This window comes from Coregonus clupeaformis, chromosome 14 (assembly GCF_020615455.1).
Source record: "Coregonus clupeaformis isolate EN_2021a chromosome 14, ASM2061545v1, whole genome shotgun sequence".
Classification (NCBI taxonomy): Eukaryota; Metazoa; Chordata; class Actinopteri; order Salmoniformes; family Salmonidae; genus Coregonus; species Coregonus clupeaformis.
In genome coordinates this window covers 1-232,500 of record NC_059205.1, presented here as the reverse complement: position 1 = coordinate 232,500, position 232,500 = coordinate 1, and the positions used below count along the sequence as shown (strand labels likewise).

The following is a 232,500-nucleotide window of genomic DNA, read 5'->3' as shown; positions in this document are numbered from 1 at the left end:
GAGAAAGTCACGCGCATCATTCTGGCTGCCTTCAGGGTATGTACTGCTAGTTAGTTACGGTAGGTAGGTAGTTACAGTAGTTAGTTGTCTAGTTCAGGGTACGTACTGCTAGTTAGGCTGCTCAGTCGGACAACCAGCATGCTCCATATAAGAGATTAAGGGTAATGGACAGATCTAACATGTTCCCCCGTGAATTTTCTGAAAGATTTCATGAAAGAAACATAGCTTGGGTGAAGGCTAGATTGACTGATTCTTCCTGTGACTGGCAGTCCTTCAAACATTTGAGAAATACATGTCTTACTGTGGTTAGTAATGCAAAGTCAACATACTTCTTGAATTGTGTATCTGAGAGTGGTGGAAAACCAGCTACATAAAAATAAATAAATAAATGAAGGGGATAACATCTTTGAGAAACAACTCCACCCTCTCATTGCCCCAACAGGTTATGACAGCCTCTGGTCCCATAACAGATGAAAATGAAATTTGTGTTGCTGTTAATAAAAATAGACATTTCAGCTGGCCATCTATTTGGAGAAAAAAAATCTGAATATACCTCAAGCCCCACTAGAGGAAGTGTTTTATTCGCCTGTCAGCAAACAGCAGAGGAAGATGCACTGCCAGGCTCTCTCTCTTTTTCATTTCAACCATTTTATGCCAATGAGGTATTAAGTGCCTTGTACAGAAATCCACAGGAGCTGATTTGATCCCTTTCTACTGTAGTTTTCTGCCCCCCTCACTGTAGAACCTTTGACCCACATTTTCTATTTAACAATTGCTTCTGGTGCTATCCCTGAGATCTGGAAGGCAGCGCATGTCCTCCCCCTTTACAAAGGTGCGGATCATTCTGACCTGGATAACTACCGCCCAATCTCTAAACTATCTTGCCTTAGAATCACTGGCAAACTCTCAGCTAAGAACTTGTTTTACTTCAAATTATATTCTTAATGTGTATGAGTCTGGTTTTAGACCTGGACATGGCACCGTTTCAGCAGCTACGCTTGTCTTAAATTATGTGTTAAATTGCTTAGATCATAGGAATCTAAGCAATTGTACATAACTTTAATGCTACCGTCTCTTATGACCGAAAAGAGCTTCTGGATATCAGAAAAGCGATTACTCACGTCCAACTTGACAAAGATTTTTTTCTTTAACGAGTCGGACGCGAAGGATATAATGTTGCTCCCAGACAAGGCCCAAATCCCCGTCATTCGCATGAAGAAAATGAGGGAATACAGGGGGCGGAGATCAGGGTGCCTTGTGAGAATTAGTCGGCGAGTGGGTACCTGCCTCTACCATCCGTTCTATTGGCCAACGTCGCTGGAGAATAAACTGGATGAGCTCCGTTCCAGACTATCCTATCAACGGGACATTAACTGTAATATCTTATGTTTCACCGAGTCGTGGCTGAACGATGACACATAATACACAGTTGGCTGGGTTTTCCGTTCATCGGCAGGACAGAACAGCTACGTCTGGTAAGACGAGGGGTGGGGGTGTGTGTCTTTGTCAATAACAGCTGGTGTGCGATGTCTAATATTAAGGAAGTCTCGAGGTATTGCTTGTCTGAGGTAGAGTACATCATGATAAGCTGTAGACCACACTATCTACCAAGAGAGTTTTCATCTATATTTTTCGTAGCCGTCTATTTACCACTAAGACCGCACTCAACGAGCTGTATAAAGCCATAAGCAAACAAGAAAATGCTCATGGATGATGTTTGCTTATGGTCTTATACAGCTCGTCTTAGTGCCAGCACCAGCTGCTTACAAGCAGGAATCAGATGACACAGATGCTATGCTACAGGACTGTTTTGCTAGCACAGACTGGAATATGTTCTGGGATTCATCCAATGGCATTGAGGAGTACACCACATCACTCACCAGCTTCATCAATAAGTGCATCGACGACGTCATCCCCACAGTGACTGTTCATACATACCCCAACCAGAAGCCATGGATTACAGGCAACATCCGCACTGAGCTAAAGGCTAGAGCTGCCACTTTCAAGGAGCGGGACTCTAACCCGAAAGCATATATGAAATCCCGCTATGCCCTCCGACGAACCATCAAACAGGCAAAGCGTCAATACAGGACTAAGATTGAATCGCACTACACCGGCTCTGAAGCTCGTTGGATGTGGCAGGGCTTGCAAACTATTACAGACTAGAAAGGGAAACCCAACCGCGTGCTGCCCAGTGACGCGAGCCTACCAGACGGGCTAAATGCCTTTTTAATGTTCGCTTCAAGGCAAGCAACACTGTAGCATGCATGAGATCACCAGCTGTTCCGGACGACTGTGTGATCACGCTGTCCGTAGCCGATGTGAGCAAGACCTTTAAACAGGTCAACATACACAAGGCCGTGGGGCCAGACAAATTACCAGGACGTGTACTCCGAGCATGCACAGACCAACTGGCAAGTGTCTACACTGACATTTTCAAACTCTCCCTGACCGAGTCTGTAATACCTACAGTGGGGAAAAAAAAGTATTTAGTCAGCCACCAATTGTGCAAGTTCTCCCACTTAAAAAGATGAGAGAGGCCTGTAATTTTCATCGTAGGTACACGTCAACTATGACAGACAAAATGAGATTTTTTTTCCCAGAAAATCACATTGTAGGATTTTTAATGAATTTATTTGCAAATTATGGTGGAAAATAAGTATTTGGTCAATAACAAAAGTTTCTCAATACTTGCAATGACACAGGTCAAACGTTTTCTGTAAGTCTTCACAAGGTTTTCACACACTGTTGCTGGTATTTTGGCCCATTCTTCCATGCAGATCTCCTCTAGAGCAGTGATGTTTTGGGGCTGTCGCTGGGCAACACGGACTTTCAACTCCCTCCAAAGATTTTCTATGGGGTTGAGATCTGGAGACTGGCTAGGCCACTCCAGGACCTTGAAATGCTTCTTACGAAGCCACTCCTTCGTTGCCCGGGGCGGTGTGTTTGGGATCATTGTCATGCTGAAAGACCCAGCCACGTTTCATCTTCAATGCCCTTGCTGATGGAAGGAGGTTTTCACTCAAAATCTCACGATACATGGCCCCATTCATTCTTTCCTTTACACGGATCAGTCGTCCTGGTCCCTTTGCAGAAAAACAGCCCCAAAGCATGATGTTTCCAGCCCCATGCTTCACAGTAGGTATGGTGTTCTTTGGATGCAACTCAGCATTCTTTGTCCTCCAAACACGACGAGTTGAGTTTTTACCAAAAAGTTATATTTTGGTTTCATCTGACCATATGACATTCTCCCAATCCTCTTCTGGATCATCCAAATGCACTCTAGCAAACTTCAGATGGGCCTGGACATGTACTGGCTTAAGCAGGGGGACACGTCTGGCACTGCAGGATTTGAGTCCCTAGCGGCGTAGTGTGTTACTGATGGTAGGCTTTATTACTTTGGTCCCAGCTCTCTGCAGGTCATTCACTAGGTCCCCCCGTGTGGTTCTGGGATTTTTGCTCACCGTTCTTGTAATCATTTTGACCCCACGGGGTGAGATCTTGCGTGGAGCCCCAGATCGAGGGAGATTATCAGTGGTCTTGTATGTCTTCCATTTCCTAATAATTGCTCCCACAGTTGATTTCTTCAAACCAAGCTGCTTACCTATTGCAGATTCAGTCTTCCCAGCCTGTTGCAGGTCTACAATTTTGTTTCTGGTGTCCTTTGACAGCTCTTTGGTCTTGGCCATAGTGGAGTTTGGAGTGTGACTGTTTGAGGTTGTGGACAGGTGTCTTTTATACTGATAACAAGTTCAAACAGGTGCCATTAATACAGGTAACGAGTGGAGGACAGAGGAGCCTCTTAAAGAAGAAGTTACAGGTCTGTGAGAGCCAGAAATCTTGCTTGTTTGTAGGTGACCAAATACTTATTTTCCACCATAATTTGCAAATAAATTCATTAAAAATCCTACAATGTGATTTGCTGGATTTTTTTTCTCCTCAATTTGTCTGTCATAGTTGACGTGTACCTATGATGAAAATTACAGGCCTCTCTCATCTTTTTAAGTGGGAGAACTTGCACAATTGGTGGCTGACTAAATACTTTTTTTCCCCACTGTATGTTTCAAGCAGACCACCATAGTCCCTGTGCCCAAGAAAGCGAAGGTAACCTGCCTAAATGACTACCGCCCCGTAGCACTCAGGGACTATGGTGGTCTGCTTGAAACATAGGTATTACAGACTCGGTCAGGGAGAGTTTGAAAATGTCAGTCGGTAGCCATGAAGTGCTTTGAAAGGCTGGTCATTCAACACCATTATCCCAGAAACCCTAGACCCACTCCAATTTGCATACTGCCCCAACAGATCCACAGATGACGCAATCTCTATTGCACTCCACACTGCCCTTTCCCACCTGGACAAAAGGAACACCTACGTGAGAATGATGTTCATTGACTACAGCTCAGCATTCAACACCATAGTGCCCTCAAAGCTCATCACTAAGCTAAGGACCCTGGGACTAAACACCTCCCTCTGCAACTGGATCCTGGACTTCCTGATGGGCCGCCCCCAGGTGGTAAGGGTAGGCAACAACACATCCTCATACTGACCCTCAACACGGGGGCCCCTCAGGGGTGCGTGCTCAGTCCCCTCCTGTACTCCCTGTCCGAACGGTTTGGCCTGCAAACTATGACCCCTCTATGGAAAGATGTGACTCACTCTCAGGAAGGTGTTGTCCGTTTTGCTTTACGACCTCCACAGCACAACCCATTGGGCATGGCACTGCCACATTCTCATTGGTGCCCAAAAGAGAATAAAAGTCATCTTGCACATTCAGCAGGCTCTGGCGTGAAGTAGGCTTTTAGAAGTGCCCCCTTTATTTTATTACTACTTAGCATTAATGCTGATCCTTTTCCCCCCTCCTATCAATAAAATAATTGTATTAAGTCATACACAAGTTTTACTGTGAGTTAAGTTTCAAATGCATTCTGTCATGATGTGATAGGAATTTTAACATTGCTATTTTTTAACACAAACCATTTGTATTTTTAATCAAACATTTGATTAATAAAGTATTTAATCAGTCGTCTTCCTCAAACGAAGGGGATGATGAGGGAAGGAATCTGATTTCATTGGTCCTCAACTCGTGGCTCAGATCCTTAGTTCAGGATAAATAGAGTTCGCCTGCCCGGGAGAAGGTTTGTTCTGAAGGATTTGTTGCCATAGAAATGTACCTGGCTAAAGGGTGAGCAACTTTCGATGTGCCTGTTATCCAGAGTTGAACTCAGTGTTGACCAGAGTTACCTTGCTAACTCCTCAAACCACATATGTAGTATAGGGCTCTGGAGAAGTCAGCGGAGAGGGAGACCCATCAGGAGTATGCTCTGGCCGTGATACATATTCATATTATTCCAGAACCTGTTGGAGAAGTCAGCGGAGAGGGAGACCCGTCAGGAGTATGCTCTGGCCATGATCCAGTGTAAGGTTCTGAAGCAGCTGGAGAATCTGGACCAGCAGAAGTATGATGATGAGGACATTACGGAAGACATCAAGTTCCTGCTGGAGAGTCTGGGAGAGAGCGTTCAGGATCTCAGGTAGTTTACCTCTGACCCCTAACCCTAACTTCTCCAGGTCAGAACCTATACCTTTACAGTGCATTCAGAAAGTATTCAGACCCCTTGCCTTTTTCCACATTTTGTTACGTTACAGCCTTCTTCTAAAATGGATTCAATAAAACATGTTCCTCATCTATCTACACACAATACTCCATCATTTCAAGTTGATAAACATATACCTTATTTCCATAAGTATTCAGACCCTTTGCTATGAGACTCGAAATTGAGCTCAGGTGCATCCTGTTTCCATTGATAATCCTTGTGATGTTTCTACAACTCGATTGGAGTCCACCTGTGGTCAATTCTATTGATTGGACATGATTTGGAAAGGCACACACCTGTATATTTAAGGTCCCACAGTTGACAGTGCATGTCAGAGCAAAAACCAAGCCATGAAGTCGAAGGAATTGTCCGTAGAGCTCTGAGACAGGATTGTGTGGAGGCACCTCTGTGGAGATGGGAGAACCTTCCAGAAGGAAAACCATCTCTGGAGCACTCTACCAATCAGGCCTTTATGGTAGAGTGGCCAGTTTCTAAACCTGTTTTTGGTTTGTCATTATGGGTTAGTGTGTAGATTGATGAGGGGGAAAAAACAATTTAATCATTTTTAGAATAAGGCTGTAACGTAACAATATTCTGGAAAAAGTCAAGGGGTCTGAATACATTTACATTTACGTCATTTAGCAGACGCTCTTATCTACTGGAAGCCAGTGGAGTGTGCGGGGGAGCGGGGTGACGTGAGAGAACTTGGGAAGGTTGAACACCAGACGGGCTGAATACTTTCCTAATGCACTGTGTATATAGGTTCTAACCTGGAGAGACAGGTAACGTTACTGCTAACCTCAGCTACACTAGCAGGCATTATTATGCTGTTACTTTAACCTGGAGAAACGAGGCTGTTCTGCTAGGCGGTATGCTAGGCGGTATGCTAGGCGGTATGCTAGGCGGTATGCTAGGCGGTATGCTAGGCGGTATGCTAGGCGGTATGCTAGCAGAACAGTTCAGGGCTTTACTGTGGAGATCTCTTAAACCACACTGGACCTGTCCTGGACTGACCTCTGATCAGTACCCCTCAAATTGATCTCTCCAGAGTCCAGACAGACTGAGACAGCAGGTCAACGTCTCTCTATATTAAGACTGTTGGACTGCGGCTGTTCTTCAACTAAATTCATCTGCTAGTTTATTTACTTGTTATTTAAGCTTGTTTTCTCTCTCACAGTTCGTTTGATGAGTACAGCTCAGAGCTGAAGTCTGGTCGCCTGGAGTGGAGCCCGGTCCACAAGTCTGAGAAGTTCTGGCGGGAGAACGCCGTTCGCCTCAATGAGAAGAACTACGAACTCCTCAAGTAAGCATAGAGCACTCTCTACCTAGTGTGGATGGTCAGTAAGACACAGAGCACTACCTAGTCTGCACTACCTAGTGTGGATGTTCAGTAAGACACAGAGCTCTACCTAGTCTGCACTACCTAGTGTGGATGGTCAGTAGGACACAGAGCACTACCTAGTCTGCACTACCTAGTGTGGATGGTCAGTAAGACACAGCACTACCTAGTCTGCACTACCTAGTGTGGATGTTCAGTAAGACACAGAGCTCTACCTAGTCTGCACTACCTAGTGTGGATGGTCAGTAGGACACAGAGCTCTACCTAGTCTGCACTACCTAGTGTGGATGGTCAGTAGGACACAGAGCTCTACCTAGTCTGCACTACCTAGTGTGGATGGTCAGTAGGACACAGAGCACTACCTAGTCTGCACTACCTAGTGTGGATGGTCAGTAGGACACAGAGCACTACCTAGTGTGGATGGTCAGTAAGACACAGAGCACTACCTAGTCTGCACTACCTAGTGTGGATGTTCAGTAAGACACAGAGCTCTACCTAGTCTGCACTACCTAGTGTGGATGGTCAGTAGGACACAGAGCACTACCTAGTCTGCACTACCTAGTGTGGATGGTCAGTAGGACAGAGCACTACCTAGTCTGCACTACCTAGTGTGGATGGTCAGTAAGACACAGAGCTCTACCTAGTCTGCACTACCTAGTGTGGATGGTCAGTAAGACACAGAGCACTACCTAGTCTGCACTACCTAGTGTGGATGGTCAGTAGGACACAGAGCTCTACCTAGTCTGCACTACCTAGTGTGGATGGTCAGTAGGACACAGAGCACTACCTAGTCTGCACTACCTAGTCTGCACTACCTAGTGTGGATGTTCAGTAGGACACAGAGCACTACCTAGTCTGCACTACCTAGTCTGCACTACCTAGTGTGGATGGTCAGTAGGACACAGAGCACTACCTAGTCTGCACTACCTAGTGTGGATGGTCAGTAGGACACAGAGCTCTACCTAGTCTGCACTACCTAGTGTGGATGGTCAGTAGGACACAGAGCTCTACCTAGTCTGCACTACCTAGTGTGGATGGTCAGTAGGACACAGAGCACTACCTAGTCTGCACTACCTAGTGTGGATGGTCAGTAGGACACAGAGCTCTACCTAGTCTGCACTACCTAGTGTGGATGGTCAGTAGGACACAGAGCTCTACCTAGTCTGCACTACCTAGTGTGGATGTTCAGTAAGACACAGAGCTCTACCTAGTCTGCACTACCTAGTGTGGATGGTCAGTAAGACACAGAGCTCTACCTAGTCTGCACTACCTAGTGTGGATGGTCAGTAAGACACAGAGCACTACCTAGTCTGCACTACCTAGTCTGCACTACCTAGTGTGGATGGTCAGTAAGACACAGAGCTCTACCTAGTCTGCACTACCTAGTCTGCACTACCTAGTGTGGATGGTCAGTAGGACACAGAGCTCTACCTAGTCTGCACTACCTAGTGTGGATGGTCAGTAGGACACAGAGCTCTACCTAGTCTGCACTACCTAGTGTGGATGGTCAGTAGGACACAGAGCACTACCTAGTCTGCACTACCTAGTGTGGATGGTCAGTAGGACACAGAGCACTACCTAGTCTGCACTATCTAGTCTGGATGGTCAGTAGGACACAGAGCACTACCTAGTCTGCACTATCTAGTCTGGATGGTCAGTAGGACACAGAGCTCTACCTAGTCTGCACTATCTAGTCTGGATGGTCAGTAATGAGGCTGCATCCCAAATGGCACCCTAAGGGTAAATAAAATAACATAAGACACTCACTTATTAAAGGCCTGGCTAAAAAGGTGGGTTATTAAAGGCCTGGCTAAAAAGGTGGGTTATTAAAGGCCTGGCTAAAAAGGTGGGTTTTTAAAAGTGATTTAAAAAACCTCAATGGCGTCTGCCTCTCTTACCTGACAGGGCAAGCTGTTCCATAACTGAGGGGTTTTAATAGAGAACGTCTAGGTACTGTAGACAGACCAGCTCCTTGGTTCTACGTCTAGATACTGTAGACAGACCAGCTCCTTGGTTCTACATCTAGATACTGTAGACAGACCAGCTCCTTGGTTCTACATCTAGATACTGTAGACAGACCAGCTCCTTGGTTCTACATCTAGATACTGTAGACAGACCAGCTCCTTGGTTCTTTTATTTTATTTTTTTATTTCACCTTTATTTAACCAGGTAAGAAGCCAGTTGAGAACAGGTTCTCATTTACAACTGTGACCTGGCCAAGATAAAGCAAAGTAGTGCAATAAAAACAACACAGAGTTACATATGGGGTAAAAAAAAACATAAAGTCAGAAATACAACAGAAAATATATATACAGTGTGTGCAAATGTAGCAAGTTATGGAGGTAAGGCAATAAATAGGCTATAGTGCAGAATAATTACAATAGTATTAACACTGGAATGCTAGATGTGCAAGAGATGATGTGCAAATAGAGATACTGGGGTGCAAAAGAGCAAAATAAATAACAATATAGGGATGAGGTAGTTGGGTGGGCTAATTTCAGATGGGCTGTGTACAGGTGCAGTGATCGGTAAGGTGCTCTGACAACTGATGCTTAAAGTTATTGAGGGAGATAAGAGTCTCCAGCTTCAGAGATTTTTGCAATTCGTTCCAGTCATTGGCAGCAGAGAACTGGAAGGAATGGCGGCCAAAGGAGGTGTTGGCTTTGGGAATGACCAGTGAGATATACCTGCTGGAGCGCAGACTACGGGTGGGTGCTGCTATGGTGACCAATGAGCTAAGATAAGGCGGGGATTTGCCTAGCAGTGATTTATAGATGGCCTGGAGCCAGTGGGTTTGACGACGAACATGTAGTGAGGACCAGCCAACAAGAGCGTACAGGTCACAGTGGGTAGTGTATGGGGCTTTGGAGACAAAACGGATGGCACTGTGATAGACTACATCCAATTTGCTGAGTAGAGTGTTGGAGGCTATTTTGTAAATGACATCGCCGAAGTCAAGGATCGGTAGGATAGTCAGTTTTACGAGGGCATGTTTGGCAGCATGAGTGAAGGAGGCTTTGTTGCGAAATAGGAAGCCGATTCTAGATTTAACTTTGGATTGGAGATTCTTTATGTGAGTCTGGAAGTTGAGTTTACAGTCTAACCAGACACCTAGATATTTGTAGTTGTCCACATACTCTAGGTCAGACCCGTCGAGAGTGGTGATTCTAGTCGGGTGGGCGGGTGCTAGCAGCGTTCGATTGAAAAGCATGCATTTAGTTTTACTAGTTTTTAAGAGCAGTTGAAGGCTACTGAAGGATTGTTGTATGGCATTGAAGCTCGTTTGGAGGTTTGTTAACACAGTGTCCAATGAAGGGCCAGATGTATACAAAATGGTGTCGTCTGCGTAGAGGTGGATCTGAGAGTCACCAGCAGCAAGAGCGACATCATTGATATACACGGAGAAAAGTGTCGGCCCAAGAATTGAACCCTGTGGCACCCCCATAGAGACTGCCATAGGTCCAGACAACAGGCCCTCCGATTTGACACACTGAACTCTATCTGAGAAGTAGTTGGTGAACCAGGCGAGGCAGTCATTTGAGAAACCAAGGCTATTTAGTCTGCCAATAAGAATGCGGTGGTTGACAGAGTCGAAAGCCTTGGCCAGGTCGATGAAGACGGCTGCACAGTACTGTCTATTATCAATCGTGGTTATAATATCGTTTAGGACCTTGAGCGTGGCTGAAGTGCACCCGTGACCAGCTCGAAACCGGATTGCATAGCGGAGAAGGTACGGTGGTATTCGAAATGGTCGATGATCTGTTTGTTAACTTGGCTTTCGAATACTTTCGAAAGGCAGGGCAGGATGGATATAGGTCTGTAGCAGTTTGGATCTAGAGTGTCACCCCCTTTGAAGAGGGGGATGACCGCGGCAGCTTTCCAATCTCTGGGGATCTCAGACGTTATGAAAGAGAGGTTGAACAGACTAGTAATAGGGGGTTGCGACAATTTCGGCGGCTAGTTTTAGAAAGAAAGGGTCCAGATTGTCTAGCCCAGCTGATTTGTAGGGGTCCAGATTTTGCAGCGCTTTCAAAACATCAGCTGTCTGAATTTGTGTGAAGGAGAAGCGGGGGGGCATGGGCAAGTTGCAGCAGAGGGTGCAGAGTTGGTGGCCGGGTTAGTGGTAGCCAGATGGAAAGCATGGCCAGCTGTAGCAAAATGCTTGTTGAAATTCTCGATTATTGTAGATTTATCGGTGGTGATAGTGTTTCCTAGCCTCAGTGCAGTGGGCAGCTGGGAGGAAGTGCTCTTATTCTCCATGGACTTTACAGTGTCCCAAAACTTTTTGGAGTTAGTGCTACAGGATGCAAATTTCTGTTTGAAAAAGTTAGCCTTTGCTTTCCTGACTGCTTGTGTATATTGGTTCCTAACTTCCCTGAAAAGTTGCATATCGCGGGGGCTATTTGATGCTAATGCTGTACGCCACAGGATGTTTTTGTGCTGGTCAAGGGCAGTCAAGTCTGAGGAGAACCAGGGGCTATATCGGTTCTTAGTTCTGTATTTTTGAATGGGGCATGTTTATTTAAGATTGAGAGGAAATTACTTTTAAGGAACAACCAGGCATCCTCTACTGACGGAATGAGATCTATATCCATCCAGGATACCTGGGCCAGGTCAATTAGGAAGGCCTCCTCGCTAAAGTGTTTTAGGGAGCGTTTGACAGTGATGAGGGGTGGTCGTTTGACCGCGGACCCGTTACGGACGCAGGCAATAAGGCAGTGATCGCTGAGATCCTGGTTGAAGACAGCTGAGGTGTATTTAGAGGGTATGTTAGTCAGGATGATATCTATGAGGGTACCCATGTTTAAGGATTTAGGGTTGTACCTGGTAGGTTCGTTGATAATTTGCGTGAGGTTGAGGGCATCTAGCTTGGATTGTAGGTGTAGACATAACCTATAGACATCTAGATACTGTAGACAGACCAGCTCCTTGGTTCTACATCTAGGTACTGTAGACAGACCAGCTCCTTGGTTCTACATCTAGGTACTGTAGACAGACCAGCTCCTTGGTTCTACATCTAGATACTGTAGACAGACCAGCTCCTTGGTTCTACATCTAGATACTGTAGACAGACCAGCTCCTTGGTTCTACATCTAGGTTATGTCTATAGACAGACCAGCTCCTTGGTTCTACATCTAGGTTCTGTCTATAGACAGACTAGCTCCTTGGTTCTACATCTAGATACTGTAGACAGACCAGCTCCTTGGTTCTACATCTAGATACTGTAGACAGACCAGCTCCTTGGTTCTACATCTAGATACTGTAGACAGACCAGCTCCTTGGTTCTACATCTAGATACTGTCTATAGACAGACCAGCTCCTTGGTTCTACATCTAGATACTGTAGACAGACCAGCTCCTTGGTTCTACATCTAGATACTGTAGACAGACCAGCTCCTTGGTTCTACATCTAGATACTGTAGACAGACCAGCTCCTTGGTTCTACATCTAGGTTATGTCTATAGACAGACCAGCTCCTTGGTTCTACATCTAGGTTCTGTCTATAGACAGACTAGCTCCTTGGTTCTACATCTAGATACTGTAGACAGACCAGCTCCTTGGTTCTACATCTAGGTTCTGTCTATAGACAGACCAGCTCCTTGGTTCTTCGTCTAGGTACTGTAGACAGACCAGGTCCTTGGTTCTACATCTAGATACTGTAGACAGACCAGCTCCTTGGTTCTACATCTAGATACTGTCTATAGACAGACCAGCTCCTTGGTTCTACATCTAGGTACTGTCTATAGACAGACTAGCTCCTTGGTTCTACATCTAGATACTGTAGACAGAACAGCTCCTTGGTTCTACATCTAGATACTGTAGACAGACCAGCTCCTTGGTTCTACGTCTAGGTACTGTCTATAGACAGACCAGCTCCTTAGTTCTACATCTAGATACTGTAGACAGACCAGCTCCTTGGTTCTACATCTAGATACTGTAGACAGACCAGCTCCTTGGTTCTACATCTAGATACTGTAGACAGACCAGCTCCTTGGTTCTACATCTAGATACTGTAGACAGACCAGCTCCTTGGTTCTACATCTAGGTACTGTAGACAGACCAGATCCTTGGTTCTACATCTAGGTTATGTCTATAGACAGACCAGCTCCTTGGTTCTACATCTAGGTTCTGTCTATAGACAGACTAGCTCCTTGGTTCTACATCTAGATACTGTAGACAGACCAGCTCCTTGGTTCTACATCTAGGTTCTGTCTATAGACAGACCAGCTCCTTGGTTCTACGTCTAGGTACTGTCTATAGACAGACTAGCTCCTTGGTTCTACGTCTAGGTACTGTAGACAGACCAGGTCCTTGGTTCTACATCTAGATACTGTAGACAGACCAGCTCCTTGGTTCTACATCTAGATACTGTCTATAGACAGACCAGCTCCTTGGTTCTACATATAGGTACTGTCTATAGACAGACTAGCTCCTTGGTTCTACATCTAGATACTGTAGACAGAACAGCTCCTTGGTTCTACATCTAGATACTGTAGACAGACCAGCTCCTTGGTTCTACGTCTAGGTACTGTCTATAGACAGACCAGCTCCTTGGTTCTACATCTAGATACTGTAGACAGACAAGCTCCTTGGTTCTACATCTAGATACTGTAGACAGACCAGCTCCTTGGTTCTACATCTAGATACTGTCTATAGACAGACCAGCTCCTTGGTTCTACATCTAGGTTCTGTCTATAGACAGACCAGCTCCTTGGTTCTACATCTAGGTACTGTAGACAGACCAGCTCCTTGGTTCTACATCTAGATACTGTCTATAGACAGACCAGCTCCTTGGTTCTACATCTAGATACTGTCTATAGACAGACCAGCTCCTTGGTTCTACATCTAGGTACTGTCTATAGACAGACCAGCTCCTTGGTTCTACATCTAGATGCTGTCTATAGACAGACCAGCTCCTTGGTTCTACATCTAGGTACTGTCTATAGACAGACCAGCTCCTTGGTTCTACATCTAGATACTGTCTATAGACAGACCAGCTCCTTGGTTCTACATCTAGGTACTGTAGACAGACCAGCTCCTTGGTTCTACATCTAGATACTGTAGACAGACCAGCTCCTTGGTTCTACATCTAGATACTGTCTATAGACAGACCAGCTCCTTGGTTCTACATCTAGATACTGTCTATAGACAGACCAGCTCCTTGGTTCTACATCTAGATACTGTAGACAGACCAGCTCCTTGGTTCTACATCTTGATACTGTAGACAGACCAGCTCCTTGGTTCTACATCTAGATACTGTAGACAGACCAGGTCCTTGGTTCTACATCTAGGTTATGTCTATAGACAGACCAGCTCCTTGGTTCTACATCTAGGTTCTGTCTATAGACAGACTAGCTCCTTGGTTCTACATCTAGATACTGTAGACAGACCAGCTCCTTGGTTCTACATCTAGGTTCTGTCTATAGACAGACCAGGTCCTTGGTTCTACATCTAGATACTGTAGACAGACCAACTCCTTGGTTCTACGTCTAGGTTATGTCTATAGACAGACCAGCTCCTTGGTTCTACATCTAGATACTCATCTAGGTTCTGTCTATAGACAGACCAGCTCCTTGGTTCTACGTCTAGGTACTGTAGACAGACCAGGTCCTTGGTTCTACATCTAGATACTGTAGACAGACCAACTCCTTGGTTCTACGTCTAGGTTATGTCTATAGACAGACCAGCTCCTTGGTTCTACATCTAGATACTGTCTATAGACAGACCAGCTCCTTGGTTCTACATCTAGGTTCTGTCTATAGACAGACCAGCTCCTTGGTTCTATGTCTAGGTACTGTAGACAGACCAGCTCCTTGGTTCTACATCTAGATACTGTAGACAGACCAGCTCCTTGGTTCTACATCTAGATACTGTAGACAGACCAGCTCCTTGGTTATACATCTAGATACTGTAGACAGACCAGCTCCTTGGTTCTACATCTAGATACTGTAGACAGACCAGCTCCTTGGTTATACATCTAGATACTGTAGACAGACCAGCTCCTTGGTTCTACGTCTAGGTACTGTCTATAGACAGACCAGCTCCTTGGTTCTACATCTAGATACTGTCTATAGACAGACCAGCTCCTTGGTTCTACATCTAGGTACTGTCTATAGACAGACCAGCTCCTTGGTTCTACATCTAGATACTGTCTATAGACAGACCAGCTCCTTGGTTCTACATCTAGATACTGTAGACAGACCAGCTCCTTGGTTCTACATCTAGATACTGTAGACAGACCAGCTCCTTGGTTCTACATCTAGATACTGTAGACAGACCAGGTCCTTGGTTCTACATCTAGGTTATGTCTATAGACAGACCAGCTCCTTGGTTCTACATCTAGGTTCTGTCTATAGACAGACTAGCTCCTTGGTTCTACATCTAGATACTGTAGACAGACCAGCTCCTTGGTTCTACATCTAGGTTCTGTCTATAGACAGACCAGCTCCTTGGTTCTACGTCTAGGTACTGTAGACAGACCAGCTCCTTGGTTCTACGTCTAGGTACTGTTGACAGACCAGCTCCTTAGCTGAGAGTTTGCCAGTTAGCTGAGAGTTTGTCAGTCATTCTAATATTTTTGAAAGACAAGGTTGTTTATAAATTGGGTGGTAGTTATCTAGGAGGACTTGGGGATAGCACCAGAAGCAATTTTTAAGTAACAAATGTGTCTGAGCGTCCTTAGTGGCTGTAGTGTAGTTTGTATGGGAGGGGGGAGGGGTCAGGAGGTGATGAGGTGGTGATGGGTGAGAAGGTTGTGGAAGGGTGATGGGGGGGGTGGTTTGGTGGGGGGGGGTGGTTTGGTGGAGGGGGAAGAGCTAGTGGAGGGGTGAGGTGATTGTGAGGTGATTGAAGGGTGAGGGATTGAGTTGTGAGGAGGTGGTGGAAGGGTGTGGATATGGAGGGGTGAGGAGGTGATTGGGAGGTGAGGTGGTGGTGGAGGGGTGATGGAAATGGTGGAGAGGTGATGGTGAGATGGTGGAAGGGTGAGGAGGTGAGGATATATGTGGAGGGGTAATGGAGGGTGAGGTGATGGTGGATCCTCTACTAACAGAAGGTTATTCTAGGGAATAGGGCTGATAATGGGTTTCATGGATTTTGATGTGTGGTGGTTAGGCTTAGTTGTTAGTATGATAAGGTACAGGTATCTGATGTTAGGGTTAGTTGTTAGTATGATAAGGTACAGGTATCTGATGTTAGGGTTAGTTGTTAGTATGATAAGGTACAGGTATCTGATGTTAGTTGTTAGTATGATAAGGTACAGGTATCTGATGTTGGGGTTAGTTGTTAGTATGATAAGGTACAGGTATCTGATGTTAGGGTTAGTTGTTAGTATGATAAGGTACAGGTATCTGATGTTAGGGATATGGTCATGCTACACTAAAGCCATTGGGCGTCCAGCATTGGCGTGAGCCGTTGAAGAAATGCTTCCTTTGAAATCAATGAAAGCTGCGTTGCGTCACGTCCAATGGCGGCGTCCAAGCTTGATTTGTGGTTGCATATGTCTACTATTACTAGCTAGCTAGCTACATTGACTAGCTAGGTTCACAATGTAAACAAAAGCAACTTGTGTAATTAGAGGATAATTCAGTACAACCACTAGCAACAATTGAATGAGTACTTAAGAAAAACTGGACCAAAGCTATAGTACTGACACAAAATGGATGAATATTGTACAGTAGGGGGAGTAGAGTAGTCTCTCCCTCTGAATATGACAAAGGGACGTATAGTGGAGCTGAAGTTACTTGTAAGTGTGATGAGGTATCTGATGTTAGGTTTAGTTGTTAGTGTGATGAGGTATCTGATGTTAGGGTTAGTTGTTAGTGTGATGAGGTATCTGATGTTAGGGTTAGTTGTTAGTGTGATGAGGTATCTGATGTTAGGTTTAGTTGTTAGTGTGATGAGGTATCTGATGTTAGGGTTAGTTGTTAGTGTGAGATATCTGATGTTAGGGTTAGTGTGATGAGGTATCTGATGTTAGGGTTAGTTGTTAGTGTGATGAGGTATCTGATGTTAGGGATAGTTGTTAGTGTGATGAGGTATCTGATGTTAGCATTAGTTGATAGTGTGATGAGGAATCTGATGTTAGGGTTAGTTGTTAGTGTGATGAGGTATCTGATGTTAGTGTGTTGAGGTATCTGGTGTTAGGGTTAGTTAGTGTGATGAGGTATCTGGTGTTAGGATTAGTTGTTAGTGTGATGAGGTATCTGATGTTAGGGTTAGTTGTTAGTGTGATGAGGTATCTGGTGTTAGGGTTAGTGTGATGAGGTATCTGATGTTAGGGTTAGTGTGATGAGGTATTTTATGTTAGGGTTAGTTGTTAGTGTGATGAGGTATCTGATGTTAGTGTGATGAGGTATCTGGTGTTAGGGTTAGTTGTTAGTGTGATGAGGTATCTGATGTTAGGGTTAGTTGTTAGTGTGATGAGGTATCTGATGTTAGGGTTAGTTGTTAGTGTGATGAGGAATCTGATGTTAGGGTTAGTTGTTAGTGTGATGAGGTATCTGATGTTAGGTTTAGTTGTTATTGTGATGAGGAATCTGATGTTAGGGTTAGTGTGATGAGGTATCTGATGTTGGGGTTAGTTGTTAGTGTGATGAGGTATCTGATGTTAGTGTGATGAGGAATCTGATGTTAGGGTTAGTTTTTAGTGTGAGGTATCTGATGTTAGGGTAAGTGTGATGAGGTATCTGATGTTAGGGTTAGTTGTTAGTGTGATGAAGTATCTGATGTTAGTGTTAGTGTGATGAGGTATCTGGTGTTAGGGTTAGTTGTTAGTGTGATGAGGTATCTGATGTTAGGGTTAGTGTGAGGTATCTGATGTTAGGGTTAGTTGTTAGTGTGGTGAGGTATCTGATGTTAGTGTGATGAGGTATCTGATGTTAGGATTAGTTGTTAGTGTGATGAGGTATCTGATGTTAGGGTTAGTTGTTAGTGTGATGAGGTATCTGGTGTTAGGGTTAGTGTGATGAGGTATCTGATGTTAGGATTAGTTGTTAGTGTGATGAGGTATCTGATGTTAGGGTTAGTTGTTAGTGTGATGAGGTATCTGATGTTAGGGTTAGTTGTTAGTGTGATGAGGTATCTGGTGTTAGGGTTAGTGTGATGAGGTATCTGGTGTTAGGGTTAGTGTGATGAGGTATCTGGTGTTAGGGTTAGTGTGATGAGGTATCTGATGTTAGGGTTAGTGTGATGAGGTGAACTCCTGAGTGGCGCAGTGGTCTAAGGCACTGCATCGCAGTGCTAACTGTGCCACTAGAGATCCTGGTTCGAATCCAGGCTCTGTCGCAGCCGGCCGCGACCGGGAGACTCATGGGCGGCGCACAATTGGCCCAGCGTCGTCCAGGGTAGGGGAGGGAATGGCCGGCAGGGATGTAGCTCAGTTGATAGAGCATGGCGTTTGCAACGCCAGGGTTTTGGGTTTGATTCTCACGGGGGCCAGTAAAAAAATAAAAAATAAAAATGTATTCACTAACTGTAAGTCGCTCTGGATAAGAGCGTCTGCTAAATGACTAAAATGTAATGTAAATGTATCTGATATTAGGGTTAGTTGTTAGTGTGATGAGGTATCTGATGTTAGTGTGATGAGGTATCTGATGTTAGGGTTAGTTGTTAGTGTGATGAAGTATCTGATGTTAGTGTTAGTGTGATGAGGTATCTGGTGTTAGGGTTAGTTGTTAGTGTGATGAGGTATCTGATGTTAGGGTTAGTGTGAGGTATCTGATGTTAGGGTTAGTTGTTAGTGTGGTGAGGTATCTGATGTTAGTGTGATGAGGTATCTGATGTTAGGATTAGTTGTTAGTGTGATGAGGTATCTGATGTTAGGGTTAGTTGTTAGTGTGATGAGGTATCTGATGTTAGGGTTAGTTGTTAGTGTGATGAGGTATCTGGTGTTAGGGTTAGTGTGATGAGGTATCTGATGTTAGGATTAGTTGTTAGTGTGATGAGGTATCTGATGTTAGGGGTTAGTTGTTAGTGTGATGAGGTATCTGATGTTAGGGTTAGTTGTTAGTGTGATGAGGTATCTGATGTTAGGGATAGTGTGATGAGGTATCGTATGTTAGGATTAGTTGTTAGTGTGATGAGGTATCTGATGTTAGGGTTAGTTGTTAGTGTGATGAGGTATCTGATGTTAGGGTTAGTGTGATGAGGTATCTGATGTTAGGGATAGTTGTTAGTGTGATGAGGTATCTGATGTTAGGGATAGTTGTTAGTGTGATGAGGTATCTGATGTTAGGGATAGTTGTTAGTGTGATGAGGTATCTGATGTTAGGGTTATTTGTTAGTGTGATGAGGTATCTGATGTTAGGGATAGTTGTTAGTGTGATGAGGTATCTGATGTTAGGGTTAGTTGTTAGTGTGATGAGGTATCTGATGTTAGGGTTAGTTGTTAGTGTGATGAGGTATCTGATGTTAGGGTTAGTTGTTAGTGTGATGAGGTATCTGATGTTAGGGTTAGTGTGATGAGGTATTTTATGTTAGGGTTAGTTGTTAGTGTGATGAGGTATCTGATGTTAGTGTGATGAGGTATCTGGTGTTAGGGTTAGTTGTTAGTGTGATGAGGTATCTGATGTTAGGGTTAGTTGTTAGTGTGATGAGGTATCTGATGTTAGGGTTAGTTGTTAGTGTGATGAGGAATCTGATGTTAGGGTTAGTTGTTAGTGTGATGAGGTATCTGATGTTAGGTTTAGTTGTTATTGTGATGAGGAATCTGATGTTAGGGTTAGTGTGATGAGGTATCTGATGTTGGGGTTAGTTGTTAGTGTGATGAGGTATCTGATGTTAGTGTGATGAGGAATCTGATGTTAGGGTTAGTTTTTAGTGTGAGGTATCTGATGTTAGGGTAAGTGTGATGAGGTATCTGATGTTAGGGTTAGTTGTTAGTGTGATGAAGTATCTGATGTTAGTGTTAGTGTGATGAGGTATCTGGTGTTAGGGTTAGTTGTTAGTGTGATGAGGTATCTGATGTTAGGGGTTAGTGTGAGGTATCTGATGTTAGGGTTAGTTGTTAGTGTGGTGAGGTATCTGATGTTAGTGTGATGAGGTATCTGATGTTAGGATTAGTTGTTAGTGTGATGAGGTATCTGATGTTAGGGTTAGTTGTTAGTGTGATGAGGTATCTGGTGTTAGGGTTAGTGTGATGAGGTATCTGATGTTAGGATTAGTTGTTAGTGTGATGAGGTATCTGATGTTAGGGTTAGTTGTTAGTGTGATGAGGTATCTGATGTTAGGGTTAGTTGTTAGTGTGATGAGGTATCTGGTGTTAGGGTTAGTGTGATGAGGTATCTGGTGTTAGGGTTAGTGTGATGAGGTATCTGGTGTTAGGGTTAGTGTGATGAGGTATCTGATGTTAGGGTTAGTGTGATGAGGTGAACTCCTGAGTGGCGCAGTGGTCTAAGGCACTGCATCGCAGTGCTAACTGTGCCACTAGAGATCCTGGTTCGAATCCAGGCTCTGTCGCAGCCGGCCGCGACCGGGAGACTCATGGGCGGCGCACAATTGGCCCAGCGTCGTCCAGGGTAGGGGAGGGAATGGCCGGCAGGGATGTAGCTCAGTTGATAGAGCATGGCGTTTGCAACGCCAGGGTTTTGGGTTTGATTCCCACGGGGGGCCAGTAAAAAAATAAAAAAATAAAAATGTATTCACTAACTGTAAGTCGCTCTGGATAAGAGCGTCTGCTAAATGACTAAAATGTAATGTAAATGTATCTGATATTAGGGTTAGTTGTTAGTGTGATGAGGTATCTGATGTTAGTGTGATGAGGTATCTGATGTTAGGGTTAGTTGTTAGTGTGATGAAGTATCTGATGTTAGTGTTAGTGTGATGAGGTATCTGGTGTTAGGGTTAGTTGTTAGTGTGATGAGGTATCTGATGTTAGGGTTAGTGTGAGGTATCTGATGTTAGGGTTAGTTGTTAGTGTGGTGAGGTATCTGATGTTAGTGTGATGAGGTATCTGATGTTAGGATTAGTTGTTAGTGTGATGAGGTATCTGATGTTAGGGTTAGTTGTTAGTGTGATGAGGTATCTGATGTTAGGGTTAGTTGTTAGTGTGATGAGGTATCTGGTGTTAGGGTTAGTGTGATGAGGTATCTGATGTTAGGATTAGTTGTTAGTGTGATGAGGTATCTGATGTTAGGGTTAGTTGTTAGTGTGATGAGGTATCTGATGTTAGGGTTAGTTGTTAGTGTGATGAGGTATCTGATGTTAGGGATAGTGTGATGAGGTATCGTATGTTAGGATTAGTTGTTAGTGTGATGAGGTATCTGATGTTAGGGTTAGTTGTTAGTGTGATGAGGTATCTGATGTTAGGGTTAGTGTGATGAGGTATCTGATGTTAGGGATAGTTGTTAGTGTGATGAGGTATCTGATGTTAGGGATAGTTGTTAGTGTGATGAGGTATCTGATGTTAGGGATAGTTGTTAGTGTGATGAGGTATCTGATGTTAGGGTTATTTGTTAGTGTGATGAGGTATCTGATGTTAGGGATAGTTGTTAGTGTGATGAGGTATCTGATGTTAGGGTTAGTTGTTAGTGTGATGAGGTATCTGATGTTAGGGTTAGTTGTTAGTGTGATGAGGTATCTGATGTTAGGGTTAGTTGTTAGTGTGATGAGGAATCTGATGTTAGGGTTAGTTGTTAGTGTGATGAGGTATCTGATGTTAGGTTTAGTTGTTATTGTGATGAGGAATCTGATGTTAGGGTTAGTGTGATGAGGTATCTGATGTTGGGGTTAGTTGTTAGTGTGATGAGGTATCTGATGTTAGTGTGATGAGGAATCTGATGTTAGGGTTAGTTTTTAGTGTGAGGTATCTGATGTTAGGGTAAGTGTGATGAGGTATCTGATGTTAGGGTTAGTTGTTAGTGTGATGAAGTATCTGATGTTAGTGTTAGTGTGATGAGGTATCTGGTGTTAGGGTTAGTTGTTAGTGTGATGAGGTATCTGATGTTAGGGTTAGTGTGAGGTATCTGATGTTAGGGTTAGTTGTTAGTGTGGTGAGGTATCTGATGTTAGTGTGATGAGGTATCTGATGTTAGGATTAGTTGTTAGTGTGATGAGGTATCTGATGTTAGGGTTAGTTGTTAGTGTGATGAGGTATCTGGTGTTAGGGTTAGTGTGATGAGGTATCTGATGTTAGGATTAGTTGTTAGTGTGATGAGGTATCTGATGTTAGGGTTAGTTGTTAGTGTGATGAGGTATCTGATGTTAGGGTTAGTTGTTAGTGTGATGAGGTATCTGGTGTTAGGGTTAGTGTGATGAGGTATCTGGTGTTAGGGTTAGTGTGATGAGGTATCTGGTGTTAGGGTTAGTGTGATGAGGTATCTGATGTTAGGGTTAGTGTGATGAGGTGAACTCCTGAGTGGCGCAGTGGTCTAAGGCACTGCATCGCAGTGCTAACTGTGCCACTAGAGATCCTGGTTCGAATCCAGGCTCTGTCGCAGCCGGCCGCGACCGGGAGACTCATGGGCGGCGCACAATTGGCCCAGCGTCGTCCAGGGTAGGGGAGGGAATGGCCGGCAGGGATGTAGCTCAGTTGATAGAGCATGGCGTTTGCAACGCCAGGGTTTTGGGTTTGATTCCACGGGGGGCCAGTAAAAAAATAAAAAAATCAAAATGTATTCACTAACTGTAAGTCGCTCTGGATAAGAGCGTCTGCTAAATGACTAAAATGTAATGTAAATGTATCTGATATTAGGGTTAGTTGTTAGTGTGATGAGGTATCTGATGTTAGTGTGATGAGGTATCTGATGTTAGGGTTAGTTGTTAGTGTGATGAAGTATCTGATGTTAGTGTTAGTGTGATGAGGTATCTGGTGTTAGGGTTAGTTGTTAGTGTGATGAGGTATCTGATGTTAGGGTTAGTGTGAGGTATCTGATGTTAGGGTTAGTTGTTAGTGTGGTGAGGTATCTGATGTTAGTGTGATGAGGTATCTGATGTTAGGATTAGTTGTTAGTGTGATGAGGTATCTGATGTTAGGGTTAGTTGTTAGTGTGATGAGGTATCTGATGTTAGGGTTAGTTGTTAGTGTGATGAGGTATCTGGTGTTAGGGTTAGTGTGATGAGGTATCTGATGTTAGGATTAGTTGTTAGTGTGATGAGGTATCTGATGTTAGGGTTAGTTGTTAGTGTGATGAGGTATCTGATGTTAGGGTTAGTTGTTAGTGTGATGAGGTATCTGATGTTAGGGATAGTGTGATGAGGTATCGTATGTTAGGATTAGTTGTTAGTGTGATGAGGTATCTGATGTTAGGGTTAGTTGTTAGTGTGATGAGGTATCTGATGTTAGGGTTAGTGTGATGAGGTATCTGATGTTAGGGATAGTTGTTAGTGTGATGAGGTATCTGATGTTAGGGATAGTTGTTAGTGTGATGAGGTATCTGATGTTAGGGATAGTTGTTAGTGTGATGAGGTATCTGATGTTAGGGTTATTTGTTAGTGTGATGAGGTATCTGATGTTAGGGATAGTTGTTAGTGTGATGAGGTATCTGATGTTAGGGTTATTTGTTAGTGTGATGAGGTATCTGATGTTAGGATTAGTTGTTAGTGTGATGAGGTATCTGATGTTAGGGTTAGTTGTTAGTGTGATGAGGTATCGTATGTTAGGGATAGTTGTTAGTGTGATGAGATATCTGGTGTTAGGGTTAGTGTGATGAGGTATCTGATGTCAGGGTTAGTGTGATGAGGTATTTTATGTTAGGGTTAGTTGTTAGTGTGATGAGGTATCTGGTGTTAGGGCTAGTTGTTAGTGTGATGAGGTATCTGGTGTTAGGGTTAGTTGTTAGTGTGATGAGGTATCTGATGTTAGGGATAGTGTGATGAGGTATCTGATGTTAGGGCTAGTTGTTAGTGTGATGAGGTATCTGGTGTTAGGGTTAGTGTGATGAGGTATCGTATGTTAGGATTAGTTGTTAGTGTGATGAGGTATCTGATGTTGGGGTTAGTTGTTAGTGTGATGAGATATCTGGTGTTAGGGTTAGTGTGATGAGGTATCTGATGTTAGGGTTAGTGTGATGATGTATTTTATGTTAGGGTTAGTTGTTAGTGTGATGAGGTATCTGGTGTTAGGGCTAGTTGTTAGTGTGATGAGGTATCTGGTGTTAGGGTTAGTTGTTAGTGTGATGAGGTATCTGATGTTAGGGATAGTGTGATGAGGTATCTGATGTTAGGGCTAGTTGTTAGTGTAATGAGGTATCTGGTGTTAGGGTTAGTTGTTAGTGTGATGAGATATCTGGTGTTAGGGTTAGTGTGATGAGGTATCTGATGTTAGGGTTAGTGTGATGAGGTATTTTATGTTAGGGTTAGTTGTTAGTGTGATGAGGTATCTGATGTTAGGGTTAGTGTGATGAGGTATCTGGTGTTAGGGTTAGTTGTTAGTGTGATGAGGTATCTGGTGTTAGTTGTTAGTGTGATGAGGTATCTGGTGTTAGGGTTAGTGTGAGGTATCTGGTGTTAGGGTTAGTTGTTAGTGTGATGAGGTATCTGGTGTTAGGGTTAGTTGTTAGTGTGATGAGGTATCTGATGTTAGGGTTAGTTATGTGTTTTATGTTCTCCCTCAGGATCCTAACTCGGCTGTTGGAGGTATCTGATGACCCTCAGGTTATTGCTGTAGCTGCTCACGATGTTGGAGAATACGTCAGACACTACCCACGGGGGAAACGGTAAGAACACACACAGTATGCACCGAGTGGACAAAACATTAAGAACATCTGCTCTTTCCATGACATAGACTGACCAGGTGGATCCAGGTGAAAGCTATGATTCCTTATTAAAGTCAACTGTTAAATCCACTTCAAACAGTATAGATGAAGGGGAGGAGACAGGTTAAAGAAGGATTTTTAAGCCTTGAGACAATTGAGACATGGATTGTGTATGTGTGCCATTCAGAGGGTGAATGGGCAAGACAAAAGATTTAAGTCCCTTTGAGCGGGTTATGGTAATAGGTGCCAGGCCCACCGGTTTGAGTGTGTCAAGGAAAGTTCTTAATGTTTTGTCTTAGTGCGTATATAACCAGTGTGTCTGTATTGATAACTACTCCAGGGTGATAGAGCAGCTTGGGGGTAAACAGCTGGTGATGAACCACATGCACCATGAAGATCAGCTGGTCCGCTACAACGCCCTGCTGGCCGTGCAGAAACTCATGGTCCACAACTGGTACGTACTACAACTATACTACTACTACTACTAGGTACTAGTTTAAACTCATGGTCCACAACTGGTACGTACTACAACTATACTACTACTACTGCTAGGTACTAGTTTAAACTCATGGTCCACAACTGGTACATACTACAACTATACTACTACTACTACTGCTAGGTTAGGGTTAGTCAATAACTGGTACTTACTATGCTAATACTATAAACTCATAGTCAATAACTGGTACTTACTATGCTAATACTATAAACTCATAGTCAATAATTGGTACTTACTATGCTAATACTATAAACTCATAGTCAATAATTGGTACTTACTATGCTAATACTATAAACTCATAGTCAATAACTGGTACTTACTATGCTAATACTATAAACTCATAGTCAATAACTGGTACTTACTATGCTAATACTATAAACTCATAGTCAATAACTGGTACTTACTATGCTAATACTATAAACTCATAGTCAATAACTGGTACTTACTATGCTAATACTATAAACTCATAGTCAATAACTGGTACTTACAATGCTAATACTATAAACTCATAGTCAATAATTGGTACTTGCTATGCTAATACTATAAACTCATAGTCAATAACTGGTACTTACTATGCTAATACTATAAACTCATAGTCAATAACTGGTACTTACAATGCTAATACTATAAACTCATAGTCAATAACTGGTACTTACTATGCTAATACTATAAACTCATAGTCAATAACTGGTACTTACTATGCTAATACTATAAACTCATAGTCAATAACTGGTACTTACTATGCTAATACTATAAACTCATAGTCAATAACTGGTACTTACTATGCTAATACTATAAACTCATAGTCAATAACTGGTACTTGCTGTATTCTAGTCATGGCTCATCCTATACAACCACTGCTGTACACATCTTTCACATTCACTACATTAACCTGTTGGTTTAAAACAAATTGACTATATACAGTACCAGTCAAAGGTTCACTACATTAACCTGTTGGTTTAAAACAAATTGACTATATACAGTACCAGTCAAAGGTTTGGACACACCTGCTCCTGGTCCTCTGTAGCTCAGCTGGTAGAGCACGGCGCTGGTAACGCCAGGGTAGTGGGTTCGATCCCCGGGACCACCCATACGTAAAAATGTATGCACACATGACTGTAAGTCGCTTTGGATAAAAGCATCTGCTAAATGGCTTATTATTATTATTATTATTATTATTACTCATTCCAGGGTTTTTCTTTATTTTTACTATTTTCTACATTGTAGAATAATAGTGGAGACATCAAAATTATGAAATAACACATATGGAATCATGTAGTAACCAAAAGTGTGTTAAACAAATCAAAATATATTTTAGATTCTTCAAAGTAGCCACCCTTTGCGTTGATGACAGCTTTGTACACTCTTGGCATTTTCTCAACCAGCTTCACCTGGAATGCTTTTCCAACATTCTTGAAGGAGTTCCCACATGTGCTGAGCAGTTGTTGGCTGCTTTTCCTTCACTCTGCCGTCCGACTCGTCCCAAACCATCTCAATTGGGTTGAGGTCGGGGGAATGTGGAGGCCAGGTCATCTGATGCAGCACTCCATCACTCCTTGGTCAAATAGCCCTTACACAGCCTGGAGGTGTGTTGGGTCATTGTCCTGTTGAAAAACAAATGATAGTCCCACTAAGCCCAAACCAGATGGGATGGCGTATCGCTGCAGAATGCTGTGGTAGCCATGCTGGTTAAGTGTGCCTTGAATTCTAAATAAATCACAGACAGTGTCACCAGCAAAGCACCCCCACACCATAACACCTCCTCCTCCATGCTTTACGGTGGGAACCACACATGCGTAGATCATCCGTTCACCTATCCAAAAATCTCAAATTTGGACTCCAAACCAAAATACATATTTCCACCGGTCTAATGTCCATTGCTCGTGTTTCTTGGCCCAAGCAAGTCTCTTCTTCTTATTGGTTCTTTAGTAGTGGTTTCTTTGCAGCAATTCGACCATGAAGGCCTGATTCACGCAGTCTCCTCTGAACAGTTGATGTTGAGATGTGTCTGTTACTTGAACTCTGTGAAGCATTTATTTGGGCTGCAATTTCTGAGGCTGGTAACTCTAATGAACTTATCCTCTGCAGCAGAGGTAACTCTGGGTCTTCCATTCCTGTGGCGGTCCTCATGAGAGCCAGTTTCATCATAGCGCTTGATTGTTTTTGCGACTGCACTTGAATAAACTTTTTCAAAGTTCTTGATATTTTCCGGATTTACTGATCTTCATGTCTTAAAGTAATGATGGACTGTCGTTTCTCTTTGCTTATTTGAGCTGTTCTTGCCATAATATGGACTTGGTCTTTTACCAAATATGTCTATCTTCTGTATACCCCCCCTACCTTGTCACAACACAACTGATTGGCTCAAACGCATTAAGAAGGAAAGAAATTCCACAAATTAACTTTTAAGAAGGCACACCTGTTAATTGACATGCATTCCAGATGACTACCTCATGAAGCTGGTTGAGAGAATGCCAAGTGTGCAAAGCTGTCAAGGCAAAGGGTGGCTACTTTGAAGAATCTCAAATATAAAATATAGTTTGATTTGTTTAACACTTTTTGGGTTACTACATGATTCCACATGTGTTATTTCATAGTTTTGATGTATTCACTATTATTCTACAATGTAGAAAATAGTAAAAATAAAGAAAAACCCTGGAATGAGTAGTATGTATGTATGTATGTATGTATGTATGTATGTATATATATATATATATATATATATATATATATATATATATATATATATATATATATACCTTTTTGGTTTGAAACACATTCACTATATACGGAAAGTATTCAGACCTCTAGACCTTTAACACATTTTGTTACGTTACATATTCTAATATGGATTAAATAAGTAAAATTTCCTCCGCAATCTACACACAATACCCCATAATGACACAGTACCCCATAATGACACAGTACCCCATAATGACCCAGTACCCCATAATGACCCAGTACCCCATAATGACCCAGTACCCCATAATGACCCAATACCCCATAATGACCCAATACCCCATAATGACACAGTACCCCATAATGACACAATACCCCATAATGACCCAATGCCCCATAATGACACAGTACCCCATAATGACACAATACCCCATAATGACACAATACCCCATAATGACACAATACCCCATAATGACACAATACCCCATAATGACACAATACCCCATAATGACCCAGTACCCCATAATGACCCAGTACCCCATAATGACACAGTACCCCATAATGACCCAATACCCCATAATGACCCAATACCCCATAATGACCCAGTACCCCATAATGACCCAGTACCCCATAATGACCCAGTACCCCATAATGACCCAATACCCCATAATGACCCAATACCCCATAATGACACAGTACCCCATAATGACACAGTACCCCATAATGACCCAATACCCCATAATGACCCAATACCCCATAATGACCCAGTACCCCATAATGACCCCAATACCCCATAATGACCCAATACCCCATGACACAGTACCCCATAATGACCCAATACCCCATAATGACCCAATACCCCATAATGACCCAGTACCCCATAATGACACAGTACCCCATAATGACAAAGCAAAAACAGTTGTATTGAAATATTTGCACATTTATTAAAAGTAAAAAACTGGTACCTTATTGACATAAGTATTCAGACCATTTGCTTTGATACTCAAAATTGAACTTTCCATTGATCATCCTTGATGTTTCTACAACTTGATTGGTGGCACACACCTGTCTATATAAAGTCCCACAGTTGACAGTGCATGTCAGAGCAAAAACCAAGCCAGACGGAAGCCACTCCTCAGTAAAAGGCACATGACAATCCGCTTGGACTTTGCCAAAAGGCACCTAAAAACTCTCATACCATAAAAAACAAGATTCTCTGGTCGATGAAACCAAGATTGAACTCTGGTCTGAATGCCAAGCTTCACATCTGAAGGAAACCTGGCACCATCCCTACGGTGAAGCATGGTGGTGGCAGCATCATGCTGTGGGGATGTTTTTCAGCGGCAGGGACTGGGAGACTAGTCCGGGTCGAGGTAAAGATGAACGGAGCAAAGTACAGAGAGATCCTTGATGAAAACCTGCTCCAGAGCGCTCAGAACCTCAAACTGGGGCGAAGGTTCACCTTCCAACAGGACAACAACCCTAAGCACACAGCCAAGACAACGCAGGAGTGGCTTCGGGACATGTCTCAATGTCCTTGAGTGGCACAGCCAGAGCCCGGACTTGAACCCGATCGAACATCTCTGGAGAGACCTGAAAATAGCTGTGCAGCGACGCTCCCCATCCATCCTGACAGAGCTTGAGAGGATCTGCGGAGAAGAATGGGAGAAACTCCCCAAATACAGGTGTGCCAAGCTTGTAGCGTCATACTCAAGAAGACTCGAGGCTGTAATCGCTGCCAAACGTGCTTCAACAAAGTACTGAGTAAAGGGTCTGAATACTTATGTAAATGTGATATTTTTATTTTTAATAAATTAGCAAACATTTCTAAAAACCAGTTTTTGCTTTGTCATTAAGGCGTGTTGTGTGTAGATTGTTTTTTTCCCTGCATCAATGTATTACGTTCTAGAATAAGGATGAAATCAAGGGGTCTGAATACTTTTCAAAGGCACTGTATCTTAGTAGAACCCCCCTCTCCCCCGGCTTAGAATGGGCTTAAACTATTTAGTTCCATAAATAACTGGTTAAATACAGTACATTACCAAAAGTATGTGGACACCTGCTCGTCGAACATCTCATTCCAAAATCATGGGCATTAATATGGAGTTGGTCCCCCCTTTGCTGCTATAACAGCCTCCACTCTTCTGGGAAGGCTTTCCACTAGATTTTGGAACATTGCTGCAGGGACTTGCTTCCATTCAGCCACGAGAGCATTAGTGAGGTCGGGCACTGATGTTGGGCGATTAGGCCTGGCTCGCAGTCGGCGTTCCAATTCATCCCAAAGGTGTTTGATGGGGTTGAGGTCATGGCTCTGTGCAGGCCAGTCAAGTTCTTCCTCATCGATCTCGATAAACCATTTCTGTATGGACCTCGCTTTGTGCACGGGGACATTGTCATGCTGGAACAGGAAAGGGCCTTCCCCAAACTGTTGGCACAAAGTTGGAATGACAGAATCGTCTCATGTCATTGTATGCTGTAGCGTTAAGATTTCCTTACACTGGAACTAAGGGGCCTAGCCCGAACCATGAAAAACAGCCCCAGACCATTATACCTCCTCTACCAATCTTTACAGTCAGCACTATGCATTCGGGCAGGTAGTGTTCTCCTGGCATCCACCAAACCCAGATTCGTCCTTCGGACTGCCAGATGGTGAAGCATGATTCATCACTCCAGAGAACGGGTTTCCACTGCACAGTCCAATGGCGGCGAGCTTTCCACCACTCCAGCCGATGCTTTACACCACTCCAGCCGATGCTTTCCACCACTCCAGCCGATGCTTTCCACCACTCCAGCCGATGCTTTCCACCACTCCAGCCGATGCTTTCCACCACTCCAGCCGATGCTTTCCACCACTCCAGCCGATGCTTTCCACCACTCCAGCCGATGCTTTCCACCACTCCAGCCGATGCTTTCCACCACTCCAGCCGATGCTTTCCACCACTCCAGCCGATGCTTTCCACCACTCCAGCCGATGCTTTACACCACTCCAGCCGATGCTTTACACCACTCCAGCCGATGCTTTACACCACTCCAGCCGATGCTTTCCACCACTCCAGCCGATGCTTTACACCACTCCAGCCGATGCTTTCCACCACTCCAGCCGATGCTTTACACCACTCCACCCGATGCTTGGCATTGCGCATGGTGATCTTAGGCTGTGCGGCTGCTCGGCCATGGAAACCCATTTCATGAAGCTCCCATCGAACAGTTATTGTGCTGACTTTGCTTCCAGAGGCAGTTTGGAACTAGGTAGTGAGTGTTGCAACCGATGACAGACTATTTTTATGTGCTACTCGCTTCAGCACTCGGCGGTCCCGTTCTGTGAGCATGTGTGGCCTACCACTTCGCGGCTGAGCCGTTGTTGCTCCTAGACATTTCCACTTCACAATAACAGCACTTACAGTTGACCGCGGCAGCTCTAGCAGGGCAGAAATTAGATGAGCTGACTTGTTTGAAAGATGGCATCCTATGACGGTGCTACGTTGAATGTCAATGAGCTCTTCAGTACGGGCCATTCTACTGCAAATGTTTGTCTATGGAGATTGCATGGCTGTGTGCCCCGGAAACCCCTGGACAACAGCTAAGGTTGATGCAGAGGGGTTTTTCCTATATCCTGGCTAGATAGAGGAATTGAAATGTCACAGATGTTTTTGTTCTGATTTTAAAATGACTTATTGATTGACCTCTGCCCTCTTCTCTCCACCTGGTCAATACTATAGTAATGATTATTGATGATCCTCTCCTCTCTACAGGGAGTATCTGGGGAAGCAGCTCCAGTCGTCTGATCAGCAGCAGCAACAGGCCGTGGCCGCCAGGAGCTGAACCAGGAGCTGACCCCTGACCCCTGCATGGGTTTACATACAGACCAGTATATGTACTGTATGTGTGGCTGAGTGTGTCTATGTACATCGTCCAATGAAATGACCTTGATCAACTGTCCAGTTCATGTCAGGAGTTGCTGTGTAAAAGGCTTCTGTCTATTCTCCTCCATTCTGGCTGTACCTTGGTTTCCTGGTAGTGCTACAGTGTACCATGTAATGTGTCCTCACAGCTAGGTGATGGAAGGTGATTTAAATAGCACTTCGTGTTGTGATCAATGTAAAATGGCTGTTATTTGTGTGTGTGTGTGTGTGTGTGTGTGTGTGTGTGTGTGTGTAAAACATTGCGAGATGCATTCCAATAAAACTAATCTAGATGGTCTGGTGGGCTGTTTCTTCGCTGGTTCTTGACTGCTGTCCTCTCTCATTAATTGTAAGGTCTCTGTAAAGTCTCTCAGGTAGTTTAAGATGCATTTCTAAAAACATGTCAGATTGAGAGACCGACAACAGCAAGTCAGCATTGGACCCTAGAGCTTCTGTTGCCGCTCACAGAAGAGAAGAGTTGTTGGAATAGAAAACTAAGAACTCTGCTGTGTTTGTGCGTGGGACCGGCGTGGGACCAGGCTAGCATGATGAGTCCACACACACACAGACAGCACCTGCCCCGTAGCCCAAGAACACTAAGGTAACCTGCCTAAATGACTACCGACCCGTAGCACTCACGTCTGTAACCATGAAGTGCTTTGAAAGGCTGGTCATGGCTCCCTCACATCAACACCATCATCCCAGAAACCCTAGACTCACTACAATTTGTATACTGCCCAAACAGATCCACAGATGACACAATCTCTATTGCACTCCACACTGCCCTTTCCCACCTGGACAAGAGGAACACCTATGTGAGAATGCTGTTCTAAGCTAAGGGCTCTGGGACTAAAAACCATCCTCTGCAACTGGATCCTGGACTTCCTGACGGGCCGCCCCCAGGTGGTGAGGATAGGTAACAACACATCTGCCACGCTGATCCTCAACACGGGGGCCCCTCAGGGGTGTGTGCTCAGTCCCTCCTGTACTCCCTGATCACCCACGACTGCGTGGCTAAGCACGACTCCAACACAATCACAAAGTTTACCGACAACACGACTGAGGTAGGCCTGATCACCGACAACGATGATACAGCCTATTGGGAGGTGGTCAGAGACCTGGCAGTGTGGTGCCAGGATAACAACCTCTCCCTCAACGTGACCAAGACAAAGGAGATGATCGTGGACTACAGCAGCTAATTGTGGACTACAGGAAATTGAGGGCCGAGCGTAGTTCCTTGGTGTCCACATCACTAACAAACTAGCATGTTCCAAACACACCAAGACAGTCGTGAAGAGGGCACAACAATGCCTATTCCCCCTCAGGAGACTGAAAAGATTTGGCATGGGTCCTCAGATCCTGAAAAAGGTATAGTGCGTACATCCCAGTGCATCACTGGGGCCAAGCTTCCTGCCATCCAGGACCTCTAAACCAGGCGGTGTCAGAGGAAGGCCCAAGCTTCCTGCCATCCAGGACCTCTAAACCAGGCGGTGTCAGAGGAAGGCCCAAGCTTCCTGCCATCCAGGACCTCTAAACCAGGCGGTGTCAGAGGAAGGCCCTAAAAATTGTCAGACTCCAGCCACCCTAGTCATAGACTGTTCTTTCTGCTACCGCAGTTGTTATTTTGTAACTATTTTTTTTTACTTTCGTTTATTTAAAAAATTGTTTGGCAAATATTTTCGTACTTAAACTGTGTTTTTGGTTAAGAGCTTGTAAGTAAGCATTTCACAGTAAGCTCTACACCTGTTGTATTCAGCGTATGTGACAAATAACATTTGATTTGATTTGACTGTAGAGCAGATGGTTCGACCACGGTCCCTTGTTATGTAGAGCAGATGGTTCGACCACGGTTCCTTGTTATGTAGAGCAGATGGTTCGACCACGGTTCCTTGTTATGTAGAGCAGATGGTTCGACCACGGTTCCTTGTTATGTAGAGCAGATGGTTTGACCACGGTTCCTTGTTATGTAGAGCAGATGGTTCGACCACGGTCCCTTGTTATGTAGAGCAGATGGTTCGACCACGGTCCCTTGTTATGTAGAGCAGATGGTTCGACCACGGTCCCTTGTTATGTAGAGCAGATGGTTCGACCACGGTTCCTTGTTATGTAGAGCAGATGGTTCGACCACGGTTCCTTGTTATGTAGAGCAGATGGTTTGACCACGGTTCCTTGTTATGTAGAGCAGATGGTTCGACCACGGTCCCTTGTTATGTAGAGCAGATGGTTTGACCACGGTCCCTTGTTATGTAGAGCAGATGGTTCGACCACGGTCCCTTGTTATGTAGAGCAGATGGTTTGACCACGGTTCCTTGTTATGTAGAGCAGATGGTTTGACCACGGTCCCTTGTTATGTAGAGCAGATGGTTTGACCACGGTCCCTTGTTATGTAGAGCAGATAGTTTGACCACGGTCCCTTGTTATGTAGAGCAGATGGTTTGACCACGGTCCCTTGTTATGTCTAGATAAAGTCTGGACTGTTGAGCAGATGGTTTGATAACGGTTATCGACTAGCCATATTAACTGTAGAGCAGAACCCTGAATACTGAGGTCTCTGTCCCCATTCCTGATTACTGATGATAATGTTTCTGTCCCTAACCCTGATTACTGATGATAATGTCTCTGTCCCTAACCCTGATTACTGATGATAATGTCTCTGTCCCTAACCCTGATTACTGATGATAATGTCTCTGTCCCTAACCCTGATTACTGATGATAATGTCTCTGTCCCTAACCCTGATTACTGATGATAATGTCTCTGTCCCTAACCCTGATTACTGATGATAATGTCTCTGTCCCTAACCCTGATTACTGATGATAATGTCTCTGTCCCTAACCCTGAATACTGAGGTCTCTGTCCCCATTCCTGATTACTGATGATAATGTCTCTGTCCCTAACCCTGAATACTGAGGTCTCCGTCCCTAACCCAGATTACTGATGTCTCTGTCCCCATTCCTGATTACTGATGATAATGTTTCTGTCCCTAACCCTGATTACTGATTAATATATATCTGTAATGGGACCCATGTCGTCCAAAAATGTATACTTCTGAATCAGCTGTCCATAGAACATTCTTCTAAGGGTCTTGATGATCATCCAGGTGCTATTTGGCGAACTTGAGTCAATTTATGGGACGCCTTGGGTCCCTTGATGCCTGGTGAAAACCAAACACTGCATTCCACAGTTAAGAACCTCATACCAACGGTCAAGCATGGTGGTGGTGGTGTGATGGTTTGGGGATGCTTTGCTGTCTCAGGACCTGGACGACTTGCCTTAATAGAAGGAACCATGAATTCTGCTCCGTATCAGAGAATTCTACAGGAGAATGTCAGGCCATCCGTCTGTGAGCTGAAGCTGAAGCGCAGCTGGGTCATGCAGCAAGACAATGATCCAAAACACACAACCAAGTCTACATGAAAATGGCTAAAGAGCAACAAATTGGAAGTTTTGGAATTGCCAAATCAAAGTCCGGAACTAATCCCAATTGAGATGTTGTGGCAGGACCTGAAACGAGCAGTTCATGCTTGAAAACCCACAAATGCTGAGATAAAGCAGTTCTGCATGCATGAGTGGGACACAATTCCTCCACAGTGATGTGAGAGACTGATCAACAACTACAGGAAGCATTTGGTTACAATCATTGCAGCTAAATTCGCCACAACCAGTTTTTGAGTGTAAGGGGACAATTACTTTTTCACACAGGGGAATTGGGTGTTGCATAACTTTGTTAATTAAATAAATAAAACAAGTTTTTTGGTTAATTGTAATGTTTTGGTTAATTGTAATCTCAGGTTCCCTTTATCTAATATTAGGTTTTGGTTCAAGATCTGATAACATTCAGTATAAAAAATATGCAAAAATGGAGAAAATCAGAAAGAGGGTAAATACTTTTTCACGGCCCTGCGTGTATATAGCGTATATCCCCACAGCTGTATATACAGAAGTATGTGGACACCCCTTCAAATTAGTGGATTCGGCAATTTCAGCCACGATTTGTATAAAATCGAGCACACAACCATGCAATCTCCATAGACAAACATTGGCAGTAGAATGGCCTTACTGAAGAGCTCAGTGACTTTCAACGTGGCACCGTCATACGATGCCACCTTTTCAACAAGTCAGTTCATAAAATGTCTGCCCTGGTAGAGCTTCCAAGGTCAACTGTAAGTGCTGTTGTTGTGAAGTGGAAATGTCTAGGAGCAACAACGGCTCAGCCGCGGCGAAGTGGTAGGCCACACAAGCTAACAGAACGGGACCCCTTCCCCTCCCGGGGAAGGACTGCCCGTTCCATGATCTCGCCATCACGGTTGACAACTCCGTTGTGTCCTCTCCCAGAGTGCGAAGAGCCTTGGCGTGACCCTGGACAATACCCTGTCGTTCTCCGCTAACATCAAGGCGGTGACCCGATCCTGCAGGTTCATGCTCTACAACATTCGGAGAGTACGACCCTGCCTTACACAGGAAGCGGCACAGGTCCTAATCCAGGCACTTGTCATCTCCCGTCTGGATTACTGCAACTCGCTGTTGGCTGGGCTCCCTGCCTGTGCCATTAAACCCCTACAACTCATCCAGAATGCCGCAGCCCGTCTGGTGTTCAACCTTCCCAAGTTCTCTCACGTCACCCCGCTCCTCCGCACACTCCACTGGCTTCCAGTTGAAGCTCGCATCTGTTACAAGACCATGGTGCTTGCCTACGGAGCAGTGAGGGGAACGGCACCTCCGTACCTTCAGGCTCTGATCAGTCCCTACACCCAAACGAGGGCATTGCGTTCATCCACCTCTGGCCTGCTGGCTCCCCTTCCTCTGCCGAAGCATAGTTCCCGCTCAGCCCAGTCAAAACTGTTCGCTGCTCTGGCACCCCAATGGTGGAACAAGCTCCCTCACGACGCCAGGACAGCGGAGTCACTCACCACCTTCCGGAGACATTTGAAACCCCACCTCTTTAAGGAATACCTGGGATAGGATAAAGTAATCCTTCTACCCCCCCCCCTCTTAAATTTTTTTTTTTTTAATGGTAAAGTGGTTATCCCACTGGTTATAGGGTGAATGCACCAATTTGTAAGTCGCTCTGGATAAGAGCGTCTGCTAAATGACGTAAATGTAAATGTAATATACATTAACTAACAGGGTATCTAACCAACACCTGTAGATATACAGTAACTAATGCAATCAAATTCAATCAATCAAATTGTATTTATTAAAGCCCTTTTTACATCAGCAGATATACAGAAACCCAGCCTAAAACTCCAAACAGCAGCAATGCAGATGTAGAAGTACGGTGACTAGGAAACCCCAACAAGGCTGAGTATAGCCCACGATAATGGTATCTAATCAACACCAATAGAGATAGTGCATTCGGAAAGTATTCAGACCCCTTGACTTTTTCCATATTTTGTTACGTTACAGCCTTTCTAAAATGGATTAAATAGTTTTTTCCCTCTTCAATCTACATACAGTACCCCATAATGACAAAAGCGAAAATAGGTTTTTAGACATTTTTGCAAATTTATAAAAAATAAAAAACATACCTTATTTACATAAGTATTCAGACCCTTTGCTTTGGAACTCGAAATTGAGCTCCGGTGTATCCTGTTTCCATTGATCATCCTTGAGATGTTTCTACAACTTGATTGGAGTCCACCTGTGGTAATTCAATTGATTGGACATGATTTGGAAAGGCACACACCTGTCTATATAAGGTCCCACAGTTGACAGTGCATGTCAGAGCAAAAACCAAGCCATGAGGTCGAAGGAATTGTCCGTAGAGCTCCGAGACAGGATTGTGTCGAGGCACAGATCTGGGGAAACGTTCCAAAAAATTTCTGCAGCATTGAAGGTCCCCAAGAACACAGTGGCCTCAATTCTTAAATGGAAGAGGTTTGGAACCACCAAGACTCTTCCTAGAGCTGGCCGCCCGTCCAAACTGAGCAATCGGGGGATAAGGGCCTTGGTCAGGGAGGTGACCAAGAACTCGATGGTCACTCTGACCGAGCTCCAAAGTTCCTTTGTGGTGATGGGAGAACCTTCCAGAAGGACAACCATCTCTGCAGCACTCCACCAATCAGGCCATTATGGTAGAGTGGCCAGACGGAAGCTACTCCTCAGTAAAAGGCACATGACAGCCCGCTTGGAGTTGCCAAAAGGCACCTAAAGGACTCTCAGACCATGAGAAACAAGATTCTTTGGTCTGATGAAACCAAGATTGAACTCTTTGGCCGGAATGTGGCCAGACGGAAGCCACTCCTCAGGAAAAGGCACATGACAGCCCGCTTGGAGTTTGTATACGGCCATAAGCAAACAGGAAAACGCTCATCCAGAGGCGGCCTCCTAGTGGCCGGGGACTTTAATGCAGGGAAACTTAAATCCGTTTTACCTCATTTCTACCAGCATGTTAAATGTGCACAAGAGGGAAAAAAAACTCTAGACCACCTTTACTCCACACACAGAGACGCATACAAAGCTCTCCCTCGCCCTCCATTTGGCAAATCTGACCATAATTCTATCCTCCTGATTCCTGCTTACAAGCAAAAACTAAAGCAGGAAGCACCAGTGACTCGGTCAATATGGAAGTGGTCAGATGAAGCAGATGCTAAGGTACAGGACTATTTTGCTAGCACAGACTGGAATATAATAATAATAATAATAATATGCCATTTAGCAGACGCTTTTATCCAAAGCGACTTACAGTCATGCGTGCATACATTTTTGTGTATGGGTGGTCCTGGGGATCGAACCCACTACCTTGGCGTTACAAGCGCCGTGCTCTACCAGTTGAGCTACAGAGGACCATCATTATGTATCTTAATAAGAGGTCTGTCTACAGTATGGTCTGATCATTATGTATCTTAGTAAGAGGTCTACAGTATGGGTCTGATCATTATGTATCATTTTACATTACATTTTAGTCATTTAGCAGACGCTCTTATCCAGAGCGACTTACAGGAGCAATTAGGGTTAGGTGCCTTGCTCAAGGGCACATTTACGTCATTTAGCAGACGCTCTTATCCAGAGCGACTCACCAATTGGTGCGTTCACCCTATAGCCAGTGGGATAACCACTTTACAATTTTTTTGGGGGGGGTAGAAGGATTACTTTATCCTATCCCAGGTATTCCTTAAAGAGGTGGGGTTTCAAATGCCTCCGGAAGGTGGTGAGTGACTCCGCTGTCCTGGCGTCGTGAGGGAGCTTGTTCCACCATTGGGGTGCCAGAGCAGCGAACAGTTTTGACTGGGCTGAGCGGGAACTATGCTTCCGCAGAGGAAGGGGAGCCAGCAGGCCAGAGGTGGATGAACGCAATGCCCTCGTTTGGGTGTAGGGACTGATCAGAGCCCGAAGGTACAGAGGTGCCGTTCCCCTCACTGCTCCATAGGCAAGCACCATGGTCTTGTAGCGGATGCGAGCTTCAACTGGAAGCCAGTGGAGTGTGCGGAGGAGGGGGGTGACGTGAGAGAACTTGGGAAGGTTGAACACCAGAAGGGCTGCGGCATTCTGGATGAGTTGTAGGGGTTTAATGGCACAGGCAGGGAGGCCAGCCAACAGCGAGTTGCAGTAGTCCAGACGGGAGATGACAAGTGCCTGGATTAGGACCTGTGCCGCTTCCTGTGTAAGGCAGGGTCGTACTCTCCGAATGTTGTAGAGCATGAACCTGCAGGAGCGGGTCACCGCCTTGATGTTGGCGGAGAACGACAGGGTGTTGTCCAGGGTCACGCCTAGGCTCTTCGCACTCTGGGAGGAGGACACAGCGGAGTTGTCAACCGTGATGGCGAGATCATGGAACGGGCAGTCCTTCCCCGGGAGGAAGAGCAGCTCCGTCTTGCCAGGGTTCAGCTTGAGGTGGTGATCCGTCATCCATACTGATATGTCTGCCAGACATGCAGAGATGCGATTCGCCACCTGGTTATCAGAAGGGGGAAAGGAGAAGATTAGTTGTGTATCGTCAGCGTAGCAATGATAGGAGAGGCCATGTGAGGATATGACAGAGCCAAGTGACTTGGTGTATAGGGAGAAAAGGAGAGGGCCTAGAACTGAGCCCTGGGGGACACCAGTGGTGAGAGCACGTGGTGCGGAGACAGCTTCTCGCCACGCCACTTGGTAGGAGCGACCGGTCAGGTAGGACGCAATCCAGGAGTGAGCCGCGCCGGAGATGCCCAGCTCGGAGAGGGTGGATAGGAGGATCTGATGGTTCACAGTATCAAAGGCAGCAGACAGGTCTAGAAGGACAAGAGCAGAGGAGAGAGAGTTAGCTTTAGCAGTGCGGAGAGCCTCTGTGACACATAGAAGAGCAGTCTCAGTTGAATGACCAGTCCTGAAACCTGACTGGTTTGGATCAAGAAGGTCATTCTGAGAGAGATAGCAAGAGAGTTGGCTAAAGACGGCACGCTCAATAGTTTTGGAAAGAAAAGAAAGAAGGGATACTGGTCTGTAGTTGTTGACATCAGTGGGATCGAGTGTTGGTTTCTTGAGAAGGGGGAGCAACTCTCGCTCTCTTGAAGACGGAAGGGACATGGCCAGCGGTCAAGGATGAGTTGATCAGCGAGGTGAGGTAGGGGAGAAGGTCACCGGAGATGGTCTGGAGAAGAGAGGAGGGGATGGGGTCAAGCGGGCAGGTTGTTGGGCGGCCTGCAGTCACAAGTCGCAGGATTTTATCTGGAGAGAGAGGGGAGAAAGAAGTCAAAGCATAGGGTAGGGCAGTGTGAGTAGGACCAGCAGTGTCATTAGACTTAACAAACGAGGATCGAATGTCGTCAACCTTCTTTTTCAAAGTGGTTGACGAAGTCATCCACAGAGAGAGAGGAGGGGGGCGGGGGGGGGGGATTCAGGAGGGAGGAAAATGTGGCAAAAAGCTTCCTAGGGTTAGAGGCAGATGCTTGGAATTTAGAATGGTAGAAAGTGGCCTTAGCAGCGGAAACAGATGAAGAAAATGTAGAGAGGAGGGAGTGAAAAGATGCCAGGTCGGCAGGGAGTTTAGTTTTCTTCCATTTCCGCTCCGCTGCCCGGAGCTCTGTTCTGTGAGCTCGCAATGAGTCATCAAGCCACGGAGCTGGAGGGGAGGACCGAGCCGGCCGGGAGGATAGGGGACACAGAGAGTCAAAGGATGCAGAAAGGGAGGAGAGGAGGGTTGAGGAGGCAGAATCAGGAGATTGGAGGGAGAAGGATTGAGCAGAGGGAAGAGATGATAGGATGGAAGAGGAGAGAGTAGTGGGAGAGAGAGAGCGAAGGTTGCGGCGGCGCATTACCATCTGTGTAGGGGCAGAGTGAGTAGTGTGGGAGGAGAGCGAGAGAGAAAAGGAAACAAAGTAGTGGTCGGAGACATGGAGGGGAGTTGCAGTGAGATTAGTAGAGGAGCAGCATCTAGTAAAGATGAGGTCAAGCGTATTGCCTGCCTTGTGAGTAGGGGGGACGGTGAGAGGGTGAGGTCAAAAGAGGAGAGAAGTGGAAAGAAGGAGGCAGAGAGAAATGAGTCAAATGTGGACATAGGGAGGTTGAAATCCCCCAAAACTGTGAGGGGTGAGCCATCCTCAGGAAAGGAACTTATCAAGGCGTCAAGCTCATTGATGAACTCTCCAAGGGAACCTGGAGGGCGATAGATGACAAGGATATTAAGCTTAAATGGGCTAGTGACTGTGACAGCATGGAATTCAAATGAGGAGATAGACAGATGGGTTAGGGGGAAAATTGAGAATGTCCACTTGGGAGAGATGAGGATTCCTGTGCCACCACCCCTCTGACCAGATGCTCTCGGGGTATGCGAGAACACATGGTCAGATGAGGAGAGAGCAGTAGGAGTAGCAGTGTTTTCAGTGGTAATCCATGTTTCCGTCAGCGCCAGGAAGTCGAGGGACTGGAGATTAGCATAGGCTGGGATGAAGTCAGCTTTGTTGGCAGCAGAACGGCAGTTCCAGAGGCTGCCTGAGACCTGGAACTCCAGGTGTGTGGTGCGTGTAGGGACCACCAGGTTAGAGAGGCAGCAGCCACGCGGTGTGGGGCGTTTGTGTAGCCTGTGCGGAGAGGAGAGAACAGGGATAGGCAGAGGCATAGTTGACAGGCTGCAACAGATGGCTACAATAATGCAGAGGAGATCGGGATGAAATGCACTGAACATCAGGGAAAGGAGAGTGCAGGCCTCCCTCACCAAAAAATAAAAATATATAACTCTCCCAACTTCCACCTCAGAAACTATGATTGTTTCACTGAACCACCCGAATAAAACTCTCCCAACTTCCACTCTAGAAATTTGAATTGTTGTAAGCTACAGCAGACTGTTATCAGTAGCTGTAATTAAGTACAGCAGCTACCAACCACCTAACGTTAATGCCTCGGATGAGGTTAGAAAAACAGCTGAATGGTAGCAGCTAGCTGGCTCAATCACAGGTACTCTCAAGCATGAAATAACATTGGAAACAGCTAACCACAGTTGCTAAAAGTTACCGATAGCTACCCTCTAGCTAGCTAGCTTTGTTGGTCCAGGTAGTGGGTAAGCTAGCCTCGTGCTTCGCCTGGGCTCCGCCGAATAAAATCCTTACCTACAATAATAACCTACAATAATAACCTACAATAACTACCGGAGTAAGCTGCCTATAATACCAGACTACAATACCTACCTACAAACTAAATACATGGTTTAAGCTTAACTCAACACCATATAAGAAGCCAAGCTTACCTTTCATAACGCAGCAAAGATTAAACGTTGGGTGGCTAGCACAAAGATATTGTATTTAGCTACCACAGCCTGCTGGTAGTGTTGGCATTCTTCCGATGGCATTGAGGAGTACACCACATCAGTCACTGGCTTCATTAATAAGTGCATCGATGACATCATCCACACAGGGACTGTACGTACATACCCCAACCAGAAGCCATGGATTACAGGCAACATCCGCACTGAGCTAAAGGGTAGAGCTGCCGCTTTCAAGGAGCGGGACTCTAACCCGAAAGCATATAAGAAATCCCGCTATGCCCTCCGACGACCCATCAAACAGGCAAAGAGTCAATACAGGACTAAGATTGAATCGTACTACACCGGCTCTGACGCTCGTCGGATGTGGCAGGGCTTGAAAACTATTACAGACTACAAAGGGAAGCACAGCCGCGAGCTGCCCAGTGACACAAGACTTCCAGACAAGCTAAATTACTTCTCTGCTCGCTTCGAGGCAAGTAACATTGAAACAAGCATGAGAGCATCAGCTGTTCTGGATGACTGTGTGATCACGCTCTCTGTAGCCGATGTGAGTAAGACCTTTAAACAGGTCAACATTCACAAGGCCGCAGGGCCAGACGGATTACCAGGACGTGTACTCCGAGCATGCGCTGACCAACTGGTAAGTGTCTTCACTGACATTTTGTAATACCAACATGTTTCAAGCAGACCACCATAGTCCCCGTGCCCAAGAACACTAAGGTAACCTGCCTAAATGACTACCGACCCGTAGCACTCACGTCTGTAGCCATGAAGTGCTTTGAAAGGCTGGTCATGGCTCACATCAACACCATTATCCCAGAAACCCTAGACCCACTCCAATTTGCATACTGCCCCAACAGATCCACAGATGATGCAATCTCTGCAATCCCCACCTGGACAAGAGGAACACCTACATGAGAATGCTATTCATTGACTACAGCTCAGTGTTCAACACCATATAGTAACACCATATAGTAACATTGTCTAACGAACACCTGTAGATATACAGTAACTAACAGGGTATCTAACCAACACCTGTCGATATACAGTAACAAACAGTTTCTAAGCAACACCTGTGCTATAAAGTAACTAATGGTAACCAAGCAACACCTGTAGATATACAGTAACTAACAGGGTATCTAAACAGCACATGTACAGTGCATGCAGAAAGTATTCAGATACCTTCCCTTTGTCCACATTTTGTTACGTTACAGCCTGATTCTAAAATTTATCAAATTAAATGTTTCCCTCATCAATCTAGACACAATACCCCAAAATGACAAAGTGAAAACAGGTTTTTTTGCCCCCCCCAAAAAAACAACAACGTATTTACATAAGTATTCAGACCCTTTGCTATGAGACTCGAAATTGAGCTCAGGTGCATCCTGTTTCCATTGATCATCCTTGATGTTTCTACAACTTGATTGGTGGTTGACCTGTGGTTAATTGAATTGATTGGACATGATTTGGAAAGGCACACACCTGTCTATATAAGGTCCCACAGTTGACAGTGCATGTCAGAGCAAAAAACAAGCCTTGAGGTCGAAGGAATTGTCCGTAGAGCTCCGAGACAGGATTGTGTCGAGGCACAGATCTGGGGAAGGGTACCAAAAAATTGCTGCAGCATTGAAGGTCCCCAAGAACATAGTGGCCTCCATCATTCTTAAATGGAAGAAGTTTGGAACCACCAAGACTCTTCCTAGAGCTGGCCACCCGGCCAAACTGAGCAATCAGGGGAGAAGGGCCTTGGTCAGGGAGGTGACCGAGAACCCTATAGTCACTCTGACAGAGCTCCAGAGTAACTCTGTGGAGATGGGAGAACCTTCCAGAAGGACAAACATCTCTGCAGCACTCCACCAATCAGGGCTTTTCTGGTAGAGTGGCCAGACGGAAGCCACTCCTCAGGAAAAGGCACATGACAGCCCGCTTGGAGTTTGCCAAAAGTCACCTAAAGGACTCTCAGACCATGAGAAACAAGATTCTCTGGTCTGATGAAACCAAGATTGGACTCTTTGGCCTGAATGCCAAGCGTCATGTCTGGAGGAAACCTGGCACCATCCCTACGGTGAATGTGGTGGCAGCACCGTGCTGTGGGGATGTTTTTCAGCGGCAGGGACTGGAAGACTAGTCAGGATCAAGGGAAAGATGAACGGAGCAAAGTACAGAGAGATTCTTGATTAAAACCTGCTCCAGAGCACTCAGGACCTCAGACTGGGGCGAAGGTTCACCTTCCAACAGGACAAAGACCCTAAGCACACAGCCAGGACAACGCAGGAGTGGCTTCGGGACGAAGCAAGCAGTTATCACCAACGTAACATTTAGTTTTACCACTAGGAGGCAGTTATCACCAACGTAACATTTAGTTTTCCCACTAGGAGGCAGTTATCACCAACGTATCATTTAGTTTTACCACTAGGAGGCAGTTATCACCAACGTATCATTTAGTTTTACCACTAGGAGGCAGTTATCACCAACGTATCATTTAGTTTTACCACTAGGAGGCAGTTATCACCAACGTATCATTTAGTTTTACCACTAGGAGGCAGTTATCACCAACGTATCATTTAGTTTTACCACTAGGAGGCAGTTATCACCAACGTATCATTTAGTTTTACCACTAGGAGGCAGTTATCACCAACGTAACATTTAGTTTTACCACTAGGAGGCAGTTATCACCAACGTATCATTTAGTTTTACCACTAGGAGGCAGTTATCACCAAGAAAACGTATCAATGACAGATTGACAGATTCTGTCCACGTACGTTCCACAATAGATCAATTAAAATGTGGAATGAAATTTTCTGGTGAATATAGTACACCCAATCGTCGATACCTTAATCTTTGAAAAGTGAAAACATTACAAATGGTAATAGGCCTACATTAATATGATAAACTATTCCATATTCCATTGGAATGACCTTTCAACATGAAACGACATGTCTGCGTTTTAACCCAACTGTGTAATGACTGTTTTTGAAGCTGAGTCCTTCAGTGTGACATTTGAACAGAGCAGCAGCTGTCCCATGCAGCAGCTGTTGTCCTGGGATAGAGCTGACTGAGGGCAACTGAGGTCAACCTCTACACTGCTCTCTCTCTCTCTCTGTCTCTCTCTCTGTCTCTCTCTCTGTCTCTCTCTCTCTCTCTCTCTCTCTCTCTCTCTCTCTCTCTCTCTCTCTCTCTCTCTCTCTCTCTCTCTCTCTCTCTCTCTCTCTGTCTCTGTCTCTGTCTCTCTGTCTCTGTCTCTGTCTCTGTCTCTGTCTCTGTCTCTGTCTCTGTCTCTGTCTCTGTCTCTGTCTCTGTCTCTGTCTCTGTCTCTGTCTCTGTCTCTGTCTCTGTCTCTGTCTCTGTCTCTGTCTCTGTCTCTGTCTCTGTCTCTGTCTCTCTCTCTCCCTCTCCCTCTCCCTCTCCCTCTCCCTCTCCCTCTCCCTCTCCCTCTCCCTCTCCCTCTCCCTCTCCCTCTCCCTCTCCCTCTCCCTCTCCCTCTCCCTCTCCCTCTCCCTCTCCCTCTCCCTCTCCCTCTCCCTCTCCCTCTCCCTGTCCCTGTCCCTGTCCCTGTCTCTGTCTCTGTCTCTGTCTCTGTCTCGCTCTCGTTCTCTCTCCATCTCTCTCTCTCTCTCTCTCTCGCTCTCGCGCTCGCTCTCGTTCTCTCTCCATCTCTCTCTCTCTCTCTCTCTCTCTCTCTCTCTCTCTCGTTCTCTCTCCATCTCTCTCTCTCTCTCTCTCGTTCTCTCTCCATCTCTCTCTCTCTCTCTCTCTCTCTCTACCCTGCTCTCTCTTTCTCTTTCTCTTTCTCTCACTCACTCACTCACTCACCCACCCACCCACCCACCCAAGTATCAAAGATATTTGCTCAAAGTTTCTAGTATTGTTTCCTATTACCGACAAGCACTTCTGGAAATCAGAGGGGGGGTGGGTTGGAGTAAAGGGGGGGGGGGGTAGAAGGATTACTTTATCCTATCCCAGGTATTCCTTAAAGAGGTGGGGTTTCAAATGTCTCCGGAAGGTGGTGAGTGACTCCGCTGTCCTGGCGTCGTGAGGGAGCTTGTTCCACCATTGAGGTGCCAGAGCAGCGAACAGTTTTGACTGGGCTGAGCGGGAACTATGCTTCTGCAGAGGTAGGGGAGCCAGCAGGCCAGAGGTGGATGACCGCAATGCCCTCGTTTGGGTGTAGGGACTGATCAGAGCCTGAAGGTACGGAGGTGCCGTTCCCCTCACAGCTCCGTAGGCAAGCACCATGGTCTTGTAGCAGATGCGAGCTTCAACTGGAAGCCAGTGGAGTGTGCGGAGGAGCGGGGTGACGTGAGAGAACTTGGGAAGGTTGAACACCAGACGGGCTGCGGCATTCTGGATGAGTTGTAGGGGTTTAATGGCACAGGCAGGGAGCCCAGCCAACAGCGAGTTGCAGTAATCCAGACGGGAGATGACAAGTGCCTGGATTAGGACCTGTGCCGCTTCCTGTGTAAGGCAGGGTCGTACTCTCCGAATGTTGTAGAGCATGAACCTACAGGATCGGGTCACCGCCTTGATGTTAGCGGAGAACGACAGGGTGTTGTCCAGGGTCACGCCAAGGCTCTTTGCACTCTGGGAGGAGGACACAACGGAGTTGTCAACCGTGATGGCGAGATCATGGAACGGGCAGTCCTTCCCCGGGAGGAAGAGCAGCTCCGTCTTGCCGAGGTTCAGCTTGAGGTGGTGATCCGTCATCCATACTGATATGTCTGCCAGACATGCAGAGATGCGATTCGCCACCTGGTTATCAGAAGGGGGAAGGGGAAGATTAGTTGTGTGTCGTCAGCGTAGCAATGATAGGAGAGGCCATGTGAGTATATGACAGAGCCAAGAGCCAAGTGACTATGATAGTGATCTTAGATAATCTTTTATGTATCACTGACTGATTTGATAAAACTACATTTGAAGTTGCTATTTACCAATCCAATCAGATAAACAGACAATTGTATGTTCTTTGAAATTAGAATTAATCTGTGATGTACCTTAAGTTATGCGTTTTGCTCTTACAAAGAAGAATGGAGTATTCCTTTCTAGCTTGCTTGCAGGAAGGTGTTAACTAAGGACATTTACAATGCTAAGTGCCAAAAAGGACACTCCTGATGTGATGCTGCTAGGACCATGAACTGCTGGTCTGAAGATTGTCTACAGTAACTACAGTGCTGGCCATCCGGTTTTGAACACTTCTGTCTGATGCAGAAACAGATGTGTTCAAGGGAGGATTACGTAGGAAAGCCCCCGAAGTGAGTCTTCGTATCAACTGTATGCAACCATTTTCTCTGTGTTGTCTTAGAATTCAGCATTCTCTGTGTTGGTCTTGCCAACCCCCATTGTCAGACCCCTGATAAGCAGAGGTTGCATCATGTAGGTCTGAAATCTGACTGGAGGTTAACTTTACAGTAATGCTATTGGTCTTCAACTCAGGTTTTTAATCCAAACAACTCAGATGCTTATATCCATCCTGCCCTGCCTTTCGAAAGTATTTGAAAGCCAAGTTAACAAACAGAAATGTAGATCAACGACCATTTCAAATCCCACCGTACCTTCTCCGCTATGCAATCTGGTTTCCGAGCTGGTCATGGGTGCACCTCTGCCACGCTCAAGGTCCTAAACGATATAATAACCGCGATCGATAAAATACAGTACTGTGCAGCAGTCTTCATCGACCTGGCCAAGGCTTTTGACTCTGTCAATCACCGCATTCTTATTGGCAGACTAAATAGCCGTTGTTTCTCAAATGACTGCCTCGCCTGGTTCACCAACTACTTCTCAGATAGAGTTCAATGTGTCAAATCGGAGGGCCTGTTGTCTGGACCTCTGGCAGTCTCTATGGGGGTGCCACAGGGTTTGATTCTCGGGCCGACTCTATTCTCTGTGTATATCAATGATGTCGCTCTTGCTGCTGGTGACTCTCAGATCCACCTCTACGTAGATGACACCATTTTGTATACATCTAGCCCTTCATTGGAAACTGCGTTAACAAACCTCCAAACGAGCTTCAATGCCATACAACACTCCTTCCGTGGCCTCCAACTGCTCTTAAACGCTAGTAAAACTAAATGCATGCTCTTCAATCGAATACTGCTTGCACCCGCCCGCCCGACTAGAATCACTACTCTTGGCAGGTCTGACTTAGAATATGTGGACAACTACAAATACCTAGGTGTCTGGTTAGACCGTAAACTCTCCTTCCAGACTCCCATTAAGCATCTCCAATCCAAAGTTAAATCTAGAATCTGCTTCTTATTTTGCAACAATTTTTGCAAACATTCCTTCACTCATGCTGTCAAACATGCCCTTGTAAAACTGACTATCCTGCCGATCCTTGACTTTGGCGATGTCATTTACAAAATAGCCTCCAACACTCTACTCAGCAAATTGGATGTAGTCTATCACAGTGCCATCTGTTTTGTCATGTGAGGATATTTTACTGTATTATGGATTTTGTATTGGAGATACAGTATGTTGTGGTAGAATAGTGTGTAATTTACATTTTAGTCATTTAGCAGACGCTCTTATCCAGAGCAACTTACAGTTAGTGAGTGCATACATTATTTAAAAAATTTCATACTGGCCCCTCGTGGGAATCGAACCCACAACCCTGGCGTTGCAAATGCCATGCTCTACCAACTGAGCTATATCTCTGCCGGCCATTCCCTCCCCTACCCTGGACGACGCTGGGCCAATTGTGTGCCGCCCCATGGGTCTCCCGGCTACAACAGAGCCTGGATTCGAACCATGATCTCTAGTGGCACAGCTAGCATTGCGATGCAGTGCCTTAGACCACTGCGCCACTCGGGAGGTTGTAATAATGTGTTGTATTGTAGATCACGCTCTCCGTAGCCGATGTGAGTAAGACTTTTAAGCAGGTCAACATTCACAAGGCCGCAGGGCCAGACGGATTAAAGTTCCTTGGTGTCCACATCACCAACAACCTATCATGGTCCAAACACACCAAGACAGTCGTGAAGAGGGCACGACAAAGCCTTTCCCCCCTCAAGAGACTGAAAAGATTTGTCATGGGTCCTCAGATCCTCAAAAAGTTATACAGCTGCACCATCGAGAGCATCCTGACTGGTTGCATCACCGCCTGGTATAGCAACTGCTCAACCTCCGACCGCAAGGCACTACAGAGGGTAGTGCTTACGGCCCAGTACATCACTGGGGCCAAGATTCCTGCCGTCCAGGACCTCTATACCAGGCGGTGTCAGAGGAAGGCCCTAGAAATTGTCAGACTCCAGCCACCCTAGTCATAGACTGTTCTCTCTGCTACCGCACGGCAAGCGGGACCGGAGCACCAAGTCTAGGTCCAAAAGACTTCTCAACAGCTTCTACCCCCAAGCCATAAGACTCCTGAACAGCTAATCATGGCTACCCGGACTATTTGCACTGCCCCCCCACCCCCACCCCCCACCCCACCCCATCTTTTTACGCTGCTGCTACTCTGTTAATTATTTATGCATAGTCACTTTAACTCTACCCACATGTACATATTACCTCAATTACCTCGACTAACCGGTGCCCCCGCACATTGACTATGCAACGGTACCCCCCTGTATATATAGCCTCCCTACTGTCACTTTATTTTACTGTATATATAGCCTCCCTACTGTCACTTTATTTTACTTCTGCTCTTTTTTTCTCAACACTTTTTTTGTTGTTGTTTTATTTTTTACTTTATTTTTTGTTTAAAATAAATGCACTGTTGGTTAAGGGCTGTAAGTAAGCATTTCACTGTAATGTCTGCACCTGTTGTATTCGGCGTATGTGGCCAAAAAAATTTGATTTGATTTGACTGTGTGAACACCAGTTTGTGGAAAAGTACCCAATATTCATGTATCCTCCCTACAGTTTTTTTTATTTTACTGTTGCTCTTTAATTATTTTTTATTTTTTATTTGTTACTTTTTTATTTTCTTAAAAACTGCATTGTTGGTTAAGGGCTGTAAGTAAGCATTTCACTGTTAGGTCTACTCCTGTTGTATTCAGCGCATGTGGCAAATAAAATTTGATATGATATGTTGTGGTAGGGTAGTGGTGTAATAATGTGCTGTTTTGTAGATATGTAGTGGTGTAATAATGTGTTGTATTGTAGATATGTAGTGGTGTAATAATGTGTTGTATTGTAGATATGTAGTGGTAGAGTAGTGGTGTAATAATGTGTTGTATTGTAGATATGTAGTGGTAGAATAGTGGTGTAATAATGTGTTGTATTGTAGATATGTAGTGGTGTAATAATGTGTTGTATTGTAGATATGTAGTGGTAGAGTAGTGGTGTAATAATGTGTTGTATTGTAGATATGTAGTGGTAGAATAGTGGTGTAATAATGTGTTGTATTGTAGATATGTAGTGGTGTAATAATGTGTTGTATTGTAGATATGTAGTGGTGTAATAATGTATTGTATTGTAGATATGTAGTGGTAGAGTAGTGTGTAATAATGTGTTGTATTGTAGATATGTAGTGGTGTAATAATGTATTGTATTGTAGATATGTAGTGGTGTAATAATGTATTGTATTGTAGATATGTAGTGGTAGAGTAGTGTGTAATAATGTGTTGTATTGTAGATATGTAGTGGTGTAATAATGTATTGTATTGTAGATATGTAGTGGTGTAATAATGTGTTGTATTGTAGATATGTAGTGGTGTAATAATGTGTTGTATTGTAGATATGTAGTGGTGTAATAATGTGTTGTATTGTAGATATGTAGTGGTAGAGTAGTGGTGTAATAATGTGTAGATACAGTGGGGAGAACAAGTATTTGATACACTGCCGATTTTGCAGGGTTTCCTACTTACAAAGCATGTAGAGGTCTGTAATTTTTATCATAGGTACACTTCAACTGTGAGAGACGGAATCTAAAACAAAAATCCAGAAAATCACATTGTATGATTTTTAAGTAATTAATTTGCATTTTATTGCATGACATAAGTATTTGATACATCAGAAAAGCAGAACTAAATATTTGGTACAGAAACCTTTGTTTGCAATTACAGAGATCATACGTTTCCTGTAGGTCTTGACCAGGTTTGCACACACTGCAGCAGGGATTTTGGCCCACTCCTCCATACAGACCTTCTCCAGATCCTTCAGGTTTCGGGGCTGTCGCTGGGCAATACGGACTTTCAGCTCCCTCCAAAGATTTTCTATTGGGTTCAGGTCTGGAGACTGGCTAGACCACTCCAGGACCTTGAGATGCTTCTTACGGAGCCACTCCTTAGTTTCCCTGGCTGTGTGTTTTGGGTCGTTGTCATGCTGGAAGACCCAGCCACGACCCATCTTCAATGTTGTGGTGTAATAATGTGTTGTATTGTAGATATGTAGTGGTGTAATAATGTGTTGTATTGTAGATATGTAGTGGTAGAGTAGTGTGTAATAATGTGTGGCTGTTACCACCAACATCCTGAGTAAAGGGTTTGAATACTTTTACATTTTAGTCATTTTAGCAGACGCTCTTATCCAGAGCAACTTACAGTTAGTGAATGGATAATTTTTTTTCAAAACGTATGTAAATGTAATAAATCCAAAAATTTACAAAAATTTTCAAAACCAGTTTTTGCTTTGTCATTATGGGGTATTGTGTGTAGATTGATATGGGGGGAAAAGTATTTAATCAATTTGAGAAAAAGGCTGTAACTTCAAAGTCAAGGGGTCTGAATACTTTCCGAATATGCTGTATGGCCAATGGTCTATTTGCATACTACAGCTCTGATTGGTTATGCCAAACCGGTCTGTGTAGAGTATGGGCTGAGTAGTGTGTGTATTGTGAATCCTACTCCGATGTGTTCTGCAACAACAAAATCTCTTGCACAGTTCGATTTGTTTCGGTGTGTTGCATTGAAAGTGGCTAATATTGCGTTGATTCGATCACAATTGCCACAGTGAAGGGAAACGTTGATCGTGTTAACAGGGGAAACTCTAGAACAGTGGTCACCAACCTTTTCTGAGTCAAGATCACTTTCTGAGTCCAGATCACTTTCTGAGTCAAAATGTAAGCCGAGATCTACCGCTCAGACATGTCTTAAAGAACGGAAGCCTTTGCAACATTAACCAATTAAAAACAGTTCTGTAGCAATGAGGTTAGGCCCAATTGTCAGATTGCGATGGTGAAATGCGGTAGGCGAAGTCAAACGCAGGACACAGAGCTTACTGGAAACGTACTTTACTTGAAAGTAACCAGAGAAGAAAACAACCTCCACACAAGGAGGAAAAACAACCCGCACACGAACACTGTCGATGACGAATACAATAACACACAATGAACGACAGAGGGTTAAATAGGGAATACAATACAACGTAATGGGGAACAGGTGTACACAATCAGGACAAAACAAGTCAAACACCGAAACATAGATCGGTGGCAGCTAGTACTCCGGGGACGACGAACGCCGAAGCCTGCCCGAGCAAGGAGGAGGAGCAGCCTCGGCTGATTCCATGACACCAATACATCACCACTACATATTGGCTTTGCTTGAATTGCCCTGCCAATGCGTTGTTGTTTGGGCCATTGTTTTAAATTATATTTCAACATTTAAGGTAGGCTATTTATCACAGCGGTAATATATCCGTTGTTGTATTACTTGAGGCACAGCTGAGTGAGCAATCATTTAAATAATATGCTTTTTATCTATATTTTTCTGGGCTGCTGGTGCCTGCATCTGATGGTCTCAGGGAGGGAGAGAGTGCCTGAGGCTGATGGTCTCAGGGAGGGAGAGAGTGCCTGCATCTGATGGTCTCAGGGAGGGAGAGAGTGCCTGAGGCTGATGGTCTCAGGGAGGGAGAGAGTGCCTGAGGCTGATGGTCTCAGGGAGGGAGAGAGTGCCTGAGGCTGATGGTCTCAGCGGAGGGAGAGAGTGCCTGAGGCTGATGGTCTCAGGGAGGGAGAGAGTGCCTGCATCTGATGGTGTCAGGGAGGGAGAGAGTGCCTGAGGCTGATGGTCTCAGGGAGGGAGAGAGTGCCTGAGGCTGATGGTCTCAGGGAGGGAGAGAGTGCCTGCATCTGATGGTCTCAGCGGAAGGGAGAGAGTGCCTGAGGCTGATGGTCTCAGCGGAGGGAGAGAGTGCCTGAGGCTGATGGTCTCAGCGGAGGGAGAGAGTGCCTGCATCTGATGGTCTCAGGGAGGGAGAGAGTGCCTGCATCTGATGGTCTCAGGGAGGGAGAGAGTGCCTGAGGCTGATGGTCTCAGGGAGGGAGAGAGTGCCTGAGGCTGATGGTCTCAGCGGAGGGAGAGAGTGCCTGAGGCTGATGGTCTCAGCGGAGGGAGAGAGTGCCTGAGGCTGATGGTCCGTCTCAGCAGGCTGATGGTCTCAGCGGAGGGAGAGAGTGCCTGAGGCTGATGGTCCGTCTCAGCAGGCTGATGGTGCCTGCATCTGATGGTCTCAGGGAGGGAGAGAGCTGCAGACTGAGAGTCCGCCTCTCAACATCCCTCTGCTCTCCCACTGACCAAAAAGGGACACAGTCTCCCTCTGACCAAAAAGGGACACAGTCTCCCTCTGACCAAAAAGGGACACAGTCTCCCACTGACCAAAAAGGGACACAGTCTCCCACTGACCAAAAAGGGACACAGTCTTCCAGCTTATTGGTAAATTCGAGTCGCACCGCATTATTTCTGCCTCATGCACAAATATATGTTGTTACTCCTATGAACAGAGAAAGTGAAATATTCCTCGATATTAAAAAAGACCCAAGCCGCTTATAACAACAATGAAAGCCTATAGATAAACTTTTCTACTCATTCATTACTGCTGCAGTGCTTGTTGTAGCACTGAGTGGAAATAGGAAGAACGCGCATTTTATGGCTTATAAAAGTGTTGAATACAAAGTGTTGACAGTGCTGAGTAAGAACTTAAACATGAACTCACTCATTAAAAAAAACAGCAGCTCTTTGCTGTATTCGTTGACAGTCTCTCTCTCTCTAGTCGTGGTTTTAAACTTTTTGAAATCTCACAGTATCAACTTTGCTGTAGCTTTGTTTTACGCCTGCTACGTTACTGCAGACACTGTCATCAGAGCCATCCGATTGGCCAGCGGTATAGTGCACTTGGTCCAAAATGGCAACATTTCGCCTACCCGGTGCGCAGGGTGGCTAAAGCGGGTGCACCTGCCGGCAACAGCCCGGAGACTAATACAAAAAAAATCGGAACACAAGGCTTTATCGTTGGGGTTTTTACAGAAATGTTTGGCGATCGACTAGGAATGCGTTTCGCGATCGACCGGTTGGTGACCCACTGCTCTAGAATGTTGAGTGAAATTGAATCTCATGCTTCTCTCAGTGGGTTGATATTTCTGCGCGGCAGTCTCTTAGCTAGAGGGAACATTGATCATCATCCCTCAATAACTTTGGGGGTCAGCCTGATGAACCAAACTACCCAGTAATCTCCTCCATGAAGACTGGGGGTCAGCCTGATGAACCAAAGACTGGGGGGGTCAGCCTGATGAACCAAACTACTCAGTAATCTCCTCCATATAGCCCAACTCTCACACATTCACATGCACACATTTAAACAAAACAAATACTGTTAGTTTTTTTTCGTGATTACTGATCAATTCATTTATGATTAGTAGGTTTTGTTATCTGTTTTAACAAACCTTTTTATTTTTGTACTTATGTATTGCATATAGTTTTTTGTGGTGTGGTTTTTATACAAGCCCCTGGGCTTCCAACTACACCTGCACACCGTTTATTTATTAGTTTTTATCTGTATTGTTGTTTATCAATTGTTTTCTTTGGTGAAAATAAATTTAACTAAGCCCCCCTCCGATGGTTCCCCTCAATCGCTAACGAGACAAGAATCGGATGCATTCATAATGAACCAATGTCAGTTGCAGGTTGACGTTTATTGGGATTAGTATTGTCCTGAAGGCAGAACTGAGCGATTTCCGCTAGAAAGGCCAGCTGCAAAAGTTAAAATTGTCTTTATTGTCAGAATTCATTAAAACAAATATGAGCTTTTTGGTCTTAATTTAAGGTTAGGGTTAGGCATTAGGGTTAGCAGTGTGGTTAGCGTTAGGTTTAAAATCAGATGTTATGAATTTGTGGTTGTGCCAGCTAGTGACCACCCGGCAGAACTGCCTCCAGAGCAAGATTCATGATGGAAAACGCTAACCTGATAGTGTCCCACAAACTGTGTGCAGCTCAGCGGTTTGAGGAATTGAGCTTGTGTCTCTCTCTCTCTCCCTCCCCCTCTCTCCCTCCCCCTCTCTCTGCTATATTTACCGTGCCCCCCGATGGTGGTCCCTTAAAAGGTCCTGACAGTGTCTTCAGCATTCTGCCGAGTGGCACCATTATTTTAGTTCTGTGGCCGCTGCTCGTCCTGTCCCCTCCACTCCCCTTGCTGTTCTGCCTGGTTTAGGACTTGCTTTGGATACTTTTGGAGTTGCACCCCCTGTCCTGTTGGTTTCAACGATTGAAAGATTTTCAGGTTTGGTGAGTGCAAATGTTTTTAATTCATGTGCTTTTGTATAATGAAATAAAACTCAAATATATATTTTGTATAATGAGATAGAACTCAAATATATATTTTGTATATATTGTCAGCATGGCTACCCCATTGGCTATTGATTACCATATTTATTACCATAGGCCTGAATGTATATAATTTAAGCCTTAGGAAAGTTATTAAATGAGTTACATTAATGCCACCTTCACTACTGCTTGGTAGTCAGGGTATTGTTTTATTTGATGAATGTAGCTAACATAACAATTCTGAGGAAACTAACTTACCTCCCAATGTATTAATTTAATGTTCATATTTTTTAATTGACTAACTCTCATAATGGTACTAAGACTGGGTTCATATTTGCAGTTGAATAGTGCATGGATACCTAATTTTAGAATAAGGGCCCCAGTGGCCGACCATAAGTCATATTACGTAACATCTTTAGACATCGTGAAGAGATTCTCTGGTACTTTTTAGGCAGTAGTTCTGAAAGTAGCGCCCACGAGCCAAAGGTGGGTCCCGAAAATTGTGTACTACGTCACATGTGTGCACCACGTCATGGCCCGCCCTGCAACCTCATTGGATAACGCTGGGCAGGCCTCTTACTAGCTGTCACTCAAATGTGAGGGGCTGAAGCTCATTGGTTAGAACTCAAACTGCTAGGGGGCTGGCCCACGTGGGGGGAAATGTAGAGAAAATGGCACCGGCACAGCTTCAAGAAAACAGTTGCTTTGTAACTAGGGATTTCGTGGCTAATTGAGGTAAGACAGTAATTCTGGTCATAGATTATGCATCTATGAAATACACCGACACATCCAGCCCAAAGTGAGAGGTTTAAAAAAATACTTTCTTAGTCGCCAAAGTACCGGAGCATGTCTTTAAGACATGTAAACTATAGTGGAATGTAGAGCCTTCTTTACATTGCATTGTAACATGCTTTGATAGATGTCCATTCATTTCATCAGCTAGCAGTGTGTGGAAGTGTAGCGTACTGTCAGACAGACAGACAGACCTCTCACAGTATTTCTGGAATATCTCTAATGATGTGATCATGGGTTGTCTACTATTGACAGCAGATGATGGGGTCTATGTATGATTTTGATTTGATTTGATGTAGTTCCCCAATGCTCTTTTGTTTTGTTTGTCAAGAATCAAATGAACAATGTATTAAATAAAATGCTAGAGGAGCACATCACCCAGTTTCCCATAGGCTTACTACCAGAGCATAGGTCTACCAATATCCATACTCACCCTGGGTAGGCCTATCTATATCCATACTCACTCTGGGTAGGCCTATCTATATCCATACTCACCCTGGGTAGGCCTATCTATATCCATACTCACCCTGGGTAGGCCTATCTATATCCATACTCACTCTGGGTAGGCCTATCTATATCCATACTCACTCTGGGTAGGCCTATCTATATCCATACTCACCCTGGGTAGGCCTATCTATATCCATACTCACTCTGGGTAGGCCTATCTATATCCATACTCACCCTGGGTAGGCCTATCTATATCCATACTCACCCTGAGTAGGCCTATCTATATCCATACTCACCCTGGGTAGGCCTATCTATATCCTTACTCACCCTGGGTAGGCCTATGTACAGTGGGGGGAAAAAAGTATTTAGTCAGCCACCAATTGTGCAAGTTCTCACACTTAAAAAGATGAGAGAGGCCTGTAATTTTCATCATAGGTACACGTCAACTATGACAGACAAAATGAGGAAAAAAAATCCAGAAAATTACATTGTAGGATTTTTAATGAATTTATTTGCAAATTATGGTGGAAAATAAGTATTTGGTCAATAACAAAAGTTTCTCAATACGTTGTTATATACCCTTTGTTGGCAATGACACAGGTCAAAAGTTTTCTGTAAGTCTTCACAAGGTTTTCACACACTGTTGCTGGTATTTTGGCCCATTCCTCCATGCAGATCTCCTCTAGAGCAGTGATGTTTTGGGGCTGTCGCTGGGCAACACAGACTTTCAACTCACTCCAAAGATTTTCTATGGGGTTGAGATCTGGAGACTGGCTAGGCCACTCCAGGACCTTGAAATGCTTCTTACGAAGCCACTCCTTCGTTGCCCGGGCGGTGTGTTTGGGATCATTGTCATGCTGAAAGACCCTGCCACGTTTCATCTTCAATGCCCTTGCTGATGGAAGGAGGTTTTCACTCAAAATCTCACGATACATGGCCCCATTCATCCTTTCCTTTACACGGATCAGTCGTCCTGGTCCCTTTGCAGAAAAACAGCGCCAAAGCATGATGTTTCCACCCCCATGCTTCACAGTAGGTATGGTGTTCTTTGGATGCAACTCAGCATTCTTTGTCCTCCAAACACGACGAGTTGAGTTTTTACCAAAAAGTTCTATTTTGGTTTCATCTGACCAAATGACATTCTCCCAATCCTCTTCTGGATCATCCAAATGCACTCTAGCAAACTTCAGACGGGCCTTGACATGTACTGGCTTAAGCAGGGGGACACGTCTGGCACTGCAGGAGTTGAGTCCCTGGTGGCGTAGTGTGTTACTGATGGTAGGCTTTGTTACTTTGGTCCCAGCTCTCTGCAGGTCATTCACTAGGTCCCCCCGTGTGGTTCTGGGATTTTTGTGATCATTTTGACCCCACGGGGTGAGATCTTGCGTGGAGCCCCAGATCGAGGGACATTATCAGTGGTCTTGTATGTCTTCCATTTCCTAATAATTGCTCCCACAGTTGATTTCTTCAAACCAAGCTGCTTACCTATTGCAGATTCAGTCTTCCCAGCCTGGTGCAGGTCTACAATTTTGTTTCTGGTGTCCTTTGACAGCTCTTTGGTCTTGGCCATAGTGGAGTTTGGAGTGTGACTGTTTGAGGTTGTGGACAGGTGTCTTTTATACTGATAACAAGTTCAAACAGGTGCCATTAATACAGGTAACGAGTGGAGGACAGAGGAGCCTCTTAAAGAAGTTGTTACAGGTCTGTGAGAGCCAGAAATCTTGCTTGTTTGTAGGTGACCAAATACTTATTTTCCACCATAATTTGCAAATAAATTCATTAAAAATCCTACAATGTGATTTTCTGGATTTTTTTCTTCTCAATTTGTCTATCATAGTTGACGTGTACCTATGATGAAAATTACAGGCCTCTCATCTTTTTAAGTGGGAGAACTTGCACAATTGGTGGCTGACTAAATACTTTTTTCCCCCACTGTATATCCATACTCACCCTGGGTAGGCCTATCCCTTACTCACCCTGGGTAGGCCTATCCCTTACTCACCCTGGGAAGGCCTATCTATATCCATACTCACCCTGGGTAGGCCTATCTATATCCATACTCACCCTGGGTAGGCCTATCCCGGCCATGACACCTGACGGGGCTCACCCTGTCCAGTGTCAGTCTGCTCAAAATCTGCTCTGGAACTTTAGTCTGCGAGATGTAGTCTATCAGTTTCCAGTCTCAAAACTGAAGACTGTAGTCTATCTCAGTTTCCAGTCTCAAAGCTGAAGACTGAAGTGATTGTTAGGCTGGAGTAGGAGTAGGAGATGAAGTCAATTCGTTAAAGACATTATAGCCTAATAGTAAAGATGAAATGAATTGTAAACTTGCTCTATTCTAATCAGATTCTTCTAATAACAGCTTTTTCATTTTAATACATTGTGAACTAATGTATAACTATTGTATTTTTATTAACTATAATACCTTATATTTAGTTGTCTAATAATAATATAAATTAAAACCATTTAATCATAAATTGACATATTTAACTACAAGTTTTAACTAAACCGACTTGACTCCCTCTATAACATAACCCCATCATAACCATAATCAGATTGTTTTACAGATGTATTTACACTGAATAGATACAGATCCCGTTCTGATTGAACTTAGCGTGTGGCGGGGAGCCTCGAGTCTGAACTTATCAGCCAGCCAGTCAGGATGTCTGGATCGGTCCATGTGAAACACCACCACCACAGTGACAAGAAACAGCAGCATGAGAGCATCAGCCATCACAGTTCTCGCTCCTCTTTTAGTCAGCTGTCATACGCTGCTCACAAGAGGAGCCAGCACAGCACCACAGGGTAAGAAAAGGAGGAGGAGAGGAGGAGAGGAGGAGAGGAAGAGAGGAGGACTGTATCACAGCACGAGCATGGATCCCATAATATGTCCTCTACCGTAGAAGGCACCATGGTAACCATCTCTCTACTGTAGAAGGCACCATGGTAACCATCTCTCTACTGTAGAAGGCACCATGGTAACCATCTCTACTGTAGAAGGCACCATGGTAACCATCTCTACTGTAGAAGGCACCATGGAAACCATCTCTACTGCTCCTCTCCTCTGCTGTTTGATCATTTATAATCTATCCGCGTGATTAACTCATATCCTGGCTGTAACAGTCTTGGTGTGGTGAAGTGATGTGAATATAGTCTTTCCGTGTGATTAACTCATATCTCAGCTGTAACAGCCTTCATGTGGTGAAGTGAAATTAAGTGAGGTTACTGTTGGTCTAATACTACTAAAGATAACTGTAGTAGTAGTTTTTGTGTTAAGGGTTTTCTTTACTATGTTGTGTTGACATAGATATGTGACTGACTGGTGACTTGTATGTCTGGAGTAACTGTGTGACTCGTTTCAGTGTGTCGGACGTCACTACTTCACAGGAGAGCCATTTGAACATAAACTGTTTTTAAAAAATCTAAACATGTTTTTTGGCAGAAATGCCATCTGGAACATGTGAACTTTCATGTGCCTTAATAACAAACTTGTATGCCATCTGTAAATACGAATAAAATTGTTAAATTACGAGCCTAGTTGGTTTAGCCACAGAAAAAGACAGCAACCTTCTCGCTAGCCATGATTGGCTGAGATAATGAATGGGCTGGACATGCAGAGAGATGAGTTCGGATTGGTCTGCCATATAGCACGCTTCTGTCTATTTGAGCTGGTCAGTATGTGTAGGTAATCCTGTCTAATGCGGCTTTTAAAAAATATATATTGCTTAGTAGAACTGCATAAGTGTTGCTCTCAACTTTCTGGACGACCGAGTTTTGAAATCAGTGGAATTAGAGTATGATAGCTAAGGAGATGGAGAAAACACCTGTCTCCGGATTACATCTTCAAACTAAGGGCAACCATGGCATCCGTGACAGAGAGGGAGAAGCGTTCATCCATGTATATGGGTAAGATTGTCTAGCTAGCTACATTTTCAGATATTACACGTTTCTAATTTTGTCAGAAATTTGTTTTCATTTCAAGTTAAAGTGTAGCTAGCTAATGTTAGCTGGCTCACTAGCTAACATAACGTGTATGATCTGTGTAGTAATATTATTTGTATCTCAGAGTCATTTGCATTCCTAGTTATAGCCTAATGTTAGCTAGCTAACATTGAACCTGGTTGGTTAGCTACCTACAGATTCATGCAGGGGAGTAATGTCATGAGTTGGGATTATGGTTCATTGTTTAGCTAGCTAGCTACATGTCTTAACAAAAGACTTCACTATGCAAGTATCCATTTCAACAGGGCGAGTAAAATGGTCACAGTGAGCTGTTCTCTCATTTGTGTCTGGAAGTAGCTAGCAAGCTAGCCAACGTTAGCCAATTAGCTTGGGTGCTTGACTGCTGTTGTTAGGTCAGCTAGCTAATGTTACGTGTATGATCTGTGTAGTAATATTATTCGTATCTCAGAGCCATTTGTATTCCTAGTTATAGCCTAATGTTAGCTAGCTAACATTGAACCTGATTGGTTAGCTACCTGCAGATTCATGCAGGGTAGTAACGTCATGAGTTAGGATTATGGTTCATTGTTTAGCTAGCTAGCTACATGTCTTAACAAAAGACTCCACTATGCAAGTAAGCATTTCAATAGAATGTTAATGATGTCACTGCGACAACTGTTGATAGACGTAGCTGGTAAATTCCCTTTGGCTATCTACTCCGATTTCAGAGCATTCTCGTTTGAGTGTGCCAGAGCACAGAATAACTGACTAATTTACGAATGCTCAACACCTTTTGAATTTGTCTGGTGTCAGTAAACGTTGGCAAAAAAGTGTGAATTGTTGCCAGCAGCACAGTTGCAGTCACCAACGCTTTGGATAACATAGAAACAGCCTAACCAGCTCTGCTAGGGCGAGTAAAATGGTCAGAGTGAGCTGTACTCATTTGTGTCTGGAAGTAGCTAGCAACCTTTCCAACGTTAGCCAGTTAGCTTTGGTGCTTGACTGCTCTTGTTAGGACAGAACGCTCGGATCAACCCTTAAAGAGATGGGTGGGGCTAAGCTAAGCTTAAGAGGGTGTGAACGATGCTGAATGGGTGTAGACAAAGAAGAGGTCTCCAGTTGGTGTACCAAAACATTCAAAGGCCATTTTCTCAAAAGTGAGGTTACAAGTTTATCAACTTTCAAAGCAGAATTACTTTCCCATTGTTCCTCAATTGTAGTGTATGATATACCATTTTCTAGCTCTGAGTCTCTACTTTTATCCAATGTAAAAAACACAATTTCAAATTTTGCTACATAAGACCGAATCGAGCCGGTCGTTCACATATGCTCATAATCCTTATGTCTATTGATGCACCTGTGTCTCAATCTAAGTAGTATAATAAAAATCTGTCAGTTTAAGCTAGAGATATCTGTGTATGTCGGCCATCTGCGGTGGAAGGTGGCCGAGCTACAGCGGTGTTTGTCAGACCATGAGACATCCCGGAAATTGGTTTTCTCATGAAAACGTCTATAGCGTCCGCTCGGTTTGGCCTATGGATTGACCACTCTATGGAAAGGGGAGAGTCTCATGAACACGATGGTGTTCTGTTTTGCTCTATGACCACCACAAGTTTCACAGGACTCATCTGAAAGTAACCCATGGAAACAAATGGAAGTATGGAGGTAGTTATGTGGCAACAAAAATAAGGGTTTAAATATGTGTAAAAAATATATATACAGTACCAGTCAAAAGTTTGGACACACCTATTCATTCCAGGGTTTTTCTTTATTTTTACTATTTTCTACATTGTAGAATAATAGTGAAGACATCAAAACTATGAAATAACACATATGGAATTATGTAGTAACCAAAAAAGTGTTAAACAAATCCAAATATATATTTTAGATTTTAGATTCTTCAAAGTAGCCACCCTTTGCCTTGACAGCTTTGTACACTCTTGGCATTCTCTCAACCAGCTTCACCTGGAATGCTTTTCCAACAGTCTTGAAGGAGTTCCCACATATGCTGAGCACTTGTTGGCTGCTTTTCCTTCACTCTGCAGTCCAATTCATTCCAAACCATCTCAATTGGGTTGAGGTCAGGGGATTGTGGAGGCCAGGTCATCTGATGCAGCACTCCATCACTCCTTGGTCAAATAGCCCTTACAAAGCCTGGAGGTGTGTTGGGTCATTGTCCTGTTGAAAAACAAATGATAGCCCCACTAAGCGCAAACCAGATGGGATGGCGTATCGCTGCGAATGCTGGGGTAGCCATGCTGGTTAAGTGTGCATTGAATTCTAAATAAATCACTGACAGTGTCACCAGCAAAGCACCATCACACCTCCTCCTCCATGCTTCACGGTGGGAACCACTCATGTGGAGATCATCCGTTCACCTACTCTGCGTCTCACAAAGACATGGCGGTTGGAACCAAAAATCTCCAATTTGGACTCATCAGACCAAAGGACAGATTTCCACCAGTCTAATGCCCATTGCTCGTGTTTCTTAGCCCAAGCAAGTCTCTTCTTCTTATTGGTGTCCTTTAGTAGTGGTTTCTTTGCAGCAATTCGACCATGAAGGCCTGATTCACGCAGTCTCCTCTGAACAGTTGATGTTGAGATGTGTCTGTTACTTGAACTCTGTGAAGCATTTATTTGGGCTGCATTCTGAGGTGCAGTTAACTCTAATGAACTTATCCTCTGCAGCTGAGGTAACTCTGGCTCTTCCTTTCCTGTGGCAGTCCTCAGGAGAGCCAGTTTCATCATAGCGTTTGATTGTTTTTGCGACTGCACTTGAAAAATCTTTCAAAGTTCTTGACATTTTCCGGATTGACTGACCTTCATGTCTTAAAGTATAGACAGAAATAGACACTCTGGCTTTACTCAAAGCCAGTAGCATGTCATTAATAAAGATTTAAAAAAGTAAGGGGCCTAGACAGCTGCCCTGGGGAATTCCTGACTCTACCTGGAGTATGTTGGAGAGGCTTCCATTAAATAACACCCTCTGTGTTCTGTTAGACAGGTAACTCTTTATCCACAATATAGCAGGGGGTGTAAAGCCATAACACATACGTTTTTACAGCAGCAGACTATGATTGATAATGTCAAAAGCCGCAAGGAAGTCTAACAAAACAGCCCCCACAGTCTTTTCATCATCAATGTCTCTCAGCCAATCATCATTCAGTTGTGTAAGTGCCGAATGTCCTTCTCTATAAGCATGCTGAAAGTTTGTAGTCAATTTGTTTACTGTAAAATAGCATTGTATCTGGTCAAACACAATTTTTTCCAATAGTTTACTAAGGGTTGGTAACAGACTGATTGGTCGGCTATTTGAGCCAGTTAAGGGGGCTTTACTATTCTTAGGTAGCGGAATGACTTTGGCTTCCCTCCAGGCCTGAGGGGGCACACTTTCTAGTAGGCTTAGATTGAAAATGTGGCAAATAGGAGTGGCAATATTGTCCACTATTATCCTCAGTAATTTTCCATCCAATTTGTCAGATCCCAGTTGGCTTGTCATTGTTGATAGACAACATTATTTTCTTCACCTCTTCCACACTCACTTTACAGAATACAATGCTTAGTGCTAACAGTATTAATCTGGTTATTAGACACATTATTACCTCATCCAATAGCTGTAGGATCAGCAGAGGCATTCAGGGCAGTTAGAGGGACATAAATTAGGTTACTTATATTGTGTCTACCGACGCCCCTGTTGTAATGTACATTTGCTGAAGCATTTTGACAACTCTGTGTCACAATGGTAGGGATTAGCTAAACTGGGCTTGGGTCATTCATAAGTCATTGTCTCAATGCAGCCTTATAATGCTGTGAAAGGATCCAGGAACCCAAATGATTGGGGTGGATCCCATCCTCCTTATAAAACGTGTTTTGTTTCCAAAAGGTATCGAAATGATCAACAAAAGTTACACCCATTAAGCTGCAATAATCACGTAGCCAGTTGTGAAGAGAAAGAATCCTGCTAAAGCGTTCAATGCCACGATTCAGAGAGGACACAGGGCCAGATATGTTTATTTTTTGTTAGTGTCTAGCAGAGAGTCAATCAGCTCTTTAAAATCAAATTTCAACTGTTCAGAGCTGTTCTTCATAATGTCATTAAAACCCACATGGACTACGATAGAATCGATTTCCATGTCCTGACGTAGTACATTCAGGAGCAGCTTAGTAACGTCATTTACTCGAGCTCCGGGACAGGACATTGGTTTTGCACCAGGAACGCTCACATGTCATATAAAATATATTGTGATTTGTTTAAAACATTTTTGGTTACTACATGATTCCATATGTGTTATTTCATAGTTTTGATGTTTTCACTATTATTCAACAATGTAGGTTCCATTTTGGAGACAAGCTTTAGGCCGAAGGAACAGACTGTAGAATCCATGTTGGAGATATGATGTAGGCTGAAGGACCAGACTGGAGGCTCCATGTTGGAGACATGCTGTAGGCTGAAGGCTCCATGTTGGAGACATGCTGTAGGCTGAAAGACCAGACTGTAGGCTCCATGTTGGAGACATGCTGTAGGCTGAAGGACCAGACTGTAGGCTCCATGTTGGAGACATGCTGTAGACTGAAGGCTCCATGTTGGAGACATGCTGTAGGCTGAAAGACCAGACTGTAGGCTCCATGTTGGAGACATAATGTTTTCTAAAGGCTCTATGTTGGAGACATGCTGTTGGCCGAAGGACCAGACTGAAGGATCAATGTTGGAGACATGCTGTAGGCTGAAGGCTCCATGTTGGAGACATGCTGTAGGCTGAAGGCTCCATGTTGGAGACATGCTGTAGGCTGAAGGCTCCATGTTGGAGACATGCTGTAGGCTGAAGGCTCCATGTTGGAGACATGCTGTAGGCTGAAGGCTCCATGTTGGAGACATGCTGTAGGCTGAAGGTTCCATTTTGGAGACATGCTGTAGGCCGAAGGACCAGACTGAAGGCTCCATGTTGGAGACATGCTGTAGGCTGAAGGACCAGACTGAAGGCTCCATGTTGGAGACATGCTGTAGGCTGAAGGCTCCATGTTGGAGACATGCTGTAGGCTGAAGGCTCCATGTTGGAGACATGCTGTAGGCTGAAGGCTCCATGTTGGAGACATGCTGTAGGCTGAAGGCTCCATGTTGGAGACATGCTGTAGGCTGAAGGCTCCATGTTGGAGACATGCTGTAGGCTGAAGGTTCCATTTTGGAGACATGCTGTAGGCCGAAGGACCAGACTGAAGGCTCCATGTTGGAGACATGCTGTAGGCTGAAGGACCAGACTGAAGGCTCCATGTTGGAGACATGCCATAGGCTGAAGGCTCCATGTTGGAGACATGCTGTAGGCTGAAGGACCAGACGGAAGGCTTGGAAGTGTGGTGTTCCTCCAGCTGAAAGATCATTGTCAATCTGTAGTTCCTCCAGCTGTTAGTGTTTAATACAGCAACTCTTCCAATTATGTGAACTCTCCTACAGCTGAACTCTACTCCAGCTATCCAACAGTTCCTTTCCTTTCTTGGTCTTATTCAAAAACCAAACAGACAAATGGAGGTGTGAGAGGCTAGTGTATCTGTGGCGTATGGAGTATCTGTGGTGTATCTGTGGTGTCTGGTGTATCTGTGGTGTCTGGTGTATCTGTGGTGTCTGGTGTATCTGTGGTGTATCTGTGGTGTCTGGTGTATCGGTGGTGTATCTGTGGTGTATCTGTGGTGTCTGGTGTATCTGTGGTGTCTGGTGTATCTGTGGTGTCTGCGGTATCTGTGGTGTTTGGTGTATCTGTGGTGTCTGGTGTGTCTGGTGTATCTATGGTGTATATGTGGTGTCTGCTATTTATGTGGTGTATCTGTGGTGCCTAGTGTATCTGTGGTGTGTCTGGTGTATCTATGGTTTCTGGTGTATCTGTGGTGTCTGGTGAATCTGTGGTTTATCTGTGTTGTCTGGTGTATCTAATAATAATAATATTAATAATAATAATATGCCATTTAGCAGACGCTTTTATCCAAAGCGTCTTACAGTCATGTGCGCATACATTTTTACGTATGGGTGGTCCCGGGGATCGAACCCACTACCCTGGCGTTACAAGCGCCATGCTCTACCAATTGAGCTACAGAGGACCACATCTGTGGTGTATATATTGTGTCTGCTGTATCTGTGGTGTATCTGTGTTGTATCTGTGGTGTCTGGTGTATCTGTGGTGTCTGGTGTATCTGTGGTGTCTGGTGTATCTGTGGTGTCTTGTGTATCTGTGGTGTATCTGTGGTGTATCTGGTGTATCTGTGGTGTCTTGTGTGTCTGGTGTGTCTGTGGTGTATTTGTGGTGTATATGTGGTGTCTGGTGTGTCTGTGGTGTATATGTGGTGTCTGGTGTATATGTGGTGTCTGGTGTATCTGTGGTGTATCTGTGGTGTCTGGTGTATCTGTTGTGTCTGGTGTCTGGTGTATCTGTGGTGTATCTGTGGTGTCTGTTGTATCTGTGGTGTCTGGTGTGTTTGTGGTGTGTCTGGTGTATCTGTGTATCTGTGGTGTCTGGTGTATCTGTGGTGTCTGGTGTATCTGTGGTGTCTGGTGTATCTGTGGTGTCTGGTTTGTCTGTGGTGTCTGGTGTATCTGTGGTGTCTGGTGTATCTGTGGTGTCTGGTGTATCTGTGGTGTATCTGTGGCGTCTGGTTTGTCTGTGGTGTCTGGTGTATCTGTGGTGTCTGGTATATCTGTGGTGTCTGGTGTATCTGTGGTGTCTGGTGTGTCTGTGGTGTATATGTGGTGTCTGGTGTATCTGTGGTGTCTGGTGTATCTGTGGTGTCTGGTGTATCTGTGGTGTATGTGTGGTATCTGGTGTATGTGTGGTGTATCTGTGGTGTATCAGTTGTGTCTGGTGTATCTGTGGTGTATCAGTTGTGTCTGGTGTATCTGTGGTGTCTGGTGTATCTGTGGTGTATTTGTGGTGTATCAGTTGTGTCTGGTGTATCTGTGTTGTATCTGTGGTGTATCTGTGGTGTCTGGTGTATCTCTGGTGTCTGCTGTATCTGTGGTTTATCTGTGGTGTCTGGTGTATATGTGGTGTCTGCTGTATCTGTGGTGTTTCTGTGTTGTATCTGTGGTGTCTGGTGTATCTGTGGTGTATCAGTTGTGTCTGGTGTATCTGTGGTGTATCAGTTGTGTCTGGTGTATCTGTGTTGTATCTGTGTTGTATCTGTGGTGTATGGTGTATCTGTGTTGTATCTGTGGTGTATCTGTGGTGTCTGGTGTATCTGTGGTGTACCAGTTGTGTCTGGTGTATCTGTGGTGTTCTTGTGGTGTATCTGTGGTGTCTGGTGTATCTGTGGTGTCTGGTGTATCTGTGGTGTATCAGTTGTGTCTGGTGTATCTGTGTTGTATCTATGGTGTATCTGTGGTGTCTGGTGTATCTGGGGTGTATCTGTGGTGTCTGGTGTATCTGTGGTGTATCTGTGGTGTATATGTGGTGTCTGGTGTATCTGTGGTGTATCTCTGGTGTATCTGTGGTGTATCAGTTGTCTGGTGTATCTGTGTTGTATCTGTGGTGTCTGGTGTATCTGTGGTGTATCAGTTGTGTCTGGTGTATCTGTGGTGTATCTGTGGTGTCTGGTGTATCTGTGTTGTATCTGTAGTGTTTCTGTGGTGTCTGGTGTATCTGTGGTGTATCTGTGGTGTATATGTGGTGTATCTGTTGTGTCTGGTGTATCTGTGTTGTATCTGTGGTGTTTCTGGTGTATCTGTGGTGTATCTGTGGTGTATCTGTGGTGTCTGGTGTATCTGTGGTTTCTGGTGTATCTGTGGTGTATCAGTTGTGTCTGGTGTATCTGTGGTGTATCTGTGATGTTTCTGTGGTTTATCTGTGGTGTCTGGTGTATCTGTGGTGTATCAGTTGTGTCTGGTGTATCTGTGTTGTATCTGTGGTGTCTGGTGTATCTGTGGTGTATATGTGGAGTCTGGTGTATATGTGGTGTATCAGTTGTGTCTGGTGTATCTATGGTGTCTGGTGTATCTGTGGGGTTTGGTGTATCTGTGGTGTCTAGTTAGCCTGTTGTTTGTCTGGTGTATCTGTGGTGTATCTATAGTGTCTGGTGTATCTGTGGTGTCTGGTGTGTCTGTGGTGTATTTGTGGGGTCTGTGGTGTATTTGTGGTGTCTGGTGTATCTGTGGTGTCTGGTGTATCTGTGGTGTCTGGTGTATCTGTGGTGTATCTGTGGGGTCTGTTGTATCTGTGGTGTCTGGTGTATCTGTGGTGTATCAGTTGTGTCTGGTGTATCTGTGGTGTCTGGTGTATCTGTGGTGTATCAGTTGTGTCTGGTGTATCTGTGGTGTATCAGTTGTGTCTGGTGTATCTGTGGGGTTTGGTGTATCTGTGGTGTCTAGTTAGCCTGTGGTTTGTCTGGTGTATCTGTGGTGTATATATGGTGTCTTTTGTATCTGTGGTGTATCTATGGTTTATCGTTGGTGTCTGGTGTATCTGTCATGTCTTGTGTATCTGTGGTGTCTGTTGTATCTGTGTTGTCTGGTGTATCTGTGGTATATCTGTGGTGTCTGGTGTATCTATGGTGTATGGTGTATCTGTGGTGTCTGGTGTGTCTGTGGTGTATCTGTGGTGTCTGTTTCTGTGGTGTATCTGTGGTGTATCTGTGGTGTCTGGTGTATTTGTGGTGTATCTGTGGTGTATATGTGTTGTATCTGTGGTGTCTGGTGTATCTGTGGTGTATATGTGGTGTATCTGTGGTGTCTGGTGTATCTGTGGTGTATCTGTGTTGTATCTGTGGTGTCTGGTGTATCTGTGGTGTATCTGTGGTGTATATCTGGTGTATCTGTGGTGTATATCTGGTGTATCTGTGGTGTCTGGTGTATCTGTGGTGTCTGGTGTATCTGTGGTGTATCTGTGATGTCTGGTGTATCTGTGGTGTATCTCTGGTATATCTCTGGTATATCTGTGGTGTCTGGTATATCTGTGGTGTATATGTGGTGTATCAGTTGTGTCTGGTGTATCTGTGGTGTCTGGTGTATTTGTGGTGTATCTGTGGTGTATATATGGTGTCTGGTGTATCTGTGGGGTTTGGTGTATCTGTGGTGTCTGGTGTATCTGTGATGTCTGGTGTATCTGTGGTGTCTGGTGTATCTGTGGTGTCTGGTGTGTCTGTGGTGTATCTGTGGTGTCTGGTGTATCTGTGGTGTCTGGTGTATCTGTGGTGTCTGGTATATCTGTGGTGTCTGCTGTATCTGTGGTGTCTGCTGTGTCTGTGGTGTCTTGTGTATTTGGGTCTGTAATGTGTGTCAGGATCATGTCAGTTATTTCTGCTGTTCACTGGACTAGGATCCAGTCTCAGTTTATCTTTATATGTTTCTTTGTTTGGTGACTCTCAGAACTTTCCATTCTTCCATCTATCACAGTAACTGTAAAGGCACATCCAGGTAGAACACATGTTGCTGTTACACAACTACTCAGTGTTAAAGAGTTGTACAGCTCTGCCTCTCTCTAACTGTCTCTCCCCCTGGCAGAGTGCAGCAGAGTTCTGTCCAGTCAGTGAAGGGGTCGGAGTTCATACCTAGCCAGCTGCTGCCGCCGAGAGTCAAGAAGTACCTGGCCATGGACCCTGACACCAATGAGGTCATTGGATACATAGTTCCTGTCTTCAGGACCAGGTGGAGTACTGACATTATGTCTGTTGTCCTGTCTGTAGTCATAGGATATGTCCTCCCTGTCTTTAGCACCAGGTGGGAGACTGTTGTCAGGGTTACTATAGCTGGGATATAACATAGTACCATTGACATGTTTCAGATAGACTTTACTCTGAATGATGTAGTGTTGCCAGTATTGTCTGTTTTCATACAGCATGCGCCTGTTGTCTGTAGCCATGAGTTTGGGGATGTTTAGGTTTAATTTATTGATAAACAACAATACAGATAAAAACTAATGAATAAACGGTGTGCAGGTGTAGTTGGAAGCCCAGGGGCTTGTATAAAAACCACACCACAAAAAAACTATATACAATACATAAGTACAAAAATAAAAAGGTTTGTTAAAACAGATAACAAAACCTACTAATCATAAATGTATAAATTAATTGATCAGTAATCACGAAAAAAAACGAACAGTATTTGTTTTGTTTAAATGTGTGCATGTGAGTGTGTGAGAGTTGGGCTATATGGAGGAGATTACTGAGTAGTTTGGTTCATCAGGCTGACCCCCAGTCTTACCTTTAAGTTATTGAGGATGATTATGTTTTGGCAGTGTGAAGATAAGAATTCTGTATCTGATAGAGAATTGACTATGAGAGGTGGGGCAGTGGGGAGGGTGAAGGTTATTGCAGTGTCTTGTTTTATATAGATGGATTTGGAATTAACCTGGAAGAATCCATTGAATGGTTTAGATAAAATGTCTGGGAGATATGAGTATTTGTAGATGAAACTTTTCATCCATTTCATTCCCACCAATTGAGATTCTGGCTCCTTTTTTACAATCTTACTAGTGCATACAATAAAGTTGGATTTTTTAACATTTAAAGATAACTAGTTTATCTGGAACCATCCAGAAAATGTGTCCATGCCTGAGTTGGCTTCATTAATTACTGAATCAACATTTGTGTGTGATAAAATCTAATTGGTATCATCAGCAAAGAGAAGGGGAAGTATGGTAGGAGACACAGAAGCAAGGTCATTAATATAGTTTAGGAATAACAAAGGTCCAATTATCCAACCCTGTGGCACACCACAGGATATCGTGGCCCTGGTAGATGCACAGCTGTTTGCATAAACAAATTGCTCTCTATCATAAACATAACTACAGTTCATTCGGAAAGTATTCAGACCCCTTGACTTTTTCCACATTTTGTTACGTTACAGCCTTATTCTAAAATGGATAAAAAAAAACATGTAATTCTCATCAATCTTCACATAATACCCCATAATGACAAAGCAAAAACAGGTTTTTAGATTATTTTTGCACAAAATAAAAAAATTAAACACTGAAATATCACATTTACATAAGTATTCAGACCCTTTACTCAGTACTTTGTTGAAGCACCTTTGGCAGTGATTACAGCCTCGATACTTTTAAGGTATGACGCTACAAGCTTGGCACACCTGTATTTGGGGAGTTTCTCCCATTCTCTCTGCCAGGATTCCTCCAGATGTCACGCTGGGCATTCAGGCCAAAGAGTTCAATCTTGGTTTCATCAGATCAGAGAATCTTGTTTCTTATGGCATGAGAGTCCTTTAGGTACCTTTTGGCAAACTCCAAGCGGGCTGTCATGTGCCTTTTACTGAGGAGTGGCTTCCGTCTGGCCACTCTACCATAAAGGCCTGATTGGTGGAGTGCTGCAGAGATGGTTGTCTTTCTGGAAGATTCTCCCATCTCCACAGAGGAACTCTGGAGCTCTGTCAGTGACCATCGGGTTTTTGGTCACCTTCCAAATTTCTTCCATTTAAGAATGATGGACGCCACTGTGTTCTTGGGGACCTTCAATGCTGCAGACATTTTCCGGTACCCTTCCCCAGATCTGTACCTCGACCAATCCTGTCTCGGACCTCTACGGACAATTCCTTCTACCTCATGGCTTGGTTTTTGCTCTGACGTGCACTGTCAACTGTGGGACCTTATATAGACAGGTGTGTGTATTTCCAAATCATGTCCAATCAATTGAATTTACCACAGGTGGACTCCAATCAAATTGTAGAAACATCTCAAGGATGATCAATGGAAACAGGATGCACCTGAGCTCAATTTCGATTCTCATAGTAAAGCGTCTGTATACTTTTGTAAATAAGGTATTTCAGTTTTTTATATTTAGTACATTTGCAAACATTCTAATACCTGTCATTATGGGGTATTGTGCGCAGATTGATGAGGAAATAAAAAATAAATACAAATGTTTGAAAAGGCTGTAACATAACAAAAAGGGAAGGGGTCTGAATACTTTAGGAATGCACCGTATATAGCCAATTATATGTATATTCATAAACCGTAATAATGTAATATTTCATCATCAACCGTGTCAAATGCTTTGCATACATCTAAAAAGATGCCAAGAGCGTATTCATTGTTGTTAAAGGCTGTAAATATTTTATCCACAAGTTGCAAAAGAGCCATATCTGGGAAGTAGATTTTACGAAAACCATATTGGTGCTCATATAGAATACAGTGTTAAAACCATATTGGTGCTCATATAGAATACAGTGTTAAAACCATATTGGTGCTCATATAGAATACAGGGTTGGAACCATATTGGTGCTCATATAGAATACAGTGTTGAAACCATATTGGTGTTCATATAGAATACAGTGTTAAAACCATATTGGTGCTCATATAGAATACAGTGTTAAAACCATATTGGTGCTCATATAGAATACAGGGTTGGAACCATATTGGTGCTCATATAGAATACAGTGTTAAAACCATATTGGTGCTCATATAGAATACAGTGTTAAAACCATATTGGTGTTCATATAGAATACAGTGTTAAAACCATATTGGTGCTCATATAGAATACAGTGTTAAAACCATATTGGTGCTCATATAGAATACAGTGTTGGAACCATATTGGTGCTCATATAGAATACAGTGTTAAAACCATATTGGTGCTCATATAGAATACAGTGTTGGAACCATATTGGTGCTCATATAGAATACAGTGTTAAAACCATATTGGTGCTCATATAGAATACAGTGTTAAAACCATATTGGTGTTCATATAGAATACAGTGTTAAAACCATATAGGTGCTCATATAGAATACAGTGTTAAAACCATATTGGTGCTCATATAGAATACAGGGTTGGAACCATATTGGTGCTCATATAGAATACAGTGTTAAAACCATATTGGTGCTCATATAGAATACAGTGTTAAAACCATACTGGTGTTCATATAGAATACAGTGTTGAAACCATATTGGTGCTCATATAGAATACAGTGTTGGAACCATATTGGTGCTCATATAGAATACAGTGTTGGAACCATATTGGTGCTCATATAGAATACAGTGTTGGAACCATATTGGTGCTCATATAGAATACAGGGTTGGAACCATATTGGTGCTCATATAGAATACAGTGTTGAAACCATATTGGTGCTCATATAGAATACAGTGTTGAAACCATATTGGTGCTCATATAGAATACAGGGTTAAAACCATACTGGTGTTCATATAGAATACAGTGTTAAAACCATACTGGTGCTCATATAGAATACAGTGTTAAAACCATATTGGTGCTCATATAGAATACAGTGTTAAAACCATATTGGTGCTCATATAGAATACAGGGTTGGAACCATATTGGTGCTCATATAGAATACAGTGTTAAAACCATACTGGTGTTCATATAGAATACAGTGTTAAAACCATATTGGTGCTCATATAGAATACAGGGTTGGAACCATATTGGTGCTCATATAGAATACAGTGTTGGAACCATATTGGTGCTCATATAGAATACAGTGTTAAAACCATATTGGTGCTCATATAGAATACAGTGTTAAAACCATATTGGTGCTCATATAGAATACAGTGTTAAAACCATATTGGTGCTGATATAGAATACAGTGTTGGAACCATATTGGTGCTCATATAGAATACAGTGTTGAAACCATATTGGTGCTCATATAGAATACAGGGTTAAAACCATACTGGTGTTCATATAGAATACAGTGTTAAAACCATACTGGTGCTCATATAGAATACAGTGTTAAAACCATATTGGTGCTCATATAGAATACAGTGTTAAAACCATATTGGTGCTCATATAGAATACAGGGTTGGAACCATATTGGTGCTCATATAGAATACAGTGTTAAAACCATACTGGTGTTCATATAGAATACAGTGTTAAAACCATATTGGTGCTCATATAGAATACAGGGTTGGAACCATATTGGTGCTCATATAGAATACAGTGTTGGAACCATATTGGTGCTCATATAGAATACAGTGTTAAAACCATATTGGTGCTCATATAGAATACAGTGTTAAAACCATATTGGTGCTCATATAGAATACAGTGTTAAAACCATATTGGTGCTCATATAGAATACAGGGTTGGAACCATATTGGTGCTCATATAGAATACAGGGTTGGAACCATATTGGTGCTCATATAGAATACAGTGTTAAAACCATACTGGTGTTCATATAGAATACAGTGTTAAAACCATATTGGTGCTCATATAGAATACAGTGTTAAAACCATATTGGTGCTCATATAGAATACAGTGTTGGAACCATATTGGTGCTCATATAGAATACAGTGTTAAAACCATACTGGTGCTCATATAGAATACAGTGTTGGAACCATATTGGTGCTCATATAGAATACAGGGTTGGAACCATATTGGTGCTCATATAGAATACAGGGTTGGAACCATATTGGTGCTCATATAGAATACAGGGTTGGAACCATATTGGTGCTCATATAGAATACAGTGTAAAAACCATATTGGTGCTCATATAGAATACAGTGTTGAAACCATATTGGTGCTCATATAGAATACAGTGTTAAAACCATATTGGTGCTCATATAGAATACAGTGTTGGAACCATATTGGTGCTCATATAGAATACAGTGTTAAAACCATATTGGTGCTCATATAGAATACAGGGTTGGAACCATATTGGTGCTCATATAGAATACAGTGTTGAAACCATATTGGTGTTCATATAGAATACAGTGTTAAAACCATGTTGGTGCTCATATAGAATACAGTGTTAAAACCATATTGGTGCTGATATAGAATACAGTGTTGAAACCATATTGGTGCTCATATAGAATACAGTGTTAAAACCATATTGGTGCTCATATAGAATACAGTGTTAAAACCATATTGGTGCTCATATAGAATACAGGGTTGAAACCATATTGGTGCTCATATAGAATACAGTGTTAAAACCATATTGGTGCTCATATAGAATACAGTGTTGGAACCATATTGGTGCTCATATAGAATACAGTGTTAAAACCATATTGGTGCTCATATAGAATACAGTGTTAAAACCATATTGGTGCTCATATAGAATACAGTGTTGAAACCATATTGGTGCTCATATAGAATACAGTGTTAAAACCATATTGGTGCTCATATAGAATACAGTGTTGGAACCATATTGGTGCTCATATAGAATACAGTGTTAAAACCATATTGGTGCTCATATAGAATACAGTGTTGGAACCATATTGGTGCTCATATAGAATACAGTGTTGAAACCATATTGGTGTTCATATAGAATACAGTGTTAAAACCATGTTGGTGCTCATATAGAATACAGTGTTAAAACCATATTGGTGCTGATATAGAATACAGTGTTGAAACCATATTGGTGCTCATATAGAATACAGTGTTAAAACCATATTGGTGCTCATATAGAATACAGTGTTAAAACCATATTGGTGCTCATATAGAATACAGGGTTGGAACCATATTGGTGCTCATATAGAATACAGTGTTAAAACCATATTGGTGCTCATATAGAATACAGTGTTGGAACCATATTGGTGCTCATATAGAATACAGGGTTGGAACCATATTGGTGCTCATATAGAATACAGGGTTGGAACCATATTGGTGCTCATATAGAATACAGTGTAAAAACCATATTGGTGCTCATATAGAATACAGTGTTGAAACCATATTGGTGCTCATATAGAATACAGTGTTAAAACCATATTGGTGCTCATATAGAATACAGTGTTGGAACCATATTGGTGCTCATATAGAATACAGTGTTAAAACCATATTGGTGCTCATATAGAATACAGGGTTGGAACCATATTGGTGCTCATATAGAATACAGTGTTGAAACCATATTGGTGTTCATATAGAATACAGTGTTAAAACCATGTTGGTGCTCATATAGAATACAGTGTTAAAACCATATTGGTGCTGATATAGAATACAGTGTTGAAACCATATTGGTGCTCATATAGAATACAGTGTTAAAACCATATTGGTGCTCATATAGAATACAGTGTTAAAACCATATTGGTGCTCATATAGAATACAGGGGTTGAAACCATATTGGTGCTCATATAGAATACAGTGTTAAAACCATATTGGTGCTCATATAGAATACAGTGTTGGAACCATATTGGTGCTCATATAGAATACAGTGTTAAAACCATATTGGTGCTCATATAGAATACAGTGTTAAAACCATATTGGTGCTCATATAGAATACAGTGTTGAAACCATATTGGTGCTCATATAGAATACAGTGTTAAAACCATATTGGTGCTCATATAGAATACAGTGTTAAAACCATATTGGTGCTCATATAGAATACAGTGTTAAAACCATATTGGTGCTCATATAGAATACAGTGTTGGAACCATATTGGTGCTCATATAGAATACAGTGTTGGAACCATATTGGTGCTCATATAGAATACAGTGTTGGAACCATATTGGTGCTCATATAGAATACAGGGTTGGAACCATATTGGTGCTGATATAGAATACTGTCACGATCGTCTGAAGGAGGAGACCAATGCGCAGCGTTGCGAGTGAACATGATGACTTTATTAACTTAAAGCAACCACGAAGAAAACAACAAATGACGATCCGTGAAGTTCTATACTGAATACTACTAACAGCAACAAAGAAACAATAACCCACAACACAAAGGAGAAAAACACACAGAATATATATGGCTCCCAATCAGAGATAACGAGCCGACAGCTGACACTCGTTACCTCCGATTGGGAGTCATCGACCAATCACCACATGACACAAACAAATGAAACTCACCCCATCCCCAACACCACCAAATGAAATACACCCAAACACATGAAAATGAACAACCCTGGCTCAATATAAACGTCCATAGAGCCAGAGTGTCACAGTACCCCCCCCTAAAGGTGCGAACTCCGGGCGCACCAACATCAGGACTAGGGGAGGGTCTGGGTGGGCGTCTGTCCATGGTGGCGGCTCTGGCCCCGGTCGTGATCCCCACCCCACCACAGTCACAACCTGCTTCGGTAGCCTCCCAATGACCACCCTCCACCTAACCCCACCTGGACTAAGGGGCAACCCCGGACTAAGGGGCAGCATCGGCCTAAGGGGCAGCACCGGGATAAGGGGCAGCACCGGGCTACGGGGCAGCACCGGACTACGGGGCAGTACCGGACTAAAGGGCAGTACAGGACTAAGGGGCAGCACCGGACTCAGGGGCAGCACCGGACTCAGGGGCAGCACCGGACTCAGGGGCAGCACCGGACTCAGGGGCAGCACCGGACTCAGGGGCAGCACCGGACTCAGGGGCAGCACCGGACTCAGGGGCAGCACCGGGCTAAAGGGCAGCACCGGACTAAGGGGCAGCACCGGGCTAAGGGGCAGTACCTGACTAGATGGCGGATCCTGGCTGGCTGGCTCTGGCGGATCCTGGCGGGACGGCTCTGGCTGATCCTGGCGGGACGGCTCTGGCTGATCCTGGCGGGACGGCTCTGGCGGATCCAGGCTGGACGGCTCTGGCGGATCCTGGCTGGACGGCTCTGGCGGATCCTGGCTGGACGGCTCTGGCTGATCCTGGCTGGACGGCTCTGGCTGATCCTGGCTGGACGGCTCTGGCGGATCCTTGCTGAACGGCTCTGGCGGATCCTGGCTGGACGGCTCTGGCGGATCCTGGCAGGACGGCTCTGGCGGATCCTGGCTGGCTGACGGATCTGGCGGATCCTGGCGGGCTGACGGATCTGGCTGCTCGTGGCTGGCTGACGGATCTGGCTGCTCGTGGCTGGCTGACGGATCTGGCTGCTCATGGCTGGCTGACGGATCTGGCTGCTCATGGCTGGCTGACGGGTCTGGCTGCTCGCGGCTGGCTGACGGATCTGGCTGCTCATGGCTGGCTGACGGATCTGGCTGCTCGTGGCTGGCTGACGGATCTGGCTGCTCGTGGCTGGCTGACGGATCTGGCTGCTCATGGCTGGCTGACGGATCTGGTTGCTCATGGCTGGCTGACGGATCTGGCTGCTCGTGGCTGGCTGACGGATCTGGCTGCTCATGGCTGGCTGACGGATCTGGCTGCTCCTGTCTGGCGGAAGGCTCTGGCTGCTCCTGTCTGGCGGAAGGCTCTGGCTGATCCTGTCTGGCGGAAGGCTCTGGCTGATCCTGTCTGGCGGAGAGCTCTAGCGGCCCCGGTCTGGCGGACGGCTCTGAAGGCTCATGGCAGACGGGCGGCTTTGCAGGCTCAGTACAGACGGGCAGTTCAGACGGCGTTGGGCAGACGGACAGTTCAGACGGCGTTGGGCAGACGGGCAGTTCAGACGGGCGTTGGGCAGACGGGCAGTTCAGACGGCGTTGGGCAGCCGGGCAGTTCAGGCGCCGTTGGGCAGACGGGCAGTTCAGACGGCGTTGGGCAGACGGGCAGTTCAGACGGGCGTTGGGCAGACGGGCAGTTCAGGCGCCGTTTGGCAGACGGCCAGTTCAGGCCGGGCTGGCGACGCACATCGTGGACCTGGTGCGTGGAGTAGGAACAGGCCGGACTGCACCGGGAACACCCACCACTGGCCTTAACTGGGGATCAAGAACGGACCGGACCAGACTGGGAACACACTTCAGTCTCTCATGCCGTGCCACAACAACTTCCCTCCCTCTACTCGCCAATGGCTCCCGTAATCCGATAGCCTTCTCTCCTTTTCTCCCTGTGGCAGCCTCCTGCTGCCCAGGCGCCCAAGCCATGTGCCCCCAAAAAATTTTTGGGGAGTAACCACGGGCTTCCAGCCTCGACTCCGCGCTTCCTCTTCATACCACCTCCTCTCGGCTGCAGCTGCCTCCAGCTCTTCACGAGGGCGGTGATATTCCTCCTCAGACCACCTCCTCTCGGCTGCAGCTGCCTCCCAGCTCTTCACGAGGGCGATGATGTTCCTCCGGTTGTGCCCAAGGACCCTTTCCAGCCCGAATCTCCTCCCATGTCCAAAAGTCCTTAGGAGGCATCCATAACTCCTGTGTCCAGACCCTTGCTCCTGGGACGCGCTGCTTGGTCCTTTTTTTGGTGGGTTATTCTGTCACGATCGTCTGAAGGAGGAGACCAATGCGCAGCGTTGCGAGTGAACATGATGACTTTATTAACTTAAAGCAACCACGAAGAAAACAACAAATGACGATCCGTGAAGTTCTATACTGAATACTACTAACAGCAACAAAGAAACAATAACCCACAACACAAAGGAGAAAACACACAGAAATATATGGCTCCCAATCAGAGATAACGAGCCGACAGCTGACACTCGTTACCTCCCGATTGGGAGTCATCGACCAATCACCACATGACACAAACAAAATGAAACTCACCCATCCCCAACACCACCAAATGAAATACACCCAAACACATGAAAATGAACAACCCTGGCTCAATATAAACGTCCATAGAGCCAGAGTGTCACAAATACAGTGTTAAAACCATATTGGTGCTCATATAGAATACAGGGTTGGAACCATATTGGTGCTCATATAGAATACAGTGTTGGAACCATATTGGTGCTCATATAGAATACAGTGTTGGAACCATATTGGTGCTCATATAGAATACAGTGTTGGAACCATATTGGTGCTCATAGAATACAGTGTTAAAACCATATTGGTGCTCATATAGAATACAGTGTTAAAACCATATTGGTGCTCATATAGAATACAGTGTTAAAACCATATTGGTGCTCATATAGAATACAGTGTTAAAACCATATTGGTGCTCATATAGAATACAGTGTTGGAACCATATTGGTGCTCATATAGAATACAGTGTTGGAACCATATTGGTGCTCATATAGAATACAGGGTTGGAACCATATTGGTGCTGATATAGAATACAGTGTTGGAACCATATTGGTGCTCATATAGAATACAGGGTTGGAACCATATTGGTGCTCATATAGAATACAGTGTTGGAACCATATTGGTGCTCATATAGAATACAGTGTTGGAACCATATTGGTGCTCATATAGAATACAGTGTTGAAACCATATTGGTGCTCATATAGAATACAGTGTTAAAACCATATTGGTGCTCATATAGAATACAGTATTGGAACCATATTGGTGCTCATATAGAATACAGTGTTGGAACCATATTGGTGCTCATATAGAATACAGTGTTGGAACCATATTGGTGCTCATATAGAATACAGTGTTGAAACCATATTGGTGCTCATATAGAATACAGTGTTAAAACCATATTGGTGCTCATATAGAATACAGGGTTGGAACCATATTGGTGCTGATATAGAATACAGTGTTGGAACCATATTGGTGCTCATATAGAATACAGGGTTGGAACCATATTGGTGCTCATATAGAATACAGTGTTGGAACCATATTGGTGCTCATATAGAATACAGTGTTGGAACCATATTGGTGCTCATATAGAATACAGTGTTGAAACCATATTGGTGCTCATATAGAATACAGTGTTAAAACCATATTGGTGCTCATATAGAATACAGTGTTGGAACCATATTGGTGCTCATATAGAATACAGTGTTGAAACCATATTGGTGCTCATATAGAATACAGTGTTAAAACCATATTGGTGCTCATATAGAATACAGTGTTGGAACCATATTGGTGCTCATATAGAATACAGTGTTGGAACCATATTGGTGCTCATATAGAATACAGGGTTGGAACCATATTGGTGCTCATATAGAATACAGTGTTAAAACCATATTGGTGCTCATATAGAATACAGTGTTGGAACCATACTGGTGCTCATATAGAATACAGTGTTAAAACCATATTGGTGCTCATATAGAATACAGTGTTGAAACCATATTGGTGCTCATATAGAATACATTGTTGAACCATATTGGTGCTCATATAGAATACAGTGTTGGAACCATATTGGTGCTCATATAGAATACAGTGTTGAAACCATATTGGTGCTCATATAGAATACAGTGTTGGAACCATATTGGTGCTCATATAGAATACAGTGTTGGAACCATATTGGTGCTCATATAGAATACAGTGTTGGAACCATATTGGTGCTCATATAGAATACAGTGTTGAAACCATATTGGTGCTCATATAGAATACAGTGTAAAAACCATATTGGTGCTCATATAGAATACAGTGTTAAAACCATATTGGTGCTCATATAGAATACAGTGTTAAAACCATATTGGTGCTCATATAGAATACAGTGTTGAAACCATATTGGTGCTCATATAGAATACAGTGTTAAAACCATATTGGTGCTCATATAGAATACAGTGTTGGAACCATATTGGTGCTCATATAGAATACAGTGTTAAAACCATATTGGTGCTCATATAGAATACAGTGTTAAAACCATATTGGTGCTCATATAGAATACAGTGTTGAAACCATATTGGTGCTCATATAGAATACAGTGTTAAAACCATATTGGTGCTCATATAGAATACAGGGTTAAAACCATATTGGTGCTCATAGAATACAGTGTTAAAACCATATTGGTGCTGATATAGAATACAGTGTTGGAACCATATTGGTGCTCATATAGAATACAGTGTTGGAACCATATTGGTGCTCATATAGAATACAGTGTTGAAACCATATTGGTGCTCATATAGAATACAGTGTTAAAACCATATTGGTGCTCATATAGAATACAGTGTTGGAACCATATTGGTGCTCATATAGAATACAGTGTTAAAACCATATTGGTGCTCATAGAATACAGTGTTAAAACCATATTGGTGCTCATATAGAATACAGTGTTGGAACCATATTGGTGCTCATATAGAATACAGTGTTAAAACCATATTGGTGCTCAGTGTTGATTTAAATGTTTCAACATTCTCTTTTACACCCATTTTTCTAGGATTTTAGAAACATGGTAGGACAAATACTGGGCGATCATTTGTAAAATATTTTGGATCCCCAGATTTATAGAGGGGGATAACCTTTTCAATTTTCAGATCTTTAGGAAAAATATCAGTTTGCATAGATTTGGTGAAGATGTACGTTAGAGGCTCAGTGATTGAGGAAGACTCTGATTTCACCAAAGAGGCCCCAATCTCATCATAACCTGCTGCTGGTACCTTTAATTTACCAATGACCTCCATCACCTCCATCACCTCCATCACATCAGGAGGATCAATTTGAAGCAGAGAAGGGAAATGTCCCTTAATGTAATCCAAGTGATTTACATCAGTTTTCTCTATTTTATTTGACAGAGAGGAACCCACAGTCACAAAGAAGTTATTAAATTCACATGAAATAACATCAGAATCACTATAGGTTTTATTTCCAACAATAAATTGAGATGGGATATTTGTAGATGTTGTTTTCTTATTCAACAGTTGATTGATGATTTTTCAAGTTGACTTTAAATTATTTAAGTATTCTTGGAATTTGTTAGTTAAATATATTTTTGGGATATCTGAAGTAATTTGTTCTTGGTGCTCATATATTCAGGGGAGAGGGATTTGTGAGAAACCTCCAAATCAAATCAAGTTGTATTTTTCACATACGCCGAATACAACAGGTGTAGACCTTACAATGACTTACATGCCCTTAACCAACAATGCAGTTTTAAGAAAGAATACCAAAAAAATCACAAAGAAATACAATATCAAATAATACGAAATAAAAGTAACAAATAATTAAAGAGCAGCAGTAAAATAACAGTAGGGAGGCTATATACAGGGGGTACCGGTACAGAGTCAATGGGAAATAACAGTAGGGAGGCTATATACAGGGGGTACCGGGACAGAGTCAATGTGAAATAACAGTAGGGAGGCTATATACAGGGGGTACCGGTACAGAGTCAATGGGAAATAACAGTAGGGAGGCTATATACAGGGGGTACCGGTACAGAGTCAATGGGAAATAACAGTAGGGAGGCTATATACAGGGGGGTACCGGTACAGAGTCAATGGGAAATAACAGTAGGGAGGCTATATACAGGGGGTACGGTACAGAGTCAATGGGAAATAACAGTAGGGAGGCTATATACAGGGGGTACTGGTACAGAGTCAATGGGAAATAACAGTAGGGAGGCTATATACAGGGGTACCGGTACAGAGTCAATGGGAAATAACAGTAGGGAGGCTATATACAGGGGGTACCGGTACAGAGTGAATGGGAAATAACAGTAGGGGAGGCTATATACAGGGGGTACGGTACAGAGTCAATGTGAAATAACAGTAGGGAGGCTATATACAGGGGGTACCGGTACAGAGTCAATGGGAAATAACAGTAGGGAGGCTATATACAGGGGGTACCGGTACAGAGTCAATGGGAAATAACAGTAGGGAGGCTATATACAGGGGGGTACCGGGACAGAGGCTATGTGAAATAACAGTAGGGAGGCTATATACAGGGGGTACCGGTACAGAGTCAATGGGAAATAACAGTAGGGAGGCTATATACAGGGGGGTACCGGTACAGAGTCAATGGGAAATAACAGTAGGGAGGCTATATACAGGGGGTACCGGTACAGAGTCAATGGGAAATAACAGTAGGGGAGGCTATATACAGGGGGTACCGGTACAGAGTCAATGGGAAATAACAGTAGGGAGGCTATATACAGGGGGTACCGGTACAGAGTCAATGGGAAATAACAGTAGGGAGGCTATATACAGGGGGTACCGGTACAGAGTCAATGGGAAATAACAGTAGGGAGGCTATATACAGGGATACCGGTACAGAGTCTGTGGGAAATAACAGTAGGGAGGCTATATACAGGGGGTACCGGTACAGAGTCAATGGGAAATAACAGTAGGGAGGCTATATACAGGGGGTACCGGTACAGAGTCCATGGGAAATAACAGTAGGGAGGCTATATACAGGGGGTACCGGTACAGAGTCAATGGGAAATAACAGTAGGGAGGCTATATACAGGGGGTACCGGTACAGAGTCAATGGGAAATAACAGTAGGGAGGCTATATACAGGGGGTACCGGTACAGAGTCAATGGGAAATAACAGTAGGGAGGCTATATACAGGGGGTACCGGTACAGAGTCAATGGGAAATAACAGTAGGGAGGCTATATACAGGGGGTACCGGTACAGAGTCAATGGGAAATAACAGTAGGGAGGCCATATACAGGGATACCGGTACAGAGTCAATGGGAAATAACAGTAGGGAGGCTATATACAGGGGGTACCGGTACAGAGTCAATGGGAAATAACAGTAGGGAGGCTATATACAGGGGGTACCGGTACCGAGGCAATGTGCGGGGGCACCGGTTAGTCGAGGTAATTGGGGTAGTATGTACAGTTGAAGTGGGAAGTTTACATACACCTTTAGCCAATTACATTTAAACTCAGTTTTTCACAATTCCTGACATTTAATCCTCGTAAACATTCCCTGTTTTAGGTCAGTTAGGATCACCACTTTATTTTAAGAATGTGAAATGTCAGAATGATAGTAGAGAGAATGATTTATTTCAGCTTTTATTTCTTTCATCACATTCCCAGTGGGTCAGAAGTTTACATACACTCAATTAGTATTTGGTAGCTGAGTAACTGAGTCAGGTTTGTAGGCCTCCTTGCTCGCACACGCTTTTTCAGTTCTGCTCACACATTTTCTATAGGATTGAGGTCAGGGCTTTGTGATGGCCACTCCAATACTTTGACTTTGTTGTCCTTAAGCCATTTTGCCACAACTTTGGAATTATGCTTGGGGTCATTGTCCATTTGGAAGACCCACTTGCGACCAAGCTTTAACTTCCTGACTGATGTCTTGAGATGTTGCTTCAATATATCCATATAATTTTCCTTCCTCATGATGCCATCTATTTTGTGAAGTGCACCAGTCCCTCCTGCAGCAAAGCACCCCCACAGCATGATGCTGCCACCCCTGTGCTTCACGGTTGGGATGGAGTTCTTCGACTTGCAAGCAACCCCCTTTTTCCTCCAAACATAACATTTTACATTTGAGTCATTTAGCAGACGCTCTTATCCAGAGCGACTTCCATAACAATGGTCATTATGGCCAAACAGTTATATTTTTATTTCATCAGACCAGAGGACATTTCTCCAAAAAGTACGATCTTTGTCCCCATGTACAGTTGCAGACCGTAGTCTGGCTTTTTAATGGCGGTTTTGGAGCAGTGGCTTCTTCCTTGCTGAGCGGCCTTTCAGGTTATGTCGATATAGGACTCGTTTTACTGTGGATATTGTCACGCTCGTCGGGAACAGAGGAGGATCAAGGCGCAGCGTGGAATGCGAACATTTTATTATTATAAAGTATCACACGAACAAAACAACAAAACGAAAACGTGACGTCCCTGGTTACATACACAAACCAACACGGAACAAGAAACCACACCAAATGAATGCCTAACGGTTACTTAAGTATGGCTCCCAATCAGAGACAACGAGCTACAGCCATCTCTGATTGGGAGCCACCCTGGCCAACATAGAAATACAACAACTAGAACAAACACAAATGAAAACTCACACCCTGGCTCAACATACTAGAGTCCCCAGAGCCAGGGCGTGACAGTACCCCCCCCTAAAGGCGCGGACTCCGACCGCGCCAACCAAATACCACAGGGGAGGGACCGGGTGGGCACTCCGCCTAGGCGGTGGATCCAGCTCCGGGCCTGATCCCCGCTCCCTCTCCAACCCCCCAAAGTATCCCTGGTCCGGTCTGGCCCCGCTGGCCGGAGCTGGACTGCACACTGGTGGAGCGGATTGCTCTAGCTCCGGCGTGAAGCATCTGAACAGGCACGGGACGTGCCGGACTGACGACGCACACCACTGGCTTGGTGTGGGGAACAGGCACGGGCCGTGCCGGGCTGACGACGCACACCACTGGCTTGGTGTGGGGAGCAGGAGCGGGCCGGACCGGGCTGGCGATGCGCACCATTGGCTTGGTGCGGGGAGCAGGAACGGGCCGGACCGGACTGGTAACACACCCCAGTACCTCTCGCCGTGCCTCTACACCTTCCATCCCCTCTTCGACCAGTGGCCCCCGTAACCTGGCGGCCTCCTCTGCCAACCCGCTGGGCCGCTCTGTTGCGGTCTCCTGCTGGCCCGTCGTCCACGGCGTTAGCCCCCCCCTAAAAAAATTTCGGGGCGTCTCTCCTACCCGTGGACCAGGTCTCCATGTCCCTCGCCAGCCTTTCGCCCTTCTGCTTCCATGTCAAGCCCTTCTCTTCCTCACCCGGCTTGACCCAGTCGAGGAGGCGAAGGAGATCTGCTAGAGATCTCCCTGGCGATGGCTCCTGGACACGCTGCTTGGTCCAGTCTTGGTGGTTTCTTCTGTCACGCTCGTCGGGAACAGAGGAGGACCAAGGCGCAGCGTGGAATGCGAACATTTTATTATTATAAAGTATCACACGAACAAAACAACAAAACGAAAACGTGACGTCCCTGGTTACATACACAAACCAACACGGAACAAGAAACCACACCAAATGAATGCCTAACGGTTACTTAAGTATGGCTCCCAATCAGAGACAACGAGCTACAGCCATCTCTGATTGGGAGCCACCCTGGCCAACATAGAAATACAACAACTAGAACAAACACAAATGAAAACTCACACCCTCAACATACTAGAGTCCCCAGAGCCAGGGCGTGACAGATATAGATACTTTTGTACCTTTTTCCTCCAGCATCTTCACAAGGTCCTTTGCTGTTGCTCTGGGATTGATTTGCACTCTTCGCACCAAAGTACGTTCACCTCTAGGAGACAGAACGCGTCTCCTTCCTGAGCGGTATGATGGCTGCATGGTCCCATGGTGTTTATACTTGCGTGCTATTGTTTGTACAGATGAACGTGGTACCTTCAGGCGTTTGGAAATTGCTCCCAAGGATGAACCAGACTTGTGGAGGTCTACAATTTTTTTTCTGAGGTCTTGGCAGATTTATTTTGATTTTCCCATGATGTCAAGCAAAGAGGCACTGAGTTTGAAGGTAGGCCTTGAAATACATCCACAGGTACACCTCCAATTGACTCAAATGATGTCAATTATCCTATCAGAAGCTTCTAAAGCCATGACATCATTTTCTGAAATGTTCCAATCTGTTTAAAGGCACAGTCAACTTAGTGTATGTAAACTTCTGACCCATTGGAATTGTGATACAGTGAATTATAAGTGAAATAATCTGTCTGTAAACAATTGTTGGAAAAATTACTTGTGTCATGCACAAAGTAGATGTCCTAACCGACTTGCAAGCCTGCAGGACTTGCTTTTTGGAGTGTGGTGTCAAAAAAGCAGTGCACCTCTTTATTACGGACAGACCTCTCCCCATCTTTACAACCATTGTATCTATATGTTTTGACCATGATAGTTTACAATCTAAGGTAACGTCAAGTAATTTAGTCTCCTCAACTTGTTCAACAGCCACACCATTCATTACCAGATTCAGCTGAGGTCTAGAAGTTAGGGAATGATTTGTACCAAGTACAATGCTCTTAGTTTTAGATGTGTTCAGGACCAGTTTATTACTGGCCACAAATTCCAAAACAGACTGCAACTCTTTGTTAAGTGTTTCAGTGACTTCATTAGCTGTGGTTGCTGATGCGTATATGGTTGAATCATCAGCATACATGGACACACATGCTTTGTTTAATGCCGGTGGCAATACATTGGTAAAAATAGAAAAGAGTAGAGGGCCTAGAGAGCTGCCCTGTGGTACACCACACTGTACATGTTTGACATTAGAGAAGCTTCCATTAAAGAAAACTCTTTGAGTTCTATTAGATAGCTCTGAATCCACAATATGGCAGAGGTTGAAAAGCCATAACACATACGTTTTCTCAACCACAGGTTATGGTCAATAATATCAAAGGCTGCACTGAAATCTAAGAGTACAGCTCCCACAGTCTTTTTATTATCAATTTCTTTCAACCAATCATCAGTCATTTGTGTCAGTGCAGTACATGTTGAGTGCCCTTCTCTGTAATCATGCTCAAAGTCTGTTGTTAATTGTAACTCGTTTCAGGAAACTAGGCATATGTCTTGTGTCACTACTTCACAGGAGCACCATTTGAATGTAAACTTTTTTTAAAATCAAAATGCGTTTTTGGCAGAAATGCCTTCTGGAACGTGTGAACTTTCATGTGTCTTAATAACAAACTTGTATGCCATCTGTAAATACGAATAAAATTGTTAAATTACGAGCCTAGTTGGTTTAGCCACGGAAAAAGACAGTAACCTTCCCGCTAGCCATGATTGGCTGAGATAATGAGTGGGCTGGACATGCCGAGAGATGAGTTCAGATTGGTCTACCATGTAGCTCGCTTCTGTCTATAATATGAGCTGGTCAGTACAGTGAGGGAAAAAAGTATTTGATCCCCTGCTGATTTGGTAGAGCATGGCGCTTGTAACGCCAGGGTAGTGGGTTCGATCCCCGGGACCACCCATACGTAAAAATGTATGCACACATGAATGTAAGTCGCTTTGGATAAAAGCGTCTGCTAAATGGCTTATTATTATATTATTTTGTACGTTTTCCCACTGACAAAGAAATGATCAGTATATAATGTTAATGGTAGGTTTATTTGAACAGTGAGAGACAGAATAACAAAAAAAAAATCCAGAAGAACGCATGTCAAAAAATTTATAAATTGGCAGATGTGTTGTTGCCTACCCTTACCACCTGGGGGCGGCCCATCAGGAAGTCCAGGATCCAGTTGCAGAGGGAGGTGTTTAGTCCAAGGGTCCTTAGCTTAGTGATGAGCTTTGAGGGCACTATGGTGTTGAACGCTGCGCTGTGGGCAATAAACAGCATTCTCACATAGGTGTTCCTTTTGTCCAGGTGGGAAAGGGCAGTGTGGAGTGCAATAGAGATTGCATCATCTGTGGATCTGTTGGGGCGGTATGCGAATTGGAGTGGGTCTAAGGTTTCTGGGATAATGGTGTTGATGTGAGCCATGACCAGCCTTTCAAAGCACTTCATGGCTACAGACGATAACAATAATACATGTTCCACCTCTCCCACACTAACTTTACAAAATGCAAACTTGCAATGCTTTTCTTTCGTTATTAGTTTTTTTTATAGATGAGTACGACGGCTCACTGTTCGTTGTTGGAATTGAAAAATGTCTGTTGTTGTCTGTTGATGTGTCTGTAGCCATGAGTTTGAACAGTGTCTGTTGTTGTGTCTGTAGCCATGAGTTTGCCAGGGGCCTAGTGGAGGTCCAGGAAGAAGTGAAGGAGGAGGGGGTGGGGCATGTTGCCATGAGGAACCTGTTCTCCCGGGAAGCCAGCTCCATGGAGACAGTTACCGTGGAGAAGAAGAGCAGGAAGAGGCACATTAGAGAGTCAGCTGACCGCCTGGAGCTCAGCAAGAAGGTCAGTACTATTATTTGATCGATTGACTGATTGATTTATTGATTGGAGCTACAGAAGAAGGCTCTCCTGGACATCACATTACTTGTGGTCTTTTGTCAGTGTTATGAGGGCGGTCTTAGATAAGTTAACCCTTTCCTGTCCATATCCCTGCTGTCTGTCCCCTGTAGGTTGAGGAGAGAGCAGAGTTCCGTAAGAAGCAGAACAGTGACAGCCTGACCCATCCTCCTGAGTTCATAGTTCGTCCCCGAGGACAGACTGTCTGGGAGGGCAAGACTGTCAAGCTGCACTGCACCGTGACTGGATGGCCTAAACCACGCATTGCATGGTGAGACACACACACACACACACACCCTCTCCTGCTGCTTTTTATACCCCGCCCGCTCCCACTGACTTCTTGTCCGACTTCCACACTCTCCCGCAAGAACTGGTCCCGAACACGACCGCAGTCCTGCAATGTTGTTTTAGGCTTATGTGACACAGCTCACTTTGCGGCCCCAGTCCCAGATATTTTGCCAACCTAGTCAAGATCAAAATTTACAGAAATATCCTAAGAAATAGATTAAAATACCAGCGATTCTCACGTGGCCCATTATATTAGGCTATCGGTATTATTGGGCTATATATCAGCCAATAGGGTAGGGCTGACCCCATTTAGTCAACTAATGGATTGGTCGAAAGAACAGATGACTCTCGGGTCGACCAATGTTTTTTTTAGTAGGGGACAGCCCTAAAATAGGGTATTATTGGGCTATATATATCAGCCAATAGGGTATTATTGGGCTATATATATCAGCCAATAGGGTATTATTGGGCTATATATATCAGCCAATAGGGTATTATTGGGCTATATATATCAGCCAATAGGGTAGCCCCTATAATAATGAATTGTATTTTGTAAAGCGGTTTCTTGCATCATAAAACACAATACACTGCAATTTACAGTCAGCTATTTGGCCCATGGTGTTACAAACCACGTAAAAAAAGTCCTTCATAATGTAAAAACGTTTTTAAAAGTAGGCCTGCATTGAACACCACATATACTGTACTGTAGGCTATATCATATAGGACCCTGAACAGCTTCTTCTCCCATAAGACTGCTAAACAAGACTGATAAATAGCTACTCAAATGGCTACCCACTGCTGCTACTGTCTATTATCTACCCTGTTGCCTAGTCACTTTACCCCTACCTACAGTATACTGCTGCTACTGTCTATTATCTATCCTGTTGTCTAGTCCCTTTACCCCTACCTACAGTATACTGCTGCTACTGTCTATTATCTATCCTGTTGTCTAGTCACTTTACCCCTACCTATATGTACATAGCTACCTCAACTACCTCAACTACCTCGTACCCCTTCACATTGACTCTGGTACTGGTACTCCTTATATATAGCCATGTTGTTATTCATGACACATAACAGGATGGTGCCGACAGACATGGTGGCCCTGTTTCTAGCTCCTAGCCCACAATATCTGCTCAGAACGTTTCTTACATTATTACTTACAGCCGAAAATAACTTTGGGATATATTCGACCGGCAGTCCAGCTTTTTGACCAGAAATTAGACTTTCCTGAATTGGATCCTTTGTTTGAACTTCCCGAGGCAATTCCATTCATCCCAGGGGAAGAGGAATAAGGAGTGGACTTTTAGTTCGACTCAGTCAGGGTCAGGCGGAGGGCAAACCATCCACCGCTTCCCAGTATATTACTCGCTAATGTTCAGTCCCTGGACAATAAAGTAGACGAGTTTAGGGTGAGGATCTCCTTCCAGAGAGACATCACGAAATGTAACATACTCTGTTTCATGGAATCATGGCTCTCTCCGGATGTACTGTCCCCGTCCATACAGCCAGCGGGTTTCTCCGTCCATTGTGCGTACAGGAATAAAAAACTCTCAGGGAAAAAGAAAGGTGGAGGTGTTTTATGATGAACTCGGTGTGATTGTGGTAACGTACAGGAACTCAAGTCCTTTTGTTCTCCCCATCTGGAATATGTAGTGATCACAATATAGTAACCATATCTAGAAAAACCAAAGTTTCAAAGGCTGGGCCTAATATAGTGTATAAGAGGTTAGTTTTGTAGTAATTCTTATGTTGATGTAAAGAATATTTGTTGGTCCGTGGTGTGTAATGAGGAGCAAACAGACGTTGCACTTGACACATTTATGAAATTGCTTATTCCAGTTACAAATAAACATGCACCCATTCAGAAAATAAAAAAACGGTTAAATCCCTGTGGATGTAAGAAATCCCGTTATGCCCTCATACAAACCATCAAACAGGCAAATCGTCAATACATGACTAAGATTGAATGCTACTACACCAGCTCTGATGCTCGTCGGATGTGGCAGGGCTTGCAAACTTTACGGACTACAAAGGGAAAACCAGCCACGAGCTGCCCAGTGACGCGAGTCTACCAGATGGGCTAAATGCTCGCTATGAGGCAAAAAACTCTGAAGCATGCATGAGAGCACTAGCTGTTCTGGATGACTGTGTGATCACGCTCTCCATAGCTGATGTGAGCAAGACCTTTAAACAGGTCAACATTCACAAGGCTGCAGGGCCAAATGGATTACCAGGACGTGTACAGTCGTGGTCAAAAGTTTTGAGAATGACACAAATATTAATTTTCACAAAGTCTGCTGCCTCAGTTTTTATGATGCCAATTTGCATATACTTCAGAATGTTATGAAGAGTGATCAGATAAATTACAATTAATTGCAAAGTCCCTCTTTGCCATGAAAAATGAACTTAATCCCAGAAAAACATTTCCACTGCATTTCAGCCCTGCCACAAAAGGACCAGCTGCCATCATGTCAGTGATTCTCTCGTTAACACAAGTGAGTGTTGACGAGGACAAGGCTGGAGATCACTCTGTCATGCTGATTGAGTTAGAATAACAGACTGGAAGCTTTTAAAGGAGGGTGGTGCTTGAAATCATTGTTCTTCCTCTGTTAACCATGGTTACCTGCAAGGAAACACGTGCCGTCATCATTGCTTTGCACAAAAAGGGCTTCACAGGCAAGGATATTGCTGCTAGTAAGATTGCACCTAAATCAACCATTTATCGGATCATCAAGAACTTCAAGGAGAGAGGTTCAATTGTTGTGAAGAAGGCTTCAGGGTGCCCAAGAAAGTCCAGCAAGCGCCAGGACCGTCTCCTAAAGTTTATTCAGCTGCGGGATCGGGGCACCACCAGTGCAGAGCAGCAGGCAGGTGTGAGTGCATCTGCACGCACAGTGAGACAAAGACTTTTGGAGGATGGCCTGGTGTCAAGAAGGGCAGTGAGGAAGCCACTTCTCTCCAGGAAAAACATCAGGGACAGACTGATATTCTGCAAAAGGTACAGGGATTGGACAGCTGAGGACTGGGGTAAAGTCATTTTCTCTGATGAATCTCCTTTCCGATTGTTTGGGGCATCCGGAAAACACCTTGTTCCGAGAAGACAAGGTGAGCGCTACCATCAGTCCTGTGTCATGCCAACAGTAAAGCATCCTGAGACCATTCATGTGTGGGGTTGCTTCTCAGCCAAGGGAGTGGGCTCACTCACAATTTTAGCAGAGAACACAGCTATGAATAAAGAATGGTACCAACATATCCTCTGAGAGCAACTTCTCCCAACCATCCAAGAACAGTTTGGTGACGAACAATGCCTTTTCCAGCATGATGGAGCACCTTGCCATAAGGCAAAAGTGATAACTAAGTGGCTCGGGGAACAAAACATCGACATTTTGGGTCCATGGCCAGAAAATCCCCAGACCTTAATCCCATTGAGAACTTGTGGTCAATCCTCTAGAGGCGGGTGGACAAACAAAAACCCATAAATTCTGACAAACTCCAAGCATTGATTATGCAAGAAAGGGCTGCCATCAGTCAGGATGTGGCCCAGAAGTTAATTGACAGCATGCCAGTGCGGATTGCAGAGGTCTTGAAAAAGAAGGGTCAACACTGCAAATATTGACTCTTTGCATAAACTTCATGTAATTGTCAATAAAAGCCTTTGACACTTATGGAATTTACATTTACATTTATGTCATTTAGCAGATGCTCTTATCCAGAGCGACTTACAAATTGCTTGTAATTATACTTCAGTATACCATAGTAACATCTGACAAAAATATCTAAAAACACTGAAGCAGCAAACTTTGTGCAGACCAATACTTGTCATTCTCAAAACTTTTGACCACGACTGTACTCAGAGCATGCGCAGACCAACTGGCAAGTGTCTTCACTGACATTTTCAACCTCTCCCTGACCGAGTCTGTAATAACTACATGTTTCAAGCAGACCACCATAGTCCCTGTGCCCAAGAAAGCGAAGGTAACCTGCCTAAATGACTACCGACCCATAGCACTCACGTCCATAAGTGTCAGAGGAAGGCCCTCAAAATTGTCAAAGACTCCAGCCACCCTAGTCATAGACTGTTCTCTCTGCTACCGCCCTAGACCCACTCCAATTTGCATACCGCCCCAACAGATCCACAGATGATGCAATCTCTATTGCACTCCACACTGCCCTTTCCCACATGGACAAAAGGAACACCTACTGTATGTGAGAATGCTGTTCATTGACTACAGCTCAGAGTTCAACCCCATAGTGCACTCAAAGCTCATCACTAAGCTAAGGATCCTGGGACTAAACACCTCCCTCTGCAACTGGATCCTGGACTTCCTGACGGGCCGCCCCCAGGTGGTAAGGGTAAGTAACAACACATCTGCCACACTGATCCTCAACACTGGGGCCCCTCAGGGGTGCGTGCTCTGTCCCCTCCTGTACTATTCACCCACGACTGCGTGGCCAGGCATGACTCCAACACCACCTTTAAGTTTGATCACCGACAATGATGAGCCAGCCTATAGGAAGGAGGTCAAAGACCGGGCCGTGTGGTGCCAGGACAACAACCTCTCCCTCAACGTGAACAAGACAAAGGAGCTGATCGTGAACTACAGGAAAAGGAGGGCCAAACACACCCCCATTCACATCGACGGGGCTGTAGTCGAGCGGGTCGAGAGTTTCAAGTTCCTTGGTGTCCACATCACCAACAAACTATCATGTTCCAAACACACCAAGACAGTCGTGAAAAGGGCACGACTATGCCTTTTCCCCCTCAGGAGACTGAAAACATTTGGCATGGGTCCCCAGATCATCAAAAAGTTCTACAGCTGCACCATCGAGAGCATCCTGACCGGTTGCATCACCACCTGGTATCACCGCTATTTACATTGACCCCCCACAGCTGCTACTCGTTGTTTATTATCTATGCATAGTCACTTTACCCCTACCTACATGTACAAATTACCTCGACTGACTAACCTGTAGCACATTGACTCTGTACCGGTACCCCCTGTATATAGCCTCCCTACTGTTATTTCCCATTGACTCTGTACCGGTACCCCCTGTATATAGCCTCCCTACTGTTATTTCACATTGACTCTGTGCGGTACCCCCTGTATATAGCCTCCCTACTGTTATTTCATATTGACTCTGTACCGGTACCCCCTGTATATAGCCTCTCTACTGTTATTTCCCATTGACTCTGTGCCGTTACCCCCTGTATATAGCCTCTCTACTGTTATTTCCCATTGACTCTGTACCGTACCCCCCTGTATATAGCCTCTCTACTGTTATTTCCCATTGACTCTGTACCGGTATCCTGTATATAGCCTCCCCTACTGTTATTTCCCATTGACTCTGTGCCGGTACCCCCTGTATATAGCCTCTCTACTGTTATTTCCCATTGACTCTGTACCGGTACCCCCTGTATATAGCCTCCCTACTGTTATTTCCCATTGACTCTGTACAGGTACCCCCTGTATATAGCCTCCCTACTGTTATTTCCCATTGACTCTGTACCGGTACCCCCTGTATATAGCCTCTCTACTGTTATTTCACATTGACTCTGTACCGGTACCCCTGTATATAGCCTCCCTACTGTTATTTCACATTGACTCTGTACCGGTACCCCTGTATATAGCCTCCTACTGTTATTTCACATTGACTCTGTACCGGTACCCTGTATATAGCCTCCTACTGTTATTTCCCATTGACTCTGTACCGGTACCCCCTGTATATAGCCTCTCTACTGTTATTTCCCATTGACTCTGTACCGGTACCCCCCTGTATATAGCCTCCCTACTGTTATTTCCCATTGACTCTGTACCGGTACCCCCTGTATATAGCCTCCCTACTGTTATTTCACATTGACTCTGTACCGTACCCCCTGTATATAGCCTCTCTACTGTTATTTCCCATTGACTCTGTACCGGTACCCCCTGTATATAGCCTCCCTACTGTTATTTCCCATTGACTCTGTACCGGGTACCCCCTGTATATAGCCTCTCTACTGTTATTTCCATTGACTCTGTACGGTACCCCCTGTATATAGCCTCTCTACTGTTATTTCCCATTGACTCTGTACCGGTACCCCCCTGTATATAGCCTCCTACTGTTATTTCCCATTGACTCTGTGCAGGTACCCCCTGTATATAGCCTCCCTACTGTTATTTCCCATTGACTCTGTACCGGTACCCCCTGTATATAGCCTCCTACTGTTATTTCCCATTGACTCTGTACCGGTACCCCCTGTATATAGCCTCCCTACTGTTATTTCACATAGACTCTGTAGCGGTACCCCTGTATATAGCCTCCCTACTGTTATTTCACATTGACTCTGTACCGGTACCCCCTGTATATAGCCTCCCTACTGTTATTTCCCATTGACTCTGTACCGGTACCCCCTGTATATAGCCTCCCCTACTGTTATTTCCCATTGACTCTGTACCGGTACCCCTGTATATAGCCTCCCTACTGTTATTTCCCATTGACTCTGTACCGGTACCCCCTGTATATAGCCTCCCTACTGTTATTTCCCATTGACTCTGTACCGGTACCCCCTGTATATAGCCTCCCTACTGTTATTTCCACATAGCCTCTGTACCGGTACCCCCTGTATATAGCCTCCCTACTGTTATTTCCCATTGACTCTGTACCGGTACCCCCTGTATATAGCCTCCCTACTGTTATTTCACATAGCCTCTGTGCGGTACCCCCTGTATAAGCCTCCCTACTGTTATTTCCCATTGACTCTGTACGGTACCCCCCTGTATATAGCCTCCTACTGTTATTTCCCATTGACTCTGTACGGTACCCCCTGTATATAGCCTCCTACTGTTATTTCCCATTGACTCTGTACCAGTACCCCTGTATATAGCCTCCCTACTGTTATTTCCCATTGACTCTGTACCGGTACCCCCTGTATATAGCCTCGCTACTGTTATTTCCATTGACTCTGTACGGTACCCCCTGTATATAGCCTCCCCTACTGTTATTTCCCATTGACTCTGTACCGGTACCCCCTGTTATAGCCTCCCTACTGTTATTTCCCATTGACTCTGTACCGGTACCCCCTGTATATAGCCTCCCTACTGTTATTTCCCATTGACTCTGTACGGGTACCCCCTGTATATAGCCTCCCTACTGTTATTTCCCATTGACTCTGTGCAGTACCCCCTGTATATAGCCTCCCTACTGTTGTTTCACATAGCCTCTGTGCGGTTCCCCCTGTATATAGCCTCCCTACTGTTATTTCCCATTGACTCTGTGCGGTACCCCTGTATATAGCCTCCCTACTGTTATTTCCCATTGACTCTGTACCAGTACCCCTGTATATAGCCTCCCTACTGTTATTTCCCATTGACTCTGTACCGGTACCCCTGTATATAGCCTCCCTACTGTTATTTCCCATTGACTCTGTACCGGTACCCCCTGTATATAGCCTCCTACTGTTATTTCCCATTGACTCTGTGCCGGTACCCCCTGTATATAGCCTCCCTACTGTTATTTCCCATTGACTCTGTACCGGTACCCCCTGTATATAGCCTCCCTACTGTTATTTCCCATTGACTCTGTCCGGTACCCCCTGTATATAGCCTCCCTACTGTTATTTCCCATTGACTCTGTACCGGTACCCCCTGTATATAGCCTCCCTACTGTTATTTCCCATTGACTCTGTACGGTACCCCCCTGTATATAGCCTCCCTACTGTTATTTCCCATTGACTCTGTACCGGTACCCCTGTATATAGCCTCCCTACTGTTATTTCCCATTGACTCTGTACCGGTACCCCCTGTATATAGCCTCCCTACTGTTATTTCCCATTGACTCTGTACCGGTACCCCCTGTATATAGCCTCCCTACTGTTATTTCCCATTGACTCTGTACGGTACCCCCTGTATATAGCCTCCCTACTGTTATTTCCCATTGACTCTGTACGGTACCCCCTGTATATAGCCTCCCTACTGTTATTTCCCATTGACTCTGTACCGTACCCCCTGTATATAGCCTCCCTACTGTTATTTCCCATTGACTCTGTACCGGTACACCCCTGTATATAGCCTCCCTACTGTTATTTCCCATTGACTCTGTACCGTTACCCCTGTATATAGCCTCCCTACTGTTATTTCCCATTGACTCTGTAACGGTACCCCCTGTATATAGCCTCCCTACTGTTATTTCCCATTGACTCTGTGCGGTACCCCCTGTATATAGCCTCCCTACTGTTATTTCCCATTGACTCTGTGCAGGTACCCCCTGTATATAGCCTCCCTACTGTTATTTCCCATTGACTCTGTACCGGTACCCCTGTATATAGCCTCCCTACTGTTATTTCCCATTGACTCTGTAACAAAGTACCCCCTGTATATAGCCTCCCTACTGTTATTTCCCATTGACTCTGTACCGGTACCCCCTGTATATAGCCTCCCTACTGTTATTTCCCATTGACTCTGTGCCGTACCCCCTGTATATAGCCTCCCCTACTGTTATTTCCCATTGACTCTGTGCAGTACCCCCTGTATATAGCCTCCCTACTGTTATTTCCCATTGACTCTGTACCAGTACCCCCCTGTATATAGCCTCCCTACTGTTATTTCCCATTGACTCTGTACCGGTACCCCTGTATATAGCCTCCTACTGTTATTTCCCATTGACTCTGTACCAGTACCCCCTGTATATAGCCTCCCTACTGTTATTTCACATAGCCTCTGTACCGGTACCCCCTGTATATAGCCTCCCTACTGTTATTTCCCATTGACTCTGTACCGGTACCCCCTGTATATAGCCTCCCTACTGTTATTTCACATAGCCTCTGTACCGGTACCCCCTGTATATAGCCTCCCTACTGTTATTTCCCATTGACTCTGTACGGTGCCCCCTGTATATAGCCTCCCTACTGTTATTTCCCATTGACTCTGTACAGTACCCCCTGTATATAGCCTCCCTACTGTTATTTCCCATTGACTCTGTACAGTACCCCCTGTATATAGCCTCCTACTGTTATTTCCCATTGACTCTGTGCAGTACCCCCTGTATATAGCCTCCCTACTGTTATTTCCCATTGACTCTGTACCGGTACCCCCTGTATATAGCCTCCCTACTGTTATTTCCCATTGACTCTGTGCCGTACCCCTGTATATAGCCTCCCTACTGTTATTTCCCATTGACTCTGTACCGGTACCCCTGTATATAGCCTCCCCTACTGTTATTTCCCATTGACTCTGTGCGGTACCCCCTGTATATAGCCTCCCTACTGTTATTTCCCATTGACTCTGTACCGGTACCCCTGTATATAGCCTCCTACTGTTATTTCACATAGACTCTGTATCGGTACCCCCTGTATATAGCCTCCCTACTGTTATTTCCCATTGACTCTGTACCGGTACCCCCTGTATATAGCCTCCCTACTGTTATTTCCCATTGACTCTGTGCAGTACCCCCCTGTATATAGCCTCCCTACTGTTATTTCCCATTGACTCTGTACCAGTACCCCTGTATATAGCCTCCCTACTGTTATTTCCCATTGACTCTGTAGCAGTACCCCCTGTATATAGCCTCCCTACTGTTATTTCCCATTGACTCTGTGCCGGTGCCCCCTGTATATAGCCTCCCTACTGTTATTTCCCATTGACTCTGTACCGGTACCCCCTGTATATAGCCTCCCTACTGTTATTTCCCATTGACTCTGTGCAGTGCCCCCTGTATATAGCCTCCCTACTGTTATTTCCCATTGACTCTGTACCGGTACCCCCTGTATATAGCCTCCTACTGTTATTTCCCATTGACTCTGTGCAGTTGCCTGTATATAGCCTCCTACTGTTATTTCCCATTGACTCTGTACCGTTACCCCCTGTATATAGCCTCCCCTACTGTTATTTCCCATTGACTCTGTGCGTACCCCCTGTATATAGCCTCCCTACTGTTATTTCCCATTGACTCTGTACCGGTACCCCCTGTATATAGCCTCCCTACTGTTATTTCCCATTGACTCTGTGCAGTACCCCCTGTATATAGCCTCCTACTGTTATTTCCCATTGACTCTGTACGGTACCCCTGTATATAGCCTCCTACTGTTATTTCCCATTGACTCTGTACCGGTCCCCCCTGTATATAGCCTCCTACTGTTATTTCCCATTGACTCTGTACGGTAACCCCTGTATATAGCCTCCTACTGTTATTTCCCATTGACTCTGTACCGGTACCCCCTGTATATAGCCTCCCCTACTGTTATTTCCCATTGACTCTGTACAGTTACCCCTGTATATAGCCTCCCTACTGTTATTTCCCATTGACTCTGTGCCGGTACCCCCTGTATATAGCCTCCCCTACTGTTATTTCCCATTGACTCTGTGCAGTACCCCTGTATATAGCCTCCCCTACTGTTATTTCCCATTGACTCTGTACGCCGTTACCCCCTGTATATAGCCTCCCTACTGTTATTTCACATTGACTCTGTACGGTACCCCCTGTATATAGCCTCCCTACTGTTATTTCCCATTGACTCTGTACCGGTACCCCTGTATATAGCCTCCCTACTGTTATTTCCCATTGACTCTGTACCAGTACCCCCTGTATATAGCCTCCCTACTGTTATTTCCCATTGACTCTGTGCAGTTACCCCCTGTATATAGCCTCCCTACTGTTATTTCCCATTGACTCTGTACCGGTGCCCCCTGTATATAGCCTCCCTACTGTTATTTCCCATTGACTCTGTACGGTTACCCCCTGTATATAGCCTCCCTACTGTTATTTCCCATTGACTCTGTACGGGTACCCCTGTATATAGCCTCCCTACTGTTATTTCCCATTGACTCTGTGCCGTACCCCCTGTATATAGCCTCCCCTACTGTTATTTCCCATTGACTCTGTACCGTTGCCCCCTGTATATAGCCTCCTACTGTTATTTCCCATTGACTCTGTACCAGTACCCCCTGTATATAGCCTCCTACTGTTATTTCCCATTGACTCTGTACCGGTACCCCCTGTATATAGCCTCTGTGCCGTGTCCTTTATATAGCCTCCCTACTGTTATTTCACATTGACTCTGTACCAGTACCCCCTGTATATAGCCTCCCTACTGTTATTTCCCATTGACTCTGTGCCGGTACCCCTGTATATAGCCTCCCTACTGTTATTTCCCATTGACTCTGTACCGGGTACCCCCCTGTATATAGCCTCCCCTACTGTTATTTCCCATTGACTCTGTACCGGTACCCCTGTATATAGCCTCCCTACTGTTATTTCCCATTGACTCTGTACCATTACCCCCTGTATATAGCCTCCCTACTGTTATTTCCCATTGACTCTGTACCGGTACCCCCTGTATATAGCCTCCCTACTGTTATTTCCCATTGACTCTGTACCGGTCCCCCTGTATATAGCCTCCTACTGTTATTTCCCATTGACTCTGTACCAGTACCCCTGTATATAGCCTCCCTACTGTTATTTCCCATTGACTCTGTACCGGTACCCCCTGTATATAGCCTCTGTACCGTACCCCTGTATATAGCCTCCCTACTGTTTTTCCCATTGACTCTGTACAGTTACCCCTGTATATAGCCTCCTACTGTTATTTCCCATTGACTCTGTACGGTTACCCCTGTATATAGCCTCCCTACTGTTATTTCACATTGACTCTGTACGGTACCCCCTGTATATAGCCTCCCTACTGTTATTTCCCATTGACTCTGTACGGTACCCCTGTATATAGCCTCTGTGCCGGTACCCCCTGTATATAGCCTCCCTACTGTTATTTCCCATTGACTCTGTACCGGTACCCCCTGTATATAGCCTCCTACTGTTATTTCACATTGACTCTGTGCAGTACCCCCTGTATATAGCCTCCTACTGTTATTTCCCATTGACTCTGTGCGGTACCCCCTGTATATAGCCTCCCTACTGTTATTTCCCATTGACTCTGTGCAGTTACCCCCTGTATATAGCCTCCCTACTGTTATTTCCCATTTACTCTGTGCAGGTACCCCTGTATATAGCCTCCCCTACTGTTATTTCCCATTGACTCTGTGCAGTACCCCCTGTATATAAGCCTCGCTACTGTTATTTCCCATTGACTCTGTGCCGTACCCCTGTATATAGCCTCCCTACTGTTATTTCCCATTGACTCTGTACAGTTACCCCCTGTATATAGCCTCCTACTGTTATTTCCCATTGACTCTGTACGGTACCCCCTGTATATAGCCTCCCCTACTGTTATTTCCCATTGACTCTGTACCGGTATCCCTGTATATAGCCTCGCTACTGTTATTTCCCATTGACTCTGTACCGGTACCCCCTGTATATAGCCTCCCTACTGTTATTTCCCATTGACTCTGTACCGGTACCCCCTGTATATAGCCTCCCTACTGTTATTTCCCATTGACTCTGTGCGGTACCCCCTGTATATAGCCTCCCTACTGTTATTTCACATTGACTCTGTACCGGTACCCCTGTATATAGCCTCCCTACTGTTATTTCCCATTGACTCTGTAACGGTACCCCCTGTATATAGCCTCCCCTACTGTTATTTCCCATTGAATCTGTACCGGTCCCCCTGTATATAGCCTCCCTACTGTTATTTCACATTGACTCTGTGCGGTACCCCCCTGTATATAGCCTCCCTACTGTTATTTCCCATTGACTCTGTGCGGTACCCCCTGTATATAGCCTCCTACTGTTATTTCCCATTGACTCTGTACCAGTACCCCCTGTATATAGCCTCCCTACTGTTATTTCCCATTGACTCTGTACCGGTTACCCCCTGTATATAGCCTCCCTACTGTTATTTCCCATTGACTCTGTACGGTACCCCCTGTATATAGCCTCCCTACTGTTATTTCCCATTGACTCTGTACCGGTACCCCCTGTATATAGCCTCCCTACTGTTATTTCCCATTGACTCTGTGCCGGTACCCCCTGTATATAGCCTCCCTACTGTTATTTCCCATTGACTCTGTACCGGTACCCCCTGTATATAGCCTCGCTACTGTTATTTCCCATTGACTCTGTACCGGTACCCCCTGTATATAAGCCTCCCTACTGTTATTTCCCATTGACTCTGTGCAGTACCCCCTGTATATAGCCTCCCTACTGTTATTTCCCATTGACTCTGTACCAGTCCCCCTGTATATAGCCTCCCCTACTGTTATTTCACATTGACTCTGTGCAGTACCCCCTGTATATAGCCTCCTACTGTTATTTCCCATTGACTCTGTACCGGTACCCCCTGTATATAGCCTCCCTACTGTTATTTCCCATTGAATCTGTACCGTACCCCCTGTATATAGCCTCCCTACTGTTATTTCACATTGACTCTGTACCGTACCCCCTGTATATAGCCTCCCTACTGTTATTTCCCATTGACTCTGTACCGGTACCCCCTGTATGTAGCCTCCCTACTGTTATTTCCCATTGACTCTGTACCAGTACCCCTGTATATAGCCTCCCTACTGTTATTTCCCATTGACTCTGTGCAGTACCCCCTGTATATAGCCTCCTACTGTTATTTCACATTGACTCTGTACCGGTACCCCTGTATATAGCCTCCCTACTGTTATTTCACATTGACTCTGTACCGGTACCCCCTGTATATAGCCTCCCTACTGTTATTTCCCATTGACTCTGTGCGGTTACCCCCTGTATATAGCCTCCCTACTGTTATTTCCCATTGACTCTGTGCGGGTTCCCCCTGTATATAGCCTCCTACTGTTATTTCCCATTGACTCTGTACCGGTACCCCCTGTATATAGCCTCCCTACTGTTATTTCCCATTGACTCTGTACCGGTACCCCCTGTATATAGCCTCTCTACTGTTATTTCACATTGACTCTGTAGCGGTTACCCCCTGTATATAGCCTCCCTACTGTTATTTCCCATTGACTCTGTACAGTACCCCCCGTATATAGCCTCCCTACTGTTATTTCCCATTGACTCTGTACCGGTACCCCCTGTATATAGCCTCCCTACTGTTATTTCCCATTGACTCTGTGCGGGTACCCCCTGTATATAGCCTCCCTACTGTTATTTCCCATTGACTCTGTAAAGTGCCCCCCTGTATATAGCCTCCCTACTGTTATTTCACATTGACTCTGTGCCGGTACCCTGTATATAGCCTCCCTACTGTTATTTCCCATTGACTCTGTACGGTACCCCCTGTATATAGCCTCCCTACTGTTATTTCCCATTGACTCTGTGCGGTACCCCCGTATATAGCCTCCCTACTGTTATTTCCCATTGACTCTGTGCGTACCCCCTGTATATAAGCCTCCCTACTGTTATTTCCCATTGACTCTGTACCGTACCCCTGTATATAGCCTCCCTACTGTTATTTCCCATTGACTCTGTACCGGTACCCCCCTGTATATAGCCTCCCTACTGTTATTTCCCATTGACTCTGTACCGGTACCCCCCCTGTATATAGCCTCCCTACTGTTATTTCACATTGACTCTGTACCGTGACCCCTGTATATAGCCTCCCTACTGTTATTTCCCATTGACTCTGTACCGGTACCCCCTGTATATAGCCTCCCCTACTGTTATTTCCCATTGACTCTGTGCAGGTACCCCCCCTGTATATAGCCTCCCCTACTGTTATTTCCCATTGACTCTGTCCGGTACCCCTGTATATAGCCTCCTACTGTTATTTCCCATTGACTCTGTGCAGTCCCCCTGTATATAGCCTCCCTACTGTTATTTCCCATTGACTCTGTACCGGTACCCCCTGTATATAGCCTCCTACTGTTATTTCCCATTGACTCTGTAACGGTACCCCCCTGTATATAGCCTCCCTACTGTTATTTCACATTGACTCTGTACAGTACCCCCTGTATATAGCCTCCTACTGTTATTTCCCATTGACTCTGTACCGGTACCCCCTGTATATAGCCTCCCTACTGTTATTTCCCATTGACTCTGTACCGGTACCCCCCCGTATATAGCCTCCCTACTGTTATTTCCCATTGACTCTGTGCAGTACCCCCCTGTATATAGCCTCCCTACTGTTATTTCCCATTGACTCTGTACCGGTACCCCCCTGTATATAGCCTCCCTACTGTTATTTCCCATTGACTCTGTACCGTACCCCCCTGTATATAGCCTCCCTACTGTTATTTCACATTGACTCTGTAACAGTACCCCCTGTATATAGCCTCCCTACTGTTATTTCCCATTGACTCTGTGCCGGTACCCCCTGTATATAGCCTCCCTACTGTTATTTCCCATTGACTCTGTACATGTACCCCCAGTATATAGCCTCCCTACTGTTATTTCCCATTGACTCTGTACCGGTACCCCCTGTATATAGCCTCCCTACTGTTATTTCCCATTGACTCTGTACCGGTCCCCCTGTATATAGCCTCCCTACTGTTATTTCCCATTGACTCTGTCCGGTACCCCCCTGTATATAGCCTCCCCTACTGTTATTTCCCATTGACTCTGTACCGGTAACCCCTGTATATAGCCTCCCTACTGTTATTTCCCATTGACTCTGTGCACTGTACCCCTGTATATAGCCTCCCTACTGTTATTTCCCATTGACTCTGTGCCGTTACCCCCTGTATATAGCCTCCCTACTGTTATTTCCCATTGACTCTGTGCGTACCCCCCTGTATATAGCCTCCCCTACTGTTATTTCCCATTGACTCTGTCCGGTACCCCCTGTATATAGCCTCCCTACTGTTATTTCCCATTGACTCTGTACCGGTACCCCTGTATATAGCCTCCCTACTGTTATTTCCCATTGACTCTGTACCGGGTATCCCTGTATATAGCCTCGCTACTGTTATTTCCCATTGACTCTGTACCGGTACCCCCTGTATATAGCCTCCCTACTGTTATTTCCCATTGACTCTGTGCAGTACCCCCTGTATATAGCCTCCCTACTGTTATTTCCCATTGACTCTGTACCAGTACCCCCTGTATATAGCCTCCCTACTGTTATTTCCCATTGACTCTGTACCAGTACCCCTGTATATAGCCTCCTACTGTTATTTCCCATTGACTCTGTGCCGTACCCCCTGTATATAGCCTCCCTACTGTTATTTCCCATTTACTCTGTACCAGTAGCCCCTGTATATAGCCTCCCTACTGTTATTTCCCATTGACTCTGTACCAGTACCCCTGTATATAGCCTCCCTACTGTTATTTCCCATTGGCTCTGTACCAGTACCCCCTGTATATAGCCTCCCTACTGTTATTTCCCATTGACTCTGTACCGGTATCCCTGTATATAGCCTCCCTACTGTTATTTCCCATTGACTCTGTACCAGTACCCCCTGTATATAGCCTCCCTACTGTTATTTCCCATTGACTCTGTACCAGTACCCCCTGTATATAGCCTCCCTACTGTTATTTCCCATTGACTCTGTGCAGTGTACCCCTGTAATATAGCCTCCCCTACTGTTATTTCCCATTGACTCTGTACCGGTACCCCCCTGTATATAGCTTCCCTACTGTTATTTCCCATTGACTCTGTACAGTACCCCCTGTATATAGCCTCCCTACTGTTATTTCCCATTGACTCTGTACCGGTACCCCCTGTATATAGCCTCCCTACTGTTATTTCACATTGACTCTGTGCCGGTACCCCCTGTATATAGCCTCCCTACTGTTATTTCCCATTGACTCTGTACCAGTACCCCCTGTATATAGCCTCCCTACTGTTATTTCCCATTGACTCTGTACCCGGTACCCCTGTATATAGCCTCCCTACTGTTATTTCACATTGTCTCTGTACCGGTACCCCCTGTATATAGCCTCCCTACTGTTATTTCACATTGACTCTGTCCCGGTACCCCTGTATATAGCCTCCCTACTGTTATTTCCCATTGACTCTGTGCCGGTACCCCCTGTATATAGTCTCCCTACTGTTATTTCCCATTGACTCTGTGCAGTACCCCCTGTATATAGCCTCCCTACTGTTATTTCACATTGACTCTGTACCGGGTACCCCCTGTATATAGCCTCCCTACTGTTATTTCCCATTGACTCTGTACCAGTACCCCCTGTATATAGCCTCCCTACTGTTATTTCCCATTGACTCTGTACCGGTACCCCCTGTATATAGCCTCCCTACTGTTATTTCACATTGTCTCTGTGCGGTACCCCTGTATATAGCCTCCCTACTGTTATTTCCCATTGACTCTGTACCGGTACCCCCTGTATATAGCCTCCCTACTGTTATTTCCCATTGACTCTGTACCGGTATCCCTGTATATAGCCTCGCTACTGTTATTTCCCATTGACTCTGTACCGGTACCCCCTGTATATAGCCTCCCTACTGTTATTTCCCATTGACTCTGTACGGTACCCCTGTATATAGCCTCCCTACTGTTATTTCCCATTGACTCTGTACCAGTACCCCCTGTATATAGCCTCCCTACTGTTATTTCCCATTGACTCTGTACCAGTACCCCCTGTATATAGCCTCCCTACTGTTATTTCCCATTGACTCTGTACCGGTACCCCCTGTATATAGCCTCCCTACTGTTATTTCCCATTTACTCTGTACCAGTACCCCCTGTATATAGCCTCCCTACTGTTATTTCCCATTGACTCTGTACCAGTACCCCCTGTATATAGCCTCCCTACTGTTATTTCCCATTGGCTCTGTACCAGTACCCCCTGTATATAGCCTCCCTACTGTTATTTCCCATTGACTCTGTACCAGTACCCCTGTATATAGCCTCCCTACTGTTATTTCCCATTGACTCTGTACCAGTACCCCTGTATATAGCCTCCTACTGTTATTTCCCATTGACTCTGTACCGGTATCCCCTGTATATAGCCTCCCTACTGTTATTTCCCATTGACTCTGTACCGTTCCCCTGTATATAGCTTCCCTACTGTTATTTCCCATTGACTCTGTGCGGTACCCCCCTGTATATAGCCTCCCTACTGTTATTTCCCATTGACTCTGTACCCGTACCCCCTGTATATAGCCTCCCCTACTGTTATTTCACATTGACTCTGTACCGGTACCCCCTGTATATAGCCTCCCTACTGTTATTTCCCATTGACTCTGTACCAGTACCCCCTGTATATAGCCTCCCTACTGTTATTTCCCATTGACTCTGTACCGGTACCCCCTGTATATAGCCTCCCTACTGTTATTTCCCATTGACTCTGTACCGGTACCCCCTGTATATAGTCTCGTTATTGTTATTTTATTGTGTTACTTTTTATTTTTTATTATTTAATTTAGTAAATATTTTCTTAACTCTTAAAATTGCATTGTTGGTTAAGGGCTTGTCAGTAAGCATTTCACGGTAAGATCTACACCTGTTCTATTCGGGGCATGTGACAAATAACATTTAATCTGATTTGGATTGATGAGGAATTGAAAAATGGTATGGTTGATGAGGCGAAAGGAATGGCAAATAAGTCTGGCTGCACAACCGATTGGCAAACGTACTGCAAATTGAGAAATAATGTGACTAAACTGAATAAAAATAAGAAGAAACAAAAATAAATAAATGACATAAAGATGATGATGATGATAAATAGTAAAAAGCTTTGGAAATTTGGGAAAAAAGGCAAACTCAGCTCCATCATTCATTGAATCAGATGGCTCATTCATCACAAAACCAACTGATATTGCCAACTACTTCAATTATTTTTTCATTGGCAAGATTAGCAAGCTTAGGCATGACATGCCAGCAACAAATTCTGACACTACACATCCAAGTATATCTGACCAAATTATGAATGACAAGAATTGTAATTTTGAATTCCGTAAAGTGAGTGTGGAAGAGGTGAAATAATGATTGTCTATCAACAATGACAAGCCACCAGGATCTGACAACTTGGATGGAAAATTACTGAGGATAATAGCGGACGATATTGCCACTCCTATTGGCCATATCTTCAAATTAAGCCTCCTAGAAAGTGTTTGCCCTCAGGCCTGGAAGGATTGCAAAAGTCATTCCTCTACCTAAGAATAGTAAAGCCCCCTTTACTGGCTCAAATAGCCGAGCAATCAGCATGTTACCAACCCTTAATAAAGTTTTGGAAATAATTGTTTGACCAGATAAAATGCTATTTTACAGCAAACAAATTGAGAACAGACTTTCAGCACGCTTATAGGGAAGGACATTCAATAATCACAGCACTTACACAAATGACTGATGATTGGCTGAGAGAAATCGATGATAAAAAGGCTGTTTTGTTAGACTTCTGTGCGGCTTTTGACATTATCGATCATAATCTGCTACTGGAAAAACGTATGTGTTATGGCTTTACATCCCCTGCTATATTGTGGATAGAGTTACCTGTTTAGCAGAACACAGAGAGCGTTTTTTAATGAAAGCCTCTCCAACATAATCCAGGTAGAATCAGGAATTCCCCAGGGCAGCTGTCTAGGCCCCTTACTTTTTAAAATATTTATTAATGACATGCTACTGGCTTTGAGTAAAGCCCGAGTGTCTATTTCTGTCTATGTAAAACAAGGTTGTCCACTATCGGCATACAGTGGGGGAAAAAAGTATTTAGTCAGCCACCAATTGTTAATAACAGAACACAGAGGGTATTATTTAATGGAAGCCTCTCCAACATAATCCAGGTAGATTTAGGAATTCCCCAGGGCAGATGTCTAGGCCCCTTACCCTTTTCAATCTTTACTAACGACATGCCACTGGCTTTGCGTAAAGCCAGGGTGTCTATGTATGCGGATGACTCAAAACTATACACGTCAGCTACTACAGTGACTTAAATGACTGTAACACTTAACATTGAGCTGCAGTTAGTTTAAGAATGGGTGGCAAGGAATAAGTTAGTCCTAAATATTTCAAAAACTAAAAGCATTGTATTTGGGACAAATCGTTCACTAAACCCTAAACCTCAAAGAATTCTTATAATAAATAATGTGGAAATTGAGCATGTTGAGGTGACTAAACTGTTTGGAGTAACCCTGGATTGTAAACTGTCATGGTCAAAACATATTAATACAACAGTAGCTAAGATGGGGAGAAGTTTATCCATAATAAAGCGCTGCTCTACCTTCTAAACAGCACTACAGACACACAGACAGGTCCTACAGGCCCTAGTTTTGTCGCACCTGGACTACTGTTCAGTCGTGTGGTCAGGTGCCACAAAGACAGACTTAGGAAAATTGCAATTGGCTCAGAACAGGGCAGCACGTCTGGCCCTTGGATGTACACAGAGAGCAAACATTAATAATATGCATGTCAATCTCTCCTGGCTCAAAGTGGAGGAGAGATGGACTTCATCACTACTTGTATTTGTGAGAGGTATTGACATGTTGGTGTTGGAGTCGTGCCTGGCCATACATTCATGAGTGAACAGGTAGTACAGGAGGGGACTGAGGATCAGCATGGTGGATGTGTTGTTACCTACCCTTACCACCTGGGGATGGACGTCAGGAAGTCCAGGATCCAGTTGCAGATGGAGGTGTTTAGTCCCAGGGTCCTAAGCTTGGTGATGAGCTTTGAGGGCACTATGGTGTTGAACGCTGAGCTTTAGTCAATGAATAGCATTCTCACATAGTTGTTCCTTTTGTCCAGGTGGGAAAGGGCAGTGTGGAGTGCAATAGAGAGTGCATCATCTGTGGATCTGTTGGGGCGATATGTAAATTGGAGTGGGTCTAGGGTTTCTGGGATAATGGTGTTGATTTGAGCAATGACCAGCCATTCAAAGCACTTCATGGCTACAGACGTGAGTGCTACGGGTCTGTAGTAATTTAGGCAGGTTACCTTAGTGTTCTTGGGCACAGGGACTATGGTGGTCTGCTTGAAACATGTTGGTATTACAGACTCAGGCAGGGAGAGGTTGAAAATGTCAGTGAAGACACTTGCCAGTTGGTCAGCGCATGCTCAGAGTACACGTCCTGGTAATCCGTCTGGCCCTGCGGCCTTGTGAATGTTGACCTATTTAAAGGTCTTACTCACATCGGCTACGGAGAGCGTGATCACCTAGTCGTCCGGAACAGCTGATGCTCTCATGCATGCTTCAGTGTTGCTTGCCTCGAAGCGAGCATAGAAGTATTTTAGCTCGTCTGGTAGGCTTGTGTCACTGGGCAGCTCGCGGCTGTGCTTCCCTTTGTAGTCTGTAATAGTTTGCAAGCCCTTGCACATCCCTCGGAACCGGTGTAGTACGATTCGATCTTAGTCCTGTTTTGACACTTTGCCTGTTTGATGGTTCGTCGGAGGGCGTAGCGGGATTTCTTATATGCTTCCTGGTTAGAGTCCCGGTCCTTGAAAGCGGCAGGTCCAACCTTTAGCTCAGTGCGGATGTTGCCTATAATCCATGGCTTCTGGTTGGGATATGTATGTACAGTCACTGTTGTGATGACATCATCGATGCGCTTATTGATGAAGCCAGTGACTGATGTGGTGTACTCCTCAATGCCATCGGAAGAATCTCGGAATAGTCCTGTAGCTTAGCATCTGCTTCATCTGACCACTTTTCTATTGACCGAGTCACTGGTGCTTCCTGCTTTAGTTTTTGCTTGTAAGCAGGAATCAGGAGGATAGAATTATGGTCAGATTTGCCAAATGGAGGGCGAGGGAGAGCTTTGTACGTGTCTCTGTGTGTGGAGTAAAGGTGGTCTAGAGTTTTCTTCCCTTTGGTTGCACATTTAACATGCTGGTAGAAATGATGTAAAACGGATTTAAGTTTCCCTGCATCAAAGTCCCTGGCCACTAGGAGCGCTGCCTTTGGATGAGCATTTTCCTGTTTGCTTATGGCCGAATACAGCTCATTGAGTGCAGTCTTAGTGCCAGCATCGGTTTGTGGTGGTAAATAGACAGCTATGAAGAATATAGATGAGAACTCTCTTGGTAGTTAGTGTGGTCTACAGCTTATCATGAGCTACTCTACGTCAAGTGAGCAAAACCTTGAGACTTCCTTAGATATCGTGCACCAGCTGTTGTTTACAAATATACATAGACCGCCACTCCTTGTCTTACCAGAGGCTGCTGTTCTGTCCTGCCGATACAGTGTATAACCCGCCATCTGTATGTTATTCATGTCGTCGTTCAGCCACGACTCGGTGAAACATAAGATTTTACAGTTTTTAATGTCCCGTTAGTAGGATATACAGTTGAAGTCGGAGGTTTACATACACTTAGGTTGGAGTCATTAAAACTTGTTTTTCAACCACTCCACAAATTTCTTGTTAACAAACTATAGTTTTGGCAAGTCGGTTAGGACATCTACTTTGTGCATGACACAAGTAATTTTTCCAACAACTGTTTACAGACAGATTATTTAATTTATAATTCACTGTATCAAAATTCCAGTGGGTCAGAAGTTTACATCCACTAAGTTGACTGTGCCTTTAAACAGCTTGGAAAATTCCAGAAAATGATGTAATTTTTATTTTTTATTTCATCATTTGAGTCAATTGGAGGTGTACCTGTGGATGTATTTCAAGGCCTACCTTCAAACTCAGTGCCTCTTTGCTTGATAATGTGGGAAAATCAAAAGAAATCAGCCAAGACCTCATAAAAAAATGGTAGACCTCCACAAGTCTGGTTCATCCTTGGGAGCAATATCCAAACACCTGAAGGTACCACGTTTATCTGTACAAACAATAGTACACAAGTATAAACACCATGGGACCACGCAGCCGTCATACCGTTCAGGAAGGAGACGCGTTCTGTCTCCTAGAGATGAATGTACTTTGGTGCGAAACGTGCAAATCAATCCCAGAACAACAGCAAAGGACCTTGTGAAGATGCTGGAGGAAACAGGTACAAAAGTATCTATATCCACAGTAAAACGAGTCCTATATCGACATAACCTGAAAGGCCGCTCAGCAAAGAAGAAGCCACTGCTCCAAAACCGTCATAAAAAAGTCAGACTATGGTTTGCAACTACACATGGGGACAAAGATCGTACTTTTTGGAGAAATGTCCTCTGGTCTGATGAAACAAAAATAGAACTGTTTGGCCATAATGACCATTGTTATGTTTGGAGGAAAAAGGCGGTTGCTTGCAAGCCAAAGAACACCATCCCAACCGTGAAGCACGGGGGTGGCAGCATCATACTGTGGGGGTGCTTTGCTGCAGGAGGGACTGGTGCACTTCACAAAATAGATGGCATCATGAGGAAGGAAAATTATGTGGCTATATTGAAGCAACATCTCAAGACATCAGTCAGGAAGTTAAAGCTTGGTCGCAAATGAGTCTTCCAAATGGACAATGACCCCAAGCATAATTCCAAAGTTGTGGCAAAATGGCTTAAGGACAACAAAGTCAAGGTATTGGAGTGGCCATCACAAAGCCCTAATCTCAATCCTATAGAAAATGTGTGGGCAGAACTGAAAAAGCGTGTGCAAGCAAGGAGGCCTACAAACCTGACTCAGTTACACCAGCTCTGTCAGGAGGAATGGGCCAAAATTCACCCAACTTATTGTGGGAAGCTTGTGGAAGGCTACCCGACATGTTTGACATAAGTTAAACAATTTAAATGCAATGCTACCAAATACTAATTGAGTGTATGTAAACTTCTGACCCACTGGGAATGTGATGAAAGGAATAAAAGCTGAAATAAATCATTCTCTCTACTATTATTCTGACATTTCACATTCTTAAAATAAAGTGGTGATCCTAACTGACCTAAGACAGGGAATTTTTACTAGGATTAAATGTCAGGAATTGTGAAAAACTGAGTTTAAATGTATTTGGCTAAGGTGTATGAAAACTTCCGCCTTCAACTGTACATGCTTTTAGTTCATCCACTTTATTATCCAGAGATTGTACGTTGGCCAATAGTACCGATGGCAAAGGCAGGTTAGCCACTCGGCGCCGGCTTCTTATCAGGCACCCCGATCTCCTTCCGCGATATCTCTGTCTCTTTCTCCTGCGAATGACTGGGATTAGGGCCCTGTCGGTTGTCTGGAGCAAATCCCTCTCGTCCGACTCATTAGAGAAAAATTATTTGTCCAGTTCAAGGTGAGTAATCTCTGTTTTGATGTCCAGAAGCTCTTTTCGGTCATATGAGACGGTAGCAGCAACATTATGTACAAAATAAGTTACAAACAATGCGAAAAAACAAACAAAATATCACGGTTGGTTTAAGAGTCCATAAAACGGCAGCCATCCCCTCTGCTGCTATTACACAATAAATCCATAATAAATGCAAAATACTAAATACCTCACCATCAAATGCAGACAGCATTACCTCCCATTGTCACGCCTGTGTATATTTCCCCCCCAAGCCGACACCACGACGGCTCTCAAGGAACTACATTGGACTTTGTGCGAACTGGAAACCATATATCCTGAGTAGGGCTCTGGCGGTCACGAAATTTCGTCAAGGTTGTCAAGCAAATAACTGCCGGTCTCACGGTAATTGACCGTCAATTAACATAAACAAATTTAGCATCTCCTGGCTTCCTACAAGCCGCTGATGCAGACTTTTGGAACATCGAATCCAAGATGGCGTAGTAGTGCAGTCCTGATGCAGACCTTTGGAACATCGAATCCAAGATGGCGTAGTAGTGCAGTCCTGATGCAGACCTTTGGAACATCGAATCCAAGATGGCGTAGTAGTGCAGTCCTGATGCAGACCTTTGGAACATCGAATCCAAGATGGCGTAGTAGTGCAGTCCTGATGCAGACCTTTGGAACATCGAATCCAAGATGGCGTAGTAGTGCAGTCCTGATGCAGACCTTTGGAACATCGAATCCAAGATGGCGTAGTAGTGCAGTCCTGATGCAGACCTTTGGAACATCGAATCCAAGATGGCGTAGTAGTGCAGTCCTGATGCAGACCTTTGGAACATCGAATCCAAGATGGCGTAGTAGTGCAGTCCTGATGCAGACCTTTGGAACATCTACATTTGAAAAAGTCTAATAAATCCAGGTAATATACTGTAGTCTACAACTTTACAATAAATCCATTATTTATTTTAGACAGGTCTAAAGAAACTTGATATGAAGAAAATGTAGTCTGTTTCAGAAGAACAGAATAACATACTTAGTTGTCCTTATGTTAGGTCCTGATCTGGCTATGCCATATGGCTGTAGGCTACACTAGTTCATTTAGCAGACAAGATTTGCTTAGAATTCCGTGGCATTATTTTGTGGTATTTTATTGAATATCAAATACAAGAACATGTTTCAGTATAATACAGTACGCTAAAAAACAAGATGTAGATTCATCAATAATGGCTGTTGATGCCAAAAAGGCTTTCCACCATCTTTAGTGGCGTTTTCTATTCAACATTTTGGAAGGATTAAACTTTCCAGCTGAAATAATACATTTCATGAAAATATTATATAAACATCCTTAAGTAAAAACGCAGTACAGTATACACAAATAATATTGTACATTATTTGCTGAAATTGCTTTAGAAAGGGGCACAAGACAGGGGTGTCCTCTCGCCCCCTTCCTGTTTGCACTGGCAATTGAACCGCTTGCAGAAAGAATTAGACAGGACCCAAACGTAACAGGTATCTGTATTGGTAATATAAACTAAACTTTATTGCCGACGATCTCCTGATATACCTGACTAATATTGAAAACTCAATACCCCCCTTAAAATTTACTTAGATAAAAAAAAAATATGTTAATAATAAAAATAAAAATTATAACTCATGATCTACAGCAATCCTTGAAGTGGCCACAAAATATATACCATTCTGGCTACAGACAGAAACAACATAACACAATTTGAAGTCATATGGGATAGAGTCTGGGATGCAATGGAGTCAGTGTGGGCCAGCATCCCTGTGGAACGCTTTCAACACCTTCTATTGTCCATGCCGCAATGAATTGAGGCTGCTCTGAGGGCAAAATGGGGTGCAACTCAATATTACGAAGGTATTCCTAATGTTTTGTACACTCAGTGTATAATACGTCAAGCAGTTCTCTTCAAGAGTCAAGCCTCTCTAGCACAGAGATCTTCTCCTTTTCTGTTCTTCTGAAAACAATGTCTTCTCTCACTCCCTCCATCAGGTATAAGAACAATGTGATTATAGATGAGAAGGCCAATCCTGACAAGTACGCAGCAGAGAGCAACTACAACATGCACTCTCTGGAGATCAAGAGGTAGGTAGCTATAGTAACCCTGACAACACTCTCTGTAGATCAAGAGGTAGGTAGCTATAGTAACCTGACAACACTCTCTGAAGATCAAGAGGTAGGTAGCTATAGTAACCCTGACAACACTCTCTGGAGATCAAGAAGTAGGTAGCTATAGTAACCCTGACAACACTCTCTGGAGATCAAGAGGTAGGTAGCTATAGTAACCCTGACAACACTCTCTGTAGATCAGGAGGTAGGTAGCTATAGTAACCTGACAACACTCTCTGAAGATCAGGAGGTAGGTAGCTATAGTAACCTGACAACACTCTCTGTAGATCAAGAGGTAGGTAGCTATAGTAACCCTGACAACACTCTCTGGAGATCAGGAGGTAGGTAGCTATAGTAACCCTGACAACACTCTCTGTAGATCAAGAGGTAGGTAGCTATAGTAACCCTGACAACACTCTCTGTAGATCAGGAGGTAGGTAGCTATAGTAACCTGACAACACTCTCTGTAGATCAAGAGGTAGGTAGCTATAGTAACCTGACAACACTCTCTGGAGATCAAGAGGTAGGTAGCTATAGTAACCCTGACAACACTCTCTGGAGATCAGGGGGTAGGTAGCTGTAGTAGCTATAGTAACCGTAACCCTGTAAGGTATATCAGACAGGGCTGTGTTGTGGTTGTTGTGGTGGTTTTGTAATGTCTGTGTTCTGCTTGTAGCTGTGACTTCCTGGACACGGCTCAGTACCATGTGTCTGCTCTCAACATAAAGGGAGAGAGCTCCTCCGTTGCCACCGTGGTCATCAAGAGTATGTTCTCCTCCTCTCATATCCTGTTTTTACATCTCTTCTGTATCTCTAAATCTTTGTTTATATTGAGCTCAACTTACTGAATCAAATATGTGTTATTCATATTAATTTGCATAGCATTTAAATCTCCACCAGGGTTCCAGGAGGGAGATAAAGTGGGACCTCTTGATGCTAAACCACGTGAGTCTAAATCTGGCTCCTGTCGTCAACCCTAACCCTAACCCTAACCCTAACCATAACCCTAACCCTAAACCACGTGAGTCTAAATCTGGCTCCTGTCTGTCTCTATATCCTGTAGAGGTGTCAACCCTAACCCTAAACCATGTGAGTCTAGTCTGAAATCTGGCTCCTGTCTGTCTCTCTATATGCTGTAGAGGTATCATGGTATAGTTCAGTATGACTGTTGTCTTAGTTCTGTAGAGCACTCTGTTGTTCGTCATCTGTCTGTCTGTCTCTCTTTCAGATGGGTTCTGCTCGGAGCATGGCGTGACCTTTGAGACAGCCATCATAGACTCGTTTGAGGTGGCGTTCGGCCGGGAGGGAGAGACTCTGAGTCTGGGCTGCACCGTCATCGTCTACCCAACCGTTAAACGCTACCAGCCTGATGTCCTCTGGTACAGAGATGGTGGGTAGCAACACAAACACAGGGCCCTAACCTACTTCATTTATATACAATTAAACAACTTTAAATTCTATTTGGAGAACAGCAAAAACAAGCAAAAATGACTCCAGCCATTATCACCTTGGCTGCTGTAGGTCCATTCACCTCAGTCACACATAGCCTATTAGTTATACAATTCTAATGTTATTCCCCTGAAAGATCCTGTGGAGATGTTCATATTGAAACACACAGTGGTTGTATTTTAATGTCGGCCTATAGGGAAGATAGATCCTGTGGAGATGTTCATATTGAAACATACACTGGTTGTATTTTAATGTAGGCCTATAGGGAAGATAGGTCCTGTGGAGATGTTCATATTGAAACATACAGTGGTTGTATTTTAATGTAGGCCTATGGGGAAGATAGGTCCTGTGGAGATGTTCATATTGAAACATCGTCACAGGACCTATCTTCCCTATAGGTTACATTAAAATTCAATTAACATGCAAACAATACAGTTCTAAAAATGTTATATGTTTTCGTTTCTTCACTGATGCTACGTGTCGGTGTGAATCATTTCTAATTTTTCCCCCTCTTTCAGGGGTATAACATTAGAATGGTATTTTAATGTCGGTCTATAGGGAAGATAGGCCTGTGGAGATGTTCATATTGAAACATATGTTATTTTTTGAAGTTTGTAACTTGTTTGATAAGATTAGTACAGATTTTCTCAGGGGACACATGGGGCCACAACCCCAAGTTTTGGAACCACTGTACTAACCTCTCTCTCTCCTCTGCTTCCTCCTGCATGCATTGCATTCTGCCTCAGCTTTACCACTGAGCACCACATCACTGTTTCAGTAGCCTACTCTCTGTAAAGCAAAGTTATGAGAACTTAGTAGCCTATTTTTTGCTGCTGTTGAGGTAGGCTCTGTTTAATGTTAGCTTCTTACGTCATTCTTCTAGCTGGCTTAGTAATGCTAGCCAGAGCCTTCAACGTTACTGCGATAGACGTCTCTGCCGGCAGCTAGCCACCTGACTGACTGACATATCTATAAGCAATTATTTACCAGTTGTTCACTCATTCTCCGAGAGTCGGTTTTCGTTTGCTTGGGGGATATCTGTAGACACGATAGAAGTCGCGGGCGGTTTTAAAATAACCTTTTGTCCGACATCTCGCAAAACACACTGTCAGTAGCGTCTCTATTGCCTACTTGAGCCGACCACGAGCTGGGGTATTTCCTTTCACGTCTCAGGCCCTCAGCCTGTGCCACGAGAGGGCGGAGTTAACCATTTGAGAGAGAGGTGAATGTGCTGCTAAAAGGCAAATCAGGAGGCAAATAATGGTGACATAATGAACAAACCTGTTCGTGATTCCACTCGTTCACAAAGAGGCAGGCTCAATGAGTACTCAGTCAAATCAAGTATATAAGCGTTCTGAGCTTTGATCAACGCTGGTAGGAATATTTAGTTGTTGACCCGTAATTGATTTTCTTTATTGTGTACAAAATATATATTTGTATTACTTTATATATTTTTCAAATGTGACCGACCGCTTTGATTTGGTCTTATGTAGCAACATTTTGAAATTGTGTTTTTTACATTGGATAAAAGTACCGACTCAGAGCTAGAAAATGGTATATCATACACCGCAGTTGAAGAACAAGGGAAAGTAATTCTGCTTTGAAAGTTGATAAACTTGTAACCTCACTTTTGAGAAAATGGCCCTTAAATGTTTTGGTACACCTACTGGAGAGCTCTTCTTTGTCTACACCCATTCAGTATCGTTCACACCCTCTTAAGCTTTAGCCCCACCCATCTCTTTAAGGACTCATGTGAGGTCATGTGCTGAACAGAGTGAGAAGAGTAGTAAACAACCAAATATTTAAAAAGTGATAAAAGTAGTCGCCTACAATAAGGAACAATTCCAGGTAAAAATACACTTCATCTAGTCCTTGGCCTATATCCTAATCTGACTTTGGTGCAGGTCATGTTGTTCCTCACATTACCTTCTCTGGTAAAACAAACAATATATCAAATAAAATCTATGTTTATTTGTCACTTTCACAGGATACAGAAGGTGTAAACGGTACAGTGAAATGGTTACTTGGCCATAATCACCCCCAGACACACCTGGCTAACTTGATGGGTCATGTAATCATCTGGCGAAGTGGAGTCTTTTGTTTAGACATGTAGCTAGCTAGCTAGCTAAACAATGAACCGGCATAATCCCAACTCATTCTACTACCAATACAAACATTGTCATAGCTGTACATTTACATTTACATTTTAGTCATTTAGCAGACGCTCTTATCCAGAGCGACTTACAGGAGCAATTAGGGTTAAGTGCCTTGCTCAAGGGCACATTTACGTCATTTAGCAGACGCTCTTAACCAGAGCGACTACAAATTGGTGCATTCACCCTATAGCCAGTGGGATAACCACTTTACAATTATACTTATTTATTTATTTATTTTTATTTATTTTATTTTTTTTTGGGGGGGGGGAAGGGTAGAAGGATTACTTTATCCTATCCCAGGTGTTCCTTAAAGAGGTGGGGTTTCAAATGTCTCCGGAAGGTGGTGAGTGACTCCGCTGTCCTGGCGTCGTGAGGGAGCTTGTTCCACCATTGGGGTGCCAGAGCAGCGAACAGTTTTGACTGGGCTGAGCGGGAACTATGCTTCCGCAGAGGAAGGGAAGCCAGCAGGCCAGAGGTGGATGAACGCAATGCCCTCGTTTGGGTGTAGGGACTGATCAGAGCCTGAAGGTACGGAGGTGCCGTTCCCCTCACTGCTCCATAGGCAAGCACCATGGTCTTGTAACGGATGCGAGCTTCAACTGGAAGCCAGTGGAGTGTGCGGAGGAGGGGGGTGACGTGAGAGAACTTGGGAAGGTTGAACACCAGACGGGCTGCGGCATTCTGGATGAGTTGTAGGGGTTTAATGGCACAGGCAGGGAGCCCAGCCAACAGCGAGTTGCAGTAATCCAGACGGGAGATGACAAGTGCCTGGATTAGGACCTGTGCCGCTTCCTGTGTAAGGCAGGGTCGTACTCTCCGAATGTTGTAGAGCATGAACCTGCAGGATCGGGTCACCGCCTTGATGTTAGCGGAGAACGACAGGGTGTTGTCCAGGGTCACGCCAAGGCTCTTCGCGCTCTGGGAGGAGGACACAACGGAGTTGTCAACCGTGATGGCGAGATCATGGAACGGGCAGTCCTTCCCCGGGAGGAAGAGCAGCTCCGTCTTGCCAGGGTTCAGCTTGAGGTGGTGATCCGTCATCCATGCTGATATGTTGGCCAGACATGCAGAGATGCGATTCGCCACCTGGTTATCAGAAGGGGGAAAGGAGAAGATTAGTTGTGTATCGTCAGCGTAGCAATGATAGGAGAGGCCATGTGAGGATATGACAGAGCCAAGTGACTTGGTGTATAGCGAGAATAGGAGAGGGCCTAGAACTGAGCCCTGGGGGACACCAGTGGTGAGAGCACGTGGTGCGGAGACAGCTTCTCGCCACGCCACTTGGTAGGAGCGACCGGTCAGGTAGGACGCAATCCAGGAGTGAGCCGCGCCGGAGATGCCCAGCTCGGAGAGGGTGGAGAGGAGGATCTGATGGTTCACTGTATCAAAGGCAGCAGACAGGTCTAGAAGGACAAGAGCAGAGGAGAGAAAGTTAGCTTTAGCAGTGCGGAGAGCCTCCGTGACACAGAGAAGAGCAGTCTCAGTTGAATGACCAGTTCTGAAACCTGACTGGTTTGGATCAAGAAGGTCATTCTGAGAGAGATAGCAAGAGAGTTGGCTAAAGACGGCACGCTCAATAGTTTTGGAAAGGAAAGAAAGAAGGGATACTGGTCTGTAGTTGTTGACATCAGTGGGATCGAGTGTTGGGTTTTTTTGAGAAGGGGGTGCAACTCTCGCTCTCTTGAAGACGGAAGGGACATGGCCAGCGGTCAAGGATGAGTTGATGAGCGAGGTGAGGTAGGGGAGAAGGTCACCGGAGATGGTCTGGAGAAGAGAGGAGGGGATGGGGTCAAGCGGGCAGGTTGTTGGGCGGCCTGCAGTCACTAGTCGCAAGATTTTATCTGGAGAGAGAGGGGAGAAAGAAGTCAAAGCATAGGGTAGGGCAGTGTGAGCATTAGACTTAACAACAGTGTCATTAGACTTAACAAACGAGGATCGGATGTCGTCAACCTTCTTTTTCAAAGTGGTTGACGAAGTCATCCACAGAGAGGGGGAGGAGGGGGGTTCAGCAGTGAGGAGAATGTGGCAAAGAGCTTCCTAGGGTTAGTACTGGGCTATAACTAGCAATGCAAATGGTTTTTTCTGATTGGAATAATATTACTATACAGATCATTTTACATTTACGTCATTTAGCAGACGCTCTTATCCAGAGTGACTTACAAATTGGTGCATTGACCTTATAGCCAGTGTTTTTTTGTTTTTTGGGGGGGGTAGAAGGATTACTTAGATCATACATGTAATGTTAGCTAGCGAGCCAGCAAGCTAACATTCACTAGCTAACTCAGTATACTTTAACTTACAATGAAAACAACTTTCTGACAAAATTTAAACAGTATCATATCTAAAAATGTAGCTAGACTCTTACCCGTATATATGGATGAACGCTTACACGGCAGACTGGACCCATTTAACTCTGTTTTGTTTGTAGCTACATCTTGTTTGGCGTTGTGTCAAGTCACTCCGGTTCACACTGACCATGGCGTGTGCAGAAAGTAGCCCATCCCTTTTTCCAACTGATCTGTTGATAGCGCTTGCTAAATTCAGGGTATCAATGTTGTTGAGAAAAGTAGCAAAACTTTTGTAGATCCCGATGGCTAACGTTATATCTTTCAAAAATGGCGCGGTAGAAAGGACTATCAACAAATACTGAGCAGCTCACGTTATCGAGAGAAGCATGCTACATGGCAGACCAATCCAAACTCATCTCCCGGCATGTCCAGCCCATCCATTATCTCAGCCAATCATGGCTAGCGGGAAGGTTCCTGTAATTTAACAATTTTATTTGTGTTTAGGGATGGAATACAAGTTTGTTATTAAGACACATGAAAGTTCACGTTCCAGAAGGCATTTATGCCCAAAAACGCATTTTGATAAAAAATTAATGTTTATGTTCAAATGCCTCTCCTGTGAAGTAGTGACATACGCCTAGATTCCTGAAACGAGTCAAAAATTAGAACAAAATACAGAGGTAGGACGCGCATGCACACACACACACACACACACACACACACACACACACACACACACACACACACACACACACACACACACACACACACACACACACAGAGAGTTGCTGTGCTGAGCTGTTCTTGGACCTACAGCACCCAAAGACCTTTCACACTGTCCTGTGCTTTATCTTTGTGAAGTAATGAGTCCATCTGTCTGATGTGTGTGTTCTCCCCAGGCAAGGCCCTGTCAGAGTCTAAGTGGGTCCACAGCCACTGGAGTGGAGAGAAAGCCACACTGACACTGGTCCATCTTAACAAGGAGGATGAAGGACTCTACACCCTGAGAGTTAACACCAAGTCTGGCTTCCAGACCCACTCCGCTTACGTCTTCGTCAGAGGTATGACCCGAAATGGTTTACTTAACAGTACGATATGATACAGTACGATATCATAGGCTATAATAACATACCATAAGTAAGCAATAATGCATGACAAGGTTTGTATTATAAGGGAATGGCAGTGTGAGAAGACATGAGGCTGAAGGCCAGCTGAGCGCTGGTCCAAAGACTGAGATCAGGAGAAGTACAACTACAGCATGTGTTTCATTCATGTGTACGGCAGTGGATCAGTTCAAATGGCAGTGTTAACCAGTGGATCAGTTCAAATGGCAGTGTTAACCAGTGGATCAGTTCAAATGGCAGTGTTAACCAGTGGATCAGTTCAAATGGCAGTGTTAACCAGTGGATTAGTTCAAATGGCAGTGTTAACCAGTGGATCAGTTCAAATGGCAGTGTTAACCAGTGGATCAGTTCAATTGGCAGTGTTAACCAGTGGATCAGTTCAATTGGCAGTGTTAACCAGTGGATCCGTTCAATTGGCAGTGTTAACCAGTAGATCAGTTCAATTGGCAGTGTTAACCAGTGGATCAGTTCAAATGGCAGTGTTAACCAGTGGATTAGTTCAAATGGCAGTGTTAACCAGTGGATCAGTTCAAATGGCAGTGTTAACCAGTGGATTAGTTCAAATGGCAGTGTTAACCAGTGGATCAGTTCAATTGGCAGTGTTAACCAGTGGATCAGTTCAAATGGCAGTGTTAACCAGTGGATTAGTTCAAATGGCAGTGTTAACCAGTGGATTAGTTCAAATGGCAGTGTTGGCCAGTGGATCAGTTCAAATGGCAGTGTTAACCAGTGGATCAGTTCAAATGGCAGTGTTGGCCAGTGGATCAGTTCAAATGGCAGTGTTAACCAGTGGATCAGTTCAATTGGCAGTGTTAACCAGTGGATCAGTTCAAATGGCAGTGTTAACCAGTGGATTAGTTCAAATGGCAGTGTTAACCAGTGGATTAGTTCAAATGGCAGTGTTGGCCAGTGGATCAGTTCAAATGGCAGTGTTAACCAGTGGATCAGTTCAAATGGCAGTGTTGGCCAGTGGATCAGTTCAAATGGCAGTGTTAACCAGTGGATCAGTTCAATTGGCAGTGTTAACCAGTGGATCAGTTCAATTGGCAGTGTTAACCAGTGGATCCGTTCAATTGGCAGTGTTAACCAGTAGATCAGTTCAATTGGCAGTGTTAACCAGTGGATTATTTCAAATGGCAGTGTTGGCCAGTGGATCAGTTCAAATGGCAGTGTTAACCAGTGGATCAGTTCAAATGGCAGTGTTAACCAGTGGATCAGTTCAAATGGCAGTGTTGGCCAGTGGATCAGTTCAAATGGCAGTGTTAACCAGTGGATCAGTTCAATTGGCAGTGTTAACCAGTGGATCAGTTCAATTGGCAGTGTTAACCAGTGGATCCGTTCAATTGGCAGTGTTAACCAGTAGATCAGTTCAATTGGCAGTGTTAACCAGTGGATCAGTTCAATTGGCAGTGTTAACCAGTGTATCCGTTCAAATGGCAGTGTTAACCAGTGGATCTGTTCAAATGGCAGTGTTAACCAGTGGATCTGTTCAAATGGCAGTGTTAACCAATGGGTTACTTCATATGGCAGTGTGGTCCTCTGTAGCTCAGCTGGTAGAGCACGGCGCTTGTAACGCCAGGGTAGTGGGTTCGATCCCCGGGACCACCCATACACAAAAATGTATGCACGCATGACTGTAAGTCGCTTTGGATAAAAGCGTCTGCTAAATGGCATATTATTATTATTATTAACCAGTGACTGTCTCAGTGATGTGTCTCTCTGTCTCAGTTTTATCTCCTGAAATGTTGCTTCTATATCAGTCTCCACCCAACACACCGAAACACACTGCAGAGAGAGGAAAGGAGAGTAGAGGGGGGGTGCTAGTCTAATAAATGAAAGGTTTCTTCAGGTAAAGCAGACCTTACTATATCCCCAATGAATGACTACAGGACAGCTTTAAAGGGTTTGATAGATGTGTGACAGACAGTGGAGTGATCTGAGTGGTAGTGTAATGTCTTAAGGGCGTGATGTTACACAGTGGAGATACTTGTGAACAGACTACAGGCTCTGTAATGTCATGTAGCCAGAATTGGTCTCACTGGCTGTTATGGCGTGTTCTCACAAGTGTGTGTGTGTGTGTGTGTGTGTGTGTACAAGTATTTACGCGTGTGTGTACAAGTATTTACGCGTGTGTGTGTCACAGATGAAGAGGTGGAGTTGGAAGGTGTTCCCGTGGCGCCCCTTGACGTGCGTTGCCATGACGCCAATAAGGACTACGTTGTGGTGACATGGAAACAGCCGGCGGTGGAGGGAAGCAGCTCCATCCTGGGATACTTCATTGATAGGTAGGGACCCTCTTCTTCTCTTCTGTGGTTTCCTAGCTCTCTGTGAAGGTTAGCGCTCTCTCCTCTTTAGACAGATCAGCGTTCTGTACCTGGACACACTAGGTCCATGCTACTAATCTCTGTGCGTGTGCAGGTGTGAGGTCGGCCACCACCACTGGGCTCAGGGTTAGGGTTAGGGTTAGGGTTAGGGTTAGGGTTCTGTACCTGGACACACTAGGTCCATGCTGCTAATCTGTTGCAGGTGTGAGGTCGGCCACCACCACTGGGCTCAGGGTTAGGGTTAGGGTTAGGGTTAGGGTTAGGGTTAGGGTTCTGTACCTGGACACACTAGGTCCATGCTACTAATCTCTGTGCGTGTGCAGGTGTGAGGTCGGCCACCACCACTGGGCTCAGTGTAACGACACCCCTGTGAAGTACGCCCGTTTCCCAGTAACGGGGCTGATTGAGGGGAGGAGCTACACCTTCCGGGTCAGAGCCATCAACCGGGCTGGGGTCAGCCGACCTTCTAGAGCCTCTGATCCTGTTACGGCCATAGACCCCCACGACAGGGCTCGCCATCGAGGTCAGCATCTGATTGGTTAGAACAGGAGTGACCAAACCTCCTCCTGGAGAGCTATTGGTTGTGCAGGTGATAGGATCATGTTGTAACCCGCTGTTGTAACCCGCTGTTGTAACCCTCTGTCTCTGTCTCTGTCTCTAACCCTAACCCTCTGTCTCTGTCTCTGTCCCTAACCCTAACCCTCTGTCTCTGTTTCTGTCCCTAACCCTCTGTCTCTGTCTCTGTCTCTAACCCTAACCCTCTGTCTCTGTCTCTGTTTCTGTCCCTAACCCTAACCCTCTGTCTCTGTTTCTGTCCCTAACCCTAACCCTCTGTCTCTGTCTCTGTTTCTGTCCCTAACCCTCTGTCTATGTCTCTGTCCCTAACCCTAACCCTCTGTCTCTGTCTCTGTCCCTAACCCTAACCCTCTGTCTCTGTTTCTGTCCCTAACCCTCTGTCTCTGTCTCTGTCTCTAACCCCTAACCCTCTGTCTCTGTCTCTGTTTCTGTCCCTAACCCTAACCCTCTGTCTCTGTTTCTGTCCCTAACCCTAACCCTCTGTCTCTGTCTCTGTTTCTGTCCCTAACCCTCTGTCTCTGTCTCTGTCCCTAACCCTAACCCTCTGTCTCTGTCTTTGTCCCTAACCCTAACCCTCTGTCTCTGTCTCTGTCCCTAACCCTAACCCTCTGTCTCTGTTTCTGTCCCTAACCCTCTGTCTCTGTCTCTGTCTCTAACCCTAACCCTCTGTCTCTGTCTCTGTCCCTAACCCTAACCCTCTGTCTCTGTTTCTGTCCCTAACCCTCTGTCTCTGTCTCTGTCTCTAACCCTAACCCTCTGTCTCTGTCTCTGTTTCTGTCCCTAACCCTAACCCTCTGTCTCTGTTTCTGTCCCTAACCCTAACCCTCTGTCTCTGTCTCTGTTTCTGTCCCTAACCCTCTGTCTCTGTCTCTGTCCCTAACCCTAACCCTCTGTCTCTGTCTCTGTCCCTAACCCTAACCCTCTGTCTCTGTCTCTGTCCCTAACCCTAACCCTCTGTCTCTGTTTCTGTCCCTAACCCTCTGTCTCTGTCTCTGTCTCTAACCCTAACCCTCTGTCTCTGTCTCTGTTTCTGTCCCTAACCCTAACCCTCTGTCTCTGTTTCTGTCCCTAACCCTAACCCTCTGTCTCTGTCTCTGTTTCTGTCCCTAACCCTCTGTCTCTGTCTCTGTCCCTAACCCTAACCCTCTGTCTCTGTCTCTGTCCCTAACCCTAACCCTCTGTCTCTGTTTCTGTCCCCTAACCCTCTGTCTCTGTCTCTGTCTCTAACCCTAACCCTCTGTCTCTGTCTCTGTTTCTGTCCCCTAACCCTAACCCTCTGTCTCTGTTTCTGTCCCTAACCCTAACCCTCTGTCTCTGTCTCTGTTTCTGTCCCTAACCCTCTGTCTCTGTCTCTGTCCCTAACCCTAACCCTCTGTCTCTGTCTCTGTCCCTAACCCTAACCCTCTGTCTCTGTCTCTGTCTCTAACCCTAACCCTCTGTCTCTGTCTCTGTCTCTGTCTCTGTTTCTGTCCCTAACCCTCTGTCTCTGTCTCTAACCCTAACCCTCTGTCTCTGTCTCTTTCTCTAACCCTAACCCTCTGTCTCTGTTTCTGTCCCTAACCCTAACCCTCTGTCTCTGTTTCTGTCTCTCCCCAACCAACCTCTGTCTCTGTCTCTGTCCCTAACCCTAACCCTCTGTCTCTGTCTCTGTTTCTGTCCCTAACCCCAACCCTCTGTCTCTGTCTCTGTTTCTGTCCCTAACCCTAACCCTCTGTCTCTGTCTCTGTCTCTGTTTCTGTCCCTAACCCTCTGTCTCTGTCTCTGTCCTCTATCTCTATCTCTTCCCTAACCCTCTGTCTCTGTCTCTGTCCCTAACCCTAACCCTCTGTCTCTGTCTCTGTTTCTGTCCCTAACCCTCTGTCTCTGTCTCTGTCCCTAACCCTAACCCTCTGTCTCTGTCTCTGTTTCTGTCCCTAACCCTAACCCTCTGTCTCTGTCTCTGTTTCTGTCCCTAACCCTAACCCTCTGTCTCTGTCTCTGTTTCTGTCCCTAACCCTAACCCTCTGTCTCTGTCTCTGTTTCTGTCCCTAACCCTAACCCTCTGTCTCTGTCTCTGTCTCTGTTTCTGTCCCTAACCCTAACCCTCTGTCTCTGTCTCTGTCTCTAACCCTAACCCTCTGTCTCTGTCTCTGTTTCTGTCCCTAACCCTAACCCCCTGTCTCTGTCTCTGTCTCTAACCCTAACCCTCTGTCTCTGTCTCTGTTTCTGTCCCTAACCCTAACCCTCTGTCTCTGTCTCTTTCTGTCCCTAACCCTCTGTCTCTGTCTCTGTCTCTGTTTCTGTCCCTAACCCTCTGTCTCTGTCTCTGTCTCTAACCCTAACCCTAACCCTCTGTCTCTGTCTCTTTCTGTCCCTAACCCTAACCCTCTGTCTCTGTCTCTGTTTCTGTCCCTAACCCTAACCCTCTGTCTCTGTCTCTGTTTCTGTCCCTAAACCTCTGTCTCTGTCTCTAACCCTAACCCTCTGTCTCTGTCTCTTTCTGTCCCTAACCCTCTGTCTCTGTCTCTGTCTCTGTTTCTGTCCCTAACCCTCTGTCTCTGTCTCTGTCTCTAACCCTAACCCTAACCCTCTGTCTCTGTCTCTTTCTGTCCCTAACCCTAACCCTCTGTCTCTGTCTCTGTTTCTGTCCCTAACCCTAACCCTCTGTCTCTGTCTCTGTTTCTGTCCCTAAACCTCTGTCTCTGTCTCTAACCCTAACCCTCTGTCTCTGTCTCTTTCTGTCCCTAACCCTCTGTCTCTGTCTCTGTCTCTGTTTCTGTCCCTAACCCTAACCCTCTGTCTCTATCTCTGTTTCTGTCCCTAACCCTCTGTCTCTGTCTCTGTTTCTGTCCCTAACCATCTGTCTCTGTCTCTGTCTCTAACCCTAACCCTCTGTCTCTGTCTCTGTTTCTGTCCCTAACCCTCTGTCTCTGTCTCTGTTTCTGTCCCTAACCCTCTGTCTCTGTCTCTGTTTCTGTCCCTAACCCTCTGTCTCTGTCTCTGTTTCTGTCCCTAACCCTAACCCTCTGTCTCTGTCTCTGTTTCTGTCCCTAACCCTAACCCTCTGTCTCTGTTTCTGTCCCTAACCCTAACCCTCTGTCTCTGTCTCTGTTTCTGTCCCTAACCCTAACCCTCTGTCTCTGTCTCTGTTTCTGTCCCTAACCCTCTGTCTCTGTCTCTGTTTCTGTCCCTAACCCTCTGTCTCTGTCTCTGTTTCTGTCCCTAACCCTCTGTCTCTGTCTCTGTTTCTGTCCCTAACCCTAACCCTCTGTCTCTGTCTCTGTCTCTGTTTCTGTCCCTAACCCTCTGTCTCTGTCTCTGTCCCTAACCCTAACCCTCTATCTCTGTCTCTTTCTCTAACCCTAACCCTCTGTCTCTGTCTCTGTCCCTAACCCTAACCCTCTGTCTCTGTCTCTGTTTCTGTCCCTAACCCTAACCCTCTGTCTCTGTCTCTGTTTCTGTCCCTAACCCTAACCCTCTGTCTCTGTCTCTGTTTCTGTTTCTGTTTCTGTCCCTAACCCTAACCCTCTGTCTCTGTCCCTAACCCTAACCCTCTGTCTCTGTCTCTGTTTCTGTCCCAAACCTCTGTCTCTGTCCCTAACCCTAACCCTCTGTCTCTGTCTCTTTCTGTCCCTAACCCTCTGTCTCTGTCTCTGTCTCTGTTTCTGTCCCTAACCCTAACCCTCTGTCTCTGTCTCTGTTTCTGTCCCTAACCCTAACCCTCTGTCTCTGTCTCTGTCCCTAACCCTAACCCTCTGTCTCTGTCTCTGTTTCTGTCCCTAACCCTAACCCTCTGTCTCTGTTTCTGTCCCTAACCCTCTGTCTCTGTCTCTGTCTCTGTTTCTGTCCCTAACCCTAACCCTCTGTCTCTGTCTCTTTCCCTAACCCTAACCCTCTGTCTCTGTCTCTGTTTCTGTCCCAAACCTCTGTCTCTGTCTCTTTCCCTAACCCTAACCCTCTGTCTCTGTCTCTGTTTCTGTCCCAAACCTCTGTCTCTGTCTCTGTCTCTGTCCCTAACCCTAACCCTCTGTCTCTGTCTCTTTCTGTCCCTAACCCTCTGTCTCTGTTTCTGTCCCTAACCCTAACCCTCTGTCTCTGTCTCTGTCCCTAACCCTAACCCTAACCCTCTGTCTCTGTTTCTGTCCCTAACCCTAACCCTAACCCTCTGTCTCTGTTTCTGTCCCTAACCCTAACCCTAACCCTCTGTCTCTGTTTCTGTCCCTAACCCTAACCCTCTGTCTCTGTCTCTGTCCCTAACCCTAACCCTAACCCTCTGTCTCTGTCTCTGTCCCTAACCCTAACCCTCTGTCTCTGTCTCTGTCCCTAACCCTAACCCTCTGTCTCTGTCTCTGTCCCTAACCCTAACCCTAACCCTCTGTCTCTGTCTCTGTCCCTAACCCTAACCCTCTGTCTCTGTTTCTGTCCCTAACCCTAACCCTCTGTCTCTGTTTCTGTCCCTAACCCTAACCCTCTGTCTCTGTCTCTGTCCCTAACCCTAACCCTCTGTCTCTGTTTCTGTCCCTAACCCTAACCCTCTGTCTCTGTCTCTGTTTCTGTCCCTAACCCTAACCCTCTGTCTCTGTTTCTGTTTCTGTCCCTAACCCTAACCCTCTGTCTCTGTCTCTGTTTCTGTCCCTAACCCTAACCCTCTGTCTCTGTCTCTGTTTCTGTCCCTAACCCTAACCCTCTGTCTCTGTCTCTGTTTCTGTCCCTAACCCTAACCCTCTGTCTCTGTCTCTTTCTGTCCCTAACCCTAACCCTCTGTCTCTGTCTCTGTTTCTGTCCCTAACCCTAACCCTCTGTCTCTGTTTCTGTCCCTAACCCTCTGTCTCTGTCTCTGTTTCTGTCCCTAACCCTAACCCTCTGTCTCTGTTTCTGTTTCTGTCCCTAACCCTAACCCTCTGTCTCTGTCTCTGTTTCTGTCCCTAACCCTAACCCTCTGTCTCTGTCTCTGTCTCTGTTTCTGTCCCTAACCCTAACCCTCTGTCTCTGTCTCTGTCTCTGTCTCTGTCTCTGTCTCTGTCCCTAACCCTAACCCTCTATCTCTTTCTCTAACCCTAACCCTCTGTCTCTGTCTCTGTCCCTAACCCTAACCCTCTGTCTCTGTCTCTGTTTCTGTCCCTAACCCTCTGTCTCTGTCTCTGTCCCTAACCCTAACCCTCTGTCTCTGTCTCTGTTTCTGTCCCTAACCCTAACCCTCTGTCTCTGTCTCTGTTTCTGTCCCTAACCCTAACCCTCTGTCTCTGTCTCTGTTTCTGTCCCTAACCCTAACCCTCTGTCTCTGTTTCTGTTTCTGTCCCTAACCCTAACCCTCTGTCTCTGTTTCTGTTTCTGTCCCTAACCCTAACCCTCTGTCTCTGTTTCTGTCCCTAACCCTAACCCTCTGTCTCTGTCTCTGTTTCTGTCCCTAACCCTAACCCTCTGTCTCTGTCTCTGTCTCTGTTTCTGTCCCTAACCCTAACCCTCTGTCTCTGTCTCTGTCTCTGTCTCTGTCTCTGTCTCTGTCCCTAACCCTAACCCTCTATCTCTTTCTCTAACCCTAACCCTCTGTCTCTGTCTCTGTCCCTAACCCTAACCCTCTGTCTCTGTCTCTGTTTCTGTCCCTAACCCTCTGTCTCTGTCTCTGTCCCTAACCCTAACCCTCTGTCTCTGTCTCTGTTTCTGTCCCTAACCCTAACCCTCTGTCTCTGTCTCTGTTTCTGTCCCTAACCCTAACCCTCTGTCTATGTCTCTGTTTCTGTCCCTAACCCTAACCCTCTGTCTCTGTCTCTGTCTCTGTTTCTGTCCCTAGCCCCCTGTCTCTGTCTCTGTCTCTAACCCTAACCCTCTGTCTCTTTCTCTGTTTCTGTCCCTAACCCTAACCCTCTGTCTCTGTCTCTTTCTGTCCCTAACCCTCTGTCTCTGTTTCTGTCCCTAACCCTAACCCTCTGTCTCTGTTTCTGTCCCTAACCCTAACCCTCTGTCTCTGTCTCTGTTTCTGTCCCTAACCCTAACCCTCTGTCTCTGTCTCTGTCTCTGTTTCTGTCCCTAACCCTAACCCTCTGTCTCTGTCTCTGTCTCTGTCTCTGTCTCTGTCTCTGTCCCTAACCCTAACCCTCTATCTCTTTCTCTAACCCCTAACCCTCTGTCTCTGTCTCTGTCCCTAACCCTAACCTCTGTCTCTGTCTCTGTTTCTGTCCCTAACCCTCTGTCTCTGTCTCTGTCCCTAACCCTAACCCTCTGTCTCTGTCTCTGTTTCTGTCCCTAACCCTAACCCTCTGTCTCTGTCTCTGTTTCTGTCCCTAACCCTAACCCTCTGTCTCTGTCTCTGTTTCTGTCCCTAACCCTAACCCTCTGTCTCTGTCTCTGTTTCTGTCCCTAACCCTAACCCTCTGTCTCTGTCTCTGTCTCTGTTTCTGTACTTAGCCCCCTGTCTCTGTCTCTGTCTCTAACCCTAACCCTCTGTCTCTGTCTCTGTTTCTGTCCCTAACCCTAACCCTCTGTCTCTGTCTCTGTTTCTGTCCCTAACCCTAACCCTCTGTCTCTGTCTCTGTCTCTGTTTCTGTCCCTAACCCCCTGTCTCTGTCTCTGTCTCTAACCCTAACCCTCTGTCTCTGTCTCTGTTTCTGTCCCTAACCCTAACCCTCTGTCTCTGTCTCTTTCTGTCCCTAACCCTCTGTCTCTGTCTCTGTCTCTAACCCTAACCCTAACCCTCTGTCTCTGTCTCTTTCTGTCCCTAACCCTAACCCTCTGTCTCTGTCTCTGTTTCTGTCCCTAACCCTAACCCTCTGTCTCTGTCTCTGTTTCTGTCCCTAAACCTCTGTCTCTGTCTCTAACCCTAACCCTCTGTCTCTGTCTCTTTCTGTCCCTAACCCTCTGTCTCTGTCTCTGTCTCTGTTTCTGTCCCTAACCCTCTGTCTCTGTCTCTGTCTCTAACCCTAACCCCTAACCCTCTGTCTCTGTCTCTTTCTGTCCCCTAACCCTAACCCTCTGTCTCTGTCTCTGTTTCTGTCCCTAACCCTAACCCTCTGTCTCTGTCTCTGTTTCTGTCCCTAAACCTCTGTCTCTGTCTCTAACCCTAACCCTCTGTCTCTGTCTCTTTCTGTCCCTAACCCTCTGTCTCTGTCTCTGTCTCTGTTTCTGTCCCTAACCCTAACCCTCTGTCTCTATCTCTGTTTCTGTCCCTAACCCTCTGTCTCTGTCTCTGTTTCTGTCCCTAACCCTCTGTCTCTGTCTCTGTTTCTGTCCCTAACCCTAACCCTCTGTCTCTGTCTCTGTTTCTGTCCCTAACCCTCTGTCTCTGTCTCTGTCCCTAACCCTAACCCTCTGTCTCTGTCTCTGTCCCTAACCCTAACCCTCTGTCTCTGTCTCTGTCTCTAACCCTAACCCTCTGTCTCTGTCTCTGTTTCTGTCCCTAACCCTCTGTCTCTGTCTCTTTCTGTCCCTAACCCTAACCCTCTGTCTCTGTTTCTGTCCCTAACCCTAACCCTCTGTCTCTGTCTCTGTTTCTGTCCCTAACCCTAACCCTCTCTAACTCTCTGTCTCTGTCTCTGTTTCTGTCTCTAACCCTAACCCTCTGTCTCTGTTTCTGTTTCTGTCCCTAACCCTCTGTCTCTGTCTCTGTCCCTAACCCTCTGTCTCTGTCTCTGTCCCTAACCCTAACCCTCTGTCTCTGTTTCTGTCCCTAACCCTAACCCTCTGTCTCTGTTTCTGTCCCTAACCCTAACCCTCTGTCTCTGTCTCTGTCCCTAACCCTCTGTCTCTGTCTCTGTCCCTAACCCTAACCCTCTGTCTCTGTTTCTGTCCCTAACCCTAACCCTCTGTCTCTGTTTCTGTCCCTAACCCTAACCCTAACCCTCTGTTTCTGTCCCTAACCCTAACCCTCTGTCTCTGTCTCTGTTTCTGTCCCTAACCCTAACCCTCTGTCTCTGTCTCTGTCCCTAACCCTAACCCTCTGTTTCTGTCCCTAACCCTAACCCTCTGTCTCTGTCTCTGTTTCTGTCCCTAAACCTCTGTCTCTGTCTCTGTCCCTAACCCTCTGTCTCTGTTTCTGTCCCTAAACCTCTGTCTCTGTCTCTGTCCCTAACCCTCTGTCTCTGTTTCTGTCCCTAACCCTAACCCTCTGTCTCTGTCTCTGTTTCTGTCCCTAAACCTCTGTCTCTGTCTCTAACCCTAACCCTCTGTCTCTGTCTCTTTCTGTCCCTAACCCTCTGTCTCTGTCTCTGTCTCTGTTTCTGTCCCTAACCCTAACCCTCTGTCTCTATCTCTGTTTCTGTCCCTAACCCTCTGTCTCTGTCTCTGTTTCTGTCCCTAACCCTCTGTCTCTGTCTCTGTTTCTGTCCCTAACCCTAACCCTCTGTCTCTGTCTCTGTTTCTGTCCCTAACCCTCTGTCTCTGTCTCTGTCCCTAACCCTAACCCTCTGTCTCTGTCTCTGTCCCTAACCCTAACCCTCTGTCTCTGTCTCTGTCTCTAACCCTAACCCTCTGTCTCTGTCTCTGTTTCTGTCCCCTAACCCTCTGTCTCTGTCTCTTTCTGTCCCTAACCCTAACCCTCTGTCTCTGTTTCTGTCCCTAACCCTAACCCTCTGTCTCTGTCTCTGTTTCTGTCCCTAACCCTAACCCTCTGTCTCTGTTTCTGTCCCTAACCCTAACCCTCTGTCTCTGTTTCTGTCCCTAACCCTCTGTCTCTGTCTCTGTTTCTGTCCCTAACCCTCTGTCTCTGTCTCTGTTTCTGTCCCTAACCCTAACCCTCTGTCTCTGTCTCTGTTTCTGTCCCTAACCCTCTGTCTCTGTCTCTGTCCCTAACCCCTAACCCTCTGTCTCTGTCTCTGTCCCTAACCCTAACCCTCTGTCTCTGTCTCTGTCTCTAACCCTAACCCTCTGTCTCTGTCTCTGTTTCTGTCCCTAACCCTCTGTCTCTGTCTCTTTCTGTCCCTAACCCTAACCCTCTGTCTCTGTTTCTGTCCCTAACCCTAACCCTCTGTCTCTGTCTCTGTTTCTGTCCCTAACCCTAACCCTCTCTAACTCTCTGTCTCTGTCTCTGTTTCTGTCTCTAACCCTAACCCTCTGTCTCTGTTTCTGTTTCTGTCCCTAACCCTCTGTCTCTGTCTCTGTCCCTAACCCTCTGTCTCTGTCTCTGTCCCTAACCCTAACCCTCTGTCTCTGTTTCTGTCCCTAACCCTAACCCTCTGTCTCTGTTTCTGTCCCTAACCCTAACCCTCTGTCTCTGTCTCTGTCCCTAACCCTCTGTCTCTGTCTCTGTCCCTAACCCTAACCCTCTGTCTCTGTTTCTGTCCCTAACCCTAACCCTCTGTCTCTGTTTCTGTCCCCTAACCTAACCCTAACCCTCTGTTTCTGTCCCTAACCCTAACCCTCTGTCTCTGTCTCTGTTTCTGTCCCTAACCTAACCCTCTGTCTCTGTCTCTGTCCCTAACCCCTAACCCTCTGTTTCTGTCCCTAACCCTAACCCTCTGTCTCTGTCTCTGTTTCTGTCCCTAAACCTCTGTCTCTGTCTCTGTCCCTAACCCTCTGTCTCTGTTTCTGTCCCTAAACCTCTGTCTCTGTCTCTGTCCCTAACCCTCTGTCTCTGTTTCTGTCCCTAACCCTAACCCTCTGTCTCTGTCTCTGTTTCTGTCCCTAAACCTCTGTCTCTGTCTCTAACCCTAACCCTCTGTCTCTGTCTCTTTCTGTCCCTAACCCTCTGTCTCTGTCTCTGTCTCTGTTTCTGTCCCTAACCCTAACCCTCTGTCTCTATCTCTGTTTCTGTCCCTAACCCTCTGTCTCTGTCTCTGTTTCTGTCCCTAACCCTCTGTCTCTGTCTCTGTTTCTGTCCCCTAACCCTAACCCTCTGTCTCTGTCTCTGTTTCTGTCCCTAACCCTCTGTCTCTGTCTCTGTCCCTAACCCTAACCCTCTGTCTCTGTCTCTGTCCCTAACCCTAACCCTCTGTCTCTGTCTCTGTCTCTAACCCTAACCCTCTGTCTCTGTCTCTGTTTCTGTCCCTAACCCTCTGTCTCTGTCTCTTTCTGTCCCTAACCCTAACCCTCTGTCTCTGTTTCTGTCCCTAACCCTAACCCTCTGTCTCTGTCTCTGTTTCTGTCCCTAACCCCAACCCTCTGTCTCTGTTTCTGTCCCTAACCCTAACCCTCTGTCTCTGTTTCTGTCTCTGTCCCTAACCCTCTGTCTCTGTCTCTGTTTCTGTCCCTAACCCTCTGTCTCTGTCTCTGTTTCTGTCCCTAACCCTAACCCTCTGTCTCTGTCTCTGTTTCTGTCCCTAACCCTAACCCTCTGTCTCTGTCTCTGTTTCTGTCCCTAACCCTAACCCTCTGTCTCTGTCTCTGTTTCTGTCCCTAACCCTAACCCTCTGTCTCTGTCTCTGTTTCTGTCCCTAACCCTAACCCTCTCTAACTCTCTGTCTCTGTCTCTGTTTCTGTCTCTAACCCTAACCCTCTGTCTCTGTCTCTGTCCCTAACCCTAACCCTCTGTCTCTGTCTCTGTCCCTAACCCTCTGTCTCTGTCTCTGTCTCTAACCCTAACCCTCTGTCTCTGTCTCTGTTTCTGTCCCTAACCCTAACCCTCTGTCTCTGTTTCTGTCCCTAACCCTAACCCTCTGTCTCTGTCTCTGTTTCTGTCCCTAACCCTAACCCTCTCTAACTCTCTGTCTCTGTCTCTGTTTCTGTCCCTAACCCTAACCCTCTGTCTCTGTCTCTGTTTCTGTCCCTAACCCTAACCCTCTCTAACTCTCTGTCTCTGTCTCTGTTTCTGTCCCTAACCCTAACCCTCTGTCTCTGTCTCTGTTTCTGTCCCTAACCCTAACCCTCTGTCTCTGTCTCTGTTTCTGTCCCTAACCCTAACCCTCTGTCTCTGTTTCTGTCCCTAACCCTAACCCTCTGTCTCTGTTTCTGTCCCTAACCCTCTGTCTCTGTCTCTGTCTCTTTCCCTAACCCTAACCCTCTGTCTATGTCTCTGTCCCTAACCCTAACCCTCTGTCTATGTCTCTGTCCCTAACCCTAACCCTCTGTCTCTGTCTCTGTTTCTGTCCCTAACCCTCTGTCTCTGTCTCTGTTTCTGTCCCTAACCCTCTGTCTCTGTCTCTGTTTCTGTCCCTAACCCTCTGTCTCTGTCTCTGTTTCTGTCCCTAACCCTCTGTCTCTGTCTCTGTTTCTGTCCCTAACCCTAACCCTCTGTCTCTGTCTCTGTCTCTGTTTCTGTCCCTAACCCTCTGTCTCTGTCTCTGTCCCTAACCCTAACCCTCTATCTCTGTCTCTTTCTCTAACCCTAACCCTCTGTCTCTGTCTCTGTCCCTAACCCTAACCCTCTGTCTCTGTCTCTGTTTCTGTCCCTAACCCTAACCCTCTGTCTCTGTCTCTGTTTCTGTCCCTAACCCTAACCCTCTGTCTCTGTCTCTGTTTCTGTTTCTGTTTCTGTCCCTAACCCTCTGTCTCTGTCTCTGTCCCTAACCCTAACCCTCTGTCTCTGTCTCTGTCCCTAACCCTAACCCTCTGTCTCTGTCTCTGTTTCTGTCCCTAACCCTCTATCTCTGTCTCTTTCTCTAACCCTAACCCTCTGTCTCTGTCTCTGTCCCTAACCCTAACCCTCTGTCTCTGTCTCTGTTTCTGTCCCTAACCCTAACCCTCTGTCTCTGTCTCTGTTTCTGTCCCTAACCCTAACCCTCTGTCTATGTCTCTGTTTCTGTTTCTGTTTCTGTCCCTAACCCTAACCCTCTGTCTCTGTCCCTAACCCTAACCCTCTGTCTCTGTCTCTGTTTCTGTCCCAAACCTCTGTCTCTGTCCCTAACCCTAACCCTCTGTCTCTGTCTCTTTCTGTCCCTAACCCTCTGTCTCTGTCTCTGTCTCTGTTTCTGTCCCTAACCCTAACCCTCTGTCTCTGTCTCTGTTTCTGTCCCTAACCCTAACCCTCTGTCTCTGTTTCTGTCCCTAACCCTAACTCTCTCTAACTCTCTGTCTCTGTCTCTGTTTCTGTCCCTAACCCTAACCCTCTGTCTCTGTCTCTGTTTCTGTCCCAAACCTCTGTCTCTGTCTCTGTCCCTAACCCTAACCCTCTGTCTCTGTCTCTTTCTGTCCCTAACCCTCTGTCTCTGTTTCTGTCCCTAACCCTAACCCTCTGTCTCTGTCTCTGTCCCTAACCCTAACCCTAACCCTCTGTCTCTGTCTCTGTCCCTAACCCTAACCCTCTGTCTCTGTTTCTGTCCCTAACCCTAACCCTCTGTCTCTGTTTCTGTCCCTAACCCTAACCCTCTGTCTCTGTTTCTGTTTCTGTCCCTAACCCTAACCCTCTGTCTCTGTCCCTAACCCTAACCCTAACCCTCTGTCTCTGTCTCTGTTTCTGTCCCAAACCTCTGTCTCTGTCTCTGTTTCTGTCCCTAACCCTAACCCTCTGTCTCTGTTTCTGTCCCTAACCCTAACCCTCTGTCTCTGTTTCTGTCCCTAACCCTAACCCTCTGTCTCTGTTTCTGTCCCTAACCCTCTGTCTCTGTTTCTGTCCCTAACCCTAACCCTCTGTCTCTGTTTCTGTCCCTAACCCTCTGTCTCTGTTTCTGTCCCTAACCCTAACCCTCTGTCTCTGTTTCTGTTTCTGTCCCTAACCCTAACCCTCTGTCTCTGTCTCTGTTTCTGTCCCTAACCCTAACCCTCTGTCTCTGTCTCTGTCTCTGTTTCTGTCCCTAACCCTAACCCTCTGTCTCTGTCTCTGTCTCTGTCTCTGTCTCTGTCTCTGTCCCTAACCCTAACCCTCTATCTCTTTCTCTAACCCTAACCCTCTGTCTCTGTCTCTGTCCCTAACCCTAACCCTCTGTCTCTGTCTCTGTTTCTGTCCTTAACCCTCTGTCTCTGTCTCTGTCCCTAACCCTAACCCTCTGTCTCTGTCTCTGTTTCTGTCCCTAACCCTAACCCTCTGTCTCTGTCTCTGTTTCTGTCCCTAACCCTAACCCTCTGTCTCTGTCTCTGTTTCTGTCCCTAACCCTAACCCTCTGTCTCTGTCTCTGTTTCTGTCCCTAACCCTAACCCTCTGTCTCTGTCTCTGTCTCTGTTTCTGTCCCTAGCCCCCTGTCTCTGTCTCTGTCTCTAACCCTAACCCTCTGTCTCTGTCTCTGTTTCTGTCCCTAACCCTAACCCTCTGTCTCTGTCTCTTTCTGTCCCTAACCCTCTGTCTCTGTCTCTGTCTCTGTTTCTGTCCCTAACCCTCTGTCTCTGTCTCTGTCTCTAACCCTAACCCTAACCCTCTGTCTCTGTCTCTTTCTGTCCCTAACCCTAACCCTCTGTCTCTGTCTCTGTTTCTGTCCCTAACCCTAACCCTCTGTCTCTGTCTCTGTTTCTGTCCCTAAACCTCTGTCTCTGTCTCTAACCCTAACCCTCTGTCTCTGTCTCTTTCTGTCCCTAACCCTCTGTCTCTGTCTCTGTTTCTGTCCCTAACCCTAACCCTCTGTCTCTATCTCTGTTTCTGTCCCTAACCCTCTGTCTCTGTCTCTGTTTCTGTCCCTAACCATCTGTCTCTGTCTCTGTCTCTAACCCTAACCCTCTGTCTCTGTCTCTGTTTCTGTCCCTAACCCTCTGTCTCTGTCTCTGTCCCTAACCCTAACTCTCTCTAACTCTCTGTCTCTGTTTCTGTCCCTAACCCTAACCCTCTGTCTCTGTTTCTGTCCCTAACCCTAACCCTCTGTCTCTGTCTCTGTTTCTGTCCCTAACCCTCTGTCTCTGTCTCTGTCCCTAACCCTAACTCTCTCTAACCCTCTGTCTCTGTTTCTGTCCCTAACCCTAACCCTCTGTCTCTGTTTCTGTCCCTAACCCTAACCCTCTGTCTCTGTCTCTGTTTCTGTCCCTAACCCTAACCCTCTGTCTCTGTCTCTGTTTCTGTCCCTAACCCTCTGTCTCTGTCTCTGTTTCTGTCCCTAACCCTCTGTCTCTGTCTCTGTTTCTGTCCCTAACCCTCTGTCTCTGTCTCTGTTTCTGTCCCTAACCCTAACCCTCTGTCTCTGTCTCTGTCTCTGTTTCTGTCCCTAACCCTCTGTCTCTGTCTCTGTCCCTAACCCTAACCCTCTATCTCTGTCTCTTTCTCTAACCCTAACCCTCTGTCTCTGTCTCTGTCCCTAACCCTAACCCTCTGTCTCTGTCTCTGTTTCTGTCCCTAACCCTAACCCTCTGTCTCTGTCTCTGTCTCTGTTTCTGTCCCTAACCCTCTGTCTCTGTCTCTGTCCCTAACCCTAACCCTCTATCTCTGTCTCTTTCTCTAACCCTAACCCTCTGTCTCTGTTTCTGTCCCTAACCCTAACCCTCTGTCTATGTCTCTGTTTCTGTTTCTGTTTCTGTCCCTAACCCTAACCCTCTGTCTCTGTCCCTAACCCTAACCCTCTGTCTCTGTCTCTGTTTCTGTCCCAAACCTCTGTCTCTGTCCCTAACCCTAACCCTCTGTCTCTGTCTCTTTCTGTCCCTAACCCTCTGTCTCTGACTCTGTCTCTGTTTCTGTCCCTAACCCTAACCCTCTGTCTCTGTCTCTGTTTCTGTCCCTAACCCTAACCCTCTGTCTCTGTTTCTGTCCCTAACCCTAACCCTCTGTCTCTGTCTCTGTTTCTGTCCCTAACCCTAACCCTCTGTCTCTGTCTCTGTTTCTGTCCCTAACCCTAACCCTCTGTCTCTGTCTCTGTTTCTGTTTCTGTCCCTAACCCTAACCCTCTGTCTCTGTCTCTTTCTGTCCCTAACCCTAACCCTCTGTCTCTGTCTCTGTTTCTGTCCCTAACCCTAACCCTCTGTCTCTGTTTCTGTCCCTAACCCTAACCCTCTGTCTCTGTTTCTGTCCCTAACCCTAACCCTCTGTCTCTGTTTCTGTCCCTAACCCTAACCCTCTGTCTCTGTTTCTGTTTCTGTCCCTAACCCTAACCCTCTGTCTCTGTCTCTGTTTCTGTCCCTAACCCTAACCCTCTGTCTCTGTCTCTGTTTCTGTCCCTAACCCTAACCCTCTGTCTCTGTCTCTGTTTCTGTTTCTGTCCCTAACCCTAACCCTCTGTCTCTGTCTCTTTCTGTCCCTAACCCTAACCCTCTGTCTCTGTCTCTGTTTCTGTCCCTAACCCTAACCCTCTGTCTCTGTTTCTGTCCCTAACCCTCTGTCTCTGTCTCTGTTTCTGTCCCTAACCCTAACCCTCTCTAACTCTCTGTCTCTGTGTGTCTTAGCTGGTCCCTCTGCTCCCTTCACCGGAATGATCAAGTTCACTGAGGAAGACGCTACAGGTTAGACCAATAATTATACACTTTATATACACTTCCTATGCATTATCTATAGACCTCTCTGCTGTTTACTGTCTTAATGTGAGGAAGACTTCCACTGTTTATTACAATAATCCTGACCCCTGACCCTTGTTGACCCCTCAGTGGGCGTGGTCCCAGGTGAGCCCACCGACCTGGTGGTTACCGAGGCAACGAAGAACTACGTGGTTCTGGCCTGGACTCCTCCCGCTCAGAGAGGTCATGAGGGGGTTATGTACCTCGTAGAGAAGGTGAGAGGATGATTGATTGATTGATTGATGGGTTTAATGATTGATACATTGATTGGTTTATTGATTGATTGATTGATTGATTGATTGATGGGTTGATTGGTTCAACTTTCAACTTTATTGTCACGTGCACGAGTACAGTGAAATGCCTTTCTTCTGAGCTCCAAACCCAACAATGCCGTAATCAATATCAGTAGAACTATAAAACCTACATAAAAAAACACACAAAAATAAGAATTAAGAAGAACACGAGAAAGCAAGAAGCTATATACAGGGTCATTTCCAGGGTCAGTTCCAATACCATACTATATACAGGGTCAGTTCCAGGGTCAGTTCCAATACCATACTATATACAGGGTCAGTTCCAATACCATACTATATACAGGGTCAGTTCCAATACTATACTATATACAGGGTCAGTTCCAATACCATACTATATACAGGGTCAGTTCCAATACCATACTATATACAGGGTCAGTTCCAGGGTCAGTTCCAATACCATACTATATACAGGGTCAGTTCCAGGGTCAGTTCCAATACCATACTATATACAGGGTCAGTTCAATACCATACTATATACAGGGTCAGTTCAATACCATACTATATACAGGGTCAGTTCCAATACCATACTATATACAGGGTCAGTTCCAATACCATACTATATACAGGGTCAGTTCCAGGGTCAGTTCCAATACCATACTAAATACAGGGTCAGTTCCAGGGTCAGTTCCAATACCATACTAAATACAGGGTCAGTTCCAGGGTCAGTTCCAATACCATACTAAATACAGGGTCAGTTCCAGGGTCAGTTCCAATACCATACTATATACAGGGTCAGTTCCAATACCATACTATATACAGGGTCAGTTCCAATACCATACTATATACAGGGTCAGTTCCAGGGTCAGTTCCAATACCATACTATATACAGGGTCAGTTCCAGGGTCAGTTCCAATACCATACTAAATACAGGGTCAGTTCCAGGGTCCGTTCCAATACCATACTATATACAGGGTCAGTTCCAATACCATACTATATACAGGGTCAGTTCCAATACCATACTATATACAGGGTCAGTTCCAGGGTCACTTCCAATACCATACTATATACAGGGTCAGTTCCAGGGTCAGTTCCAATACCATACTAAATACAGGGTCAGTTCCAATACCATACTATATACAGGGTCAGTTCCAGGGTCAGTTCCAATACCATACTATATACAGGGTCAGTTCCAATACCATACTATATACAGGGTCAGTTCCAATACTATACTATATACAGGGTCAGTTCCAGGGTCAGTTCCAATACCATACTATATACAGGGTCAGTTCCAATACCATACTGTATACAGGGTCAGTTCCAATACAATACTATATACAGGGTCAGTTCCAATACTATACTATATACAGGGTCAGTTCCAGGGTCAGTTCCAATACCATACTATATACAGGGTCAGTTCCAATACCATACTATATACAGGGTCAGTTCCAATACCATACTATATACAGGGTCAGTTCCAATACCATACTATATACAGGGTCAGTTCCAATACCATACTATATACAGGGTCAGTTCCAATACCATACTATATACAGGGCCAGTTCCAGGGTCAGTTCCAATACCATACTATATACAGGGCCAGTTCCAGGGTCAGTTCCAATACCATACTATATACAGGGTCAGTTCCAATACCATACTATATACAGGGTCAGTTCCAGGGTCAGTTCCAATACCATACTATATACAGGGTCAGTTCCAATACCATACTATATACAGGGTCAGTTCCAATACCATACTATATACAGGGTCAGTTCCAATACCATACTATATACAGGGTCAGTTCCAATACCATACTATATACAGGGCCAGTTCCAGGGTCAGTTCCAATACCATACTATATACAGGGTCAGTTCAATACCATACTATATACAGGGCCAGTTCCAATACCATACTATATACAGGGTCAGTTCCAATACCATACTATATACAGGGTCAGTTCAATACCATACTATATACAGCAGGGGTGTCAAACTCATTCCATGGAGGGCCTAGTGTCTGCAGGTTTTTGGTTTTTCCTTTCAATTAAGCCCTAGACAACCATGTGTGGGGAGTTCCTTACTAATTAGTGACCTTAATTCATCAATCAAGGACAAGGGAGGAGCGAAAACCCGCAGCCACTCGGCCCTCCGTGGAATGAGTTTGACACATGTGATATACAGGGTCAGTTCCAATACCATACTATATACAGGGTCAGTTCCAGGGTCACTTCCAATACCATACTATATACAGGGTCAGTTCAATACCATACTATATACAGGGCCAGTTCCAATACCATACTATATACAGGGTCAGTTCCAATACCATACTATATACAGGGTCAGTTCAATACCATACTATATACAGGGTCAGTTCCAATACCATACTATATACAGGGTCAGTTCCAGGGTCTCTTCCAATACCATACTATATACAGGGTCAGTTCCAATACCATACTATATACAGGGTCAGTTCAATACCATACTATATACAGGGTCAGTTCCAGGGTCAGTTCCAATACCATACTATATACAGGGTCAGTTCCAGGGTCAGTTCCAATACCATACTATATACAGGGTCAGTTCCAATACCATACTATATACAGGGTCAGTTCCAGGGTCAGTTCCAATACCATACTATATACAGGGTCAGTTCCAGGGTCAGTTCCAATACCATACTATATACAGGGTCAGTTCCAATACCATACTATATACAGGGTCAGTTCCAATACCATACTATATACAGGGTCAGTTCCAATACCATACTATATACAGGGTCAGTTCCAATACCATACTATATACAGGGCCAGTTCCAGGGTCAGTTCCAATACCATACTATATACAGGGTCAGTTCAATACCATACTATATACAGGGTCAGTTCCAGGGTCAGTTCCAATACCATACTATATACAGGGTCAGTTCCAGGGTCAGTTCCAATACCATACTATATACAGGGTCAGTTCCAATACCATACTATATACAGGGTCAGTTCCAGGGTCAGTTCCAATACCATACTATATACAGGGTCAGTTCCAATACCATACTATATACAGGGTCAATTCAATACCATACTATATACAGGGTCAGTTCCAGGGTCAGATCCAATACCATACTATATACAGGGTCAGTTCCAATACCATACTATATACAGGGTCAGTTCCAATACCATACTATATACAGGGTCAGTTCCAATACCATACTATATACAGGGCCAGTTCCAGGGTCAGTTCCAATACCATACTATATACAGGGTCAGTTCAATACCATACTATATACAGGGTCAGTTCCAATACAATACTATATACAGGGTCAGTTCCAGGGTCAGTTCCAATACCATACTATATACAGGGTCAGTTCCAGGGTCAGTTCCAATACCATACTATATACAGGGTCAGTTCCAATACCATACTATATACAGGGTCAGTTCCAATACTATACTATATACAGGGTCAGTTCCAGGGTCAGTTCCAATACCATACTATATACAGGGTCAGTTCCAATACCATACTATATACAGGGTCAGTTCCAATACAATACTATATACAGGGTCAGTTCCAATACCATACTATATACAGGGTCAGTTCCAGGGTCAGTTCCAATACCATACTATATACAGGGTCAGTTCCAGGGTCAGTTCCAATACCATACTATATAACAGGGTCAGTTCCAATACCATACTATATACAGGGTCAGTTCCAATACCATACTATATACAGGGTCAGTTCCAATACCATACTATATACAGGGTCAGTTCCAATACCATACTATATATAGGGTCAGTTCCAATACCATACTATATACAGGGTCAGTTCCAATACCATACTATATACAGGGTCAGTTCCAGGGTCAGTTCCAATACCATACTATATACAGGGTCAGTTCCAATACCATACTATATACAGGGTCAGTTCCAGGGTCAGTTCCAATACCATACTATATACAGGGTGAGTTCCAATACCATACTATATACAGGGTCAGTTCCAGGGTCAGTTCCAATACCATACTATATACAGGGTCAGTTCCAAAACCATACTATATACAGGGTCAGTTCCAATACAATACTATATACAGGGTCAGTTCCAATACCATACTATATACAGGGTCAGTTCCAATACCATACTATATACAGGGTCAGTTCCAATACAATACTATATACAGGGTCAGTTCCAATACCATACTATATACAGGGTCAGTTCCAATACCATACTATATACAGGGTCAGTTCCAATACCATACTAAATACAGGGTCAGCTATAATCCCTTATGTCACCTGTTAAATCCACTTCAATCTGTGTAGATGAGGAGACAGGTTAAAGAAAGATTTTTTAATCCTTGAGACATTTGAGACATGTATTGTGTATGTGTGCCATTCAGAGGGTGAATGGACAAGACAAAAATTGAAGTGCCTTTGAATGGGGTATGGTAGTAGGTGCCAGGCTCACCGGTTTGTGTGTCAAGAACTGCAACGCTTCTTGGTTTTTCACGCTCAACAGTTTCTGTATGTATCAAGAATGGTCCAGCACCCAAAGGACATCCAGCCAACTTGACACAACTGTAGGAGCATTGGGACAAGTCGAAGCTGTTCTGAGGGCAAAAGAGGGTGCAACTCAATATTAGGAAGGTGTTCCTAATGTTTTGTACCCTCAGTGTATGATGAACAGAGCAGCAGCAGCATTATGATCATTGTATGTCAGTGTGTTTAGAGCAGCGGTTCCCAAACTGGGGTCGCGACCCCATGCAGGGTTGCCTGATATGAAAATGGGGTCGCGGGAGAATTTCCAAAATCCTGAATAAAAAATATATATATACAAAATAATATACATATTATAATATCATATTTGTATCGCAAAATCATTGTGATATGGTTAACCTTAAGACTCTAAATGAAAATGATTCAAATCTATAAGATAAAATTCAACCAGACAGCGCCCTTAGATCATGGGAAAAGGTCACTTGACCTTTGCACTTAAATCATTCCTACGGTGAATGGTAGAGCCGCTACACTATGAAACCACACACTATTGCAGAGACTTTGATATTACCGGCCGCAATTGATATGGTGAAAACAATGTGTGGGGAGGCAGAGGTACAGAAACTCACATCAATACCTTTGTCAGATAACACTGTTAAATGCAATGGTGGAAAAAGTACCCAAAAGTTAAAGTAAATATCCCTTAATAGAAAATGACTCAAGTAAAAGTGAAAGTCACCCAGTAAAATACTACTTGAATAAAAGTCTAAAAGTATTCGGTTTTAAATATACTTAAGTGTCAAAAGTAAAAGTATAAATAATTTCAAATGTCTTATATTAAGAAAACCAGACGGCACCATTTTATTTACGGATAGCCAGGGGCACGCTCCAACACTCAGACATAATTTACAGATAGCCAGGGGCACGCTCCAACATTCAGACATCATTTACAGATAGCCAGGGGCACACTCCAACACTCAGACATCATTTACAGATAGCCAGGGGCACACTCCAACACTAATATATCATTTACAGATAGCCAGGGGCACACTCCAACACTCAGACATAATTTACAGATAGCCAGGGGCACAGTCCAACACTAATATATCATTTACAGATAGCCAGGGGCACAGTCCAACACTAATATATCATTTACAGATAGCCAGGGGCACAGTCCAACACTCAGACATAATTTACAGATAGCCAGGGGCACAGTCCAACACTAATATATCATTTACAGATAGCCAGGGGCACACTCCAACACTCAGACATAATTTACAGATAGCCAGGGGCACACTCCAACACTCAGACATAATTTACAGATAGCCAGGGGCACGCTCCAACACTCAGACATAATTTACAGATAGCCAGGGGCACGCTCCAACATTCAGACATCATTTACGGATAGCCAGGGGCACGCTCCAACATTCAGACATCATTTATGGATAGCCAGGGGCACGCTCCAACATTCAGACATCATTTACAGATAGCCAGGGGCACACTCCAACACTCAGACATAATTTACAGATAGCCAGGGGCACACTCCAACACTCAGACATCATTACAGATAGCCAGGGGCACACTCCAACACTCAGACATCATTTACAGATAGCCAGGGGCACACTCCAACACTCAGACATCATTTACAGATAGCCAGGGGAACACTCCAACAGTCAGACATCATTTACAGATAGCCAGGGGCACACTCCAACACTCAGACATCATTTACAGATAGCCAGGGGCACGCTCCAACACTCAGACATCATTTACAGATAGCCAGGGGCACGCTCCAACACTCAGACATAATTTACAGATAGCCAGGGGCACAGTCCAACACTAATATATCATTTACAGATGGCCAGGGGCACACTCCAACAGTCAGACATCATTTACAGATAGCCAGGGGCACACTCCAACACTAATATATCATTTACAGATAGCCAGGGGCACAGTCCAACACTAATATATCATTTACAGATAGCCAGGGGCACAGTCCAACACTCAGACATAATTTACAGATAGCCAGGGGCACACTCCAACACTCAGACATCATTTACAGATAGCCAGGGGCACACTCCAACACTCAGACATCATTTACGGATAGCCAGGGGCACACTCCAACACTCAGACATCATTTACAGATAGCCAGGGGCACGCTCCAACACTCAGACATCATTTACAGATAGCCAGGGACACACTCCAACACTCAGACATCATTTACAGATAGCCAGGGGCACACTCCAACACTAATATATCATTTACAGATAGCCAGGGGCACAGTCCAACACTCAGACATCATTTACAGATAGCCAGGGGCACAGTCCAACACTAATATATCATTTACAGATAGCCAGGGGCACAGTCCAACACTAATATATCATTTACAGATAGCCAGGGGCACAGTCCAACACTCAGACATAATTTACAGATAGCCAGGGGCACACTCCAACACTCAGACATCATTTACAGATAGCCAGGGGCACACTCCAACACTCAGACATCATTTACGGATAGCCAGGGGCACACTCCAACACTCAGACATCATTTACAGATAGCCAGGGGCACACTCCAACACTCAGACATCATTTACAGATAGCCAGGGACACACTCCAACACTCAGACATCATTTACAGATAGCCAGGGGCACACTCCAACACTAATATATCATTTACAGATAGCCAGGGGCACAGTCCAACACTCAGACATCATTTACAGATAGCCAGGGGCACACTCCAACACTAATATATCATTTACAGATAGCCAGGGGCACACTCCAACACTAATATATCATTTACAGATAGCCAGGGGCACAGTCCAACACTCAGACATAATTTACAGATAGCCAGGGGCACACTCCAACACTAATATATCATTTACAGATAGCCAGGGGCACACTCCAACACTAATATATCATTTACAGATAGCCAGGGGCACACTCCAACACTCAGACATAATTTACAGATAGCCAGGGGCACAGTCCAACACTCAGACATAATTTACAGATAGCCAGGGGCACAGTCCAACACTAATATATCATTTACAGATAGCCAGGGGCACAGTCCAACACTCAGACATAATTTACAGATAGCCAGGGGCACGCTCCAACACTCAGACATCATTTACAGATAGCCAGGGGCACGCTCCAACATTCAGACATCATTTACGGATAGCCAGGGGCACGCTCCAACATTCAGACATCATTTACGGATAGCCAGGGGCACGCTCCAACATTCAGACATCATTTACAGATAGCCAGGGGCACACTCCAACACTCAGACATAATTTACAGATAGCCAGGGGCACACTCCAACACTAATATATCATTTACAGATAGCCAGGGGCACACTCCAACAGTCAGACATCATTTACAGATAGCCAGGGGCACAGTCCAACACTAATATATCATTTACAGATAGCCAGGGGCACAGTCCAACACTAATATATCATTTACAGATAGCCAGGGGCACAGTCCAACACTCAGACATAATTTACAGATAGCCAGGGGCACGCTCCAACACTCAGACATCATTTACAGATAGCCAGGGGCACGCTCCAACACTCAGACATAATTTACGGATAGCCAGGGGCACGCTCCAACATTCAGACATCATTTACGGATAGCCAGGGGCACGCTCCAACATTCAGACATCATTTACAGATAGCCAGGGGCACACTCCAACACTCAGACATAATTTACAGATAGCCAGGGGCACACTCCAACACTAATATATCATTTACAGATAGCCAGGGGCACACTCCAACAGTCAGACATCATTTACAGATAGCCAGGGGCACAGTCCAACACTAATATATCATTTACAGATAGCCAGGGGCACAGTCCAACACTAATATATCATTTACAGATAGCCAGGGGCACACTCCAACACTCAGACATCATTTACAGATAGCCAGGGGCACGCTCCAACACTCAGACATCATTTACAGATAGCCAGGGGCACACTCCAACACTCAGACATAATTTACAGATAGCCAGGGGCACAGTCCAACACTAATATATCATTTACAGATGGCCAGGGGCACACTCCAACAGTCAGACATCATTTACAGATAGCCAGGGGCACAGTCCAACACTAATATATCATTTACAGATAGCCAGGGGCACAGTCCAACACTAATATATCATTTACAGATAGCCAGGGGCACAGTCCAACACTCAGACATAATTTACAGATAGCCAGGGGCACACTCCAACACTCAGACATCATTTACAGATAGCCAGGGGCACACTCCAACACTCAGACATCATTTACGGATAGCCAGGGGCACACTCCAACACTCAGACATCATTTACAGATAGCCAGGGGCACGCTCCAACACTCAGACATCATTTACAGATAGCCAGGGACACACTCCAACACTCAGACATCATTTACAGATAGCCAGGGGCACACTCCAACACTAATATATCATTTACAGATAGCCAGGGGCACAGTCCAACATTCAGACATCATTTACAGATAGCCAGGGGCACAGTCCAACACTAATATATCATTTACAGATAGCCAGGGGCACAGTCCAACACTAATATATCATTTACAGATAGCCAGGGGCACAGTCCAACACTCAGACATAATTTACAGATAGCCAGGGGCACACTCCAACACTCAGACATCATTTACAGATAGCCAGGGGCACACTCCAACACTCAGACATCATTTACGGATAGCCAGGGGCACACTCCAACACTCAGACATCATTTACAGATAGCCAGGGGCACGCTCCAACACTCAGACATCATTTACAGATAGCCAGGGACACACTCCAACACTCAGACATCATTTACAGATAGCCAGGGGCACACTCCAACACTAATATATCATTTACAGATAGCCAGGGGCACAGTCCAACACTCAGACATCATTTACAGATAGCCAGGGGCACAGTCCAACACTAATATATCATTTACAGATAGCCAGGGGCACACTCCAACACTCAGACATCATTTACAGATAGCCAGGGGCACGCTCCAACACTCAGACATCATTTACAGATAGCCAGGGGCACGCTCCAACACTCAGACATAATTTACAGATAGCCAGGGGCACAGTCCAACACTAATATATCATTTACAGATGGCCAGGGGCACACTCCAACAGTCAGACATCATTTACAGATAGCCAGGGGCACAGTCCAACACTAATATATCATTTACAGATAGCCAGGGGCACAGTCCAACACTAATATATCATTTACAGATAGCCAGGGGCACAGTCCAACACTCAGACATAATTTACAGATAGCCAGGGGCACACTCCAACACTCAGACATCATTTACAGATAGCCAGGGGCACACTCCAACACTCAGACATCATTTACGGATAGCCAGGGGCACACTCCAACACTCAGACATCATTTACAGATAGCCAGGGGCACGCTCCAACACTCAGACATCATTTACAGATAGCCAGGGACACACTCCAACACTCAGACATCATTTACAGATAGCCAGGGGCACACTCCAACACTAATATATCATTTACAGATAGCCAGGGGCACAGTCCAACACTCAGACATCATTTACAGATAGCCAGGGGCACAGTCCAACACTAATATATCATTTACAGATAGCCAGGGGCACAGTCCAACACTAATATATCATTTACAGATAGCCAGGGGCACAGTCCAACACTCAGACATAATTTACAGATAGCCAGGGGCACACTCCAACACTCAGACATCATTTACAGATAGCCAGGGGCACACTCCAATACTCAGACATCATTTACGGATAGCCAGGGGCACACTCCAACACTCAGACATCATTTACAGATAGCCAGGGGCACGCTCCAACACTCAGACATCATTTACAGATAGCCAGGGACACACTCCAACACTCAGACATCATTTACAGATAGCCAGGGGCACACTCCAACACTAATATATCATTTACAGATAGCCAGGGGCACAGTCCAACACTCAGACATCATTTACAGATAGCCAGGGGCACACTCCAACACTAATATATCATTTACAGATAGCCAGGGGCACACTCCAACACTAATATATCATTTACAGATAGGCAGGGGCACAGTCCAACACTCAGACATAATTTACAGATAGCCAGGGGCACACTCCAACACTAATATATCATTTACAGATAGCCAGGGGCACACTCCAACACTAATATATCATTTACAGATAGCCAGGGGCACACTCCAACACTCAGACATAATTTACAGATAGCCAGGGGCACAGTCCAACACTCAGACATAATTTACAGATAGCCAGGGGCACAGTCCAACACTAATATATCATTTACAGATAGCCAGGGGCACAGTCCAACACTCAGACATAATTTACAGATAGCCAGGGGCACGCTCCAACACTCAGACATAATTTACAGATAGCCAGGGGCACGCTCCAACATTCAGACATCATTTACGGATAGCCGGGCACGCTCCAACATTCAGACATCATTTACGGATAGCCAGGGGCACGCTCCAACATTCAGACATCATTTACAGATAGCCAGGGGCACACTCCAACACTCAGACATAATTTACAGATAGCCAGGGGCACACTCCAACACTAATATATCATTTACAGATAGCCAGGGGCACACTCCAACAGTCAGACATCATTTACAGATAGCCAGGGGCACAGTCCAACACTAATATATCATTTACAGATAGCCAGGGGCACAGTCCAACACTAATATATCATTTACAGATAGCCAGGGGCACAGTCCAACACTCAGACATAATTTATAGATAGCCAGGGGCACACTCCAACACTCAGACATCATTTACAGATAGCCAGGGGCACACTCCAACACTCAGACATCATTTACGGATAGCCAGGGGCACACTCCAACACTCAGACATCATTTACAGATAGCCAGGGGCACGCTCCAACACTCAGACATCATTTACAGATAGCCAGGGGCACGCTCCAACACTCAGACATCATTTACAGATAGCCAGGGGCACACTCCAACACTCAGACATCAATTACAGATAGCCAGGGGCACACTCCAACACTAATATATCATTTACAGATAGCCAGGGGCACAGTCCAACACTCAGACATCATTTACAGATAGCCAGGGGCACACTCCAACACTAATATATCATTTACAGATAGCCAGGGGCACACTCCAACACTAATATATCATTTACAGATAGCCAGGGGCACAGTCCAACACTCAGACTTAATTTACAGATAGCCAGGGGCACACTCCAACACTAATATATCATTTACAGATAGCCAGGGGCACACTCCAACACTAATATATCATTTACAGATAGCCAGGGGCACACTCCAACACTAATATATCATTTACAGATAGCCAGGGGCACAGTCCAACACTCAGACATCATTTACAGATAGCCAGGGGCACACTCCAACACTCAGACATCATTTACGGATAGCCAGGGGCACGCTCCAACACTCAGACATCATTTACAGATAGCCAGGGACACACTCCAACACTCAGACATCATTTACAGATAGCCAGGGGCACACTCCAACACTAATATATCATTTACAGATAGCCAGGGGCACACTCCAACACTAATATATCATTTACAGATAGCCAGGGGCACAGTCCAACACTCAGACATCATTTACAGATAGCCAGGGGCACACTCCAACACTAATATATCATTTACAGATAGCCAGGGGCACACTCCAACACTAATATATCATTTACAGATAGCCAGGGGCACACTCCAACACTAATATATCATTTACAGATAGCCAGGGGCACAGTCCAACACTCAGACATCATTTACAGATAGCCAGGGGCACAGTCCAACAGTAATATATCATTTACAGATAGCCAGGGGCACAGTCCAACACTCAGACATCATTTACAGATAGCCAGGGGCACACTCCAACACTCAGACATCATTTACAGATAGCCAGGGGCACACTCCAACACTCAGACATAATTTACAGATAGCCAGGGGCACGCTCCAACACTCAGACATAATTTACAGATAGCCAGGGGCACGCTCCAACATTCAGACATCATTTACGGATAGCCAGGGGCACGCTCCAACATTCAGACATCATTTACGGATAGCCAGGGGCACGCTCCAACATTCAGACATCATTTACAGATAGCCAGGGGCACACTCCAACACTCAGACATAATTTACAGATAGCCAGGGGCACACTCCAACACTAATATATCATTTACAGATAGCCAGGGGCACACTCCAACAGTCAGACATCATTTACAGATAGCCAGGGGCACAGTCCAACACTAATATATCATTTACAGATAGCCAGGGGCACAGTCCAACACTAATATATCATTTACAGATAGCCAGGGGCACAGTCCAACACTCAGACATAATTTACAGATAGCCAGGGGCACACTCCAACACTAATATATCATTTACATATAGCCAGGGGCACACTCCAACACTAATATATCATTTACAGATAGCCAGGGGCACACTCCAACACTAATATATCATTTACAGATAGCCAGGGGCACAGTCCAACACTCAGACATCATTTACAGATAGCCAGGGGCACACTCCAACACTCAGACATCATTTACGGATAGCCAGGGGCACACTCCAACACTCAGACATCATTTACAGATAGCCAGGGGCACACTCCAACACTCAGACATCATTTACAGATAGCCAGGGGCACACTCCAACACTAATATATCATTTACAGATAGCCAGGGGCACACTCCAACAGTCAGACATCATTTACAGATAGCCAGGGGCACAGTCCAACACTCAGACATCATTTACAGATAGCCAGGGGCACACTCCAACACTAATATATCATTTACAGATAGCCAGGGGCACAGTCCAACACTAATATATCATTTACAGATAGCCAGGGGCACAGTCCAACACTCAGACATAATTTACAGATAGCCAGGGGCACACTCCAACACTAATATATCATTTACAGATAGCCAGGGGCACAGTCCAACACTCAGACATCATTTACAGATAGCCAGGGGCACACTCCAACACTAATATATCATTTACAGAAAGCCAGGGGCACACTCCAACACTAATATATCATTTACAGATAGCCAGGGGCACACTCCAACACTAATATATCATTTACAGATAGCCAGGGGCACAGTCCAACACTCAGACATCATTTACAGATAGCCAGGGGCACAGTCCAACACTAATATATCATTTACAGATAGCCAGGGGCACAGTCCAACACTCAGACATAATTTACAGATAGCCAGGGGCACAGTCCAACACTCAGACATCATTTACAGATAGCCAGGGGCACACTCCAACACTCAGACATAATTTACAGATAGCCAGGGGCACGCTCCAACACTCAGACATAATTTACAGATAGCCAGGGGCACGCTCCAACATTCAGACATCATTTACGGATAGCCAGGGGCACACTCCAACACTCAGACATCATTTACAGATAGCCAGGGGCACAGTCCAACACTCAGACATCATTTACAGATAGCCAGGGGCACACTCCAACACTCAGACATAATTTACAGATAGCCAGGGGCACACTCCAACACTCAGACATCATTTACAGATAGCCAGGGGCACACTCCAACACTCAGACATCATTTACAGATAGCCAGGGGCACACTCCAACACTAATATATCATTTACAGATAGCCAGGGGCACACTCCAACAGTCAGACATCATTTACAGATAGCCAGGGGCACACTCCAACAGTCAGACATCATTTACAGATAGCCAGGGGCACAGTCCAACACTAATATATCATTTACAGATAGCCAGGGGCACAGTCCAACACTAATATATCATTTACAGATAGCCAGGGGCACAGTCCAACACTCAGACATAATTTACAGATAGCCAGGGGCACACTCCAACACTCAGACATCATTTACAGATAGCCAGGGGCACACTCCAACACTCAGACATCATTTACAGATAGCCAGGGGCACACTCCAACACTCAGACATCATTTACAGATAGCCAGGGGCACACTCCAACACTCAGACATCATTTACAGATAGCCAGGGACACACTCCAACACTCAGACATCATTTACAGATAGCCAGGGGCACAGTCCAACACTCAGACATAATTTACAGATAGCCAGGGGCACACTCCAACACTCAGACATCATTTACAGATAGCCAGGGGCACAGTCCAACACTCAGACATCATTTACAGATAGCCAGGGACACACTCCAACACTCAGACATCATTTACAGATAGCCAGGGGCACACTCCAACACTAATATATCATTTACAGATAGCCAGGGGCACACTCCAACAGTCAGACATCATTTACAGATAGCCAGGGGCACACTCCAACACTAATATATCATTTACAGATAGCCAGGGGCACACTCCAACACTAATATATCATTTACAGATAGCCAGGGGCACAGTCCAACACTCAGACATAATTTACAGATAGCCAGGGGCACACTCCAACACTAATATATCATTTACAGATAGCCAGGGGCACACTCCAACACTAATATATCATTTACAGATAGCCAGGGGCACACTCCAACACTAATATATCATTTACAGATAGCCAGGGGCACAGTCCAACACTCAGATATCATTTACAGATAGCCAGGGGCACACTCCAACACTAATATATCATTTACAGATAGCCAGGGGCACAGTCCAACACTCAGACATCATTTACAGATAGCCAGGGGCACACTCCAACACTCAGACATCATTTACAAACAAAGCATTTAGTGAGTATGCCAAATCAGACCAGGGATGTTATTTTGAGAAGTGTGTGAATTTGACCATTTTCCTGTCCTGCTAAGCATTCAAAAAGTAATTTTGGGTGTCAGGGGAAATGTATGGAGTAGAAAGTACATGATTTGCTTTATGAATGTAGTGGATTAAAAGTAAAAGATGTCAAAAACATAAAGAGTAAAGTAGAGATATCCCAAAAACAACTTAAGTAGTACTTTAAAGTATTTTTACTTAAGTACTTTACACCACTGTTTAAACTAATAATTTATGCTCTGAATGAACAACTCAAAAACTCCCCACCTTATGCTCTCCAAATGGACGTTAGCTGTGAGGGCCGAGATGCCCATGTATTGACTTTTCTTCGCTATACATGTCTGGGGACGCTATTCACAAGGACATATTGTTCTGTCTCACGATTCCCGAGCATGAAACGGCACAGGTGATGTTCAGTGTGCTGCTTGGCTATATTGACGAAAATGCGATCGAATGGCAGGCTTTTGCACAAATGGGGCTCCATCTATCACGGGACGGCAGGCAGGCATCCACACTCTAGTTATGAATGTGTCTCCCTCTGCCATATGGGCGCATTGCATGATACCCCAAGAGCAACTGGTGGTAAAAGAGCTGAGCACAGAACTCCGAGATATACTGCAGCAGGTACAGTGGGGAAAAAAAGTATTTAGTCAGCCACCAATTGTGCAAGTTCTCCCACTTAAAAAGATGAGAGAGGCCTGTAATTTTCATCATAGGTACACGTCAACTATGACAGACAAACTGAGAAAAGAAATTCCAGAAAATCACATTGTAGGAATTTTAATGAATTTATTTGCAAATTATGGTGGAAAATAAGTATTTGGTCACCTACAAACAAGCAAGATTTCTGGCTCTCACAGACCTGTAAATTCTTCTTTAAGAGGCTCCTCTGTCCTCCACTCGTTACCTGTATTAATGGCACCTGTTTGAACTTGTTATCAGTATAAAAGACACCTGTCCACAACCTCAAACAGTCACACTCCAAACTCCACTATGGCCAAGACCAAAGAGCTGTCAAAGGACACCAGAAACAAAATTGTAGACCTGCACCAGGCTGGGAAGACTGAATCTGCAATAGGTAAGCAGCTTGGTTTGAAGAAATCAACTGTGGGAGCAATTATTAGGAAATGGAAGACATACAAGACCACTGATAATCTCCCTCGTTCTGGGGCTCCACGCAAGATCTCACCCCGTGGGGTCAAAATGATCACAAGAATGGTGAGCAAAAATCCCAGAACCACACGGGGGGACCTAGTGAATGACCTGCAGAGAGCTGGGACCAAAGTAACAAAGCCTACCATCAGTAACACACTACGCCGCCAGGGACTCAAATCCTACAGTGCCAGACGTGTCCCCCTGCTTAAGCCAGTACATGTCCAGGCCCGTCTGAAGTTTGCTAGAGTGCATTTGGATGATCCAGAAGAGGATTGGGAGAATGTCATATGGTCAGATGAAACCAAAATAGAACTTTTTTGGTAAAAACTCAACTCGTCGTGTTTGGAGGACAAAGAATGCTGAGTTGCATCCAAAGAACACCATACCTACTGTGAAGCATGGGGGTGGAAACATCATGCTTTGGGGCTGTTTTTCTGCAAAGGGACCAGGACGACTGATCCGTGTAAAGGAAAGAATGAATGGGGCCATGTATCGTGAGATTTTGAGTGAAAACCTCCTTCCATCAGCAAGGGCATTGAAGATGAAACGTGGCTGGGTCTTTCAGCATGACAATGATCCCAAACACACCGCCCGGGCAACTAAGGAGTGGCTTCGTAAGAAGCATTTCAAGGTCCTGGAGTGGCCTAGCCAGTCTCCAGATCTCAACCCCATAGAAAATCTTTGGAGGGAGTTGAAAGTCTGTGTTGCCCAGCGACAGCCCCAAAACATCACTGCTCTAGAGGAGATATGCATGGAGGAATGGGCCAAAATACCAGCAACAGTATGTGAAAACCTTGTGAAGACTTACAGAAAACGTTTGACCTGTGTCATTGCCAACAAAGGGTATATAACAAAGTATTGAGAAACTTTTGTTATTGACCAAATACTTATTTTCCACCATAATTTGCAAATAAATTCATTAAATATCCTACAATGTGATTTTCTGGATATTTTTTTCTAATTTTGTCTGTCATAGTTGACGTGTACCTATGATGAAAATTACAGGCCTCTCTCATCTTTTTAAGTGGGAGAACTTGCACAATTGGTGGCTGACTAAATACTTATTTTCCCCACTGTAACTTCGATTGTAAACTACATAAAACCACATTATCTGCACTCGCCTGTAGGCTTGGTGGTTATCGCCTGTTCACTATGTGGAGATATAGGAGCAAAGCATGACAATGTTCTATTGCACACAGAGGCTTGGTGGTTATCGAGGGGGAGTGGTGGAAAGATCTTTCGCATTGAGGGGAATTGTTGTCATTCACAATGGATGTAAAAAAAACAGACTTGGTTGACTTTCTGTGTCATGAAAAGAAAATAACAGAAAACAGCATCAGTAAGTGTCCCACATGAGTGATGACTGCTCACCTCCAACACTTGGAAGAACACTTTGGGACCTACTTCCCAACCCGTCTGACTGTGATCCTGGCTCAGTTCACATGCCGGTAAGTGAAAACGAACGGCTGATCGAGCTGTCATGTGACCGTATGCTGCAGACAACGCATTCACAGGTCACTACGGAGGAGTTTTGGTTCCTGTTTTGGTTCCTGACTCAAAGGGAATAAATACCTTCCGTCTCCATCTGAACATTAATGCCGCGTTCAAAACAACTGCGAACTGGGAACTCATAAATCTCCGACTTCAGACTTCAGTGCATTCAAGACAACTGGGAAATGGGAACTCATGAATCTCCGACTTCAGACTTCAGTGCATTCAAGACAGGGAACTCATAAATCTCAGACTTCAGACTTCAGTGCATTCAAGACAACTGGGAAATGGGAACTCATGAATCTCCGACTTCAGACTTCAGTGCATTCAAGACAGGGAACTCATAAATCTCCGACTTCAGACTTCAGTGCATTCAAGACAACTGGGAACTGGGAACTCATAAATCTCAGACTTCAGACTTTAGTGCATTCAAGACAACTGGGAACTGGGAACTCATAAATCTCCGACTTCAGACTTCAGTGCATTCAAGACAACTGGGAACTGGGAACTCATAAATCTCTGACTTCAGACTTCAGTGCATTCAAGACAACTGGGAACTGGGAACTCATAAATCTCCGACTTCAGACTTCAGTGCATTCAAGACAACTGGGAACTGGGAACTCATAAATCTCCGACTTCAGACTTCAGTGCATTCAAGACAACTGGGAACTGGAAACTTGGAATTCCTACTCAGGAACTCTGACGTTCTGACATAAACATCACTGATGTCATGATTTGACCTCATATTTTTGAAACTGGATTCAGTGCTCTCATCTGCATTAAAACCAAATATCGATCTAGGTTGGATGTGATGGCAGAGATGAGGTGCGCATTGTCAACCATGCCCCTGACTTTGAGAAGCTCCGACGCAACATGCATCAAGCCACACCCATCTCACTGGTGGTGTTCAGATAAGAGATTTGCAATTGACTGCCATAGCCCCACATTAAAAGTATGTGATGGTGAGTTGAGAAAACAATCAGAAATACTGTTAGAATGTTTTTCTGTTGACTGCCATAGCCCCAAATCAAAAAGTAAACAATGACTGTTAAGGACATACATTTTTTTCACATGGTTGGGGTTGCGAGAATTTGCAGATATCAAAATGGAGTCGAGGGTCAAAACAGTTTGGGAAGCCCTGGTGTCGAGTCAGTATGAATGTTTGTGCACTTTATGTTTGTGTGAGCAAATTAAGTGTAGGTGTGTGAGTGAGTCGTGTCGACAGCAAACTTGATAATATTGTTGGAGTCGTGCGTGGGTGAACAGGGAGTACAGGAGGGGACTGAGCACGCACCCCTGAGGGGCCCCCATGTTGAGGGTCAGCGTGGGGATGTGTTGAGCCTACCCTCCCCACCTGGGGGCGGCCCATCAGGAAGTCCAGTATCCAGTTGCAGAGGGAAGTGTTCAGTCCCAGATTCTGGGATGATGGAGTTGATGTGTGCCATAACCAGCCTTTCAAAGCACTTCATGATTACAGATGGGCCCCGTGTAGCTCAGTTGGTAGAGCATGGCTCTTGCAATGCCAGGGTTGTGGGTTCGATTCCCACGGGGGGCCAGTATGAAAAAAAAATGAGAGAAAAAAAATGTATGTCCTCACTAACTGTAAGTGGCTCTGGATAAGAGCGTCCGATAAATGACTAAAATGTAAAATGTGAGTGCTGCAGGCGGTAGCCTTACAGTTGTTGGGGAAAGGAATGATGATGGTCAGGTTGGTTGGTTGACTGATTAATGGCCCTGTATGCCCGTGTTGACCAGTCCTGGCCCTGTATGCCCGTGTTGACCAGTCCTGGCCCTGTATGCCCGTGTTGACCAGTCCTGGGTGTTTATTTTGCCAGTGTGTTGCGGGCAGTGAGTGCTGGCAGAGGGCCAACACAGGGATGCCCGTCAAGTCTCCTCGCTTCGCCCTGTTTGATCTGGCAGAGGGAAAGCGCTACAGCTTCAGAGTCCGCTGCTGCAACTCTGCTGGGATGTCTGAGGCCTCCTCTGCTACTGGAGATATCACTGTAGGAGATATGCTGGGTGAGTAGAGAGATACATATATATAGAGAGATATACTGGACTATAGAGATATATACTGGACTATATAGAGATATATACTGGACTATAGAGATATATACTGGACTATAGAGATATATACTGGACTATAGAGATATATACTGGACTATATAGAGATATATACTGGACTATAGAGATATATACTGGACTATAGAGATATATACTGGAATAGAGATATATACTGGACTATAGAGATATATACTGGACTATAGAGATATATACTGGACTATATAGAGATATATACTGGACTATAGAGATATATACTGGACTATATATATATATATATACTGGACTATATAGAGATATATACTGGACTATAGAGATATATATATATATATAGAGATATATACTGGACTATAGAGATATATACTGGACTATAGATATATACTGGACTATAGAGAGATATACTGGACTATAGAGATATATACTGGACTATATAGAGATATATACTGGACTATAGAGAGATACATATATATAGAGATATATACTGGACTATAGAGATATATACTGGACTATAGATATATACTGGACTATAGAGAGATATACTGGACTATAGAGATATATACTGGACTATATAGAGATATATACTGGACTATATAGAGATATATACTGGACTATAGATATATATATATATATATATATATATATATATATATATATATATATATATATATATATATATATATATATATATACTGGACTATAGAGATATATACTGGACTATAGAGATATATACTGGACTATAGAGATATATACTGGACTATATAGAGATATATACTGGACTATAGAGAGATATACTGGACTATAGAGATATATACTGGACTATAGATATATATATATATATATATATATATATATATATATATATATATATATATATATATATATATATATATACTGGACTATATAGAGATATATACTGCACTATAGAGATATATACTGGACATATATATATATATATATATATATATATATATATATATATATATATATATATATATACTGGACTATAGAGATATATACTGGACTATAGAGAGATATACTGGACTATAGAGATATATACTGGACTATAGAGAATATATATATATATATATATATATATATATATATATATATATATATATATACTGGACTATAGAGATATATACTGGACTATAGAGATATATACTGGACTATAGAGATATATACTGGACTATATAGAGATATATACTTGACTATAGAGATATATACTGGACTTTAGAGATATATACTGGACTATAGAGATATATACTGGACTATATAGAGATATATACTGGACTATAGAGATATATACTGGACTATAGAGATATATACTGGACTATAGAGATATATACTGGACTATATAGAGATATATACTGGACTATAGAGATATATACTGGACTATAGAGATATATACTGGACTATATAGAGATATATACTGGACTATATAGAGATATATACTGGACTATAGAGATATATATATATACTGGACTATAGAGATATATACTGGACTATAGAGATATATACTGGACCTCCCCTCTCCTCCCCCCACCTCCCCTCTCCTCCCTCTCCCTCAGACCTGCCTGCGGCCCCCGGCCCAGCCGTAGCCACTAGGAACACAGATACATCAGTTGTTGTTTCCTGGGGGGCGTCCAAGGATGTAAAACACCTGGTGGGATATTACATCGACTATACTGTGGTGGGCAGTGATGTCTGGACCCCTGCAAACAACAAGCCTGTTAAAGGAACCAGGTACATTACATTACAGCAATCAACCAATCATTCAATCAACCATTTATTCATTCATTCAATCTTTAATTCATCCAATATTTCATTCATTCATTCATTTATTCATTCAAAAATGTATCAATCAATTAATCATTCATTCAATAATCCAAATCAATAACCCTATGTATCCCTGTCCCACCAGGTTTGTGTGCCACGGTCTGAACACAGGAGAGTCGTGTGTGTTCCGTGTGAAGGCGGTGAATGCAGCAGGATACAGTCACAGCTCTTTGGAGTCAGAGGCCGTGGTCGTCAAGGCTGGCATCGGTGAGTCTTTACATAACTGGGTTCACTGTACAGATGCCAATATGGTGCAATATAACATCAAATGAATTTGAGGTGAAGACTTTAGGGGTTTTCAGATTCTGCTTTTAACAGTATGGTAGTATGTATGTCTCACTGTATTCCTCAACTCTGTTAATCCAGAACTGTAGTATGTATGTCTCACTGTATTCCTCAACTCTGTTAATCCAGAACTGTAGTATGTATTTCTCACTGTATATAAGACAATTCCTCAAAAGCCAAAGCCATCCCCCCCTGTCCCATCCTCCCTGGTCCTGTCCCATCCTCCCTGGTCCTGTCCCATCCTCCCTGACCCTCTCCCATCCTCCCTGACCCTCTCCCATCCTCCCTGGTCCTGTCCCATCCTCCCTGACCCTGTCCCATCCTCCCAGTCCCTGTCCCATCCTCCCTGGTCCTGTCCCATCCTCCTTTACCCTGTCCCATCCTCCCTTACCCTGTCCCATCCTCCCTGATCCTGTCTCATCCTCCCTGTCCCATCCTCCCTGATCCTGTCTCATCCTCCCTGTCCCATCCTCCCTGACCCTGTCCCATCCTCCCTGACATTCTCCCATCCTCCCTGGTCCTGTCCCATCCTCACTGGTCCTGTCCCATCCTCCCTGGTCCTGTCCCATCCTCCCTGGTCCTGTCCCATCCTCCCTGGTCCTGTCCCATCCTCCTTTACCCTGTCCCATCCTCCCTTACCCTGTCCCATCCTCCCTGATCCTGTCTCATCCTCCCTGTCCCATCCTCCCTGACCCTGTCCCATCCTCCCTGACATTCTCCCATCCTCCCTGGTCCTGTCCCATCCTCACTGGTCCTGTCCCATCCTCCCTGGTCCTGTCCCATCCTCCCTGGTCCTGTCCCATCCTCCCTGGTCCTGTCCCATCCTCCCTGACACTCTCCCATCCTCCCTGGTCCTGTCCCATCCTCCCTGGTCCTGTCCCATCCTCCCTGGTCCTGTCCCATCCTCCCTGACCCTGTCCCATCCTCCATGACCCTGTCCAATCATCCCTGACCCTGTCCAATCCTCCCTGACCCTGTCCAATCCTCCCTGACCCTGTCCAATCCTCCCTGACCCTGTCCAATCCTCCCTGACCGTGTCCAATCATCCCTGACCCTGTCCAATCCTCCCTGACCCTGTCCAATCCTCCCTGACCCTGTCCAATCCTCCCTGACCGTGTCCAATCATCCCTGACCCTGTCCAATCCTCCCTGACCCTGTCCCATCCTCCCTGACCCTGTCCCATCCTCCCTGACCCTGTCCCATCCTCCCTGTCCCATCCTCCCTGACCCTGTCCAATCCTCCCTGACCCTGTCCAATCATCCCTGACCCTGTCCCATCCTCCCTGACCCTGTCCAATCCTCCCTGACCCTGTCCAATCATCCCTGACCCTGTCCAATCATCCCTGACCCTGTCCCATCCTCCCTGACCCTGTCCAATCCTCCCTGACCCTGTCCAATCATCCCTGACCCTGTCCAATCATCCCTGACCCTGTCCCATCCTCCCTGACCCTGTCCAATCCTCCCTGACCCTGTCCAATCATCCCTGACCCTGTCCCATCCTCCCTGACCCTGTCCAATCCTCCCTGACCCTGTCCAATCCTCCCTGACCCTGTCCAATCCTCCCTGACCCTGTCCAATCCTCCCTGACCGTGTCCAATCCTCCCTGACCGTGTCCAATCATCCCTGACCCTGTCCAATCCTCCCTGACCCTGTCCAATCCTCCCTGACCCTGTCCAATCCTCCCTGACCCTGTCCAATCATCCCTGACCCTGTCCAATCCTCCCTGACCCTGTCCAATCCTCCCTGACCCTGTCCAATCCTCCCTGACCCTGTCCAATCCTCCCTGACCCTGTCCCATCCTCCCTGACCCTGTCCAATCCTCCCTGACCCTGTCCCATCCTCCCTGACCCTGTCCAATCCTCCCTGACCCTGTCCAATCCTCCCTGACCCTGTCCAATCCTCCCTGACCGTGTCCAATCATCCCTGACCCTGTCCAATCCTCCCTGACCCTGTCCAATCCTCCCTGACCCTGTCCAATCCTCCCTGACCGTGTCCAATCATCCCTGACCCTGTCCAATCCTCCCTGACCCTGTCCCATCCTCCCTGACCCTGTCCCATCCTCCCTGACCCTGTCCCATCCTCCCTGTCCCATCCTCCCTGACCCTGTCCAATCCTCCCTGACCCTGTCCAATCATCCCTGACCCTGTCCCATCCTCCCTGACCCTGTCCAATCCTCCCTGACCCTGTCCAATCATCCCTGACCCTGTCCAATCATCCCTGACCCTGTCCCATCCTCCCTGACCCTGTCCAATCCTCCCTGACCCTGTCCAATCATCCCTGACCCTGTCCAATCATCCCTGACCCTGTCCCATCCTCCCTGACCCTGTCCAATCCTCCCTGACCCTGTCCAATCATCCCTGACCCTGTCCCATCCTCCCTGACCCTGTCCAATCCTCCCTGACCCTGTCCAATCCTCCCTGACCCTGTCCAATCCTCCCTGACCCTGTCCAATCCTCCCTGACCGTGTCCAATCCTCCCTGACCGTGTCCAATCATCCCTGACCCTGTCCAATCCTCCCTGACCCTGTCCAATCCTCCCTGACCCTGTCCAATCCTCCCTGACCCTGTCCAATCATCCCTGACCCTGTCCAATCCTCCCTGACCCTGTCCAATCCTCCCTGACCCTGTCCAATCCTCCCTGACCCTGTCCAATCCTCCCTGACCCTGTCCCATCCTCCCTGACCCTGTCCAATCCTCCCTGACCCTGTCCCATCCTCCCTGACCCTGTCCAATCCTCCCTGACCCTGTCCAATCCTCCCTGACCCTGTCCAATCCTCCCTGACCCTGTCCAATCATCCCTGACCCTGTCCCATCCTCCCTGACCCTGTCCAATCATCCCTGACCCTGTCCAATCCTCCCTGACCCTGTCCCATCCTCCCTGTCACATCCTCCCTGACCGTGTCCAATCATCCCTGTCACATCCTCCCTGACCCTGTCCAATCCTCCCTGACCCTGTCCCATCCTCCCTGACCCTGTCCAATCCTCCCTGACCCTGTCCAATCCTCCCTGACCCTGTCCCATCCTCCCTGACCCTGTCCCATCCTCCCTGACCCTGTCCAATCCTCCCTGACCCTGTCCAATCCTCCCTGACCCTGTCCAATCCTCCCTGACCGTGTCCAATCATCCCTGTCACATCCTCCCTGACCCTGTCCAATCCTCCCTGACCCTGTCCAATCCTCCCTGACCCTGTCCAATCCTCCCTGACCGTGTCCAATCATCCCTGTCACATCCTCCCTGACCCTGTCACATCCTCCCTGACCCTGTCCAATCCTCCCTGACCCTGTCCAATCATCCCTGACCCTGTCCAATCCTCCCTGACCCTGTCCAATCCTCCCTGACCCTGTCCAATCCTCCCTGACCCTGTCCAATCCTCCCTGACCCTGTCCAATCCTCCCTGACCGTGTCCAATCCTCCCTGACCCTGTCCAATCCTCCCTGACCGTGTCCAATCATCCCTGACCCTGTCCAATCCTCCCTGACCCTGTCCAATCATCCCTGACCGTGTCCAATCATCCCTGACCCTGTCCAATCCTCCCTGACCGTGTCCAATCATCCCTGACCCTGTCCAATCCTCCCTGACCGTGTCCAATCATCCCTGACCCTGTCCAATCCTCCCTGACCGTGTCCAATCATCCCTGACCCTGTCCAATCCTCCCTGACCCTGTCCAATCCTCCCTGACCGTGTCCAATCATCCCTGACCCTGTCCAATCCTCCCTGACCGTGTCCAATCATCCCTGACCCTGTCCAATCCTCCCTGACCGTGTCCAATCATCCCTGACCCTGTCCAATCCTCCCTGACCCTGTCCAATCCTCCCTGACCGTGTCCAATCATCCCTGTCACATCCTCCCTGACCCTGTCCAATCCTCCCTGACCCTGTCCAATCCTCCCTGACCCTGTCCAATCCTCCCTGACCCTGTCCAATCCTCCCTGACCCTGTCCAATCATCCCTGACCCTGTCCAATCCTCCCTGACCCTGTCCAATCATCCCTGACCCTGTCCCATCCTCCCTGACCCTGTCCAATCATCCCTGACCCTGTCCCATCCTCCATGACCCTGTCCAATCATCCCTGACCGTGTCCAATCATCCCTGTCACATCCTCCCTGACCCTGTCCAATCATCCCTGACCCTGTCCAATCCTCCCTGTCACATCCTCCCTGACCCTGTCCAATCATCCCTGACCCTGTCCAATCCTCCCTGACCGTGTCCAATCATCCCTGACCCTGTCCAATCCTCCCTGACCCTGTCCAATCCTCCCTGACCCTGTCCAATCCTCCCTGACCCTGTCCAATCCTCCCTGACCCTGTCCCATCCTCCCTGACCCTGTCCAATCCTCCCTGACCCTGTCCCATCCTCCCTGTCCCATCCTCCCTGACCCTGTCCAATCCTCCCTGACCCTGTCCCATCCTCCCTGTCCCATCCTCCCTGACCCTGTCCAATCCTCCCTGACCCTGTTCAATCCTCCCTGACCCTGTCCAATCCTCCCTGACCCTGTCCAATCATCCCTGACCCTGTCCAATCCTCCCTGACCCTGTCCAATCCTCCCTGACCCTGTTCAATCCTCCCTGACCCTGTCCAATCCTCCCTGACCCTGTCCAATCATCCCTGACCCTGTCCAATCATCCCTGACCCTGTCCAATCCTCCCTGACCCTGTCCAATCATCCCTGACCCTGTTCAATCCTCCCTGACCCTGTCCAATCCTCCCTGACCCTGTCCAATCCTCCCTGGTCCTGTCCAATCCTCCCTGACCCTGTCCAATCCTCCCTGACCCTGTCCAATCCTCCCTGACCCTGTCCAATCCTCCCTGACCCTGTCCAATCCTCCCTGACCCTGTCCCATCCTCCCTGACCCTGTCCAATCCTCCCTGACCCTGTCCCATCCTCCCTGACCCTGTCCAATCCTCCCTGACCCTGTCCAATCATCCCTGACCCTGTCCAATCCTCCCTGACCCTGTCCAATCATCCCTGACCCTGTCCAATCCTCCCTGACCCTGTCCAATCCTCCCTGACCCTGTCCCATCCTCCCTGTCCCATCCTCCCTGACCCTGTCCAATCCTCCCTGACCCTGTCCAATCCTCCCTGACCCTGTCCAATCATCCCTGACCCTGTCCAATCATCCCTGACCCTGTTCAATCCTCCCTGACCCTGTCCAATCATCCCTGGTCCTGTCCAATCCTCCCTGACCCTGTCCAATCCTCCCTGACCCTGTCCAATCCTCCCTGACCCTGTCCAATCCTCCCTGACCCTGTCCAATCCTCCCTGACCCTGTCCCATCCTCCCTGACCCTGTCCAATCCTCCCTGACCCTGTCCAATCCTCCCTGACCCTGTCCAATCCTCCCTGGTCCTGTCCAATCCTCCCTGACCCTGTCCAATCCTCCCTGACCCTGTCCCATCCTCCCTGACCCTGTCCAATCCTCCCTGACCCTGTCCCATCCTCCCTGACCCTGTCCAATCCTCCCTGACCCTGTCCAATCATCCCTGACCCTGTCCAATCCTCCCTGACCCTGTCCAATCATCCCTGACCCTGTCCAATCCTCCCTGACCCTGTCCAATCCTCCCTGACCCTGTCCCATCCTCCCTGTCCCATCCTCCCTGACCCTGTCCAATCCTCCCTGACCCTGTCCAATCCTCCCTGACCCTGTCCAATCCTCCCTGACCCTGTCCAATCCTCCCTGACCCTGTCCCATCCTCCCTGACCCTGTCCAATCCTCCCTGACCCTGTCCCATCCTCCCTGACCCTGTCCAATCATCCCTGACCCTGTCCAATCCTCCCTGACCCTGTCCAATCCTCCCTGACCCTGTCCAATCCTCCCTGACCCTGTCCAATCCTCCCTGAACCTGTCCAATCATCCCTGACCCTGTCCAATCCTCCCTGACCGTGTCCAATCATCCCTGTCCCATCCTCCCTGACCCTGTCCAATCATCCCTGACCCTGTCCCATCCTCCCTGGTCCTGTCCCATCCTCCCTGACCCTGTCCAATCCTCCCTGACCGTGTCCAATCATCCCTGTCACATCCTCCCTGTTAACCTGAGCCCCCCCCCAGCCGTTCCTGGTATCCCCAGTGGAGTCCACCTGGTGGAGGCAGCTCGTGACTACATGGTGTTAGCGTGGAGGGAGCCGGTGGTGACCGGGGGAGCTGACATCAGAGGATACTTTGTGGACTACAGGACAGTAAAGGGAGGAGTGGGAGGACAGTGGCATGAACTTAACCCCAAGGCTGTCACCTGTACTTCCTATAAGGTAAGACATTTGTAGACACACGGCAAATGGCATAGAATTAACAATTAAGTACACTTATTGTTGATGGATTGATACGTTGGATTATTCCAGTGACGGGGTGATACGGTGTGTTATTAAAGCTTTAGGCCGTGTTAATAAAACCCCCAACCCTCCTGTGTGCTGCGTGTGTCCAGGCAGAGAACCTGAAGGAGAACTCGTTCTACCAGTTCCAGGTGCGAGCCTTCAACATGGCCGGTGTCAGCGAGGCCTCTCTGCCCAGCGCAGCTCTGGAGTGTAAAGAATGGACCATCGCTAAGCCAGGTACCCTTTTACCCTAACCCTATACCCTAGCCCTAACCCTATACCCTAACCTTACCCTATACCCTAACCTTACCCTAACCTTACCCTATACCTAACCTTACCCTATACCCTAGCCCTAACCCTATACCCTAACCTTGCCCTACCTTATACCCTATACCCTAACCTTACCCTATACCTAACCTTATCCTATACCTAACCTTACCCTATACCCTAACCTTACCCTATACCCTAACCTTACCCTATACCCTAACCTTACCCTATACCCTAACCTTACCCTATACCCTAGCCCTAACCCTATACCCTAACCTTACCCTATACCTAACCTTACCCTATACCATAACCTTACCCTATACCCTAACCTTACCCTATACCCTAACCTTACCCTATACCCTAGCCCTAACCCTATACCCTAACCTTGCCCTACCTTATACCCTATACCCTAACCTTACCCTATACCTAACCTTATCCTATACCCTAACCTTACCCTATACCCTAACCTTACCCTATACCCTAACCTTGCCCTACCTTATACCCTATACCCTAACCTTACCCTATACCCTAACCTTACCCTATACCCTAACCTTACCCTAACCTTACCCTATACCCTTACCTTACCCTATACCCTAACCTTACCCTATACCTAACCTTACCCTATACCCTAACCTTACCCTATACCCTAACCTTACCCTATACCTAACCTTACCCTATACCCTAACCTTACCCTATACCCTTACCTTACCCTATACCCTAACCTTACCCTATACCTAACCTTACCCTATACCCTAACCTTACCCTATACCTAACCTTACCCTATACCCTAACCTTACCCTATACCCTAACCTTACCCTATACCCTAACCTTACCCTATACTCGAGCCCCAAACCTAACCAAATGTAGCATGCATTGGTCCGCGGACTCCAAACCGAACCAAATGTAGCATGCATCGGTCAGAAAATCCATTCAAGAGGGCCTCTGACGTGATTTCCGTTTGCTCCAACTGTGTTCATTAAATGTATGGGTTTACGTACTGTCTCATTCACATGACAACATTTAGGGTTGTTTATTTATTTATTCACGACCCAGTAAACAGTAAATGACCCAGTAAACAGTAAATGACCCAGTAAACAGTAAATGTGTCGAGGCTCCAAGTTTTTTTTTTTTGGGTCGTCACTTCAACGTTGTATGTTTTGAATGTCATTTAGACCCAGCAAACTTTCAATGTTGCACATACGCAGTTTTGTGGTTTTGGTCGTTTTACTGCAATTTGCTTACTTTAAATGAGAGGTTTTTGGCCTCGATACAGTTTATTTTTTTTTATTTTTTTTGAGAACTCTGTTTATTAAGTTTTACACACACACAGACAAGACAAAGCAATATAAATAATATACTCAACTAGACAAAAGTACAAATAATACATATATAAAATAAAAAAAATAAAAAAAAATAAAAAATAATAATAATAATAATAATAACTTTAAAGATACCATACTTTAGACAAGTTAAACACACCAGGCAGAAGGCTACAAAAGGTTAAAGGGCAATCTATAGTATAGGGACAGAGCAAACACCTCACCATTGTTCCTGTAAACAGTTAAGGGATGGGGTGGAGAAATGCAACCACTCACAGACAGTCAAGGCCACAGACCAATCATCCACTGGACCAAAAATAAAAAGTTACAATGCTTTAAAATAAAAAATGAATATTGATAATTTTATGTAGGCGTGAACAGAATTAAAAAATAAAAATAACTGGGAAAAACAAGCTCACACCTTAGTCTCTGCCCGGGCGAGATGAACAAGGCATCCGCAGGTCACAATCAATAAGCACATCAACCTTAATGCCCCCACCCCCACCCCAGAAAAAAACACAGAGAAATGCTCATCCAACCCCTAAGTCACAGGGGGGTCAAATACAGACTTATTTTGGTTTTAATAGGAATGCTATCCGAGGATGGACTGTTTAAAGTAAGACCGGAATGGAGCCCAAGCCTCATTAAACAGTTTGGGGTTCCCACGTGAATTGAATTTAATTTTTTCTAGTTTCAGAGAGCACAACACGTCTCTCACCCAATATTTATAAGATGGGGGAGCTGCCATCTTCCAGTTCTGTAGTATTAGCCGTCTAGCTAAAAGAGTTGTATAAGCAACAGTGTCCGACTGGATTCTTGACAGGGGGGTGCTTATGGGCAGTACTCCAAAAAGGGCTGTAAGGGGAGAGGGATCTATAACAGTGTTATATATATCAGAGAAACATTTAAATATTAATTCCCAGAAACCTGACAGTTTATGACAGCCCCAGAACATATGCAACAGTGTGGCCGGTTCAATTTTACATCTGACACAGGTAGGATCAAAATCAGAGAATATTCTTCCAAGTCTGGCCCCAGACCAGTGGATACGGTGAACCACCTTGAATTGAATGAGGCTGTGTCTAGTGCTAAAAGAGGACGAATGCACCCTGCGCAGCACAGATTCCCAGGTGTCTTCCCCAAGTTCCTCCCCAAATCCTTTTCCCATCGAGTCTTTAAAGGCACCAAAGAAGGGTTCTGTAAGTCATGAATGATTGTATATACATCTGAAATTGCGCCCCTAGGAAGCTTGTTCAGCTCCAGGATGCTCTCTATAGCTGTATTCACAGGCCTATGGGGAAATTCAGGTGTGTTAGCTCTGACAAAGTTCCTAGTCTGGAGATAGCGGAAAAAGTGGGATTGGGGGAGGTTGAACCTTTCCTGTAGCTGAGCAAAAGAGGCAAATGTATCATCAAAGAATAATTGGGCTAGTGAGGAGAGGCCTAGTGAGTGCCAGATGTCAAAAGCCCCATCATTCAAAGATGGAGGAAATAAAATGTTCTGATTGATTGGGCCTGATAGAGAAAAGCCTCGGAGGCCAAAGGCTAAGCGGAACTGATTCCAAATTTTAAGAGACTGCTTTACAATTGGGTTGACACACCTTTTGCCTAGGGACACTGGGAGAGACGAGCACAACACAGAAGAAAGTGCAGCAGGTTTACACGATTCAGACTCCATCTGGACCCAGATTGGTCTAGGGCCAGTAGGATCAGTCTGCAGCCAGTACAGAAGGGCTCTGAAATTTGCAGCCCAATAGTATGTCTGAAAATTTGGTAGAGCTAAACCCCCAATGACTTAGGCTTCTGTAAATGTTTTCTACCAATCCGTGGTACCTTGCCATCCCAAATAAAATGCATGAATGTTTGATCCAGTGAAATAAAAAAGATTTTGGAATAAAAATGGGTAGACATTGAAATAAATATAGAAATTTGGGCAACACACTCATTTTAATGACATTAATCCTTCCGATAAGAGAAAGAGGTAGCGCATTCCAAAAAGCAAAAGATTGTTTCAAACTGTCTGCTAGAGCAACCAAGTTTTCCTGAAACAGATTTGAATATTTCCTTGTCACTTTAACTCCCAAGTAGGTGAATTGATCCCGGACAATCCTAAACTGAGAGCTTGTAAAAGAGCACTTTAAAGCAGCCTTGTTTACAGGAAAAAGCTCACTCTTGCCTAGATTCAGCTTGTACCCTGAGATTGATCCAAACCTTTTAAGAACAGATAAGGCGCGTGGCAATGAGGTATCAGGGTTAGAGATAAACAAAAGGGAGGTCATCCGCATATAGCGAGACTTTCTGCTCTGAGCCCGTCCGGATTATTCCTTGAATGGCATCATTAGAGCGTAATGCAATGGCGAGAGGTTCGATTGCCAAAGCAAACAACAAGGGGGAGAGTGGACAGCCCTGTCTGGATCCGCGGTGCAAGGGAAAATAGTCAGAGGACAAGTTGTTAGTCCGTACCGAAGCCATGGGGGAAAAATAAATAATCTTTATCCACGCAATGAATTTGGGGCCAAAGCCAAATCTATAAAGGGTGGCTGTTAGGTAATCCCACTCAACGCGGTCAAACGCTTTTTCTGCATCAAGTGAGACCACCACCTCTGGGTCCTCCGACGCAGGGGAGTACAGTATATTCATAAGGCGCCTAATATTGAAAAATAAATGCCTATTTCTCACAAAGCCAGTCTGGTCAGAGTGTATTACTTGATGCAGCGAGCCTTCCATACGGATGGCTAAAAGCTTGGCTAGGATTTTGTAATCACAGTTTAAAAGCGAGATTGGGCGAAAGGATCCACATTCCAGAGGGTCTTTGTTTTTCTTTAATAGTAATGAAATTGAAGCTTGATAAAGACTAGGCGGTAGCTTTGAGGTATTAAGGCACTCTGCAAATAGTCGAGACAAGAACGGGCAAAGCAGACCAGAAAACGTCCTGTAAAATTCGGTTGGAAAACCATCCGGACCCGGTGATTTACCTCTTTTCATTGCGGACACTGCTGTTGCAATCTCCTCAGGTGTAAATTCTTCTTCTAGATAGTCGTGGGTGTCTGTATCAATTGAAGGCATATTCAGGCCATTAAAGAAGGAATCAATCAGCAAAGGGTCTTGAGGGGATTCAGAGGTGTATAGCGCAGAATAAAATTGTTTGAATTGATCATTGATCTCTTTATGTATAACTGTGGTGGCACCAGACGGGGTCCTTATTTGTGGGATTAAACGTGAGGCCTCAGATTTACGGATCTGATGTGCAAGGAGTTTACTGGCCTTGTCGCCTTGTTCATACACTCTGTACCGAGCTCGCAAGAGTAGCTGTTCAGCTTGCCTGGTAGAAAGCTCATCAAATTCAGATTGGAGTAGTTGGCGCTCTTTATGCAGATCAGAGGAAGGAACCGTGGCATACTTCTCATCCAATGTGGCTATGGATTCGCTCAGGTCCCGGAGTCGCTGAGAGCGAACTCTGTTTTGGTTGGCTGTATAAGAAATAATTTGGCCACGTAGGTATGCTTTGAGAGACTCCCATATGGTAGAGCAGGACATACCTGGTGTTGAATTAGTTTCTAGGAATAAGGTGATTTCAGAAGAAATGAAATTGACAAACTCCTTATCTGAGAGTAAAATGGGGTTAAGACGCCATTGATAACACATAGGAGGTCGCTGGGGAAACTCTAGTTCAAGCACTAATGGTGAATGGTCCGAAATAACAATACTCTTGTAAGTACACTGCCGAAGGTTAGGCAAAAGTTTTTTGTCCAAAAAGAAGTAATCAATCCGGGAGTATGTTTGATGAACATGAGAATAAAAGGAATACTGTCTATCTGTAGGATGTAGGAAACGCCAGGCCTCAAACATGGCATATTTCTGAAGAAAGGCTTGAATAAGTAGGGCACATTTAGATGGGCCTGTAGTTGTTCGTGAGGACTTGTCAAGAACTGGGGACATTTTGCAGTTGAAATCCCCCCTAAAATCAATAAATGAGAATCTAAATTGGGTATAGCAGACAAAAAGGAAGAAATGAAACTTGTGTCATCCCAATTGGGAGCATAAACACTAGCCAAAACAAGAGGGGGTAGAAAACAGTTTACCGGTTACTATGACGTATCGTCCCTTAGGATCAGCGATAACCTCAGAAGCTACAAAGGGAGTGACTTTATCAACCAAAATGGCAGCCCCTCTTGATTTACTATGAAAGTTAGAGTGGAACACTTGACCAACCCAGTCCCTACGCATCCTAAAGTGCTCACCAGTCCTCAAGTGAGTCTCTTGTAGAAATGCAACATTTGCATTCAAACCCTTTAAGTGTGTCAACACCCTCTTACGTTTCACTGGGTTATTAACCCCTTTGGTGTTCCACGAAATGTATTTGATCGCATTGTTTCGGCCCCTCTGGGCATTCCCGTTATACAACCCCGTCATTAGAGCATAGAATGGAAAAGCAATGAGCGCCCAGAAACCCCAGAATAACTTGTCTCAGAGTAATAATGTACGGTGGTAGATGTTGAGAAAAAGTACCGAAAAAAAAACAAAAAAGACAGAATGACAACATTAGAACTGAACAATTCAACCCCTCCCCCCACCCTCCCCCCATCCCAGACAGTACCTCCCCAAACGAGGTACAAGCCTAAATAGAGCATGTTCTCTTCGCACAGTATGTCTGTGAGAGTGCGGTCTTAAACCTAAACCCACAGTCCCGCTCTTTAAAGTCGTGTTTTGTTAGTGGATCAAACAGCAAAAAGAGATAATCATTTTTTAAATAAAAGAAATTAAGGTGAATCCCTTGTGCAGACGAAATTACAAAAGCACCACTTGTAGATGTATATAATTATAATTATATTCCCAGTCTTATAACAGGCATTTGAGAGAGAAAATAAAGAAAATAAATAGAATGTGTAACGGCTCTCAGCCGAAAACCTAATTTGAAGTAAGGAAATCGTAGTAAGACAATCAAAAAGATAATAATAATTATTATTATAATAGTTGTCTAGTTGAATGCTGAGACAACTTACAACCAAGACCAAAAAAACTACGTGTGCGCAACGTTTAACGCTTGCTGGGCATAAATGACGCTCTGAGCCTTAAAATTTAAGTGAAGACCCCCAAAAAAACGTGTCGCCTCGGGAAGCATTTACTGTTTACTGGGTCAATGCAAACGGATGCAGTAAGCAAATAACCAAGAATATTTTGAGTCACTGAGACACTATGTAAACAAACTGAATAGGTGAGCAAGACAGCCTAGAAAACACAGGAGTATAGTAAAACCGCAATACAATGAGATTAAAATGACTGAATGCTTGTAAGGCAAGCACACTAGATGATCAAAACATTAGATCACATCAAATAAGCCTGAATGGGTACGCCAACCCCCCAACTAAACAAAATTAGCATGTTGTAGCTAAACATAGTTGTACCACAGGTGGGTTACTTACTATCCACAGTTCGCTAGCAATGCTGAACTATGAGCAAGTTCAAGACTTCTTGATGTGACGTTGAATGTGAGAGAGAGCCTCATCCGGAGATTCAAATGTGTAGTCTTTACCATCATGAGATAGCCATAAACGGGCCGGGAATCGCAGTCCATACTTCACACCTGGATGGTCCCGAAGTAGTCGTTTGGCCTGTCCGAAAGCTGCGCGCTGCCTGGAAACAGTGGGGGAGTAGTCCTGGTAGATGGAGAAGCTCTGTCCTTGAAAGCTCAGAGTGGTATTGCGGGCTCGTCGGAGAATCTCCATCTTCTCATGGAAAAAGTGCACTCGAAGAATTATGTCACGGGGCCTCTCCCCATCCCGGGGCTTTGGGCGCAGCGACCGGTGGGCACGATCAATCAGGGGCTTTTCATCCAAGGCTAGAACATCCTTCAGCAGCCCAGAAACGAAATCCGTGGCGCGAGGCATTTCCGCTGACTCTGGGACTGATACCAGTCTCAGGTTATTGCGGCGAGAGAATCCCTCCAAACTTACACAGCTCTCCTTCACCTTTTTCAAGTCCGCAGCTAGGCGTTTCACGTCAGCCTCCAGGGATGTAGTTAAGTCGGAGACATTTGTAGCGAAGGTCTCCAGTGCTGCAATCGTTGTAGTGTGCGACTCCATTGTTGTTTTGAGTGATGCGATTGCCGGCACCGTCTCGTTCCGCAGGATGGTTAGATCTGCTTTTAAAGTATCAGAAACCTCCTTTATTCGGGCCTCAATCGTAGCAACCACCTCCGTTTTCATTTCAACTATCTCAGAGCGTAGTAGTTTGATGGCCTCGAGAATGTTCACTTCAGCGCCGCCAGGCTAGCCGCCCCTCCGGGTAGAGTATCAGTCCCCGGGTCGTCAGGCTCAGGGGAGGGCGGTGATGAGAGTGTGTCTTGTAGGCCGGGTTTTCTCAAAGTCATGTTTTTGGCCTTATGTTTCGTCGACATGCTGATATTTGGAAGTAAAGTAGTCTTGGTTTTTACGGGAAGGGATCACCAAAATAATATATGAAAATAAATACGGTTTTGCTGCAAAATTCACATAAACTTTAAAAATACCACGGGAGCAAACGGAAAACACGTCAGTCGCACATGGCGTCCCTCCAATTCCCCCCAATACAGTTTATTTATTTATATTTTCCTCTCTCAATACCCTTTATAAAACTGGGGACACAATTTATACATTTTTAGTGATGCTTTTCTAATTTTGTATTTTTAGCTTGTTGATTCACTATCACAGAACGCTACTTTAACCTTTTAAGTCAGGGTCACACAGAGTGTTTCTTGGTAGTCTTAAACAAATCTACTTTGAAACAAAAGTATACACCTCACACACACATGGTTATGGGCCTAAAACAATAAGACACCTGTACCATGTCAGATATAGAGGTGAAATGTATCTTATATAATCTTACATTATTTCTCTGAGACTAGTTATCCTGGGGTTTCGCTCTGCTCTGATGACATGGGTGTCTAACGGGGGTGCTCAGGGTGGCCAAAATAATACCATCAATTACATTTCGTGGAACGTCAAAAGGGCCAACAACTCTGACACATTTTAAAGGGTTTGAACGCAAATGTTTCATTTCTACAGGAGACTCACTTTGGGACGTGACCACTTTAGGATTTGCAAGGACTGGGTTTGATGTTTCATTTCTACAGGAGACTCACTTTGGGACGTGACCACTTTAGGATTTGCAAGGACTGGGTTTGTCAGTTGTTCCTCTCTAACTTTCAGTAAATCAAGAGATGCTGCCATTTTGGTTCATAAATCTACCCCCTTTGTAGATTCTGAGGTTATTGCTGGTCCCACTACACAGCTGATTCAAATGATTAAAGCTTGATGATTAGTTGATTATTTGAATCAGCTGTGTAATGCTAGTGCAAAAACCGAAACGTGCACCGCTTGGGGTCCCGAGTTTGGAAAACCCTTCCCTACAGTCACATTCTGTCACCAGTAGAGTAGCTATCTAGCTATGTAAACCACGCCCCTCTGCAAACACGCCTTCTCCGATGTTGGTTACAAGGCGGTACTTATTTAAATTAGGTAAGAGAATATCATGTTACCATTGGTATATTCAAATGAGAGTTAACGTGATGTCCCCTTAATATTGAATCTAAGTGTTTGACATGGGGGAGGGGAACAGTAACTTTATGATCAAACTTTATCATTGTAGAAGCAACAGTCATTTTTCAGACTTTAGTCATTATACTTTGATCTGGTTTCCTTCAAATATCATAAAAACATGATTTTGACCGTTCATGACCTTTAAGGCAAACATTGTTGCTCTACCACAGTGGTTCTGAACTGGTTTTGCCTTGCAAAAAATTATCGCCAAAATACAATTTGGAAAACTATTTTTCATTCTATATTGATAGTAAATGTAGCAATTATATGCCAAGGGACCAACATTCCCACCTCTTTCATTGTCAATAATAAAATGTTGCCCATATTTTTTATGAAGAATGTTAATAAACTCACTGGTTTGAGACCATAATATCAACATAAATGGTGCTGCTAATAGCTCTACATTGAAAATACTGTGATTGAATAAAGATTGTTGAGATTAAATCATTAAAACATGTAAATTCATTATCATTTCTACACACTTTCTACCTGGTTTAAGTTTAGACTGGAGTAGTTTTTCATTGAATAATAATAATAATAATAATAATAATAATAATAATAATAATAATAATTTAACTCAGACTCCCGTGACCCACTCAAATCCTCTCGCGACAAAATGAGAATCGCTGCTCTAGCAGATAGTTTCAAACGTCTACTACTTTTTTGAAGTCTCTCCCTCTTTCTCTTATTGGAAGGGTTAATGTCATGTCAATGAATGTGTTGCTCACATTTTTATATTTATTTCAATGTTTACCCATTTTTATTCAAAAATATATTCAGACATACTACTGGGTTACAGATGATCAGACATACTACTGGGTTACAGATGATCCGACATACTACTGGGTTACAGATGATCAGACATACTACTGGGTTACAGATGATCAGACATACTACTGGGTTACAGATGATCAGACATACTACTGGGTTACAGATGATCAGACATACTACTGGGTTACAGATGATCAGACATACTACTGGGTTACAGATGATCAGACATACTACTGGGCTACAGATGATCAGACATACTACTGGGTTACAGATGATCAGACATACTACTGGGTTACAGATGATCAGACATACTACTGGGTTACAGATGATCAGACATACTACTGGGCTACAGATGATCAGACATACTACTGGGCTACAGATGATCAGACATACTACTGGGCTACAGGAGGCTACACTGGGCCTCTCCCCACTGGGCCTCTCCCCACTGGGCCTCTCCTCACTAGGCCTCTCCTCACTAGGCCTCTCCCCACTAGGCCTCTCCTCACTGGGCCTCTCCCCACTGGGCCTCTCCCCACTGGGCCTCTCCTCACTAGGCCTCTCCTCACTGGGCCTCTCCTCACTGGGCCTCTCCTCACTAGGCCTCTCCTCACTAGGCCTCTCCCCACTAGGCCTCTCCCCACTAGGCCTCTCCCCACTGGGCCTCTCCCCACTGGGCCTCTCCTCACTGGGCCTCTCCCCACTAGGCCTCTCCCCACTAGGCCTTTCCTCACTGGGCCTCTCCCCACTAGGCCTCTCCTCACTAGGCCTCTCCTCACTGGGCCTCTCCTCACTAGGCCTCTCCTCACTGGCCCTCTCCCCACTCTGCCTCTCCCCACTAGGCCTCTCCTCACTAGGCCTCTCCTCACTGGGCCTCTCCTCACTAGGCCTCTCCCCACTAGGCCTCTCCTCACTAGGCCTCTCCTCACTAGGCCTCTCCCCACTAGGCCTCTCCTCACTAGGCCTCTCCTCACTGGGCCTCTCCTCACTGGCCCTCTCCCCACTGGGCCTCTCCTCACTAGGCCTCTCCCCACTGGGCCTCTCCCCACTAGGCCTGTCCCCACTAGGCCTCTCCTCACTGGGCCTCTCCTCACTGGGCATCTCCCCACTAGGCCTATCCTCTTAGGCCTCTCCTCACTGGGCCTCTCCTCACTGGGCATCTCCCCACTAGGCCTCTCCCCACTGGGCCTATCCTCACTAGGCCTATCCTCACTAGGCCTCTCCTCACTGGGCCTCTCCTCACTGGCCCTCTCCCCACTGGGCCTCTCCTCACTAGGCCTCTCCCCACTAGGCCTCTCCTCACTAGGCCTCTCCTCACTAGGCCTCTCCTCACTAGGCCTCTCCTCACTAGGCCTCTCCTCACTGGGCCTCTCCTCACTGGGCCTCTCCCCACTAGGCCTATCCTCACTAGGCCTATCCCCACTAGGCCTCTCCCCACTAGGCCTCTCCTCACTAGGCCTCTCCTCACTGGGCATCTCCCCACTAGGCCTCTCCCCACTAGGCCTCTCCTCACTAGGCCTCTCCTCACTGGGCCTCTCCCCACTAAGCCTCTCCTCACTAGGCCTCTCCTCACTGGGCCTCTCCCCACTAGGCCTCTCCTCACTAGGCCTCTCCTCACTGGGCCTCTCCCCACTAGGCCTCTCCCCACTAGGCCTCTCCTCACTGGGCATCTCCCCACTAGGCCTCTCCCCACTAGGCCTCTCCCCACTAGGTCTCTCCTCGCTAGGTCTCTCCTCACTCGCCCAATTATGAATTGATAATACATTTGCCTATTTTGCTCAGCTATAGGTAAAGTACAACCTCCCCCATCCCACTTCTTCCGCTATCTCTAGACTAGGAACTTGGTTAGAGCGAACACATCTGAGTTTCCCATTAAGCCTGCAAGTACAGCTATGAAGAGCATTATTGAGTTAAACAAGCTTCCTAAGTGTGTAATTTCAGATATACTGTATATGCAATCATTAATGACTTACAGAACCCATATTTGTTGCCTTTAAAGTCTCTTTTGGAAAATGATTTGGGGGAGGAACTTGGGGATGACTCCTGGCATACATACTTCTTCTTTTAGCACACAGCCTCATCCAATTCATGGTGATTCACCGTATCCACCGGTCCAGGGCTAAACTTGGGAGAATATTGTCTGATTTTGATCCTACTTGTGTTCGATGTAAAACTGTTTCATATGTTTTGGGACTGTCATAACTGTCTGGTTCCTGGGAGATAATATTGAAATGTTTCTTTGGTAACCAGAGGAAAAATAACTCTAGACCACCTTTACTCCACACACAGAGACACATACAAAGCTCTCCCTCGCCCTCCATTTGGCAAATCTGACCATAACTCTATCCTCCTGATTCCTGCTTATAAGCAAAAACTAAAGCAGGAAGCACCAGTAACTTGTTAATAAAAAGGTGGTCAGATGACGCAGATGCTAAGCTACAGGACTGTTTTGCTAGCACAGACTGGAACATGTTCCAGGATTCTTCAGATAGCATTGAGGAGTACACCACATGGGTCACTATAAGTCAATAAGTGCATCGATGACGTTGTCCCCACAGTGACTGTACTGTACATACCCCAACCAGAAGCCATGGATTACAGGCAACATCCGCACTGAGCTAAAGGGTAGAGCTGCCTCTTTCAAGGAGCGGGACTCTAACCCGGACGCTTATAAGAAATCCCGCTATGCCCTCCGACGAACCATCAAACAGGCAAAGAGTCAATACAGAACTAAGATCGAATCGTACTACACCGGCTCTGACGCTCGTCGGATGTGGCAGGGCTTGCAAACTATTACAGACTACAAAGGCAAGCACAGCCGCGAGCTGTCCAGTGACACGAGCCTACCAGACGAGCTAAATCACTTCTATGCTCGCTTCAAGGCAAGCAACACTGAAGCATGCATGAGAGCACCAGCTGTTCCGGACGACTATGTGATCACGCTTTCCGTAGCCGATGTGAGTAAGACTTTTAAGCAGGTCAACATTCACAAGGCCGCAGGGCCAGACGGATTACCAGGACGTGTACTCCGAGCATGTGCTGACCAACTGGCAAGTGTCTTCACTGACATTTTCAACTTGTCCCTGACAGAGTCTGTAATACCAACATGTTTCAAGCAGACCATCATAGTCCCCGTGCCCAAGGACACTAAGGTAACCTGCCTAAACGACTACTGACACGTAGCACTGACGTCTGTAGCCATGAAGTGCTTTGAAAGGCTGGTCATGGCTCACATCAACACCATTATCCCAGAAATCCTAGACCCACTCCAATTTGCATACCGCCCCAACAGATCCACAGATGATGCAATCTCTATTGCACTCCACACTGCCCTTTCCCACCTGGACAAGAGGAACACCTACGTGAGAATGCTATTCATTGACTACAGCTCAGCATTCAACACCATAGTGCCCTCAAAGCTCATCACTAAGCTAAGGATCCTGGGACTAAACACTTCCCTCTGCAACTGGATCCTGGACTTCCTGACGGGCTGCCCCCAGGTGGTAAGGATAGGTAACAACACGTCTTCCACACTGATCCTCAACACGGGGGCCCCTCAGGGGTGCGTGCTCAGTCCCCTCCTGTACTCCCTGTTCACCCATGACTGCATGGCCAAGCACGACTCCAACACCATCATTAAGTTTGCAGACGACACAACAGTGGTAGGCCTGATCACCGACGATGAGACAGCCTATAGGGAGGAGGTCAGAGACCTGGCCGTGTGGTGCCAGGATAACAACCTCTCCCTCAACGTGACCAAGACAAAGGAGATGATTGTGGACTATAGGAAAAAAATGAGGACTGAGCACACCCCCATTCTCATCGACAGGGCTGTAGTGGAACAGGTTGAGAGCTTCAAGTTCCTTGGTGTCCACATCACCAACAAACTATCATTGTCCAAACACACCAAGACAGTCGTGAAGAGGGCACGACAAAGTCTATTCCCCCTCAGGAGACTGAAAAGATTTGGCATGGGTCCTCAGATCCTCAAAAAATTCTACAGCTGCACCATCGAGAGCATCCTGACTGGTTGCATCACCGCCTGGTATGGCAACTGCTCGGCCTCCGACCGCAAGGCACTACAGAGGGTAGTGCATAAGGCCCAGTACATCACTGGGGCCAAGCTTCCTGCCATCCAGGACCTCTATACCAGGCGGTGTCAGAGGAAGGCCCTCAAAATTGTCAAAGACTCCAGCCACCCTAGTCATAGACTGTTCTCTCTGCTACCGCACGGCAAGCGGTACCGGAGTGCCAAGTCTAGGTCCAAAATACTTCTCAACAGCTTCTACCCCCAAGCCATAAGACTCCTGAACAGCTAATCATGGCTACCCGGACTATTTGCACTGCCCCCCACCCCCACCCCATCTTTTTACGCTGCTGCTACTCTGTTAATTATTTATGCATAGTCACTTTAACTCTACCCACATGTACATATTACCTCAACTACCTCAACTAGCCGGTGCCCCCGCACATTGACTCTGCAACGGTACCCCCTGTATTTATAGCCTCCCTACTGTTATTTTATTTGACTTCTGCTCTTCTATTCTCAACACTTTTTTGTTGTTGTTTTCTTTTACTTTTTTATTTAAAAATAAATGCATTGTTGGTTAAGGGCTTTAAGTAAGCATTTCACGTTAATGTCTACACCTGTTGTATTCGGCGAATGTGGCCAATAAAATTTGATTTGATTTTATCTAACATTAAGTAGTGCTATTTTGAGATGTGAGATATCACAATCTCTTTCAATAATGACAGGAATGGAGGAGGTCTTTATTCCAGTGAGATTGCCAAGGCGAACACCGCCATGTTTAGTTTTGCTCAACCTAGATCGAGGCACAGACACGGTCTCAATGGGGATAGCTGAGCTGACTACATTGACTGTGCTAGTGGCAGAGTTAGAGCCCTGTCCATGTTGATAGATAAGATGAGAGCACCCCTCCAGCTAGGATGGAGTCCGTCACTCCTCAGCAGGCCAGGCTTGGTCCTGTAGCACCCCTCCAGCTAGGATGGAGTCCATCACTCCTCAGCAGGCCAGGCTTGGTCCTGTAGCACCCCTCCATCTAGGATGGAGTCCATCACTCCTCAGCAGGCCAGGCTTGGTCCTGTAGCACCCCTCCAGCTAGGATGGAGTCCGTCACTCCTCAGCAGGCCAGGCTTGGTCCTGTAGCACCCCTCCAGCTAGGATGGAGTCCGTCACCCCTCAGCAGGCCAGGCTTGGTCCTGTAGCACCCCTCCAGCTAGGATGGAGTCCATCACTCCTCAGCAGGCCAGGCTTGGTCCTGTAGCCCCCCTCCAGCTAGGATGGAGTCCATCACTCCTCAGCATGCCAGGCTTGGTCCTGTAGCACCCCTCCAGCTAGGATGGAGTCCGTCACTCCTCAGCAGGTCAGGCTTGGTCCTGTAACACCCCTCCAGCTAGGATGGAGTCCGTCACCCCTCAGCAGGCCAGGCTTGGTCCTGTAGCACCCCTCCAGCTAGGATGGAGTCCGTCACTCCTCAGCAGGCCAGGCTTGGTCCTGTAGCACCCCTCCAGTTAGGATGGAGTCCATCCCTCCTCAGCAGGCCAGGCTTGGTCCTGTAGCACCCCTCCAGTTAGGATGGAGTCCATCACTCCTCAGCAGGCCAGGCTTGGTCCCAGAAAGACAACCAATTCAACTTTTGGGAGGGGCAGAAAACAGTTTACAACCAGCGATTAAGTTGTGCGAGTCTGCTGTAGAGCTCATCACTCACCCTAACTGGGAGGGGGCCAGAGACAATTACTCGATGCCGACACATCTTTCTAGCTAATTTGCACGCTGAAGCTATGTTGCGCTTGTTGACCTCTGACTGTTTCATCCTAACATTGTTGGTGCCGACGTGGATAACAATATCCCTATACTCTCTACACTCACCAGTTTTAGCCTTAGCCAGCACCATCTTCAGATTAGCCTTTATGTCGGTAGCCGTAGAGAGACAGGTAGTTACTATACCTGTCTCTCTGTCTACCTGTCTGTCTCTCCAGGTGTTCCCCATGGTCTCCGTGTGTTGGAGGTGCGTGACAATTCCCTGGTGTTGCTGTGGGAAACTCCTACCTTCGATGGCCGAACTCCTGTCAACGGCTTCTATGTGGACATCAAGGAGGCCATGGCAGGGGAGGTCTGGAAGGGAGTACATGAGAAGGCCATCAAGCTGAAGTACATGAAGGTTAGGATGTGTATCTGTCATAGAGGACCCTGTCTATACCCATACCTGTCTAGCATTCTATAGGGTCCTTGGGAAGAACACAGCGTTCCATCCATTCCAAGTAGTTCAGGACGAGTCAGATAGTAGTGTTGTAGTGTGTTAGCTAACAGCTATGTGTGTTGTTCCTCTCCCTCCTCGTGTGTGTTCTCCAGGTCAATGGTCTGATTGCAGGCAGGTCCTATGTGTTCAGGCTGCGTGCTCAGAACCTGGCTGGAGTTGGAAAGACTTCTGCTGTGTTAGGACCTGTTCTGGCTCTAACCATGCCTGGTGTGTACAGTAGTACATTCTCTCTCTCTCTCTCTCTCGTTCTCTCTCTCTCTCATTCTCTCTCTCTCTCGTTCTCTCTCTCTCTCTCTCTCTCTCTCTCTCTCTCTCTCTCTCTCGTTCTCTCCATCTCTCTCTCTCTCTCTCTCTCTCTCTCTCTCTCTCTCTCTCTCTCTCTCTCTCGTTCTCTCTCTCTCTCTCGTCTCTCTCTCTCTCTCTCTCTCTCTCTCGTTTCTCTCTCTCTCTCTCTCTCTCTCGCTCTCTCTCGTTCTCGCTCTCTCTCGTTCTCTCTCTCTCTCTCTCGTTCTCTCTCTCTCGTTCTCTCTCTCTCTTTCTCTCTCTCTCGTTCTCTCTCTCTCTCTCTCTCTCTCTCTCGTTTCTCTCTCTCTCTCTTTCTCTCTCTCTCTCGTTCTCTCTCTCGTTCTCTCTCTCTCTCGTTCTCGCTCTCTTTCTCTCTCTCTCTCTCTTTCTCTCTCTCTCTCTCTTTCTCTCTCTCTCTCCATCTCTCTCTGTCTCTCTTTCTCGCTCTCTTTCTCTCTGTCTTTCTCTGTCTTTTTCTCTCTCTCTCAGGGGATTTCTATGTACAGTGAACGATGAGGGGGTCTTGGTTCTAATATTCTAGGTCCGTTAAAATGTAAAGTTTGTGCTTTTATTGATGTGACTATAATCTCTCTCTCTCTTTCTCCCCTTCTCTCCTCTATGTAACATGTATCCCCCCCTCCAGGTACACATGAGATAGTACTCGATGTGGATGATGATGGTGTGATCTCCATGATCTTTGAGTGTTCTGATATGGCCGAGGGGTCAAAGTTCATCTGGTCTAAGAACTATAAGGCTCTGACAGACACCTCCAGACTCACTATCGTCACAGAGGGGGGAAAGTAAGTTCTGTTTAAATACTATCTGTCTCCTCAGGTCCAGAGCCTAACCCTAACCCTTTGTCATGCTGTCTCCTCAGGTCCAGAGCCTAACCCTAACCCTTTGTCATGCTGTCTCCTCAGGTCCAGAGCCTAACCCTAACCCTTTGTCATGCTGTCTCCTCAGGTCCAGAGCCTAACCCTTTGTCATGCTGTCTCCTCAGGTCCAGAGCCTAACCCTTTGTCATGCTGTCTCCTCAGGTCCAGAGCCTAACCCTTTGCCATGCTGTCTCCTCCGGTCCAGAGCCTAACCCTAACCCTTTGTCATGCTGTCTCCTCAGGTCCAGAGCCTAACCCTAACCCTTTGTCATGCTGTCTCCTCAGGTCCAGAGCCTAACCCTTTGTCATGCTGTCTCCTCAGGTCCAGAGTGGTCTTTAATGATCCCTCTTTGGAGGACCTTGGTATCTTCTCCTGTGAGGTCACCAACACTGATGGAGTCTCAGCCAGCTACACTCTTACAGAGGCTGGTGAGTCCCTGTCCCATTTCACTGGTCTACATGAGTTTCTAGGAGTAGGGCTAGGGATGGGGTTAGGATTGGGATTGTGTCAGATACATTCTAACTGAGGAGGGTGAGTCAGTCCTTCCTTGCTGTCTCAGATTATATATATGATCAGGTCTGAGCGACCTCAGATCCTTGGATGGAGGAGGCAAGGGATTGGGGGGTGAGTAGGGGGAGGGGGGAGGGGTGGGTAGGGGGGGAGGGGTATGTTGAGTATGGGGAGGGGGGGAGTAGGGGGAGGGGGGAGTAGGGGTATGTTGACTAGGGGGAGGGGAGGGGGGAGTGGGGGGAGTAGGGGGAGGGGGGAGTGGGGGGAGTAGGGGGAGGGGGGAGTAGGGGTATGTTGAGTAGGGGAGGTGAGTATTTCTGAGTGATGAATTCTCTTCATGGTCCAGTTACTAACAGCTGCATCACATTAACTGTTAGGGTTAGTGTTGGAGTGACGTCAGAGGTTAGGGGTTAGGGGTTAGGGGTGAGTAGGGGCACATTAACTCTTAGCGATGCACAGATAGAGGATTTATATCCTTAACTCCTACAGTATATGGAGTTGTTCTTATTGTGGTGTAGAAAACCAACGATGTAAACCCTGACCGGACACAATCATCTGTCATCTAATGATTATGATCTCCTTCATGTCTGTTGGTGGGTCAGGTAGGAAGAAACAGGAACAGGAACTGATTGTGTTTGGTGTGAAAATGACAGAGAGGGGGATGGGAGAGAAGATGTGAAAATTAGAGGGAGGGGTAAGGAGAAGAAGTGTGAAAGAGATGCTGACAGTCATGGCAGTCACCAATGTTGTTGGTGATGTTGTTGGTGATGTTTTTGGTTGACAGGTCTGAAGCGTCTCCTGGATATCAGCCACGAGCACAAGTTCCCCAGTGAGTATTCGTCATTACCCAGGATTCCCACATTTACATCCAGAGCGACTTACAGTTAGTGAGTGCATACATTATTTTTATTTTTCATACTGGCCCCCCGTGGGAATCGAACCCACAACCCTGGCGTTGCAAACGCCATGCTCTACCAACTGAGCTACATCCCTGCCGGCCATTCCCTCTCCTACCCTAGACGACACTGGGCCAATTGTGCACCGCCCAATGGGTCTCCCGGTCACGGCCGGCTACGACAGAGCCTGGATTCGAACCACGATCTCTAGTGGCACAGCTAGCACTGCGATGCAGTGCCTTAGACCACTGCGCCACTCCATTCCCGTGCTACACTATTCTGATCTAGACAGTAGTCTATCCTCCTCCCAGTCTGTTTTGACTCTGTCCCCCCTGTCTCTCCTCCTCTGACTCTGTCCCCCTGTCTCGCTTCCTCTGACTCTGTCCCCCTGTAACTCCTCCTTTGACTCTGTCCACGTCTCTCCTCCTCTCACTCTGTTCTGACTATCTCCCCTTGTCTCTCTCTTCCTCTCACTCTGTTCTGACTATCTCCCCTTGTCTATCTTCCTCTCACTCTGTTCTGTCCCTCTGTCCTCCTGTCTCTCCTCCTCTCACTCTGTCCCTCTATCTCCCCTCCTCTCACTCTGTCCTGACTCTGTCCCCCTGTCTTCCCCCTGTTTCTCCTCCTCTCACTCTGTCCCCCTGTCTTCCCCCTGTCTCTCCTCCTCTCACTCTGTCCCCCTGTCTCTCCTCCTCTCACTCTGTCCCCGTCTTTCCTCCTCTCACTCTGTCCCCCCGTCTCTCCTCCTCTCACTCTGTCCCCCGTCTCTCCTCCTCTCACTCTGTCCCCCGTCTCTCCTCCTCTCACTCTGTCCCCCCTCTCCTCCTCTCACTCTGTCCCCGTCTCTCCTCCTCTCACTCTGTCCCCGTCTCTCCTCCTCTCACTCTGTCCCCCGTCTCTCCTCCTCTCACTCTGTCCCCCGTCTCTCCTCCTCTCACTCTGTCCCCCGTCTCTCCTCCTCTCACTCTGTCCCCCGTCTCTCCTCCTCTCACTCTGTCCCCCCGTCTCTCCTCCTCTCACTCTGTCCCCCCGTCTCTCCTCCTCTCACTCTGTCCCCCCGTCTCTCCTCCTCTCACTCTGTCCCCCCGTCTCTCCTCCTCTCACTCTGTCCCCCCGTCTCTCCTCCTCTCACTCTGTCCCCGTCTCTCCTCCTCTCACTCTGTCCCCTTGTCTCTCCTCCTCTCACTCTGTCCCCCGTCTCTCCTCCTCTCACTCTGTCCCCCTGTCTTCCCCCTGTTTCTCCTCCTCTCACTCTGTCCCCCTGTCTCTCCTCCTCTCACTCTGTCCCCCCGTCTCTCCTCCTCTCACTCTGTCCCCCCGTCTCTCCTCTCACTCTGTCCCCGTCTCTCCTCCTCTCACTCTGTCCCCCCGTCTCTCCTCCTCTCACTCTGTCCCCCCGTCTCTCCTCCTCTCACTCTGTCCCCCCGTCTCTCCTCCTCTCACTCTGTCCCCTTGTCTCTCCTCCTCTCGCTCTGTCCCCCCTGTCTCTCCTCCTCTCGCTCTGTCCCCCTGTCTCTCCTCCTCTGACTCTGTCCCCCTGTCTCTCCTCCTCTGACTCTGTTTCTCCTCCTCTGACTCTGTCCCCCTGTCTCTCCTCCTCTGACTCTCTCCCCCTGTCTCTCCTCCTCTGACTCTGTCCCCTGTCTCTCCTCCTCTGACTCTGTCCCCTGTTTCTCCTCCTCTGACTCTGTCCCCCTGTCTCTCCTCCTCTGACTCTGTTTCTCCTCCTCTGACTCTGTCCCCTGTTTCTCCTCCTCTCACTCTCTCTCCTCCTCTCACTCTGTCCCCGTCTCTCCTCCTCTCACTCTGTTCTGACTCTGTCCCCCTGTTTCTCCTCCTCTGACTCTGTTTCTCCTCCTCTGACTCTGTCCCCATGTCTCTCCTCCTCTGACTCTGTTTCTCCTCCTCTGACTATGTCCCCCTGTTTCTCCTCCTCTCACTCTGTCCCCCCGTCTCTCCTCCTCTCACTCTGTCCCCCTGTCTCTCCTCCTCTCACTCTGTCCCCCCGTCTCTCCTCCTCTCACTCTGTCCCCCCGTCTCTCCTCCTCTCACTCTGTCCCCCCGTCTCTCCTCCTCTCGCTCTGTCCCCCCGTCTCTCCTCCTCTGACTCTGTCCCCCTGTTTCTCCTCCTCTGACTCTGTCCCCTGTCTCTCCTCCTCTGACTCTGTCTCCCTGTTTCTCCTCCTCCCCAGTCATTCCCTTCAAGACTCAGATGGCCATGGATCTGCTGGAGAAGGGCCGTGTGAGGTTCTGGACACAGGTTGAGAAGTTCACCGCTGGCTGCCATGTAGAGTATGTCTTCAACGATGCGATCGTAGAGAACGGAGAGGTGAGGAAACACACATCAGGATCAGGAAACGCATACACACTCACACACATGTACACACACATCTCAATCAGAACACACACATTATGGACAGAAGACACACACATCTACTTTTGCACACACACACACACACACACACACACACACACACACACACACACACACACACACACACACACACACACACACACACACACACACACATATACACACACACACACACACACAAACACCCACACACACACACACACACACACACAAACACCCACACACACATATACACACACACACACACACACACACACCCACCCACCCACCCACCAATCAGAACACCCCGCAGCGTGTTCTCACGTGTCACATTTCCCTCCTCTAGAAATACACAATGAACTTTGACAAGAACTCCGGTATCATTGAGATGTTCATGGACTCTCTCGCGGTCACCGACGAGGGAACATTCACCTTTAACCTTGTGGACGGGAAGGCCAAGGGGTCCACCAGCCTGGTGCTGATTGGAGAAGGTGAGGCCACACCCCACCTACAGGGGTTCAGTCACCATGCCTACCACAGCTAGTGGATGTGGCACTGATAGCAGTGACATGTTGTGTCCACTAAGGGGCAGGAGAAGACCAGTAGTGTTTAGACAAACTGTATGCGCATGTGATGGCTTTGGTGCGGTGTAGGTTCCTCATGTAGGTTCCTCATGTAGGTTCCTCATGTAGGTTCCTCATGTAGGTTCCTATTCTGACCACTGTCTGGGGGAAAGTGTTCTAGTGTCTGGGGGAAAGTGTTCTAGTGTCTGGGGGAAAGTGTTCTAGTGTCTGGGGGAAAGTGTTCTAGTGTCTGGGGGAAAGTGTTCTAGTGTCTGGGGGAAAGTGTTCTAGTGTCTGGGGGAAAGTGTTCTAGTGTCTGGGGGAAAGTGTTCTAGTGTCTGGGGGAAAGTGTTCTAGTGTCTGGGGGAAAGTGTTCTAGTGTCTGGGGGAAAGTGTTCTAGTGGTGAAATATGGCTGTAACTTCTTCTACTTCTCCAGAGTTCAGAGAGCTCCAGAAAAAGTCTGAGTTTGAACATGCTGAATGGATCAGAAGACAAGGTCTGGAATATATTGTTTTAAACATATAATATTGTTAGATGATTGATATTATGTTGCTGCAGAGTGTAGTCCAGTAGCGGTATTAACTCTGTCTGTTGTCTTTCTCAGGTCCTCACTTCGTGGACTACCTTGGTTTCGAAGTCACCCCAGAATGCAACGTGCTGCTGAAGGCCACGGTAAGGTTCTATAACAGAAAGGTTCTATGACGGTAGGGTTCTATCTATGATGGTAGGGTTCTATCTATGATGGTAGGGTTCTATCTATTGTGGTAAGGTTACACTTATGATGGTAGGGTTCTATCTATGACGGTAGGGTTCGTTCTATGACGGACGGTAAGGTTCTATCTATAACAGAACGTTTCTATGATGATAAGGTTCTATCTGTGATGGTAAGGTTCTATCTATGATGGTAAGGATCTATGACGGTAAGTTTATATCTATGACTAGGACTCTATCTATGATGGTAAGGATCTATGGCAGGGTTCTATCCATAACATAATTTTTTTGCAGCGGTAAGGTTCTATCTATGACGGTAAGGTTCTATCTATGACGATAAGGTTATATCTATAACATTAGGGTTCTATGACGGTAAGGTACTATCTATGACGGTAAGGTTCTATCTATAATAGAAAGGTTATATGACACTATGGTTATATCTATGATGTTAACATGTATTGAAAATGAAATACAGAAAGATCTCATTTAAATGAGTATTCACACCCCTGAGTCAATACTTTGTAGAAGCACCTTTGGCAGCGATTACAGCTGTGAGTCTTTCTAGGTAAGTCTCTAAGAGCTTTCCACACCTGGATTGTACAACATTTGCCACTTATTGATTTCAAAATTCTTCAAGCTCTGTCAAATTGGTTGTTGATCATTGCTAGACAACCATTTTCAGGTCTTGCCATAGATTTTTAAGTAGGATTAATTAAAAGATGTAAATCGACCACTTTGGAGCAACTCCAGTGTAGATTTGGCCTTGTGTTTTAGGTTATTGTCCTGCTGAAAGGTGAATTAATCTCCCAGTGGCTGGTGGAAAGCAGACTGAACCAGGTTTTCCTCTAGGATTTTGGCCTGTGCTTAGCTGCATTCCGTTTCTGTTTTATCCTGAAAAACTCCCACGTCTTTAACGAATACGAGCATACCCATAACATGATGCAGCCACCACTAGAAAGAATTCACCCTCCTTGGAATTGTTGCCTTACAACCTGGAATTAAAATGGATATTTTGGGGGTTTGTATCATTTAATTTACACAACATTCCTACCACTTTGAAGATGCAAAATATTTTTTATTGTGAAACAAACAAGAAATAAGACAAAAAAACTTGAGCGTGCATAACTATTCATCCCCTCAAAGTCAATACTTTGTAGAGCCACCTTTTGCAGCAATTACAGCTGCAAGTCTCTTGGGGTATGTCTCTATAAGCTTGGCACATCTAGCCACTGGGATTTTTGCCCATTCTTCAAGGCAAAACTGCTCCAGCTCCATCAACTTGGATGGGTTCCGCTGGTGTACAGCAATCTTTAAGTCATACCACAGATTCTCAATTAGATTGTGGTCTGGGCTTTGACTTGGCCATTCCAAGACATTTAAATGTTTCCCCTTAAACCACTTGAGTGTTGCTTTAGCAGTATGCTTAGGGTCATTGTCCTGCTGGAGGTTGAACCTCCGTCCCATTCTCAAATCTCTAGAAGACTGAAACAGGTTTCCCTCAAGAATTTCCCTGTATTTAGCGCCATCCATCATTCCTTCAATTCTGACTGGTTTCCCAGTCCCTGCCGATGAAAAACAACCCCACAGCATGATGCTGCCACCACCATGCTTCACTGTGGGGATGGTGTTCTCGGGGTGATGAGAGGTGTTGGGTTTGCGCCAGACATAGCGTTTTCCTTGATGGCCAAAAAGCTTCCATATGTTTGGGGAGTCTCCCACATGCATTTTGGCGAACACAAAATGTGTTTGCTTATTTTTTTCTTCAAGCAATGGCTTTTTTTTTTTTTACCACTCTTCCGTAAAGCCCAGCTCTGTGGAGTGTACAGCTTAAAGTGTTCTAAAGGACAGATACTCCAATCTCTGCTGTGGAGCTTTGCAGCTCCTTCAGGGTTATCTTTGGTCTCTTTGTCGCCTCTCTGATTAATGCCCTCCTTGCCTGGTCCGTGAGTTTTGGTGGGCGGCCCTCTCTTGGCAGGTTTGTTGTGGTGCCATATTCTTTCCATTTTGTATTAAGGGATTTAATGGTGCTCCGTGGGATGTTCAAAGTTTCGGATATTTTTTTATAACCCAACCCTGATCTGTACTTCTCCACAACTTTGTCCCTGACCTGTTTGGAGAGCTCCTTGGTCTTCATAGTGCTGCTTGCTTGGTGGTGCCCCTTGCTTAGTGGTGTTGCAGACTCTGGGGCCTTTCAGAACAGGTGTATATATACTGAGATCATGTGACAGATCATGTGACACTTAGATTGCACACAGGTGGACTTTATTTAATTAATTATGTTACTTCTGAAGGTAATTGATTGCACCATATCTTATTTAGGGGCTTCATAGCAAAGGGGGTGAATATATATGTGTCATGAGCCCTCTCACTCCACCGGGTTACCACCTTAATGTGTTTCCACTATCTTCCACTCTGCTCATCTCTCTCTCTCTACTCAGCCTAACGAGCTCCACCTGTCCCTGCTCTGCTCGGCTCTAATTACTCTGCCAGCTGCGCTGCATTACCCACTAACCTCTCCCAGTATTTAAAGTCCCGTCTCTCAGCTCTCCTTTGTCAGATCGTCTGCAAAGCTCACACCCGGAACCTGTGTGCTCGCGCTTCTGGCTCACCCTTGTTTTGTGACCCCGGACCTGCCTGATTCTTGGATACTCTTCTGCCCCAGGAAAACCAGACCTGCTTTCTGCCATTACGACTCCTGACTACTCTTCGACCCCGGTAACTCTGACCAGCCTTCTGCCTTGCTACAACGTATTTGGATTTCCCTTGAACTGTACTTCTGCCTTGTTTCATCCGCCCCGTTGTGTCTGTGTTTCCTCCCCCAGGACTTCTGGACCACCAACCACCGGCGTCATCGGACGCACCGCTGCCACTGGGGGGCACAGACCCAGCACATTGGACGGGATAACCCCTGGAGCCTTCACTCACTCCCTACTTCCCTTCTCCCTTAAGTTTTAATAAACTTTCTGGTGTGACGCAATTGTGGTCCTCTTGTCGTCTGTCTGAACCGTGACAGTACGATCTGACCATCATGGACTCAGCGCACACTTCCCCCGACATGGAAACCGAAGAACCTGAGCAACCCACCGCCATGCTACGCCTGGAACACACTGAGAGAGAGCTAGGCCGCATGAGCGGCGACATCACCTCTCTGCTTCAGGTCGGCCACCAACAGCATCAGCAGTTCCAGCAGCACCAGCAGCAGTCCCAGCAGCAGCAACAACAACTCGCCAGGATCATTCAACTCCTCACCAACCTTACCCCCAGCCAGTCTGCCCACCAGCCCTGCCTCCGAGTCACCTGCCCCGGTCATTTCAGCGCTGCCCCGGAACCCAAGATTGGAAACCCCCGAGCGGTTCAACGGCGATTCTACCCAGGTCCGGCCATTCCTGACTAGCTGCCGACTTCAGTTCTCCTTGCAGCCAAGGACCTTCGCCACGGAGGGGCTAGGGTCGGGTATGCCATCACTCACCTGACGGGCCGAGCTCGACTCTGGGGAACAGCAGAGTTCGAACGTCAAACCCCCGCATGTGCAACCTTCGACCTGTTTGCTGAGGAGATGCTGAAGGTGTTTGACCTGGATTCACCAACCGCAGAGGCGTCTCGTGAACTGTTCAGTATTCGACAAGGCAGACGTACAGTCGCAGACCATTCCATCGACTTCCGAACCCTGGCAAGACGAAGTTCTTGGAACACACCATCGTTGGTGGACGCGTTCTTCCATAGCTTGGCTGACTATATCAAGGACGGAAGTTGGTCTCCCATGAACTGCCTTCCACTCTTGATGAAGCCATCGCACTGACTGTCCGGATCGACAGAAGGATACAGACCCGTCGTCGTGAGAGGGGGCGCCAAGGTCCACCAACTACCGGCATTCGGAGAGATCCGACTGGGCTCCTGTCAGCTACTGCCACTCACCCAAGTCAGCTTGATCAGTCTGAGCCTATGGAGATTGGGCGAGCCTCTCTCACTCCTGCAGAGCGCCAGCGCCGCTTCACCTCAAAACCTCTGCCTCTATTGTGGAGGTGATGGACATCGTGTGGTAACCTGCCCTTTAAAAGCCGAAGCTCACCGGGCATAGGGGGAGTCCGGTTGAGCTCAATGACCATCCAGTCCTCCGACCGCAAACCCTTGCTGCAAGTTCACCTCCGCCTCTCTGACTCTACTCACACCCTGGCTGCTCTGGTGGATTCTGGCGCCGAAGCCAACATAATGGACATCAAGCTGGCACGCCAACTGGGACTGGAGAACCTCCGTTTGACACCTCCTATTCCTGCCCGGGCACTGGACGGACACTTACTCGGATCGGTCACTCATGTCACGGCCCCGGTCTTGATGGGTCTGTCCGGAAACCATCAAGAAACTATCCAGTTTCACCTGCTCCCCTCTCCAGGCCAACCCCTCATCCTGGGTTACCCATGGCTCCGCCCGGCACAACCTCAGCTCGACTGGGTGACCGGGGTGATCAGGGAGTGGGGAGAGGACTGCCACCGAACCTGCCTGCTTGCTGCCGCACTACCCTCGGCCAGTACCTACTAACTCCGCCCCTGACCTCTCCCATGTCCCAGAATGCTACCATGGTCTCAGAGAAGTGTTTAACAAAGCAAGAGCCACATCTCTGCCCCCTCACCGACCGTACGACTGTGCCATCGACCTCCTCCCTGGAACAGCCCCTCCAAGGGGGCCGTCTTTATTCGTTGTCTGCTCCTGAAAGAAGGTCCATGGAGGACTACATCAATGACTCTCTGTCCACAGGATTGATCCGTTCATCTTCATCTCCGGCTGGTGCTGGCTTCTTCTTTGTGGGGAAGAGGGACGGATCTCTTCGCCCCTGCATCGACTACAGGGGACTCCAACGACATCACAGTGAAAAACCGTTACCCTCTCCCTCTGCTCACCTCTGCTTTTGAGTTGCTCCAGGGAGCCACTGTTTTTACCAAGTTGGATCTCAGAAACGCTTACCACCTAGTGCGGATCCGGGAGGGAGATGAATGGAAGACCGCATTCAATACACCAACAGGCCACTACGAGTATCTGGTTATGCCTTTTGGCCTCACCAATGCTCCTGCTGTGTTCCAGGCTCTAGTGAATGATGTACTGCGGGACATGTTAAACAAGTTTGTCTTCGTTTACCTGGATGACATCTTAATCTACTCCAGAAACCTGTCTGAACACACCCCGCCATGTCCAGCAAGTCCTTCATCGTCTTCTGGAGAATTCCCTCTACGCCAAGGCAGAGAAGTGTGAGTTTCACGTCAAGACAGTGGCCTTCCTGGGGTACATAGTGGCAGAGGGAAGTATCCAAATGGATCCTGCCAAAGTATCAGCAGTCACGTCATGGCCAGTTCCGGAGAACAGAAAGAAGCTGCAACAGTTTCTGGGGTTTGCTAACTTCTATAGAAAGTTTATCCGGAACTACAGTACCGTTGCTGCCCCTCTCACTGCTCTAACCAGCACCAAGCAACCCTTCACCTGGACCCCAGCAGCCGACAAGGCCTTTCAGTACCCTCAAGGTAAGGTTCACCTCCGCTCCCATCCTCCAGATGCCTGACGTGGACCGGCACTCATTGTGGAGGTGGACGCCTCGGATGTGGGAGTTGGTGCTGTGATTTCTCAGTGGGCTGCGGAGGATAGGAAGCTCCATCCCTGTGCCTTTTTCTCACGTCGGTTGTCCCCTCTGAGTGCAATTACGACATAGGGAACCGAGAGCTGCTGGCTGTGAAGCTTGCCTTGGAGGAGTGGCGTCACTGGCTGGAGGGGTCCACCATTCCATTTCTCGTTTGGACCGATCATAAGAACTTGGAGTACATCCGCACGGCCAAACGGTTGAACTCCAGGCAGTCCCGCTGGGCCCTGTTCTTCACCAGGTTTAATTTCACTCTGTCATACCGGCCTGGATCACGCAACACCAAGCCAGACGCCCTCTCCCGTCAATTCCAGAAGGATGACAACCCCTCCAAGGATCCTGTGTCGATTCTGCCAAGTCCCTGCATCGTAGCAGCTCTGACCTGGGCTGTTGAGGAACAGGTGCTGGAAGCTCTCCGTAACCAGCCCGGTCCCAGCACTTGCCCAGCTGACCGCCTTTTTGTCCCCGAAAACCTAAGGTCCCAGGTCGTTCAGTGGGGACATGACTCCCGCCTAGCTTGTCACCCTGGCTCCACCCGCACTTACAACCTGCTCGCCCAGAGGTTCTGGTGGCCCGCTCTGAGAAAGGATGTACGGGAATTCGTCCAAGCCTGCCCCATCTGCAACCAACACAAGTCGTCCTGCCAGCCCCCCAGCCGGATTGCTGCAGCCCCTGCCTGTGCCCAGACGTCCCTGGTCTCACATCGCCCTTGACTTTGTCACGGGGCTGCCCCCTTCAAGGGGCAAGACCGTCATTCTCACCATAGTTGACCGATTCAGCAAGATGGCACACTTCATTCCCCTCCCCAAGCTCCCAACCGCCAAGGAGACCGCCCAGGTGGTCCTGGAACACGTCTTCCGGATCCACGGACTGCCAAAGGATGTAGTTTCTGACCGTGGTCCACAATTCTCCTCCGCTTTTTGGAAGGAGTTCTGTCACCTGCTGGGAGCCACAGTCAGTCTGACTTCCGGATTCCATCCCCAATCCAATGGGCAGTCAGAGCGGGCAAATCAGGAGCTCGAGAAGGCACTGCGATGCATGACTTCACGCAACCCCCCACTCCTGGTCGCAGCAATTGACATGGGTGGAGTACGCACACAATTCTCTGACCTGCTCTGCCATCGGTATGTCCCCTTTCCAATGTGTTTACGGATACCAGCCTCCTCTATTTGCCAGTCAGGAAGGGGAGGTTACTTGCCCATCTGCACTTGCGTTTGCCCGTCGATGTCGCCGCACCTGGTCACAGGCCCGAGCCACACTTCTCAGATCCGTTGCCAGCTACACTACCGGGCCAACCGTCGGAGAATCCCTGCTCCCACCTACCATGTTGGTCAAAGGGTGTGGTTGTCGTCAAGGAACCTGCCACTCAGGGTGGAGTCGCAGAAGTTGGCACCTCGGTTCATTGGCCCATTCCCTATCATAAGAGTGATTAGCCCAACTGCTGTCCGGCTCCAACTGCCTAATTCCATGAGGGTGCACCCCACTTTCCATGTGTCTAAGATTAAGCCCATTCATGAGAGTCCGCTGGTCCCTGCTGCGCCTTGTCCTCCTCCTCCACGGCTCGTCGATGGTGGTCTGGTTTACACCGTCCGCCGCCTGCTTCGGTCCAGACGGAGGGGTAGGGGTCTCCAGTACCTCATTGACTGGGAGGGCTATGGACCTGAGGAAAGGACCTGGGTGCCAGCTAGTCGGATTGTGGATAGGACTCTCATCACCGCCTTCCACCAACGGCATCCTGATCAACCTGCAATCCGTAGGGGCCGCCCCAGAGGGATCCCTAACCGTCCTGCCCCGGCTCGGCTTCCTGTCCTGTGCCTGATCCTGTCTCGGGACCTGTCCCATCTCCCGACCACGGCCCTCCGGCTTCCTCCGAGGATGAGGGCGTTCGCTCGGACCGTTCGGAGGAGTTCTAGCCCTCCTCCGGCTCCCCTCCTCCGCCCGGCGTGGTGTTGCTCTTGGGACTTCTGGGGCCGTCCCTTGGGGGGTTCTGTCATGAGCCCTCTCACTCCACCGGGTTACCACCTTAATGTGTTTCCACTATCTTCCACTCTGCTCATCTCTCTCTCTCTACTCAGCCTAACGAGCTCCACCTGTCCCTGCTCTGCTCGGCTCTAATTACTCTGCCAGCTGCGCTGCATTACCCACTAACCTCTCCCAGTATTTAAAGTCCCGTCTCTCAGCTCTCCTTTGTCAGATCGTCTGCAAAGCTCACACCCGGAACCTGTGTGCTCGCGCTTCTGGCTCACCCTTGTTTTGTGACCCCGGACCTGCCTGATTCTTGGATACTCTTCTGCCCCAGGAAAACCAGACCTGCTTTCTGCCATTACGACTCCTGACTACTCTTCGACCCCGGTAACTCTGACCAGCCTTCTGCCTTGCTACAACGTATTTGGATTTCCCTTGAACTGTACTTCTGCCTTGTTTCATCCGCCCCGTTGTGTCTGTGTTTCCTCCCCCCCCAGGACTTCTGGACCACCAACCACCGGCGTCATCGGACGCACCGCTGCCACTGGGGGGGGGCACAGACCCAGCACATTGGACGGGATAACCCCTGGAGCCTTCACTCACTCCCTACTTCCCTTCTCCCTTAAGTTTTAATAAACTTTCTGGTGTGACGCAATTGTGGTCCTCTTGTCGTCTGTCTGAACCGTGACAATATGCACGCACCACTTTTCCGTTATTTATTTTGTAGAATTTTCTGAAACAAGTAATTTTTTTCATTTCACTTCACCAATTTGGACTATTTTGTGTATGTCCATTACATGAAATCCAAATAAAAATCCATTTAAATGACATGTTGTAATGCAACAAAATAGGAAAAATGCCAAGGGGATGAATACTTTTGCGAGGCACTATAGGTAGGGGTAAAGTGACTATGCATAGATAATAAACAGAGAGTCGCAGCAGTGTAAAAACAAAGGGGTGGGGGGGAGGGGGAGGTCAATGCAAATAGTAAACAGTCCTGGTGGCCATTTGATTAATAGTTCAGGAGTCTTATGGCTTGGGGGTAGAAGCTGTTAAGGAGCCTTTTGGTCCTAGACTTGGTGGTCCGGTACCGCTTGCCGTGCGGTAGAAGAGAGAACAGTCTATGACTAGGGTGGCTGGAGTCTTTGACAATTTTTTGGGCCTTCCTCTGACACCGCCTAGTATATAGGTCCTGGATGGCACTGGCTTCCTGTTAAGGCTAGGGCTGATTTCAAGGTTTTACTGCTAACCTACAAAGCATTACATGGGCTTGCTCCTACCTATCTCTCCGATTTGGTCCTGCCGTACATACAGTGAGGGAAAAAAGTATTTGATCCCCTGCTGATTTTGTACGTTTGCCCACTGACAAAGAAATGATCAGTCTATAATTTTAATGGTAGGTTTATTTGAACAGTGAGAGACAGAATAACAACAAAAAAATCCAGAAAAACGCATGTCAAAAATGTTATTAATTGATTTGCATTTTAATGAGGGAAATAAGTATATGACCCCCTCTCAATCAGAAAGATTTCTGGCTCCCAGGTGTCTTTTATACAGGTAACGAGCTGAGATTAGGATCAATTCTCAGGCCGACTCTATTCTCTGTGTATATTAATGATGTCGCTCTTGCTGCTGGTGACGCTCGTATCCACCTCTATGCAGACGACACCATTTTGTATACATCTGGCCCTTCATTGGACACTGTGTTAACAAACCTCCAAACGAGCTTCAATGCCATACAACACTCCTTCCGTGGCCTCCAACTGCTCTTAAACACTAGTAAAACTAAATGCATGCTCTTCAATCGAACGCTGCTGGCACCTGCCCATCCGACTAGAATCACTACTCTCGACGGGTCTGACTTAAAGTATGTGGACAACTACAAATACCTAGGTGTCTGGTTAGACTGTAAACTCTCCTTCCAGACTTACATTAAGCATCTCCAATCAAAAGTTAGATCTAGAATCTGCTTCCTATTTCGCAACAAAGCCTCCTTCACTCATGCTGCCAAACATGCCCTCGTAAAACTGACTATCCTACCGATCCTTGACTTCGGCGATGTCATTTAGGTCCTCTGTAGCTCAATTGGTAGAGCATGGCGCTTGTAACGCCAGGGTAGTGGGTTCGATCCCCGGGACCACCCATACGTAAAAATGTATGCACACATGACTGTAAGTCGCTTTGGATAAAAGCTAAATGGCATATTATATATTATTATATTTACAAAATAGCCTCCAACACTCTACTCAGCAAATTGGATGTAGTCTATCACAGTGCCATCCGTTTTGTCACCAAAGCCCCATATACTACCCACCACTGTGACCTGTACGCTCTTGTTGGCTGGCCCTCACTACATATTCGTCGCCAAACCCACTGGCTCCAGGTCATCTATAAATCACTGCTAGGCAAATCCCCGCCTTATCTTAGCTCATTGGTCACCATAGCAACACCCACCCGTAGTCTGCGCTCCAGCAGGTATATCTCACTGGTCATCCCCAAAGCCAACACCTCCTTTGGCTGCCATTCCTTCCAGTTCTCTGCTGCCAATGACTGGAACGAACTGCAAAAATCTCTGAAGCTGGAGACTCTTATCTCCCTCACTAACTTTAAGCATCAGTTGTCAGAGCAGCTTACCGATCACTGCACCTGTACACAGCCATTCTGAAATTAGCCCACCCAACTACCTCATCCCAATATTGTTATTTATTTTGCTCATTTGCACCCCCAGTATTATTTTGCACTATGGCCTATTTTATTGCCTTACCTCCATAATGTACTACATTCGCACACACTGTATATAGATTTTCTGTTGTATTTTTGACTTTATGTTTTGTTTTACCCCATATGTAACTCTGTGCTGTTGTTTTTATCGCACTGCTTTGCTTTATCTTGGCCAGGTCGCAGTTGTAAATGAGAACTTGTTCTCAACTGGCTTACCTGGTTAAATAAAGGTGAAATAAATAAAAAATAAAAAATGGTAAGGTTATGTCTATCATGGTAAGATTCTATCTGTGAGGGTAGGGTTCCATTCTATGAGCGTAGGAATGTATTTATGACTGTCATGGTCAAAGCATATTGATTCAACAGTAGCTAAAATGGGGACAAGTATATCCATAATTAAGCGCTGCTCTGTCTTCTTAACAACACTATCAACAAGGCAGGCCCTACAGGCCCTAGTTTTGTCACACCTGGACTATTGTTCAGTAGTGTGGTCAGGTGACACAAAGAGGGACTTGGGAAAATTGCAGTTGGCTCAGAACAGGGCAGCACAGCTGGCCCTTAAAAGTACACAGAGAGCTAACATTGATGACATGCATGTCAGTCTCTCCTGGCTCAGAGTGGAAGAAAGATTGACTTCATCACTGCTTGTTTTTGTGAGAGGTGTCGACGAGCTGAATGCACCGAGCTGTCTGTTTGGACTACTGGCACACAGCTTGGACACCCATGCATACCCCACAAGACATGCCACCAGAGGTCTCTTCACAGTCCCCAAGTCCAGAACAGACTATGGGAGGCGCACAGTACTACATAGAGCCATGACTACATGGAACTCTATTCCACATCAGGTAACTGATGCAAGAAGTAGAATCAGATTTAAAAAACAGGTAAAAATACACCTTGTGGAACAGCAGGGACTGTGAAGAGACACACACAGGTACATACACACATACATATAGACACTCACTCTACACACACGTACACATGGATGTTGTATTGTAAATATGTGTTAGTGGAGTAGTGGCCTGAGGGAACACACTAAATGTATTGGGTAAAGTGTTATGAAATAACAATAAATAGAAATAAAAATACATAGAGCCATGACTACATGGAACTCTATTCCACATCAGGTAACTGATGCAGGCAGTAAAATCAGATTAAATAAACAGATAAAAATTAATCTTATGGAACTGCAGGGACTGTGAAGCAACACAAACATAGACACAGACACATGCATAAACACACACGATAACATACGCACTATACACACACGTACACATGGATTCTGTGTTATAGATATGTGGTAGTGGAGTAGTGGCCTGAGGGAACATCCTCAATATGTTGTGAATTCTGTTATGAATGTATTATAACGTTTTTTAAATTGTATAACTGCCTTAATTTTGCCGGTCCCAAGGAAGAGTAGCTGGGGATCCATAATAAATACAAATACAAAACAACCGACATGTACGTGTTTGTGAAATTCTCAGCTTTCGATGGTGGGGTCATACAGACATTCGGATGCTACAGACGTTTTAATGAGAAGACTGATTTTCGGGACGTCTCCTGGTCTGACAAACACCACTGTAGCTCTGTCACAATCCACCGCGGAAGGCCGTCATCGGAGGATGCAGTGGATTGAGACGCAAAAATACATATCTTTATCTTAAACTGATAGATTTTGATGGATATTTTTTTCAATGCTATTTAGATAGGGGGTCCATTAAGCCCTCAGTGTGCTGACTGTCTCTGTGTGTCTTTCCCTGTAGATAGGAAACATCAAGCCAGAGACAGAGATCAGATGGTACAAAGACGGATTGGAGATTGAAGAGGATGATGCTGATTACAAGAAGATCGAGATGAAGGACGTACTGTTGACCTTCAACATCGGAAAGGTCAGGAAGTGGCTGTGGGGGATGGGGTTGAGGCGGTAGACAGACGGGGTGTGTGGAGAAGACCTGGGTCATAATGTCCATTACTACTCAAGGTGCTTCTGATGTAGCTTGTCCGTATAATGGAAGCAATGGAGTAGTACAAAAAGTGCAAGCTCCACCCGCCCTGCATGCTGGTCAAGCTAAATGAATCACAGCTCAATTATTTGCCATCCCGTAGGCTATGTATTTAACCCAGGTCTGGTCTGGTTCAGCTAACTTCTGAAGAGCATTGCTTCTAACTCAGCTCTGCTACGCTTTACAATATGCTATCAGGCTAACGGCTACCAAACTACTGTACGCTAACGGCCAACATTTACAGCCTACTACCCCACTAGACTGTCCCTCCCTGTCACAGACTCTAACATTAGGACATTTAGGTTATATCATGTCACTCCTAAACTACTCCAAGACTGTCCGTCACCATTGTAATAATAAGAATGATATCTATGGTAGACGGAGAGTACGATAAGAGCGTCTGCTAAATGAAGTAGGTTCATGCTCTACAACATTCAGAGAGTACGACCCTGCCTTACTCTGGATAAGAGCGTCTGCTAAATGAAGTAGGTTCATGCTCTACAACATTCAGAGAGTACGACCCTGCCTTACTCTGGATAAGAGCGTCTGCTAAATGAAGTAGGTTCATGCTCTACAACATTCAGAGAGTACGACCCTGCCTTACTCTGGATAAGAGCGTCTGCTAAATGAAGTAGGTTCATGCTCTACAACATTCAGAGAGTACGACCCTGCCTTACTCTGGATAAGAGCGTCTGCTAAATGAAGTAGGTTCATGCTCTACAACATTCAGAGAGTACGACCCTGCCTTACTCTGGATAAGAGCGTCTGCTAAATGAAGTAGGTTCATGCTCTACAACATTCAGAGAGTACGACCCTGCCTTACTCTGGATAAGAGCGTCTGCTAAATGACGTAGGTTCATGCTCTACAACATTCAGAGAGTACGACCCTGCCTTACTCTGGATAAGAGCGTCTGCTAAATGAAGTAGGTTCATGCTCTACAACATTCAGAGAGTACGACCCTGCCTTACTCTGGATAAGAGCGTCTGCTAAATGAAGTAGGTTCATGCTCTACAACATTCAGAGAGTACGACCCTGCCTTACTCTGGATAAGAGCGTCTGCTAAATGACGTAGGTTCATGCTCTACAACATTCAGAGAGTACGACCCTGCCTTACTCTGGATAAGAGCGTCTGCTAAATGAAGTAGGTTCATGCTCTACAACATTCAGAGAGTACGACCCTGCCTTACTCTGGATAAGAGCGTCTGCTAAATGACGTAGGTTCATGCTCTACAACATTCAGAGAGTACGACCCTGCCTTACTCTGGATAAGAGCGTCTGCTAAATGACGAGGTTCATGCTCTACAACATTCAGAGAGTACGACCCTGCCTTACTCTGGATAAGAGCGTCTGCTAAATGAAGTAGGTTCATGCTCTACAACATTCAGAGAGTACGACCCTGCCTTACTCTGGATAAGAGCGTCTGCTAAATGAAGTAGGTTCATGCTCTACAACATTCAGAGAGTACGACCCTGCCTTACTCTGGATAAGAGCGTCTGCTAAATGACGTAGGTTCATGCTCTACAACATTCAGAGAGTACGACCCTGCCTTACTCTGGATAAGAGCGTCTGCTAAATGACGTAGGTTCATGCTCTACAACATTCAGAGAGTACGACCCTGCCTTACTCTGGATAAGAGCGTCTGCTAAATGACGTAGGTTCATGCTCTACAACATTCGGAGAGTACGACCCTGCCTTACACAGGAAGCGGCACAGGTCCTAATCCAGGCACTTGTCATCTCCCGTCTGGATTACTGCAACTCGCTGTTGGCTGGGCTCCCTGCCTGTGCCATTAAACCCCTACAACTCATCCAGAATGCCGCAGCCCGTCTGGTGTTCAACCTTCCCAAGTTCTCTCACGTCACCCCGCTCCTCCGCACACTCCACTGGCTTCCAGTTGAAGCTCGCATCTGCTACAAGACCATGGTGCTTGCCTACGGAGCTGTGAAGGGAACGGCACCTCCGTACCTTCAGGCTCTGATCAGTCCCTACACCCAAACGAGGGCATTGCGTTCATCCACCTCTGGCCTGCTGGCCCCCCTACCTCTGCGGAAGCAAAGTTCCAGCTCAGCCCAGTAAAAAAAAAAAACATATTGTAAAGTGGTTATCCCACTGGCTATAAGGTGAATGCACCAATTTGTAAATCGCTCTGGATAAGAGCGTCTACTAAATGACGTAAATGTAAATGTTGTCACTCTCAGTTGACCAGATGCTTCTAACAAATATCTGTTATTATGACACTATCTAATGTATAAACCTTATTGACAGTGAATATGTTCACTATGTGAATGTAGCAAATATCTATGATGTAGTCTCATTTATGTATCAAACTCTCTTCAACATTTATGCCCATATATCATAAATATATGGTAGTTCCATGTGCTAAATTTAAATAGTTAAAATATAATCTGCGTTCAGTCCCACTGCATTGGCGTTAGACGCCATGTTCTGTTCAAATGAAGGGAAAATAACCATCTGCTATTATGGAGGTACAAATAAATGTATTCCAGTCACATTGAATGCCTAGTTTCAAAGTACCACAATGTCCATTCAGATGTCAGTGTGTGACAGAGGGGTGGAGCCAGTGCCATAGCATGGGTCAGAGAGCTGCACCTCCACCACTACTCTCCTAGAGGGCCCATAGCATGGGTCAGAGAGCTGCACCTCCACTACTACTCTCCTAGAGAACCCATAGCATGGGTCAGAGAGCTACACCTCGACCACTACTCTCCTAGAGGGCCCATAGCATGGGTCAGAGAGCTGCACCTCCACCACTACTCTCCTAGAGGGCCCATAGCATGGGTCAGAGAGCTGCACCTCCACCACTACTCTCCTAGAGGGCCCATAGCATGGGTCAGAGAGCTGCACCTCCACCACTACTCTCCTAGAGGGCCCATAGCATGGGTCAGAGAGCTGCACCTCCACCACTACTCTCCTAGAGGGCCCATAGCATGGGTCAGAGAGCTGCACCTCCACCACTACTCTCCTAGAGGGCCCATAGCATGGGTCAGAGAGCTGCACCTCCACCACTACTCTCCCAGAGGGCCCATAGCATGGGTCAGAGAGCTGCACCTCCACCACTACTCTCCTAGAGGGCCCATAGCATGGGTCAGAGGAGAGCTGCACCTCCACCACTACTCTCCTAGAGGGCCCATAGCATGGGTCAGAGAGCTGCACTTCCACCACTACTCTCCTAGAGGGCCCATAGCATGGGTCAGAGAGCTGCACCTCCACCACTACTCTCCTAGAGGGCCCATAGCATGGGTCAGAGGAGAGCTGCACCTCCACCACTACTCTCCTAGAGGGCCCATATTATGGGTCAGAGGAGAGCTGCACCTCCACCACTACTCTCCTAGAGGGCCCATATTATGGGTCAGAGGAGAGCTGCACCTCCACCACTACTCTCCTAGAGGGCCCATAGCATGGGTCAGAGGAGAGCTGCAACTCCACCACTATTCTCCTAGAGGGCCCATAGCATGGGTCAGAGAGCTGCACCTCCACCACTACTCTCCTAGAGGGCCCATAGCATGGGTCAGAGAGCTGCACCTCCACCACTACTCTCCTAGAGGGCCCATAGCATGGGTCAGAGGAGAGCTGCACCTCCACCACTACTCTCCTAGAGGGCCCATAGCATGGGTCAGAGAGCTGCACCTCCACCACTACTCTCCTAGAGGGCCCATAGCATGGGTCAGAGAGCTGCACCTCCACCACTACTCTCCTAGAGGGCCCATAGCATGGGTCAGAGGAGAGCTGCACCTCCACCACTACTCTCCTAGAGGGCCCATATTATGGGTCAGAGGAGAGCTGCACCTCCACCACTACTCTCCTAGAGGGCCCATATTATGGGTCAGAGGAGAGCTGCACCTCCACCACTACTCTCCTAGAGGGCCCATAGCATGGGTCAGAGGAGAGCTGCAACTCCACCACTACTCTCCTAGAGGGCCCATAGCATGGGTCAGAGAGCTGCACCTCCACCACTACTCTCCTAGAGGGCCCATAGCATGGGTCAGAGAGCTGCACCTCCACCACTACTCTCCTAGAGGGCCCATAGCATGGGTCAGAGAGCTGCACCTCCACCACTACTCTCCTAGAGGGCCCATAGCATGGGTCAGAGAGCTGCACCTCCACCACTACTCTCCTAGAGGGCCCATAGCATGGGTCAGAGAGCTGCACCTCCACCACTACTCTCCTAGAGGGCCCATAGCATGGGTCAGAGAGCTGCACCTCCACCACTACTCTCCTAGAGGGCCCATAGCATGGGTCAGAGGAGAGCTGCACCTCCACCACTACTCTCCTAGAGGGCCCATAGCATGGGTCAGAGGAGAGCTGCACCTCCACCACTACTCTCCTAGAGGGCCCATAGCATGGGTCAGAGAGCTGCACCTCCACCACTACTCTCCTAGAGGGCCCATAGCATGGGTCAGAGGAGAGCTGCAACTCCACCACTACTCTCCTAGAGGGCCCATAGCATGGGTCAGAGAGCTGCACCTCCACCACTACTTCTCTAGAGGGCCCATAGCATGGGTCAGAGGAGAGCTGCACCTCCACCACTACTCTCCTAGAGGGGCCCATAGCATGGGTCAGAGGAGAGAGCTGCACCTCCACCACTACTCTCCTAGAGGGCCCATAGCATGGGTCAGAGAGCTGCACCTCCACCACTACTCTCTAGAGGGCCCATAGCATGGGTCAGAGGAGAGCTGCACCTCCACCACTACTCTCCTAGAGGGCCCATAGCATGGGTCAGAGAGCTGCACCTCCACCACCACTCTCCTAGAGGGCCCATAGCATGGGTCAGAGAGCTGCACCTCCACCACTACTCTCCGAGAGGGCCCATAGCATGGGTCAGAGAGCTGCACCTCCACCACTACTCTCCTAGAGGGCGCATAGCTGCAGCTGCAGCTATAGGCTGCTACATTAACCTGCTTATCTTGTAATCCGCAGTGGGTTGTGGTTAAAACAGACACTGAATGTGGGGACCCTGGGGAGAGAATGGCACCAGCAGCCGTCGTGGAGGCACCACCAAGACACAAAGTCTGGACTGATACTTTATCTAAAGCCATGAGTCACTGTCTGTCCACTTATCAGCCTGCAGCATCTTGGCAGGAAAAAAGCGTTGTTTCGGGTCTAGAAGTTTCTCTGTGTGATCTGTGTCAGCATAATTCAGGCCACGTCCCAGATGGCACCCTATTCCCTATGTAGGGCATTACTTTTGGCCGGAACTATGAGACTGTATAGGGAATAGGGTGTGATTTGGGACAGAGCCTCAGATTGCCTTTGTAACTGATGAGGGCTGGGTAAGTGTCTCTCAAGGTCTCTGACTGTCCTCCTCTCTGACTCTAACCCTGTTCTAGTTGTCCAAAAAGGATGCAGGTGTGTACGAGGTGAAGCTAAAGGATGCCAGAGGAAAAGATAAGAGCATGTTCAACCTGACTGAAGCAGGTACGGATACACCTCTCTCACGGCTCTACTGTGTTCTAGAACACTTATCATGTATATACTGTATTCTAGAACACCTGTCATGGCTCTACTGTGTTCTAGAACACTTATCATGTATATACCGTATTCTAGAACACCTATCATGGCTTTACTGTGTTCTAGAACACCTCTCTCACGGCTCTACTGGGTTCTAGAACACTTATCATGTATATACTGTGTTCTAGAACACCTCTGTCATGGCTCTACTGTGTTCTAGAACACCTCTGTCATGGCTCTACTGTGTTCTAGAACACCTCTGTCATGGCTCTACTGTGTTCTAGAACACCTCTGTCATGGCTCTACTGTGTTCTAGAACACCTCTGTCATGGCTCTACTGTGTTCTAGAACACCTCTGTCATGGCTCTACTGTGTTCTAGAACACCTCTGTCATGGCTCTACTGTGTTCTAGAACACCTCTGTCATGGCTCTACTGTGTTCTAGAACACCTCTGTCATGGCTCTACTGTGTTCTAGAACACCTCTGTCAAGGCTCTACTGTGTTCTAGAACACCTCTGTCATGGCTCTACTGTGTTCTAGAACACCTATGTCATGGCTCTACTGTGTTCTAGAACACCTCTGTCATGGCTCTACTGTGTTCTAGAACACCTCTGTCATGGCTCTACTGTGTTCTAGAACACCTCTGTCATGGCTCTACTGTGTTCTAGAACACCTCTGTCATGGCTCTACTGTGTTCTCGAACACCTCTGTCATGGCTCTACTGTGTTCTAGAACACCTCTGTCATGGTTTCACTGTGTTCTAGAACACCCCCTGTCATGAAGCTCTACTGTGTTCTAGAACACCCCTGTCATGGCTCTACTGTGTTCTAGAACACCTCTGTCATGGCTCTACTGTGTTCTAGAACACCTCTGTCATGGCTCTACTGTGTTCTAGAACACCTCTGTCATGGCTCTACTGTGTTCTAGAACACCTCTGTCATGAGCTCTACTGTGTTCTAGAACACCTCTGTCATGGCTCTACTGTGTTCTAGAACACCTCTGTCATGGTTTCACTGTGTTCTAGAACACCTCTGTCATGGCTCTACTGTGTTCTAGAACACCTCTGTCATGGCTCTACTGTGTTCTAGAACACCTCTGTCATGGCTCTACTGTGTTCTAGAACACCTCTGTCATGGCTCTACTGTGTTCTAGAACACCTCTGTCATGGCTCTACTGTGTTCTAGAACACCTCTGTCATGGTTTCACTGTGTTCTAGAACACCCCTGTCATGGCTCTACTGTGTTCTAGAACACCTCTGTCATGGCTCTACTGTGTTCTAGAACACCTCTGTCATGGCTCTACTGTGTTCTAGAACACCTCTGTCATGGCTCTACTGTGTTCTAGAACACCTCTGTCATGGCTCTACTGTGTTCTAGAACACCTCTGTCATGGCTCTACTGTGTTCTAGAACACCTCTGTCATGGTTTCACTGTGTTCTAGAACACCCCTGTCATGGCTCTACTGTGTTCTAGAACACCTCTGTATCTCTCTAAGGCCAAACTGTGTCCACTACTGTAACTATTGTTGACTACTAGTAATGACTGTAATCTGTTCCAGGTTACCAAGCTGTGCTGAACGAGCTGTTCAGGGTGATTGGTGAGTCTCATCTACATGTTAACAGATACACTGCATGTGGAACATTGTGTTTTATAAACCGGCTGGTTCGAGGCCTGAATGCTCATTGGCTGAAGGCCGTGGTATATCAGACCGGATACCACGTGTATGACAAAAATAATATTTGTACTGTTCTAATTACGTTGGTAACCAGTTTATACGACAGCCCCCCGTGCGTTATTGCTTAAGTATACAATATGATTCTTTAAGGAATACCTGGAATAGTATAACAGTAATCCTTCTACCCCCCCCTCCCCAACCCCCCATTAGAAGAAAAAAATAATTGTGGTTGTCCCACTGCCTATCCTAAGTTGAATGCACCAATTTGTAAGTGTCTCTGGATAAGAGCGTCTGCTAAATGACTAAAATGTAAAATAATGATGATTGAATAATGCAGTTTATTACCCTGTCTACTTGGTCTCCTCCAGCCAAGTCGTCTACGGACATCAGTGTGCTGAGTACAGAACATGGTATCGTCCTCTACTCCTTCATCACATATCACATGGAGGACCTCCAAGTGGGCTGGCTGCACAAGTAAGACTATGGACCCAATGGCTCCCTACCCTAACCCTAACCCTAACCTCCAAGTGGGCTGGCTGCACAAGTAAGACTATGGACCCAATGGCTCACTACCCTAACCCTAACCCTAACCTCCAAGTGGGCTGGCTGCACAAGTAAGACTATGGACCCAATGGCTCCCTACCCTAACCCTAACCCCTAACCTCCAAGTGGGCTGGCTGCACAAGTAAGACTATGGACCCAATGGCTCCCTACCCTAACCCTAACCCTAACCTCCAAGTGGGCTGGCTGCACAAGTAAGACTATGGACCCAATGGCTCCCTACCCTAACCCTAACCCTAACCTCCAAGTGGGCTGGCTGCACAAGTAAGACTATGGACCCAATGGCTCCCTACCCTAAGCCTAACCCTAACCTCCAAGTGGGCTGGCTGCACAAGACTATGGACCCAATGGCTCACTACCCTAACCCTAACCTCCAAGTGGGCTGGCTGCACAAGTAAGACTATGGACCCAATGGATCCCTACCCTAAGCCTAACCCTAACCTCCAAGTGGGCTGGCTGCACAAGTAAGACTATGGACCCAATGGCTCACTACCCTAACCTAACCCTAACCTCCAAGTGGGCTGGCTGCACAAGTAAGACTATGGACCCAATGGCTCCCTACCCTAACCCTAACCCTAACCTCCAAGTGGGCTGGCTGCACAAGTAAGACTATGGACCCAATGGCTCCCTACCCTAACCCTAACCCTAAACTCCAAGTGGGCTGGCTGCACAAGTAAGACCATGGACCCAATGGCTCACTACCCTAACCCTAACCTCCAAGTGGGCTGGCTGCACAAGTAAGACTATGGACCCAATGGCTCCCTACAATAACCCTACCCCTAACCTCCAAGTGGGTTGGCTGCACAAGTAAGAATATGGACCCAATGGCTCCCTACCCTAAACCTAACCCTGACCTCCAAGTGGGCTGGCTGCACAAGTAAGGCTATGGACCCAATGGCTCCCTACCCTAACCCTAACCCTAACCTCCAAGTGGGCTGGCTGCACAAGTAGTCCTCTGTACCTCAGCTGGGAGAGCACGGCGCTTGTAAAGCCAAGGTAGTGGGTTCGATCCCCGGGACCACCCATGCACAAAAATGAATGCACGCATGACTGTAAGTCGCTTTGGATAAAAGCGTCTGCTAAATGGCATTTTATTATTATTATTATAAGTAAGACTATGGACCCAATGGCTCACTACCCTAACCCTAACCCTAACCTCCAAGTGGGCTGGCTGCACAAGTAAGACTATGGACCCAATGGCTCACTACCCTAACCCTAACCCTAACCTCCAAGTGGGCTGGCTGCACAAGTAAGACTATGGACCCAATGGCTCACTACCCTAACCCTAACCCTACCCTCCAAGTGGGCTGGCTGCACAAGTAAGACTATGGACCCAATGGCTCCCTACTGTACTACCTAGTGGCTCCCTACTGTACTACCTAGTGGCTCCCTACTGTACTACCTAGTGGCTCCTACTCCGACTACCTGGTGGCTCCTACTGTACTACCTAGTGGCTCCCTACTGTACTACCTAGTGGCTCCCTACTGTACTACCTAGTGGCTCCCTACTGTACTACCTAGTGGCTCCCTACTGTACTACCTAGTGGCTCCCTACTGTACTACCTAGTGGCTCCCTACTCTACTACCTAGTGGCTCCCTACTGTCTACCTAGTGGCTCCCTACTGTACTACCTAGTGGCTCCCTACTGTACTACCTAGTGGCTCCCTACTGTACTACCTAGTGGCTCCCTACTGTACTACCTAGTGGCTCCCTACTGTACTACCTAGTGGCTCCCTACTGTACTACCTAGTGGCTCCCTACTGTACTACCTAGTGGCTCCCTACTGTACTACCTAGTGGCTCCCTACTGTACTACCTAGTGGCTCCCTACTGTACTACCTAGTGGCTCCCTACTGTACTACCTAGTGGCTCCCTACTGTACTACCTAGTGGCTCCCTACTGCACTACCTAGTGGCTCCCTACTGTCACTACCTAGTGGCTCCCTACTGTACTACCTAGTGGCTCCCTACTCCACTACCTAGTGGCTCCCTACTGACCTGTGGCTCCCTGCTGTACTCCTGGTGGCTCTCTACTGTGCTACCTAGTGGCTCCCTACTGTACTACCTAGTGGCTCCCTACTGTACTACCTAGTGGTCCCTACTGTACTACCTAGTGGCTCCCTACTGTACTACCTAGTGGCTCCCTACTGTACTACCTAGTGGCTCCCCTACTGTACTACCTAGTGGCTCCCTACTCCACTACCTGGTGGCTCCCTACTGTACTACCTAGTGGCTCCCACTGTACTACCTGGTGGCTCCCTACTGTACTACCTAGTGGTCCCTGCTCCACTACCTAGTGGCTCCTACTGTACTACCTAGTGGCTCCCTACTCACTACCTAGTGGCTCCTACTGTACTACCTAGTGGCTCCCTACTGCACTACCTAGTGGCTCCCTACTGTACTACCTAGTGGCTCCCTACTGTACTACCTAGTGGCTCTCACTGTACTACCTAGTGGCCCTACTGTACTACCTAGTGGCTCCCTACTGCACTGCCTAGTGGCTCCCTACTGTACTACCTAGTGGCTCCCTACTGTACTACCTAGTGGCTCCCTACTGTACTACCTAGTGGCTCCCTACTGTACTACCTAGTGGCTCCCTACTGTACTACCTAGTGGCTCCCTACTCCACTACCTAGTGGCTCCCTACTGTACTACCTAGTGGCTCCCTACTCTACTACCTAGTGGCTCCCTACTGTACTACCTAGTGGCTCCCTACTCTACTACCTAGTGGCTCCCTACTGTACTACCTAGTGGCTCCCTACTGTACTACCTAGTGGCTCCCTACTGTACTACCTAGTGGCTCCCTACTGTACTACCTAGTGGCTCCCTACTGTACTACCTAGTGGCTCCCTACTCCACTACCTAGTGGCTCCCTACTGTACTACCTAGTGGCTCCCTACTCCACTACCTAGTGGCTCCCTTTACTGTACTACTAGTGGCTTCACTGACTACCTGGTGGCCCCTTACTACCTAGTGGCTCCCTACTGTACTACCTAGTGGCTCCCTACTGTACTACCTAGTGGCTCCTACTGTACTACCTAGTGGCTCCCTACTGTACTACCTAGTGGCTCCCACTGTACACCTAGTGGTCCTACTCCACTACCTAGTGGCTCCCTTACCTACTACCTAGTGGCTCCACTGTACTACCTAGTGGCTCCTACTCCACTACCTAGTGGCTCCTACTGCTACTACCCTAGTGGCTCCCTACTGTACTACCTAGTGGCCCTACTGTACACTGTGGTCCCTACTGTACTACCTAGTGGCTCCCTACTGTACTACCTAGTGGCTCCCTACTGTACTACTATTAGTGGCTCCCTACTGTACTACCTAGTGGCTCCCTACTGTACTACCTAGTGGCTCCCTACTGTACTACCTAGTGGCTCCTACTGTACTACCTAGTGGCTCCCCACTGTACTGCCTAGTGGCTCCCTACTCCACTACCTAGTGGCCCTACTGTAACCTAGCTGGTCTCACTGCACTACCTAGTGGCCCTACTGTACTACCTAGTGAAGCTCCTACTGTACTACCTAGTGGCTCCCTACTGTACTACCTAGTGGCTCCCTACTCCACTACCTAGTGGCTCCCTACTGTACTACCTAGTGGCTCTCTACTGACTTCCTAGTGGCTCCCTACTGTACTACCCTAGTGGCTCCTACTGTACTACCTAGTGGTTCCTCTACATACCTAGTGGGTTCCCTACTGCACTACCTAGTGGCTCCTCACTGTACACCTAGTGGCTTCTACTCACTACCTAGTGGCTCCCTACTGTACTACCTAGTGGGCTTCATACCTAGGTCCCTACTGTACTACTAGTGGCTCCCTACTGTACTACCTAGTGTCCCTACTGTACTACCTAGTGGGCTCCTTACTCTACTACCCTAGTGGCTCCCTACTGACTACCTAGTGGCTCTTTCACTGTACTACCTAGTGGCTCCTACTGTACTACCTAGTGGCTCCCTACAGCACTACCTAGTGGTCTGTACTACCTGTGGCTCACTGTACTACCTAGTGGCTCCCTACTGCACTACCTAGTGGCTCCACTGTACTACCAGTGGTTCTACTGTACTACCAGCTGGCTCCTACTGCACTACCTAGTGCTTCTACCACTACCTAGTGGTCCCTACTCACTACCTAGTGGTTCCTACTGTACTACCTAGTGGCTCCATTGACGTGGTCCACAGGGCATTGTATACCTAGTGGTCCCTACTGTACTACCTAGTGGCTCCTTACTGTACTACCTGTGGCCTACTGTACTACCTAGTGGGTTTCCCACTACCTAGTGGCTCCTACGTACTACCTAGTGCTCCTACTGTACTACTGGCCTACTCCTATTAGTGGTTTCCACGTACCTGGTGGCTCCTACTGTACTACCTAGTGGCTTCTCTTTGTACTGCCTAGTGGCCTACCGAGCACTACCTAGTGGCTCCCTACTGTACTACCTAGTGGTTCCTACTGTACTACTAGTGGCCCTACTGACTACCTAGTGGCTCCACTGTACTACCGAGTGGCTCCTACTGCACTACCTAGTGGCTCCCTACTGTACACCTAGTGGCTCACTGCTACCACCTAGTGGCCCACTGCACTACCTAGTGGCTCCCTACTGTACTACCTAGTGGCTCCCTACTGTACTACCTAGTGGCTCCCTACTGTACTACCTAGTGGCTCCCTACTCCACTACCTAGTGGCTCCCTACTCCACTACCTAGTGGCTCCCTACTGTACTACCTAGTGGCTCCCTACTGTACTACCTAGTGGGCTCCCTACTGTACTACTTAGTGGTTCATGCTACTACCTAGTGGGTTATACTACCTAGTGGTTTCCCTGCTGACTACTAGTGAATCTACTGTACTACCTAGTGGCTCCTACTGTACTACCTAGTGGCTTCCCTACTGTACTACCTAGTGGCTCCCTACTGTACTACCTAGTGGCCCCTACTGTAGTCTACCTAGTGGGTCCCTACTGTACTACCTAGTGGCTCCCTACTGTACTACCTAGTGGCTCCCTACTGTACTACCTAGTGGCCCTACTGTATACTAGTGGTCCCTAAACTAGGGAATACTAGGGCCAGAATAGTGTCACGACTAGTGGTTTAAAACTTAGTGGTTCCACAATGTACCTACACCAGTGGTCATGACTAAAGGTTTCACCACTTCTAGTGGCCCACGTACTACTTAGTGGCTCCTTCTCACTATAGGGAAAGCCTACTATATAGTGGCTTTACTGTACTACCAGTGGCTCCCTACTGACTACGTAGTGGTTCTACTGAAACTACACTAGGGGTCCCTATTAATCTAGTGGTTCTATACTACTAGGGTTCCCTACTGACTACCCTAGGGTCTTACTGTACTACCTAGTGGCCCCCTACTGCCCACTACTTAGTGGTTCACTGACACTAGTGGCCTAACACTAGTGGTCTCACTGTACTTAGAGTGGTCCTACACAAGTGGCCCTAAAGTGGCTTTCCACACACGAGTGGTTTATGACTATAGTGGTTTTATAATGTGCCCCCAGATAGTGGTTTACACAAGGCTCCCTATTGTATAAGGGTTTCATGTAGTTACTCTAGTGGTCCCCTCGACACGAGTGGCCCTCCCACTGACACCTAGTGGCTCCCTACTGACTACTAGTGGCTCCCTACATACCAGTGGTCACGTAAATGGTTCCACAACGAGTGGCTCCTTACTGTACTACTAGGGTCCCTACGATACCCCAGTGGCCCTCCCAGACTAGCTATACACTAGTATTAATCATGGCCTACTGTACTACCTAGTGGCTCCTACTGTCACACAAGGGTTAATAAGTGGTACTGTAACTAGTGGTTTCCCTACTGACACAGAGGTTCATGTACACCTAGGCCACGTAACACAGTGGCCCACTGTAAAGTGGTAAACCAGGGCACGAGCTACAGGGGCCCCATCCACTACCAGTGGCTCCCTACCGTATACTAGTGGCTTTCCACTGTACTACTAGTGGTTTCCTACTACTACCTAGGGTCCAATACCTAGGGTCAGTAATAGTGGCCCCCTACTGTACTACCCTAGTGGTTCCCTACTGTATATAGTGGCTACTTACTACCTAGTGGATGAACAGGTTAGAACCAGTGGCACTGTACTATAGAGGCTATAACTAGGTCTCCTACTGTATACGAGTGGTTCTACTGTACTACGAGTGGCCTACTGTACCACTAGTGGCTTCCCACTGACTATAGGGTCCTTTATGTCCACCTAGTGCCCTACTATACTAGTGGCTCCTACTGACTTATAGGGTCACTGAATAGTGGGCCTTAGCTGTACTACCGAGAGGCCCCCACTGTACTACAGTGGGGCTCTATTGTACTACCCATACCTACTTACCTAGTGTCCCTTACTAACAGTGGCTTCCCTATGACTACCGAGTGTATATGACTACCTAGTGGGTCCCTACTAACTAAGTGGGCACACTACCAGTGGCTTCCTACCAACAGTACTGCTAGGGCCCAAAGGGTCACACACCTAGGCTTCCCATGCACTACCAGTGGCTCCCTACTGTACTACCTAGGGTACTGCACACAGTGGTTATACACTAGTGGTTCCTACTGTAGTACCTAGTGGCTCCCTACTGTACTACTAGTGGCCCGCTACTCCAAGGGTTATAACCAGTGGCTCTACTGAACCGATGGCCAAACCTAGTGGGCCTACAATAGGGCCAAAGACAGTGGTAATCTAGTGGGTATAACCTAGGGTATTATTACAGGTCCTATACTATAGTGGCTTCCCTACTGTAATACTCTAGTGGCTTCCTACTGTAAGCCTAGTGGCTCCCTACTGATACTGGCTTCATAAAGTGGTCCCTCACTAAAGGGATTTATGCTACTAGTGGCTCCCACCGTACACCTAGTGGCTCGACTTGGCTTCCCTACTGACTAACTATATGGCTCCTACTGCACTACTAGTGGCTTTCCCTACTTACTACCGAGTGGGCTCCTACGACTACCTAGTGGTTACACTATAGTGGCTCCTAAAACAGTGGCTCACCATACCAGTGGTATGTACACAGTGGGCCACACAGTGTCTATAAGTGGTTTTATTGTAAATACCTAGTGGTTTTTAGTGTAGAACTTAGTGGTTTCCTAAAAGTTTTACTACTGTACTACCTAGTGGCTCCCTTACTGCACTACCAGTGGCTCCACTGTACTACCTAGTGGTCACTGTACTACATGGCCTAGACTATATGGTCCTACTGCACTACTAGGGCCCCTCTACGAACCAGTTTACTACTACGTAGTGGTTTTTAACCTATGGCCCACGCACTACCTAGTGGCTCCTACTGTATATAGTGGTTGCACAACTAGTGGTTGCCTACTGGACTACCTAGTGGAGACACAGTGGTTTCTACTGTAAACAGGAAGTGTATTGATCTATAGTGGTTTTTACAATATTTAGTGGTTCATGTATTAGTGGTTTACTTTATAAGGTTAAATTAGTGGTTTCAGAATAGTGGGTTTCTTACTGTATAAGTGGTTTAATTAAGAAATGGTTCATGATTTGCTAGTGGTCTTTGATTAATTCGAGTGGTTTTATTAGGGTATACTATAGTGTTTAAACTAGGTATGTATTATTAGTATTTATGACTTAAGGTTTTGTATAAGTGGGTTACTCATTGTATACGTAGTGCTTTACCTACTATAGTGGTCCTATAGTGCTTCTGTACAATGAAAATGAGGACACGGGCCCCTACTGTACTACCTAGTGGCTCTTTACTGTACTACTCTAGTGTCTCACTGTACTACCCTAGTGGCTCCCACTGTACTACCAGTACTGTACACCTAGTGGTTCCCTACTTACTAATGGGTTTTACTGTACACTGTAGTGGCTTATGTAAGTTCATTGTAATACGAGTGGTTTCCCTATTACAAGTGATTGAATATCTAGGGTATAATTAGTGGTTTATGTAAAGATGTTTTGATTAATAGACAATGCTTACGTAACTAACAAAGTAGAAAATAGGCCTTACTACTATATATTGTACTAAGTGGGTTTCTAATAATTTAAGGGTTTTATGTATACTTAGTGGTTTCCCTACTGTACTTTACTTATGTCTTAAAAGGGTTACTTGACTAGAGTGTCCTGATACCTAGGTGGCCTTCATTGAACTGAGTGGCCTCACTGTATACAGACTATAAACGAAGTCTCATTGTATAAGATTGTACATCATAGTGGCTCTCATGTATACTAGGTTATTGTACTTTACGTAGTGGTCCATTGTTTTGGTTTACTGTATTTTCTTAGGTGGGTAATGTATATACTAGGTTTCCATTGTATATAGTGGTTGATAAGTGGTTTTGTACTACTAGTATTGTACCTACTTAGTGGTTTTATTGTACTAGATGGTTTTATTGTAAATTTAGTGGTTTCTATATTTACTTAGTGTTTCTACTGTGCTTATAGTGGTTTCCCTATTGCATTAATAGTTATTGTATTTATAGTGGTTCTAGATAGTGGTCCCTGTATAATGTCTTAACTACGAGTGGCTTTGATACTAGTGGCTCTACTGTACTACGTAGTGGCTTGTTATAACGAGTGGTCCTATGCACTTACTAGTGGATATAGTGGTTTTATGACTTACTTCTAGGGTTAATAGTTCTACGTAGGGATTACTAGTATTTGGTTAACTAGGAATTAGTGGGTTCCTTTATATACTTAGTTATTAAGGTCATGAGTTTTACAGTTATTGACAATATTACTACGTCTAGTGGTACTACTGTACTACTTAGTGGTTCCTATTGTATTTACTTTAGTGGGTTTTATGATTACTCTAGTGGTTTCATTGTTTATAGGGTTCATTGTACTTTACTTAGTGGTATTAGTTACACTAGTGGTTCATTGTAATATCTAGTGGTTTCCTACGTGACTACCGATGGTTCCCCTATTGTATTATTAGTGGGTTTCATTGTACTACCTAGTGCTACTCTACATATAGGGGTTTTTGTCCCTATGACTAATTAGTGGTTCATTGTATTTAAGTGGTCTTTGTAGTACGAGTGGTTTCTATTGTGCTTACTAGTATTGATTTGATTAAGAATTAATATAGGGAGTAGTATTAGTGGTTATGTACATTAGTGGTTCATTGGTTAGTAGAGCTTAGTGGTTTATTGTACTTATGGTTTCCTATACTTAGTGGGTCACTGTACACTAATATAGTGGTTTACTGTGATTACTCTAGTGGTTAAAAAGGTTATGTATTTATTTAGTGGTTTCATTGTGGAGTTACTACGTAGTGGTTTCTACTGTACTTATTAGTGGGTTCTACTGTATTTACAGTGGTTTCTTAGTATTATTAGTGGTCAACTATAGGGCCCTCATGTATACGAGTGGTCCTACGATACTAGTGGTTTAACCTACTACCTAGTGGTTCCATGTATAAGTGGTTTCCTATTGTACCTACGTAGTGGTTTCTACTGTACTAAGTGTTTCTATTGTACTATGTAGTGGTAAACGAGCGGTTACTTAACTACCTAGTGTTCCTATGTACTACCTAGTGGTTCTATGACTACTAGTGGGTCTTATACGTAGTGGCTTTATGTGGCTACAGTGGTTCATTGTACTATTATAGTGGTTTATTGAGAATTAAAAATTGATTATCTAGTGGTTTCTACTGTACTACCTAGTGGTTTCTACTGTACTAAGGTTTTTAAATAGTGGATTGTACTAGAGTGGTTTATGTATACGGTTTGAAAGGTAATACTTCTAGTGGTTGTTACTGCACTACTTAGTGGCCTCCCTACACTACTAGTGAGCCCCTTGAGAATATGGTAAAATTACCCACTACCTAGTGGCTCATTGTACTTGCCATGTAGTGGTCTAAAAGGGTTCCTATGTACTATAGGGTGTATAAGGGTTTCCAATACTAGTGGCTTCGTTAAAGGGGTGGCCTACTGTACTACCTGGTGGTTTCTTCACTGTATACAGTGGTCTTTATGATAATGGTAGTGGGGTTCCACTGTACATCACTTAGTGGGTTCTCATTGTACATTAGTGGCCCCATGTACAAGTGGCTACGGTTTAATTAGTGTTGCAAGTCTGTATTACTAGGGTCTATTGTACTACTTAGTGGTTCATGTACTTTACCAGTGGTTTTACTGCTACTATAGTGTCCTAACCTAGTGGCTTCCTACAGACAACAGTGGCTTCCCATGTAAATATAGTGGGTCACTCACACTAGTGGTCTTATGTGGCATATAGTGGTTTGTATATAGTGGCCCCATTATATAGTGCTCATATACTGGGCCTAATAAGGTTCCTACTGATACGTAGTGGGTTTGGACACAGGTTCTAACTAGTACGCCTCCTACTGTACTACCTAGTGGGTTTTGTATTACCAGTGGCCCCCTACTGTACTACTTAGTGGCCCTCCCTCCCCACTACCGAGTGGTTCCCTAACATATGCCTACTGTACTTACCTAGGTTCACCGTACTATAGTGGATTACATAGTGACTGACAGAGTGGCTCCTATGTACATAGGGGTAGTATTTACTAGTGGTTATACTGTAAACTAGTGGCTTCATTTATTACTTAGTGGGTTTCTACTGACTATAGTGGTTCTACTGTATTACTAGTGGTTTCTAGATACAGGCAAAGTAGTGGTTCTACTGATACAGGGCTCCTTACGTAGTTAAGTGGCTTCCAGATAGTGGTATGATTCGAGTGGCTTTCCCTACTGTACTACCTAGTGGTACCAGTGGTAACAGGGCAAAAGTGGTACTAGTGCCTAACAGAGTGGCCTCCACTAACAAGTGGGCTCTACCACTACCTAGTGGTCTCTGTCACTACCTAGTGGTTTACTGTGGCCTACCTAGTGGCCCCCCTACACCACTACCTAGCGGCCCCCTACTGACTACTCTAGTGGGCCCCCTGTACCACCACAGTGGTCTAACTACCTAGTGGCCCCTACTGTCCACTACCTAGTGGTCCACAAACTCAGTGGGTTCCCACTGTAATACCTAGTGGACCTAAACTAGTGGCTCTCATTGTATTACTCTAGTGGTTCCTATTGTACTATTAGTGGTTACCATGTACTTTATAGTGGGATTACTACTAGTGGCTTATGTAATATTATGGTATAACTTAGTGGTCTATTGTACATATAGTGCCCTACGACTCTACAGTGGGTCTATTGTATTTAACGTACGCGGCCTCCTACTGTACTCTACCGTAGTGGTTTCACTGTACTTAGCCGACAGTGGCCTCCCACTGTATTTACCCTAGTGGTTTCGTATAATTAGTGGGTTTACCTGTACTATATGGCTGTATACCTAGGTTTACTGTAATAGTTTTGTATATAGTGGCCCCACAATGGTACTACATAGGGTTTATGTATAGTGGGACTAGAGTGGCCTTTATGTAATAGTGGTGTCTTATAACCTAGTGGCTTATTGTAGCTACCGAGTGGTTTCCTACTAAGGGCTCAAAAGGGCCTACTGAAATTTAAAGGGCTACTGTATACTCTAGTGGTACCACCACGACTGTATATAGGGCACCACACAGTGGTTTATGATATAGTGGTATATAGTGGCCTAATAACTAACTAGTGGCTCTAACTAAGTGAGGGTTTTAGATACTAGCGGTGCCTACTGTGACTTACCTAGTGGCCTCCTATTTACTAAGTGCTCTTGACTAGTACTACCTAGTGGCCACTGTACTAAAGTGGCCCCTTCATTGTACTTATCTAGTGGCTCCCTACTCACTTACCTAGTGGTTCTTAACTACCAGTGGCTCAGACTACCACAGGCTCCTTTATGACTACAGTGGCCACTGTACTATAGACTGTACTACTAGTGGCTCCTACTGTACATTAGTGCGCTCTAGAACAGAATATAGTGAGGGTTCCAGTTATACACGAGTGTCCCCTTACTGTAATACCTAGTGGCTCCTTTACTGTATTAGTGGATTTATTGCATACTAGGTAACATTAGTGGTTATTGTAAAGGGTACAGCCTAGGTGGTCTGGAACACGACGTAGGGTCCCCTACGTACTACTCAGGTCTCTACTGTACTAGAGTGGCTTATGTATACGAGTGGTATTTTTGTATACTAGTGGAAATGTAAAACAACATAAATGTCATACTATAGTGGCTTATATAAGTGGTTCTACTGTACTATATGGTACTGTACAAGTGGGTCCTACTGTACTACTAGGTCAGTATACAGTGGCTCATGTAAAGGTCCAGTTTAATAGTGCTTCCTACTCGACTAAGTTATGTACTAAGACTCACTACTAGTGGTCCTAAGCACTATAGTGGCTCCACTGTAGCTACCAGTGGCTCCCTACTGTACTACCTAGTGGTTACTCATTGGACTCACCCAGTGGCTCAGTATACCGAGTGGGTCCCTACCCACTTACCTAGTGGCTCCTACTGTACTACGAGTGGCTCCTACTGTACTACTCTAGTGGCTCCTACTGTACTACCTAGTGGCTCCCTACCTGCACTACCTAGTGGCTTTAGTTACTCACTACTGCATGTTAGTGTTGGTCTGACAGCCACATGGCTTGGTTTTAAAGTAATGCACTATAGAGTTAATAGGCTCCTCAACCTCAACTGCAACCTCTAACTCCCAACTCCTATAGATATAGCCCAAACCCTAACTCCTAACTCCTAACCCCCTATAGAGTTAATAGGCTCCTAACCCTAACCCTATCACATCTCTAACCTCCCATAGAGTTAGGGCTCTCAACCCTAACCCTAACTCCCCCCTAACTCCTATAGAGGTTATTAGGTGTACTTCCAGATCTGTCTGTTACAGTGATACCAGATATTCATAGCATTCGGAAAATATTCAGACCTCTTTACTCTTTTTTCCAATTTTGTTAGCATTACACCTAATTTGAAATGGACAAATTAATTTCTCATCAATCCCACACACAATACCTTATAATCACAAATGATTTAATTTTTTTGAATTAGCAGTAATGGGAGTAAATGTATTGGGTTTTAGGCACATATATGGGGAAGGGGGTACCTGCATTTATTTGCAGCATTGAAGGTCCCTTTAAAACACAGTGGCCTTCGTATTCTTCAAATGGGGGCATGTGAACCACCAAGAATCTTCTGGGAGTATCACCATTGTCTGAGCAGAGTCTTCTTCTGGGGGATATGGGAGAACTTTTCAGAGAAGGACACCATCTCTGCAGACTCCACCAATCAGGCCTTTATAGTAGAGTAACAGACTGTTACTTCCCTGTGTAAGGCATAATAGTTTACTGTAGTTTATGTGTAAGCACTTAAGATCACTGACCTTTGAGAAACAAGATCTTTCCAATTGATGAAACTAAGATTGAACTTCTGTAGCCTGAATGCCACACATCTACACCATCTCATGTAATATATATAGCACACGCTGGGATAAGTTGTGGTGAGGACTGAGATTAGTAGATCATATGATGAATGAGTAAGTAAGAGAGGATTTGATGAAAACCCTCAGAGCAATTCTGGACCTCAGATCAAAGCAGGATCACCCAACAGGACAACAAACCTCAAGCACACAGCAGATAATGACAGGCAGACATGTTTGGCTGCCTCTGAATGTCCTGAGTGGTAGCAGAGCCCGGACTTGAACCATCAACATCTGAGAGACTCTGAAAATAAGGTAGCGCCCTATCCAACCATTAGAGCTTGAGAGGACTTGCAGAAAAGAATGAGAATTTCCCAAATACAGGAATAAGTTTAACGCTATCTGGTAATAGATTTCAGCAATCGCCAGCAAAGGCCTTCACTAGGTACTGAGTAAAGGGTCTGAATACTTTGCGCAAATAAGTTATATTTGTTTTTTCTTAAAATCTGTTGCTGTTAGTGGGAGTTATAGAAATGATGAGGGAGCAAAAACAATTTAATTTAATCAGGCTGTAACGTATCAAATGTGGAAAGTCAAGGGGTCTGAATACCTTCCACGCGCGCTTGTACCACGCAGCGTCTCTGTTCAGTGATCCTCCATATCTACCTATCCGCGCCTCTGCCCAGTGATCCCTCCACATTCACTCACCTCATGTCTCTGTTCGTGATCCTCCATATTCACCTACCTCATGTCTCTGTTCATGATCATGAGATCACCACTCTATGTCTCTGTTCAGTGATACTCAATTCACTTCTGGCCATGTCTGTTCAGTGATCCTCTCCATATCACTTACCAGTCTCGTTCAGTGATCCCTCATATTCACTCACTCCCATGTCTTGTTGATCCTCCATATCTACCTACCTCTAAGGTTCTACCCATGATCTCCTCCTATATCTACTTCCCACCATGTCTCTGTTCAGTGATCCTCTTCATATCTACTTCACTCATGTCTCTGTTCAGTGATCCCTCCATATCTACTTCAACCCCATGTCTCTGTCTGGTGATCCTCCATATCTAACTTACTCCCAGTCTGTTCATGATCTCCATATCTACTCTACCCCATGTCTCTGTTCAGTGATTCATATCTACCTACACTCCCCATGTCTCTCTATAAAATTCCATGATCTCCATATCTACTCTTACCCCATGTCTCTGTTCAGTGATCCTCAATTACTTCACCTCATTTATTCAGTGATAATTATCTACAAATTATGGCTGTATAGAGTGCTCATATTGACTTCTGTGAATTGTGGACATGTGCCCACCTGGGGTGATGCTAAGATTGCCCACCTGACAGAGTCCAGTGTGGTGTGATCAAGAGCAGCCAGGCTTGAAGGTGAATGGGAGCCACAGAGAAAGATAAGGGCAATACGTAATGAATATCGCAGACGGCAAGTGACGTGGGGTTAAGAGGTTTAGACCTGTCTGGACAAGGTGAGGAAACCCACCCATGTAAGAAAGACACACAGAAATGCACACAGCACACATACAGAAACACACACATACACACACACACACACACATGTACAAATAGAAATAGAAACATGACACACACAGAAACACACACATACACACACATACACATAGAAACATACACACACACACACATACACACACAAATAGAAACAGAAACACACATACACACACAGAAACACACACACACACACACACACACACACATACATACAGAAATACACACAGAAACATACACACACAGAAACAGCACAGCCACAGTTGTGAAATATTACTACACACAGAGAAACACACATAGAAATACACATACATACAGAAACATACATACACACAGAAACACACACAGAGAAACACACACAGAGAAACACACACACACACAATAGAGAAGAAATGATACACACAGAGAAACATACAGAAACACACATACACACAGGTGAAACATACATAGAAACATACACACACATACTCTTTTGATGTATTCTAGTGCAGGCACTTTGATGGAGGTGGGGGCCAAAATATCTGGAAGTCAATATGAGGGCTGCAGTGGGTCATGGTTCTGTGTAACACACAGCCATACCTACATTTGCAGTCAGAGCCAGCTCAGACTTTAGGGGCCACATTTTGTTAAATACACTTTGCTAGCAAAACATTTTAGCAGCCCTTGACAGCGAAAGAAAAATGTTTTAGGAGGTTGGCTTTCTGCAATTCTACATTTTGCAATGTAAGTGAGAGAAAATGTTGCAGCTTTAATGCAGATTTATGCAATTCTTAAGCACTTTTGGACATGGGGGCGGAGAGGAAGATTTATTTAACACTTTGCTAAATAAGGTTCATTTGTAAAGGGTTTATAAAGGGTTTGTAATTACATTACATACTTGGTGATTTACTTGAAATGTATTATAAAACATTAATGTTTCGGGTTATAAATAAAATGGGTCAAAGCAAAGTAGCTAGTCAGTGCTTGCCAACAGTGAGCCACTATTTAACTCAGCTATTAACTATTTATAAAATGCTTATAAATGTGTATAATATTGGAAACCCTTTGGGTGTATCATCATGCAACTATGTGAATGGGCTGCAGCATTTAAACAATATTATTTCTTTCTCATGGTGTGATGCATTGTTGTTCTGTATGGAACAGAAATGGTTGAAGTTTAGACCATGGTAGGTAACGTAATAGTGAAGATGACTGGATGCGATTCTCCAGGCAGAGTTGCAAAGAAAGCCTACATCTCAGACTGCCCATCTTAATCTTTATTTTTATAGTTGGCCTGAGATATGGCTTTTCTTTGTAACCTGCCTAGAAGGTAGCATCCCTGAGTAAGCTCTCTTCACTGTTGACGCTTTGTGTGGCATTTACGAATGAAGCTGCCAGTTGAGGGATTTAGAGTCTGTTTCTCAAACTAGACACCTAATACATTTGTCCTCTGCTCAGTTGTGCACCAGGGCCTCCTACCTCCTCTATTCTGGCAGAGCCAGCTCTGATACTGTTCTGTGAATGGGAGTAGTACACAGCGTTGTAGAGATCTTCAGTTTTTGAAAGTGTCCTGCATGGAATAGCCTTCATTTCTGTATCAATAATAGGATTGTTTGAAGAAAGTTCTTTTGTTTCTGCAATTTTGAGCCTGTAATCGTAACCCACAATTGCTGATGCCCAGATACTCGCTCAGTTCCCAGCATAAGAATAGTTTTATTACCTTTAATCAGCAACAGTTTTCGCTGTGCTAACATAATTGCAAAGGGTTTTCTAATGATCAATTAGCTTTTAAATGATGAACTTGGATTACAAACATGCCATTGGAACACAGGACTGATGGTTAAGCATAATGGGGCCTCTGTAGCCATGTAGATATATTCCATTAAAATCAGCCATCAGCTACGGGTTGACTTAGAATGTGTGACAACTACAAATACAGTGCTAGACCGTAAACCCCTCTTCCAGACTCATGTCATTGGGCATCCAATCCAAAGAAAAATCTAGAATCGGCTTCCTATTTCGTAAACAGGAAGCCTCTTCACTCATGCCGCCAAACATGGCCTCGTAAAACTTGACTATCCTACCGATCCTTGACTTCGAAGCATAAAAACAAAAATTACAAAATACTCCAACACTCTACCCAGCAAATTGGATGTAGTCTATCACAGTGCCATCCGCTTTGTCACCAAAAGCCCCATAATACTAGTTTAATTATTCAGGACCTGTACGCTTCTTGTTGGCTGGGCCTCACTACATATTCGCATAAACCCATCAACCCAGGTCATCTATAAATCACTGCTAGGCAAATCCCCGCCTTATCTTAGCTTCACTTGGTCAAATGGCAACACCCACCAGAAGTCATGCGCTCCAGCAGGCATGATCTCTACTGGTCATCCCTAGCCAACACTCGCTTGGTCGCTCAGTCCTTCAGTTCTCTGTTGCCAATGACTGAACGAACTGCAAAAATCTCTCAGCTGGAGGACTCTTATCTCCCCACTAACTTTACATCAGTTGTCAGAGCAGCTAATACTGCACCTGTACACAGCCATTCTGAAATTAGCCTCACCAACTACCTCATCCCCATATTGTTATTTATTTTAAGCCATTTGCACCTCTAGTAATTTTGCACATCATCATCTGCATATATAAATATGTTAATACTAAATTGTATATCTACCTTATGGCCTATTTATGTTTTTACCTCCATAACTTATTATATCTAAGGTAACACTGTATATTCATTTTCATATCGACTTTATGTTTTGTTTTACCCCATATGTAACTCTGTGTTGTTGTTTTTATCGTGACTGTTTTGCTTTATCTTGGCTAGGTTTAGGTTGTGAAATGAGAATCTTGCTCAACTCACACTTGGTTAAAATAAAGGTTAAAATAATAAATAATAAAATAAAAATCAGCTTTCCCAGCTGTACATTTACAACATGAACAATGTACTGCATTTCTAATCAATTTTATGTTATTTTAATGGACAAAAAGTGCTTTTCTTCGAAAACAAGGACATTTGCAAGTGATCCTAAACTTTTGAACGGTAGTGTATATGCTGTAGTAAATGTTTACAATCATTAATAAATGGCTGCAGTAGGTATTACTTTCTTTCAAGGTATTTTTTTCAGCAGTTATAAATGCTGGTAACTCATTTGTTAATGGTCAGGGGTTGCCACTTTAAAATAAGCTATCATTTTAGCAGTTAGTTGATAACTCAGTTATGTTGATAACTCATAGTTATAATGTTGGGATAACCCAGTTATAAATGTTGATAACTCAGTTATAAATGTTAATATCTCTGCTTACTTTAAATAAGGTGTATATTTAGAGATAATGTTAATCTAAGTTATAAATGTTTATAGATCTGTGACTTTAAAATAAGGTATACTTTTAGCAATTATATGTAACTATTTCTAGATGATTTGAGAGTTTTTTCAGAGCTTAGATGTACTTATAGGTAGTGTACACAGGTTACATTTCACAGTGAGCATTCAACAGCACTAGTTATCATGATATGGTATGTGTTGATATCATGTGGTATTATGTTAGGGAGTGCTGTCCTAGATATAAGTTAAAATCAGATCTGTTGTGGGCTGCACACATGATAAATCTCAACTCCTCTTCTGTTCCTGGGACAGAGCAACAAAGCAGATCGCACCTGGTGCTAGAAAATAACTATTTTTCAAACTGTGCAACTATTGAAAATAAGGTTTTGCGTGATGACATAAGGTTATCTTATAAGCATTTTTAAGTGCTGCTATAAATGGTTAATAATGAGGTCAATATTAGCCTACTATTTAAATACTAAATCTGTGTTGTTGCACTATTTTGATAAATGTGGTAACAGTATTAATGGGTTATAATGTATTTCATAAATTATTAAATACCTATTAATAATGTATCTATAACCCTTTGCTAAATGGAACCTTATTGTGTAGTATTACTGATTCTTGCACAAATTTTACGAATTTACCATTTGGGTGAGAAAATGTGCCTTATACAGCTAATTTGTGCAATTCTACATATTTTGCCACAGGTGAGAGAAGTTTTTAATATGATATCTGAGTATACCACTCAAATTAATGGAGCTTCATCACGAGGTCTGTTTCAGGGTTGGCTTCGCTGACTAACAAATAATATGCCATTTAGCAGACGCTTTTATCCAAAGCTTTACTTCTACAGTCATGTGTGCATGCATTCTATGTATGGGGGTCCGGGGATCGAACCCACTACCCTGGCGTTAAGGGGCTATGTCACCAATTGAGCTAGTGTCTGTTATTGTGGGGTCGTGGTTGACTAATATACATCACTATGTCTGTTACTGTGGGTTGGTCGCTGACTCCGGGAGGGGAGGGAGAGAGAGAGGAGAACGAGGAGGCACTAGAATTCAGACACCAGATAAGACAGGATAATAACACCAGGCTGAGACTGACCTTGCCCCCCGGCGCATAGACTATTGCGGCATAGATACTGGGAGGTGAGACGAGGGGGTGAGACACTGGGGCCCCTGGGCCTGACGGCTGGTCACGGACAGGGCCAACCAGGCATATATAAAATGTAACAAAATATATCTCACCCACTTCTACAAAGCACAGCCCCTACAATCACCAGAGGATATCAACACCACCAACCTATCACCCCACAAGGCTGACATAGCCCACCAACCTAATACTCCTGAGACAAGGCTGAGAGCAGCCCACCAACCTGATTCACCTGAGACAAGGCTGAGAGTAGCCCACCAACCTACTACCCTGAGACAAGAGTATAGCCCACTCGAACCTACTTACCTGAGACAAGGTTGAGTATAGCCCAACAACCCCATTTACCCTGGAGACAAGGCTGAGTATAGCTCACCAACCTACTACTCCTGAGAGATCAAGGCTGAGTATATCCCACCAACCTACTACTCCTGAGACAAGGCTGAGGCAGCCCACCAACC

At 45.7% G+C, this 232,500-nt stretch overlaps 2 protein-coding genes across 3 annotated transcripts in view; both read left to right on the top strand.

The window, feature by feature from the left end:
* The window catches only part of atp6v1h (ATPase H+ transporting V1 subunit H), an 81,860-nt gene extending 49,860 nt beyond the window's left edge, over positions 1-32,000 (top strand). For both annotated transcript variants that reach the window (XM_041895426.1, XM_041895427.1), the window contains 5 exons: positions 5,353-5,531; positions 6,772-6,897; positions 24,485-24,586; positions 24,966-25,079; positions 31,553-32,000. In XM_041895426.1, coding sequence (XP_041751360.1) covers positions 5,353-5,531; positions 6,772-6,897; positions 24,485-24,586; positions 24,966-25,079; positions 31,553-31,622 — 591 coding nt within the window. In that variant the 3' untranslated portion in view covers positions 31,623-32,000. The remainder of the gene's footprint in view (positions 1-5,352; positions 5,532-6,771; positions 6,898-24,484; positions 24,587-24,965; positions 25,080-31,552) is intronic.
* Positions 32,001-55,783: 23,783 nt separating this feature from the next.
* On the top strand, positions 55,784-227,422 carry LOC121580517 (M-protein, striated muscle). Its single transcript, XM_045224866.1, has 33 exons — positions 55,784-55,811; positions 59,847-59,894; positions 70,510-70,653; positions 90,042-90,225; positions 90,393-90,550; positions 116,473-116,565; positions 117,266-117,354; positions 117,490-117,534; positions 117,818-117,979; positions 123,382-123,543; positions 125,750-125,891; positions 126,254-126,453; positions 141,645-141,701; positions 141,843-141,967; positions 161,672-161,855; positions 163,466-163,640; positions 163,819-163,940; positions 170,061-170,257; positions 170,431-170,557; positions 186,251-186,432; positions 186,624-186,738; positions 187,460-187,616; positions 188,014-188,120; positions 188,987-189,031; positions 191,291-191,427; positions 191,798-191,942; positions 192,453-192,512; positions 192,621-192,688; positions 204,800-204,925; positions 210,389-210,476; positions 212,067-212,105; positions 212,552-212,658; positions 227,381-227,422. The coding sequence occupies exons 3-33, from the start codon at positions 70,598-70,600 to the stop codon at positions 227,420-227,422; spliced, it is 3,696 nt and encodes a 1,231-aa protein (XP_045080801.1). The 5' UTR covers positions 55,784-55,811; positions 59,847-59,894; positions 70,510-70,597.
* Positions 227,423-232,500: the final 5,078 nt, after the last annotated feature.

Bases quoted from the DNA above. Each gene is read 5' to 3' on its own strand.
- LOC121580517 (XM_045224866.1), top strand. From the start codon at position 70,598: ATGGACCCTGACACCAATGAGGTCATTGGATACATAGTTCCTGTCTTC. The intron at 117,980-123,381 runs GTGGGTAGCAAC...TGTTCTCCCCAG, and splicing joins TGTCCTCTGGTACAGAGATG to GCAAGGCCCTGTCAGAGTCT. The intron at 161,856-163,465 runs GTGAGTAGAGAG...CCTCTCCCTCAG, and splicing joins CACTGTAGGAGATATGCTGG to ACCTGCCTGCGGCCCCCGGC.